Source organism: Tamandua tetradactyla, chromosome 11 (assembly GCF_023851605.1).
Source record: "Tamandua tetradactyla isolate mTamTet1 chromosome 11, mTamTet1.pri, whole genome shotgun sequence".
In the NCBI taxonomy this organism is placed as follows: Eukaryota; Metazoa; Chordata; class Mammalia; order Pilosa; family Myrmecophagidae; genus Tamandua; species Tamandua tetradactyla.
Genome location: NC_135337.1, coordinates 82173515 through 82449552, shown reverse-complemented (window position 1 = coordinate 82449552; position 276038 = coordinate 82173515). Strand labels below are relative to the sequence as shown.

The following is a 276038-nucleotide window of genomic DNA, read 5'->3' as shown; positions in this document are numbered from 1 at the left end:
GTGGTCACGTGAGACACTTTTATAAATTTTATATTTGCAAGGGTTCCCTGTTGATTCTGTTTCTCCAGAGAACCCTAACTCATACATTAAGCAGAGATTCTACATTCAGTTTTGTAGCTTGAGGGGTTAGAAAAGGCATTAACTGTTTGTTTGGATGGTTGGCTGAAACAGGGCTCAAAAGGTGGCCAACATTGCCTGAGGCAAAAATGCCAGAACCACCCTGACATAATGTCAATGAGGGGAGCCAAAGGCTTAGAGAGACTGGAAGGTTAGAGTGGATTTATCGTGGAAGGCCTGCTCACACACCCCAGGAATGCCTAGAGAACACCTCTTTCACCAGAAACTTGAGAAATAAATTTGTGAGACCAGCTCCATCATCCCTGAAGAGCTCTATTGTTGCCCTTCTCTGTAGGTCAGATATGACTGTGGGAACTGCTGTCACTGAGCTGGTATCCTTAAACACAATGGTGATGATTGGATCCCTAGAATTGGCAGAAGCAACGTGGTGACAGTTAATCTCCGTAGACAAGGTGGGCATGGCCACCACAATGGACAGCAAACTCAAAGCAGCAGTCTACATAATCTGACTCACAGAGACTTGTGGCATTGGCTAGTAGATCATGGGGTACCGAGAAGTAAAATAGATGGGGGTAGTCTACGAAATTCTTGTCTGAGCTGTATAAGCAAAAGAATTCTAGGTCAATTGAACAGAAGTCTAACTTGAATTACAAAAACACAGAATCACGGCCCCTTAATCAATTTCCAGACTTGAGATAGTTTACAGACCCAGAGCCCCTTGAATGAGGGGAGGGCTGGGTACCCTTGGGGAAGGGCCCTGGTACACTGCCCCAAATTTACACTGTTAACCTTCCTCCAAGCCTTCTCCAAGGAGACCTATGTTTTTTTTTTAACCAGGGTGCATGTGCATTGGAGAAAAGGAAAAGATCAGATATTTCAGGGATTATTAGACACTGGTTCAGAAGCAACCCTAATTCCAGGAGACCCAAAACATCACTCTGGTCCACCAGCCAGAGTAAGGGCTTATGGAGGTCTAGTGATTGATGGAATTTTAACTCAGGTCCATCTCATAGTGGGTCCAGTGGGTCCCCATACCCATTCTGTGGTCATTTCCCCAGTTCCAGAATGGACCATTGGAATCGACATACTCTGCAACTGGCAGAACCCCCCACAATAGCTCTCTGACGCATGGAGTGAGGGCTATTATGTTAGGAAAGGCCAAGCAGAAGCCACTAGAACTGCCCCTACCTAGCAAAATAGTGAATCAGAAGCAATACTGGATTCCTGGAGGGATGGCAGAGATTACTGCCACTCTTAAGGACTTGTAGGATGCAGGGGTGGTGATTCCCTCCACATCCCCATTTAAGTCTTCTATTTGGCTTGTGCAGAAAACAGATGGGACTTGGAAGATGACAGTGGGTTATCATAAAGTTAACCACGTGGTGACTGCAACTGCAGCTGCTGTTCCAGATGTGGTATCATTGCTTGAGCAAATTAATACATCCCCTGGTACCTGGTATGCAGCTATTGATCTGGCAAATGCTTTTTTCTGAATAACTGTCAGTAAGGACCACCAGAAACAGTTTGCTTTCAGCTGGCAAGGCCAGCAGTATGCTTTCACTGTCCTGACTCAGGGGTATATTAACTCTCCAGCCCTATGTCATAATCTTGTCCGCAGGGACCTTGATCATTTTCCCTCCCACAAGACATCACACTGGCCCATTATATTGATGATATCTTGTTGATTGGACTTAGTGGGCAAGAAATAGCAGCTATTCTAGACTTATTGGTGAGGCATTTGCGTGTCAGGGGATAGGACATCAATCCAGCAAAAATGCAGGGCCTTCTACCTCAGTGAAATTTCTAGGTGTCCAGTGGTGTGGGGTGTGTTGAGATATCCCTTCTAAGGTGAAAGATAAGCTGTTGCATCTGGCCCTTCCTACGATCAAACAAGAGGCACAACACCTAATTGGCTTCTTTGGATTTTGGAGACAACATACTTTTCAAATGGGTGTGCTGCTACAGCCCATTTACCAAGTGACCAGAAAAGCTGCTAGTTTTGAGTGGGTGCTGGAACAAGAGGAGGCTCTGCAACAGGTCCAGGCTGCTGTACAAGCTGCTCTGCCACTTGTACCGTATGATCCAGCAGATCTAATGGTGCTGGAAGTGTCAGTGGCAAATAGAGATGTTGTCTGGAGCCTTTTGGCAGGTCCCTATAGGAGAATCACAAGGCAGACCCTTAGGATTTTGGAGTAAAGCTTTACCATCTGCTGCAGATAACTACTCTGCTTTTGAGAGACAACTTTTAGGCTCTACTGGGCCTTAGTAGAGACTAAACACTTAACCATGGGCCACCAACTTACCATGAGACCAGAGTTGCTTATCATGAGCTGGGTATTGTCTGACCCAAGCCATAAAGTTGGGCGTGCACAGCAGCACTCCATCATAAAATGGAAATGGTGTATAAGGGATAGGGCTGGAGCAGGTCCTGAAGGGACAAGTAAATTACGTGAGAAAATGACCCAAATGCCCCTGGCTCTCACTCCTGCCAAATTACCTTCTCTTTCCCAGGCCAGAGCTATGGGTTTGTTTTAGCCCGCTAGCTGTCAGAATGCAATATCATCTGTTAGCTTTCTCTCCTGACTTCCTGTTTCATGAAACTCCCCGGGAGGCGTTTTCCTTCATCTCCAAAGTTCGCTGACTGGTGGACTCTCTGCTTCTCGTGGCTATGTCATTCTCTGCTCTCTCAGAATCTCCCAATTTTTCCAAAATGTTTCCTCTTTTATAGGATTCCAGTAAAGTAATCAGGACCCACTTAGAATGGGTGGAGACCTGTCTCCACCTCATCCAGCTTAACAACCACACTTGATTGAGTCACATCGCCAGGGAGATGATCTAATTAAAGTTTCAAGCATACAGTGCTGAATAGGGATTAGAAGAAACGGCTGTCTTTACAAAATGGAATTAGGATTAAAACATGGCTTTTCTAAGGTACATACAGGCCTCTTGGGGAGTTCTTCACAGTTAGTTGACTGAGGAAGAGAAAATTCAGGCCTGATTTACAGATGGTTCTGCAGGATATGCAGGTACCACTGGAAGAGGACAATTGCAGCACTACAACCCCTTCTGGGATATCCTTAAAGGACAGTGGTGAGGGGAAATCCTCCCAATGAGTGGAACTTCGAGCAGTGTACCTGGTTTTTCATTTTGCTTAGAAGGAGAACTGGCCAGAGGTGTGTTTGTATCTGACTCATGGGCTGTTGCTAATAAGTTTAGCTGGATGGTCAGGGACTTGGCAGGAGCATGATTGGAAAATTGGTGAAAAGAGGTCTGGGGAAAAGGTATGTGGATAGACTTTTCTGAGTGGGCTGAAAATATAAAGATATCTGTGTCCCATGTGAATGTGCACCAGAGGGTGACTTCAGTAGAGGAAGGTTTTAATAATCAAGTAGATAAGATGACCCGTTCTGTGGATACCAGTCAGCCTCTTTCCCCAGCAACTCCTGCCATTGCCCAATGGGCTCATGAACTAAGTGGTCATGGTGGTAGGGATGGAGGTTATGCATGGGCTCAGCAACATGGACTTCCACTCACCAAGGCTGATTTGGCTACAGCCACTGCTGAGTGCTCAATCTGCCAGCAGCAGAGATCCACCCTCAGCCCCCGACATGGCACCATTCCTCGAGGTACTCAGCCTGCTACCTGGTGGCAGGTTGATTACACTGGAAAAATTCCATCATGGAAAGGGCAGCGATTTGTTCTGACTGGAATAGACACATACTCCAGATATGAGTTTGCCTTCTCTGCACACAATGCTTCCACAAAAACTACCATCCGTGGGCTTACAGAATGCCTTATCCACTGTCATGATATTCCACACAGCATTGCTTCGGATCAAGGAACCCACTTCACAGCAAATGAAGAGTGGGAATGGGCACCTGCTCATGGAATTCTCTGGTCTTACCATGTTCCCCATCACCCAGAGACAGCTGGGTTGGTAGAATGGTGGAATGGCCTTTTGAAGACCCAATTATGGTGCCAACTAAGTGGCAATTCCTTGCAGGGCTGGGGCAGTGTTCTCCAGGAGGCTGAGTATGCTCTGAATCAGCGTCCACTCTACAGTGCTGTTTCTCCCATAGCCAGGATCTACAGGTTCAGGAATTAAGGGGTGGAAATGGGAGTGGCACCACTCACTATCACCCCTAGTGATCCACTAAGAAAATTTTTGCTTCTTGTCCCTGCAACCGTAAGTGCTGCTGGTCTATAGGTCTTAGTTCCAAGAAGAGGAGTGCACCTACCAGGAGACACATCAGTGATTCCACTGAACCGGAAGTTAGAACTTCCCCCTGGCCTTTTGGGCTCTTCATGCCACTTAATCAACAGGCACGAAAGTGCATTACTGCTCTCTCTGGGGTGACTGACCCTGACTATCAAGGGGAAATAGGACTGCTACTACATAGTGGAGGTAAAGAAGAGTTTTCCTGGAATACAGGAGATCCCCCAGGGTGTCTCTTAGTACTAGCATGTACTGTGATTAAAATCAATGGAAAAAAGGACAAATACTGTATGGTCCCACTGATGTGAACAGACATTCGAGAATAAATTTGGAATATGTCCTTGATAACAGAGTCCAGCAGGAGGTAGAAACAGGGTAAGATAATGGACAATTGGAGTTGAAGGGATACAGACGGTGTAACAGGACTAGATACAAAAACTCAAAAATGGACAGCACAATAATACCTAATTGTAAAGTAATCATGTTAAAACACTGAATGAAGCTGCATCTGAGCTATAGGTTTTTGTTTTGTTTTGTTTTGTTTTGTTTTGATTTTACTATTATTACTTTTATTTTTTTCTCTATATTAACATTCTATATCTTTTTCGGTTAGGTTGCTAGTTCTTCTAAACCAATGCATATGTACTAAGAAATGATGATCATGCATCTATGTGATGATGTTAAGAATTAATGATTGCATATGTAGAATGGTATGATCTCTAAATGTTGGGTTAATTTCTTTTTTTCCGTTAATTAAAAAAAGAAAAAAAAGAGAAGGGATAATTGGAGCTGAAGGGATACAGACTGTACAACGGGACTGGATATAAAAACTCAGAAATGGACAGCACAATACTACCCAATTGTAATGCAATTATGTTAAAACACTGAATGAAGCTGCATGTGAGGTATAGGTTTTTTTTTGTTTGTTTGTTTGTTTTTCTTTCTATTATTGTTTTAATTCTTTTTCTGTTGTCTTTTTATTTCTTTTTCTAAATCGATGCAAATGTACTAAGAAATGATGAATATGCAACTATGTGATGTTATTAAGAATTACTGATTGTACATGTAGATTGGAATGATTTCTAATTGTTTTGTTAATTCTTTTTTTTAATTAATAAAAAAATATATTAAAAAAAAAAATCAATGGAAAACTGCAACAACCTAATCCAGGCAGGACTGCCAATGTCCCAGAAACTTCAGGAATGAAGGTTTGGGTCACCCCACCTGGCAAAGAAACACGGCTATCTGAAGTGTTTGCTGAGGGTAAAGGGAACGTGGAATGGGTAGGAAAAGAAGGTAGTGATAAATATGAACTACAACCACGTGACCAGTTACAGAAATGAGGAGTGTGATTGTATGAATATTTCCTCCCTGTTTTGTTGTGAGTATGTTTGCATTTGTACATAAGCAGATATCTTGTTCTCCTCTTATCCTATGATGTAAGTTGTATTGTTCATGTTATAGTACTTAAGTTACAGGATATGAAGTTTAAAAGTGAATGTTACCTAAGGACTTGTACCCTATTCTGGAGAGATGTAGCATGTTCTGATTGTACACCGGACAGTTGAGTATTGTTAGGTGAAACATACATCTGTTATTCTATTCTATTTGGAAACTAAGCGTGTTTCAAGGTGATGTGCATAGCTGCCAAGTAGATAAGGGGTGGACTGTGATGGTTCGGTTCTGGTGTCAACTTGACCAGGTGATGATGCCCAGTTGTCTGATCAGGCAAGCACTGGCCTGACCATTGCTGCAATGATATTTCATGGCTAGTTGATAAATCAGAGACTGGTATATTAAATCATCAGTCAATTGATTGCATCTGTGGCTGATTACATCTGCAATCACCTAAGGCATGTCTCCCACAATGAGATAATCCGGTCAGTTGAAAACTTTTAAGGAAAAAGAGAGACTTTAACTATTTCTTCAGTGAGCCTCTCTTATGCAATTCGTCCAGAGCCTTCATCCGAGCTGCCAGCTTCACAGCTTGCCCTATGGATTTTGGATTCTTCCATTCCCCCGGTTTCGTGAGGCACCTTTATAAAACTCATATTTAACAGATATCTCCTGTTGGTTTGTTTTCTAGAGAATCCTGACTAATATACCGTATAAAAGACATGAATATGTAAATCAAAGAAGCCCAAAGAACTCCAAATAGAATGAATCCAAATAGACCCACCCCAAGACACATACTAATCAGACCGTTAAAAGCTGAGAAGGAGAGAGCCCTGAAAGCAGCTAGAGGAGAGCAAATCCCCACATACAAGGGGAGCCACATAAGACTAAGTGCTGACCACTCATCGGAAACAATGGAAGCAAGAAGGCAGATTATTTAAGATTCTGAAAGAGAAAAATTGCCAGGCAAGAATTCTTTATCCAGCAAAGCAAGCCATCAAAAGTGAGGAAGAGAGGGCGGGCAATGGTGGCTCAGTGACAGAGTTTTCTCCTGCCATGCCAGAGACCCGGGTTTGATTCCCGGACACTGCCCATTCCAAAAAAAAAAAAAAGAAAGTGAGGGAGAGTTTTAAATTTTCACGGATAAACAAATGCTGAGAGAATCTGGCTAACAAGAGACTTGCTCTATGAGAATGATGAAGGGAGTTCTGTTGACTGAAAAAAAATAATAAAGACAGGAGAAAGAGTTCTGGAAGGCAGCTCAGAATTGAAGAACTTAAAGGATAAAAATTGAGAGAGGAAAAGAAATAGATCTTACAAATAAAAACCAAAGGATAAGATCAAGAATATCCTTTGCAGTTGTAATAACTTTGAATGTGTGTGGATTAAACACTCGTCAATTAAAAGACACGAGCCACCTGTGATTGTGAAAACCTTGTGTCTGATGCTCCTTTTATCTACCATATCAACAGACGAGTAGAACATATGGAATAAAAATAAATAATAGGGGGAACAAATGTTAAAATAAATTTAGTTTGAAATGCTAGTGATAAATGAAAGCAAGGGGTAAGGGGTATGGTATGTATAATCTTTTTTTTCTGTTACCATTTTATTTCTTTTTCTGTTGTCTTTTTATTTCTTTTTCTAAATCGATACAAATGTTCTAAGAAAAGATGAATATGCAACTATGTGATATTAAGGATTACTGATTATATATGTAGAATGGAATGATATGTTAATATTTTTGTTTGTTTGTTGTTAATTTTTTTAAATTAATAAATAAAAAAAAGATCAATTGGCCATTGGTGTGAGGGTTTATTTCTGAGCTCTCGGTTTGATTCCATTGGTGGATATATCTATACTTGTAGCAGTGCCATGCTGTTTTAATCAATGTGGCTTTGTGGTATGTTTTAGAGTCTGGAAGTGTGAGTCCTCCAACTTCATTCTTCTTTTTAAAATGTTTCAGACTATTTGGGCCTCTTATTCTTCCAAATAAATTTGATCATTGGCTTTTCCATTTCTGCAAAAAAAAAAAAAAAAGACACGAGCAATGATTTGGACTCATTATATTAGATGCATTAGTCAGAATTTCCAACCTCTGAAAAAAACTGTGTGTTGTAGCGATTTTATTAATTCACTCAACAATTAGACTGCATGTCTGTCTTCTCCATTGCCTGTATTCTTGGTTGGGTACACAGTAAAAAGAAACAAATGTCTTCATCTCTAAGGAATTAAAATTATAGTGGAGGTCAAAAGACAATTTAAAACACATGCATTTATTGTTAAATGAATTGGCTAGGGCCTGGAGGTAACCTGTTCACAGTCTAAAGCAAAGGTCAACTTATTTATATATAACAAATAAAACCTAACTTGTCTGTACATCCTGAAATCATCCACACAGGCCTAAGGCAAATTACCTGTGAAACAAGTTATCTGAGACTCTCTGACGCTACACAACTGCTGGGACATTCTGACATTCTTTAAGCCTGGATCTTCATCTCCCCGAAACCAGGACTTTTGTCAGGGTCAATAAATTTTGTTAGTTAGCACTCCCCTTATTTGGATGCTTTTCTTATTGTTTTTCTTAACCAACCATATTTTTCTTTATGTTCTCTCATTGTATTTACTATATAAGCTGCCTCTTTCTCAGGGGAAAATGAGGAGTTTTGTCTTAGCATGCAGTGTTCCCCAATGTGCAAATTGTCACCTTTTGATAAATAAAGTTTCTATTTTCTAAAGTCTTAAAAAAAAAAAAAAAAAGACACGAGCCAGGGAACCCCAGACTGCATCGAGGACCCCCACCCTCCAGCCCCGCAGACGCCCCGCGCCCTGAAACCCGACGTCCAGGCCACCGGGAGCAGTGGCGCTCGCGCAGCTGCGCAGAAACCCAGCCACGCAAGACCCGCCCGCGCTCCCGCGCCAGCCCCGCTTCTCGGCCGGACGCGGGGAGCGGACCCGCTGTGCCCAGGCAGGTGCCTCAGACGCCGATGGGGCCGGGTCCCTTACCGCTCTGCACCCCCCGCTGTCGCGGCTGGGGAACAAACACCCCGACACGCAGCGGCGTAAAACCACCGCGGCGCTCCTTGTGCGCGCGAGTCTGCGCTGGGGGCAGGGCTCCGGGGTGGGGGGACCCGGAGTCGGGGCGGCCGCAGGGCGGGGGCTGCCCACGCTCTCGCTGGGACCTTCTGGGGTGGCGGCCCCTCGGAACGGCCCCCTCGAGCGGTCCTGGGTACACTCCAGGGGCAGCCGTTGGTGACCGAGCCCCGGGGGCGCACAGGGAGCCACTTGTGTGCCTCAATTGCTCAAGCAGACACAAACCCCGCCCTGACCTGGAGGGGTAGGGTTCTGGAAGGCGCGCTGGGAAGACGCCGGCTGCACCCTGTCCCGCCTGCAGATGAGCGTCTGCTCCCCGCATCCTCCGGGGCTCTGCATTTCTACCCTTCTGATGGCGCGGCTGCAACTCGCTGCTGTCTGTCTCCACCGGCTTGTACTGTCACCTGTGAGTCCTCGTGGGCAACCCCGCCCCCCCACCACGCCCTTATTGTGTTGTCTTTTCTTAGTGCTTTGCCTGGGTTCCTCTTTTTTTTTTTTTTTGATATATATTATATATTCACTTGCCATGCAATCATCCAAAGTGTACAATCAATGGTTCACAATATTATCATATAGCTGTGCATTTATCATCACAAGCGAGTTTTTTGTATTTGTGAAAAATAGCTAAGATACTGGAGACTAAAAGAAATATCAATATACTGATTCAGTCGTCACCCTCATTTGTTAAAGCTTGCCTTCTCTGTATAACTCCACCATCACCTTTGATCTTTTTTCCACTCTTTAGGGGTATTTGGGCTATCCTCATTCTAACTTTTTCACGTTGGAAGGGGCTGTCGATACTATGGGGTAGGGAGATGGGACTGTCTGAAGTCTAGAGAGGCTGGGCCCTCTGCATTGCAGGACTTATCTGGTCCAGGGACCCATGTGGAGGTTGGAGGTTTCTGGAAAGTTACCCCAGTGCATGGAACCTTTGTGGAATCTTATATAACGCCCTAGGCATTCTTTTTTTCTGATTGGTTTTTTTTTTTTTTTTGCATGGGCAGGCACTGGGAATCGAACCCGGGTCTCTGGCATGGCAGGTGAGAACTCTGCCTGCTGAGCCATCGTGGCCCGCCCCCTAGGTATACTTTAGGATAGTCTAAAATGGCTTTGGTTGGGGTTTGGCAATTCATGGTAGGTAGCAATGTCTAACTGAAGCTTGCATAAGAGTGACCCCCAGAGTAGCCTCTATTTGAACTCTCCCAGTCACTGATACCTTATTTGTTATATTTCTTTTCCCTCTTTCGGTCAGGATTTTGCTGAGGTTCTCTACATAATCAGGAGCTGATGCTGTGGCCCCTCTTTCTGTTCCCCAACCCGACCTTGTCACTAACGGGGACTGCCGGCCACACAACACAGACAGTGACCCCAATGCACACAAAGGTCTTCAGTTAATAACATAATTCTAATAATATCGATTCCTCGATCTAATGTATGATGTCGATAATGTAGAAACCGAGTGAGGCACACCTGAGAAATCCATATTTTCTGCATGATTTTTCTGTAAACCTCCAACTGCTCTGCAAAAGAAACACCCCCACACATTTACAGATACAGGAAGAACAAGAAGATACATCTATAGGCGAATATATTTACGGTCTCTGGGCTCCCAAAAGGGCCCAGCACTCCGCCCCTCCCTGGTCCCACCCCCTTGCCTCAGTGTCCCGCTTTGCTCCAGAACATGGGAGAGGGGTGTGCTGGACTTTCAGGGAGAGGCCAGCACCAGGAAATACAAGCCCTGGGCCATAAGAAATCACCGGTTCTTTTAAGCCACTAAATGTTGTGGGGGGGGGTATTTTTTGGGGGGGGGTGTTACTCAGCAATAGGAAACAGAAACAATATTCATTGCCATCTTCTATAAAAATGAGAAAAATTGGAAGCAACGTAAAAGGCCTCATAGATGAGCCTGGCCCTGGCATCAACAATGCCATCCTGACCAAAAGGGGGAAGAAGTGTAACTAATAAGGTATCAGTGGCCGAGAGAGTTCAAATAGAGTTGAGAGGCTACTCTGGAGGTCACTCTTATGCATACTTCAGTTAGACGTTGCTACCTATCATAACTTGCCAAATCCAAACCAAAAGCATTTCAGCCAATCCTAAAGAATGCCTAGAACATTATATAAGATTCTATAAAGGTTCCATGCACTGGGGTAACTTTCCAGTAACCTACAACCCCTGGATGGGTCCCTGGACCAGATAAGGCGTGAAACCTAGAGGGCCCAGCATTTCCAGAACATCAGCTAGTTCCATCCCCTTATCCTGTGTTCTCAACAGCCCCTTTCAACATGAAAAAGTTAGAATGGGCATAGCCCAAATACCCCTAAAGAGTGCAAGAAAGATCAGAGGTGATGGTGGAGTTATACAGAGAAGGTAGGGTTTAACAAATGAGTATGGTTACTGAATCATTATATTGATATTTCTTTTAGTCTCCAGTACCTTACAGCAGCTAGAAGAACTTAAAATTGTAGAATTGTAACCCATACCAAACTCTGAAATCTGCTCTACAACTAATTGTTGCAAAGGACTTTAAAATTGATTGCTTTTTTGTATATATGTTATTTTTCACAAATAAAAAAAAGAGCAGAAAGAGTATAACTGAGAAGATAGGATTTAACAAATGTGTAACTTCTGGGGAGGAAAAGGGAATTCCAGACAAAAGATGTAAATCCTTTCGCTTTTAATTCTGGATGCAGCTGCATTGTTTCATTTATTTAGTTTTGCAATGTACATGTTCTCCTTCTCTGTTTCATAACTTAATAAAAGATGGCCACCGCAAAAAATAAATGTCCCCTGGCTGCTTGAGATGATATTCTTTAATTAGGACACTGGTGGCTGAGCCCCTCTCACGGATCTAAAAACCTCTTCCGCTTCTGACTCCCCAGATGCTCTGTGTCCACATACAGCTCAGGATTCCTTCAGTAGTAAGGACTCTCCTCTGAGTTGACCACCTGAAAAAGGAGCTCATCTTTTGGAATACGAAACCCTCTGCATCTTTTTTCCCCACACGCTTACTAAGAACCCTGTCTGTAGCTGGCCCTGCCCTGGGCAAAACTGGGAACTAGAGGGGAATCAGACCCAAACCCAGTCTTCGAGAAAGTGCCAACCTTGGAATACACAGACCAGTGTGAGCAGGGCTGGGCAGAGAGAAGGACACAGGGCTAAGAGAGCCCATGGGGTAGGTCCCTTGGGAAAGGTTTCCTGCAGAAGGGACTTCTGAGATGGGCTCTGACGTTTGTGTAGGACTTCACTAGGCAGAGAAAGGAGGGTGTTTTACTTTCCCAGGTACTAAAACAAATATTATACATTGGTATGGCTTAACAACAGGAATTTGTTGATTCATGGTTTTGAGATTAAGAGAAGTCCAAAACTGAAGCCTCAACAAGGCAATGCTTTCTTCCCGAAGACTGCGGCATTCTGGGACTGGCTGCTGGCAATCCTTGGTTCTTGGCTTTTCTATCACACAGCAATACAACATGACAGCATCATTTTTCTCTTCCAGATTCTGTTGACTTCCAGCTTCTGGCCACTCTCCGTGTCTTTTTCCACATCCAATTTCCTTTGCTTACGAGGCCCTCAGCCATATCGGGTTAAGGCCACCCTCACCCAGTATGGACAACTTAGCCAATAACATCTCCAAAGGTCCTATTTACAGGAGGCCCACACCCAGAGGACAAGGGCCTGGGGCGTGAAAGTGCCTTGTGTGGGGGGACACAGTTCAACCCTAAGCAGAGGTGGCAGCTGTGCAGAGGGTAGCTTGGTGGGCACACAGGTTAACTGTTGGGAAGCTCATCAGTTGAGGCCATGAAGTTCACGGTGGGACGGGCAAGTGCAGGGCTCTCCTGTCAGGCAGACCTCCCCCCCGGCCTTGGACTCACGTTCCACCCCCCTTATGGGTAACAGTTCAAACCTGGCCCCATTCCTTCAGTAGCCCCCATGCCAGAAAGCAATCCCTCCAACCCAAATGCCTCAGAAGACTTACTCACATCCTCTCTATACCTGTCCTACCCCGAATCCACTTGGGGTGATTTTCCCTGACAGCCAGAGCGAGTGCTTCAAAACACCCCTGCAAAGTACCCCACAGCCCTCCAGAGTTCCCATTGGGTGAAGCCCAGGCTCCTGCACTCAGCTGCTTTGCCATTAGTGCCTGCCAGTTTCTCCCTCAGCTGCTCCACCATTACCACCCACCAGCATCCCCCTCCTCTGCTCCACCATCACAGCCTTCCAGCTTCTTCCTTGGCTGCTCCACTATCACTGCCTGCCAGCTTCTCCCTCAGCTGCTCCACCATTACCACCTGCCAGCATGCCCCTCTGCTGCTACATCCTGGCCAAGCTGGCCTCTTGAGGTGGAAGTAATTGACGAAGGGCTCCAGTCTTCCAGGAGCCCTTGGGGCCCCACTCCCGCCACCCCAGGCCCCTCGGGCAGGGCTGAGTTTCGCCTATTTAACTATATATAAATGGAGTCGTGGGCGGTCTTCTCCCAAGGCTGCTTTCTCTCAACCTGTGCGGTTGTGAGGCGGCGCCTGGAGAGGGCTCTGCTGGGACCTCGTTCACCGTGCGTGGCTGAATGATGGGCCTGGTGTGGAGATGCCCCACTTTGTTTCCAGTTCTGGGGCTCCAAAAATAATGCTGCTGTGGACATGCGTGTCTTTTGGTGGTTGTGTGGATGTGTCTGCTGGGCGCACCCCCAGGGGTGGAAATGCTGGGCCGCAAAGTTCAAGAGGACGATGCCGGCTCCAGCAGGCAACAGGAGGGAGCACAACACTCAGACCCCGTCACACACGATGAGTGTGACTGCGAGCCCCCCTCCCGCGGCTCGCGTGGGAGAGCCGGGTCTCCGTGTAAGCTCTGTTTCTTACTGTGAGCCCTGTTCCAGCACACTGGGGTTCGTTTTGCCCCGGGACCTTTGCGCGGAGGTGCCCTCTGACTGCTGTAAGGACTCATCACAAAGTTAGGGCCTTAAAAACAAGTTACTACATGGAACCTTGAATAGGGCATGAGATTATGTAGGTTTGCCCAGAGTGATGCCTCGATAAATCCCAGAAGGATTTGAACAGTGAATAAAAAAGTATTTGCAAAGTCCCTTGGGGGAAGGGTGAGAAGGGGAAAATTCAACTTCCCCAAGTGGAGAATTCTTGATATTATCACAAGCAGTGTGGACAACCAAAGCAATAGTCTGAGCCCCCAGTCTTGGGGTTTGTTCATATGAAACTTAACCCCTCAAAGGATAGGCTAAGCCTATTTTTAATTATGCCTAAGAGTCACCCCCAAGAGAACCTCTTTTGTTGCTCAGATGTGGCCTCTCTCTCTCGGCCAACACAACAAGCAAACTCACTGCCCTCCCCCTCTCTATGTGGGACGTGACTCCCAGGGGTGTGGACTTTCCTGGCAACGTGGGACAGAAATCCTAGAATGAGCTGAGACTCAGCATCAAGGGATTGAGAAAACCTTCTCGACAGAAAGGGGGAAGAAAGAAATGAGACAAAATAAAGTGTCAATGGCTGAGAGATTCCAAACAGAGTTGAGAGGTTATCCTAGAGGTTATTCTTACTCATTAAACAGATATCACCTTTTTAGTTAAGGCTTAACAGAGAGGCTGGAGGGAACTGCCTGAAACTGTAGGGCTGTGTTCCAGTAGCCATGTTTCTTGAAGATGATTGTATAATGATATAGCTTTCTCAACGTGACTGTGTGATTGTGAAAACCTTGTGTCTGATGCTTCTTTTATCTACCTTATGGACAGATGAGTAAAATATATGGATTTAAAATAAATAATAGAGGGAACAAATGTCAGAATAAATTTAGTGAATTGAAATGCTGGTGATCAATGAATGGGAGGGGTAAAGGGTATGGTATGTACGAATTTTTTTCAGTTTTCTGTTTTTTTTTTTTTTTACATGGGCAGGCACCGGGAAACGAACCCGGGTCCTCTGGCATGGTAGGCAAGCATTCTTGCCTGCTGAGCCACCGTGGCCCGCCCTTTTTCGGTTTTCTTTTTATTTCTTTTTCTGAACTGAGGCAATGTTCTAAGAAATGATCATGGTGATGATATACAACTATGTGATGAAAAAAAAGAATGTTTGTTTGTTGTGTACAATAAAAATATTTTTAAAAAGCACAACAAGTTACGTTTGTTATTTTACATTTCTGGGGGGGTCTGGAGTCTGACACTGGCCTCCCTGGGCTAAAACTGAGGTGCTGCAGGGCCAGTTCATCCAGGGACTCCAGGGAGCCCCCGCCTCTCGCCTTTTGCAGCCTCTCCAGGCGCCTGCATCCCTGGGCCTGTGGCATCTGCTCTGTCTGCTGAACCAGTGAGCGTCTCCTGATCCCTCTCCTCTCCCTGCTTCCCTCCTCACATCTCCTGTGACCCCAGCCCCCCTTGCCCCCTCCTGTAGGGCCCCCAGGGGTGAATTGGGGTTATCTCCCATCCTGAGACCCTTTACTTAATCCCACCCTCAGAGTCCCTCTGCCCTGTCAGGGGGCGTCTTCACAGGTCCCAGGGAGTTAGGACATTCCCAGCCCACGGGGGTCCCCCAGCTCCCAGGTAAAGCAGCCACTGCCAGGCAGGCTCTACCTCCTCACCCTACCAGCACTTTCCATTTATTGAGCACCAACTGTATACCAAGCACCAGGACACAGCAGCAAACAGAAGGGTCCAAAATGCCTGTGCTGGGTAATGCAATGGTGGCTCAGTGGCAGAATTCTTGCCAGCCATGCCGGAGACCCGGGTTCGATGGCCGGAGCCTGCCCGTGCAAAAAAAACCCAAAAAACCAAAATTCCTGCCTGCACTCATCGAGCTGACATTCCAATCAGACCCATAACAAGAGAGTCAAATCCGTCAGTTTTATGCCGGGGTGACAGTAAGTGCTGAGGAGGGAAAGTAATGCTGGGGAAGGGAAGTGGAGATACAGGAGCAGGGTTGAAACTTTAGATAGGGCAGCCGGGAAACGCTTTGCTGACATTTTAGCAAAGGCCTGAGGAAGTGAGGTCCCCCCGAGGACATCTTACTGCGTGGAGAGCTAAGGGAAGGGCAATCTGGGCAGAGGGACAGTCCGTGCAAAGGCCCTGAGGCTGGGGTGGGCCTGGCGAGCTGGAGGAGCTGCATGGAGGCCAGTAGGGCTGGGGCAGAGGGAGAGAGGGGGAGGCCAGCGGGGAACAGGGCAGGGCTTGCAGGGCCCTGGAGGCTACGGGAGGATGTGGGTTGTCAGTCCCAGGGAGGTGGGAGCCCTGGGGCGCTGCAGGCAGATTTTAATGAGGTCCCCTGGTTACTGTGGTCGAAGGCAGAGTGCCCAGTGGGGACTCGGGCTTAGTGGCGGCGGTGGATGGCTCTGGGTGTACTTTGAAGGCAGAGGCAGAGAGAAAGCGAGGAGCCAGGGCTTTCCCGAGGTGCATGGCCTAAGTCTCTCCAAGGATGGGTTTGACCTTAACCCATATGACAAAGGCCCACTGACCCCTGTGCAGTTTACTGTCTGTCTCGCCATCTCTGCACACACACACACACACACACACACACACACAAACAAGAAGGGGCAGCAGTGCTGCCTTGTCACTTGTGTCCAGGCACCTAGATCCCCCCTGCACAGTGTAGGTGCCCCGGTAGACACCTGTTAGGGACACAGGTGCAGTTTTGCTGCATGTTGTGGGTCAACGTTCCCACCGGATTTTTCTTGTTTATATATTTTTTTATTGTGAAATATAACATTATACAAAAAAGCAATACATTTCAAAGTACACTTCTAACAAGTAGTTACAGAACAGATTTCAGAGTTTGGTATGGGTTACAGTTCCACGCTTTTAGGTTTTTCTTTCTAGCTGCTCCAAGACACAGGAGACTAAAAGAAATATCAATATGATTCAGCAACCACACTTGTTCTAGTTTGCTAGCTGCCGGAATGCAACACACCAGAGACGGATTGGCTTTTAATAAAAGGGGATTTATTTTGTTGGTTCTTCAGAGGAAAGGCAGCTGACTTTCCACTGAGGTTCTTTCTTACGTGGAAGGCACAAGATGGTCTCTGCTGGTCTTCTCTCCAGGCCCCTGGGTTCGAACAACTTTCCCCGGGGTGACTTCTTTCTGCATCTCCAAAGGCCTGGGCTGAGCTGCTAGTGCTGAGATGAGGAATGCCGAGCTACTTAGCTGTGCTACGTTGCGATCTCTCATTTAAGCACCAGCCAATTAAGTCAAACATCACTCATTGCAGCAGACGCCTCCTAGCTGACTGCAGATGTAATTAGGAACAGATGAGGTTCACGTACCATTGGCTTATGTCCTCAGCAACAAGACTAGGTATGCTCACCTGGCCAAGTTGACAACTGAATCTAACTAACACAATGCTCATTATTAAATTCTGTCTTCTCTGTTATAACTCCTCTTTCTCCTTTGACCTTTCTCCCAATCTTTAGGAATTTGGGGACTATGCCCATTCTAACTTTTCCACGTTGGAAAGGGCTGTCAATAATATGGGATAGGGCTATGGAATTAGTTGATGTTCTTGGAGAGGCTGGGCCCTCTGGATTGTAGGACTTATCTGGTCTAGAAATCCATCTGGAGGTTGTAGGTTTCTGAGAAGTAATCATAGTGCATGAAACTTTTGTAGAATCTCAAATAGAGCTCTAGATGTTCTTTAGCATTAACAAGAATGATTTGGTTAAGGGTGGGCAAACCATGATAAATGGCAAAATCTAGCTGAAGCTTGCATAAGAGTAGCCTCCAGAAGAGCCCCTCGACTATATTTGAATTCTTTTAGCCACTGATACCTTATTTTGTTACATTTATTTCCCCCCTTTTGGTCAGGAAGGCAATGTTGATCCCAAGGTGGCAGGGCCAGGCTCATCCCTGGGAGTCATGTCCCACGTTGCCAGGGAGACTTTCACCTCTAGATGACATATACCACATAGAGGGAGGATAATGATTTTCCTTGCAGAGTTGGGCTTAGAGAGAGGCCACATGTGAGCAACAAAAGAGGACCTTTGGAAGTAACTCTTAGGCATAACTATAGGAAAGATAAGCTTCTCCACTACAGAAATAAACTTCATAGGAGCGAACCTCAAGATCAAGGGCTTGGCCTATTGACTTAGGAGTCCCTAATGTTTGAGGCAGTATCATGGGTTTCCCTGGTGGTAACGTTTAACAGTTCCATATTTTTTCTCCCATCTCTCAAGGGACTTTGCCAATACTTTCTTTCTTTTTTTTTTTGCATGGGCAGGCACTGGGAATTGAACCTGGGTCTCTGGCATGACAGGTGAGAACACTGCCACTGAACCACTGTGGCCTGCCCACCAATAATAAATTATCTGCTCCACATACTCTAGGATGTATCTGGATATTACATTAAGCTATACAGAATTACAAGCCCTCATTCCCAATTCTAGGCTCCATGTATTTAGATTGCTTAACTGAACTGGCCAGGCAGGTTGAGTTAGATTGTGTGCTACAGAAACTTTAGATTTTGGGCAAAATAAAGTTCTCTTCCTTTGGTTTCACACAATAGGCGAAGTTCTAAAATACAAACACTGTCTGTATTTCTATTTTCTAAAAGCCACATCCTGGGAGGGCACAGAATTCCAGGACAAGGGCAGCTGGGCAGGTGCCTCCCAGAGGCTGTGCTCCCTGGATGACCTGCTGGTTTCTGGGTCCCAGGCACACAGGTGGCTGCACCCAAGGGGACCAGGTGCTTTCACGATGCTGCTGCCCCCCGCCTGTGTCAGCTCCCACTACATCCTCCCCAGGGGCCATGCCTTTGTCCTCTGTCCTGCGGCCAGTGCCCTAACTCAGCCTCCCGCGCCTCTGCGCCGCCTCCCCCTTTGTTTGGTGGGGATGCTAACAAGGATGCCTTGTTCTCACCCCTGGCACGCAGTGGACCTGCCAGGCCCCCGCCCCTCCTTCCTCCACCCCAGAAGGAATCAGCTGTCCATGTGTGACTGAGCGAGGACACAAGCAGCCCTCATTTCCTCTCAGGTTCCAAGTCCCATTTTACAACCAAGGACACCAGGGGAGCAAGGGTCTGGGTGGCTGCTGAGCTGGGTCCTTTCTTCTCCCTCTGGTCCAGCCCTTCGGGCTCCTTACTTTTCTAGAACACTGCAGGCAGCTCCAGCCTAAAGGTCTTGATGCTTCCTGTCCCTTCTACCCTTTCCCAGATACCTCCATCAATTCTCCATCTGCTGAGGCTCGTAAATGGGCTGCCTACCCCATTTACTTCTCCAGCTGGCCCATCTTCACGGGGCCACTCCTCCTTCCCTGACCCACTTTTTCTTCTTCCCCAGAACATTCGTCATGTGCCAAGGTAGCATGTCATTTACCTGTCCCACAGTGGTGGGCTGTAGCCGACTCATGCCAGCTTGTGAGAGCTGATTGTTAATTTTTCGGGAATTTTCTGAGCTGGTTAGCATCACATTGGTAGTGGGAATCAACCATGAGGGAAGCATTTACACCATGTGAGTCCACATATGGTACAAATCAGGGCATTCTGCCCTGGAGGGCCACTTTTTGAACTTCACCAGCACAGCACTGCCTGTTCATTATACCTGAGGTTTTGTGAACTCTCACCTCCCCCCATCCCCATTAGAATGCGAGCTCCTTAGGGCAGGGCTCTGTCTTCGCTGCTGTCCGCTGTGTCCCAGGCACCTAGAGCGATGGCATCATCGTGCCCCGCCCACCCAGCGCCCTCCAAACCCTGAAATAAAACATTCGAGCTACCTAGCATCTTCATCCCGGGCCAGGCATGAGACCCGGGCCCCCGGCAACATGACTCTAACCCTAGCAACGAGATCCGGTGCCTGGCAACACGAGGCTGGGCCCTAGCAACAGGACCCGGTGCCTAGCAACACGAGGCCGGCCCCTAACGATTCCAGAAGTCCTGACAACAAGATACCCTGCCCTACTGTCAGGATCCAAACCCCTAAATCTGCGACTCTGGCCTCTGGCGATATTCCCCCTACTGTCATCCAGGAAGTCCTCCCTGAGCGCAGCAGGGTCGCCTCCCCCAGACCCCAGCCCCCCCGTGAACACCGGGCATAGGGTTGAACGACACAGGGCGCCCCCACTCTGCCGCTCTGGCGTGCGTGTCCACCCTGGCCGTGGCCGTGATAGGAGTTCGGGTTGCTCGAGGTGAGAAGGGTGTGTGTGTGGGGGGGTGAAGCTTGTTTAAAAATCCCTGATAACGGAGTGTGAAATCCAATTTTGTCATCCGCACCGAAGTCACGCCTTCGCCCCTCCCAGAGCCAGGGAGGGGGCGAGCCCCTCAGCTCAGCAATCAGAGTTTGGGGCGCTCGGGGTGGTGACGCTCCTTGCAGGTGCGCACTGCCTTGTGGGAACGCAGCCCTGGCCACTGAACCCCTATACGCGCCTACGGGCTCCACGGCCTGGCGGGAGTTGTAGTTTAGCAATGGCGGGGTGGGCGCAAGTGCTGCCGGGTGTTGTAGGCGAGGCGGGACGGGCGCAGAGGACACCGGGAGTTGTGGACAAGGTAGGCACCGGGGAATTGTGCGGTGGGCGCAAGGGCTGCCGGGAGTTGTAGGCGGGGCGGGCACGGAGGACGCCAGGAATTGTAGGCGGGTCTGCGGGATTTCGGCGCTCGCAGGGCCGAGTGGGTCCCGTGAGGCCAGAAAGCGACTCCCCGGCCATATCACGGAGGACGGCGGCGCTGAGGGCCCGGGCCGAGAGCTCCCCGGGGCTGAGGCCGGACCGACCCGGGCCTGGGACACTGAGCCCGGTCCCCATTCCCCGCGCAGGACCCCATGTCCATCCTGGTCCACCCAGACCCCTCTCCCCGACGCCCGGCTCAGACCCACAGCCCGGGTTCTCCCCTCCCTACAGAACCCTTTGTAGGGCTGACCCTACCCCCAGCCCTGCCCTCAAAGCCCACCTTGACCAGGCTCGGAACTGACTCTGGTCCTGCTGCAGACACCGCGGCTGGAAACAAGCCCCTGGTGGGGACAATGTCCTCCAGGCCTGCCCGCGGGTGACGGCGACCCCCCATCCCAGCCCCTGACCCCCTACTCCCTCACCCCACCCCACCCCCAGACAGGCCTGTTTTTCCAACTCCACCACCACCACCAGCTCATGGCCCAGGGTTTCCCACCTGGGCAGTGGGGGTCTGGGCCTTGGGGGTTGGACGGACCTCCCAGTCCAGGGTCTCGCTTCTCAGTACTGCTGACATGAGGGGGCCAAATCATTCTCAGTTGGGGGAGCGGGCTGTGTGTTGCGGGATGTCGCAGTGTCCCTGGCCTCCACTCCTAACCTGACCCCAATCACAACTCCAAAAGTCTCCAGACGTGCAAATGTCCTCTGGGGGAAGGACCTCTCCTGCTTTAGAACCCTTTAGGAACAGAAGTAATCAGGGAGAAAGTGCTTATTTCCATGTCTTAGCCTGGGTTTAGGTGGGGAGTGAAAGAATCTTCCTCCTGGCTGAGAAGCTCTCCAGTACCTGCTTGAACCCCAGTAGCAGAGAGCTCACCTCACCCCCTAATAGAGGAGAACATTTAGATTTTATTCCACTGCCCAGAGAGACTAGAGCTCTGCCCAGCGGAGAGTATGCTAGCTGCACGCTGCTTCAGAATTCTCAGTAGCCATATTAGAAAAGGGAGAAGGAAAAAGTAACATTAATTTAAATACATTTTATTTAACCCAGGATGTCAAAAATGTTAGCATTTCAACATGCAGTCTATATTAAATTTATTAATGAGGTGTTTCATGTAATTTTTTTCATACTAAATCTTCAGAATCCAGTGTGCATTTGTATACTTTCACCTCAGTTCGGATGCTTAGGTTTGCTGGTGGTACTTGATCTATATTTACAATTTCCTAAAAAGGTAGTTGAAAAAGTAGATTCACAGACCCAAGTTGGTCCAAATATACTTAAAAGTTTTCCAGTGAGTCCAGTATGTTTATAAATCAAAATTTTAACTAAATCAAAATTTGCATTATATGATATAGCTTTCACAATGTGACTGTGTGATTGTGAAAACCTTGTGTCTGATGCTCCTTTTATCTACCATATCAACAGATGAGTAGAACATATGGAATAAAAATAAATAATAGGGGGAACAAATGTTAAAATAAATTTAGTTTGAAATGCTAGTGATAAATGAAAGCGAGGGGTAAGGGGTATGGTATCTATAATCTTTTTTTTTCTGTCACCGTTTTATTTCTTTTTCTGTTGTCTTTTTATTTCTTTTTCTAAATCAATGCAAATGTTCTAAGAAATGATGAATATGCAACTATGTGATGATATTAAGAATTACTGATTATATATGTAGAATGGAATATGTTAATATTTTTGTTTGTTGTTAATTTTTTAAAATAATAAATAAAAAATTTTTTTTAAAATTTGCATTATAAAATCTTCCGCACTCAGGAGCCCTGCATGGCAAACAGCTTTTGCACTGGGACAGTCGGTCTCAGTGTTTCGGTGACTGTGGCATGTTGCCCCTCTGCCCCCATCTCCCCGGGGAATTTCAACACCCTGGATTTCCCAAGGGAGAAGAAGCCCTTGCAGTGAGTGAGGTGTGGCTGTCAGATACAGATCAGAATAAATTAGGGGTGAGCTATGCAGGTCTGTGAAAGGAGGGGGAGCGTGTGGGGAAGTCACGTGGACCTTTACCCTTCCCTGCAGACACAGGTGCAGGGACAGGAAGCCATGCACCCTGATACCGGTGGTCCCGAGCCACACTGAGGGGCTCCCTGGAGGAGGCGGCGTCAAGGCAAGTCTCTAAGGCAGATTAGCTCTTCAGGTTGAGGGGAAAACTGACGAGGGGCCTCTCCTCTCCCTCACAGGACAGGTTTGGCTGCTGGATCCCAGAGCTGAGGTCTTGTGGTCCGGTTTTCCTCCTTAGGGAGAGGGTGAGAGGATGGGTGGCCCCAGGCCTGAGCCCTGTGGGGATCCCGTGCCCCAGCCAGATGCCGTCCGGGGGCCCCTGGTGGCCCCCTTCCCTTGCCCTCACCCCAGCCCCTCTACCTCTCGTTCTCCTCACCTCTCCTCACAGCATTAGACACCAAGGGCTGGACATGCAGCTCTGTGCTGCACAGATGTTTGTGAGGTTTGTTTGCTTATTTTTTAATTTTAATTTTTTTAATTGACAAGCCCAAACAACATACAAACACGAGCATTCTTAACATACAAACATTCCGTCCATGGTGTACAATCAATGGATCACAATATCATCACATAATAGTACATCCATCATCATGATCATTTTTTAGAACATTTGCATCACTCCAGAAAAAAAAAAGTAGAAAGATGAATAAACTTGGAATATTTTGTTAGTAACAGAGACCATCAGGAGATAGAAATAGGGTAAGATATTGGGTAATTGGAGCTTAAGGGATACAGATTGTGCAACAGGACTGAAAAAAAAAAAAAACTCGGAAACGGACAGCACAATACTACCTAACTGTAATGCAATTATGTTAAAAACACTGAATGAAGCTGAATGTAAGAATGATAGAGGGAGGAGAGCTGAGGGCATAAATGAAATCAGAAAGAAAGATAGTAAAGATTGAGATGGTATAATCTAGGATTGCCTAGAGTGTATAATGATAGTGACTAAATGTACAAATTTTAACAATGTTTTTGCATGAGGAAGAACAAAGGAATGTCATTACTGCAGGGTGCTGAAAATAGACGGCAATTAATATTTTAAAATTTCAACTTCTGTGTGAGACTAAAGCAAAAAATGTTTATTTGGTACAAAATTTATATTTTGACTAGTGCATTTCCCAATATAACTTATGTAGATAGCTTGGTTGAACACCGTAAGTACATGGAACCTTGGGTATAACATGAAATTTTGTTGGTTTGTCCAGAGTGATGCCCCGATGAATCCCAGAGTGATTTGATCAGTGAGTGAAAAAGTATTTGCAAAGTCCCCTTCAGGGAATGGTGAGAACGGGGCAAAATTCAACCTACCCAAGTTGAATTCTTGATATTCTCACAAGCAGTGTGGACAACCAAAGCTATAGGCTGAGCCCCCAGTCTTGGGGTTTGTTCATATGAAACTTAACCCCACAAAGGATAGGTTAAGCCTACTTAAAATTAGGCCTAAAGGTTACCCCCAAGAGAGCCTCTTTTGTTGCTTAGATGTGGCCTCTCTCTCCAGCCAACATGGCATGCAAATTCCCTGCTCTCCTCCTGTCTACGTGGGACATGACTCCCAGGAGTGTGGACCTTCCTGGCAATGTGGGACAAAGATCCTAGAATGAGCTGAGACTCAGCACCAAGGGATGGAGAAAAACCCTAGAATGAGCTGAGAATTAACATCAAGGGATTGAGAGAACCTTCTCATCCAAAAGGGGGAAGAGTGAAATGAGACTAAGTGTCAATGGCTGAGAAATCCCAAACAGAGTTGAGAGGTTATCCTTACGCATTAAGTAGATATCACCTTGTTAGTCAAGATGTAATGGAGAGACTTCCGGAGAAGATGGCGGCTTAGTAAGACGCGCAGGTCTTAGTTCCTCCTGCAGAACAGCAACTAAAGAAGCAGAAACAATACGAAACAGCTCCCGGAGCCACGACAGAAACCAAAAAGACAGCGTACCCCGTTCTGGAGCGGCTGAACGGGCAGGGAGGGTCTGCTGCGGTGAGATACCCGAGGGGCGCGTGAGATACCCGAGGGGGTGTGAGATACCTGAGGGGCGCACGTTTTCCCGCCGGGGTGGCTGGCGACTGGGGTCCCCTCCACACACGTGGCTCCCCAGTCTGACTGGGAACGTTGGATAGCGGGGCCCTCCCGCCACGCTTGGCGTCTCGGGCCAGCTGGGCAATTTGGACCAGCACTCCCCCAAGCCGCGGCGGCCGGCGACCCCCCCTCCACGCGCGGTTTCCCGGGCCGACTGCGAGATTCGGATTGGCAAGTTAAAGGAGCCACAGCATCTTTTACTGGTGGGATCCGCAGATAGACGAGCGCCACGAGCGCCACCTACTGGGCAGGAAAAGAAAAACAGAGCCCAGAGATTTCACAGAAAAACCTTTCAACCAGCCGGGTCCCACATGCAGGGAAATCTGATCAAATGCCCAGACACCAGCAGAAAATAATGGATGACGCTCGGAAAATTGAAGATACGGCCCAGACAAAGGAACAAACCAATAGTTCAAATGAGATACAGGAGCTGAGACAACTAATGCTGAATATACGAACAGAAATGGAAAAACTCTTCAAAAACCAAATCAATAAATTGAGGGAGGACATGAAGAAGACATGGGCTGAACAAAAAGAAGAAATAGAAAATCTGAAAAAACAAATCACAGAACTTATGGGAGTGAAGGACAAAGAAGAAAAATGGAAAAAACAATGGATACCTACAATGGTAGATCTAAAGAGACAGAAGCTACAATTAGTGAACTGGAGGATGGAACATCTGAATTCCAAAAAGAAACAGAAACTATAGGGAAAAGAATGGAAAAACTTGAGCAGGGGATCAGGGAACTGAATGACAATATGAAGCGCACAAATATACGTGTTGTGGGTGTCCCAGAAGAAGAAGAGAAGGGAAAAGGAGGAGAAAAACTAATGGAAGAAATTATCTCTGAAAATTTCCCAACTCTTATGAAAGACCTAAAATTACAGATCCAAGAAGTGCAGCGCACCCCAAAGAGAATAGACCCAAATAGGCGTTCTCCAAGACACTTACTAGTTAGAATGTCAGAGGTCAAAGAGAAAGAGAGGATCTTGAAAGCAGCAAGAGGAAAACAATCTGTCACATACAAGGGAAACCCAATAAGACTATGTGTAGATTTCTCAGCAGAAACCATGGAAGCTAGAAGACAGTGGGATGATATATTTAAATTACTAAAAGAGAAAAACTGCCAACCAAGACTTCTATATCCAGCAAAATTGTCCTTCAAAAATGAAGGAGAAATTAAAACATTTATAGACAAAAAGTCACTGAGAGAATTTGTGACCAAGAGACCAGCTCTGCAAGAAATACTAAAGGGAGCACTAGAGTCAGATACGAAAAGACAGAAGAGAGAGGTATGGAGTAAAGTGTAGAAAGAAGGAAAATCAGATATGATATATATAATACAAAAGCCAAAATGGTAGAGGAAAATATTATCCAAACAGTAATAACACTAAAAGTTAATGGACTGAATTCCCCAATCAAAAGACATAGACTGGCAGAATGGATTACGACCCAGCAATACCACTGCTAGGTATCTACTCATAGGACTTAAGGGCAAAGACACGGACGGACATTTGCACACCAGTGTTTATAGCAGCATTATCTACAATTGCAAAGAGATGGAAACAGCCAAAATGTCCATCAACAGATGAGTGGCTAAACAAACTGTGATATATACATACGATGGAATATTATGCAGCTTTAAGACAGACTAAACTTATGAAGCATGTAATAACGTGGATGGACCTAGAGAACATTATGCTGAGTGAGTCTAGCCAAAAACTAAAGGACAAATACTGTATGGTCCCACTGATGTGAACCGACATTCGAGAATCAGCTTGGAATATATCATTGGTAACAGAGACCAGCAGGAGTTAGAAACAGGGTAAGATAATGGGTAATTGGAGCTGAAGGGATACAGACTGTGCAACAGGACTAGATACAAAAACTCAAAAATGGACAGCACAATAATACCTAAGTGTAATGTAACTATGTTGGAACACTGAATGAAGCTGCACCTGAAATATAGTTTTTTGTTTGTTTGTTTGTTTGTATCTTTTGTTTTTTTTTCTTTTTCCTTTTTATATATATATATTTTTTTATTAGTATTATTATTTTAATTCTCTTCTCTATATTAACATTCTATATCTTTTTCTGCTGTTTTGCTAGTTCTTTTCCTAAATCGATGCAAATGTACTAAGAAATGATGATCATACATCTATGTGATGATACTAAGAATTACTGAGTGCATGTGTAGAATGGAATGATTTCTAAATGTTGTGTTAATTTCTTTTCTTTTTTTGATTAATAAAAAAAAATTAAAAAAAAAAAAGATGTAATGGAGAGGCTGGAGGGAACTGCCTGAAAATGTAGAGCTGTGTTCCAGTAGCCATGTTTCTTGATGATGATTGTATAATGATATAGCTTTCACAGTGTGACTGTGTGATTGTGAAAACCTTGTGTCTGATGCTCCTTTTATCTACCTTTGCAACAGATGAGTAGAACATATGGAATAAAAATAAATAATAGGGAGAACAAGTGTTAAAAAAAAAAAAAATTAAGTAGAAAGAAAAAACTCATACAGGATGGTGGCTCAGTGGCAGAATTCTCACATGCCATGCTGGAGACCTGGGTTCGATTCCCGGTGTCTGCCCACGTTTAAAAAAAAAAAAAAAACTCATACATCCCATAGCCCTTACCACTCCCTTTCATTGACCACTAGTATTTCCATCTACTCAATATAGTTTCACCTTTGTTCCCATTTTTTTCTATACCCCTTACCCCTCCTTTTCATTGATCACTAGTATTTCAATCTACTCAATTTCCCATTATTTATTAATCCATATTGTTTACTCATTGAGCCCGGTTGGCGGGGAGACGGTGAGGGAGGTGGATGGAGAGCCCTGTCCACTCGGGCAGCAGGGAAAGACCCGCAGGACGCATGGATGCAGGAGCCGGCCAGCAGTGGAACCCAGGGTAGGTGAGCCCAGGCGCTGGCGAGCTGGGGGAGGCCCGGGACCCCTGCAGCCCGGCTGCTTCAGGGACCCCAGGGGGACCCGCGACACAGCCATTCTTCTCCCCAGGCAATACCGCGAGAGACACAGGACCCAGGGCTTTTACTAGGGGCTGGTCAGGCAGGGACCTAACTCCCAGAGCCCCGGAGGACAGCAGCGCACAGTGGGAACAAGTCCCCTCTCTTCATGTGTTCTCACGCCTCATGGAACAAATGGGGAAAACGGGGCCCTGGACTGGAGGCTGCGATTTGCAACTTGCCGTGTAGGCCAGAAAGGCCGAGCTGGTTTGCATGCGGGACCACGTGCCCGGCTCTCCGGGGCTGGGTGGGGGGTGGGGAGTGGAGCACAGCAGGCTGTCCCTCCTCTGTGTCTGCAAGGAGGGCCCCACGGGAGAGCCGGGTGGAGGACGCCACAGAGCCCCATGAGGTCAGACAGGCCGGAAGGCAGTGGCCTGTCACCTGGCAGGCGCTGGACGTTGGACGGAGAGGCTGGCTCTGGGACAGGAGGGGGGCCCTGCCCACGCGCTGGCGTGGGGTCCATTGGTCCCACAGGAACCCAGCTCCAGGCGCCACACCCTGCTGCCCCTGCAGTGGGGGTGCCAGCTCAGCCTTGCCGGCACTGGGGGTGGTGGAGCCAGGCGGTGCCTTGCCACGGAGGGGTGTGATGCACCTGGAGGCCGAGACCCTGGGCTCAGGCCTCAGAAGTGTTCAAACTAAGTTAAAGACCTTGAAAAGCCGGATCCTCGGACCCACTGGCAGCTGTGGTCACACACAGCTGGTAGCCCGTCAGGGGCCTGCACAGATGGGAGGCGAGGGGTGCCCTGGAGTAGGAGAGCAGGGAGGATGGGGTGAAGGCACAAGCAAGGTAGAAGCCGAGTCAGGGCCGCTCAGGGGGACACAGGCCCCTGGGGTCGGGTGAGAAGGTGGGTGGGGTGTCCGCCGGTTCCAGGCCTGGTGAGAAGCCCTGGCTGTGGACCCCCCGACCCCTGACCCTAGCCTCCACTGAGAAGGGGGCCTGTCCCCCCACGAGTAGAGAGGCATAGCCACTGAGCAAGCCCCCAGGACAAAGGGACATCAGGAGCCTGTGGGAGGAGGCAGCATTGCCCAGCCCCACTCCACGGGTGCAGGGGGCCTATAGAAACAAAGCCGTTGTGAACACCTGCCTACAAATTCTCTCCTTCCTCTTAGATGAACATCTGGGACTGGGAAAGCTGAGGGCTGGGACAGGTGTGTGTTTTCCCAAGCAGCTGTCCCTTTACATTCTGACGAGGGGCACGCAAGTTCTGGGCCCCCCACATCCTCCCCCATGCCAGTACAGGCAGACATTTGTATTTAATATTCTAATGGGTGCCGGGGTTCTCTCCTTGAGTTCTTACTGCTCTTTTCCCTAAAGACTAATGATGTTGAGCATCCTTTCATGTGCTTTTCTGCCCTCTGTAGTCTGCTTAAATTCTTTGACTCTTTTCATTGGGTGTGTGATTTTCTAGTTATTGAGTCTGAAGGCACTTTATATATTATGGACATGAGTTCTTTATCAGATATAAGATGTACAAGTATTTTCTCATTCTGAGCTTGTCTTTACTTTCTTTTAACAGTGTTTTAGGAAGAACTAAAGTTTTTAACTTAGGTGAAGTGTAAAATAATAGTTTTTTCTTTTATGGATCATATTTTCAGTGTTGTTTACAGGATATCTTTGCTCGCTAAATACAAGGGTTTTCGCCCATGTTTTCTTCAAGATGTTTTGTAGTTTTAGGTTTTACATGGAGATCAATGATTCATTTTGAGTTAAGTGTAGTATGTGATGCAAAGTAGGGATGGACGTGGGTTTTTTGCACGTGGTTATCCAGGTACTCGGACATTCTGAGTTTGCTTGCTAATGCTTTTGCTTGCTTCTTCTCAAATCTGTGTCAGTTCTGTTCTGGTTTTGACCAATTTTCTTTCTCCTCCCTCTGGTTCATATGTTCCTGCTTCTTTGCATGCCTGGTAATTTTTTACTGGATTCCAGACATCTGAGTTTTCCTTTTTTGGGTGCTGGATATATTTGTATTCCTGTACATATTGTTGAGCTTTGTTCCAGGATTCTAAAGTCACTTGGAAACAGTTCAGTCTTGTTTTTGAGGTTTAGGCAGGGCCTGGGACAGCATTTGGTCTGGGATGACATATTCTCCCCAACTCAGGTGCCTGTCCTGTGCTCTGGGAGCTGAGAGGTTTCCAGTTTGTTCTGTCCCAGCCCCATCAGAGTCTGGTACTCTGTCCCATCCTTCCCCGGCCACAGTTCACACCATGCAGTGCCCGTGCTCAGCCCCATAGATGCTGCCACAGTGGTCTCTAGACTCTTAGCTCTACTCTGTGGCCTCCAAGGGCAGGGGCGGTGCCACTAGGAGCTCACCCTATCTGTCTCCTGTCTCAGGAACCACTGTCCCTCGTTCCCTCTGGAAACCACTGCTTTATGCATCTGGCCAGGTTTTCAGGCACTTTGGGTGGGAGAGTAAATCGCATTGGTTGATTTTCAGACATCAAACCAACCTTGCATTGCATTCCTTGGCCAGAGCAGAAGCCAGAACATGGGCGTGTCTTGTTGCTACTGAGGTGGCTGGGTTTTCGTCCTCCTCTTCCATCCATGTCAAATTGATGTTACTCAGCAAAGCTGAACTGTCGTCCTGCCATGGACAGCTGCACCTCCTTTCCCTGCTCTCTTGCCAGCCCCACATGGATGGCCCCTCATCACCTCTTTGTGGCTTGAACACAGGCCACTTGCCACTCCACTCCATCCCCCATGGCCCCCACTGCACCCCTATGCCAGGTCCTCACTGGCATCCTGGGGACCGTGGGCTCCATCTGGGTGTCCTGGGGATGTAGGCTCCCTGCAGCCTCCACCCCTTCATCCCTTGCTGTGCTGGGAGCCCCACTGGCCAGGACAGTGTTCACTCACCCACCTTCTCAAGGCTCCCGGGGATCTGTCCTTCACCTGTGCTGTCCCTCCAGTATCAGCTACTTCCACCACCAACCTGGCAACAGGCCCCACTGGCGCCTATACAGGCCCCCAGGACTCGTGGGGCCCCTCGGCCATGCCTGCTGGCCTTCCCCATGCTAGGCTATGCCCAGCCTGCCCAAGGCATGTAGCTGGCGTTCTGTGAGCAGCTGGCCCTTCTCAGTGGGCATCATCCTGGCCAGCCCTCGCACAGACAGGCATTCAAGAAAGGGCAGACAGCAGTTCACTCACGGTCCCAGCCCTTCCAGGTGGGCTTTGCTGGTCCAGGCACAGAGGGGCAGAGGCATTCCCGGGGGACTGCTCCATGGCATCCGTGACACCCACCCTTCCATGCCCGATGCCAGGAGCACCACCCACCTCGGGGCCACCAAATGCGTCCCCCACTGAGGCCTGGGACCCCAGGGGCAGAGCTGCCCAGTGAGAGCCGCTGGCGAGGTGAGGCTTGGGCTGTAGAGACACTGCCATCAGGTTCCCACCCTGGGCCCCCTCCCCTCTAGGGACCTGCGCCTTCCAGAACTGGAGCCTGTGGGAATATGCTGCAGGGAACCTCTGTGGGTTTCACACCTCCATCAGCACCACTGGGCTCCGCTTCCTGCCAGTGTCCCCCTAACCCCCACGCCCCACCCCCTGGCACAAGCTGTGTGGACACAGCGAGCTGGGCCCTGGTCGGCGGGGTGCCCAGGGCCCTCAGCCCCCTCTTCTGTCTGCTTTGGGCATGTCTGAAACCTCCAGGAATGCCGGAGGCCGCCTGCCCCTGTGTAGTCATCTCACTGGGCCCCGAGCTCACTCGCTGGCGTGTGGCCATGTGGTCTGTGTGTGAGAAAACCGGAGGGAGGAGAGGATACTGGGCAGTGCCGGCTGGGACCTGGGTGCAGAAAAGGAGGGGCAGGGCAGGGGCTGTCATCCCATAGGGTGGTCTGAGACCCCCATGCAGGACCCTGAGGAAAGGAGACAGGTGGAGGGGGCCTGGGGGCCAGAGCAGGTGGGTGAGGGGAGGGGACAGGGAACAAATCGTGGAGCTAGTGGGGGCTCAGGCCTGGGGAGGGGGAGCTGTGCCTCAAGGCATTCAGGCTGCCACAGGAGCAAGGATGCTGTCAGTGAGTGGGAGAGCAAAGCCCGGGCAAGGGCAGGTGGGGAGGGTGGCCATAGGAGCAGGGGGTATTGGGGGCATGTGAAGTTCTGGGCAACTCTAGCCACGCAGGTGAGAAGTGAGGGATGAGTCTGGAGGTGGTCGGCCCAGGGAGGGCCGGGGCGCAGAGGGGGCTCTGAGGGCCTGAGTTGGGGTAGAGGCAGTGGCTGGCATGGCAGAGGCCACCTCTCGGAAGATGGGGAGTGGTGTGGCCCAGGTGGTGGGGGCTGAGCACTGGGAGGCAGGTGAGGCCTGCCGTGTAGAGGGACGCAGGGTCCTGGCCCACCTACCCCTGCGCTGGCCCTCCCACCCAGGCTCTCTGCAGCAGGGGCCAGGACACCGCTGTCTCCACCTCCCACCCTCTGGCAGCCAGACAGTCCTCAAGCATCTTCCTTTACCTGCGCCAGGTAACCCCATTTCACAGTGGGCATGGGGGAGGGCCCGGGGGGCAGGGAGTGATTTTGCTGGGAGGGGTGCCCAGGTGCAGGGGCCCTGAGTCCCGACAGCTGGGCAGAGACTGGCAGAGACCGGCTGCAGCAAAGGGTAGGGGCATGGGGGACGGGCCGGGGGACTGCGGGGATGCTGGGGGGCAGCCGTGAAGGGGCGCTGGGGCTTTATCAGAGGTGGAGTGGACAAGGCGGGGTTCAGAGCCAGGACAGGGAGGGAGGATAAACAGTGGACTAAAAGGGGGCTTCCTGGAGGAGTTGTTGGAGCCCAGGCCATGCAGGAGCAGGGAGGGAGGGAGAGAGAGGGAGTGGGGAAGCCTGCTAAAGTGCCCGGAACATTCTGGAATTCAGCAGTGGTGACTTGGCTGTACAGCGCTGTCAAGATACCAAAACCCCCGATGTGTCCGCCTTGAAGGGGCGAACCTGTGACCAACACCTCGATTTAGAGGCAACCAAGCAGGGTGGGACCCACGGCGGGGGTGACACGGCTCCTGACCCCGCAGGCGCTCGGCGCGGAGAGCCAGACGGGAATGGGGCTGGGGCGGCCACTGTCGGGGTCCAAATTTACACCCGGGCTGGGGGCACGAAGCACGGAAGCCGGCAGCAGGGGAGGCGCGGGCGGCTCACGGGACCCCGAGGGGGCGCCCCTTCCCCGCTGCAGCGCCGACCCTGACCAGCCAGCGTCTCCACTCCCCACCCCACCCCCGCACCCCAATGCGCAGTGGGGACGCCCTCCGCCTTCTCCCCCCTGTCCCTCCCCTCCCCTCCTTCTCCCCCTTCTCTGCTCTCCCCCTCCACCTTCCCTGGCGCGGTGCAGTTAGAGGCGGTGCAGTTACTAGGCTCTGGGGGGGGGGGGGGATGCTGAGCCGTGGGGTGGGGTGGGGTAGGGGAACCCCAGGAGCTGCTTTTTTTTGTCTTCATCCTGAGCACCACCTCCTGGCCCTGCGCCCCCAACAGCAGGAGCTCGACTGAGTGACAGCAGCCTCTGAGAGCCCGGCAGCCCCCCATCCCCCAGGGCAGGTGGGGAGTGCCTTGGGAACCAGGCCCCCCCACTCCTGCTCAGGCTCTCCCTGGCCCAGGGTGGTGGACCCACTCCTCCAGTGGGGGAGCCGCACCCCAAAATCAGGTCTTGCCAAGATACACCTGTGTGGCAAGGTGCCCCTCACTCTTGGCCTTGCCTCCACCCCGGCCAGCTCAGGCAGGGCCCCCACTGCTCCCCGCACCCCTGGGCGGCTCCTTCCCTCGGGTCGGGTGTGAGGGGCAGCCTGGAGAGTCGTCAGGGCCAGGACCCAGGAGCGCACAGCTCTCCCCGCAGCCCTAAAGCGAGACCCTGGGTCCACTCCCTTGGCTCCGTGAGGCCATCATTAGCGGCCAGCAGGCCCCACCGCCCCGCGCGCCTTTCCCTCTTAAACTTCACCCCACGCAGAGGCACAGGGACATGGGACAGAAAGGACATGGCCCCATGGTCCCCACGGAACTTATGAGGAGACCCCCCAGCCACGACCCGGTTTTGCCTAACTCCCAGCCCCTTCTCGGAGGACCCGGACGGGGCTGTGCCTGGCGCACCCTGGGGACGTCCTGGGGCTGACCCCTCACTCCCCGCAAATGCACTGGGGTGACCCCAGCCCCTCCCTGCTCTAGAATATTCCCAGAAGATGGGGTTGGCGGCCTGTTGGTGGTGGGGGGGGTGTAGTCGATTTGGGGGTGCATGCCGGTGCCTTCCCCCAGGTTATTTATTAGGCCATCACCTTCCTCCTGCAGCCCCCCAAAGCAGGAAGGCCCAGTTGGTCCCCACCTCAGGCCAGCATTTGTTGAGCGCCTACTATGTGCACTGGAGCAGGACCTCAGGGCAGGGGCTGGGGCTGCAGCCCACCCCAAAGGAGACACCTTAAGAAAAGGAGCTGGGACCCCCCAAACGGGCCAGGGGCTGAGTGCAGGAGCCCACCCCGCACCCCAGGGACAGGGCTTGTTCCCGCACAGCCTCTCCCCCCTTAGCTGTTCCTGGAATGTTCCTCCTTCGGGCATTTGTGGGGAGTGGATGGGGATGCCAGGATGTGGGGTCTGGGGGGCGCCCTCCGTGGGAAGGAGGCTTCCTGCCTGAGCCTCAAGGACTTCCTCAGAGGCGGGACAGTGCCGGGAAGGGGGGAGCACAGGAAATCTAGACTTGGGTGGGGGTAGAGCCCGGACCTGTGACTCCCTTGGCCCCCAGGGGGCTCCTCTGGGCTCAGGGTCTCCAGCACAGAGATGTCCTGGGGGACACATGGGTCCCCACTCATGCCCGGACCATGTTGGGGTCCTTGGGCTCCTCACAGCCCACCCCCACCCCAGGCTCAGCTCTTCCCATCTGGATCCCCGCTTGGGGCCTCCCTCGTGCAGCTCACCTGTCCCTTCCAAATTGCCGGGTCCCCTTCACACCCTCCCGGGGACTGCCTGCTTGGAATTGTAAGGGGGCATCTGGGCAGGGGTGGCTGGGGAGAGCCGGACGCGTCCTGAGCGGGCAGGCGGTGCGGCGGCAGGAAGCCAGGGCAGGGGTTGGGAAATGGCGCATTCAGCGGCCCCCGGACCCCCGCCCAGGTTAAGAGCCCAGCTTCCCGGGGAGGGGCCTCGCCTCGGAGCCCGCCTTCCTGTGGGGCCTGTCCCGGCCCCTGGGGGAGGGTCAGGGCCAAGGCACACCTGGGCCCTGACCTCGCTGGCACCACCGACGTGGGACTCTGCTCTCCCAGCCTTGGTTTCCCTCTCTGGTCCCAGCGCCTCCTCCTACCTCAGTTTCCCCTCCTCTGACAAACGAGGGGCTGAAGGAGTCCCCACCAGCAGCAACGGGGCATGGGTGCCCAGAAGCCCCATTGCCCTTCTCTTATCCCACCGTTAGGGAAACTGAGGCACAGGCCACACCCTGAGGTTGGCTGGAGCCAGGCGGGGCCCCTTGCTCTCTTCCTGTAGACCTGGGGCTGTGGGGACCATGGCAGGCAAGGCTCCTGCCCTTCCCATGTGCAGTCCCCAGGCGTGGGGCTGCAGGAAGTGGTCTGGATGGGTGGGGGGGGGTCTCTCCGAGGAGGTGACAGAGGGCAGGGACTGAGTGAGGGCCGGAAGAGCAGGCAGGCAGGCAGAGGGCACAGTCAAAGCCAAGGCCCTGGGGCTGCCAAGGAAGGGGCAGCGAGAGGGGAACCTTCAGGTATTGGCTCAGCGGGATGCTGGGTGGGGGGGTCAGGGTCCAGGGCTGAAGGGAACTGGGCTGGCGTCCTTTCTCAGAGCAGGGATCTGGAGAGGTGACCCATGAGAGACCGGAAGCCAGGGAAGCCCACCCACGGGGCTCAGAGCCTCCCATCATGCCTGCAAGATGGGGGCTGCTCAGTCCCTTGGACGGAGGGAACCCCAGCTCTGAGCAAGACGGTCACGGCTCAACAGTCCTGGGAGACCCTACCCCCACCCCGAGTTGAACCAGACCCTAGGGGACCCTATACTGTCCAGATCACCCTCGCTCCCAGAGGACCTGTCTCCCAGTAGATTCCATCCCTGGGGACCTCCACCCCAGGATATCTTCATCCCCAGGAGATCCCAGGCGTGCCACAAGTGTCCCAGGGCTGGAAGGACGAGGCTCTCTGCTGCCCCCGGGCGGCCGCTCAGGGAAGTGCAGGTCTTGGCCCGACGGGGCGGACGGGGGCGGCGCCAACCCTGGGCGGGTCCTGATTTCCATTCAACTGACCTTGACAGTCACCCGCGCGGGTCTCCAAGGGTGAGGCCTGGAATCGGCCCAGACCCTCCCCGCCCCATCTGTTCTCCCGACCTCGGCTCTGGGGCCCTCACCCCATCTCTGGCCCCAAGCCTCTGCCTCTCAAGCCGGGAAACCCCCTCGGAAACCCCCAGGACGAGAAGGCAGGATCGTGGGGTCAGCGGGAAGGAGCCGGGGGCGCCACTATTTAAACAGCTTCCCGGGGCAAGAGGCGAGAAATAGGGGATCGAGCATGGAGCAGGGCTTTGTCCTCCTGCTTCCCCTCTGTCTGGGATTACTGCAGCAGGACCCCAGTGAGCAGGGCTTGGGGGCTCAGAGGAGGAGGGAGCTGAGAAAAGGAGGTGGGTTGGGAAGGGAAAGCGGCTTAACAAAGAGGAGGGATCGCAGAAGGGCATGGGGGCTCTGAGGCACAAGGGGGTCTGGGCAAGACAGCCTGCGACAGGAGGGGCCCTTGGTGGGAAGCAGCGGCCGACAATGGGATGCTGGGGCTCTATGTCACCCCTGACCCATCGGAAAATGGTCATCGGGTGCTACCGGGGACTAGGGACTGGGGGTGAGGGCCGAGTAAGGACGGGGCCGAGCTCCGCTGTCTGACCCACAGATCAGTCTCTGGAGATGGAGCCCCCCGAGCCCACGGTGGCCGTGGCCCTGGGTGGGTCGCTGCAGCTCACCTGCCGCCTGCAGTGTCTGCACGGTAAGTCGTTCTCGGTGCAGTGGCGGGGCCTGGACACCAGCCCGAACCAGGTGCAGTTTGCCAACGGCAGCATCCTCCTGGTGAGCAGCGCCTCGCTGGCGATGGCGGGCCAGCATGTGTGCTGGGGCACTTGTGGGGAGAGTGTCTACCAGAAGACCGTGCAGCTCCTGGTGTATGGTGAGTCGCTCCTGAGCCCCAGCAGCCCTCCTTTAGCCCTCGCCGCCTCTTCCCGGGGGCCCTCCTGGATTGCCCACCAGCCCCAAGCTCTGGCACGCGCATCCTTCCCAGGTGTTCCCGAATCCAAGCCCCCTCTCTGCATACTCCCAGTCAGTCTCCCAGCCTTTACTCCACCCACCTCCTGCACCTCCCCTTTCCCCCCCACCCCCACCCCAAGCAATTCCAGGGCTGGCCTTGGGCTCCTCCCAGCACCTGCTTTTCTAGCCACATAGACTGTGGCCATGGGCCTTTGCACAGCCGTTCCCTCTCCCTGTTCCCCAGCAATGCCCACTCAACCTCCAACTTGACCCCGACGTATCTCTATCCCAGCCTCCTCCATCCAGCCCAGCCATGATCCTCTGTCCATCCATCCCTGTCCATCCATACAGCCTTCCCGGACCAGCTAAGCGTGTCCCCGGCATTTCTGGTACCAGGACAGGGCCAGGAGGTGGCATGCACGGCCCACAATGTCACGCCTGTGGACCCCGAAACCCTCTCCTTTTCCCTACTCGTGGGGGAGAGGAAGCTGGAGGGGGTTCGTGCCCTGGACCAGGAGGAGGAGCTCCTGGAGGATGAGGACATGCTGTTCCGCGTGACAGCGCGCTGGCTGCTGCCACCCCTGGGGACCCCCGCCCCGGCCGCCCTCCACTGCCAGGCCACCATGAAGCTGCCGGGTTTGGAGCTGAGCCACCGCCGGGCCATCCCGGGTGAGTCTGCAGAGCCCACATCTCGGGGTTCCCCCTGAGAAGTGGCTGCAGTAATCCCCACCCTGCTCCCTGTGCGCCTCGAGAGGAGGTGCTGGGGCCTTCCAGAATCCCAGGTGTGCACCCAACCGGCCGGGCCCCCTGGGGGGCTCAGTCCCTGCTCCGTAGGGGCAACTGGGAAGACTGAGCTCTATCCCTGGACTGTTCCTTCCCCTGCGGCAGCCGGAGTGGTGCTTCTCATGCATTCATTCATTCATTCCTTCATTCCACAACTATTTACTTAGCACCAGCTGGGTGCTAGGCCCTAGGAAGTCCCCCAGACTCCCAGAGCTCCTGCCCCCCTTGGGGTAAAAGTCCACATCCTCCCTGCAGCCCCCAGAGCCCTGCACAATCTGTCCTGGCCCCTCCCACCCTCCCCTCCACCCACTGCAGCCACAAGCGCCTCCTCACTGCTCACTGTGGAGGGCCTTCCCCTGCAGATGTCCCTCTCTCACCCCCTTCAGCTCTGCTCACCTCCTCAAGGGAACCTCCCCTGCCCCCCACCACCCTTCCCTTCTTATCACCAACCTCCGCCACCCTGCGCCTTCCGTTTCTTTTTCTTCACGACCTTTCTCCCTGACCGGTGGCCTTGTCGGGGCTGGGATCTGTCCGTCCTGTTCACAGCCACACTCTTGTACACAGTCGGGCTTGATATGTACTTGAATGAATGGATACCATTTGTTGCGGGACCTCACACACAGCAGGTGCTCAATTCACGCAGGTGTCATGGTTTATTTACTGAGCACATGCAAAGGTCCCGGCACCTCGTCTCACTGAAGAAAACACAGTTGACTTCCGGCCAGGGGCTCCCACTACTCAGGGGCCGCCTTTGGGTTCACAGAGGGGTCTTGAGGAAGGGACCCTACGTGCGCAGTCTCGGCTGCAGGGGGCACAGCGTGGGGGCTGCATTACAGACCCATGTCCTCCCAGGGCCTCGGTTTTCCTCTCTGTACAAAACGGGGCACCCCTCCCCTCTTTTTACCTCCATATGCAAACTGAACATGTGCAGACCCCGTCCTGGGCACTTGGGGGAACCCGTCCTCTGTCCACTGAGCCCCAGGATGTGACCTGACACTCGTTCTCCTACAGCTGAGGGAAGTGGGGCTCCAGAGACTGGCACTCGCTAAGGGTGGGGATACCTGTGAGGGGCGGGCAGGGCCCCTGGGAAGGTTCTGGTCTGGCTGAGGCAGCACAGGGCAGACCTAGCGTGGCCTTGAAAAACACCACACCTTTGTTTTACAGTCCTATACAGCCCAGCTGTGACGGACCCTCCTGCCCCAGCGTCTCCCACCACAGCTACCCCGGAGCCCCCCACCACTGCCGCCCTGAAGCCCCCCACCATGGCAGCCCCAGTGCCCCCCACCACTGTGGCCCTGGAGCCCCTCACCATGGCTACCCCAGGGACCCCCACCACAGCCACCCTGGGGACCCCGGCTACAGCGTCCATGGAGCCCCCTGCCACAGCCGCTCCGGGGACCCCAGCCATGGCTACCCCAGGGACCCCCACCACAGCCACCCTGGGGACCCCCGCTACAGCATCCACAGAACCCCCTGCCACAGCCGCCCCGGGGATCCTAGCCATGGCTGCCCCAGAGACCCCCACCACAGCCACCCTGGGGACCCCCACTACAGCATCCACGGAGCCCCCAGCCACAGCCGCCCTGGGGACCCCAGCCATGGCTGCCTCAGAGACCCCCACCACGGCCACCCTGGGGCAGGGCTCCACCCACCACTCCAGGAGTCCTGGCCCCAGGCCCCTGCCCAGCTGGACCAGCCCCTGCCACCCAGAGATCCACCAACTCCCCGCATCCTCGGACAGGGAAGCCCAACTGGAGCTGCTGTGCGTGGCATCCTGTGGCTCCGGTGTGGCCGTGCGCTGGACCCAGGCCCCAGGCGGTCTGGCAGCCTACGAGACGCGGGAGGCGGGGGCACAGGCTTGGCTGATCCTGCTGCAGGCCCGGCGTGCCCCTGAGGGCTGGTTCCAGTGCCGCCTGTATCCTGGGGGACAGGTGGCCAGCCTGTACCTGTTGCCGAAAAGCCGTGAGTCCTGGTGTCTGGGAACGGGGGGGGGGGGGGGGGGGGCTTGCGGAATGCCCTGCCCCAGCCTCAGTTTCCCCAGTTGCCCAGTGGGCTTCCCAGATAACCACCAAGTCCTTCATCACTTTCAAGGACCTTGTAAACGCTAAACCGGACAAACTGAATACAGCTGCATGGGCAATTTCACCCTTCCTAATAACCATGCTTTTTATAAAAGTGATGAAAAAGAAACAGGTGGAAGTAATTCTGATGCTATATTTTACTGAGCCAAATATACCTAACATAGTATCATGGCATTGTGTAATCAACATAAAAAGTTTTGTATTTGCATATAATTTGCATCCCTCTTATTTTCAAACCACATCTTCAGGATTCCGTAGCGCTTGTTCAGAGCAGCCATGCTCCAAAGGCTTAAAAGCTGCGCGTGGCCAGCGGCTGCCTTAGCTAGCCCAGACCGAAACTCGAGGGTCCTATGGAGATTTCACAAGGTTCGCTGTAAAGTTTTTCTGGGGGGAGGTGAATTTCGGAAGACTTCCCAGAGGCGACATCCTTGTCTATCACACACTCCCAGGGCTTGGATTTGGAAGTACCTCGCAGGCCCGCGCTGTCCGCGTCCGCGAGCGCGCAGGCGGCATCCTGACGTGTCCCTCCCTGCTCTTCCCCAGGAGCCAGCCCCTCTGTCGATGACGCCGCCCTGTGGACCGGGAGCTCCATCCTGGGGCTGATCCTCCTGGCTTTCCTCGCCCGTCGCCTGCGGAGACACTGCCGGTCGCTGGGCTGAACCCCCAGCCCCTGCTTCTCTGCGCCTGTCTGCCCCGCGCGGCGGCCCGGTCGGACCCAGCGGGACGAGGGCACGGCATGGCCCCTCCTGAAGAGGCCTAGCTGTCCCCTGCTCGGCCGCAACGCAGGACGTCTGCGGGGCTCTAGGCGCCAGGATGGCTGACCGCCGGGCCCTGGCGGCCTGGTCCCCCAGCTGTCTGAGCCCCTCAGCGGGGCCTTGCGGGAACCCCCACCCTCTGGCGGTCCGGAGCTGAAGAATAAAGGGCATTTGGTCTGAGCGCAGCGCCTGCTTTGTGGTCTGAGGACGCTGGACTCCTCGACCAGCTCTAAATACCCTCCGCACCTGGCAACTCTTTGGAGGGGCAGGGACAGCCCCATAGACACCACCAGCCCACCCCCACACCCCAACCCGGGCCAGGACCAGGAGAAGAAGCAACAGGGAGCTGGGCTTGGCCAGGGAGTGGAAGAGCACAAATGCCGGGAAAAGACACACATTCTTCTGGGTGGCTGGGGGCAGAGGCAGCGGAGTGCTTGGAAATGAGGTCAGCAGGAGGGCAACGGGGAGCCATGGCGGGGTCTAGAGATGGGAGGGTCCCCCCCCTCTGGGAGCCAGGATGGAACAGCCCAAGACCAGATCTAGGGAGGGGGCTAGTATAGTCTTTCCGTGCACTTATACAGGCTGCTAGGGTGGGAGGACGCAAGGCAGGCCCATCTCTATCCTGGGGACCCCTAGTCCACGGTGATGATGGGGGTGACAGATTCCAAAACCACAATTAAGCCAAGATGAAGATGGACGGGTCATGTGGGGGGAAGAGAGAGGGCACGAACCAGTCACCAGACCCCGACTGGGGAGAGTCAGGGGCCGGGAGTAGTCTTCGAGGGTTTGAGTTATTGACTTGGACGAAAATTGGGTGCGGTCCAAAGGCTTGGGGATGAGCCCCACAAAAACGTCTGGGGACATCCGGGGTTGGGCCCATTCGCGCGCACGCGCCGCGGCGACCATCTGGTAAGAAGGCCAGATGGTTGCTAGGAGACCGCGCTACTGGAGGTCTTTGCCCACTACTAAGATGGCAAGCGGTCCTGCTTCATGCCTGAAACCAAGCCCTTCTGAGGTAGCCATTTTGAAGCCTGGCAAAATTCAGGTTCCTGACTAAGCTAGGAAGGCCAATCACCACTCGCAAAGAAGGAAGCGGCTGGAGACTGCCAATTAGGACCTAGAGGAGAAGGCGGCCTGCCCCCGCGACCGCCCGAAGACTACCAGAGGGATCCAGACGCCAGTGCCCTTAATCAAGAAGGACACCTTGAGCCTCGGCGCACCGTGGAACATGGCGTCGCTTCCGCTCCCGCTGCCCTCAGCGAAGATGGCGGCAGTGGAGAAGCGGCGGCCGGCGGTAGCCCCCGCAGCCGGTTTCGCAGACACCGTCCGGCCGTCGGTGTCCCGGGCGGCGGCGGCAGCCGAGAGCGAGGAGGACTTCCTGCGGCAGGTCGGCGTGACAGAGATGCTGCGCGCCGCCCTGTTGAAGGTGCTGGAGGCCCGGCCCGAGGAGCCGATCGCCTTCCTGGCGCACTACTTCGAGAACATGGGCCTTAGCTCGCCGGTCAACGGCGGGGAGCCCCCGGGTCAGCTCCTGCTGCAGCAGCAGCGCCTGGGCCGTGCGCTGTGGCACCTGCGCCTGGCTCATCACTCCCAGAGGTGCGGCGCGGACCGGGAGGTCGGGCGGGGCCGTGTCGGACTCCATCTCCCAGCGTGCCGCGCGCGGGCCCCCTTACCGGCGCGCGGGGCATGCTGGGGGTTGTAGTCTGTACTGCATTCCCGGTCTGGGGAGACACTGGAGCAGCACGGGCCGGTAGGGCATTTGGGATCTCCGGTGCGCTGCATATTGGCACCGGCAGTTCTAGCCCGTATCGCCCCTTATGATGTCCTTTTGGTAGTGCTCAGGATTCCCCCTTGCAGCCCATCCACCTCACTTGTGAGAGTCATTGACTTGGCGCAAGGTCACAGAGAGCGTCCTCCGAGCCAGGTCCCTATAGCTGTCTTCCCGTCCTTTCAGCGATGCGGGGAGCTGGGCTCCCAGCCGTCAAATGGATGTGCAGAAGGAGGCCAGCGTTATGCACAGGGGAACTGTATATGTGTGTGGGAGAAGGTGATGATGCCTGCCTGCCTCTGTCCCCAGGGTCCCAGACAATTCTGAGCCCACAGAAGGTGTTTGAGCAATAAGTGTAGATTGAATGAATGAACGGTCCACACCAGGATGGATTGGGGAGAAGCTGTTTGACTGTGGCCAGTTGTCTTGGGTGCATTCTCCAGAAGCAGAGCCTAAGACAAGAATTTATGTGGGGGTGATTTCATGAGGTGGTGTCCCAGGAGAATGGGGTGGGGATAAAAGGGAGGGAGGGAGGGAGCTAAGGCCACCCCAGGTGCTTCCAGCACCTGGAGGGCAGCCCTCCCCGGAAAATCCCAGGTTCAGGCCACAAGAGGGAGAGCAAAAGGAAGCATAAGAGGGAGGCTGGGGGGCAGGGGTGGGGAGAGGTGCTGCCTGAGCAGAGCACCACCATTTCCACCAAAGGGATGAGGATGGCAGGGTGTCCATGATGAGAGCCAGATGTGGCCTGGGGTGTCTGGGGGACCTGGGAAGAGGAGCAGGTGGGTGGGAAGACAAGGAGGCCCAGTGTGGGACTCAGGCTGTGTTCTGGGTAAACTGCTACAGTCCTTCAAGACTAAGCCAGGGGCCAAGGAGACTGGAAGGAGCTTTGTGGCAGGAAGGTAGACAGGTGGGCTGTGCCTGGCAGGGGCTGTGCAGGCCTCAGGGGAGGTGGGGAGACAAAGAGCATTGACTCTGAGTAGCTCTAGGCTTAGAAAGCCCACAATGACACATGAGAAGACCAGAGAGGAAGGAAGGAACTTGTAGGAGCAGCGTCCTGGAACGCAGGGAAAGGGCATTCCAAGGAGGATGGGTGGTCATTGGCAGGGCCGCCATTAGTGGTGGCTCAGGTTATGTATTACACAAACCACTCACCCCCATAGACATTGCAGATGGGGATATTTGTGACAGCTTTTTGCATGTTTTTCTCCTAATTTGCACAAAGGTGCCCCCTGGGCTGGCAGTGACCCCCTGTCAGTGGTCCAGCAGACAGAGCTGAGAAGTATCTGTCAATCTTAGGGTCAAGGGGCCGTCTTAGTGTTTCCCCAGAACACAGCCTGAGAATTTTCCCAAGATCAACTCTGCCATTGTCTCTATAAGAACCATCAGCACTGGTTCTGGGGCTGGTGTCCCCATGCAGCCATCTACTTGGGACCCCCACAGGCACCCGAGGCCCCCCAGCCACACAGGCCTCTATCCTCCATTCTCAGCACTCTGCATTCCTGCAGAAGTGGAACCACCCACCTTCAGTTCTGGTGATCTCATATGTCCCCAGACATCATGAGTGTCCCATGGGGCAGTCACCCCAGCTGCAGAGCCCTGGTGTAGGGTCCAAAGCGGGCGTCTGTGTCTCTTTCTGGAAATAGTCTATAAGTACATTCTTTTTCTTACAAACAAACGCTCATAGGGGTGACATGATGGAGTCCTGGCTGAGTGCCCAGACTCCATGTCACAGATGGGGAAACTGAGGCCCAGAGTCCCACACTGAAGCAGAGCTCCAAGCCCAGGCCTGTCCAAGTCCAGAGCAGGTCCCCGGAGCCCTTCTCCCCCAGTGACTGGGCAGTGACTCAGCAGACAAGCACCGGTGCCTCCTCAGGGCTGGGAACCTGCAAGGACAGGTGACAGTCTTGCATGCATCCAGGGGCACCCGGGGCAGGGGGGCAGGTCCGCACAGGCAGCCTCCAGCAGGCTCTGATCTCACTGGGCTATAATTACCCTGCACCTCTTCCTGCCTAGGAGCCCAGGAGCATGCAGTAAACAGCTTTCAGACACGCAGGGGCTAAAGGCAGCTCGGGTTATGGCTGAGGCCGAGAGAAGCCCTCAGGGCAGGAAGTCAGGCTCAAGAGAGCCCCGGGGCAGTGGAGGGAAGCTCAGAGGTCGGCCTGGTCAGAGAAGCAAACCCATGCTGGGTGTCTGCCTCCAGGCTGCCCTCCCCTCCAGGGAGGCAGGGGTTAATGTGTCCAGCTGTAAAGAGGCATCAGGACGCAGAGCTGAACCAGACTTGGGCACTTCCACAGTAACATATAATCCTGACACCAGTGACTTTAATACACCCGAACTTCCCTCTGGCTATGCACCATATCCATGCTGTGTATGTGTGTGTGGGGGGTGCTCTGCTCATGTGGCCTCTACATGAGCTCATTGTCATTGCAGGGGGGAGGGTGGGGGAGAGGACAATTGAGAGGACAGGGGAGCAGACAAGGGGAGAGTGGACGGGGCAGAGAGGATGGCAGGGAGCAGAAGGGGGGAAGCGGACAGGGGGAGAGGACTTGGGGGAGGGCAAGGGGAAGCGTACAAGGGGACAGTGGACAGGAGAGAAGATGGCAGGGAGCAGATGGGGTCGAGGACAGGGGACAGCGGGCAGCGGAGAAAGGACAGGGGATAGAGGACGGCGAGGAGCAGAGTAAGAGAGTAGACAGGGGAGAGGCTGGTGGAGAGTGGCCAGGGGGTAGAGAATGGAGGGACTGTACAGGGGAGAGGATGGTGGGGAGTGGATGGAGGGAGAGGACAGCAGGGAGTGGACAAGGGGGAGCAGACTGATGCCCAGACACACCAGGCTGGGCCCTCAGGGCACCCCAGGCCTGGCCAACAGGGCCTCGCAGGACCCCCAAGTGTGGCTTCTGAGGACATGGTGGCCTCTGCCTGCTCTCTGCTGAACTGCTGGCTCGGGGAGAAGCCGCTGTGCCATGAGCGCCCTTGAGTGGCTGTGGGGACAGCCACGGGCGAGGCCCCAGAGCCCCCTGCCCAGCGCTGCCCTAACTTTCCAGCCCATGCAGGCGCCACCTTGGAAGCGAAGCCCTGGCTGACCTCTAGGCTGCACGCTCATGGGGAACTCTGACCCAGGTCTACCCAGTGACACTCTCCCAAGTTCCCGATGCCCAGAAACCTTATGGCAGTGCGAATGGGGGTGATTTGTTACACAGCAACAGGTAGCTGGTACAAGCACTAATGGCTGCCGCACTTAATCACACCTCTCCCTGAACCCCTTTTCTGTATGAAATGGATTAATGATCCAGGCTGCTGCAAAGGGTTAATACGAGGGGTCTGAGCTGAGGTGGGTGAGGGCAGCAGTGACCAAGGGAAAAGGAAGGAGCTTTTACGGGCCACTCACACAACCCCTCACCCTCCATCAGGCCCTTACGGGGCTCACTCACCAACTGGGAAGCTCCCTGTACAGTGCGCAGCAAGCAGAAGGAGCCAGGTCCACGGGAAGGACAAAAAATTTATGGCCAGACACACAGGCCACTGACCTCTCTGCTTCTGTGCCTCAGTTTCCCCACATGCTGCAGCTGGCTTTCCGCAAGCTGCTCGCTGTTGAGCCCAAGAGGAAAGCAGGCCCAGAGGGGTTAGGATGCCCACCCAGGGTCACACAGCAGCCTATACATAACTCCCATGCTGGCCTGTCTCTCAGAACCCAGGATGTGCCAGCACCTGCTGCCCAGTGGCACTGAGGATTGTCAGGGCCTCGGGGCCCAAGGAGGCAGCACCCCTGTGCCCCCCAGGTTCTGACCCAGTTAGAAGTAAGAGTCTAGTGAACAGGCTGAGGTCAGAGGATGAGATTCGGGGCTGGTGAGCAGGGGCAGGTCCTCAGACTCCCAAGCCAGAGCCCCCCATCCCAGGCCAGAACAGGGACCCACCTGGGTAGGGGGAGAAAGCAGGCAGCTGAGGGAAGGAGCCAGCTGAGGAGCAGGAGAGCTCCCTGCAGGCATCTCACTCCCCAAAGGCGGGAGAGCAAGGGTCTGCCTGCCACACCCAATGGGGAGCCAGTGGAGATGCAGGACCCCCTGCTAGGGTATTCCTGCAGCTGGATGGGGGGGGGGGGGTGTTCTCCAGAGTTCACAGGGGAGGGGGTCCTGCCAGCATGATGCTGGCACATGGTGGGACCTCACGCTCCCCATGGGGCAAGGGACAGCCCCCCGTCAAGGCTGACCCTCCAGCAGAAGGAAAATTAACAAATCAGCTAGTGATGATGCTGTGAGAAAAATGGAGAATGAAAGAGGTTAGGGAGTCTGGAGTGGGTTCCCCGGGGAGGGGGGGGGCGCAGGATGGAGGTGTGGGGAAGGGAAAATGGGAGGGGGCGGGGGGGGTGTGTGTGAATTCCAGGCAGGGGAAGTAGCCTGAGCAAATGTATGGAGGCAGGACTACCTGGCAGGGAGATGGGGGCTGCGGGGTGGTGAGGGGGAACACTGGTGGGGAGGCAGGGACCGGGTGGGGGGCGGCTGGGCAGATGGGGGCTGCCGGGTGGGGAGTGGCAGGCAGGGCTGGGGCTGGGGGCGGTGGTTGGTGGGTGTGAGGAGGTACTGAGCAAATGGGGGGGGTGCCAGGTGGACAGGGGGTCCCTGGGGGTTGCCCTGGGGACAGGGGGTGCTGGGGGATGGGGGTTGCTGGAGGACGGGGTGGGGGGATCCTGGGGGGTCGGTGCCTAGGCGCCCCAACACCGCCCACCCCCACGCCCTCCCCCCAGGACGGCCTTCAACAACAACGTGAGCGTGGCCTACGAGTGCCTGAGCGCGAGCGGCCGCAAGAAGAAGCCGGGCCTGGACGGGCGCACGTACAGCGCGCTGCTGAAGCGGGTGTGCAGGGAGGGCGAGGCGCCCGAGGAGGCCGTGGCGCCGCTCCTGCGCAAGATCCAGTGCCGCGACCACGAGGCGGTGCCGCTGGGCGTCTTCCGCGCCGGCATGCTCACCTGCTTCGTGCTGCTGGAGTTCGTGGGCCGCGCTGCCGCCCTTTTCCGGCTGCTGGAAGCCCCCGGCCTGGCCGCCGCCGACCGCCGCCTGGGCCAGGCCGTGCTGGACACGCTGGAGGGCGCGCTGCAGGCCGGAGACAGGGCCGCTGCGCCCGCCTGCTTCCTGGAGGCCGGCTCGCGCCTGGGACCGGACGGCCTGGCCCAGGCCATGGACGGCGCCATGGGGACGCGGCGGCCCAGCTCGCCCATGACCCGCGAGGAATTCCTGGAGAAGGCAGCCGCCCTCTTCATCGCCAAGGTCAAGCCCGTGGGCTGAGCCCCCGCCTGCCGTCCCCCCGCCCCCCCCCCCCACCCTGCCTGCTTCCCACCCCCTCCTTCCCCTAGGCCCAGCTGGCCTGCTGCTGGGCAGAACCCGGATTTGAGACCAGAGGCAGGGCGTCCTTGCATGCAGGGGCGGGGCCGAGGAGCCTGTGAAGTGGGGACCCCCCCTCCCCACACACTGGCTGCATCCTGCCCAGCAGTAATAAAACCTGTCCTGGAGGCAGCCCCTGGCATGCGTGTCTGTCCCTGCATCCCTGCCTGCAGTGGGCCAGGGACCCCCATAAGCAGGCCCCGCTGCACCCAGAGGCGGTCGTGTCTCCTGCAAGTGCCGGGGCTCCCCCGGCTTGGCTGTATCGGGGGGATGGAGGGCGGAGGCCAGGGAGATGCTCGGCAAGCTGCCTGGCTGCCCTGGCCCCCAGAGGCTCAGGAGGCCAAGGGGACAGGCTATTGCTTCCTGCCCACTGGGTCCTCCCTGGCCTTGGTTTCCCAGCTGTCTGCCAGAGAGGGTGGTTAGCATAGCTCTCAAGCCTCTGCTGCGCTGTTTTCACTCTCACCACGGCCCCGTGAGTACAGGTGGGAACCGAGCTCGAGGTGAGAAGAGCGTGTCAGCCAGGTTCTCTGGAGAAACCGCCAACAGCATGTGTTGCGTGCAAGTCCACGGGTTTATTTTAAGGAACTGACTCATGTGGCTGGGGGGCTGGCAAATCTGAAATCCCCAGATAGGGTTGACCGACAGGCTGGAAATTCCATTAAGAGTAAATTCCATTAAGAGTGATGCTGAAATCTTGAGCAAGCCCACAGCTTGCTCTTTGGGCTCCTCAACTGATTGGGTGGAGCCCACCGACGTGATCATGGGCCACCGCCTTTACCCACAGATGCTGACCCATGTACAGGCCCTCCACAGCAGCAGTGCTGGGGCCAGGGTTTGTCCAAACCACTGAAATTAACCCCTGAAGTCAACAAATGCAAAGGCTGAGCCAAGATTTTAATCCAGACCCTGCCCTCCCCTGGCTCCAGAAGCCACACCCTCCTCTGCCTCCACCTGCCATGAGGATGTACCCAGATTCCAACGCCCCACCGTGTAGGCAAGCTGGTGGATGCTCACCAAGCACCCCTGGGTGCCCCCTCTCCCCCAGCAGGATCACTTCTTGGGCCCAGAATTGTGTGCAGAGCAGAAAGCGAAGCCGGGGTCAGAGTCCCAGCTCTGAGTGATGGCTGGCACGTGGCTTCCACTCCTTGCCTCAGTCTCCTCTATTAGACAGGGCTCAGGGCAGCCCCTGTTCTGATATGTTTTACAAGGTGCATCGTGGCAGGAGCTAACCCTGTGCCCCCCACTTCCCAGCACTGGGTGTAGGATAGGGTAGGCAGTGAGGGAGTGGATGAGTGAATGAGTGAGTGGATGAGGGCGTGAAAGAATGAACAAGTGGCTGAGTGAATGAGCAAATGAATGAGTGACTGAAAGCGAGTGATGAATGAATGAGCAAGTGAGTGAACTGTGATATCGTTCATTTTCCCAAAATGGCCTGGACCTTTCTAGTCCCCCATGCTCCTCCTAAGCAGCAGAGCACCACTGGGCCTCCATGTGCTCACACCAAGCTGGAGTGGTTTGGTGACTCGGCACGCTGTGACTTCCAGGCTGCCCTGAGAAGCAGCCCCACCTGCAAGGATGCCCAGACCCAGGTAGGTCTTCCACCTGCAGTGCCACCCTGCAGGGCCCTGAGCCGAGCCCACAGCGGGTGCTTTGTTAAGCAGCAGTGAGTACCTGGGGTACTGATGAACAGTGCCCAGTTCTGCAAGCATCAGCCATTATTACTGTGTGTCATGTGCCCACATACAGGACACATTCCAGAAGCAGTAGAGATTTAGCCCCCACGGGGTAGGGGCTGGAGCGATGCTGGCGAGACGGGTCCCTGCCCTCAGGGAGCCTACAGGCAGGTGGACTGAGGTCCCAGAGACCTGGACAGGGATAGGGGATCTCAGCAGACTCGAGTTCCCTGGGTGGACCCTGCTCCCCAGTGATGAGGGGGCTGGGGTGACTCCCAGTGGATGCTGATGGTGCCCACCCAGGGTCCCTCTGCAGCTCTGGTGAGTCATGGCTGCCCCCACCCCTGGGGGCCACAGCACCTACAAGGCTCTGTGCCTCTTTCCGGGGGACAGACCAGAGGACACAAACACCGCCCTGTGCCTGTCCGTGGAGCTCAGCCTAGAGCAGCCCCTCCCAGCTTCAGGACCACCACCCTGCGTGGCCCTCCCCTACCAGCTTCCCCTTCCTGGTTTGACCCTCACTGACCTGGCAGCAGTGATGAACACCCTACCCTGCCCCTTCGGCTGACACCCTCTTTTCGTGCCACCCACATTGTCCTGCCCCCTTCCCGTGGTGGCCCCTCTGCAGCCCCCTGGAAGGTTTGTCCCCTCTCCCAGCTTCTCTGGTGGGAGGCCCTTCGCACCACCTTCCAGGGCCTCTCCTCCGTCCCATGCCCTCCTATTTGGCATCCCGCCAAGTTGTGGCTTCAATTACTACCTGGTGGCCAAGGACTCAAATTCACATCTCGGGCCAGGACATGGAGGAGCCAGCTGCCTCCTGGACGTCTGCATGGGGACATCTCAAGGACACCCAGGCCTGCTGGGTCCAGTTCGGTGCTTCTGCTCAGTCCACCCCATCCCGGCTCTCCCAGGAGTCTCTGGCCTCGTGGAGGGCCCCTTGTCCACCCGAGCACCAAGGCAGTGACCAGGCACTCAGGAGGTGACCCGGATGCACACACACCCCTCCACCCCCACTGGCCACAACACGGGTTCTTTACTACACCATTGCCCCTCTGCCTCTCCACTGCTCACTGCCTGTGCCAGGGCCCCGGGGCTGCTGGGACAGAGGACCACAAACTGGCCTTGAAACAATGAAATTTACTTTGTCACCGTTCTGGAGACTACAAGTCTGAAGCCCAGGTTACAGCAGGGGCATGCATGCTCCCTGTGAAGCCTGTGGGTGGGATTCTCCCTGACCTTGCCTGACTTTCGGAAGCACTGGGGGCTGGCAGCCTCCGTGCTCTCAGCCTATGGCTGCAGCACTCTGATCCCTGCGACCACCTCCCCTACCCTGACAAAGGCACCAGTCATGGGGGGCTTAGGGCCCAGCTCATCTCAACTAGCTCCATCTGCAAAGACCCTATTTCCAAATAAGGTCCTATACAGTGGTGCCAGGGGTTAGGACTTCACTGTACCCTTTTGGGGGGGACCCCATTCAGCCCATGCCCCCACCCCACCTGAGCATCCTCACCTAAGTGGCCACCAGCCCCTGCTGGCCAATCAGAGCCTTTCAGTTGCCTGGCTGCAGTGATTGGGTCAGGAGAAAGCATGTGACTCCCAGCCAGCCAATGAGACACAGCCCTAGGACTTCCGCTGAGAACATGGGGCTATGGGTGGGAGCTAAATTGGGGGAACCAGGCCTGAGTTCTGGGACCACCTTGATTTCTGTCCTGCCTGTCCTTTGGGGGCCAGGTATTAGAGCACCTGGTGGAAGGCGTGTCCCTAGGGCCAGCTGAGGTGCTGGTGCAGCTGAGGGCAATGGGGCAGAGGGGGGTCACCATGGCAACAGGCCACAAGGTCACACCTGCGGGGGAGGGGGGCCCTCAGACCAAACTGTCACCCTACCCCCTCCATGCCCAAGTGACCAGGCAAACCCGGGCAGGGTTGGGACTCAGCCAGGTCAGATCTCAGCATGGGGTGCAGTCGGGGTCAGGGAGCAGCTGGGGTCAAGGTTCAGTTGTGGTTAGGGGTCACCTGGGGTCAGTGATCCTGGTGGGTTCTCTGCCCCACAGGCAAAAGAGCCAATCCATGACAGCAGGGTTTCAAAGAGAGAAAGAGTTTAATGCTGGGCGCAAAGAAGGAGAGCAGAAAGCCTATCAGTCCCCAAACCTGTCTCCTGGAGTCTATGGAGTTCGTTTTTTATGGATTCAAACAAGAGATGTTTTACCATCACAATAGCGAGTCCACACAGGGCTAGGACTTGTTGAACTCCAGTAATTTCAGGGATTAACTGTCTATTCTACAATCTAGAAAGAAAAAAACATCTACATAATAATTCATCAATCATAATCATTTGTTAATTCATTTTTTGGTTACAGCAGGGCTCAGCAGGGTCAGGGCTCAGCAGGGTTCCCGGCTTAGCCATGGTCAGGGCTCAACCAGGGTCAGAGCTGGGGGGATGGGTCAGGGCTCAACTGAGGTCAGCCTCAGCCAGAGTCAGGGCTCAGCTGGAGTCAAGGTTCAGCTATGGTCTTAGCTCAGTCGGGGGTCAGACTCAGCCCGGATCGGATAGGAGTCAGGGGCCAGTCTGAGGGTTGCTGCTGGATCAGGAGGGACCTCTGTCCGGAGTCAACCGCTGAGTCACTGCTGCTGGGTGACCGCCGAGCCAGGAGGACTCCATTCATCCCCAGGCTCTCATGATTTGATTCCAGCATGTCCTACCCCAAGTGGGACGGCCCCGCAGGACCCCCGCCCCGCGCGCCCCAGGCCCGAGTCTTGCCCCGAGCGTTATTAGCGCCCCGTTTGACCAGACACTGAGGATTTTCCGTCTAGGACCCGCGTCTGCAGACCGCTGCCCTCCCTCTGACACTGTCTACTTGGCGCGAGCGCCTCTTCTTTACAGATAGGGAAACCGAGGCTCGGGAGCTCGCCACTTCACCGGTATCCGGCAGCGACCCCAACCCCGGCCGCCCCGCCCTCTGGGCCCCGCCCCCTGCCGGGACGTCACAAAAACGGCCCCCAAGGCCCCGGAGGGCCCCGCGGAGGCCGGTGCAGCCCAACCGTGCCCGCCTCCCCGCGCACAGGCATCCGGGGTGCTCGTACAAGCGGAAGGGAGCCCCGGCCTCGGAGGGCGGCGGAAGCGCCAAGGCGCCTGCGCGCTCGGCCCCCTCCCTCCCGTCGGCCGCGCTGAGGGCGCGAGGCGGGGCCGGGGAGGGGGACTCGCTTCCCGGCGTGCCTCGCGGGCGGGTGCGCAGGCGTAGTCTGGGCCTGGCCGCGGTGCGCAGGCGCAGCGCGGGGCGGGGCGCGCGGGCCGGTCCGAGGCGAGGGCCGGGCGGGCGGCGGCGGTGCCAGAGCGAGTGGAGCGCTCGGGAGCTCCGGGTGGCGGCGGCGGCGGCGGCGGCGGCGGCGGCGGCGGCGGAGGCACAGAGCAGCAAGGCGGCGGCGGCGGCCCCGGCGGCTCCCCCTCGGCCGGCGCGCGGCCCGGCCCGTCTCGCGAGCCCGCGGCAGCCCCGCGGCCCAGCGCTCCTCAGGTCCCGGCCCCGGCCCCGGCCCCGGTCCCGGGCCCTGGCCCCTCCGCCGCCGCCCCCGCCGCCATGGCCCGGCCGCTGGTGCCTAGCTCGCAGAAGGCGCTACTGCTCGAGCTCAAGGGGCTGCAAGAGGAGCCGGTCGAAGGTTTTCGGGTGACGCTGGTGGACGAGGGCGACCTGTACAACTGGGAGGTGGCTATCTTCGGGCCCCCCAACACCTATTACGAGGGCGGCTACTTCAAGGTGAGCTCTACCCGGACCCGGCCGCCCCTCGCGACCCTACTTGCCTGGTCTGGGCGAGGGCCTCCTGCTCACCTCTCCCCGCGACGGCTCGGCCCGGCCCCTGGAGGGAGGAGCGCCCTGGCGGCTTTTGCAGGCAGCTGCCTTCCCTGACCCTCCCCCAGGAGACAAAGGGCCTCCCCGGCCCTGCGAGCTGCTGTTGTTGGGGAGCATGGGACCCGTGGGGCGGCGGGAGGCCCTGCCTGGGGCGACTGGCTCAGTCCCAACAAAGGCCTGGCCGGGCCTGGGCCGCCAGCCCCGGCTTGGAGAGTGGCCATCCTTCTTCTCAGCGGCCCGCCCGGCTGTAGCCTGTCCCTAGCTTTATATAACTTGCTCCCAGGATTTGGCGGAGGCTCACGGCTCTGTGTCGCCTGCGAGGCGCTGGGCGGGCGGCTTCTGGGGTCCACATCTCGGCCCCTCTAGAGTTTAGTTCCAGGCGGTCCCTGTCTCAGGCTTCGTGGTTTCACTTCCTTCCTGTTTTTGTGGTTGGGACTGGGAGGCCGTGCCACCCCTGGAGCAGACTGTTTCCGTCCAAGATGACAAGGGATTTGGGCTCAAACCAGGGGAGTTTCCATCTGGTGGGTCCTCCCGGTATGGGAGGAATGAGCCCCCAGAGCAGGAGTGCCCTCTTACACCTGCCTGCCTTGGGGGTGGGGGCAGAGACCGGCTCAGGCGGGGCCGGGTGTTGGGGTAGCTCACTCAGACCTGCATTTGCACTTTGGACAAAGGTGGCCCCTGGGCTGTGGCCTGGCTTGGTGGGTGAGGTTCCCTTAATGCTGGGCAAGTTCTGGGGTAAACAAGATGTAGGGGGTGGTAGGGACCCTGGACAAGTGTGGACAGTCCTGGGCGCACCCCTGGGTTCCTGTTGCTCAGTTCTGCCCCAGGAATCTGGCCTCCCTTTGCAGAGAACAGGTTTGGGGCTGAAGTGCGTGCTGTCTTGGTTCCCTGCCTTCTCTCGTCTGCTTGGGGGAGCAGCTGGCCTTGATGAAAAAGGCTCTACTCACAGTAGGGGTAGCCCAGAATCCCACCTTGGGGTCAGGCCAGGGCTGTGAGGGGACTGCTGGTCTGGAAGCAAAGGCTGTGGGCTGCTGTTGCCTGGCAACGGCCCTGGGTAGGCCCTCCTGGGAGCTGGCCTTGAGGGGGTAATCTTGTTTGTGTGGGCTGCTGCAGAGGGTGTGCTGCCACCTGCTGGCCCTTCCCTGTAGGGGGGCCCTCTTCCCTGGGAGCTGTAGCAGCTTCCCAAACACTTCCTGCAGCAATTCTCTCCCAAGCCACCACCCTTCCTACTCCTTTCTCCTTTGCAAATTGTGGGGGACAGAGGTGGGCTCTGCAGCAGGCACCTGAGGGAAAGGCCAGTCTGTGGCCCCAGGGTGCATGCTTCCCTTTGTGGGGCCCAAAGCATACCCAAAGGGTATCTCTGAGGGGCCAGGCAGGGCCTGGAAGGTGCTGGGTGGGGCCTTAGCCCCAGCTCCTTGCCACTTCTTGCCTCCCAGGGCCTCATGCCTGTCCCCCACAAACAGAACCCCCCCCAGTATCCCCTCTCAGAGTCCAAAGCAGGTGCCCCTATGATGCAGGGCCTGGGGTTTCCTGCTCACCTGCAGAGTCCTAGGACCAGGTACTGCCAGGACCCCCCAGCACTGGTTAAGAACAAGCACTGCTGTGGGGGTGTCACAATGATTGGTGACCTCCGTGCCCACAGGAGGGGTCAGGAACGTCAGCCCAGCATATCCTCCCAGCTCGGGAGACAGCCCTGAGAAGGCTGATGGCTGCTCTGGGCACACTGCTCAAGGGACCCTGTGGCCCAAGCCCCTGCCAACGTGTCCAGCTGTCTGCTGCTGCTGGCCACCCCAATACACTCGCAGCTGGGGCCCAGACACCTGACACGCCTCGGAGCTGCGCCACCCTGGGCTACGGGGGCCAGCTGGGCCTGAGGCCACGTGGGGTGGGCATAGGTACTTTGTGCACTCTACCGTGCTGCTGCTTGTAGTTGGAGGTGGCTGGGTCAGGCCTTTCTGTCAGGCGCCCACTGTGATACAGCCTCCCTGAGCCGCACCCCTGCACCCCTTCCCACAGGCTCGCCTCAAGTTCCCTATCGACTACCCGTACTCACCACCTGCATTTCGGTTCCTGACAAAGATGTGGCACCCAAACATCTACGAGGTGAGCTGATACCTACCTCCTATGGTGGCCTCAGTTCTCTCACCTGTAAATGGTGGTCAGTGGGCAGTTCTGATGGAGGGGCCTTGGGGCCATGAGTGGCCAGGGGCGCTGGGGCCACTCTAACCTACACCTGCCCTTCCCACCCTCACGCAGACGGGGGACGTGTGCATCTCCATTCTCCACCCACCAGTTGACGACCCCCAGAGTGGGGAGCTGCCGTCAGAGCGGTGGAATCCCACCCAGAATGTCAGGTGAGGACCCTCACGGCCCCCTTCTTGGCTCCGCTATGCCGAGTCCCTGGGGAAACACTGCCTCTCTGGGTGTCCCTCGGTCTCAGGGTAGTTTTCCGAGCTGGGGGCATTCTCTGGGCAGTACCTAAACAAGGGCTGGCTCTCCAGGTCCTGCAGAGGCCAGAGGCTGTTCAGGTTGGCAGGGGTGGCTGGGGTGCTGACTTCATGGGTGTCCAAGCACCCTACCCCCACTGGGCCCTGAGAAGCCAGGAAGCATAGGTTTGCAGGCTTCCCCATGAGGGGCAGCCACCTGAGGCCCAGCTCCTGCTCACAAGCTCTGCCGCAGGCTGGGTGCCCCAAGACTCTGGGCAGTCCCTGAGGCCAGCGCTGGCCCACTGCTCCCCAGGACCATCCTGCTGAGTGTGATCTCCCTTCTCAACGAGCCCAACACCTTCTCGCCGGCCAATGTGGATGCCTCCGTGATGTATAGGAAGTGGAAGGAGAGCAAAGGGAAGGACCGGGAGTACACAGACATTATCCGGTGAGCGGGCTCCTTCCTGCAGGGGTGGCATCAGGGGTGGCGGGGGCGGCCGGCCAGGGCCATGCTGGCTGAAACCTTGCACACTGCTGGTCACCTGCGGCCCCCTCACCTGGGGTCACAGCCAGGCCACTGAGGCAGTCACTCTAGAGTCTGGAAGATGCACGCACCCAGGCACCCACCACCAGGCCTTAACAGGGCTTTGTCCCGTGGCTTTGTTTCATCACAAAATCGAGAGACCCGAGTGACATGCCCCGCACCCCTCAGGGCTGGTGTTCCTGGCGTTGCTGGCAAGAGCGTGGCCGCGCCAGCCATGGCTGATTTCACGCGATATGAAGATGATGCTTTCTGCAGTTAGTTTCTTTTGTGCCAGGAACATTCCTTATATTTGTAGTTTTTAAACTTGGAGTGATTTTCTAAAAGAAGAAAAAACATAACATGAGCATATTTAAGAAAGAACCTTTTATGAAAAGCCACTTTTTTTCTAGCTATAAAAGCAACATGTTAAATTTATGAACAAACAGGTGAATGTTTGTGTGAAGGAGTCTTATGAAATAGGTTCTTGGTAGCATAGCTACTGGATCCAGGGACCAAACTGTTTTGTAAGTCGTCAGCTCACACCTCTGGAGCTGTTGAACCTCCTCTTCTTGCTTGTTTTTGATTTTTTTTTTTTGCTTTCTGTGAATTGCCTCCTGTGCCCATTATCTATTGTTCAGTGAGTAAACACGTGCAGCTGGGGTTTACCAAGTTGCTTTATGACAAACTTAACCCTTCGTTATGGTCTTTCTAAATGTTTTTTGTTCATCGTTTACCTTTTTATCAAAAACATGAAATGTTGAACACAGCCACTGCACCACCCAGCCATTGTTCTCCTAGATGCTCACCCAGGAGAAGTGGGCATCCATGCCCCAGGGACACTCGTGCGTACACGCCCCATGGACACTTGCACACAGATCTTCGCAGCTGCTCACCTCCTCCTCATCACCCCAAACTGGGACCGTCCACCATCCAGCGGCAGGTGGGGGCGAGCACGCCGTGGTGCGGCCACACAAATGGCTGGTGCTGACACATCCCTCGACCCTCACGCTGAGTGGACATGCTCACACGTGAGCCCAGCCTGGGTTCTGGATAGCACAGGCTCCTCAGCGGTGGCTGTCGGGTAGTGGGGTTGCCCCCGGGTGGGAGGGGTTCAACAGGATGCCCGCCACCAGGTGAAGTGCTGGCACCCTGTGCCGTTCATGTCAGTGAAGCTGCAGAAGCGAGGCTTCGGGTGGAAGGCACGTTCATAATAGAAAGATGGAAGTTAAAACGGGGAATCACCATCATCTGTAATAACCTAGCAACCGACACCTCATTCTACCCTTCTGGACTGTTTTTATCGAGAAATGAGGTCAGGCTGTGTGTGGCACCTGATGACTGTCTTTTGAGTTGAGTTTGCTGAGGTCTCGATTCCGCATAGAAGCCCATCTTGCACTGACCATGCCGTGCAGTGCTGGCGGTGCCTTCTTGAGGAGGTCCCGTGGACCCCGCATTCATGAGCGTGGTCTCCGGAAACACACTGCCCGTTGTGACCAGCATCTCCCCTGGCCATTGGCTGTCATCGTTCAGGCCGTGTGGCCTGCTCGGGTGTGCTCAGCCCCCTCCACGGGACATTGTGCCCTCCTTGTGCACCTGGGTGTGTTCTGGATGTGTGTGTGTGCACGTGGCGGCCTGGGCTCTGGGCACACCTGACAGCCCGACATTAGGGCACTGTGTGAAGGGATGCGCTAGGGGGCCGGCCCACGGGCAGGGGCCAGGGGTCTGGGTGCCGCTCCCCCAGGCTCCACCTCACTGCCCTGTCCCCCCCAGGAAGCAGGTCCTGGGGACCAAGGTGGACGCGGAGCGCGATGGCGTGAAGGTGCCCACCACGCTAGCTGAGTACTGCGTGAAGACCAAGGCCCCGGCACCGGACGAGGGCTCGGACCTCTTCTACGACGACTACTATGAGGACGGCGAGGTGGAGGAGGAGGCAGACAGCTGCTTCGGGGACGACGAGGACGACTCAGGCAATGAGGAGTCCTGACACCCCCGGCCAAAATAAACTTACAAATTTTACCTCACACTGGGACCGGGAACTGTATCGGTCCGCGCTCGCCCAACGCCGACAGACTCTACCTCACGGGAGGTTCGTGTGTTCTCTTCCCTCCTCCTCTGATTGTTCCGTTCTAGGCCGTTTTCCCTTTCCGTGTTTGTTCTGGGTTTTTCTCTGCGGCAGAGAAGCGGGGGGCGGCCCAGCCCCCTCCCCCCGGCCACAAGGGCACAGCGGAGCCCTGCACCTGCCTCAGCCGGTCTGGCTTCCAGGAGGCAGGCGCCCGGCCCGGGAGGCTGCGGGGGGCCACGGCACTTGGGCGGAGAGCCAGAGGCTTGGCTTTTCCTAGCGCCTGAGGGGATGGTTAACTCCTGGCCACCACTTCTCTGCTTTGGTTTGTTTGGAATCTAAATAAAACCACTTTATGAGAAGCTAGAGCCTCTCCTTGGCCCCAGGATGTGGAGGAGCCAGTGGCGGATTGGCAGCGGGACACTGTTGGTCCCTCCCGGCCTCACAGGTCTGGCCTGGCCCACAGCAGGAGTGTGACCCCAGGATGGGTTAGCCTTCAGGCCTGGGGGCTGCTCCAGCTTCCTGCCCAGACCCATTGCTTTCTGGAGGATGTCAGCTTCCCCCACAGGGCAGTGGTTTCCTTAGCGTTCATTAGGCAAAGTGGACTGCTGGCACTTCTTGTGGCTTAGGGTGTGGCCCCTCCCAGGATAGCCAAAGGCCCTGAACCCTGAGGACACTGAACTGGAAGTGAACAGGCCTCAATCCCAGGCAGTTCCCCTGTCTCCGCCACCCACAGATTCAGTCTTCCAGGACGCCTGCCAGCAGGTGGAGGGTGGTGGACAGCAGGTCTGAAGTGGCACCACCCCCACAGCAAGCCTGGGGCCCATGTTCCCACGGTGACCCTACCCTTTGGCAGCTTCTGCCAGCAGGGGCTGAATTTCTGGGTAACCAGAAGGTATTGAATGTGACTGGATTCAGACTCAAGGAAGGTTGCAGCCCAGTTTCTTGCAGAGATTCAGATCCACAGGCGCTGGGAGCAGCCTTGCTTGAGGATCCTGTCCTTTTGGCTGGCTGGCGAGAGCGGGTATTCCTGCACTGCCCTGCATGGGACGGGCAGGCCAGGCTAGCAGGTCACTACATTTGGCTGTTCCTGGTCTCGGCACACACATGCCCCAGCCTGCAGAGCCTGTGCAGTTTGCCCACCATTGTGGTTTGTAAGGCCTGCAGGCTGCCCCCACTCAAGGCTTGGAAGGGTTTGTCTGGTCACCTGAGTTTCCGACTTAGGAAGCACCGGCTGCTCCAGGAACCCCTGCCTCACCCTTGCTTTGGGCCGTGGCCGTCTGAGGGTTTCTCGGGAGCCAACGCCTGGTCACCACTCCTACACCTTCCGCTCCCACTCCTGAGGGCTGGACACACTCCCTGAGCACCCACAGAACATTGGGCTGGGGTAGGGGCAGCCGTGAACTGCGTGTTTAGTCCATGGTGTTCCCACACTGCTATGGACAGGGTTCCCTAGGACCTGGGGTGATCTTGCTCTGAGACAGGTTGCATCTAAGCCACCTGTTCCATCCTGCTGCCTCTGGTCCCTGGGTGTCCAGGCTGCCCCAGCACATTTCCTGTGAGCTCAGCAAGTGCTGTCTGCTTCTGAAATGCCTGGTGGGAGGAAGGGGCCTTCTGGGGCCTGGAAACCAGCCAGCCTGAGGAGGTGAGGTCTGGTGGTCTAGAGCAGGATTCAGCAAGCCCCAGCTCTCAGGCCGAGTCCAGCCTACTGCCCATTACTGGAACATGGTGGCAGCCACTATTGATGTCTGCTCTGTAGCTACTTTCATGTCACAGCTGCAGAACCGGGGGTGACAGCAGAGGTCATCTGGCCCCCAAGCGAGAATTGCTGCAGCCAAAGCTTCCTTCTTTGCTGCCTCTCCCAGTACCTCTGTTGCCAACAGTGGAACTGCCGCTGTCTGCAGCCCCTTAGCCTGCCCCTCCCTCTCCTGTGGCCCCCTTCCCCTCTTCTGGTCATACCTTGCCACATAGCAAATCACCCTGAAACCGTAGTGTAAAACCACCACCGCTTACACTGCCTGGACTCTGGGGGCCAGGAATGAGGTGGGCATGGCAGCCTGACTTGTTTCTGTGCCACAGTATCTAGGCCTCAGTCAGGGGTGATCTGGATGAGGGGTCCAGCGGCTAGAATGCCTGCATGAGGCTCCCTGCAGCGTGGACTCTTGGGGGTCCTCAAAGGAAGGCCTGGTCCCCTCAGCCCCAGGAGTTGTGCCCTGTCCCTTCCACCTCACAACTCTACCGGAGAATCTGCTGCCATGTTGTCAGATGGCCACACTAGCCTCCCCTTTAGCCCCTCAGGCCCTCCTGGATACCCAGGCTCTAGCAGCTGAGACCTCAGGCTCTGGACCCAGGCGCCTGGGTCAGACCCTGCAGTCATCTTGGCTGTGGGCCAGCAGCATCCGTGCTCAGAGCTTCAGCATTCTAACCTGCAAAATGCAGATAACAGGGTTGCCCAGTTTAAGTCAGGATTTCAGATAAACATTCAGGACATAGTCGTACTAAGATATTTGCATGCTTGAAATCCATCCTCAACCATATCTAGTAACTGCAGGATGTCTTGGTGGAGTCCCCTCCTGGAGTGGTCTGGATGGTGAATGCCAAATAGGTCAAGCAATTTGATCCCCTTAAGTGTCCATTTTTATTAAACTCATACCTGGCTTCATGCACCTGCTGGGTGAAGAGGAAACTCAAGCCTGGGGGACAGTTGCCAGAGCCCCCAGCATACTGCATAAGCCCACCCACCCCTTCTCAGCCACCAGCCCCTGTGCTTCCAGTTTATGCATCCGGACCCTTTCTGTGCAAGGGAGGGGAGATCCAGTTCACACCAGCGCTGAGCCAGGGGCTTCAGGCAGAGCTAGATCCAGGTCCTGGTCTTGCCCAGGCTCTGTTGCCCCACTTTGGGGGGAGAGGGGCAGAATAAGGACCCCCAAACACACCCCTGCACTGCCTTTGCGGCAGAAGGGCCTTGAGATGGGAGACAATCCTGGTCCATCGGGGGCTCGACGTTACCCCAGTTCCCTTACAGGAGGGGATGCTCCACAGCCAGCTTCAGAGCCAAAAGAGGGGGCGAGGAGGGGCCCAGGGCCCAGGAACACGGGCCTACCCTGGAGTTTCTGGAAGGAATTGACCTCAGGAGGCCCACTTGACCCGATTCCCAGAACTGTCGGAGAATAAGCCTGTTATTTTAGGCCCTGAGCAGCAGCCAGAGCAGGCTCACAGCCTGAGCTCTGCACTTTGTTGTTCCCAGTGGACCCTCTTCGCCAGCACCCCGAGGTTGCTCCAAGTCCAGCCGAGTGTGGGGACTCGTTTCTGAAAAGTTCCCACCGAGAGTCCAGGTGGTGGCTTTTGCTGAGCCAGCATGGGTCAGCTGCCCCTCCTGGAACTGACGGGAAGCCTGGGGGCCAGTGCTGGCTGGCCAGTTGGATCATGTGGAATGGGCAGGGGAGGGCTAGGGGGCCCCGAGGGAAGGACCCACGTGGCAGGTTCTGGCATGCACACCAGGACTCTCGGCATCCCCAGCATTCATAAGCTTCCTTGTTCATAGCTGTCCAAAGCAGACCCAGCTGGTGAACGGAGGGGCTCACCAGAGCACATTGGCACACACTGAGGTTCATCAGGGCTCACTGGGGCACATCGGGGCTCACTCCCAGCACAGGAGGCCATTCAACAATAAAGAGAAGCCAGTCCTGAGGCCCAGAGCGACACTGCTCCAGGGAGATAACGCCCAGCCCAGACAAGGTGGCCCGCTTACACCACTTCCCAGAGCCTGACTGCGGGCCAAGCAAGATGAGTGGCCCCTCAGGCGCAGGGAGGCAGGCTTTGGCCAAGACAGGTTCGCGTCCCAGCCACGTGCCAGAATTACCAGGTGAGCATTTAAGGCCTGCACTGTCCACTGTCTGCGAAGTAAACCTTGTTAAACACATTTACGTTAAAAAGACAGACCTAGCCTGCAGAGACAGTCACATCGAAACACCAACAGACTGCACTTTACACCCACCAGGGTGGTTATTTAAAAACGGAGAAGGGCTGCCAAGGATGTGGAGAAAGAAAGGCCTATGTACACGGTTTGTGGAAATGAGAAATGGGGCAGCCGCCGTGGAAAACAATCTGGCCGTTCCTCTGAGAGCTGAACACAGAACTGCCATATGATCCCGCAATCCCCCTCCTAGGTATAGACCCAAAGAGCTGCAAGCAGGAACGCGACGGATACTGCACACCAGGGCTCACGGTAGTGGGATTCACAGTCGCCGACAGGCAGAAGCAGCCCCAGTTGGCCCTCAGCAGATGATGGAGAAGCAGTATGGGCCTGAATATCACTCAGCTGTGAAAAAGGGATGAGGTTCCGATGCTACAATGTGCATGGACCTTGAGAATGTTCTTCTACGTGGAAGAAGCCCAATACCAGAGGATAAACACTGTAGCAACCCACTTGTATGAAATAGCTGGAGTAAGCTAATTCCCAGAGACACGGGCAGGTTAAAGGGGGACAGGGATTGGGGCGGGAAGAAGTGGGAGTTATTGCTAAATGGGTGCAGTTCCTGTTTAGGGAGGTGATTGAGTTTGGGAAGATAGTGAAGGGGGTTGCACAACCTTGTAAATGCGCTAAATGCCACGAATTATACACTTAAAACAGGAGGAAGATTGACCAGTTGCAGTGCAGAGTTCTCACTTGGATCCCTGTTCTTAAAAGCATGTGGGGGGGATTTGAACCCTGATGGGATATTGGATTGAAGTGAGAATGTGTGTTAAACTTGTGTAGTTTCATTTTGAGACAGTCTGTGCCTTCTAGAATCACTTTTTGACGTTAGTGGGCAAAATAAAGGAGGTTGGTGGGAAAGAGGTGAGGGGTCCACCTCCTGGAGTGACTCTGGCAAGCAGGGTGGACCCCACAGGCCCCTGCTGCTGCTGCTCAGCAGGCGAGTGGGAGCTGAGAGGCACACGAGGGGAAACTGAAGCCCAAAGCTTTAGGGCCCAGAGGATCGGTGGGCGGTTGAGGCAAATGGAGTCTGGGCTCTGGGCATGAGAACGGGAGGTAGAAACAGTTCCAGTGCTCAGAGAGGACCCCTGGTAGGAGAGGAGGGGGCAGCTCACCATGAGCGGAAACAAACTCCAGTTCAGGTAAGGGGAAGAGGCAAAGAGTAACACACAGGTGGAGCCAGCCCACACACCAGCCTTTCTTTTTCCTAAAAGGAAATATAAGAACTCGCGTGTGTTTTCTGGGAATGTTTCTGGAAGGAGGCTCAAGAAAAGGGGGAGGGGGTTCACTTCTCCCTGACTCCATCTGGTACATTTTGAATCTCGTGCCACGCACGGGGATTAGCTACTGAAGATTCGGGGGGGGGAGTGCTAACAGGGGCCGCTTCTTTCTGGCGTGATGAAGATGTTCCTGAAACAGGTGGCGAGGGGGGCAGGGCTGAGGATGCTAAACCCACAGGGCCACCTCCCCGAGGCTGGGCATCCCAGCTCCAGACAGGGAGAAGAAGGTCTGCCTCATGTGATACACGGATTGTGTCCCTGTGAAGCCATGACCAAAGAAAGAAGAGTCTTAGGTGAAGACAAGGAAAAGGACAAGCTGAACACAGCCTGGGGCAGGGGCCTTGAAGCTTTTTGGTGCTTGGAGAGGGTCAGGAGTCTCTTCTCCAGAGCCCCCGCGTGGAACATTTTGCCACAGTCACTTTGTCATTTCCTCTTATTAGTGCCCCCAGCTCCATCTCTCTCTCTCTCTCTCTCTCTCTCTGCCTTGTCCTTCTTTTTTCCCCTCTGTCTGTCTCTGGCTCCGTCTTTATTTTTTCTGAACCATTTGGAGGATCTGGCAGCTCTGATGTCCTCGCCCCCCAAGTGCTTCAGTGTGAGTTTCCTGTGGATGAGGATGTTCTCTTGGTCAGGCCAGGGTTTTCCACACTCCTGGTGGCCCCTCGATGCCCCTTATGCAGGCTCAGGCCCTGCATCCAGCCCTGCGTCCAAGACATGGCTGTGTCCATCCCAGAACTGCCAGGATTGGCCACTTGGCAAAGGTGACATTCCCTGGGCTCCTCATGGCCAAGTCGTAAATGTCCCTGCAACGTGTCTCGTTAAGATGAGGCCCCACTGGGCAAAGGGGGCTGGTCCCCAGTGACTGGTGTCCTTATGCGGAGAGGGAGAGAGGCACAGGCAGACAGAAACGACGGCCACGTGGCACAGGCAGAGTTATGCCACTGCCACAGTGCCAGACTCCAGAGGAAGCTGGGCCTGCCAACACCTACAGCAGCCTTCTAGCTGCCAGGTGGCAACAAGAAAATCCTGCGGTTTTAAGCCACCTGCTTCACGGCACTTTGTTACCTGCCTTGCCCCATCTACCCTCCACCCAGGGGGCCAAGGTCACTGCAGCACACCCATACCGCAGAGCAGGAAACCGAGGTCCAGCTAGGAAGGCAACCTGCTCAGCTGGGAGGCTCAGGCCTGGGATCCAAGCCCTGCTGGCTACATCCCAAAAGCTTGTGCTTGGCCAAGACTGGAGGCCCAAGAGTGTGAGATGGCAGGAGGTGACTGGAGACATCCCAGGATTCTGGCTGGGTCCAGCAAGAGAAACTCTTAGGAGAACTGGGGACCCAAGGAATGGGCAGGAGAACTGGGGACCCAAGGAAAGGGCAGATGTCAGGATTCACCCATCCATCCATCCATCCATCCATCCACCATCCATCATCCATCCATCCCCCCTCCCATCCATCCACCCACCCATCCATCCACCCATCCACCGACTTATTCACCCATCCATCCACCCACCCGCCCGCCACCTATCGCTATCTGTTGAGCACAGATCTTTCTAGGTCTGTTGTGAACAAGACAGGCATGAGACCTGCCCTCAAGTCACTCACAGCCTTCAGTAGCAAGACAGGAAAGGAGCAAATCTGTGTGCGAGACCAGGTCACGGAAGGGTGAGTGCTAGGAAAAGAGAAGCAGGCTGCGGAGGGGAGGGCTCTATTAGCGGGACCTTGGTGGGCCTCTCTGAAGAGGTGACTTTTCAGCAGAAGCTAAGTAAAGAAAGGAAGGTCTGGAGGCAGGGCTCTTGGGAGAACTGCAAAGGCCCTGAGGCAGTGACGAGCTCAGCATACCTGAGGACCATCAGGGAAGCTGAGGGGCTGGAGGGGTCAGGAAGGAGGTTGGCAGGGGCCAGCTGATGTGGCTTTGTTACAATAATTTTATCTTTTTATTAATGTGTAAAATGCATTCAGTAAGTTTATAAAGTGCATTAATCTTAAGTGTACAGATGAAGTTGATTGTTTTGCATTCATAGTCACCCATATCAATCACCATTCAGATCAATATATAGGATATTTCCCAAACTCCTGAGGTTCCCTTGGGCCCTTTTGGCTCCTGTACAGTAAATACCCTCCCAAGGAATCTACATGTTTATTTCTGTAATTATTGGTAAGTTTTGTCCCTTCTTAAACTTCATACAAATGGAATCATACAGCATAATCTGCTTTGTGTCTGGCTTCCTTTGCCTAACATGTCTGTGAGATTCTCTCATGTTGCTGTGGATATCAGTAATTTGTCCTTATTTCTGTATAGTATTCTTCTGTATGAATATATTATAACTTATTCTCCTGTTGATGGACACAAATTGTTTCCATACTGGGATTATTATGAATACAGCTGCTAAGAACATTTTTTCCAACCAGTTTTCAAAGTGACTGAAACAATTTACATACCCACCAGCCACATAAGAAGTTTCTAATTGCTCTGCCTTCTCACCAATATCTGGCTTTATATTTTTAAATTTAGCCATTTTGGAGGATGTGGAATGGTATTTGTTCTAGTTTGCTAGCTGCTGGAATGCAATATACCAGAAACAGAATGGCTTTTAAAAGGGGGAATTTAATGAGTTGCTAGTTTACAGTTCTAAGGCCTAGAAAATGTCCCAATTAAAATAAGTCTATAGAAATATCCAATCAAAGGTACCCAGGGAAAGATACCTTGGTTCAAGAAGACCGAGGAAGTTCAGGATTTCTCTCTCATCTGGAGAGGCACATGGTGAACATGATCACAGTTTCTCTCTCGGTTGGAAGGGCACATGGCAAGCAAGGCATCATCTGCTACTTTCTCTCCTGGCTTCCGGTTTCATGAAGCTCCCCAGGAGGCATTTTCCTTCTTCATCTCCAAAGGTCGCTCGCTGGCTTGTGGATTCTTCTTTGTAGTGCTGCAGCATTCTTTGCTCTCTCTGAATCTCTCATTCTCCAAAATATTTCTTCTTTTATAGGACTCCAATAAACCAATCAAGACCCACCCAAATGGGTGGAGACATGTTGTCCCCTAATCCAGTTTAACAACCATTCTTGACTAAATCACATCATCCAGGAAGATGATCTCATTACAGTTTCAAACGTACAGTATTGAATAGAGATTATTCTACCTTTATGAAATGGGATTTGTATTAAAACATGGCTTTTCTTAGGGGGCATACTTCCTTTCAAACCAGCACAGTATTTCAGTGTATTTTTAAATGTGACAAAATACTTATAACATAGAAATCATTTTAACCATTTTAAGTGGACAGTTCTTTGAAAGTAAGCACACTGACAAGCTGTGGAACTTTCACCACTGTTTCCAGATTTTGTTCACCATCCCAAACCAACACTCACACCCGTTTAGCCATAACCTCCCACACCTGGGGACCTGCTTTCAGTATTTCATATAAGAAAAAGCCTACACCTAGAAGGCCCAGCCTCTCCAGAACATCAGCTAGTTCCATCTCCCTATCCCATATTAGTGACAGACCCTTCCAACATGAAAAAGTTAGCATGGCCATAGCCCAAATACTCTCTAAAGAGTGGGATAGAAAGATCAAAGGTGATGGTGGAGTTATACAAGAAGGTAAGGTTTAGCAAATGAATACGACTGCTGAATCACTAAATTGATATTTCTTTTAGTCTCCAGTATCTTAGAGCAACTAGAAGTGAAAACCTATATTATGGAATTATAACCCATACCAGACTCTGAAATCTGTTCTACAACTAATTGTTGCGTTGTGCTTTCAAATTTATTGCTTTTTTGTATATATGTTATGACAAAAAAAAGAGAAAAAAAAGTCTATTGTGATGATAAAAAATATATATTTATTCCTTCTAGCTTCCAATGTTTTGGAGCAGCTAGAAGGAAAAATCTGAGAGGATGGTATGGCAGCCCATGACAAACTCTGGGATCTGTCCTGTAACTACTTGTTGAAGAGTACTTTGAAAACTATTGCTTTTTTATTTCTTTGCTTTGTATATATGTCATACTATACAATTAAAATGTTTGTAAAAAATAAAAATAAAAAAAGAAATGACAAAAAAAAAATGTCCAAACTAAGATACCTTAACTAACACAAGGCTGATGGGTGAGGAGCACCTCTGTCAGCTGGGGAGTCACGTGGCTGCATCTGCTGGTCCCTTGCTCCTGGGCTCCATTGCTTTCAGTCTCTGTTCCTGTGGGGGGTCCTCACTTTGCTTCTCCAGAGCTGGCTTTCATCTTCTGGCTTCCCTTGGCTCTCCACAGGCTCTGGCTTGCTTAGCATCTCATGGGAAAGCACATGGCATCATCTGCTGTGCTCCAAGCATCTCCAAACATCCCTGTCTCTGTCCTCCACGTGTCTGCATCTGTGTCAGCTCTGCTCTGAAGTGTCTGTCGTCTCTCTGTTGGCTCTGAGGCTTCTGTTGTTCACTGGGAAGTTTCTCTCCTAAATGTTTCCTCTTTTAAAGGATACCAGTAAACTGGTCAAGACCTGGAATGGGTGGAGTCACAGCCCCATCCGATCAAAAGGTCACACCTTTACGATTGGGTGTGCTACCGGTCCGTGGAAATAATCTAATAAAAAGTTTCCACCCACAAAAGTGAATCAGGACTAAAAGAAACAGCTGCCCCCACAAGATTGAAGCAGGATTAAAACATGGCTTTTCTCTTACTTAAAATTAGGCCTAAGAGTCACCCCCAAGAGAGCCTCTTTTGTTGCTCAGATGTGGCCTCTCTCTCCAGTCCACACAACAAGAAAACTCACCACCCTCCCCCCGTCTACATGGGACATGACTCCCAGGGGTGTGGACCTTCCTGGCAACGTGGGACAGAAATCTGAGAATGAGCTGAGACTCAGCATCAAGGGATTGAGAAAACCTTCTCCACCCAAAGAGGGAAGAGTGAAAGGAGACAAAGTGTCAATGGCTGAGAGATTTCAAACAGAGTCAAGAGGTCATCCTGGAGGTTATTCTTATGCATTAAGTAGATATTACTTTGTTATTCAAGATGTAATGGAGAGGCTGGAGGGAACTGCCTGAAAATGTAGAACTGTGTTCCAGTAGCCATGTTTCTCGATGATAATTATATAATGCTATAGCTTTCACAATGTGACTGTGTGATTGTGAAAACCTTGTGTCTGATGCTCCTTTTATCTACCTTGTCAACACTTGAGTAGAACATATGGAATAAAATTAAATAATAAGGGGAACAAATGTTAAAATAAATTTAATTTGAAATGCTAGTGATCAATGAAAGGGAGGGGTAGGGGGTATGGTATGTATAATTTTTTTTTCTGTTTTCATTTTATTTCTTTTTCTGTTGTCTTTTATTTCTTTTTCTGAATTGATGCAAATGTTCTAGGAAATGATCATGATGATGAATATGCAACTATGTGATGATATTGTGAATTACTGATTATATATGTAGAACGGAATGATTATATATTAAGAATGTTTGTATTTCTTTGTTGTCACATTTTTTTAATTTAAAATAAATAAATTCTTTTAAAATGGCTTTTCTGGGGTACATAATATTTTCAAACTGGCACAACCTCCATGGTTAAATTTATTCCAAGATATTTTATTCTTTTAAATGCTATTGTAAATGAAAGTGTTCTCTAGATTTCCTCTTCAAATTATTAAGTACTAGTGTGCAGAAGTACTATTGGGTTTTGCATGTTGATCTTGTACCCTACCACTTTGCTGAATCATTTATTAGTTCTAGGAGCTTTGCTGCAAATTTTGGGGGACTTTCTATATCTAGGATCATGTCATTTGTGAATAGGGAAAGTTGTGCATCTTCCTCTCCAATTTGGATGCCTTTTATTTATTTTTCTTGCCTGACTGCTCTGGCTAGAACTTCTCCCAGAATGTTGGATAGCAGTGGTGACAGTGGGCATCCTTGTCTTTTTTTTTTTTCACATTTATTTATTTTTATTTGGCATGATTTCTATTGTACAGAGGCCTGAGGTCTATATAGGTCAGACCTGTCTTGTTTCCAATCTTAGAGGGAAAGTTTTCAGTCTTTCACTATTGAATATGATGTTAGCTGTTTTTTTTTCATAAATGCCCTTTGTCGTGTTGAGAAAGTTCCTTTCTATTCCTAGTTTTCTGAGTTTTTATTAAGAAGGGATGCTGAATTTTGCCAAATGCTTTTTTCTGTGTCAAGTGAGATGATCCCATCCCTCCCCCTTGCTTGTTAATGTGGTATATTACGTAAATTGAATTTTCTTGTGTTGAACTCCCCTTGCATACCTGGGATAAATCCCACTTATCAAGGTATACAATTCTTTTAACGTGCTATTGGCTATGGTTTGCTAGTATTTTGTTGAGGATTTCTGCATCTATATTCAAAAGGGGTATTGGTCTAATTTTTTTGCTTGTGGCATCTGCATCTGGTTTAGGTATTAGGGTGATATTAGCCTCAGGATGACTTAGGGACTGTTCCTTCCTCTTCAACTTTCTGGAAGAGCTAGAGAAGAACTGGGGTTAACTTTTCCTGGAATATTTGATAAAATTCAGCAGTGAAACCATCTCATCCTAGACTTTTCTTTGCTGGGAAGTTTTTGATGAGTGATTCAATCTCTTTACTTCTTATAGGTCTGTTGAGATCTATTTCTTCTTGCATCAGATTAGGTCATTTGTGTGTTCTAAGGATTTGTCCATTTCATCTGGGTTTTCTAATTTGCTGGCTTCTAATTATTCATCGTATAATCAGTCTTTTTAAATTGACAGGATATAAACATTTTTAAACAGTTGTATTTGGAGAGGATCCACATAACATACCCTTCACCCACTCGGTGTACAACTCAGCAGTTTCTCAATATCTCCAGAGTTGTGCAACCATCACCACCGCCTAAATCCAAAACACTCCGTCACCCCAAAAAGCAGCCCTACGCCCATTACTGGTCACACCCCCATGCCCCCATCTCCCAAGCCCTGGCAATCTGCCTTCTCTCTGTCTCTCTCTCCGGAAGTGCCTGTTCTGGACATTCATGTAAATGTAATCACAAAATATGTAGCCTTTTGGGTCTGGCGTCTTTCCCTCAACATGACATTGTCAAGGCCCAGCCAAGTTGGAACTGTGGCAGAACTCCATTGCTTTTCATGGACAAACCATTTTCTGCTGTGTGGATGGGCCACCTTTTGCTTCTCCATCCGCCTGGTGGTGGACACTTGGGTGGCTCCCACTTCTGGCTGTCGTGACGAGCGCATGCTGCAGCTTTGGGTGGACGCACTCGGCGTGGAGCTGCTGGGTCCCGGGCACCGTGTTTGACTCTCCAGGAACTCCAGATTGTTTCCCACATCCCCACCCGCACTGTGTGGGGCCCAATTTCTCCCCAATTCCACGTAAATGTGCCCTCTTGCAGCAGAGTGGGGAGTGGGCTGCGCGGCGGGGAGGATGCCACATTCCTGCCCGGGGTTTTCAGCAGGGTGAGGAATCTGTGGGGACCCAGGGCCTCTGGGTGGTCCGGCCCTGACACCAGCACCCCACCTCTGCCTGGGGGGGATGTGGATGGTGTCTGTAACCCACGCTCTCTGCTCCCGCCCCCCAGGCAACACGTTAGGGGCCAGTTGACCGCAAGGCTGCCCCCCACTCCCGCACCCATCTATGGGGGATCCTATGCATCTGCAGTAGGGGTTGGCTGCTGCCCACTGGCTGGTCCAGCCGACAGGGACCCTGTCCTCCTCCAGCCCCTGCCCCAGCATCCTGGATGGATTTCAGGGTCCCCTGCACTCATGGGGATGGTTCCCCCACTTCCAGTGATGGGTACAGGAGATATCTGATGCCTATCTGACCCTTCTAGGGCGCTCCTGGGGAGGCTGGGGCTGCAGTGACACACGGAGGGTATCTGCCGCCTGGTGGCACACCACTGAAGCTGGCAGAGCACAGAAGGGAGTCCCCCGCCTGCAGCGGCCCCCTCACCCACCAGCAGGAAAGGCCAAGCTCCCAGGTTAAGTCGCTGCGCAGGCTAGACGGGGGGAGGCGGCAGGCATGGCTTGATTCAGGCGCTGCAGGCAGCACTGAGGAGGCTTCTCTGCTCGGCCGCCCTCATGGTGGCCTTCCAGGACGGGCCCTCAAGCCCTGATGGAAAAAGAGCTCGCTTCTCTGAACCTCTGAACAGATCACTCTGGTTGAGGAATAAATACTCACTGGGGGCGGCGGGGAGCAGGGAGGGCTTCCCAGGGAAGGGAGGGTGAGAATGAGCAGGAGCTATGGGGGCGGGGGGAGCGATTCCCAGGGGCAGGCAGGCAAAGCACAGACCTGGAGAAAGGTCTGTAAGGGGTGGGGGTGGGGACAGTGGTTCCTCCCCAGTGCTGGAAGGGGCAGTGGGAGCAGAGGAGGGGAGGGGAGGGGCCTCCTGGCTGCCAGGCAGGACCCAGCAGCTGCGGCCAGTGCTCCATATCCCCACGGTAGTTAGCCACCCCGACTCAGGGCGGCCCCCCCAAGCTAGAGAACCTGTTGCTGCTCAAGGTGCTGGGGTCGGCGGGTGGCGGGGGAGGGCTTAATAGTGGCCCTGGAGAGGCTGGCATATCCCTCCCGCGTGACCCTCACTCCCGGCCCCTCCCCCCCACTTCCCTGCCCCTCCCTCTCATTTCCCTGTGCCCGCCCACTCCCACCCCTCCCAGCACCTACAGCTGTATGGGAAGGTGAGGCCCCACAGGACAGGCTGGGCCCTGTCCCTGCCCCCAGGCTGCCAGGTGGTGGCCACAGGGACGTGCTGCAGCATGGCAGGAGTTGGACGTGTAGGTGCTGGATGCAGGGATGAGTAAGAACAGCTGCGTCTGGCACGGGGCTGTCATTGCCCACATGGTCTGCTGATGGCCGAGGCCAGGCACAGAGCCCCCTGCAAGGAGATGGGGGCAGGCAGGGGCGAGGGCGAAGGGAAAGAGGGGTAGCCAACGAGGCAGGGCAAACCGGAACTCTCCCTGGACTCCAGCTTCCTCCACTCTCTGGGGAGGCCCGGAGGTTACAAAGAAAGTGAGTCACAGAGAGGTTAAACAACTTGCCCAAGATCACACAGCCTAGAAGGGGTGGAGCTGGGATTCAAACTCTAGCTCCCAAATGGCCTGAACATAAGGCACAGCATGTGCAAAGGTCCCAGGGTGGGAAAAAGAAGTAAGAAATATGAAAGGACCGATAAGGAAGGAAGGAGAGAGAGAGGGCTAGGTGAGGGGCAGCGAGGGGACAGGAATTGGTAATAAAGGCGCCTCAGCCTGCCTGCACCCCCACCCCACTTCTCGGCAAGCCTATTTCCCCATATGTACAATGAGGGTGGAGCCCTGAGCTTCTCCCTCCCCTCAAGGGAGTCCCCCACCCCCAGGACTCCAGAGCATCCCTGCCCCTCCCACCACAGGGGGAGGAAAGGTAGAGGGGAGGGACGGGGTGGAAAAAGATCTCCTTTTTTCTTAGACGGCTGAAGTTTCCTTGTCCTTTGCTCTGCATCTCAGAACAGCTTTGGGTTGACCGAAGTTCCGGGTGGCAGAATGGACACCTCTGGGCCCCATGCAGTGGTTGATTCTGGGACCTTCTGTCACAGCTTGTCATCAACAAAGCTCCTGACCAGGCAGCTTCCTTCCCCCTCCCCGTCCCCAGGCAGCCTCCCTCGGCCCAGAACGTGTTGCATTTTGTCCCCTTGCCTCCTGGGGCCCCTCCAGGCTGAGCAGCTTTCCTGGCTGTGCAGTTCTGAGGCCTCGAGGGCGAGGGCGGGCGACACCGCCAACCACAGACCTTGGATCTCTCCAGTACCTGGGGGCCACCCAGGGCTTCTCCCACCTGAGCTCTGTCCAAATGTTCCTTTTTCCTAAGGGCCCGTCCTCCTCCAATATGACCTCCTTGTGACCTAATTTCCATTGTGATGACCGTATTTTTAAATAAGGTTACATTAGACAGTTCTGGGGGGATGCGAATTTTGCAGGGCTCCGTTCAGCTGGCACAGGCATCTGCTGCCGGCCACTGAGCTCCTGGTTGCCTGAAGGGGACCCTGAGGCCCAGGGAGGTGAAGTCCATATTCCTCTCCATATCCCTGGGGGCGCCCTGGGACAGTGGACAACCCACGGGCAGACAGTGGGGTGGACCCTGCCCCCGAAAGGAGGGGCCAGAGCTTCTGGAAAGGTCAACACCTGTACAAGGGCCACAGGAGTGCTTCCTTCCTCGGCTTTGGTGGCCGTTGGCGGGTATATTAGGAGCCACACACTGTGTTTAGGGTCAAAGGATGGCAATATCTGTGACTTTCTGCCAGAAGGTTCTGGAATGAAAATGGGAGTGATAAGTGAGAGAGAATGAGCAAAGATGGCAAAGTGTTGCAGTTGGTGAATCCAGGGGAGAGGTCACCTGTGGCCGTCCATCCTTACAACTGTCCATCCTGAATCTGAGGGCTTGTCAAAATAAAAAATTGAAAACAAAAACAAAAAAAGTCCATCTATGTGGGACATGACACCTGGGATGAAAGTCTCCTTGGTAGCGTGGGACATGACTCCCAGCGATGAGCCTGGCCCTGGCACCATGGGATCAACAATGCCATTCTGACCAAAAGGGGAAAAGGAGTGTAACTAATAAAGTATCAGTGGCTGAGAGTTCCAATAGAGTCAAGAGGCTACTCTGGAGATCACTCTTATGCAAGCTTCAGTGAGACACTACTACCTATCATAACTTGCCAAACCCCAACCAAAACCATTCCAGCCAATCCTAAAGAACACCTAGGGCATTATACAGGATTCTACAAAGGTTTCATGCACTAGGGTAACTTTCCAGAAACCTACAACCTCCAGATGGGTCCCTGGACCAGGTAAGTCCTGAAACCTAGAAGGCCCAGCCTCTCAGCTAGTTCCATCCCCCTACCCCATATTACTGACAGCCCCTTCCAACATGAAAAAGTTAGAATGGACCTAGCCCAACTACCCCTAAAGAGGGGAGAAATATCAAAAGTAATGGTAGAGTTACACAAAAAGTTAGGGTTTAACAAATAAGCACGAGTGCTGAATCATTATATTGATATTTCTTTTAGTCTCCAGCATCTTAGAGCAACTAGAAGTAGAAACATAAAATTGTAGAATTGTAACCCATACCAAACTCTGAAATCTGTTCTCTAACCAACTGTGCTGTGCTTTGAAATTTACTGCTTTTTCGTACAGATGTTATTTTTCACAAAAAAAGGGGAAAAAGTTGATTGTGATGGTAAAAAAATATATATTACTCTTTCTAGCCTCCTATGTTTTGGAGCAGCTAGAAGGAAAAATGAGAGGATGGTAGGGTAGCCCATGAGAAACTCTGACATCTGTCCTGTAACTACTTGTTGAAGAGTGCTTTGAAAACTATTGCTTTTTTTTTCATTTGCTTTGTATATATGTTATATTACACAATTTAAAAAGTTGTTTTTTTTTTAATAGAAAAACAGTCCTCCTAGCACTCCACTAGGGGAGACATCCACAAGTTGGGCTGTGAAACCACGATACCAGGAAATCCAAAGGTTCCAACATGCAAGAGGCCAGACAGAGGGTTTCCCAAAGGTGACGGTGACCCCCATGTCCACAGCATTCCAAAGAACCACCTGCAGAGCTAAAAGGACCTGCTCTAAACTATCACCAAAACCGCTCTAAACTATCAACCAGAACCACAAAACGGTCACGGTAGGTGGAGAAATTACCTTCCTACTCACTCTCTGGAAAGACTGAAAAACCACTGTCAGGTGAAGAGGGGATCAGAGAGCACGCGGCCAAAATGCGGAAGAGATCAAATATTATGGGGTGTTTGGGACTGAACTAAAGCAAGAGGGCAGCTGCTTCTGCCAAAACTTCACAGGAGGGCTCCTGGGAAAACCCAGGGAAATTGCCAGCAGTCTTCCCTGCCCCTCCCCAGGGAGCCTCTCCCCACCCACTGCCCCAAAGACCCTCCCCTGCCTCCACCACAGGGCCTTGGTGAAGCTGAGGGTCCATGCCAGACATTTGGCCCATCCTGTCTTTCTCAAGGAGAACGCCCACCGCTGACCCAAAGGCGTGACACCGCTGCCAACCCAAAGGCAATGCCCACACCCCACTCCAGGGCAATCCCCCACCCCCACCCCCAATGCGGGGGATGGGGAGTCAGGGAGAAGGGCTCACCCACAGCTCAGGAGTGGGCACCTACGGTGTACAGATAGGAACACGACGCGCAGTCCATCTGTCCACACGTGTGATCAACAAGCCCAAGGACAGAAATGAGACAAAGTGGGGCAAAGCGGGGGCTGCTGTAGCCAGATGGCTGGCTACACTGGAATTTCAGAAAAACGACAGATCCTTTTTTTTTTAGTAGAAGTATGCCCCAAAGAGTGCTTCAACTAAAAATGACCATCACCTGAGATTCCAACGTAACTGGGAATTCTGTATCTTCATGTGCAAAATCTGGTCACTCCTCCCAGGGGCTGGGATGAGCAGAACTGGGATCCATGGAGTAGGGGGGTCCTTGGGCTTGGCCTGGGGGCTTCTGGAAGGGGCAGCTTCTGCTGGTGAACAAAGGCTTCATTCCCAAGGGGCCAGGGGAGCCCTGAACTTTCCCAGGAGGCTAGAGGGGCAGGAATTCCTTCCCTGCCGGGAGGGGCTTGTTTACCACCGTGGAGGGCCTCTGAAGCCTCCAGGCCTCCTCTTCCGCCCGCCCTCGTTCTGCACGTAGCTCAGATTCCCAACCCCCTCCCCCCTCCGTGTGGCCTTTTCAAACTGGGATGGGTGCCAGGGTGGGGGCTTTGGATTGGTGGCTTTGGACGCTTCAAAGCGCCTGTCCTAGTTTCCTGAGGCTATGGTAACAAAGCAGCATAAACTGGGCGGCTTAAAACAACAGAAACGTCCTTGCTCACAGTGCTGGAGGCCGAAGTCCAAGACCCAGGTCTGGGCAGGGCCACGCTCCTCCAAAGGCTCCAGGGCAGGGTCTCTGCGTGCCTCTTCCAGATTCTGGGGGCTCCAGGCATTGTCAGCTTGTGGCTGCGGCACCCCAATCTCTGCCTGTTCTTCATAAGGCCGTCTCCTCACCCTTTGCCTCTGGGTCTCTTCCCTTATTTTTATAAGGACACCAGTCAGTGAATTTAGGGCAACCTGGTTTGATCTCGCCTTAGTTGAAGTGGCCTCCTCCAAAGGTCCAATGAGCTCACACATACAGGAAGGGACATGTGCTTCTAGGGTACATGCAGCTTCAAACCATCACCCCTCTTTTGCCCAAACTTTCAATGGATTGTCGTTGTTGAGTAGATACAAATCCGTCGTCAGTTCTGTGATTGGCTAATATTTCCTCCCATTCTGTGCCTTATCTTCTCCGTCTGACGAGCCCGTTGAAGAACAAAACTTTTAAATTTTGATGAAATGCAACTTATCTAGTTTTTCTTTGGTTGCTTGTGCTTTTCGTGCTTATGCTTTGGTTGCTTGTGCTTGCTTAAATCCACGGCAGGAAGGTGACAGCACCCCACTCGACACATACCCCTACTGGCGATTATCTTGTACCTTGTCTATGCATCTGTTGAGAACCCCATGTTTGGGTCGCCAGATGAAAGGAGAAAGGGTTAAATATGAATCGTGGATAAATGACAAGTACTTGTTTTTGTGTAACTGGTCAGCATGTTGCGTAGGAAGTACATCCTTAGCCGCCGTGGGTGTTTACTTGAAGTGGTAGCCCCACCCCAGGGACAGATCAGATTTACTGACAGAGGGTCCCTACCGCCTGACTTAACATAAGGAGGTAAGGACAGACAAACGCTCCAGTAGCCGGAGGGGAAACTGAGGCAAATCCAAACCACCGGGCCACGGCCTACCAGGTCACGTGCCACACCTCAACCCCGGCCCGGCTTCCGTAGCTCTTGTCCGTCCGAGCCCGCGCATGCGTACATGTATCTGCGCGCGTGCGCAGGCGGGGCGCCCGGAGTGTCTTGCGTGCCCTGCGCGCGCGCCCTCCACCGAGACGTCGCTCTGCGCGCGCGCGCCCGGCCGCCTCCGCCGGTTTTTATAGCGGCCGCGGGCGGCGGCGCGGTTTGTGGTGGCTGCGGCGGGTGAGAAGGAGATATGGCGGCGACGCTGCTCGTGGTGCTCGCGGCCGCGCTGCTGGGAGTCCGGGGCGCCTCCGATCCTCGTGAGCACTGGGCCGGGATTGCGGGGCCAGGGTGGGCCGGGAATGGAGGCCGCCCTGGGCGGGGGAGAGAGCCCCGGGGTTGGGGGAGACTCGAGGGGCCGCGTCGAGGCCGCGCCTAGAGGTGAAGTCCCGGGGTTGGGGGGATGCCCGGAGGTGAAGCCCCGAGTTTAGGTTCCCCGCTTGAAGATGAAGCCCCGGGGTTGGGGTCCACGCCTGGAGGTGAAGCCCCCTGGTTTGGGGAGGGGGCTGGGGTGGATGCCTGGAGGTGAAGTTCCGGGGTTGGGGGGAGGCGCCTGGAGGCGAAATCCGGGGTTGGGAGGTCACCTTGGAGCTCCTGATATGTGCGAGGCTGAGATAGTGGAGCCCCCAACTCTAGGGACACTAGGGAATTGCTGTTGAGGTGATGATGGGGTGAGGCTGCTGATATTGGGTGGGGGTTCTGAGGGGGTTCCTAACCACAGTTGGAGGTGAAGCCTCCTGCCTTGGAGTGGTTACTAACAGGGCAGTGTTGGAGGTGGTCCCTGAGCTCAGAGGTGGCCTTAGGGGTCCCCTGGCTGTGGTGACCTGACCACTGGCTGAAGGCATGGGGGGACAGCCACCTGTCCTTGCTACTTCCATCTAGAGACCCAAACCCCCAGGCTGGGGACCTTATGGGTCTCCGTTGGACTGGAACCAAGAGTCCGAGGCTGGTCTGGTGCCTGGCCAATTCCCTCTTCCCTGACCATTTTCCTTTAGGGGGTCTAGGAGTAGACTCGATGTGGGACCTCCGGGACGGTCCACCCTGCCTGGAAAGTGTTGGAGCAGCGCGCCCTACTGTGCTCCTCCCGAGGTCCTGGCTCACTAGAACCTGGGCTCTGGTGCTTACTAGTCGCAGGAGGGCCGGCTCTGTGGGCCACGCCAGCTTTGGGTGTGCACCTGCCCCTTGGCACTTGCCCAGCACTCAGGCCCTCGTGAGGCTCACGGGTCTTCTGCCGAGGTGGGAACTGCCCTTTCTATCGCGTGCCTGCACCGCCCTGTATGATTCTGATTGGCAGGGCACAGACTGAGATGGAATCCAGTCCACCCCTCATTTTACAGGCGGGAAACTGAGACCCCTGAGGGGAGGGGATGTTACAAGGTCATAGCGAGGTCACCTCGCTTGTGGCCGATCAGGAGTGAGCACTAGGGCCCAGCGCTGCTCACTGAAGTGGGCAGTCTGCAGGGGTGGCACAGCGAATGGTTCCGGAGAAACGGGGTGTATTTCTCCTAGAGGAAAGCAAGGCAGATAGAGAGATGGTTTCTTCACTGTTTGGTTGTGGGTTAAATATATGCAGTGTCTGTTTAAAGTTGGGGACAAGGGCAGAACAAGAAGTCTGAAGCTCTTGTTTTGGAGGGGCAGGAGCTGCAGACACTGAACCCCCCACGAGTTGTGGCATCAGTCCTGAGCCAGAGGCACACGCACTTGGGCCAAGGGTGGGGCAAGGGCTGCATCTTTGGGGGCTTCACAGGTGCCCCTGACCCACTTGTAGAGCTCCATCTGCCTGTCTCCCTCCCCCCAGAGCAGCCATCTGGGGGAACCTGCTGGGCTGGGCCTGTCTGGCCGACTGTGGGCCTCAGATAGGGGCCGCCGGCCAGGTAGTACAGGAGATTGGCACCGGGCCTTGACGGCTGCAGTCTGCCGCTTATCCGGTCTCAGATAAGGTAGGCACAGGGCCTTGGCCCTCTCTGCTGAGCAGAGCCCTAACTCTGGCCCCAGGGTCTTCCCAGCGTGTGTGTGTAGCAGCAGGATCCACCTTTCCCAGCTGCACCTTGTGCAGGACAGCTGGTCCAGGCGTTTCTCTGCACAGGACACCCCTGTGTCCTCTGAGAGAATTGGAGGCCTTGCTCGCTTAGGGGGATTCAGGGGGCCACTCAGCATCCTGTTGTCCTGCCCAGCACGAGCCTTTTCTGGCTGGTCCCTGGGGGCTGGCAAGTCACCTGTGAGCGACAGGTGAAAGCGGTGAGGGGCCACGGCAGGTCGCAGCGCCGTTGATGGGGAGGCCACGGGCCACGTCCGGCATTTCCTGCAGCGCAGGCCCTGCCCGGGCTCATCTGTGGAGGCCCTGCCTGGCCCTGTGCCCCAGCCCGGCTGGGAGGTGGGGAGTGGCTGTTTTTAGACGAAGGTGACTTTACTTGAGAACGTGGGCTCCAGGTCACGTGGCCAGAGCCAAGCTCTGACTTTCTAAGGCTGCCAGGAGCACCAGGCGCCTTCCTTTCCTATCCAGGGCCCCAGCCCCCATGGAGCCTCCATGCCACAGCCCCCTGGGGGAACCTTTTGAGTACTTTCCTGATCGCCCTTCAAGGAAACTAACCTCATAAGGTTGGCACAGGATGACACTGGAGAATCTTGACTCTATGATCTGTTTGTTCCCTATAGCCATTTTTGTTCCCTTGGGAGTGACATCCCCCCCCCCATCGAGAATATATGACAGACACAGCCATGCAGGCAGTTCACAGAGAAGGACCCTGGCACCCTCAGATACTTGGGTGAGGGTGGGTGACCCTTCTCCTTGGGGCCCCCATGCCAGGGAGTCATAGCTGAAGCTCTGACTTCTCCTCGAGTCCCCTGGGTGAAGCAGATCAAGTGCCACGGGGCCCAGGGCTGAGCCTGTGGGAGGGGCTCTCCGTCCTGACGGCCACCTCCGCCCCCCCCCACCCCCAAGTCCTGACTCACCGCGGTCTCCACACGTAGCTTGCTGGTTTTGTAATCGCCAGGAAATTGTGATTCCTCCTGAGAGATTTAGGTCACAGGGGGTGGTCTTTTGATGGAAAGAGCTCTTCTGAAAGGGTGAGGGCCCAGTGAGCTGCCCGCTGATCCATTCTAGTCCCCACCTCTGGTGGGTGGCAGAAGTGTCCCAGTCCCCAGGCCTTCTCCAGAGCAGATGGTCGGAGAGGCAGGGGCAAGTCCGGCTCCCAGGACTCAGGTGGAGCTTGTGTGTGTGTGTATATGCGTGTGTGCGTGTGCACTGTGACTCCATGTTGTGAGGCGTTTTGGGGAAGGTGCTACAAAGTGTCTCCTGGGGAGAGGTGCCCTGTTGGCAAGAGGACGTGTGTGCTCCCTGCCCTCCCCCTGGCCACTGGCTGGGCCACTCGGTGGTCTGGAACGGCTGGGAGCAAGCACTACCATGAAGGGTCTCCTTGGACCATCAGAGCCGGGGCATTTGGCTTTTGCTTCTTCCTTTGCCAGTTTAGAGTTCGAGACCTTCTGTCCCCTTTTAAAGAAAGGACCAGCAGTGGTCAGAGGTGAGGGGGCAGCCGGGCCCTGTCCCGGAAGCCCCTTCCCACTCATCCTGGCCACGGGGCATCTCTTTCTCTAGGACTGGAGACTAGAAATGCCAATCAGGAGGAGCTGCCAGGGGGCTGGCTGGGCGTGGGTGGGGCGTGTTCTCAGGCCTCCCTTGGTGTTTGTTTTTCAGACACTTCCTGAGGGTGTTTCCTAGATAGTGGTGTCCTGCCCCCTTAGGTTTTGAGGTTTGGGATCTGTGCTTTCATTTTCCTGGCAGTTAGCCTGACCTGTCCTTGGGGATGGGGCTGCATGCAAGGCTGTGGGTGCCCTGTGGAACTGGGAAAGGGCTTTTCCTCTGCTCAAGGTGTTTTCCTTCAGGGTGGGGCACTGGGCGTAGCCTTGTGGAACCAAGTTATCTGGGGTAGGTGGGCCCTGACAGGCAGCCCCTGTCCCACCCTGTCCCTCCGGTGCCCAAGTATGGTTTTGCCCAACAAGAAACCATTCCGGGGGCAGGAAGGACACCAGTCAGTGCCCTCAGTGCTGCTACCTGCTCCTTAACAGATATTCCTTTCATGCTTCCTTAACTTCCACAGCTAGGACACCTTAGAACCCCCCTGCTTGGAGCCACCGGTCCCCTCCCACATGGCTTCCTAGCTGCTCCTCTGGCACAGCAGCTGCCTTTCCTGGCGCAGACCGCTCACGTACAATCTTAGAATCTGCTTCCCTTGCCTGACATTGTGCCTTGGGCTTCTTCCAAAAGCTGAAAGAAAAAGCAAGCTCGTTGCAGACAGCTCTGGGTGTCATCTCTGCAAGGGTCCCACGGGCAGGGCCTTGCAGAAGGGGAGCCTGGGCTGGGGCTGAGGGCCACAGAGAGCCAGTGGTTCTGCAGTTTGTCCCAGTTTTTTCTCCCTCTTGAGCTACCAGTGGCACTCACAGCTCTCTGCGTGGCAGCCAACTTTGCAGAGGTGCTGTTGTCCCTGAGGAGCCAGGGTGGGGAGTGGGGGCAGCATGAGTTGCCCTGTGAGTGGTTCCACTGCCACCTGCTCCCAGCTCAGGCACGGTGCCTGGCCGGGGCACATCTGCCTCCACGCCACCTGCCGGCAGCCACAGCCAGCCCCTCTCCATCCCTGGCCTCTCTCCTGAGGATACCAGTACTTGTAGGTGCCAGGCAGCAGCAACCCCAACCGTAGCCAACACCCTCGCCATGTCCCTGGCTGTGGTGTCCCTCCTCACCTCAGCCCTCTTTCGGGGGGACTGGTGTGAGTGGGCCTGCTGGGTGTGTGCTCTGCCCGTTGTTGCTGAACCCGGGCTGGGGGCCCTCCATACTGTCGGTCTCCTCCTGCCCAGTCTCCACTCATTGCCTGTTGCTTGCCCGGCCCCCTGTCAATCGCCGCTCCAGCAGGTTGTGGTGTCTGTCTATCTGTCAGTCTGTTGTGCAGTCCCCAGGGAGGTGCCAAGTGTCACCCTCAAGCCCAAGAAGGCTCAGTCCAGACCTCCATCTTCTCAACTTGTAATTCTGAATGATTCTCCAATTTCAGTTCCTAAAGAGAACTTCTTAATGGTTTGAGATGTGCTGTTTGGGATTGGATGGAGGACCCTGGCTGCCCCAGCATGGCTGAGAGCCCCTTCCTCAGCCCTGCGGGCGTGGGTGGGTCTTGCATTAGTGGGGCCGAGAAGAAGGCACCTCTGAAAAGGCGTTCCATTGGGGGTACAGCCGGTAGTGGCACCTTCGCAGATGGGGTTGGGGGGTTTGGCACCGAGCCGGCCTGGAGGGTGGACGGCGGGCCCTTGTTTCAGGACATGGTGAGGAGGGCCAAGTGTAGCTGTCCAGGGAGATGCTGGAAGGGTAGCCCAGTCTTAGGGCCCGGGCAGCCCTGTTTATGAGCAGGGTAGTGGGTCGGTCAAAAGAAACCTGAAAGGGGCCACCTGGGGCTCTGGGGCAGGTGGCAGGTCGGGGCGTCCCCCAAGCCCCACCCCGGCTCATGCATCTGTGGTGCCTGCAGGGATGGAAATCGCCACGCTCATAGAGGACGTGAGCAGCACCAAGACCCGCCTCACCTGCACCCTGAGCCACAACGTCAGCAAGATCGAGGGCCACCGCTGGCTGAGAGGGGGCAAAGTGGTCGTGGAGGACATGCTGCCCGGCCTGCGGACCGAGTATGAGTACGTCCAGGCTGGGGAGGGGCGGGGCTGGTGTGGTCCCCATCCCAGTTCTCCCCCCACCCCCAGGCTTTTCCCCAACCCCAGATGCCTTCCCATCCCTGTTCTCCCCCAACCCTGGGCTCTCTCGACATCCTCGAGTTCAGCTCCTGCTCCTCCATCCGATCCATGGGCCTAGAGCCCCTCTTGGCTTCACTCAGGAAGGCAGTTCCCGGGGTCGGAGGTGCAGCATGGGGTGGCCGGGCGTGGGAGCCTCGTCTAGCAGACGCTGGCTTCTACAGAATGCTCGATGCCTGGCGAGGGTCCAGGCAAGCTGGAGGTGTGTCCTTGCCTCCCCCAGCCCCCTTTGCTAGGATGTGGGAGTGGGTGAGGCACTTGGAGAAGCCCTCCCGCCCTGTAGGGTCTCCCATGAAGACCCCCACCACGTCTGGTTGCAGGGTGGACCGAGAGGACAGGTCGGGCCATTATTCTTGTGTCTTCCTTCCAGAGCCGCTAGGCAGGGCTGAGATCCGGGTCAAAGGTGAGCCCTTTGGGCAGGCCTGGGGGGCTGGGGGTTCCCATCCCCGAGGCTCTCCGTCCCCTTGGGCCTTGTGGGACAGACTGGCCCCAGGGGCCCCATGTGGGAATCCTGCCAGGTCCCCCCAGGGTGACGGCTGTGAAGAAATCGGAGCATGCCACCGAGGGGGAGGCCGTGGTCCTCAAGTGCAAGTCGGACTCGGTGCCCCCCGTCACCGAGTGGGTCTGGTACAAGCTGAGCGACATGCAGGAGCAGGTGGGACCCCTGCGGCTGCCCGGGGTGTGGGGGTGGGCTCTGCGATGGCACCTTGTGCTCCAGCCCCCCGCCCTCCCAGGTCATTGTGAACGGCTCTGAGGACAAGTTCTTTGTGTCATCCTCGGAGACACGCTCAGAGCTGCACATCCACCGGCTGGACATGAAGACAGACCCCGGCAAGTACGTGTGCAACGGCACGAGCACAGAGGGCACTGCCTCTGCCAGTATCACCCTGCGCGTGCGCAGCCATCTGGCCGCTCTCTGGCCCTTCCTGGGCATCGTGGCCGAGGTGCTTGTGCTTGTCACCGTCATCTTCATCTACGAGAAGCGCCGGAAGCCCGACGAGGTCCTGGACGGTGAGCCGCTCCCCAGGGTGGACGGGGCCTGGGGGCACCACGGCCTGGAGGGCTGGGGGTTGCCGGGAGCACCGGGGCTGGGTGCTGGGGGGCCAGAGGGCGGGGGCCACGCCGCCCTGACACTGTCTCTCCCCTGCGCCCACGCCGGCCGCCCCCACAGATGACGACCCCGGCTCCGCTCCACTGTAAGTGCCAGCCTGGCCCCGGGGGTGCGGGGAGCGGGGCCTTTAGATGATGTGCTGCCCCTCGGGAGATGGGGGGGCTTCCCCTCGGGCTGGCGCTGTCTGCTGAGAGAGCCCCTCCTGCCCCCAGGAAGAGCAGCGGGCACCACGTGAACGACAAGAGCAGCCAGCATGTCCGCCAGAGGAACTCCAGCTGAGGGTGAGGGCCCGGCCACGCCCCTGCCTCCCTGCGCCTGGGCACCCTGAGGTGCTCAGTTTCTGGCTGGGGCTGCTCAGTTATGACGGCCCCAGAGCATGGTCGCCTCCCCCAGCTGGGGGCAGGGTGGGGGGTGCGGCGGGGACGGGGGGAGGAAGGCGGGCCGAGCTGCGTCTGAGGCTGCCCTCCCTTCCCACGCCCTCCAGGTGGCTCCCTGTGAGCCCGGCCTGTGTGTCCATGTCCAGCACAAGCCTGTCCTGCTGACCACAGGAGCCCACCCTCACCTCTAAGGAAAACCCACCCAGCAAGAGCAAGCCACGCTGTAGATCCAAATCACATCCTCCCTTCCCTTTTTCAAACTAAATCAGGGTTTTCTACCTATAGAATTCTGTTCCCTAGGATTCTTTTTTCCTTATCGAACATTTCATGAGCCCTGGGGGTCGGGAGCCCCTCCTCCAGCCCGTCCATCAGCCCTGCCTGCCAGGTCCCCCAGGGCAGCCCTCCTTGCCCCTGCGAGGCCCCCGGCCCTGCCTGTCTGAAGTCCATGCTGTCTGGGACCTGAGCTGCCCCTTGTTTCCCCTGAGGCTGCAGGTCTCCTGAGGTGGACCTGGGACTCCCAGCCTCCCTGGCTGCATGCACCCACCTTGGGGTCCCTCACTGCTTCCTGGGAACCCTAAGCCCCCGTTGGGACTACCACCAAGCCCCTACCCAACTGCTGGGCTCCAGGCCCCTGTCTGGATATCGAGGATACATGGGGGACCTTCCCTGCCTCCTTCCCCTCCCCCTTCAACAATAAAGACTGACTCCAGCCTCCCTCTCTGTCCATGTGTGCCCACCCAAGGTTCCAGGCCGTGCCAAGGGCTTGGTGAGGGATTGGGGGATTAGCAGGTGGGTCTCTGTTCAGAGAAGTTGGGCCAGGACCCCCAGATCTGTTCAGCTCCTCTGGGCAAGGCAGGACAGGCAGCCCCCCCCACCAAGGCAGTGAGCACATTGCTCTCCTGGTCTCTCCAGACCTGACCTGCAGCACAGATCTGGCCAAAGCACTGCACCTGTGAGCACATCTGGGGAGGGGCCTTGGGTCTGACCCCCAGAGGGCACTCTCCCCAGCTATGTTAACGGGAGCTGTTGGACCAGCACCCCATTTTCCCACAAGAAGCCGGAAATCAGGCCTCATGAAGTATGCATTGTCCAATGTCAGAAAAAGTTGAGCCTTTTGAACGGTGCTGGGAAGCCAAGGCTGACCCCAGCCATGGCCACATTTGGCTCAGGGGCCACTGGTTGAGGCTGTTCTGTGGTGTCCACCTGGGGTCACCAAGGCACTGGCCACGTGGCAGCACCTGCCTACCACACTTGCTTCCTGCTGTGCCTGGCCCCATTCCCCAGGCAAGATCCCAGGGTCTGGGACCTCCCCAGGCAGACAGCTAGCTGCAGGGCCACGCAGGTGAGGTCAGATCTTCAAGAGTGTCCTGGAGCGGGTCCCTGAATCCCTGGAGCTCCCCAGATCCTGAGCTCCAGATTTCTCCATGCCCAGAGATCCTCCAAGTATCCCCATCCTGCCCTCAGGTAGCACCCCTCATTCAGGCGCACACCAACAGCCAGCACCCCTCAGCCACCTCGTGCTTCCCCCCATGCACGCAGTTTGAGCCACGCATGGTCCAAGGCCAGCCAGGCAGGCAGAAGGGGCACCCCTCGCCCAGGCCAGGGGCTGCACCTGCCTGGATCTCCCTGTGCATCTCTGTAGCTGGACTCGCCTGCTGAGCCTGAAAGGCAGAGGAGTCCCCAGGGGAAGACAGCTAAGCCAGTCACAGTGGTGGCGACCTCAGGATCCGCCCTTCCTCCCTGGCGGTGAGGGCCGCCTTGCTGTGGGCTTGCTCAGTGTCTGCATGGCCAGCACCCCTCATCCCACATCCGGCTGCCCCCTGCGCCAGGGGCTCCTGACGAGTGAGGGGAGTTTGTAGGCAGGGCGGCCAACTCGGGGGAGAGGAGGTTGGTGCTGCAAAGAGCAAGGGGGGAAGGGACAAGGAGTGCACAGGCTCTGGGGTCTCCTTAGCAGGTTTATCAAAAGGGACCCTACCCCCAGAGAGCTGCCACCCATGTTGGGGCCATTTCCTTTCGGGTCTCTTTCCTGAGTACGGGGAGTGTCCATCTGAGTAATGAGATAGCGGGATGCTGTCCTCCAGCACCGAGCCTTGTCTGTCCTGAGGATTAGTAAGTGCTGTGTGCAGCGGTGTGGGAGTGTGAGGGGAACGCTTACCCCACCTGTGAGTGCCCCTGGCAACTGTGCTCTGAAGCCTGCCTCGGTTTCCCCAAAGGTGACCTCCCTGCATCCTGCCTCCCCACCTCACCTCTGGGCGAAGTGGCCAGAGCATTCAGGAATGGCCTCCAGGTCTCGCCTGGGAACAGTGGGGTCTGGGGAGTCCCAGTCCCCACTGGGGGGCCAGGGAGGGGCAGAGGCCGGGCGGGCAAACCATGGAACCAGCTGTGTTCAAACAGCTGTGCCCCACCTGGAAACACCCCCTTTCCCTCTGAGTGGGTGGATCCTGCCACTCCCTTTAGATAAACCAGCCTCTGCTGCTCCCATCTGCCCCCCAGTCCCCCAGGCTGGGGGCCCTGCGAGCTCAGGGCCTGCAGCCAGGCCTCAGGGACCAGCTCGTCAGCCAGAGCCAGCCACTATCCCCAAACCTACACCCGGGCCCCCATTCTGAGCAGCACATCCCATCCTGTGGGCATGGAGGGGGCCAAGCTGGGGCAGGGTTGGAGTTATGCCCACCTCTCAGTGTGCAGACACCAGGAAAATAGGCCTGGTTTGGGGGTGTCATGCCCAACATCTCTCACGGTCAGGGCTGGACCCCAGGCCTGCTCCTGCTTGGCTGTGCTCATGTAGGGGGTGCAGAGACCTGGGGACCAGCCTCCTCTAAGCCTCAGTTTCCCAGTGCAGGGGCTGATCAAACATTCAACATTTACTGAGTCCTGGGGTGATTTTTCCAAGCAACACTCAAGCTTTAAGCCCCCTCACTGGCCCTGCCCCTTCCAAGACCCCTGGCTCATTTGTCTCCCTGGTCTTAAATTATTTTTTGTTTGAAGACCCCCCCAAACTGTATATACTCTAGGGGCCTCCGGTTAGGCCTGCCCCCAGCTGAGCAGAGAATAAAGTAGCTGCACAGGCTGTCCTGGGAGGGAAGTCCAGCAGGTGCAAAGCCCCTGAGGCTGGAGAGCAGCAAAAAGGAGGCCCGAGTGAGGGGGCAGAGGGAACCATGGGCCACAAGGGGATTGCAGGTTCTTCCGAGGGTGATAGGGAGCCGCAGGAGCTTGGAGGCAAGAGGCAGATGTGCACTGAGAATTTTCGTATTTGTCTACACAGTCTAGTTCCCTCCCCATCTCCGGGAGCCACCACCCCCACCCGATAAACTATGACCTTCAATCTCACCTCCTTCCCCTTGCCCCTGGGGCCTCAGTTGCTTTGCTTTTCCTGAAAGCCCACTGCAACTCTGCCGCAGGGCCTTTGCACGAGCTGTGCCAACCACGAGAACTCTTTTCCCACATATCCGTGTGGCCAGTCCCTGCCCTCCTTCAGGTGTCCACTCAAACATCACCTCTCTGAGGGCCCCATGTACCACCCCACCCTCCCAGCATCTTCCTTGTCCCCTATCCCTGCTCCACATTCTCTGCAGTACTTCCACCTTCTCATGGACTCCTCACCTGAGCACCAGTCTCTACTGGGCATCACCTGTGCCCTCTGCTTGGCTGCCGCTTCATCTGGGCAAAGCTGACTCTTCTGTTCATTTCCAAATCCCCAGTACCTGGACCAGGTACTCGGCTAGTAGTCCTTGAATGAATGCCTGGACACGAAGAGCAGTCGGCAGGCCAAGCGGTCTGCATGGCACAGAGGCTAGTAGGCCGGGGCTAGGCCCAGAGCGTGTTCACAGCAGCCCCCTGCAGAGTGGAGGCTCAGCGAGCAGCTGGGACCCCTGGGTGCCAGTGGGACATGGGAGGAGGGCAGGAAGGAGTTGCCCTTTTGGCCCCTCCTGTGGCCAGATGTGATGGGCGGCTGGATGGGCCATGGATGCCGCCTCCCCCGCTCTCAGCCACTAGCCCCGGGGCTCTGGCAGCCTGCCCAGCCTGACATCTTCCCAGGGTGAGCATAAAAGATACCCCTTCAGCCGAACACACATCTGCCCCCGGGGCGGCCACAGCCTGGCACTGCCAACTCTGCCGCCCGCCCAGCCCCTCTCGGGACAGACAGCTGCTCTGCCTGCCCGCCCATCTGGCCACGGGTCTGGCTGAGGGCATGGCAGACGTGACCACCTGGGAGGTTGGACCAGCCTGAGCTGACCCCGGCGACGACGTGTCAAGGGTGGGGCCTGGAGCGGGAGCGGCGGGCTTGGCCCACCCACTTACAAATGAGCACACACGCCGACCACACACGCTGGGCAGGGCTACCCATCCATCCACCTATCCATCTGTGTGCTAGAAGGCTGGAGGGTCCTGGCAGGCCGGGCCTCCTGCCCCCAACTGGGTGTCCTTGCCACTACTTCTGGGCCCCTTCTCTCTCTCCTATCTCTTGTTCACTTCCTCGCCTGCCTCCTTCCCTCTGGTTGAACTGGGTCAGGGCTGGGGGCCTAGGGCCTGTGTTCCCAGCTGGGCTCTCCCGCCATGTTCCCCAACACCAAACACCCTCTCCCAGCCCAGAAGTAAGCTTGGTGTGTCTTCCCAGAGCCCGGGTCAGGTAGGCCTGGAGAACCCTGAACCCAAGGGGGCAGAAAGTGGGGCAGCCACCACTGGGCTCCCCAGGGGGCATCAGGGGGCAGAGGGGCGGCAGGCTTGGATCCCCCTAGGATCACAGGCACCTCCCCCCTCCCAAACCCACCAGCCCAGAGGAGACTCCAGCACTCTGCTGCTTGAAGGTGGGGCCCCAGCACCCCCGGGTGGCTTCTCTTGCAGGACTCTGGGTCTCGGTGTCCTCAGTGGTGGCTATGGGAACCAGGGACTCCCGCGGGCCACCCCAATTCTGCCCTTTCCCTTCTGGAAACATCCCTAAGACCTCCATCTGGGCAGGCACAGTGAGCAAGCCAGGATCTTGTGCCTGGTCGAAAAAAAACACCTTCTATTATGGAACTCTTCAGACCGCTGAAAAGGAAAGGGCTGGCAGGACAAACCGCCACACGTCGCCGGGCCCCGGGGCCAATGGCCCCCGCCCCGCAGGTCTGTAGAGAACGGAACACCAAGAGACACCGGGAGGGGAGGGGGGAAGCAGGCACCACACCGAGGTCGCTTGCACTGGAGTCCCGGCTCGGCGACTGGGCTCGGTGACCTTGGACGCGTCCTTCCGCTCCGTGGGCCTCAGTTTCCCCTCCTGGGGCGAGACGCGCACACCTCTCGGAGCTCTCGGGCCGCGTGACCTTGCGCTGCCCCCCGCCCCTGAGGCCTCAGTTTCCCCAGGCGGAGCGAGGCGGGCGGGGAGGGGGCGCGCGCAGAGGCGGGACGCCCGCCCCGTGCCACCCCCGCGGCCCAGGCTCCGCCCCCCCCCGCGGCTCCGCCCCGCCCCGCCCCCGCCTACCCCCTCCTTCGGGCTCCGGCCGGCGGCGGCGGCGGCGGCTCCGCTCCGCACTGCCCGGCGCCGCCTCGCCATGGACGCGCGCGGGGGCGGCGGGCGGCCCGGGGAGAGCCCGGGCGCGACCCCCGCGCCGGGGCCGCCGCCGCCGCCGCCGCCCGCGCCCCCCCAGCCGCAGCCGCAGCCGCCGCCGCCGCCCGCGCCTCCCCCGGGTCCCGGCTCCGCGGCCGCCCCGCCGCCCTCCCGCACCGAGGCGGCTCCCTCCGAGGCGGCGGACGAGGGCGGCCCGCGGGCCCGGCTCCGCAGCCGCGACAGCTCGTGCGGCCGCCCGGGCACCCCGGGCACGGCCAAGGGCAGCCCGAATGGCGAGTGCGGTCGCGGCGATCCGCAGTGCAGCCCCGCGGGGCCCGAGGGCCCGGCGCGGGGTCCCAAGGTGTCGTTCTCGTGCGGCGGGGCGGCGGCGGGCCCGGGGCCGGCGGACGAGGCGGGCAGCGAGGAGGCGGGCCCGGCGGGGGAGCCGCGCGGCAGCCAGGCCAGCTTCCTGCAGCGGCAGTTCGGCGCGCTCCTGCAGCCCGGTGTCAACAAGTTCTCGCTGCGGATGTTCGGCAGCCAGAAGGCCGTGGAGCGCGAGCAGGAGCGCGTCAAGTCGGCAGGGGCCTGGATCATCCACCCGTACAGCGACTTCAGGTACCGCCGCGCCGCCCTTGGGGCGCGCGCCCCGCGGGTCACCTCGGGCCCCTCGTTGACCTCGGGCGCGCCTGGGACCCGCCCCGAGCGCCCTGGGCGCACGAGGCTCCGCCCTGAGGAGAGCGCGCAGGCCGCCCCCTCCCACGCGCCCCGACAGCCCCCCGACCCCGGCGGAGCGGGCCGCGGAGGGCTGAGCGCTGAGGGGCGGAGAGGGTGACTAGAGGGGAACGTGGGCGCCGGGAGCGGAAGGAAGGAGGCAGGAAGGGCGCCCGGGAAGGACGCGGGCCCGCGCGGGAGGGGTTAAGCGGCCCCGACGCGTCCCCCCCCCCCCCCACGGGCCGCTCCTGTGCCCCGCGCCGCGGGGAGGGAATCCTGGGTCCGCGGGCGGGGAATGGGCGCCGGGAGGTGCACTGGGCCCCAGCGCCGGGGTTGTGCGGACGGACCCCGGTAATGCGCGGCAAGGCGTGGGTGAGGCCCGCGGGGCCACGGCTGAATGTCTTTGGGTTTCTCCTTCCCCGGCCAGAGTGAGCGGCCCGCGAGTGCGAAGGGCGCGCCTCACTGCAGGCGGCGGGTGTGAGTGTGCGCGCGCGTGTGTGCGTGTGCCCAGGTGCCTGGCGGGAGGCGTGTCACTTAGGGGTGTGTCTGCGCGGTGGGTCCCTGTGGGATGTTGGGGTGTGTGTGTGTGTCACGGGGGTGGGGTGGGGGAGTGCGTGTTGGCGGGCCGTGGGTGTGAGCCGTTTGCTGAGTGTGTGTGTCTGCAGGGGGAACGTATGTTTGTGTCACGGGTTGTGCGCCTCAGCGGGAGGTGGATGTGAGCTCTGTGCAGGTGTCACACAGGTGACAGTGAGGCCTGTGCCAATGAGACCTGCGGTTGTGAGTTGGCCGTATTCAGAATGTGCCGCCGCCACCGTTTCAGCACCGCGGACAGCACCCCAGGCGGCTCCCCCAACCGGTGGGGTCCTGCCCTGCCTGAGGCCAGGGGAGCTGGGGAAGCCCGCAGGGGCCCAGGGGGGTGCCTGTGGGTGAGGCCCAGCCTCTGCCCGGGTCTCGGCTCTTCTGAACAGGCTCCAGGTGGAGAGAACTCAGCTCAGCGCGGGGGCTGTGCAGCGGGGTGTGACTTCTCAGGACACCTCTCCCCAGCAGCAGCTGGGCAGACTCCAGGATGGCTGGGGTCCAGGCTGGTGGCAGGAGGTGAGCTTGGGTGCAGGTGCCTGTGGGACCCCGGTGCAGCCCACAGCCCCTCTTACGCTGAAACATGGAGTTTACAGGCTGCTATAGTGCTGGGCAGATACATCGTAAAGGGGTCATTGTCTTCCTTCCCTGGCACTGCCCGACCAAGCACCACGGACTCGGGGGACTTAAACGACAAAAATTTATTCTAGCATAGTTCAGGAAGCCAGAGATCCAAAATCAAGATGTTGGTAGGGTGAGCTCCTTCTGGGGGCTCTGGGGGAGTCTGTCCCTTGCCTCTTCTGGCTTCTGGGGCTGCTGGAATGCAGCACACCAGAAATGGCGTGGTTTCGATAAAGGGGGTTTATTTAGTTACACATTTATAGCTCCTGGGAGGAAAGGCAGCTGGCTTTCCGCTGGGTTCCTGTCACATGGGGAGACACAGTCACATCTGCTGCTAGCCTTCCCTCCCGGCTTCTGGGTTCTAACGGCTTTCCCCAGGGTGGTTCCTTTCTGCATCTCCAAATGTATGGGTCTGAGCTCCTTCCCTCTCTTCTGAGCTCTCCTTCTAAGTCTCCCTCATTGTTGAAGGCTCTCGCCTCAACTGATTGCAACCATGATGAATTTCACACACTGATGCCCTAAGGCCACAGTCACAGAACACCTGTGCTCCACCACCTGGGCAGGTTGACACCTGAATGTGATTGCTACAGGGCCCGGGGCACCCCCTGCCTCCATCCTCATGCTGCCGCCCCCTCTGGGTCTCCGCCTCTCCTTACAAGGACCCCCATTGTTGCATTTGGGCCCCCTACTCCAGATGAGCTCTTCTTAGCCAATCCCAGCTTCCATGACCCCGTTTCCAAACACTCACAGGTTCCTGGGGTGCAGGCATGGACATACGTTTTGGAGTGGATGCAATTTGACCCCCACATGGGAGCGAGCAAGCAGGGGGAGGGCGTGGCCTTTAGTTGGGACGAGGGGAGTCACAGCGTTCAAATTTCAAACCACCTGAGATGCTGCCAAACCAGGTTGTGACAGGGGCTCTTACAAACCTACCTGTTGGGGGGCCGGGCCCCCCCAGGCCTCCTCCTCGGTGTGGGGACAGACGCCCCATGTGCCTGGAGCACATTCTGGTGGGGGGGGGTCACTGCAGGCACGCAGGGAAAGGTCCTTTGTAACTTGCAGCACCCCTAAAGTGGGCACTGAGGGTTCAAGTTAGACACAGCGTACCTGAGACCCCCCGGGGTAGCCAGGGCCCTGGCATGTAGTTCCACATCTGCTCACATCCCATCCAGGCCAGCGAGGAGGGGCAGCAAAAGCAGGCGGGGACCTCAGTGGGAGCAGGCCCCCTCTTTGCATAACCTGTTTGTACATATATGTAAAGAGAAGCGCATATGGACCAATTTATATTTTGGTAAAATGTCTACAATGTAAAAACTACCCTCTTAACCGCTGTTAAGCCTAGGATTCAGGGCGTGAATTACAATCACTGCGTTGTGTGTTTGTGGCCTTGTTGCCTCCCATTGTTTTCCATCACCCCAAACAGATACCCCACCCCCCATCCCCTCACTCCCCACCCCTGCCCCAGCCCCTGGCGGCCCCGAACCTGCCTCTTGCCTCCGCGGATTTGTCTCTTCTGGACGTTTCACACAGATGGAAGCACCAGTCCATCTGTCCATCTGTCCTTCTGGGTCTGGCCTCTTACACTCAGCGGCATGTTTCCCAGGTTCCTCCTCATTGTAGCGTGTGCCAGAATTTCATCCTTTTTACAGCCAAATAATATTCCAAACCGTCTGTGGATGGACATTTGGGTTGTTTCTGCCTTTCGGGCTACTTGAGCATTTGTGTGCAAAAAGCCTGGCCTCTGCCTTCAGTTCTTCCGACGGGGGCTGCTGGCTCCCACGGCCACTCTGAGTCTCACTTTTCGAGGAATCTGTGCGCGCATCTGTGCGAGTCTATCCCTAAATCCATAGATAAGCGTGTCCTCTGTGCACTCACGTGTGTTCATCTCTAAGCATGGGGGTGGGATGGGGAAGCCTCTCTCTGCTTTTACGGTGTGTCACCGTCTCTGCCCACTGTCGTCCCCTCCAACTCAGAGGCACAGATGACGCCCCATGGGGACTGGGTCCGATTTCACAGGGTGAAAAGGGGGCTGTGCAGAGGGGGCTCCTAACCGGCCCCAGGATGTCCCTAGAGGCCTTGCTACCTCCTGTAGCCACAAGTGCAGAGCCCTGGGTCTCAGCCCCAGGACCCCTACACAGGCTCGGGCCCCTGGGCCTCTCCAGATCTCTCTGCCTCAGTTTCCCCAAGTGTGAGAGGTTGGTGGTTCCAAGGGAAGGGGATCCGGCTGTCACAGTGGTCCCAGCATCTCACTGGGCATCCTGACTGGCACCCCCTCCCCCTGCTGAGCACCCTGGCCACCCCCACACCAGCCCCTCCTGCTCCTGAGTTCACACTGCACCCCCCACCTCAGGGCTCAGGAGGGGCTTTTCTTAGCTGTCCTGGCCTCCTCGCTCCCGGCCTCTGGCATGCACTGGGCACCTAGGACAGATCTGCTGGACTCGCCCAGTAGGCAGACCCAGGAGGGGCCCCAGCCCTGAAGCTTCTGGGAGGAAAGCTGGGGGGTCCATTTGCACACCCCAATCCACGCCTATAATGGGACAGGAGCAAAACCAACTGGCCAGAGCCTCAGGGAGGGGAGGCTGTGGCCGTGTGGATTCCCGGGGCCCTCGGTAGGGTCTTCTCCCAGAACAAAATGCTTAAAAATTCAAGTTCACCCCCACCTCCCCACCAAACGGGCTCAAACATGGAAAAGTCTGAGACACGTGGAGGAGGAGGTTTCTGGGGACCAGGGTGGGGCTGGGCGGACTCACGGAGCTGGGCTGGGCCCAGTCTCTATCCTGGGGTGGTTGTCACTGGAGTGGCTGAGCAGCCCTGGCCCCAGGGGGTGGAGGGCAGGTCTCTGAGGGCAAAGGTCAAGTATGCCAGTCCACTGTGTAGGTGCTGGAGTCCTCCTCCTCTCCCAGGAGAGCAGCTGGATACTGCCTTTCATCAGATCCCAGGGCTGTAAGTGCCTCTGAGGTCTGACTTAAGGCTCTCCTGCTGCTGCTGATTTTCCAGCCACTTGACTCCCTTCCTGGCACTCAGCGGCATTTAGACAAACCCGGGACCTGCTGACATCCTCAGAGTCCCCGAAGGGCTGTTGGTGGGGAGGGGCGCTCAATGGTCCCTCCCAACTTGTCCCCAGCCCAGATGGCCAGCAGAGCAGTGGGGAATCAGGAGAGGCCGCCCTGCGAACCCCTGCCTTAGCACACAGATGAACCCCGTTATCCTGGGGTGGGAGCCGGAGGAGGGTTTCTGCTGGGGACTGGGGTCTCAGATTGCAAGGTGGGGGGCAGCAGGCAAACCTGTTTCCCAGTAAGACCCAGGTACCCCGGCTGGGAAGGAAGAAGGCCCCGGGGGCTGCATGCAGGGGGTAGGGGGCCTGAGAGCTTCCTGTCTGGCTCCAACCAGAACAGGCCCCCCTGCCCCCTGGACGCCCCCCTCCACCCCCACGTCTACCCCCCCCCCGCCCCACCCCAGCCTCCATTCCTGCGCTGGCCACCATCGCAACATCACAAAACATGTTTGCCCAACTTTCCCTCTCACTTAAACATCCCAGAGCCACAGGACCCCCAGGCCACCTCCCACCTCCCCTCGCTCCCTCAGCTCCAGCCCAAGGCTGCCCTTTGTGTCCTTTGAACAGGAAAACCCCATTCCTGCCCCCAGGACCTTTGCACCTGCTGCTCCCCCCACATTCAGGGGAGCCAGCTCCTCCTGCATCCTCAGGCCTTGGCCGCAATGTCACCTCCTCCAGGAAGCCCTCCCAGCCCACCTCTGAAGGAATCCTGGTCATGTATTGCTCCTCTGATCACCCGAAGCCCCTGTCCTTCCTGGCAGAAGCCTCCATTTCTGTTCTAGTGTGCAAGCTGCCAGAATGCAATATACAGAATTGGAATGGCTTTTAAAAAGGGGAATTTATTAAGTTACAAGTTTACAGTTCTAAGCTTGTAAAATTGTCCAAACTGAGGCATCCAGGGATAGATACCTTAACTCAAGGAAGGCTAATGGGTCAGGGACAGCTCTGTCAGCTGAGTAGTCATGTGGCTGCATCTGCTGGTCCCTTGCTCCTGGGCTCTTTTGCTTTCAGCCTCTGTTCCTGTGGGGGTTCCTCACTTTGCTTCTCTGGGGCTGGCTTTCATCTCTTGGCTTCCCTTGGCTCTCTCCAGGCTTTGGCTTGCTCAACATCTCACGGTAACCTCTGCTGGGCTCCAAGCATCTCCAGACATCTCTGTCTCTGTCCTCCACGCGTTCGCGACTGTGTCAGCTCTGTGAAGTTTCTGTGGGCTCTCTCTGTCGTCTCTGAGGTTTCTGTCATTTCTGACTCTCTCCAAAATGTTTCCTCTTTTAAAGGATTCCAGAAACTATTCAAGACCCACCTGGGATGAGAGGAGTCAGATCTCTATCTAATCAAGGGCCATACCCACAATTGGGCGGGTCACATCTCCGTGGAGATAATCTCATCAAAAGTTTCCAACCTACAGTATTGGATCAGGATTAAAAGAAACAGCTGCCTCCTCAAGAGTGGATCAGGATTAAAACCTGGCTTTTCTGGGACACATATTTTCAATCCGGCACACTTTCCTAGTCCCTAACCCCCACGTGGACCCCACGTCTCAGGGATTGGGTTTCTCCATCCCATGGCTCATCCTTAATCCCCGACTCCCAGCCCTTAATCCCCTCAGGGATTTGCGTGCTATGTAGTTCCCAGCCCTGCAGCCGGGCTCTGACCTCGGGTTGCTGTGGGGTCAGGGATGGCCCTGGGGAGCTCCCAGGACACCCCTGCCCCCCCAGGCAGACCCTGCCCTCTGCGCCGCACGCAGGCTGAGGGTCCAAGGAGGGGAATAGTGGACCTGGAGTCACGTCATCTCACAGGCCTGTTTCCCCATCTGTCACTTCTTACCTCTGCCCACAGCACCGGGCTGCCCTTGCAGGCTCGATGCCTGGAGAAATGGGCCCACGGCAGGAGGGCACAACCCTGCTCCCTGGTTCCAGCCCCGCATCAGGCCATGAGCCTCAGTTTCTCCATCTGAAATATGGGGTTTAATTACAGTACTTAAAGTTCTTGCTGAAAGCCCCACCAGCTGGGAGCCCAATAGGGCACTCGAGAGCCGAGCTACCTCTGTGTAGCTCAGATGTCATGGGGGTCCCAAGGCTGCCAGCCTCGGAAGGGGCTGCAGGAGTGGGTGGATGAGGCCTTGAGGCTCAAGAAGGAAAGTGACTGGCCCAAAGCTGCACAGCAGGTGGACTCCTGAGCCTGGCCCAGCTCCCATCCCTCCAGGCTGTCCTGACTCCTGAGAGCAGGGTCCCCCAGCTTTACCCTGCCCCAGGGAAGGAGAGGCAAAGAGAGGCAGGGGGCTCAGGTGTGGGAGTCGGCCCCATGCAGGACCCCAGAACCCCCTCTGCCTCAGTTTCCCTCTCTTTCTCCTTCTGCCTCTTCCCTGCTGTCCCTATTGACTGGTGAGGAGGAGGGTCAGGGTCCCAGGCCCTGCATGTCACACCCCAATTGGATCTGAAAGACCCTACCCCAAAAGGAATTTGATGGCTACTGCTCCCTCGCCCCTTCTCTCCTTCCCACCCCTGTCAGCCCCCCACTCTCTATCCTGATTTTGCAGGGGTACCACCCAGCCAGGGAAGAAGGGACTCGGGGCCCATCCCCAGGGCCACATATGCTGTGAGACCACACTCCAGGCCTGGGGGAGAAGGTTCTGGCAGCGTGGGCAGGGTGCAGAGTTCAGGCTCTGGGGTCAGACAGGCCTTGGTCCAAGTCCTGACCCCCCACTTCCCGACTGGACCCCCGCTTCTGTCAGATGGAGCCCCAGGAATAATATGAGAGTATGTGCCACCTCCAAACGTATGTGGCTATTTAGACTGTTTCCAGGCCCCCCTGGTAGTTTCTGGAGTCCCATGCACATCTCCCTGTTCCCTGGGTGGGGAGGGGGCAGGTCTGAGTGCAGAGATGGCGGAGGCGGCGGATTAAGAGCCCCACAGCAGGAGCCTTGGGGAGCTGGGGGGCGGGGAGGGCAGCAGGCAGGTGGGGGGTCTCAGTGATGGCCGGGGACCCAGATCTAAGCCAGCTAAGGGGGGGTGGGGTTGGTCATGGTTTTCCCGCAAAGTCGTTTGCTTTTACGCTCAGGCTTGCAGGGAGAAGCCTCCCCACCTCCCCAGCCCTTCTTGTTGTCAGGAGACAACCTCACCCCCAGGCGGCTTTGGCGGGGTGCAGGAGGAACGGGTGCCAGCCCAGGCCTGGCCGTGTCCTCGGCAATGGCGTTGGGTCTGCTCCAGACTTGGCTCCTCGCAGATCGAGCTGCCGTGAACATCTTGGTACAAATTGCTTTTTAATTTTTCTCCACTGTTTGGACGATTTCCCTGGGACTGGATCCCTGAAGTGGAACGCCTGGGTCACCCAGCAGGCACGGTGCTAATGGCTCTTTCCTGGTGCCGTCCCGAGACAGGGAGCTCTGGCTCCTATCACCTGGGCTCACGGTTGCTTATTTATTTGTGCAAATTTGGGTGTGTCCCTCCAGCCCCTTGGCACCTCTGTCTCTTCTTCTGTGTCACAGCCTTTGAGGATCCTTGGATGCTGTCAGCACCACACGTGATGGAACCTTTACTAAGCGGACACGGGACTCCAGTCGTACTGGAGAGAGGGCTGGGCAGGTGGAGAGCCCCGCCTCAAACCTGCCTGACCGGGTGGAAACATGACCTTGAGAGCTTAGAAGTGCCAGCATGCTGGCCGTAGTGGGATGGGACGCCTCCCTGCACCGCTAATGGCAAAATCAATGGACTCTGCTTGGATTTCAAGACCCCCCTTTGCCTGAATGGGCTTTGTGCAAGCTGCTCTGATCTGGGGCCATGTGCGTCACAGACGGCCCCCCGGGGGTTGGTTTATTAGAGCAGTTGTGTGTTTACAGAAAAATCGTCACATAGTACAGAGTCCCATATACCCACCCACCCACACCGTTTTCCCTTTTATGAACATTTTGCATTACCGTGGCACTTTTGTTCCAACCGATGAAGCAGTAGGATAATAATGGCTGTATTCACCGCAGCCCGTGGTTTCCATTAGGGTCACTGTGTGTGCTGACATGCCCTATGGCCTTTTTAAATACATGGTGCTCCTGTCACCTCCGTCCCTCGCCAAAACTTTACCAATGAAACACCAACTCCCAGTTTAGTTCCTTCCTTCCACCCCGGCCCCCTGGTAAACTGTTACCCTGCTTTCCAACTCCATGAACGTGCTTCTTCCAATTATTTCACTTATGTAAGATCATATGAAATATGTCCCTTTGTATCTGGCTCTTCTCACCTGGCATGGTGTCTTCAGGGGTCAGTTATGTCACTTAGATCAGGGCTTCCTTCCTTTTGACGGCTAAGTAATATTCCATTGCAGGCATACACCATGTTTTTCTGTCCATTGGCTGATGGACACTTGGGTTGCATCCATCTTTTTTTTTTTTTTAATTTTTTTTGAACATAGCAACATACAAACATGAACATTCTTACCATATGATCATTCCGTTCTTGGTATATAATCAATAAGTCACAATATCATCACATAGTTGTATGTTCATCACCATGATCGTTTCTTAGAACATTTGCATCAATTCAGAAAAAGAAAAAAGAAAAAAACCTCATACATACCATACCCCTTGCCCCTCCCTCTCAATGATTGCTTGTATTTCCATCTACCCAATATATTTTAGCCTTTGTTTCCCCTATTTTTTTCTATATCCCTTATCACTCCCTATCATTGATCACTAGCATTTCAATCTACTCAATTTATTTTAACATTTGTTCCCCCTATTATTTATTTTTAACCCCTATGTTTTACTCATTTGTCCATACCGTAGATAAAAGGAGCATCAGACACAAGGTTTTCACAATCACACAGTCACATTGTGAAAGCTCTATCATTATACAGTCATCTTCAAGAAACATGGCTACTGGAACACAGTTCTACATTTTCAGGCACTTCCCTCCAGCCTCTCCACTACATCTTGAATAACAAGATGATATCTACTTAATGCATAAGAATAACCTCCAGGATAACCTCTCGACTCTGTTTGAAATCTCTCAGCCATTAACACTTTATTCTGTCTTTTAGTTGAGAAGGTTTTCTCAATCCCTAGATGCTGAGTCTCAGCTCATTCTAGGGTTTTTCTCAATCCCTTCATGCTGAGTTCCAGCTCATTCTAGGGTTTCTTTCCCACGTGGCCAGGAAGGTCCACACTCCTGGGAGTCATGTTCCACGTAGGGAGGGGGAGGGCAGTGAGTTTGCTTGTCATGTTGGCTGAGAGAGCGAGGCCACATCTGAGCAACAAAAGAGGTTCTCTGGGGGTGACTCTTAGACCTAATTTTAAGTAGGCTTAGTTTTCGTGGGGATAAGTTTCATAGGAACAAACCCCACGATTGAGGGCTCAGCCTATTGCTTTGGTTGTCCCCAAACTGGTTATTGTGTGCCAGTTTGAAACTACTATGTACCCCCAGAAAAGCCATGGTTTTAATCCTGATCCAATCTTGGGGGGCCAGACCTATTGTTTAGGGTGAGAACTTTGATTTGATTGTTCCCATGGAGATGTGACATACCCTATTGTGGGTGTGACCTTTTGATTAGATGGAGATGTGACTCCACCCATTCAAGGTGTGTCCTGATTACTTCTGGAGTCTCTGAAAAGGGGAAACACTTTGGAGAATGCTGAGAGCCCACAGAGATGCAGGCATTTGGAGATGCTTAGAGTGCCAACAGAGAGAGCAGATGCCTAGGCAGGGATGTTTGGAGATGAAGAGCCCAGCAGATGTTGCCATGTACCTTCCCATGAGATGCTAAGCAAGCCAGAACCCAGAGCTGTGTCCCAGAGGAGCGAAGCTAAGGCCCAGAGACGCTTAGAGAGGAAACCACTGGCATCAGAAGCTGGAAGCAATGGAACCGGGAACAAGGACCAATAGATGCCAGCCATGTGCCTTCTCATGTGACAGACATCAGCCTTTCTTGAGTCAAGCTTTTTTTTATCTGGATACCTTAGTTTGGACATTGAAATGGCCTTAGAACTGTAAATTTGTAACTTAATCTCATTTTTAAAAGCCATTACATTTCTGGTATATTGCATTTCTGGCACCTGTAGCAAATCAAAACAGGGTGGGAGTAAAGGTCCCCCTTCACTTTTTTTTTTTTTTTTTTTTTTTTTTTTTTTTTTTAAAGGAAAGACAGAGAGAAGGAAGGAAGGATAGAAGGAAGGAAGGAAGGAAGAAAGGGAAACATTTTTAAACATTTTCTTGTTTTATTGTATTCTGTTTCTCCGTTTTTGTTACATGGGCTGGGGCCGGGAATCGAACCGAGGTCCTCCGGCATAGCAGGCAAGCACTTTGCCCGCTGAGCCACCGCGGCCCGCCCCCCCCCTTCACTTTTGCATGTGGATTTCTAGTAGTCCCAGCACCATCTGTTGAAGAGACTCTTCTTTTCCCATTGGATGGACCTGGTACCCTTGTTGAAAATCAGTTGGCCATAGATGTGATTCCATCGATCTGTATGTCTTTTCTTGTGCCAGTCCCATACTGTTTTGATTATTGTAGCTTTGTGATCAGTTTTTAAATCGGGAAGCATGAATCCTCTGTGTTCTCTTTCAAGATGGTTCTAGCTATTTGGGGCCCCTTATCCTTCCATATAAATTTGATGGTTAGCTTTTTCATTCTGCAAAGAAGGCTGTTGGAATTTTGACTAGGGCTGTGCTGGATCTGTAAATTTCTTTGAGTAGAATTCCAATCCATAAACATGGAATATCCTTTCATTTATTCAGGTCTTCTTTGATTTCTTTCAGCAATATCTTGTAGTTTTCTTTACATCCATGGTTAAATTTATTCCTAGATGTTTGATTATTTTAATTGCTATAATTTTCTTTTAGCAGTTTCTTTTCAGGATTGTTTATTTCTAGTATATAGAAACAGCATTGACTTAAGCGTGTTGATCTTGTACCCTGCCATTTTGATGAATTCTTTTATTAGCCTTAGTGGCTTTGTTGTGGATAGTTCAGGATTTTCTATTTTATATCTATATCTATATATATATATGTATAAAATCATGTGACCTGCAAATAAGGTGAGTTTTACTTGTTCCTTTCCACTGTGGATGTCTTTTCTTTCTATTTCTTGCCTAATTGTTCTGGCAAGAACTTCTAGTGGGCATCCTTGTCATCTTCCCAGTCTTAGAGGGAAAGCTTTCAGTCTTTCACCATTGAGTATGATATTAGCTGTGGGTTTTTCATATATGCCCATTATCATCTTGACAAAGTTCCCTTCTATTCCTAGTTTAGTTTTCTAAGTGGTTTTTTGGTTTATTTATTTATTTATTTATTTTTTTATCAAGAAGTGGTGTTGGATTTTGTCAAATGTCTTTTGGGCATCAGTTGAGATGGTCATGTGGTTTTCTTTCTTTGTTTTATTAGTGTGGTGTATTACATAAATTTATTTTCTTATGTTGAATCCCCCCTGCATCCCTGGGATACAGCCCACTTGATCATTGGGTATAATTTTTTTTTTTTATTGTGCCCCTGGATTCAATTTGCTAGCATTTTTTTGAGGATTTTTTGCATCCACATTAAAAAGGGGTATTTGGTCTGCAGTTTTCTTTCCTTAGGGCTTTGGTATGAGAGTGATGCAAGCCTTGTCGGATGAGTTAGGGAGGGATCCCTCTTCTTCAATTTTTTTGGGCAAATGTGAACAGAATTGGTGTTAATTCTTCTTGGAATGTTTGGTAAATTTCACCAACAAAGCCATCTGATCCTGGGCTTTCTTTGTTGGGAGGTTTTTGATGACTCAGTCTCTTGGCTTTGGTCTATGGAGGGCTTCTGTTCGCCTGGAGTCAGTGTAGGAAGTTGGGGTTTGCTGGGCACAGTTCCTCACAGAGTCCTCTTAGCGTCATTATTATTTCTGTGGAGTTGGTAGTGATATCCCCCCTTTCGTTTCTGATTTTAGTTATTTGCATCCCGTCCTTGGCTCTCTGCCACCCCAGCTCTGCTCTGTTTGCCACTTCTCCTTTCTTGTCCCCTGATATTTTTTGAACGCCAACCTCATGCCAGGCAATGGTCCCTTTCTGATCATGTGAAACATCTGAGCTATTTTTGAGCGACCTCCCGGGCTCTGCCAGGTCTTGTGTTTCTTCAAGGAGGGAAATTCTGAGCTGGGTCTGAGGGAGGGTCTAGGCCGAGGATGCCTGTTGGGCAGTAGGGCTCTCTCGGGGGACTCAGAGGCCTCTTGACAGTGGGTGCTGGCCAGGCTTCCTATTGAGGCTGGTCTAGGTGCTAAGAATGGATGTGGTGCTGGGTCTGGCTGGCTGCTAAGGCTGATTTAGTTACTGGACCTGGGTCCTGGCTCTGCCCCTGGGTTTGGATGCTGGGTGTGAGTGCTGAGTCTGGGTGTGAGTGCTGAATCTGGGTGGGGGTGCTGGTGCAAGTGCTGAGTCTGGATAGGGGTGCTGGGCACTGAGTGGGTGAGGGTGCTGGGTGTGCACACTGAATCTGGGTGGGGGTGCTTGGTGCTGAGTGGGTGAGGGTGTTGGGTGTGCATGCTGAATCTGGGTGGGGGTGCTGGGTGCTGAGTGGGTGAGGGTGTTGGGTGTGCATGCTGAATCTGGGTGGGGGTGCTGCTGCAAGTGCTGAGTCTGGGTAGGTGCTAGGTGCTGAGTGCTGAATCTGGACAAGGGTGCTGGTGCTGAGTGCTGGGTGGGGTGATGGATGCTGAGTGCTGAGTTTGGGTGGGGTGCTGGGTGCTGGCTGCTGGCCCTGGGTCGGGGTCAGCCGGCTGAGTGCCCTCACCCCCAGGTTCTACTGGGACTTCACAATGCTGCTTTTCATGGTGGGGAACCTCATCATCATCCCTGTGGGCATCACCTTCTTCAAAGACGAGACCACGGCACCCTGGATCGTCTTCAACGTGGTCTCGGACACCTTCTTCCTGCTGGACCTGGCGCTCAACTTCCGCACGGGGATCGTCATTGAGGACAACACGGAGATTGTGCTGGACCCCGAGAAGATCAAGAGGCGGTACCTGCGCTCCTGGTTCGTGGTGGACTTCGTGTCCTCCATCCCCGTGGACTACATCTTCCTCATCGTGGAGAAGGGCATCGACTCGGAAGTCTACAAGACGGCGCGGGCGCTGCGCATCGTGCGCTTCACCAAGATTCTCAGCCTCCTGCGGCTGTTGCGCCTGTCGCGGCTTATCCGCTACATCCACCAGTGGGAGGAGGTGGGCGGGGCTGCGGGGGGGGGGCTAGTGCCACACACACCCCCATCGGGGCTCACTATGCACAGGGAGGGCAACTAAGGAGTCACAGGGCAGGGGGTCTGCCGTGCGGGCCAGGCTCCAGGACCCATGTGCTCACTTGCTTGGAGTGGGGGACAGGGGGCATTGCAGACAGGTCATTAAGTGGAGACAGTGGTGCCCCCGCCAGCTGGGGCCATGGCAGACCCCACTGCCTTCAGGGAAGTGGGGTGGACTGAAGCCTGGGCCCTGAGTGTGTGTGTATGTATGGAGGGGGGCTGGGCTGGGACTGGTCTCTGGCACCCCACGTGTGCCTTCCAGGGGAGGAGACTGAGGGCCTGCGGGAGCGCCAGGGTGCAGAGGACTGTGGGGCTCTGCAGGAGACCATGGGGTGCAGAAGGGTTGTGGGCCCTGCAAGAGCACTTGGGGTGCAGAGGAGGCTGAGGGCCGATGGGAGCCCTGGGGCACAGGCCCTCACCTCCCCCCCCCCGCCCCCCGCTGCAGATCTTCCACATGACCTACGACCTGGCGAGCGCCGTCATGCGCATCTGCAACCTCATCAGCATGATGCTGCTGCTGTGCCACTGGGATGGCTGTCTGCAGTTCCTGGTGCCCATGCTGCAGGATTTCCCACGCGACTGCTGGGTGTCCATCAACGGCATGGTGGTGAGCCCCCCTGGTCTGGGCACTGTACCCCACTATTACCCACACCAGCTCGTCTAAGAGGAGAGCGATGCAAAGGGGGGGGGTTCCTGTGACTCCAGAGAGCGAGCAAAGGGGAGCCAGGGCATGGGGGGCTGGGGCAGGCAGGTGGGATCGCCGACCTGCAGGCCCACCCCCACCTTCCCCAGAGGGGATGGTGTCCAGGGCTTCCTGGTGTCCCTCCCTACCCTGGCCCCTCTAGGCCTCAGTTTCCCCCTCAAGTGAAGTAGGAAGGCAGTTCAGACCCAGCCCTGCTGCTTCCCGGCTGTGGCCTGTGTGTGCCGGTCCCACCACGCATGTTGTGGGAAGATGGGTCTGAGCACGGCACTGCCGTGGGCATCTGGGATGCATGGGCAGATGGCCGGGGCTCAGGCCCAGCTCTTGTGAGCTGATGGGTCTCTCCTGGTTGCCCCTGGGCCTGGGGCACTCATCTCCTGCTTCCTGGCCCCCCCCACAGAACCATTCATGGAGTGAACTGTACTCCTTTGCCCTCTTCAAAGCCATGAGCCACATGCTGTGCATCGGGTATGGGCGGCAGGCGCCCGAGAGCATGACGGACATCTGGCTGACCATGCTCAGCATGATCGTGGGTGCCACCTGCTACGCCATGTTCATCGGCCATGCCACCGCCCTCATCCAGTCGCTGGACTCCTCGCGGCGCCAGTACCAGGAGAAGGTCTGGGGCGTGACCCTGGGGTCTGAAGGGGTGCAGCACAGCCCTGGGAACTGGGCGGGGGGGGGGGGCTGCACCCGGTCCTTGCAGCCCCAAGTGGTCAGGGCTGGGGCAGCAGGAGGCCCCTAGAAGACAAAGGCCAAGGCCTCACAGCTGGAAGGGGGCTGTGAACAGGACCTGGCAGGCAGGGCCCCAGCACTAGGCAGAGCAGTGCAGGAGGGAAGCAGCAGAGAAGGGTCAGGCCTGTGGGGGGGTTCTCGCGATAGGACTGGGCAGGGAAGGCACGACTGAAGTTTGAGTGATCTGGGGTGATTCAAGGACACGCTGGGCTGCGGGGCCCATGGAGGTTCCAGAGAGAACACAGCTGCTCTACTCCACCCGCTCCCCAGGCTTTGGGGTCCGGGTATAGTTTCCACAGAGACAGTCCTAGGGTGGGGCCACTTAGGGGATCATCCTGGGGTCTGCGGGAGACAGGTGTTGGCTCCACAGGTCCACATGGCCTGGAGTTTGGACTCGCTCGTCCAGCTGGGCTTTCTGCCTCCAAGGTCGAGGGTACATGGACGCCCCAGACACCATCCCATCCATCCTGCCCCCCACCTGGGGGCTACTGCCCCCGGGGTCTCACAGCCCCCCAGCAGTGCGAGCCGGGCCAGCTGGGCCAAGCGCCAGGCGCCAGTCCGGAAGCTGTGGGCCGAGCGCCCAGACGTGAGCTGGTGCCACCACCCGCCTGCCGTCACGGGTTCCGCTGAGCTCAGGGCAGCTGTGTGAGCGGAAGCGGGGCTGGGGCACCCCCAGGGCACCATCCTGGGGACAGCAGGGCCTGGCACTCCTTCCTGGGAGGGGCTGACCCGATAGTCTCTAGGGAGGTCAGTGGAGAGGGAGGCCAGCCCCATGGGGGCGACCTGTTCACCCACTTTGCAGAGGCCGGGTCCCTGTATAAAATGCAGGACGCCTGAGCTGCACTGGCATCTCACATACACAATATCACATACTCCACCAACACCAGTCCCAGCAGTTTGCCTGATCCCTAAGTCCTGGATGTCCTGTTTGGGCCGGGAGACCCACTTGTCCCCAGCGGCCTGGGCCTTCCCCGAGGCAGTGGCTGACCGCCGCCACCTCCCGTTTACAGTACAAGCAGGTGGAGCAGTACATGTCCTTCCACAAGCTGCCGGCCGACTTCCGCCAGAAGATCCATGACTACTACGAACATCGCTACCAGGGCAAGATGTTCGATGAGGACAGCATCCTGGGCGAGCTCAACGGGCCCCTGCGCGAGGTGAGGCGCGTGGAGGCGGCCATGGGCGGCAGCTCCTAGGGTGAGGAGGGCCCAGCCCAGCTGCAGCATGAAGGGCTAAAACTAGACTGTGCACAGCTCCCCCAGGATGAGCTGCCGGGTACTATCTGCTGTACCCCAGGACACCCCAGACGCCCCCTTCCCCAGCTGGCTGGTGTGGGCACTTGCTGGGGTCTACTAGCCAGAAGGAGGAGGGGGCAGAGCCAGAGCAAGCCCACTGGCCCAGGCAACCAGCAATTCCTCTGTGCCCTGGGGCCAGTTCACGTCCCAGCTCTGCCCCCTCCTTAGGCTGTGGTGAGGGTGAGGTGCAGTGGGACATGCCATGTGCTGGGTGCCTGCACACAGCTGGTACTCAATAAATGCAGCTGCTATGGACAGGTGGCGAGCACCATAAGCGGCTTGCGGCCTCCCAGCTTTGAGGCGAGGCAGCCATCCCCGTCCTTTCCATCCTTCACATATGCTTGCTGGTCTGGCATGCAGTCCCTGAGCGCCAGCTGTATGCCCGCCCTTGAGGACAGCAAGAAGCCCAGGAGGGGGAGAGTGGGAGGGGAGGGGCCGGACCCGAGCAGCTCCGTGGGGCCTCAGGGAAATGGCCCCAGGGGGGTGCGGGGCGCCGTGCTGCCTCCCAGGAGGCCCTTCTGTTTTCACTGGAAACGCTGGGCCATGGTTGGTAATTATCAGATGCTTTTCCAGAGCCGCAGAGTGCCCATGGCTGTGTCCTGGGTCCCTCCTGCCTTCTGCCCGGGCCCTGGAAGATGGGTTCCTGCTGGGGTGCTGGCACTAAGGGCTGCTGTCACCCTGCCTGTGTGGTGCAGCACAGGGGTCCTGCTTCCCCAGGAGGGTGCCCTGGGTGCCGGCAGTTTGCACTTGTGTGGAGCGTAGTTAAGAGCTCACATGACAGTCATCTCTTTGCTCCCATTTATTTTTCCGAGAACTATTTTTATAACTTTTATCTGGTTTCCTACAGTTTTTGTTTTGTTGTCTTCTAGGAAATTCTTTACCCATGGAGGACCCTTTCTGGTACAAGCTGCAGATATTTCTGCCCTGATGGTCCACTGTTCTTTGACTCTTTGCATGCTTTTCTATGCTGTGTACCGCAGGCATTCCACATATACTTGTTGTACACACTAGGTGCTCAATAAATGCTTGATTTATATAGGAGGTGCACCATGCATACTTGCTATATACAATCGGCTACGAATACTTGCTTTCTATATACAGCAGGTGCTCAATACATGTTTCTGTAGACGGCAGGTACCTGATATGTTTACTGTACGTAGGCTGCAGGCTCCAAACAGCAGGTGCCCTTGAGGGGCACCTCTGAAACCCCACCTGGGTGGGGCCTACTCTGGGCACCTGCTGTCCACTTGCCTGGCCCTCCCACACTGCAGGTCACAGATCCACCATACGGACCCTTGAGGCTGTGTGAACTGTCTCTGCATCTTGAAGGGCTCGTCCTGTTCCCCTCTGCCCTTGTGAACACGTCTGCAAGTGTGGCGGTCCTTCCACAGTCCTGGGCAACTTGTGGACAGGCTTGGCATCTTTAGGGTGGCCTGGGAGCTGCCAGGGGCGGGGAGGGGGCTCAACAGCCATCCCATTTGCTTGAGCTCCACCTGGTGCCTCTCATGAGTGGCCACAGTTCCTTCCTGTCTGTCTGGACATTTCCTGTTAAATTCACAAGAGGCGTTTTACACAGGAGACAGGCAGCCAAGGCCTATCACACAGCTTTGAGCTGAGTAGGTTTTGTTTGCACAAAGGCCACAGGCAAACAAAAAAGCCGCGAGCTATCTTGTTAAGGTAAGGTTTTCCTTTTACTGAAATGCAGCTGACAGAGGTGCTCACATCATGGAAGCAGAGTGCAATGGATATCCCAGGAATGGGGTGCCCATGTACCTACCACTGGATAAAGAGGCCACTCCACCCCCCATGCCTTTGACCTTCAGGTCGATTTTTTTTTTTTTTTTAGTCATCTGTGACTGGGACTGAATTCCCTTTCAGTGGCATTTTCCTGTCGTCTCAGGTCTGTAACTGCTTCTTCTCTGACTGCATCATGGTGTTAAACAGCAGAGGAACTGGCAGGCATCTTTTCTCTTTTGACACTGCAGGCGAAACCTCCAGCGTGTGCCCATTAACATGCTGGCTTTAGGGCTGAGGGGACAGACCTGTTTCCTAGATGAGGAGACTGAGGGTCAGAGTGTCAGATGGTCACCAAGGTAGGTGAGAGGGCGGTGGGCCCTGGACCCATCCTGAGGCCGCCCCACCTCCCGCCTACAGGAGATTGTCAATTTCAACTGCCGGAAGCTGGTGGCCTCGATGCCACTGTTCGCCAATGCAGACCCGAACTTTGTCACAGCCATGCTGACCAAGCTCAAGTTCGAGGTCTTCCAGCCGGGTGACTACATCATCCGAGAGGGCACCGTAGGCAAGAAGATGTACTTCATTCAGCACGGCGTGGTCAGTGTGCTCACCAAGGGCAACAAGGAGATGAAGCTGTCGGACGGCTCCTATTTTGGGGGTGAGTCATGGGGAAGATTTGCAGTCCTGGCAGTGGTGGGGCTTGGCGAGCATGGCCACTGAGGCCCTGCTCATGCTTGCAGAGATCTGCCTGTTGACACGGGGCCGGCGCACAGCCAGCGTGCGGGCCGACACCTACTGCCGCCTATATTCACTGAGCGTGGACAACTTCAATGAGGTGCTGGAGGAGCACCCCATGATGCGGCGGGCCTTCGAGACCGTTGCCATCGACCGCCTGGACCGCATCGGTGAGGGCTAGGGCAGGTGGGCCTGCGGTCCCGGGGGGGTCGTGGGAGGCCGGGGGCTCTGAGGAGATGGAGTTGAGCAGACCCCAGATGAGAAGGTACAGCCAGGTAGGAGGGGTGTGGTGTGCTCCAGGAGCAGGTTGGGGGGCCTGATGGGATTTGGGTTCCACAAGGAGGGACGGTGACCTGGCCTCAGGGTAGAAAAGGGCGGTGGTGGCCCTAGTGCTATGTGGGAAGGACAGCAGCTGGAGGGCATGTCCAGGGGGTGGGGGGGAGCTGTTTTAGGTTACACCTTACAACATGCAGGAAATACTCAAACCACATTGTATACAACAGGCCCTCAACACATAACTGTAGCATGTATACAACAGGTACTCAATAGGTTATTACTGTATACAGGAGGTGCTCCATGAACGCTTGCTGTATACAGCAGGTGCTCCCAGGGAGTTGCCGTGTGGGTACGTGGTGTGCTGTATGCAGCAGGCGCTCCACGCATGCGCGTGTATGCAGTCAAAACTCCCCTTCCACAGGCAAGAAGAACTCGATCCTGCTGCACAAAGTGCAGCATGACCTGAACTCGGGCGTGTTCAACAACCAAGAGAATGCCATCATCCAGGAGATCGTCAAGTACGACCGCGAGATGGCGCGGCAGGCCGGCCTGGGCCAGCGCGGCGGCCTCTTCCCACCGCCACCTCCCGGCAGCTCGGCGGTCGCCACACTGCAGCAGGCCGTGGCCATGAGCTTCTGTCCGCAGGTAGCGCGCCCGCTCGTGGGGCCGCTGGCACTCGGCTCACCACGCCTCCTGCGCCGCCCGCCGCCCGCCCCCTCGCCCGCGCCTGCCAGCCCCCCGGGCGCCCCCGCCAGCCCTCGGGCGCCGCGGACCTCGCCCTACGCCGGGGCTCCTGGCTCCCCTGCCGCGCCCATGCTGCCCGCCCGGCGCCTGAGCCGCGCATCGCGCCCACTGTCGGCCTCGCAGCCTTCGCTGCCCCACGGGGCGCCTGGCCCGGGCCCCACGGCTTCCACGCGCCCGGCCAGCAGCTCCACGCCGCGCCTGGGCCCTGTGCCCGCTGCCCGGGGTGCCGCGCCCAGACCCGAGCGCAGGGACTCCGCCTCACCCGGCAGCGCCGGCGGCCTCGACCCACTGGACTCCGCGCGCTCGCGCCTCTCGTCCAACTTGTGACCCTCGCCGCGCCCCGCGGGGACCGGGCGGGACCGGCCGGGCGCCCCGTCAGACCAAAGCCATGCCACCCGCGCTGCCCCCGCCGCCGCCCAGAAGCCATAGCGGAGCAGGCCGCGCAGGCGGACGGGCGGCTGGCAGCCCCTGCCTCATCGCCCGTGCCCACTGTCCCTGCTGGCAGCCCCTTCACCTCGGTGCCTCAGTTCCCCCGGCTGTGCACGGGGGCGGGGCAGCCGAGGAGATGGCCGGGGCGGGGCCCGTCGACGAGGACTCTGTTTTTTTAAGTGCAATACCTGCCCGCCGGCTTCCGCTGCCCCCACCCCCTCACGCAATAACGTCCAGCCTGCATCTGCGTGACTCACGCAGGTGCAGACCAGGCCAAGGCACAGCCCCCTCGCGGCCCCTCACCTAACCCCACCGCCCATTCCGCGCAATAAACAACAGCATTGGAGTCCGGCCTGTGCATCCAAGTGCCCAGCGGCAGCCTGGACCCACCTTCCTCTGCAGAGGGGCTCCTGTGGGTGCAGACAATTTATTTACACGGGGGCTAGGGCAGCCAGGCAGCATCAGCTGAAGAAGTAGGGGGAGCGCAGCACTTGCTCCAGGTCGAAGGCCCCTGGGGAGGAGAGTGAGTGACAGAGTGAACAGGAGACCCCAACCCTGCCCTGACTCCTGGCCTCCTACCCTTTGCTCTCAGGCACCCCGACTCTGCCCTGACCCCCACACTCATGCTGGGCCACCCCACCTGTCTCAGGCACGGACAGCAGTGTCTCAAGCAGCTTGACCCTCTGGAGGTTCTTGGAGAGTTTCAGGGACCTGAGCCAAGAGGGGGAGTGTGAGGCCCCGTGGAGGGGGCCCAGGAAGCGGGGCGTGAGTAAGGCTGGCACCATACCTGGGCTCGGAGCAGAACCGCTTCACCAAGAATTGGGACAGCTCCTGCAGGATGGGCTGGCTGTGCAGACGCACAAACTGCTCCCGGCATACCTGAGGGGGGATGGGTGTGAGGGGGAGCAGAGGGGTGGGATGGGGCTGCCTGGGTGGCGGGGGCTCACCTGGTTCATGATGGGGACATCAGCCGCATGGGTCCAGAAGCAGTCATGGACCGAGACGAAGGTCAGGCCCCTCCTGCAAGGAGGGGCGTGAGGAAGGGCAGCGGGAGTCCCACCCCAGAACCCCAGCTCCTTCCAGCCCTGTCACCGCCCCTTAGCCTCTTGGCTCAGGGGGAGACACCCCAACCTACACTGGGCCAATGGTAAGCACAGAGCTGCACCCTGAACCCCAACTGCAGACTCTGGGTTCAACTACTGCCCCTGACCTGGGACGTTTTGAATGGAAATGAATGCAAAGCGTCTATCCGCCCCCTCCCTCCCAGGGTTCAGTTGCCCAGCCTGGAAGGATCACAGCATTATGGGGTGCCTCCCCCAAGCCAGCCCTGTGCTGCTGCCTTGCTGTGGCCGAGCTGAGGCCCCCTCCTCACCAGGGCCAGAGGGACCCCGTGGTCCTCAGGACCCTACAGGGCCTGCCTACACCTTTGGGGTGGAAGCCACCACCAGCACTGTATGTGCTGTTCCCAGTGCCCCTGCGGGCACCCCGAGTCCCCAGTGCCCACCCAGGACAGGCAGAGTAGACGCGGGCCACCGGGGGTGGGGGGGGGCACCTGTAGCAGTGCAAGGCCGTGAGCATCATGTGGGAGGAGTCCAGTGAGTGGATGAAGTTGGGGGGGAAGCCATTCCTCTGCTTCAGCGTGTTGGGCTTCCTGGTGGCGTGGGGGTCACTGAGGGGTGCTGAAGGGGCACCCCTGCCCCCAGGCACTCCCAGGACCCCCAGCCCCTCCAGGCCTTGGCCCCCCTTACTGGCTGCTGTCTCCGCTGCTGCTGACTGTCATGCTCTGGATGCCCCCGTTGATCTGGGAGGTGGGAAGTGAGAGGGGGATGAGCCTGGCGCAGCCCCTGGCCCAGGCCGGGCCCATGGGTGGGTGGGTGGGGTCCACGTACCACGAGCTTGGAGACATGGTGATACGGCTGGATGACGGGGATGCCCAGGGGTGTGACCCACTCCACAGCGGAGCCCATAAGCGAGATGAGCCGCGCGCTCTCAGTCAGCCAGTGCTGTGGGGATGCGGACGGCTCAGGCTGGGGGGCACTGAGGTGGGCGTGAGCTCAGGCAGGGGCAGCTATGGGTGGATGGGGAGTTATGGTCCACCTGGGTGGCCCCGGGGAGGTGGAGGTGGAGGATTGGGGGACATGGCCCACCTGGATGGCCCGGGTCCCTGAGAACATCTCCTGGAGACTGTTGAACACCTGCCGGACAAGGTAGTGTGACGCCTCCCACACGAACTCCTACACAGGGGAGGCACATGGGGGGCACGTCAGGCGGGGTGCGCCACTCCCTCCACCCCAGCCCCACCTGTGCACCACCGGCCCAGGAGTCCCGAAGCCCCCCCTCCACTGCAGACAGGAGCCCAGGCTGGCTCAGCTCCTCTACAAGGTAGAAGGAGTTCCCTCTGGGGGGAGGGGACCACGGGAGCCACCTGGGGGAAGGCGTGGAGCTCCCGGAGGCGCTTCTCGATCTGCAGGCGCCCCCCGTAGCGTGTGACCCCGTACACCACAGTCATCACGGTCTGCTTGACCACCTTGCGGCTCACGAAGCCCTCCAGCACCTGCGCCACGCGCACACCCCGTGCGGCATCCTGCGCCCGGAACACCTCCACCTGGGTCGGGGGGGTGTCAGGGGTGGGGTCCAGCCCAGGCCCATACCTCATCCTCGGCCCCGTCCCCGAATGCCCCCAGCAGCCACCACCCAGGCGGGAGCCCACACCTGTGCGGCCACCCCACTGTACACGTCTTGTGGCTGTTCCGAGGGCACCAGGTTCACAGAGGCGGCACCCACACTGTCCCGGCCCAGCGCTGCGTAGTGCTGCAGGCCGTTACACGAGCCGTCCTGCAGAGGAGGGGGTGGATGGCAGAAGTCCTAGCTTGGACAGTTGCCCAAAGGGGAAATTGAGGCTCAGAGCCCCTGAGCAGGTTCGCGGTGGAGAAACAGGCAGGCGATCCTTGGCCCCATGTCTCACCCGGGACACGTGGGCTGCCCTTGACCCCACGTCCTGCTCCTAACACCAGGGCAACCCTCAATCCCACACGCTGTCCCTAATTCCAAGATGGACCCCAGGCATGTCTGGACAGCTCGTGTTTCAACATGAACTTCACAACCCACCCACAGCACAACGCTAGGCAGCCGGAAGTGAACCCACGCCATGCGGACTGCTCACCTGGTGGATGGGGAAGTGGGAGATGTAGGCAGCAGGGTCTGGGGCGCGCACGGCCCGTGCCACCTCCATGCAGCAGGCTAGGGTCTGCCAGGGCTCATCCGCGTCCCGCCACCACTGCCGGCCCTGTGGGTCAGACCAGCTATGGGTAGACCTCGAGGGGGTGTGAAACAGCCGAGGGCCTGAGAGAAGGTTCTGGAGGGGTAGGGGAAGCTGCAGGTGGACTGGGGAAGGAAGAGGGACTGGAAACAAGGACGACAGCAACACGGGGGTCTGAGATGCTGGAGGTGGGGGGCCAGTGGGGAGGCTGTGGTGGGAGAGGGGCTCTGCTGTGTCCCCTGCCCGGGGTGCCCACCGTCATGGGCCGGTCGGCAGAGTCCAGGATGTCATCCATGACCGTGTTGGCGAAGGCCAGGCGGGCTGACAGCGGCTCGCGCTTCTTGAAGCCGGTGAGGTTGACCAGATGCAGCTTGAGCCAGTCAAGGCCACGGGGGCCAAGCGGGCGACCCTCAGCAAACTCGAGCAGGGCACGGGCCAGGTCACTGCCCAGGTGGCTGAGGTGGGGCGGGCAGGGGTAGGTGCGGCCACGGAAATCCATGTTGTGGGGCAGCCAGAAGACGCGATGCCGCAGGTGCTGGGCCAGCGAGAGGCGGCGCAGGGCGTCCATCCGTAGGCTGTGCAGCTCCCGCGCCGCCTTGAGCCAGCGGGCCAGCTCCCGCCTCACCTCGGCTTTGTGGGCAGGTGAGGCACCGGGCTGCAGGCAGGCGCGGGGTGGGCGGGACACCTCTGAGGGCGGGGGCGGCACGCCCAGGGGGGCGCAGCCCTTAGCAGTGAAGAGCGCCAGGACGAGGTCCAGCACCTGCCCATTGATGCGCCAGGCGCAGTTGCCGAGCTGCGTGAGGGTGTCCAGCGCGCCATGCAGGGTGGTGGGTGGGCAGCGCTCCAGCAGGCGCTGGTGCTGGGTGGTGCCCTCCACAGCGCGCATCAGTTTGGTGGGCGTCAGCAGGAAGGCGCCTGTGTGCGGCGAGCTCCAGGGCACGGGCGGGCAGAGCATGGGCAGTTCGACTGCCTCAAAGGTCAGCACGCGCTCTGCTGCAGCCGCCCGCAGCTGCGAGAAGGCTGGGTGTGGCTTCAGGAAGCCGACCTGCAGGGCACACGGGAGCCGGGGCGTGGGGTTGGGCCGGGGGTGTTGGGTGCCCCGCGTGTGTGCATGAGTCCCCAATTGGGGGTGCACAGCCAAGAGGAAAAGCATTTCACTTCCCGTCAATGAACAGACTCCAGCTATGTGAGTGACCCCATCCATGGCTGGCGCAAAGCTGACGAACAACTGTCAGAGCTGGCGTGCTCTCTTGCACCAAGTGAGGAGCTGGCAACCCACCAGCTCCACATTCTCTGCGGCAGGTGCCTTTCCCATCAGATGCCCCTAAAATTTGGGCCCTTGTTGGCAATGACACGACTAAGAGGGCAGCACCGTCCCCACCATGGCCAGGGTCTCCCGCCACCCATAGCTGACCAAGGCCTGACCCTGTGTACTGAGTCTCCTGCCTGTCTTGGACAAAGGGTCTTCTGAGGGGCAGTTCAGGCTCCCCCACTCCCAGTCCCAGGGCCTCAATTTCCCAGGGTGACTGGACCCTTTTCCCCTCTCCCGCTCCCATCCCTGGTGCCCCCGGCCCCACCTGGTGGAGGTTGCGGAAGGAGTACACGTGGTAGAGCACGGGTATGAGCTGGCAGCCGCTCTGGGGCCCAGCCAGGCTGCGGGGCATCTGCACGGCCTGCACCAGCAGCTCTGCCAGCTGCTTGCCCAGCTGCAAAAGCACAGGCAGGGGCCAGGGCTGCTCGGGTGGAGCCTCGGGCGGGTTGGACGCTCCCAGTGCCTCCCAGTACTGCCGCGGCAGGCAGGGCTCGGCAACCTGCGGGAGGGTGAAGTGGATGGGGAAGACTGGGGTCCACGCAGAGCTGGAACTGCCCTAGCAGGGTGGCACCCCCTCCCTCAGGAAGACAAATGGGATGGAAGCGGCTGGCATGGGCTAGGTAGTGCCCTGGGGCCAGGCTGGACATTCAAAGCCACCTGAGTAGCAGACAAAGCAAGAGGCTGTGGGGAGTTTCGCTTCTAGGCATTTGGATTTGCAGACTGACTGCATGTGATACAAAGCTCAGTTCTCAAGAAAAAGTCACAAACCATACAAGGAGATAGGGACCATATGGCCAGTCACAGACTATTCCGGAGGAAGTTTAGACTCTGGAATTTTAATCAAAGACCTCAGATCAATTTTCTTTAATGAGATCAATGAATTAAAGATAAGCACAGATGACCAACTAAAGGAAATCAGGAAAACATAATGTGAACAAAGTGATGAATTTCAGTGAGACAGAAATAATAAGAGAACCCAAAGGAAATTCTGGGGCTGTGAAGTACAATAAATGAAATGAGGGTTCAACAGCAGATTGGAGGAGGCAGCAAACAATCAGTGAACTTGGGGACAGGACAGAAAGAAAAACAGATGAAAAAGAAGAGACCCAGAAGGACCGTGGGACAACAGCGAGCATGCCAACATATGCTTGATAGGAGCCCCAGGAGAAGAGAAAGGGGAAGAAAAAATATTCAAAGGAACAATGACAGGAAATGTCCAAGATGTGAAGACACGAACGTACAAATCAAAGAGGCTCAGCAAACACCAAGCAGGATGAACCCAAAGAGCTCTACGTGGAGATACATTCTGATCAAACAGCTGAATGCCAAGCACAGAGAGAACCTTGGAAACAGTGAAGGAGAAGTGAAGCGTCACATGGAAGGTTTTCTCCTAAGATTGGCATCTGGGTTCTCAGAAACCACTGAGGCCAGAATAAAGTGGGAGGATGTATTTAAACAGCTGAAAGAAAAAGTTTGTTACCCAAGAATAATATATCTGGCATAGCTATTCCTCAAAAATGAGGGGAATGTGGGACATTTGGCGAGGCAAAATAAGCCATAAACAAAAGAGCAACTATTGTTATAGTTTCATTTAGAAAATAATTATACAAAAACAAGGGCCTAGATTGTAGGCTCTTATAACATTCACAGTTAGTCCGGAGTAGTAATGCTATTTCTGGATTTTGACAAGCTGTTTTATAAATGTATAACCTGGTATTTAGAGATAAGAATGAAGCTGATCAGATCAGCACAAAGGGGTAAGAAAGACACTGTCTGTATTTTAGAATTTCAGCTACTATTTGAGACCAAAGGAAGAAAGGTTTATTTTGTCCGGAACCTAAATTTTCTGTAGCACATAACCTAACTCAACCTGTCTGCATAGATCATTTAAACAATCCAAACACAGGGAGCCCAGAATAAGAATGAGGGCCTTTAATCCTGTATAGCTTAATGTAATGCCTGGATATATCCCAGAGAACATTAAGCAGATAATCAAAAAGTGTTGGCAAAGTCCCTTGAGGAATGGGAGGAAAAATATGGAACTATTAAACTTTACCACCAGAGAAACCCCTGGTACTGTGTCAAACATTAGGACACCCTAATCAATAGGCCAAGCCCTTGATCTTGAGACCTGTTCCTGTGAAGCTTATATATGTAGTGGAGAAGCCTAGCCTACCTACAGTTATGCTTATGAGTGACTTCCAGAGGACCTCTTTTGTTGCTCAGATGTGGCCTCTCTCTTTAAGCCCAACTCTGCAAGTGAAATCAACGCCCTCCCCTCTATGTGGGACATGACATCAGGGATGGACTCCCTGGAGGTGTGGGAGATGACTCTCAGGGATGAGCCTTGCCCTGTCACTGTGGGATCAAAAATGCCATCCTGATCAAAAGGGGGAAAAGAAGTGTAACAAATAAGGTTATCAGTGGTGGAGAGAGTTCAAAGAGAGAGTCAAACCCTACTCTGGAGGTCACTCTTATGCAAGCTTCAGTTAGACACTGCTCCTACTACAACTTGCCAAGCCCCAGCCAACACAATTCCAGCCAATCCTAAAGAACAACTAGGGTTTAGGGGTGGGAGGGCAGTTCAGTGCAGAATTCTCGCCTGTCATATGCGAGACCAAGGTTCAATTCCCAGCCCATGCACTTCCCAAACAAACAAGTAAGCAACCAAACAAAAATTCAGCAAATGGTGCTGCAATAGGAAGATATTCACATGGCAAAAGAATGAAATGTGCTACCCGCCATACAGCATACAAAAAAAAAAAAAAAAAGAACTAGGGCTTTATCTGATTTTCTACAAAGATTCCATGCACTAGGATAACTTTCCAGAAACCTACAATCTCCACATGGGTCTCTGGACCAGATAAGTCCTGAAATGCCGAGAGCCCAGCCTCTCCAGAACTTCAGCTAGTTCTATCCCCCTATCCCATATTATCAGCAGCCCCTTCCAACATGAAAAAAGTTAGAATTGGGGCATGGCCCAAATAACTCTAAAGAGTAGGAGAAATATCAACGGTGATGGTGAAGTTATGCAGAGAAGGTAGGATTTAACAAACAAATATGACTGCTGAATCATTAAATTGATAGTTCTTTTAGTCTCCAGTATCTTAAGAGTAGCTAGAGGTAAAAATCTTAAACTGTGGAATTGTAACCCCTACCAAACTCTGAGATCTGTTCTACAACTAATTGTTGTGCTGTGCTTTGAAATTTACTGTTTTGTAATATATGTTATTTTTCATATGCACACAAAAGTCAGTTGTGATGATAAATGCACAGCTGTGTGATGATATTGTGAACCACTGAGTCTACACTTTGGATGATTACACGTTATATGAATATTTATCAATTTAAAAAAATGAGGGTTAAATTAAGACATTTCTGGATAAACAAAGGCTGAGGGACTGGACTGCCACTGGACCTGCTCTACAAGAAAGGATAAGGGGGTCCTCCATGTTGAAAGGAAAGGACACCAGATAGTAACCTAAGGCTATAGAAAGGAATACCTCTGGTATAGGCTACTTTAAAGATAAATATAAATGGCAGTGGTAGTGCTGTCTTCTACTTCTTATATTACTTAAAATTCAAATACGTAAAAAATAAGCACAACCCTTATTACTGGGCAACATGAAGTGGGGGGACAGAGGGTACCAGCAGAGCATGTGCAGGTGACGGAAGTCAAGTTGGTGTCAACACACTTAGAATGTTAAATTTAGTTCCCATGGTGATCATAACGACATATCTCAAGAATTGACGCCAAGGGAAATGAGAAGTGGCGCAAGATAGCTCATCATGGAAGATAAGTGAAACAAAAAGAAGGTAGAAGTGGAGGGGGAGGGGCACAAACAGGTCTCAGATCTATAAAAGCAACATGGCAGGCGTGCGTCTTGCCTTATCAGTGATCACCTTAAATGTTAATGAATTAAATTCTCCAACCAAAAGGCAGAGATGGGTAGAATGGATTAAGAAGCATGATCCAACTGTATGCCATTCAAAATCTTAGATTCAAAGATACAAATAGATTGAAAGCAAAAGGATGGAAAAAATTATTCCTTGCAAATAGTATTTAAAAGAGAGCTGGGATTCTCACAAGCAGTGTGGACAACCAAAGCTATAGGCTGAGCCCCCAGTCTTGGGGTTTGTTCATATGAAACTTAACCCCACAAAGGACAGGTCAAGTCTACTTAAAATTTACACCTAAGAGTCACCCCCAAGAGAGCCTCTTTTGTTGCTCAGATGTGGCCTCTCTCTCCAGCCAACACAACGAGCAGTCTCACCACACCTCCCCCTGTCTACGCGGGACATGACTCCCAGGGGTGTGGACCTTCCTGGCAACGTGGGACAGAGATCTTGGAATGAGCTGAGACTCAGCATTAAGGGACTGAGAAAAATCCTAGAATGAGCTGAGACTTGGCATCAAGGGATTGAGAAAACCTTCTAGACCAAAACGGGGAAGAGGGAAATGAGACAAAGTGTCAATGGCTTAGAGATTCCAAACAGAGTCCAGAGGTTATCCTGGAGGTTAATCTTATGCATCAAGTAGATATCATCTTGTTATTCAAGATGTAATGGAGAGGCTGGAGGGAACTTCCTGAAAATGTAGAGCTGTGTTCCAGTAGCCATGTTTCTTGAGGATGACTGATACAGCTGTCACAATGTGACTGTGTGATTGTGAAAACCTTGTGTCTGATGCTCCTTTTATCTACCTTGTCAACAAAGCAGCAGAACATATGGAATAAAAATAAATAACAGGGGGAACAAATGCTAAAATAAATTTAGTTTGAAATGCTAGTGATTAATGAAAGCGAGGGGTAAGGGGTATGGTAGGTATAATCTTTTTTTTTTTTCTTTTTCTTTCCTGTGTTCGTTTTATTTCTTTTTCTATTGTCTTTTTATTTCTTTTTCTGAATTAATGCAAATGTTCTAAGAAATGATGAATATGCAACTAAGTGATGATATTGTGAATTACTGATTATGTATGTTGATGTTTTATTTTGTTTCTTAATTTAATTAATAAATAAATTTAAAAAAAAAAAAGAGAGAGCTGGGGGGGCTATGCTAATGTCAGATGAAACAGCCTTTAAGTCAGAAGCCATTACAAGAGACAAGACATTACAAATCAATGAAATGGTCAATTCCACAGTAAGACCCTATATACAAGCTACAGGCACTCACAGCTGTAAATTTCCTTCTGAGAACTGGCTTTGTGGCATCCCATGAGTTCTGATATCTTGTGTCTTCATTTGTATTTTTCTCTAAGTGTTTTCTAATTTCCCTTGTAATTTCTACTTTAGTTTATTGGTGTTTGAGAGTGTGCTGTTTAATTTCCATGTACTTGTGAATTTCCCAGTTTTCCCTAGTTTTTAATGTCTAGCCTAATTCCCTGTAGTCAGAGAAGTTACTCTGTATGATTTTAATATTTGACTTTACTGAGACCTCTCGTGGCCTGGCACAGGGTCTACCCTGGAGAGGGACCCATGTGCTCTGGGGAAGGAGGTGTGCTCTGCTGTATGGGGGAAGGGTCCACAGAAGTCTGTTGGGCCATCAAGTCCCCTCCTTCCTTGTTGATCCCCTGCCTGGATGTTTCCTCCATGTTCCAAGCAGTGTACTGCAGCCTCTACCACTTACTGCAGAACCGTCTCCTTTCAAGCCTACCAGCATTTCCTTCCAACATTTTGGTGCCCGGTTGTGAGGTGCACGGGCAGCCAGCATGAACATGAGGCCAAGGCGTGACCACAGCCAATCACTCTCATGGACACAGACACAAAGACCCTCAACAAAATCCTGGCAAGCCAATAAATAAATAAATCCTGGCAAACCTAAGGAAGCACTGATCGGATTATTCATGAAGACCAGGTGGGATTTAGTTCAGGAAAGCAAGGGTGGTTCACATCAAAACCCCATCAATGTAACACATCATTAAATACAAGGAAAGAAAAAAACAGATGCCATCTTCATTGATGCAGAAGAGGCATATGACAAAATCCAGCACCTCTGTTTGATAAAAATGCTTAGAAAACTAAGAACAGAAGGGAACTTTCCCAACATGATAAACAGCATATGGGAAAAACTCACAGCAAATATCATACTCAATGGGAAAGACAGCTTTCCTCTAAGATCAGGAACCAGACAAGGAAGCCCACTGTACCCACTGCTACTCAATGTGACCTGGACATTCTGCCAGGGTAATCAGCAAGAAAGAGAAAGAAAAGGCATCCAAACTGGAGAGGGAAAAATGAAATAACAGAATCAGACAACTTGATTCTATGTATTGAAAATCCAAAGGAATCCCCAAGAAAGCTATGAGAGCTAATAAATAAACTCTGCAAAGTGGCAGGGTACCAGAACAACATACAAAAATCAGTTGTGTTCCTACATACTACAATCAACAATCTGGCGAGGAAATTAGGAAAACAACTCAATTTAAATAGCATCTAAAATACTAAAATGCTACCAAGGATATAAAAGACCTGTACATGGGCAATTACAAAACACTGCTGAAAGAAATTAAAGAAGACCTATATAAATGGCAAAATGTCCCACATTCGGGCTTTTTGTAGAAAAGCTGATCCCCAAATTCATATGGAATTGCAAGGGACCTCAAATAGCAAAAATAACCTTGAAAAAAGAGCAAACTGGAAAACTCTCACTTCACGATTTAAAATTGTACTACAAAGCTAGAGTCATCAAAACAAAGTGGTGCTGGCACAACAACAGACACAGACCCAATGGAACAGAAACAAAACTCCAGAAATAACACCTTGCATCTATGGCCAGTTAATTTTCAACAAGAGTCAAGTCCACGCAATGGAGAAAGAAGCATCTTCAACAAATGGTGTTGGGAAAACCAGAAGTCCACATATACCTCATATGCAAAAATCAACTCAAAATGGGTCAAACACTTAAATGCAGAACTAAAACTGTAAAACTTTTGGAACAGAACATCAGAACAAATCTTTATGAACTGGGATTTGGCAACAGATTTCTTTTTTTCATACACTGTGCAGTGGGGGTAACATTTCATTCCTTTCCAGGTGATTATTCCATTCTCGTAGTAGCACCATCTGTTTGGCAAGACTCTTAGAGGTGAGACCAATAGCATGAGCAACAAAATAACAGATAAACTTGATTTCATTCAGAACTAAAAACGTTCATGCACAGAAGGAAATCAAGAAAGTGAAGACACCTGACCAAATGGGAAGACCTGTGTATCTGACAGAAAGAACTTTTATAAACAACAAAGACACACAACCCAATTAAAAAGACACAACCCAATTTAAAAATGGGCAAAGGATTTGAATAGATATTTTTCCAAAGAGATACAAATGGCCAACAAGCACATGAAAAGATGCTCAACATCGTCAGCTGCGAGGGAAAAGCAAATGAATGGTGAGCCACCATGTGGTACCCATGAGAAGGCCAATATTTTTAAAGCATCAAGTAAGCGAAGGCGAGCGCTGCACTCTAGCACCTCTCTGGCAGGACTGGCCAGGGGGCAGCTGCTGGGCCGAGCAACGTGGCACTTCTACAAACATGTCGATGTAGAGTTACTGTGCAAAACCAGCAGCCCAACCTCTGGGCATGCAGCCATGGAGCCAGGGACACACGTGGACATGCCACACCAAATGGCAACCCTACTGATGATAACGCCAAAAGCCGGAAACAGCCCAAGTGCCCCACAACGATGAACGGACAAACAAAAGTGGTCTAGCAGACAACAGAATAATATCCGTAAGAAGGAATGGCGTTCTGCCACACTTCCAGTGAACCCCGAAAACACACGTGAGGATGAGACATACGAGGGGACGTGAAAGCCAGATATGAGGACGAGAATCATATGCGGCCACTTGTGAGATAACCAACTGGCAGAGACAGGAACACAAAAGTTGCCAGGGCTTGGGCGAGGGGGAAGGGGAATGTCTGGTGGGAATGGGGTGTTTGGGAAAAAAAAAAAAAACAGGCAAGCACTAGAGCCTGCACCCCCCGCAGGCCCCAGCAGGCCTTTTCTCCCCACCTCCCAGTCGAGATGGAGGCCTCACCTGGGCATCGCAGGCCAGCAGCTGCAGGTACTGCCGGTAGCGCTGCCATAAGGCCTGCACCTGCTCGTCCCGCTGCCTGTTCTGTACCACGTGCCGGTTGAACACGCGCAGGCCCAGCTCGTATGCCAGGTGGATAAGGGACTCGCCTTGTGGGGGCAGCTCCTGCAGAACCTGGGTGGGGGACAGGGGAGTGGCCCTGGGTCCCCGCCTGACCCCATGAGGCCCCGAACACCTGGACCGGCCCAGACCCACCCACAGGAAGCAGACATCCTGGAAGGAGCTAGGACAGACACCCACAGGTAGGGCCGGGGGACACCTGGTTTCCACTGCGGGGAGAGGGAAGAGGAAAGCAGGAGGCGGGAGGCAACAGGGCTTTTAAAAGTGCCCTCGGAAACACGACGTCTAAAACAAGCAAATCCACAGCAACAGAGAGCAGATTCTCGGTTGCCAGGCAATGGGAGGGAGGGGATGGCTCAGGAGCCCAGGACTTCTTTCTGGGCTGATAGGAATGTTCTGAAATTAGACAGAGGTGCTGACTGCACAACTCTGTGAACCCTAGAAACCACCGAAATGCACCCCTTCAATGGTGAACTGTGTGGCATGTGGGATCTCACGCAATAAAGCGGTTAACCTCTCCCAAAAGAGGCACCTCTCCACATGGTGGGAGGCACCAAGGCCCCAAGAGAAGGGCATCTGCCGGGCGCACTGGAGGAGACTTGGGCAGGTGCGGTCCCTCGCAGCCCACTGACGGGGAGGCCCTGAGCAATGCCCGAGCCCTGGGCCAGGTGTTTGGGCATCGATGGCCCCATGGCCTGGGTGGCTGTTCTCTTTGGAAGGGAACCTGAAGGCTGGTTTTCAGGAGTTAAACCACAGAGCTCCCCTGAGGGTCAGAGAACCCTGGCCCACCTGCATCAGCAGCTGCACAAAGTCCCGCTCACTCAGGAGACACAGATACGGATAGAGCGTGGGGCGGCCGCGGTGTGCGACACGGGCCAGCTCAGCCTTGGTGTCCTGCAGGGCGCGGCCCAGTGCCGCCTCCCACCTGGCTCGCAGGTCCTTCAGGGTCTTCCGCTGTGGGGCGGGGGCAGGACACAGGCTGGGGTCACCAGCACACCCGGGACCACAAGGCAGGGTGGGGGGCATCAAAGGTGGTGCTGGGCGGGAAGGGCCCCAGGCAGCCAGAGCAGGACCCTGAGGCTCAGCAGCTGGGCAGAGGGAGAGACCCCAGCCCTGTCAGCCCTGGAGGGAAGCCTCTTCACACTCGTGAGGGCGGGGAGGGGGGCTTCAGGGCTCAGACAGGTGGGGATGTGGGCTCAGCATGCCCAGATCACCCCCAGGGCCCAGAGTGCTGCTCCCTGACCTCCAGGCCCTAGGGCCTCACTCACTACCCCGCGCCCCACTACCTCCTGCCCCATGATACCCCCAGGATCCCCACCCTGCCCTTACCGCCTGCAGGACCTCAGCCGTCAGCGGCTGCTCCTTTTCCACAGACTTGACCTGGATGCTGGTGGCCAGCTCCACTTGCAGCTGCTGCTGGAAGCAGCCCTCCAGCGTCTTCAAGGGCAGATGCAGCTTCGGGTAGGACACAGGGCCGTCCTGTGCGACCAGGCAGGCAGTGAGCCCCAGGTGGCCCCCCTCCACTCCCAATGCCTGCCAAGCCAGAGGCGCAACTGTGGCCACCCAGGTTCCCAGTCTTCAGGACCCCCAGCAAGAGTCACAGTCCCCTCCATGCAGCCCTGAACACAGTCACCGTGGGCACAGGGCAGGGTATAAAGCAGACCCTGTTTACTCTGCAAACTCAGGGTGACGTCAAAGAACTACCTGTCCCAAGATGAACTGAGAACAGCAACCAGACCCCAACACACGTCCTCACAAAACATGCACCCTGACATCTGCAGCAGTGTGACCCACAGCCAAAAGGGGGAGCAAGGCATGCCATCAGCAGACGAAGGATAAACTAATTGTGGTCACCCACGAGACAAGTGCTGCTCAGCAGTAAAGAGGAAGGGAGCTCTGATACATGCCACAGCACCGAGCAAAGACGCCATGTTGCACGAGAAAAGCCAAATGCACAAGGACAGTCACCACACGACTCGATGATACCAAATAGCCACGATGGGTAACTCCACAGGCCCAGGAAGCAGATTCAAGGTTTCCTGGGCCTGGGGAAGTTGGGGAAGCGGCTGCTGGTAGAGGCAGGGTCTCTTTTTGGGTGCTGAGAATGTTCTAGAACTAACAGAGGTGGTGGCTACGTGGCTCTGTGAAGGCCTTGGAACAGTTTCCCTTCATTGGGTGAATCTTGTAGCACGAGGTATATCTTATTAAAAGCCAACAAACAAAATCGCCAGCGTCTCACAGATTCATGCAGGCCCTGGCTGCCCCGTCCTGCCCAGCGGAATGGGGTAGGGGTGCCCTCTCCCACCACCCCCACATGTCTGGTTTACACCCTGCCCTGCTCCACAAAGGTGGGACTCACCAAGCAATGGCCAGGCCTATGGTGTCACTGGCCCCACCAGGAGCTCCTGAGAACCTTCTCTTTCTGAAACCTTACACTCTGCCTTCAGGATACTTTTAAGCCCCTCCTGGGTGCTGGAACCACCCCAAACCTTGAGCCCTGTGTCACAGGCAGCAAGAGCTGGCTGGGAGCGGTGGGTCGAGGCACCCCAAGACGAGGTCCAGTCCACACACGTGGCCAGGGCTGCTGGGTAACCCCCAGGGATCCCAAGAGACCCTGGGGCCCAGCCCGCTCAGGCCTGGGCTCACCTTGGCGTAGATCTCTCGGAGCAGCGGTGAAGTGTTGACGGGGGCTGGGGGCCGTGGTGATGGGCGGAAGGTGGGCTTGGCCTTGTGCACAGCACACAGGATGGCAGCCCGCTCCTCCACTGACATGGGTAATGCCAAGAGGTCTGGCAGCTGCAGCCCGTCCTGGGCCATCTGCTTCAGACACCTGTGGGTAGCACCAGGCGCAACATCACTGGGAGCTGTGCCCACCTCTCCCTAGCCCCCAGGGCATCCACCCCACTTCTCCCTGGGCCTCTAGGGCATCCACTTGGTCCCCAGCATCGCTGGCCTGCACTTCCACCTCTGCCCCAAACTCAGAGCCCACAGCCTCTAAGGGCTCAAACAGGGTGCTCCCCTGCTCAGGCAAAGCCTGACCCCTTGCAGCCCACACGGCCCAGCCGGGGAGGTGCTTGGAGTGGACGTGGCCTTGGGGGATGAGGGCACTGCCCACCCACCTTTTGATGGTGGTGGCCTCCTGGCCCAGCCGCCCCATGCACTGGAGGGCAGCCGCGTAGGACTGCAGGTCAGGGGCGAGGCCGGAGTCCTTCAGCATGACCAGCACATACACCAACTCCTTGAGAGCGCCCTGCGGACCACAGCGGCATGAGGGTGAGGGCCTGGACCCCCCTCCCACCTCCTGAGCCATTCCTCAGGTCCCTTCTCTGCAGGGCAGAGGCTCTTTGAGGGGCTCCCGTGGGAGAGGTGGGCACGGAGGGTGGGGGCGGTCAGCACCACGGGGGTGGGGGGGTGGGACTGGTCTGCATGCTTTGCTTTTTCCTATTTCATGGACCCTAGTGTGAAGGGCCTCAGAGCCCCTGAGAACATGCCCCTTTCACAGTCTGCCCGGCTTTAAAGGTTTGTTGGTATTTGTTGCCCTTTTTCACAGGACCAATTTCTGGCTTTCTCGATTTTTGTCTGTGTTTCTATTTCATTTCTTTCCACTTCAACCTTCAGTGTTTCCTGCCTTCTATATGGTTTGGGTTTGACCTGCTCTTCTGTTTCTAAGTCTCTATGGAGAGGTGACTGATTTGAAACATTTTTCAGTGCAGGCCTATGGCTATAGATTTCTCTCTGAGCACGGCTTTAGCTGCACCTCATCAGCACTGGTATGTTGTGTTTTCACCTTCATTCGTCTCGGAATATTTCATTTCCTTTGAGGTTTCCCCTTTAACGTGCTGGCTAGTTAGGAGACTGCCATTTACCAACCTCTTTCAAAGACAAACAATCCCCACATCCTCCTGTGTCCCTGCTCGCTCCAGGCACATAGCACGGGTGGGAAAGAGGCGGTCACTGGCCACACGGACACAAGGCATTTGGCCTCCCCACAGCAAGAGTTAGTTTATGTGGGGCCAGAAGCTGCCGTACCGGATAGTAAAGAGAGAGAGAGCCTGTCTACCATCACTAAACACCTTCCCAGGCAGGACCAGCCTAGAACGCAAGTTTGTCCTTTTGTGGTTTTAAGTAACATCATCCATGGGAAATACAACCTCGAGTTCCCTGCAGACTTCTCATCCCTCACCTAAACACACATGCGCCCCCATGTGCAAAGCCCAGAGGACGTCCGCACTCCCCCAAGAATGCAGTGAGGGGTTCATGTCACAGATGCGCAGACTGAGGCTAGTGGCCTCAGGCCCCGCTGAGCGCCCAGAGGCAGACAAGGCCCCAGAAGCACATGCAGTGCGCGGAGGAGATGCCCAAGGCCCAGTGCCACACACGACAAGCCTCGACCTGGCTCCTCCCTGAGGAGGTGGAGGAGAAACCACCACTCTCATTCCCGCCAACCTCTTCCTGGAAGCTATTGCTTCCCATGATGGTGAACCCAAGCCAACGCCCAAGCTACCACTCTGTGATTCAGAGACACCTCAAGTTTCTCTTTATCACATCTGGGATTTGCAGTTTGAAGTACATTGTTTTATACTCTGTCACTTAAAAAGTATAGCAATTATTAGACAGACTCCAGAATGCTGCTTTTTTCACAGATAAATTAAGATACATCTTATTCTTGATCACAGATTTGTCTATTTTGGTAATCGCATTTTAACATAATTGGTTTCCTTCATTTAACAAAATCCCAGACAGCAGCTTTCACTGCTGCTTCTCAAATTAGGGCAGCAAGAGCATGGGGGGGAGGGTGAAAAGGCTTTTTCCCTTTGAAAAGAATCTATAAACACACTTCTAAATAAGCAATGGGTAAATACAGTAATCTCAAGGGAAATTAAAAAACATTCTGAGGTGAATGAAAATGCAAACACAACATAGCAAAACACTGGATGCAACTACTTCAGAACTCAGAGGCAAATTGATAGCCATAAACAACTGTATTAAAAAAGAAGAAAGCTCTCAAATTGATAACTAACCTACCACTTTAGAAAGTTAAAAGAAGAAGGGCAAATTACACCCAGAGTATTAAAATCATCATCCTGCAAGGGTCTGCAGGCTACCCCGGACATTCGAAGCCTGGATTTGGGATCTGCGTGTTGCCCACAGGTGGCCGGGCACCTGCAGACACCCCAAGCCCTGGCCTCGTTCTCCATCTCCTGTGGACGGGTGTGCTCCCCAGGCCCTCCCTGGCCGCTGCTCACCTTGCGGGCCCAGCCAAGCATGACGGTGTTGTACATGGTGAGCGTGAGCAGCTGCTGCTGCTGCACACGGCCATGGTAGGTGACTAGCACATGGTGGGCGAGGGGAAGGTGGCCCGAGTGCAGGCAGCACTCGAAGAAGGCCAGGAGCTTCTGCTGCTGGTTTGAGAGTCGCGCCTCGGGCCCCCTGTCCTCCAGGGCCTGCTCCTCCTGGCGGCTCAATTTCCGAGGGGCCTCCCGCAGCACCTGTGCCAGCTGCTCCTCCCAGGGGTTCCCAAGGCTCCCACGCGCCCAGCGCTGCAGGCAGCCAGCCATCTGCCCACTCAATCGCCGGGGCTCCACCTGCAGTGCAGCGGGCAGCTGCTCCTGGGCCAGCCGCTGGGCACGGGCCTGCAGCTTCACCTCCAGCCGCCGCTTGCGCTTCTGCATGGTCTGCCTCTCTTTGTCCAGTTTCTCTGCCCACCGGCCACGGACACCTGGAATGGACCCTCCGGCCCCAACCTCGGCCTTCGCAGGTGGCTGGAAGCTGCTTTCTCGGAGTCGAGCCATGTCCACCCTATTGACTGTGACCTCTGACACAGACTCGGCTTGCAGCTGCCGCACACGTGCCTCGAGCACTGTGGGGGGAAAAGCGCGAAGATGTCAGTGGTCTGCTCGAGCCCCATCATGCTAGAGCCCGCTCTGTCAGGAGTTGGGGGTTAGCTGAAGGCCTTAACTACACTTTCACTGACAAACCACTGGCATTCATCTCCCCCAGGACTGCTATCTGAATTCTCACACCTGCCCACCCCCAACTCAGCACCTCTCCCTAGGTCTCTCAATAGACTCCAAAAGTTCCCCCAGACCTGCCCCTCTTAGACCTGCCAGGCCTCAGGCCAAGACCTCTGGGATTGCCCAGGACAACTCTCATCCCCAGGTTGCACCCACCAGAGTATCCTCAGAGTCTGTCTTCAAAATCTACCCAGAACCCACCCACTGGATCAATACTGCCCTGTCTGTCCTCCTTACACCCACCAGAGGGCATCTGAGAGCACAAGAGTGGGCTGTCCCTCCTCTACCCAGGACCCCCCAGGGCTCCCACCTCACATGGGGTATAGGCATCCTCCCTGTGGCCCCTAGAGCCTTGCAGACCTGCCCTAGCCTTTTCCTTGCTCACTCTGCTTTGGCCTGTCTTCCTCAAATGCATCAAGCAGGGTCTGGCCTCAGGGCCTCTGCACATGCTGTTCCTGCTGCCCAAGAAGCCACCAAGGCCTTCCCTATACTCCCTATTCATGCCTCAGCCACCCTCAGCAACAGGTCGCTCTCTTATTCCTCGCTACCATTGCCTGTGACTATAAGATCCCACTTCAGATTTCTGCTGCTTTCTACTCTGTCTCCCACACAGGAGCATCAAGTCCCTGAGAAGAGGGGCCTTCGCTGGCTTTGTCACCAGCACTCCAGAAGGGGCGCAGTAAAGTTTTGTGGAACACATATGTGAAAATATGTGAAGTGGGCCAAAACTCAAGAATTAACGAGGAATTTGATTTGGCTGGAATGTGTGTCAAGGAGGCATTAGAGACGTAGGCAATGGTCTCCTCTTGGAGGAGCTGACACCAGAGCAGAGGCCTGGAAGGAGTAAGGCAGCCAGAGGGGCACAGAGCTAGGAGGCAGGCATTGCAAAAGCCCCGGGGCAGAAACAGCAGAAGTGGGGAAACTGCAGCAGGGCAAGAGGGCAGAGGCCTTGGGGTCTGTGGATCATGGTGGGGAGCTTAAGGTTGATCTTGAGCATGAGGGGAAATGGCCGGGAAGGCTTTAAGCTGGAGAATGACATGATGTACTCTAAATATATGGAACCGTCTTCTGGTTCAACAACATGATATCTGAGCTTGATGATAAATAGATGAAACAAGGCTAGCTATCGGAGCTGGTGGCTCATTGTAGTTTGTGCTTTTGTATTTTTAGTATTTTCTGTAATAAAAAGAGTCTTTTGAAAGGCTCCCCATGACTGCTGTACAGAGAAAGCTGGACACTGTCTGGAAAGGAGAGGGCAGTGGCCTGGACCAGCACAGTGAGACAGAGACACCCCCACCTCCCTACAGAAGCCACCAACCCATCAGTCCTCGGTCAGGAACCCCCTGGGACTGGGTTATTCTTCCCACTGGACCCATCAGGTCCCCAGCCCCCAAAAGCCAATATGCCTGACATGCAGCAGGCACAGCCGACACAGAGACATGCTGATGGATATTTAGTGAAAGTAATGAGAGGGACCACAGCTTCATGCCATCGCGTGAAGTCAGTGGCCCCTGGGACCACCAAGGAAATGGGGGTGCCATGGGGACCCCGTTTCACAAACTGGGCCTTTTAGTTACTTCTCCCTGCAAAGGAAGACCACTTCTCATCATTGGGCGACCCCAGCCAACAGCAATGGCCCAAAGAAGGACCCGCAGCCCCCAGACTCGGTCCCGTGCTTACCCTCCAGCAGCTCGGCGCGGCCCCACTCCTTCTGGCGGTCTTGCTCGCGAGGGCAGGCGGACGAGGTCCTTCTGCGGCCCCGAGGGCCGACGGCCCCTGCGGGAGAGAAGGCGGCTGCGGGCCCCGTAGCGAGGAGGCTGGGCAGAGGTGGGGGCGAGGGACCCAAAAGTCAGCGGACACGCTCAACAGTCATGAGTCACAAATTGGAAAGAAATCAAAAGGTCAAAGGTGAAAGGGGCCCCAAAGGCCAAAGAAATAGACGCACGGGGTCAAGTGCAAAGAGCCCCTCCAACCAAGGAACTGTGGAAGGGTTAAATGTTAAACAGTTCCAAGAGCAACAGAATCAAAGGTCAAAGGGCCCTGTCGAACCCTGTAAGAGGGGCAGAGCAAAGGCGTGTGAAGTGCGGGGTCGAAGGTCAATGGGTTCCCCGCAACCTCACGGGACAAGGGGCAAAGGTCGGGGGTAGCTGGATCCCTGGGACTCTACAAGCCAAAGGTCACGGCAGCCGGGCGCGCGTGGAGCGGCCACAGCGTCATCGTAGGGCCTCCCTCGGTGTTACCTTCTTCCGTCGGGAGGCAACGCCGGCCCGGGATCCGCAGGGCCCGCCCGAGACCCGCCGCGCCGCGGCCCCAGCGCAGCGCCGACATGCCTCACGCGGGCTCGCCGGCCGCTGCCTACCTCTGCGCCTGCGCCGACCTGTCTCTGTGCCTGCGCCGACCCGCGCCGCCTGCCGGGAAGTGTAGTTTCGCGGCTGACGACAGCGGCAAGGAGTCCACCCGGCCGTCAGCACACCCTGGAAAGCATAATTCTCTGTGGGCAGCAAAGGTGGTCCCCCCGGAGGCACGGGGAGCATGCGCTGCCAGAACCCTGTGATTGGCTTTCGTACGTTTTCACGCTAAGGGCGGGAACAGCTGTTGCCTTGGCAACAGGGGGTGAACCTGGCATCTCCGCTAGGGTCCCGAAGCTGGCGTGGTCTTTTTTAAAGGGATAGTCACCTAAAATTAGGACAGCGTTCAGCGATTTAGAGATTCCCGTCCTCCATCTTCATTGGTCCAACCTTACTTTGGGGTTCCGTCCGCAATTTTTATTGATCTAAACACAACTTCGGGGTGGGAACTATTATATCCCCAGTTCATTGCTGAGGTTCAGAGAAGTCAACCAACCTGCCCAAAGACACACAGCATGGACCATAGGGAGCCTGGAGTGAGAGCCTAGGTCTGTCCGACTCCTGGCCGAAAGCTGAAGCTACGCGAGTAGCTTTCCTGGTCCACTGCCTCCTGTCTCAGTTTACCTTCCAATCTCCAAGCTCATAAGGTCAAAGGCGGGTGGGCCGGAAGTGACAGGAAGAGTGGTTTAACCTGTCTCTTCTGCTAAATGGGCATGAAGACAAAAGGAATGAGATAAGCCTGGAGCCTCCTGCTCTGGCCCCCAGGGTTCTCAAAGGCTGCAGACCATCAGGAGAGGGAAGGGCCAAAGCTCGGGTCCCACGTGGGAGCATGCCCTACTCATCCAGTTGGGAAAACTGAGATGGAGAGAGGGGAGCAGCCTGGTCTGGGAGGAGCTGGCCCGTGAAGGATAAGGAGTCCTGGGATGTCTGGGGGAAAGTGTTGCTGGGGCAGGGCATAGCTGTGCAAAGGTCCTGAGGCAGGAAGGGGCTTGGACTGCTGGAGGGGCGAGGCCTGGGGGAGACAGCAGGCACGGCATGGGAGAGCAGAGAGGCCAGGCCATACCAGGGTCCTGTGCCCAGAGCTCAGATGGCAGCGCCCCCAAGTAGGGGGTGGATCCTGGGCTGGCAGGCTCTTGATAGCATATTCCAGACACCATCGCCCACGTCGGCCCTGGCACTGATGCCACCGGCCGGGAATGTTTTCAACAGACAGCTGCCGCCTCCCCAACCTGTCCCAGGACTGTGATCTCAGCCCTGATTCCAACTTGGGGTTTCCCTCCCGGCCCTGGGAGGCTGAATCAGCAGGCCTGTTCCCCAACACTTAGAGACACCCCACCACCACCACCCCACCACCCACACACACACATACCACCACCACCCCCGCAGCCTGGCAAAGCCCAGAAGCCAAGGCTTCTGAATTCTCTTGCCTTTCCTTAAGCCTCTGCTTTCTCATCTTACTCGGTGGGATGGCAAATCCCTAAACCCATGTTCTCCTAGGACCCAGGCCCCGACTGGTAGCAGTGGAAAGTTATTCTCCTTTCAATCTTTATTCAAACCTCCCGCGGACCCATTGCCCAGGAGTCCCAAGACTCGATTCTGTGCTGCAAAGCCATGAGCTGCAAAGTCAACCATGTCGTCCCCTCCTTGCCCTATTTCTTCTGATTGATCGTCAATCCGTGGCACCAGATTTCCAGTTTCATGTCCATATCAGTTTCTTGTAAGATTTAAGCGGGGAAAGTATCAGCCACACACAATCCAGGTGGAGATGGGTGGAGGGAACATGGAGGATATGGGCTGCGAGGCTGTGGTTTGGACCACACCCAGGTTCCAGAGATGGTTCTCTTGTCCCATGTCACCTTTGTGGGATTCCCACCCAAAATGGTTCACCTAAATGGAGTTGTGAGACGTTGAGGCAAATCAAGGGGCTCTTGGGGACTTCTGGCCTGAACCCTCAGAATTGACCAGGCGGGAAAAGACAAGGACAAGTGAAGTCAGGGTGCAAGAATCAAGTGGAAGGAGAAGATTTGGGTGGAAGTGAAGGGTCAAGGAAGGAGAGGAGTGGAGGTGGAAGGAGGCTGCGTGAGCTCCCCTGGGAAGCTCAGAACAGTAGATATATCTCTTCCCACAGTCCTGGAATTGGGGTTCCACAGCCCGTGCCCCCGCCACGGGCCCCTTCCGGCAGTGTTCCTAGGCTCGTTTCCTCCCCTGCCCCCCTTTTGTGAGGACCCCTGGGATGGCACTTGGGGCCCAGCCTGATCACCCACGATCATCCCAGGATCTAGAGTCTAGATATGCATTTGTCTAGACTCTTCCAAATAAGGTAAACTTCACAGTTTCTGGGGATCAGGTGTGACATGTTTTGGGGAAGCCCCCTCTCACCAGCCATTGAGACCCAGGAGCCTGGACACCAGAGCATACCATGGGACCCCTGACTAGGGTTTTGGATCAGAAAAAAAGGCTTTTAAAGGACACTATGGGGACATGGGAGGACGTCTGCAGTGGACTAGGCCTAAGCTTCGAGGTGGTGCAGGGTCCCGTGCGAAGCCACCTGGCCACAGCCATGAGGCCCAGTCCCTGTGGACACCCCAAAATGCCACCTGTGTGAAAAGATGATCCTTCAGGGGGTGATATCCGCACACAGCAGTGCCCAGAACGGGAGCACAATGCAGTGGTTTGCACAAACTGATCTCAGCCATGGAACAAGTACCACAGAACTAGACAGAAGGCACCCAGCCCAGAGGCCTCTCCTGCCCCTCTGGTCACTGTCCCTACGGACCACACCCCCACACTGACGTAACATGCTGCTTCTGCCTGTCATGACCAATTTTTTTTGAGTCCGGCTCCAGGCCTCTCGGCGGCCCATTCTTTTTCACAGCTGCATAATATTCCTATATGAACAGACCACACTTTATTTTCCTATCCTCCTGCTGATGGGCAGGTAAAGGATGCATGGAATAGAGAAATCCTGGGGCAGGTACAGCTGCTCGCTGTGCTTTCTCACTGCTTCTCCTTGGCTTTGAAGTCTTTCCAAGCCTCACAGTGAGATGCCCCAGTTAGGACGGCCAGAAATAAGAATGCAGACTGCAACCAGCACCGGCGGGGATTTGGGGAAGTTGGAACCTTGAGACATGGTTGGTGGGAATGTCAAATGGAGCGGCCATGGTTCCTGGAAGTCACCATGTGACCCAGCAATTCCGCTCCTAGGAGAAATGAAAACCCACGCACAAATGATTGCAGCAGCATGATTCACAATTGCCAGCAGGAAACGCAAACTTTTGAGCCACCGATGAACAGAGAAACAAAACATGGACCGTCCACACGATTGGGGCATTGCTCAGCCAGGAGAAAGAATGAGGCCCTGACCCACACTGCAGCACGGACGGGGCCTAAAGACAGCGCTCAGCAAAAAAAGCCAGACGCAGAAAGCCACGTGCGATGAGATTCCAGCAATACGCAACGTCCAGGGAAGGGAAGGAGTTGGCAGCTGCCAGGGGCTGGGACAGGGGGTAGGGAGTGACTCTGAGGGGCCTGCGGTTTCTGTTTAGGGTGAGGGAAATGTTCTGGAGCCACAGAGAGGTGGCAGGTACACAAATCTGGTGACTATACTGAAAACCACAAGCGGTTCAGTGTAAACGGGTATTCTGTGAGAATGACATCGCAGTGAAGTTGTTAGGAAACAGTCAGACAAGCAGACAGCCTCCTAGGGGCAGGACCAGCTTGGGGTTCCCCAGCCTCCCTGGCCCGCACTTGGTGCCATGCCATGCCCAGCTGCCTCTGTCCTGACACCCCTAACAGCTGTGGAAGGGTCCGTGCATTTTCACGCTGCAGGAGCCTGCAATTCCCCTCCTGAAAGGCGGGCTGAGGGGAGCTGGAGAGAGGGACAGGTGTGGATTCAAAGCAGATGTGCTCTCTGCCCTTGCATCTCTGCATTACTTCGATTGACCCTGCCTTCCCCTCCCCGCTCCTGGTACAGCCCACCATATAGAGAAGGGGCTGGGGCTCAGAGGGGGAGGAGGACAAGTGGGGTCACTCGGGGTCTCTTGGGTGCTGACATCATGGCTGCAGGAGTGGGGAGACGGGCCGGGGGGAGGGCCGGGGGCATGGGGACACCCCACGGCCTACTGGGGCCTCATCCCATCTCAGTCTACAGGTCTTGGGATGGGGGTGTCAGCCACTGTTCCCTCAACCTCGTGTGACTCTCCTGGATAGGGAAGAGGGAGTCGGGGAACCCTGAGCCACCAGGATTAATGCGGGGGTCCAGCCAGACTACTTGGCCGCCCCAGAGATTCCCTTAGGCCAGGCTGGTGGCCATGTCTTTATTGCCCCCCTACTCATCAGGGGGTCATCGGGAACCTGGCCGTGGGCCCAGGGGACAGGTTGTGGAGCCACAAGGGGTCCTATGTGGGGCCCGGGGGAGGGGCAAATGAGGTGGGGGGACACGCGGGGCTCCCCGAGGCTCTCGGATGGAGCTGCAAATGCTGAGGAGGAAACCGACGCTGGACGCCAGGGACAGGGCCACCCGCCAGTCATCACCCACCTAAGTACGTGTCCATACTCCAAACGCTGTCCCTCACCCAGGCGTCCAGCCGCTCTAACAGCTGTCCATCCTTCCGTTCCCCAGCCGCCCACCTGCCCTGGCCCTCGGGCAGCCCAGCGCCTGGTGGGGGGCTCCGGGCTCTGCCTGGAGGCAGAGGCAGACGCGGCTGGCCTCAGTCCAGTCTCTGTTTCTCCTACTCTGTCTCCCCGTCTCACCCTCTGTCTCTGTCTCTCCCTCCCTGTCTCTCGCTGTCTCTGTCTCTATATTTCTCTCTCTGGGTCTCTCTCTTGCAATCTGTCTCTTTCTCTGGGTCTCTCTCCATGCCTGGGACCCCGCCTCTCCCGCACGCCCGCAGGCCCCGCAGCCCCAGGCCCGCCAAGCCAATCAGGTGACTCACGGGACACCCCACCCTCCCCGCTTCTCAAGACAAACAAACACGCGCGGAGGCCGCAGCGCGTGGTTCCCAGTCGTCCCCGCCCCCGAGGCTCCCCATTGGCCCGCGCGGGCGCTCGGGGGCGGGACCGGCCGCGCCAGGGGAGAGCCACCGACTCGCGCAGCGAGGGAAGAGCGAGCCGGGCGTGCGGGGCGCGAGGGGCGCGCGGGGCGCGGGGCCATGAGCCGGCGCCTGTGGCTGGGCCTGGCGTGGCTGCTGCTGGCGCGGGCGGCCGGCGCCGCGGGGACCTCGGGCGCCCCGTGGGGACTACGCAGCTACCCGCACCTGGAGGGCGACGTGCGCTGGCGGCGCCTCTTCTCCTCTACCCACTTCTTCCTGCGCGTGGATCCCGACGGCCGTGTGCAGGGCACCCGCTGGCGCCACGGCCCCGACAGTGAGTGCGTCCGGGGCGGCCGGGGAGGGGAACAGCGGGGCGGAGGGCCGGCCAACAACAGCAAAGGCAGAGTAATCATATTGCCCTGCTGACACTGCCGCACCTGCCCGGGCGGGGGAGGTGGGGGGGCGGGGTCCCAGGTGGCTCAGTCCCCTCTCTGTAGATTGGGCACAATCTCAGTGATGGCAAGTTGGACAGTGAAGGCAAGGGATGAGTTTGGGCCTGGCTCAGTACCGAGAAGGTCGTTGCCGACTGGCCCTGAATTTGGGGTCACTTAGGGCGAGAAACTGAGGGTCTAGGAGGGCTGAGGTGGACTGGTTCCATGTGAGGTAGGAGCTGAGTCGCAGAGCTGGGATTTGAACTCAGGATTCCCCCACACTCCAAAACCAAAATCAGGACCTGTCTAGAGGTGGGGACTCTTGTGTTTCTTTCCAGACACCCCCCCCCAACCTGGCAGATGGGGAAACTGAGGCATGAGAGGAAAAGTGACCAGCCCAGGGCCACATCGTGAGGGGCGGGCAGTACTGTGTGGAGCTCAGGTCATTGTACCCCCAGCACCCAGCCCAGCAACAGTAGGCGCTCAATAAGTGTTTGTGGAATGTATGTGGCAAGAGGAGGGATCAGGCCAGAGAGGAGGAAGTTGGGGCAACTGGGGGACAGTGGAGTGGGTGACCCCATGGGCCTGCCTAAGTCTGCCCACAGATTTGAGGCCAGGCAGGGGGAGCTGGGGAGGGGCCAAACTCAGGGCTGGCCACTGCCTGGCACCCCATTATTAGGGCAGGTGATGACCCCTGCCCTTCCCGCTGCTTTCATCTGGGGCTCCCAAAGCCCTCATTAGGCTGCACTCAAGGAGGCAGATGACAGGGGACTGGCCCAGCCTGTTGGGCAGTGATGGTCACGGTCAGGCGGGGTGGCCTCCGGCAGAGGGTGAGGCCTGCCTCTTTGGGTGATCTGGGACAACAGCTGCCTCTCTTTCAGCCTCGGTTTCCCCATCTGGGAGTGCTCTCCTTGATTAACTTGGCAATTATTAATTGGGCGCCTCCTATGTGCAGGGACCCAGCGGTGACCGAGGCTAACTGCCCCTTGGGGCTTCCAGAGCAGACAGGAAAGCAGATAAACAAGTGAACAAGGAATGTGCTGATTTCAGAGAGGGCCACATGGGGCAAAGGACCTGGAAATAGGGTGCTGCAGGGAGGATGGTGGGCATCTGCTGCAGCCAGGGCTGAGAGAGCTAAGTGTGCCCAGAGGTGGCTGGGGCCCTGGCAGAGGAAGCAGCTGAGGGCCTGAGAGTGGCCATGGGTGGCTGAACCGTGCTGGTTGTGGGGCAGCTCACAGACATTATTAAACAGGGCACTGGGGAGCCACAGCAAGATTTTGAGCAGAGGGATGGGATTTGAGTTATGCTTCACAAAAATCCCTCTGGCCACCATGTGGGTGAGAGGGAGGCTCTGAAATTGGGCTATGGTCTGTCTGGCACCCTTTTTGGGGTGGTGGGGGGTGGCGCTCAGAACTCGGATCCAAGGGTATTGTTCCAGCGGACAGACTGTAGCTAGACCCAGGAAGAACTTCCAGAGTCAGAATAGGAGAGCAAGGGGAGCCCCCAAGGCCTTTTCTCCCTCCCCAGAGCTCACAACAGGCCCTGGGGCTCATGGCAGGGGATGTGGGAGAGGTGTTTCCCGGGCAGGGAGTTAGCCAGACCAAAGTATGGAGTTGAGCAATGCCAGTCAAATTTGCAAACCTGGGACCCCCAGGTGTTCCCATGAGCAAGCTGAGGGTGGAGTGGGGGTCAGGAGGGAAAGATTTCAGCCCCATTTGAGAACAAATTTCACACTGTCCAAGCTGCCCAGTATTTAAAACACTCCCACAGGGCAGACAGTGAGCTCCCTGTCACTTCAGGCATCCAAATCTGACCCCAGATTAGGCTTAGTGTCTGGGTATTCACTGGGTGGGAAATGACAGCTCCGAGCAGGCAGGGCTTGCCTAGGGTCACCCAGGGACTGATGGTGTCCGAAGCTGGCTCCCCCATGCTGCAGACTGCAGTTTCCCTCACTGGGAGGTCGGCCGACAAGCCCCTCTCCCTGGGGCCGCTGGCGGACCTGGGGGGTGGAGGGTTTAGTGGAACTAAGCGTGCTGGTGGCGCTCAGCAGGAGCATGAGTGGCTGTCATGGCTGCAAGTACACCCTGTGGCCCACCTCCAGGTCCCCCATTTTGCCATGACCCTTGGTGTCTGCACACTGGCCTGGGTGTGCAGGGCGGCATAGGCCCTGGTTCCCATGCTGCACAGGAGCCCATTTGAAGGACAGAACTCATCCAACCCCTGCCCTACCCTCTCCAAGCCCCGCCATGGCTCCCAGGTACCCTCCACTGCCGGCAGCCCTGCAGCCTTTCCTGCCTCTGGGCCACTGTGCCCGCTTGGCCATCAGTGTCCTCCTGACCCTGCTTGCTGGGGCCACACCCAGCCCTGGGTCAGATGGACGGATGGGCCTGGCCCCCTCAACCGCCTGTCAACACCCCCCTCCCCCCACCAGGCATCGTGGAGATCCGCTCTGTCCGCGTGGGTGTCGTGGTCATGAAGGCTGTCCACGCAGGCTTCTATGTGGCCATGGACCAGCGGGGGCATGTCTATGGGTCGGTGAGTCTCCGGGGCGCTCGATGGATGGGAGGCGGGGCTCAATGGACAGGAGGTGGGGCCAGACAGGGCAGGGCCTGGCGGGGGTAGGGACATTCGCCAGCCCCAGGCAGGGCAGGTGGGGATGTGCCCAGGTAGCGGTGGAGGGCGTTGCTGCTCCGGGGGTGTCAGGTCCACTCACCCCGCCCCCGCAGCGGGTCTACACTGGCGACTGCAGGTTCCGGGAGCGCATTGAGGAGAACGGCTACAACACCTACGCGGCACAGCACTGGCGCTACCGTGGCCGCCCCATGTTCCTGGCCCTGGACGGGCGGGGAGCCCCCCAGCGGGGCCGCCGGACACAGCGGCACCACCTGTCCACCCACTTCCTGCCTGTACTGATCACTTGAGGCAGCGAGGGACCCGGTGACCAACGCGGGGCCAAAGGGCTGGATGGAGGTTTTGGAAGGTTCCTCTTGAGCGGGGTGGCAGGAGGAGACCCTACAGGCCACCCTCAGGGAGCTCCCAGCACAGGGGCTGTGGGCCCTGAGCCAGTCTCCAGAGGACTGGGCCAGGCCCTGGATTGTCTCAGGGACTCAGCGGGATGATGGGGAGGCCTGAGGGCAGCAGAGCATGGGGCCTGCAGGGCCACGGGGAAGGGTGCAGAAGCTGAGAAACCAGGCACAGGACGGCAGTCCCCTGGGGTCACAGGGTTACCGAAGACGTGTACCCCTGACCCCCAGAACCTGTGCCCACGCCCCTCCCATCGTGAAGGGAGCTCCGCAGATAGGATTGAGTCTTCCTCAGGATGGGGGTTGCCCCCGGACTATCAGGGGCCCGGTGCCATCACAGAGTCTTTATGGGAGGAGGCAGAAGGGTCAGGGCCAGAGAAGACGCTTGCTGCCGGCTTCACGGGCAGAGAGGAGGCCCCCAGCCCAGGAACAGGAAAAGGAGAGAAGCAGGATCTGCCCTGGAGCCAGCCCGGTGTACCTCAATTTTAGCCCTGCCAAGCCTGTTTAGGAGTCCTTGCCCCCAGAGCTGTGGCGAATAAATGCGTGCTTTTAGGTCATCAAGTCTGGGGTTGCTGGAGGCAGCAGCCAGGGCAGAGGTAAACGCTACGTTCTGAAGTTTTAATCAAGCACACTCTTCAGCCCCTCAACCCCATGGAGGCTGGGGCAGGGGCGGTTAGGTGCAGGGCAGTCTGAAGGTCAGAGGGACGGGCACCCTACCTGCTCCACCCACTCCAGTAATCCCTGAGGTCTACAAGTGGCCTCTGTCGGCCACAGAAACTGCCCTGCCCCGCCAGCCAATGTCCCCTCGCCGGGGGATGGACAGTATTTTAAACTCCAGCCATCCAGAAAGCCACAAGTCCAGTCCTGTGGTCTTGGGCCAGGCCTGGATCTGTGCCTCAGTTTCCCCTTCTGTGAAATGGGGATGATGATGCCTTTTGCCCACGGGGCCAAGGCCTCTCGAGCAGAACAGGACCCACTGGGTGAAGTGTGTCCTGGGGGTGGGGTGAAGGCCCCCTCCAGCCCCCAGCCCCACCTGGCACTTGAATTACAGAAAACAAAGCCGGGCAGGGGCCCTGGCTGGGAAAATGAGGATGAGTGTGCACGTGATGCCAAGCCCTCGGACCCTCCGGCCCAGCCCCTCGCAGATATGACACCCCCACTAGCCATGTCTACATGGCCCACAGGGGCGATTCGCTCCCTGGGGGTGGGAAGTGTCGCAGCCAATTCTGGTCTTCACAACTGGGATGATGGGGCCATTGGCGTCGAGTGAGAGAAGCCCAGGGAGGCTACTCAGCATCCCCTAGAGCCCCTGACGCCCCCGTCAAGAGAAGGACCCAGCCCTGCCAGTGGACCCACTGAACCCTCCCAGCTGTGGCCCTGTCATCTGGGTTCTGTCGCCGGGGGCCACATGCCGCCAGCTGACACCATTTCAGCTCAGCGCCGACTACTCACCCACCAAAACAGCTAAAATAAAAAAGTGACGCCACCAAACGCTGGCGAAGGTGTGAGAAACCAGATCAGGCATGCACTGCTGCTGAGTAGGAAAATGGGCCGGCTGCTCCAGGAGGACCAGCATCCGCTGTCCTGGGCACGGAACTGAGGCAGAGGCTGGCTCACGGCCCCCCGCCATCGCTGTCTCTCTGTCTGTCGCCATTTCCACGCGTGTGCCTGCCCATGTGTATTCCTGGCCAGGCAGGGCCCAGGTCAGCTGGGGCTTCATATTCAGCCTGCAGCGCCCACCAGGGCCCAGGCCCCTGGGCAGGAGGTGCCTCTGCTGGTTGCTGTGGCACATGCACACACATGCTTCTTCTCTGACCGTCCTAAGGGTCAGGAGTTCTCAAACTGAGGCCACAGGGCAGGTTCCTCCTGGAACTTCAGGGCAGACCCTGCTTCTCACCTCTCCCAGTTCCTGGGCCCAGGGCCCCTCTCTGCCTATGAAGCCGGCAGCAAGCATCTTCTCTAACCCTGACCATCTGGCCCTCACCTCTGAGGACCCTGAGATGCCATCAGACCTCTTGAGCCTTCACTCCATCCCACCTGCAGGCCCTTCTCCACACAAGGTCCCATATCTACAGGTTCCTGGGTATTGGTCTCTGGAGAAGGCTGGTTCCTCTAACAGGCTCCTGGGGTCAACCTGAAGCCTTGGAACTTCCCTGGTGGCAGGAGAGTCCACATATTGATTCTGGTGGTGATGCACCCCGAGGACAAGGAGGCCCCCAGGTCCCACCCTGCACATCTGTCCTTGGACTGGGTTGGACTTGTGGGCTTCTTTGTAATAAGCCAGATGATTCACAGAAACTGCAGTTGCCGTCAGTCTTGGGCAGACCTGGAGGCTGGAGCCCTTAACTCACAGTATGGCCCATCTCTGGAGGCATCAGCTGCATCTGTAAGATGCGTTTGCACCACAAATCCAGCGTCAGGGCACTCACCAGGGTGCCCGGCCCTGGTGGAGGGTCCTGTGAGGTGGTGTCTGTAGTAGCAGCAGCCACCAATTTGGGCTAACCAACGGGACGTGAAATGAAACAAACAGCACCGAGTCCAGGGTGGGAAGAACAAGAAAAGGGTGGAGGAGGACTATGTGTTTGCTCCTCTTGTAAAACGAATATTCCAGAAGGGTCCACAATAAATGAGCATAAATGTTGCCTTGGGGCGGGTGCTGGGGGAGGCTCCTGATCATCTGTCTATACAGTCTGGCTTTGGACTGCATGATTGTCAAAATCCTTAAATTACGATGAAAACATGACTGCCCCAGCCCTCTGCTGCCACAGGAAAAACAGGTGGAGGGACATAGCTGGGAAGGGTCTGGCCCTGACACTGCACTACAGGGGCTCTGGCCCCCACGTGCAGCTTCCCATCTGCAGCAACAGCTTTCTAACATGAGTTCCATGGGTGACTGTGTCCTGAAATGAAAATGAGGCTGTAACAGCACCTGGATGCGGCAGCCTGGGCAAACCCCGCTTGTGACATGGGTTCAGGGGCCGAGGGCTGGTGACCAGTTCTCCACTCCCCCTCCAAGGACCCGGATACAGGCTCCTGTCTCCACTACGTGGCACTCTGTAATCTGGCGACGCGTTGCTATTTTCTTGTTTACTGTGCAGGATCTGACTTCCGTGATTCAAATTCGTGACCCTGGGTGTGCTGGGCTCTGGGTGGTGGTGGGGATAGATCGGCCCAGCCTCCAGCCCCCATAGGGGGCAGAGACCCCCAGCACGGCAGGCCCCTTCTCACCACACCATGGCGCGGAAGGAAGACGCTAGACCATCTGCTTCTCTGAGTCGGTGTATTTTTAAATAGCTTTCAACATACACATTTTTTTCCCCTTTAAAAACCATCTGTTCTCAGTTTCTGCTGGTTGTCCTCGTGGTCCCAAACCCCTGCACGGCCAGGGCACATGGGTGGGTGGGGAGTGGCTGCCGCAGGCCTGTCCTGGCAGTGACCCTGGCTCAAGCGGCTCTCCCCGACTCCACAGATCAGGCGAAAAATGGCCGCTTAGGAGCTAAAACGTCCATTTATTCAAAGCAGTAATAATTTAAAATTATAAAAACCTTTCCGCTGTTGAACATTTAGAGGGCGAGGTTAGAGACAAAGGGGCAGAGGGAGCTGGGGGCGCCCAGCAGTGTCTGGAGCCCACAAAGTGGACACTTCTGGGCAGGCCGGGCAGGATTGAGGTGGGACCAAGGCAGGAGCCCCTCGTTCCCCTGGTGGGGCAGGTCCTCTGAGCCTCAGCTCCAGTAACCTGGGGCCTGTGGACGCTAACAAGGGACAGGGAGGCATCCTCGGCGCCTCGAGTCCATGGGCGGCCGTGGTGGTGTGGGGAGCCAGGGAGGGGTTCCCATGGGGGGCAGGCAGAGTGCGTCCCAGACCCCCTGTGGCGGTGCCAGGTAGGGCGGGGCCTCAGGAATTGCTGGCGGCATTCTCATTGCTGGGTGAGCTGGAGGAAGAGGAGGATGAGGACGAGGAGAAGCTCATGCCTGCCAACCCTGGGGGGTTCGTGGCCGTGTTCTGGCCTGTGAGACTCTTCCGGCAGACAGGGCAGCTGTCGTGCTGCAATGGGATGGAGGCAGAGAGCAGGGAGGGAGAGTCACAGCCCGCCTAGGCACTACACACCCCAGCAGGTGGAGGGTCGTCCTGCTCCCTTGTCTGTCCACGTGCAGCTCCAACCTTACCTGCTCCAACCAGGGCACGATGCAGCCATCGTGGAAAAGGTGGTTGCAGGGCAGCTGGCGCACGCTCTCACCCAGCGCGTAGTCGTCCTTGCACACGGGGCACTCCAGCCCAGAGCCTGCAGAGGTGGGCGGTGAGCAGCCGCCATGGCCCCCCAAAGGCCCCATGATCCCCACAGGTCCCCCTGGCCCCCATGCCCCCCACTGGATCATCTAATGAGGGTCCTGTGAGAAACTGATTGGTACATACACTGTCAACCTGGATAGAGCAGCTGGTGGGGAGACCCTCCCACCAGGAATTTAGGGCCTCTCTGCGTCTCAACCCAGGGTGCCAGCAGGAGGGCTGTGTCCATAAAGTCTGTCTGTGCTGGGCCCATGGGATCCTGGGGTACTCAGTCTGACCCCAGCAGGCAGAAAAGCCCCAAGCTTTGCCCAGCCATGCACAGCAGAAGGAAAGGGCCCATCAGAGTGGCAGTGCCAGGCCTGGAAGGGGCGCAATAGACAAAAGCCTGTGTCCTTCCTGGCTGACCTGTGGTCTGACTGCATGGACACAGGCCACAAAGGGGCCACGAAAGGAAGTGACCCCAAAGCCAAACCCCAAGCCCCTAGAGCATACCCACGTGCTCCTCAGTGACGGGGACGGTGGGGAGGGCCTGGATTTTCTCTTTGTCTGCAGGGGGGGGGCCCGTGTTTTCAAACTGATTGAGGAGCTGAAAGACAAGAGGCGAGAGTGCGGGAGCTGCCTTCACGGGCTCCTGTGCTTCAGTCCACCTGGCCCGGCCACAGGGCGCCTCCGTCCGGGAAACGCGAGGCTGCGTTAAACCTGCAAAAGCATGGGGCAGCATTTGTCTCGGGGCCCAGCCACATACTGCTGCTTGGCCGACCCGCAACCCCGTGCCTGCCCCATCTCTGCAGAAGTCCTGGCACACGAGCCATGGTGTCCCCAAGTACCACTCCACAGGGGAAGTGCCAGGAGGGACCCAGCCCCCGTACCTGTGTGATGATGGCGTCCAGACCGTTGGCTCCCCAGGCATAGTCCATCGGGTTCGAGTGCAGGACACCCCTGGAGGCAGAGAGGGCCGGTTACAGCGCCTGGGTATGAGGGCAGGCAGGGTGGGGGTACCCACTACTCACCAGGGGCCCAGGCCCAGGTTGGGGATGGTGGCAGGAGTGATGATGCCATTGACCAGCTGCTGGATGATCCTGAAACAGAGACAAGGCCCAGTCATGGCAGGCAGCAGGGCTCGGGGCCACAGGTGGCCAAGAACAGTCAGCATCCTGTCTGGCCCCCAGCTCTCCCAGAGGGGACAGAAACAGCTGGACACAAGGAGGCACTCAGATTCACAGATAGGCCAGAAAATGCCAGGCTCCTTCCAGAAATTATAGTACGATAATTTCTAGAAAACAAACAAACATGACACAAGGGGGACCCCAGTGCAGTCTCCCTCCAGCCCAGTTCTGAGTCCAGATTCTCTGAGGCCCAAACTTTGTCCATCCAAGAGCAGAAACGAGTCACGACATCCAACTCCCCTGTATTTTAAAACCCAAGTGGGAGCACACTATTTTCCCAACATAGTTCCAGTTTTCCTGTCAGACCCTCACAGCCCTCCCTGGGGATGCCCACAAGGCTCCATGTGCCATGCAGTCTACCCTAATGTTTCCAACAGCCACTGCCCATCCCACAAAGGAATGAGCCCCCTAGTGGGAGCTCCAGGCTGTCTCTGGTCCCAGCCAATCCAACCAAAGACACCCTGAGATGACAGCCAAAAGCAATCCAGGGGGCACCCCTTGAGACCCGAAAGGAAGGGTGGGAAGACAGGTAGCTTGGGGGAGGATGCTGGCTGCGGCATGATTCATGGAGGCAGACTAAGAGCAAGGCTGCAGGGGGAGGGAAGAGAAGCCTGATGACCTTCGAGAGGGCAAGATACCCGGGAGCACTCCAAAGGGGCTCAAATGCCTGTGCACAGCCACAGGTGGGACTTTTGCAGGGGCAGGGAGCAATTGTGTGGCCTGAGCCCTGCTCTGGGCTGGATGTAAGGCTGGTTGTCCCCCACATTCTTGTATAGACTCAGAAGTGCGTGGGGTGGTCCTGGTGCTAGATGGACCCTGACCCAGTCTCTGGCTGTTAGCCCCTCCTGGGCCTGTTCTGGAACCCCGAGTGGGGTCATGCCAGGCACCCCCAAGGTGCAGGTGTTCACCAAAACACCTCCGTTAACATGGGTGGTCATTACCATGTGATCACAAACATGCAGAGGGACTGAGGGAGCAGGGCCCAGAACACACCCACATCCACTTGGGAGGTGGGGTATGACAGGGGAAGAAGGGACTATGACCTTACAAGGTACAGGGGACCCTGGAGGATGCCAAGAGGTCATCAAGAAAAGGCAACCCTGTACCCTGTTATGTCTTCAGGACACTGTTACAATCAAAGGTCACAAGAAAGCAAAGCTGAAAATGCACTGGGAGAGCATGGCAATTCCCAAAGTAGAAGAGGTGGAGCTGCTGCTGGGGAGGTAGAGATGGGGCCAGCACCCAGCAGGAGCCTGGACGTGGGGGCCTGGCCAGCAGGAACCAAATGAAGCAGACACTGCTAGGCATGGGGTGTGTGAGGGAACACCCAGAAACTGCAGGGTATCCCAAATGCTGTAAGGGTCCCCATGGCTAGCCCCACTCACATATGGCTGAGTCCTACCAAGATGAATGAGACACCCTGCCATGCTCACCTGCATGAGGGATGGGCCCTGGCAGATGAACCCTTCCTTGTTACTAAGCCCTTCTGAGCCACCTTGCTGTATTGCTCTGAGGTTAAACAGGGAGCCCTACTCCCAGAGATGCGAGGGAGCAGAAGGCCTGGCTCTGGGCCTCCAGGAACAAGCATCCCTGCCTGGGCCCCCAGGGCTGCAGGCCCTGTGCCTGACTGGAGACCCCTCCTCCCAACCCGAGGACCCACAAGGCATGGGCTTTTAGCCACTTCAAGGGCCCCTCAGCCTATCAGGGCGGGGCTGTGGGGAACATTCACTTGGGAAGCATAAGCCTCCCAGCCTGGCCAAGGACAGTGGTCCACCCATCTCAGCAACACCTCCCCATGGGGCTGGGAGCCTGGGCTGAAAGCCTTCCTCTGCCCTCACTGTACCACCTGCCCCCAGGCTGCTAATGGGGCTGCCTGGACCCCTCCCACATGTGCACTTGGGACCACCCTCCCAGGGGGACGATGACACCACACCCTGTGCCCACGGAGCCTTCTGAAAAGGCCCTCGACTCAGATTCTGCTCCTGGGGCCCATTAGGCTGCACCCCCCAGAGTTCACAAGTTGGGTGCCCATGTCTTAAGCATCAGTCCTTGTGGAGCAGGGCCACCCTCACCCTTCCAGTGTTGGGACGCCTTCATGCCGACCCGTAGTGCGCCGAGCCGTGAGCCGGGCCCGGGGCTGCCGGGCGCCATAGCGGTGCCGGGACTGGTGCTCACGCTCCCGCCGGCTCTCAGGGTCCCTGCCGTCCTCAGGCGGCGCCCCCGGGGTGAGCGTGGGAATCTCAAAGCTGTCGTCAAAAATGCCGAAAGCAAATTGCCCATAGCCCTGCGGCAGTGCGAACAGGTGCTGGTCCACGTTCTGTGGGGAGAAGGGGGGAGTGTGATGAGGTGGCAGGCACAGGACGACAGCACTGCACAGGCAGAGCAGCTTGCCATGCAGACTCCTTCCCAGCCAGGGGCAATGTCGCACTTTGCAAGGCCTACAGGCGTGGGCACCAGGGTGGGCAGTGGGTGACAGACAGACCCAGGAACCAGGTACAGTAGATGGGTGGGTTTCACTGCCCCAATCACGCCTTTACCCCCCCCCCAAACATCCACAGCTTTCCCCAGGGCCTCGGGACGGATGTGGGGTCCATGGACACACACAGACTGTGTGCCCGGCTTACCTCGAAAGGCTGCCTGCTCTGGTCCGGGGGTGCCGTGGAGGGGGCAGAACTGTTGTCTGTGTTCCTGGAGGGAGATGGTGTGTCAGTGGGCAGTGTGGGGCATTGTGGGGAGGCAGTCATGTGGACACAGCTCCTTCCCCCAAGCTGCTTGCCAGCCTTGTTTGTCAGAGAAGCGGGAACTGTGACCCCCAGCCCCCCAGTGTATCACCTCTATTCCCAGACCAAGAAACAGCGTGCAGGGATGTAAGTGGTGGCCTGAGCCCTGACACCCTCCCCCCAGTTCTGCCACCTCCCCTGTCCTGGCCACCCAGGGGTCCTAGAGCCCACCAGACACTGAACTCCTGCCAGCCGTGCTGCCTACCCCCAGCCCCATGTGGTCAAAGAGAGGGTCTGAGACCGACAGGCGGGCTGAGGCCAGGGCCCCAGGGCACCTGCCAGCTTCTCTGGCCTCTGGGACACAGCAGGCATCACCTGGTCTCTTCCGGCAGCTCTTCGATAAAACCAGACTCGCATCGTGGGCAGATATAATCCTGTGGTTGAGAGAGGAAAGGCGAGGGTGAACACGGGTTCTGGAAAGCCCCTGACCAGGACGGCCATCATTCACATCATTTCTAGGCCCCTGCTGAGGGCCCAGCTGAGGTTCAGGGTTGGGTATGCAGAGGGGCACCAGGAGGCCGCTTGGTTCCGGTTGGCCACATGACATTGGTCAAGTGTAGGCCAGAGACAAGGGTGCCATGGGGAGCATGAACAGAAAGACAGACCGAGATGGGTGGGCCCATGCATGCATGCATCTTGTCATTCTTCACCAGGGGGGCCAACATGAGCACTGACAGCCAGCCCCGGGGCTCCTCTCGGTACGTGCATGGGGGCCAGAGCAGCAGCCGTGACCATCAGAGCCCTCCCCATTCCCTGGTCCTCAGCATTCCATAGCAGCCATGACTCTAGCAGCCAGAGGTGTCTCTGGGGCTTAGAGGCATGGCATAGTCCCCTGCTCTCATCTCATCGTCTGGATAAAGGCTCTCACTAGACCTGTGGCTGAGAAGCTGCCAATGGGCCCTGACATACTGGCCCCAACACAGGGCATGAGACAAATCCCTGTGAGTGACATCCCCACATGCCACATACAGTTCGGGTCTAGGCCACAGCCCCCCACATGGCACCTCCAGAGTGTCCCAGCAGCCAGGACCACAGCTGCCCCTGGTTGCAGGACCAGCCCCCAGCCCCAGCCCCTTGCTCACGAGCATGCAGGCGCCCCGGCCCGGTGGGCACCAGGCAGGGTGCTATGGTGCCCAGGACAGGAACAGAGGCCCCACAGGCAAGTGACCCTAAAACCAGCTGCAGCAGTGCCAAAGGGGTCACATCCTCATCAGGTGTGTGGGTCAGGGGCTCACACAGCCTCTAGTCACTCACGGGAATGGGGCACTCAAATGGGGGATACCATGCATGTCCACTTGGAGGGGTCAGAGGAGAATGGAGAACGTGGGTGGAGAAGAAGTAGGAAACCAGGGTTCAGGGGGCCTGGCCCATGTGGGCAGCGTCAGGACAGAAGCCTCTACCACCACCCCACCTGTTCCTGATATGGGACAGAGAAGGACGTGGGTGGGTGGCCCAGGGTCAGGAGGGCAGGCAGAGCCTGACCAGACCAAGCAGGGCCACCAGGGCAAGTGGATGGCGAGGGCAGCTCACACATGGGGAAGGGGCAGGTGCAGGGGCTCCAGGACCAGTCCCTCTACTCTAACCACTATGGTATCAGCAGGGAGTATCTAAATATCTGGAACTCTGGTGTCCTGTGGAACACAGGTGGCATCCAGGGAGGAGTGGGAGGAAGAGGCTGGTAAGCTGATAAGTGCTGGTGAATCTCATCCTTGGTACAGGGCCCCACCCCCACCTCCAGCCAGGGGCCAAAAGCAGCGGGGCCTGCAGCCCAGGCTCCTGTGCAGCGTGCTGGGGCCAGGATGGGCTGTGAAGCTTGAGGCCTCCAAATGCAGTGATCTGTGGTCTCAGCACCCATCACTGTTTTCAACCAGGTCCTCCAATGGCGGGGGCCGGGTTGCAGGGCAGCTGCTGTTTCACCCCGCACAGGCAAAAGCTATAGGGGAGACCCAAACAGGCAATATCAGGTTCTCTTCCCCTTTTATCACTCTGCATTCCCCGTTTGGGAAAAAAAAAAAGTTTTGAAAAGTCACAAATCAATGGTCCGCATCTACCACCACCACTGCCACCACCTAGTGATCCCAAAGGAAAGGGAAAACGAGATTTCTCAACCAAAAAACTACGGAACACACAAAGAAAATGGAAAGAATGGCCCATTCACAGAAAAAAAAAATTTGCCAGAAACCCATCCCTGAGGACACTTGTACAATAGAACTATCAGTCAAAGACTTTCCATCAACTATCTTAAGTATGTTCAGCGAGCTATAGGAATCCACACACAAATAACTAAAGGAAATTAGGAAAATGTTGTCTGAACAAATAAAGATGGAAATTATAAAAAGAAAATAAACCCAAATTTTAGAGATTCAGTACAATAACTGAAATGAGAAACTCACTAGGTGGATTCAAGAGGAGATCTGAGCACAATACCACCTAACTGTAGTACAATGATGTTAGACACTGAACGAAGCTGAATGTGAAAATGACAGAGGGAGGAGGGCCGGGGGCACATATGAAACCAGAAGGAAAGATAGACGATAAAGACTGAGATGGTGTAATCTAGGAATGCCTAAAGTGTACAACGATAGTGACTAAACATACAAATTTAAAAAGGTTTTTGCATGAGGAAGAAAAAAGGAATGTCAATATTGCAGGGTGCTGAAAATAGATGGTAATTCATATTTTAAAACTGTAATATAGTGTGAGACTAAAGCAAAAAAAATGTTTATTTGGTACAAAATTTGTATTTTGACTAGTGCATTTCCTAATATAACTTATATGGACAGTTTAATTGAACACCATCAGTACATGGAACCTTGAATAGGGCATGAGATTTTGTAGGTTTGTCCAGAGTGATGCCCCAATAAATTCCAGTGTAATTTGACAGTGAATAAAAAAGTATTTGCAAAGTTCCCCTGGCAAGAAAGGGGGAAAATTCAACTTCTCCATTTGGAGAATTCCTGATATTCTCACAAGCAGTGGGGACAACCAATTCAATAGGCCGAGCCCTCAATCTTGGGGTTTGTTCCTATGAAACATCCCTGCAAAGGACAGGCTAAGCCCACTTAAAATTAGGCCTAATTTTAAGAGAGAACCTCTGTTGTTGCTCAGATATGGCCTCTCAGCCAACACGGCAAGCAGACTCACTGCCCTCCCCCTCTCTACATGAAACATCACTCCCAGAGGTTTAAACCTTCCTGGCAACGTGTGACAGAAATCTTAGAATAAGCTGGAACTCAGCATGAAGGGACTGAGAAAAACCTTCTCAACTAAAAGGGGGACGAGAGAAATGAGACAAAATAAAGTGTCAGTGACTGAGAACTTCAAACAGAGCCAAGAAGTTATCCTGGAAGTTATTCTTATGCATTATATAGATATCCCATTTTTAGTTTAAAGTGTATTAGAGAGGCTAGAGGGAAGTGCCTGAAACTGTAGAGCTGTGTTCCTTTAAGACGACTGTATGATACAGCTTTCGCAATGTGACTGTGGAATTGTGAAAACCTTGCTCTGATGCTCCTGTTATCTACGGTATGGACAGATAAGTAAAAAAATATGAATTAAAAATAAACAAATAATAGGGGGAACAAGTGTTAAAATAAATTGGGTAGAGGGAAATACTAGTGGTCAATGAGAGGGAGGGATAAGGGGTATGGTATATATGAGTTTCTTTTTTTTCCTTTTTGTTCTTTTTCTGGAGTGATGCAAATGTTCTGAGAGATGATCATGGAGATGAATATACAACTATGTGATGATATTGTGAACCACTGACTGCACACCAAGTATGGAATGTTCATATGTTAAGAATGTCCGTGTTTGTATCTTGTTTGATTTTATCAATTAAAAAATAGGGAGAAAAGAAAAGAGATTTCCATTAAAAAAAATACAGAGGAGATCTGAGCAGGCAGAACAAAGGGGATGAAGACAAACAGACGGAAGCTGAGGGACCTGTGGACACCATCAAGCACTGGAGCCCCAGGAGGAGGACAGAAAGGAGCAGAAAAAAGATTTGAAGAAATAATGGCAGAAACCTTCCCAAATTAGATAAAAATCATGACTATACACGCCCAGGAAGCACAACCAACCCTAAGCAGGACAGACTCCGCGTGATCCCCACCAAGTCACATCACAACAAAACTGTGCAGACTCAAAGACAGAGAGTGGGTTCTGACAGCAGCAGGGCAAGAGCGACTTGTCACACACAGGGTCCCCAACAACATTAACAATGGGTTTCTCTCCTAAAACCATGGAGGCCAGAGGCAGGGGGATGGCATTTTTAAAGTCCTTCAAGAAAAAACTGTCAGCCAAGAATTCTATATTCAGCAAAACTGTCTTTCACAATGAAGAGGAATTCAAAAGACATTTACAGATAGCTAAAACCTGAAAAAGTTCATCACAACAAGACCTGCCCAACAAGAAATGCCTAGGGAGTCTTTCAGGCTGAAACAGAAGGACACTGGGCAGGAACTCGAAGCTATAAGACATTCCACCCAAACAGTAACCAAAGAGAGCCAGAATGTCTACTGCTAGACAAAGCAAAGCTTAAGCCAAAAGGGGACAGGAAGCATGGAAGGCTATATATATTGATAAAAGGTTCACTGCAGCAAACAGATATTGTGACATAAACATGGAAGCACTTCAAGGCAGAGTCCTAAAATGCGTGAACTGGCAGACATGAAGGAGAAACATACAGCTCTACAGTAAACTCGGAGGTTTCAACATACCACTTTCAATAACTGATAGACCATCCAAGCAGAAGATCAATAACGGGAACAGAGGACTTAAACAACACTATTACAAACTATACCCAATGGACATTTATAGAACACTCCACCTGCTGCAGCAGAACATACTTTCTTCTCCAGTTGCACACAGGCAATTTTCCAGGACAGACTACATGTGAGGCCTAAAATAAATCTTATATTTAAAAATATTGAAATCATACAAACTATCTTCTCTGACCACAATGGAATAAAGTTAGCAATGAATAACAGAAGGAAAACAAATTTTCTTAAATATGTGGACATCTAAAAACATACTATTAAACAATTAATGGGTCGACGGAGAAATCACAAGGGAAATTAGAAGATGCATCTGATAAAATCTGACATTTTTTCATAATAAAAATGCTCAGAAAACTAGAAATAGAAGGGGATTTTCTTTCATAACATGATAAAGGGAATTTACAAAATACCCAGAGCAAAACAACATACTCAGTGGTGAAAAATTTACGGCTTTCCCTAAGACGAGGAACCAGACAAGGATGCCCACTGTCGCCACTGTTATTCAACATTGTGCTAGAAGTTCTGCCAGAACAATCAGGAAAGAGAAAGAAGTAACAGGCATTCAGATTGGAAAGGAAGAAGGAAAACTTTCGCTACTTGGAAATCACATGACCTTATACATAGTAAATTTCAAAGAATCTACAAGAAAGCTCATAGAACTAATAAATGAATTCGGCAAAGTTGGAGGATTCAAGATAAACACAGAGAACTCAGTTGGGTTTTTATATACCAGTAATGAACCATCTGAAAACAAAATCAAGAAAACAAAAATTCTATTTATACTAGCATCTAGAAGAATGAAATACCAAGGAATAAATTTAACCAAGGAGGTGAAGGACTTGTACACCAAAAACTACAAAACTGTGGTGAAAGAAATTAAAGACTTAAATAAAAGAAGACATCCTGTGCTCATGGACTGGAAGACTTAATATAGTTAAGATATCAATTATGCCTAAAGCAATCTACAAATTCAATGAACTCTCTATCAAAATTCCAGTAGACTTTTTCATAGAAACAGAAAAGCTGATCCTCAGATTCATATGGAACAAGAAGCCCAAATAGCCAACACCATCTAGAAAAAGAAAACAAAATTGAGGACTCACACTTGCTGATTTCAGAACTTACTACAAAGCTAATTAAATCAGTGTGGTCCTGGCCTAAGGACAGACATTTAAACCAATGGAATAGAACTGAGGGTCCAGAGATAAATCCACCCACTCTTGGCCAGCCAATTTCCAACAAGATGCCAAGTCCATCTAGTGAGGAAAGGATGGTTTCTTTAACAAATGGTGCTGGGACAACTGGAAAACCATATGCAAAAGAATGAATGAGGACCCCTACCTCTCACCATTTAAAAAATTAATAAAAATGGATCAAAGACCTATATATGGGAGTTAATACTATAAAACTCTCACAAGAAATCATAGGGAAATAGCTTCAGCAATAGGCAGAGGGTTTTTTTTAATTACACCAAAAGCACAAACAAGAAAAAAAGACATATATGGGATTTCATCAAAATTTAAAACTTTTATGCCTTAAAGGATATTATCAAGAAAATGACAAGACAACCTATAGAATGGAATATTTGGGTTTACTATCCAACATATATAAAGAACTCTTACAGCTCAACAAACAAAAAGACAAACAACACAACCAAAAAATGGTTCAAATGCTCTGGGAAACAGCCCGACAGTTTCTAGGAAAGTCAAACACAGAATTACAAGGTGACCTGGCAGCCCATAGCTCGGGATGGCCCCAAAGGCTGAAACACGGGCATGGAGTTTGGAACAGTATTAGCCAAAGTAGCCAGACCCGGATGTGACCTGAGTGTCCATCAACAAAGGAATGAAGAAGCACAACCGGGGGGCGGGCCGCGGTGGCTCAGCGGGCAAAGTGCTTGCCTGCTATGCCGGAGGACCTCGGTTCGATTCCCGGCCCCAGCCCATGTAACAAACAAACAAAATACAATAAAAACAAGAAAATGTTTAAAGATGTTTCCCTTTCTTCCTCCCTTCCTTCCTTCCATCCTTCCTTCCTTCTTTCTGTCTAAAAAAAAAAAAAAAAAAAAAAAAAAGAAGCACAACCGGGTCCATCCAGATGACTCAGCCAGAAGGAAGAAGGAAGCTATGATCAGTGGCAACAACAGGGAGGGACTGCGAAAACACGATGCTCCACCAACGAAGCCAAGCCCAGAAGAGCACGAGCTATCTGCTTCCACTGATGTGAAATGTCCTGATCAGGTAAATCCACAGAGACAGAGTACAGATTCCTGGTGCCAGGCAAAGGGGAGGGGGAATGGGTGTGGGGTTTCATTTTGGGGTGACAAGGATGTTCTGGAACCAGACAACTCTGTGAGCACACTAAAAACTGCTGAGCTGTGTCCCCTAAATAAGTGAACTGGGTGGACTTCACCTCAATGGAGCTGTTACAAACAGCACCACCAGGAGCCCTGCTCTTCTGCACGGAAGGCCAGGGTATGCTGGGAGGGCGTCCCTGACTGTGTGAAGCAGCACTGAGGGAGGGGCAGCCGGGCAGCCGCAGGGTGAGGAAACTGAGAATTAGACACTTCACCGAGCACCACCAGATATCAGGCAAGTCTGAATTTCTAGCTCCACCAACCCCGTGGCTGCTGCCCTGTCTGTAGGGTCTGCCTGAGGAACTACGCCTCCCCCTAGGTCCTCAGTGGAACCCCGAGCTGCCAGGATTCTGTCCACTGCATCGGCAGCCCAAGCTCCAGAGTGGGCGGGAAAGAAAATCCACTGACCCAAACATGGGAGGGTGCGCCTGTCTGAGTCCCCAAGCCCCCTTCCTGGCAGGAGACAAAAGCAGCTGAGCCACGAGGCAAAGTGTGAGCTCATGGACGCCCCAGTCTCACCCCAACCTGCAGTCAAAACGGGTGTGCCCTCCTGGACAACGGCACCCCCCATAGAGTGCTGCTGCCCTTCACCCCTGGCCTTGCTGCTCTCTACGAATCACCTACACACCCAACAGGCACCCTGGCCCCACATGTGCCTCCCTAGGGCTCCCACCTCAGTGCGGAGCACCCCAAGTCTCTGTCCTCATACCCACAGTCCTGTGGTGCCCTCGTCACAGCCCACAAGACTCCACTGCCTGACCTGGCTGCCCCATGACCTTGCCAGCCTGGCACTGCCCAACCCAGCGCCTGCACCTGCCACCTCCTCGGCCGGATCATTCTTGCCCCAGATAGCTACCTGGCTCGCCCCCTCGCAGAAGTCGGGTCTCTGCTCAAACGTCACTTCCCGGCTCCGAGCCTCGGTCTCCCCACCTGTAAATGGAGGATGACCTCAGCATCTAGGGCTCCAAAATACAGCCACCGCCCCAGATGCCCCAAGTGCCGCGGGAGACAACAGTCACACACAGCCCCCTTCTGGTCCTGGGGTGTATAGGCAGTCCCAGCTCCCCAGGCCCAAACTGGCTGTTTGGGATCCCAGGTGGGGCTCAAGCCTCATGGGCACTGGGTACATCTGAAAGACTGCTGTCATCTGCATTCTCAACTCACAGGGCTGGAGGCAGAGATATGCATCCACCACAGGGACACTGGATGGAGAGTCCACCTCCTCATGGGGCTGGGTCCAGGTCACTGCCACCACTCCAGGATGCCAAGAAGCATGGCCTGTGAGGGGTACTCAACCTGGGGGTGCCAACAGCCCCTCTCCTCACTGCCTGGTTTTTGCCTGAGGACTGAAGACCTACCCCCCAAACTGATATAGTGCAACGGCCCATGTGGGGTGGGTAGGGACTTACAGCGTCCCTCTCTACAGCCCAGCTCTGGGTGCTGCTTGCCCCCATAACAGTGAGGGACTGGGGAGGAGTGGACCAAACCCGTGGCCTCCACATTTCCAACCCAAAGAACATTCCAGCTCCAAGGGGCTGCCAGCTGCGGTACGACAGGGGTCAAGCCCAGGGTCCAGGCAGGGGTCCCGTCACAGCCCAAGTGTGCTGGGTACAGAGTGTGACCTGAAGAGGGCAAGGCCCAGGAGGACACACACTCTTCACTGGGCAGCCCCGGCATGGTCTCAGGAACACAGACCCCCACAGCTCCTGGAACCACCTTAGTCCCGAACCTAGGGTCTGAAGCCACCACCTCGTTGGGCAAAGCTGGCAAGAAGTGGGGGAACCTGAGCCTTGGTGGCCCCATGATGGCCCTGAGTAAGTGGCCTGAGGCACATCCATCTAGCACCCTTACGCCACTCCTACCCTGCCAGGCCACTCCTGGCACCTGCCAGGCCACTCCTGGCACCTGCCAGCCCCAAAAGCCCACCCACTACTAACATACAACATGTGCCCCTCATGGCAGACACACCCACCCATGCTCAAGCAGGAGATACTCAACCCTCTCCTGTCCTGTACAGCTGCAGATCCCCACCACAGCCCATGGGGCTCCCACTGCGCTGGGGCCTTGAGGACAGAGGACTGGACAGGGGATCACTGGGGATAGCACTGTGGACAGGGTACTGGACCCAGGGCAGGCCCACATGGCAAAAGAGCAGCCATGTCTGCAAGTCCCTGTGGCATCCCTGGCGCCCACCCCTCTCAGGGCTCTGCTCTCCTAACCTCCCAGGGCCTCAGTTTTGACAGCTGCAAAACAACCAGGGGCACCGAGTTGACTTCTGGGCCCAGCGGGCACTGCAGTCACGGCCTCTACAGGGCCCAGCGTAAGTACCGCCCACGCCTGACAGCCACAGTGAGGCCGGGACATGGGGGGTCCTGGGCTGGCAGTATACCCTACCTGGGAAGGTAGGACAGGCCCATGTGCCCTGCAGGGAGGACTGAAAACCAGGAGTCAAGCTTTTCAGGAGATTCAGAGGACTGAAAACCAGGAGCTAAGCTTTTCGGGAGATTCATAGGTTGCTGAAGGCCACAGAGCAGGCAGCCCAAGGGGTTCCAGAGTGTGGCAGGCATTTCAGTGTCCTTCACCCCACAATCCGTGAAGCAGCAACCCCCTATAACCCATGATCACCCACTCAGGAGCACTATGACAATCACAATGAGCTCAGGGCATGTGGATGGGGACCAGCAGGGGGGTCCAGCGGAGTACAACCCCACATCCCTGCCAGTGGGCTCCCCAACCTGCCCTGCACAGTTAGGCCATGGAAACCGGCATTCCTGCTGCGCCCCAGCACTCTCATCTACAAGGAGTGGCAAGCCTGAGCCTGTTTCTGGCCTTCAAGGCCTCCTCGTCCAGCTCCAGCCAGTCTGTCTGGCTCCTGCCTCACCCAGCTAACTTCAGTTCCCCTTGCACGCCCTGACACTCTGGCTACCGCCTGTCCCACCACCTCCAGCACAGCCTGGGACTCAGGCACCAGGCTGCACTGCACACACAGGTGCATGGACTCTCGGCACGATGAAAGCACTACCCAACCCCCACAGATGAGGACAGTGAGGAAAGGAAGGTCAAGCATTTGCCCAAAACCACAGAGCGGCCAAGGGGTACAGCACACAGGGGCCTCGAGCTGACTCTAGAGCAACCGTGGCAGACACACAGCCCACAGCAGCTCCTTTCACACCCAGGGGCCCTAGACACCAGCCAGGCATTTCACACACCCTGCACACCAGCCAGGAACCCTGCACACCAGCCAGGTGTCCCATCGTGGCAGCAACCAATAGACTAGTGCCAACACAGGGCAGGAACTCCGCTTTGGGGTATGACGTGGGCTGGGATTTCCCGGGTGTGGCCAACACCAGGTGTGCCCACGCCTGGTGCAAAGACATCCTGACAAACAGCCACCCTGCCAGACCCAGCCCTGAATCTGCAAGCAGGCACCTTCAGGACCTTGCACGGTAAGTGTGGGCCCAATCCTGTTCTTTGTTCTTTGCTCTTCGGGAACTTATCCCTGTTCATGATTAAATACATGTCATCATTTGTTCAGTGCTGGCTCCCTGTCCACCTGTAAACTCTGTGAGGGCAAAGGCTACATCTGCCTTGCACCACAGGATCTCAGCAACCAGGATGAGAAAGGTCTCAAACGTGACCAATGATCATCTGCTGAAGTCAAAGCCCGAGGCTCAAGGCTCCTCCCCTGGAGCCAGGAAAGGAGAAGGGACCAGCTCTGCATCTGGCTGCCTGGCTACAGCCCGAGGCTCACACCAGCAGTGAAGGGCCACACTGCCACTTGGAATGAAATAATGAAAACTGGCATCAGGTCCTCGCACCACAAACATGGACGATGAAGACAGACCCAGAGCAGGGGCACCCAGGAAACCAGAAGAAGCTGAGGGGAGACTTCTGAGAGGGGAAGGGGGGTCAAGTCTCAGCACCCAAGTCTGCCTGCACGCTAAGCTTTAATTTTTCCCTCCTCCTCCTAGAACAGGGCGTGGGGTGTGTGAGGAGCCTCTTGTTCTTTCCTTCTCTGAAACCATCATAATTCTGACAGACTTCTCCCAACTCCCCTCAGGCCTAGCCTTCTACCAGCAGCACTCCCTCCTGTGGGAATCCCCAGCTGGAAGGGCAGGCTCAGAAGTTCCGGCTCTAAAACCAAAACAGCCTCCAACACTCCCTGGCTAGAGATTGGGGGAAGCACTGCCAGTCTTATGGGTCCAGACACACCTGGAGCATGCCCAGCAGACATTCAGTAAACCCTCCCTGCCGTGGCAAACCCCCTCTAGATGCTCATTTCAACCATCACCCTACCCCTTCTCCCCACAAGATGGCCTAGTGGTAAACATCAGGACGACAACGGGCTCTGCCACTTCTCAAATGAGTTACCACAGGTTTCGGTTTTCCCACCTGTAAATTGGGGGCGGGATGGACTGAATCACCATTTCCAGCCTAGAGAAAGATCGGTAGGAACTGATCACACACTAGAAACTAGATCACCCGCCCCTACGGATCCGATCCTCCTGTCAAGGGGTCTAGAAAGCTGAAGCTTCACAAGCAGCCCCCACCCCCGCCACAGGGACATCAGACCACAGTAACATTTAAGCCAGTCGAGGATGTATTGGCCTAAATGAGTAGCCATAGGCCCCTTGGGGGAGGGGGGAAGGCCCTTCCAGCGCCTTGATGAGGGGGTGGGTTACCCTGCCAAGGTCCCAGCTTCCCACCGGAAACAGAAGAGGGCAGGTTCCGGACACAAAGATCTGCCTTCGGGCAGCTGAGGAACTCCAGGACAGCGCCTCGAGCCTCCTGGGCCTCACCTAGATTTCAGCAAAACACTTACACCTGCCCCCACTGGGCGCTGGGACCCGCGAAGCGAGCGCTCGCAAGGCGGACTTTCCCGGCGTTATTTTTGGGGTCTGACGTCCCCTCGAGAGCTCTCCTCCGGGGCCACTTGGCGCCCCCTCCTCTCCTTGCAGGATCCCACTTCCTTCTCGGGTAACGCTCGAGGCCAAGCTCCTCCCCGGGTGGCGTCTCTGGCCCCAGGGTCACCGGCCCCGCCTCGTGCCTGAGCCTCAGTTTCCCCATCGGGGCAGTTCGCGCGGAGAGTCGGGCGCGGCGAGCCCTGCCCGGGCCGCGGTCGGCCTCGCCTCAGGCCTGAGCGAATAGGCCCCGCGTCCCGCCTGCCGCCCCCGGCTCGGGCCTCACCGGCAAGCGCGGCACGATCTCCACCGAGCAGCAGTGGCAGAAATACCGTCCTGGCTGCGGCGACGCCTCAGCCATTGCCCCTGCCGCCTCCTCCGCGCCGCCGCCTCCCGCGCGGCGCCCGCCGCCGGCCGTTTGCTGCTCCCTCGCCGGCCGACGCGCCCGCGCACGCTCACGCACGGCACGTACGGCACGCACACCATGGGGCGGGGCGGACGCACGGTGGAGACGCAGGCGGTGCCCGCGGCAGGCGGAGACGGCGGTCCAGGGTGACGGTGGCCGTCGAGGGGCAAATCAGGAGCGGCTGTCGACCTGGGCGTGTCTAGAGCGTGACGGAGAATTGGGGCGCGGAACCTACGGGGCGGGGCCAGGTGTCCTTGGCAACCACTTCTGGGGGCGGGGCCTGCGTGGGGTGGGGCTCCTCTCCCCAAACCCTGCCAAGGCCTTTTTCCTCTTCGTCTCCCACCCTCTCCCCTCGCTGAACCTCCGCCCCGCTGTTTTGCTCCGGGTCCCGCCGCTTTTCCACCTCCGGGCCTTTGCACTGGCAGCGCCCCCCGCCCGCGGCACCATCATCCTCCCTCGACCTTGTCTTTGCCCCACTGTCACCGCGCGCGGCATTTCTTTACTCCCTCCTCAATAGCAGTTATTTCCACCTGATAAACTGTATGGCCGGCCCCAGGCAGAAGGGGTCTTTGCGTCTGGCTCCCGGCAGGACCCTTAGAGTGCCCGGCACCCATGGGCTCTCCCAGAGCCCTCGCCGAATGAATGCAGGCAGGAGACCCATTCCTGGATGGAAGGAGGCTCTGTATGCCTCAGTTTGACCCAGGGGACAAAAGAGGTCCTGACGACTGTGTCCATGGTGCCCTGGGGCCTGACAAACCCAATCCCCAACCCCTACCCCCAACCCTGGCCTCGGGGGTGAGGAGGGGGCAGGACACCCAAGCCCCCTCCTCCCTCAAGATAACCGACATAAATCAGACCATCGTCCTATGTGGCCCGAGATCATTTTTGAGGTTAGCTCTGGCCCAACCCTGCATTCCTTTCTTTATGCATTCAGCAGACATTCATTGAGCCTCCACTGCATGCCGAGCTCTGGGCTGGGTGCAAGGACACGCCAGGAAAACGACAGACCCAGGCAAGTAAGGACAATGGTGGCCTGGACAGATTCCAGAACGGAGGAGAGACAAAGCCAGATGCAGACACCCCTGTAGGCAAGAAATGAAGAATTAACAACTGATTATGATTACTAAATCATTATCTAGCTGTTTTTCTTTCTAGAGTGTAGAATAGGCAGAAGTTAGCTGAAATTACTGAAACTCAGTCTCCCCTTTTTATATTTTCTATTTTGATGGTCACTCTAGCCATTATTCACTATTGTAACGGCAACAATTCCACCCCCACTTGTTTTTATTCATTAAAAACCCTGAATTCCTTAGACTTGGGGAGACAGGTTTTGGGGCTGATCGGCCATCTCCTGCTTCGTGCCCAGCATTAAACTCTCTCTCTTTGAAACCTCAGTGTCATTGATTGGCTGTTGCACGGATCAGACAGAGAATCCACCACTTTTGTTCGTTATCACCCCCAGCCTTTGAAGTTGGTCCAGAAGGTGGGGCCCCAGGAGGTCTCTGCCTGGGGAGACAGGGTTTCCTTGGGAAGGGGGTATTGGAGCCAGGGTTTAGAGGAATGCATAGGAGCTGGTTGGAACCTGCATACAAAGGGTCTTGAATGCAAAGGCTTGGAACCCAAGTGCACAGCAGCTATGCACGAAGCCCTGAGTTTCAGAGGCCCTCAACTGTCTCTTTGCGTGGAGTATGCACCTCACGGCTGCTGCTGTGGGGTCAGATGTGGCTGAGACCATGGGCCCCCCACGTGTGGGAGACGCAGATGCCCCTCTGGAGGGATTTAAGCCTGGGTTCTGGAGCTGGAGTGGGAGTTCACCGCCCCGTTAAATCCCAGGGGTCCATGGTTACGCCTTTTCCTCCCTCTCCAACCGTGCTGACCTCTTCAGTTCTGTCCCAACACCCCAGGACCAGTTGATCTGCTCATGCCTCAGTTATCTCATCTGTCACTACATGAGGACACAGTGAGGAGAGCCCATAAGGAACGCCACGGATGCCTCTCTCCCAGCCTGTGCTGAGTCCAAGTTGGCTGTATACCGGAGCCCCATGAGCTCCTTTCAGACAAGTAACCTTCTTACATCTTCCTGGCTCACGTCCTTGTTGCCAATTTACTTTTCCAGATGAGCTTTCAGATCTTCTTTTGAGTTTATGATCCATGGGACTTTCTACCACTGAACTACCTTTGAACCCCCCACCCCCGGTCTGCTTTTTATTATTATTTTTTTAAGTTAGCAAGAACTGAAAAGGACTTCAATCCCGTCGAACCTGGTGGATCTGCAGCTCTAAACTAGCACATGGCTCTGTGGACCCACAGATTTGGTTTCAAATAAAGCCTTAGGGAGAGACCTGTGGGGTCTTAGGGGCTGGATGAAGCAGTCATCTCCCCATGTCACAAAAACCCTCTACTTCTGTTTATCCAATTGTTTCATTTGCTTTTTACTTTTTTCTTTATATTTTTTGTCTTTTTTTTTTGTCTGCTTTGTATTTATAGTTGTTGGTTTGTTTTTAATTTTTTTAGTTTGTTGTTGATACTTTTTGGTTTGTGGTCTCTCTTTTTTTTATTTCTAATTTTTTGTGTGTATGATGTGTGTGTGTGTGTGTGTGTACACATTGGGTGCACAGGCCTGGATCGAACCCAGGTGTCCGGACTGGCAGGTGAGTTTTCTACCACTGAACCACCCGTGCACCCTTATGGTTTGTTTTTGACTCGGTTGTAGAAATCTGCTGCCTTGCTCTTTGTCTGCTTGCTTGCTTGTTAGCTCTTTCTTCAGTTTGGAGATAAATTAAGTCCAGTAAGAAGTGAAAGGCCCTCGATTCTTCCGTGTTCTGCTGAAATGACCATTTAGTCCGTGGACTCTGGAGTCCCCGGCATGAGACCCAGGCTGTTCCCTTCCCGAAGACCCCACCCCCACCCCACCAAGCCCAACCCCAGCCTGAGCCCCTTCCCTCTTAGCTCAGAACTGCAGGTTCAGGGGCCCTTTATTCTGCTTCCGGAGGAAGAAGCCATTAGAATGTGGGGGAGACCCCCTTCCACTGTCTCCTTTTCAGTTCTTGCTAACTTAAAAAAATAATAATAAAAAGTAGACCAGGGGTGTGGGGTGCAAAGGTAGTTCAGTGGTAGAATTCTCGCCTGCCATGCAGGACCCGGGTTCGATTCCCGACCCTTGCACTTCACAGAACAAACCAACCAACAAATGAAAAATCAAACAAACAAAAATTCAACAAATGGTGCTGCAATAAGGGGATACTCACATGGAAAAAGAATGAAATGTGACCCCCATGATACAGAATTAAAAAAAGCAGACCTGGGGAGAGGTTTCTGGATTTTGACAACCACCTCACATCCCATCACACCTCTACCCTGACCCTAAAATCCCTGGGCTCTCCTTCTTCAGCCCTCCCGGATCTGAATGTCACAGGGTTGGAGTCCCATCTGTGAGATTAGGGTCTTTCCAGGCTGGCTTCTTTCACCAAGCAAGAAACACGAAGCTTCCTTCGTGTCTCCTTGCAGCCTGCTGGCTCGCTGCTCTTTATCATTGCTGCATAATATTCCCTCATCCAGGTGGGGCACGGCCTGTCCATCTCCCTCCCATTGACGCTTTCCTTTCAGGGCGACTGTGAACGAAACTGCGATAAACAGCAACATATGTGCAGGCTGCTCTGAGTCCCTAACCTTTTCTTTCAGATAATTCCCAATTCACAGAAAAACTGCCAAAAATTCTACAAAGGACGAAGCAGCATTACTTGTTTGCAGTTTGCCCCTTTGCTTTCCCCAGCTGCACGTTTTGGGGTCAGAAGAGCACTAAGGGGAGGGGGGTGACAGGGCAGGGGGTCTGACGATGGGGCCCCCTCCTGGGTCAGGCCTGGTGAGACCCTGCCTCAGTTCCCTGGGGCCGTCAGCCTGGGCCATCTCCCAGTGTAGGAGGTCCGAGGGACAAACCCGGGACATCACCGCCCCCCACCCCCCATCCAGACTCTTCCAGCCTCTGCGGCCAAGTCCCTCCAGCCCTGGCCTCCATCTTCACACATCGTCATCTGTATCGTGTCCATATTTCCTTCTCCTTAAGAGGAGGTTTCCCCTCGTGCCATTGACAAAAGGTGGGTACCGTGGTTGTGCTTAAACCATTATCTCGTCAGAGGGACGATGGGCACCGTGGCCACCCATCATGGCCAGTCAGGGTTGACCTCTGGGCCTGCGGTGGAGGCTGGCCTCTTCTCACAAATGTGGCTGCGTGATTCCGAGCAAAATGGGACAGCGGGCAGCAGGCTGTGGGCAGGGCCCTTAGAGGCTGGCACAGAAGGGTGTTGGAAGAAGGGGTATGGTGGAGCAGGCCTAGCAGGAAAGTCCTCAAAACCAGGCCGACAAACCCAGGCTTCATCCAGAGGGCCACAGGGAGCCTGGGTGGTGCTTGAGGGCCACTGCAGATGGGGCTGTTACAAGACCAGCTCTGCTGAGAATGGTCCCACATAGTCTGCCACAACTGGGCCTCAGTTAGCACCACCACGTGCCCTATGAGAGAGTGCAGAGGCTTCTGGACCAGGCCGAGAGCTGTGTCTAGGAGGCAAAGTTGGCATCCCAGGGTATGGGTCCTACAGCCCCCGAGAACACTCTGCCCCAGGCTCTAAAGTCTCCAATCGAATAAATGTAACCTGGGCGGGGGGGGGGGGGGGGGGGGTGAGGTGCAAAGGTAGGTCAGTGGTAGAATTCTTGCCTGCCATGGGGGAGACCTGGGCTCAATTCCCAGCCTGTGCACTTCCCAAAACAAACAAAAACTTCAACAAATGGTGCTGCAATAACAGGATACTCACATGGCAAAAAGAATGAAATGTGACCCCCACCATACAGCATACCGAAAAAAAAAAAGTAACCTGGATTACGGGAAACATGGTTTAGTCTGCTGCAAATGACAGAAACTCAGTTTAAGCTGGTGTGATTTTACTGGGGAGGAGGATTTCAGGCACAGCTGGAACCAGGCTCTCCAACAGCATCGCAGGGAATGGCTGCTGGCCCTCCTGCTGGTCCAACAGCACAACGGCACTGTCCAGGCCGAAAATGGGTGTCTCTTTCCCAGCAAAAATCCCAGGGCTGCCCCCTCCTGGTTCTCTGCGTGTCGTGGGACCTTCTCTAACCGGCTGGGTCTGCTCAGTGCCTACCTTTACAGATGCTTCAGGCTCCAGCTGGGGACAAAGGAGACTCAATTGCACCCACCCTGGGCAAACACCTACCCGGTACTCATTCAGATTCCACAGTTCCCCTCCCGTGAGTCTGTGCCCACGTTACAAAGAAGGAAACAGAGGTTCAGAGAGGTTGCATGGCTGCCCAGGTGTCCTCTTCTTCCAGGACCTCCCTGCCGGTCACCATCTCTCCACCCACCGCCATTTTCACGCATGTGCCTGACTGTGTGTGTTCCTGGCCAGGCAGGGCCCAGGTTAGCTGGGGTGCACACCCAGCCTGCGGGCCACCACCCCCTCCCCCGGGGCAGGAGATGCCTCTGTTGGCTGCTGCAGCACTTCCAGGCTTAAACCACACGCATACTTCTTTTCTGATGGATCTGGGAGCCAGGAGTCCTCAAACCAAAGCCTCAGGGCTGGTTCTGCTCGGGGGCTCCAGGGGAGACCCCATTTCTCGCCTCTCCTAGTTCCTGTGCCATGGCCCCTTCTCTGTCTGCAAGGCCAGCAGCGACTGGCCAAGCCTTTCTCTCTGACCCATCTAGAAATGTTTCTCTGCTTCCAGGACCTCTGGGATGACATCAGGCCCATGGGAAAATCTCCCCATCTCAAGATCCCTAACTCAACCCCATCAGCAAGACCTCTCTCGCCAGGTAAATGGACATGGTCTCAGGCTCCCGGGATGGGGATGTGGTCGTGTAGGGTCTGTTATCCTGCCATCCTGCGTGAGCAGTGATTCCTCTCGCTCGTAGTATGAAATGCCCTACCATGTCTGTCCCCAGGCCTTGCCTCAGCCCCACATTCATGTCTGCATTTCAACATCCTCCTGCGTCAAGCCCTGCCAGGGGGGCCTTCCAGCTGCCCACGTGCCTTCCCACCCAGCTCCAATCTCACTGGAGGTGGGGAGGGGGTCACTGCCTGCATACCTACGGGAGCATTGGGGGAAACAAGCCTGGGATGCAAGCAGGGGTAAACAGGAGTCATGGCAAGTGTTTGAGCTGGAAAGGAGCCTCATGGCAGCTGGAAGGGGAGAGGGCCACAAGGGGTGAGGCTGGGGCTGGGTCAGGGTAGAGAGGAGGGGACGAATGGGTGAGGGACTCCAGGGGAGGGGATTTCCCAGAGAGAACCTTGCTGGAGGTCACCCAACACATAGGCTGGAGCCTGTGGTGGGTGGGGGAGGGACGCCGGGCTGGAAAGCGGGAGGCCGCTGGCAGCCAACCTTGGTTTCCCCAGAGAGACCCTGAGAACCCACACTGGCCCAGACAATGACCCTTTGATTTGGACTGCCCAGACCAGGGCACTCAAGCCACTGCAGGTCAACTCTTGGGCAAGGTTACACCGTCCAGCCCCCATACACCCTTGGTGAGAACACAGGGTCCCAGGCACTCTCAGGGGCCAAGGGCAGTCCAAGGCAGCTGGGCATCCTCCCACGGGGCAGAGGGCAACAGCCTGGCCCTCGCCACCAGACAAAAGACACGGGTCAAGCCAGACACCTAAGGTCAGGGAGAGGGTGTGGGCATGACTCCTGCTGGTGGCAAGTTTCATGCATGTAGAGGTGGGGTCCCGGGAAGCTTCAGTTTCCTACAGAGGCCAATGTAGTAATGGGGAGCGATGAGGTGGCCCTCTCAATCACTTCCTTCTTTTTCCTTCTCCATCTGGCATGTCCCACTCTTTGAAATTATATGTTGTTTGTCTATGTACTTTTTGTCTGCGCCCCTGCAGACCGTGAACTCCATGAGGAGGGAACCAGGCCTGCTGTGGCCTCGCTGCTGCCCCAGCTCCTCGCCAGTCCTAGCACCAGGCCCAGTAGCTGAACCCGTCTTGGAAGGAGACAGAGCAATTCCACATTGAACTCCCAAGCACAGCAGGGGGCCCTGACAATTCCAGAGGGCCCCTATGATGGAAGAGACCAGCCCCAAAACAGGACAGGTGTCCAGTTGCAGAGAAGGACCAGTAACCCGCTCAGCAGCACCTCCCATGCCACCTCATGACACTGTTGCAGATTGTCCAGCCACACTGCTGCTTGGGCAGCCCGGGCATTTCAGGGCCAGAGGAATTCAGATGGCCACGGTGTGCTTACTGCGAAGATCTGGGTGGAGGGGCGGGGGTTGGCCTCCCAGCAGTGAAGGGCAAAGACCAGTCGCGCGTGGGCAGTCTGGAAGGGGTGGCTGGTATGAACAAGGCTGCCGTCGAAGTTGTGGTTGGGACATTGTTGTTGGGGATAGGGGTTCCCCGGGCTGCACCCCTGTCTCCCCACCCAACCCCCAGCCCCACAACTACTTGCTCACACCTGGCCATGCCATTGGCTCCAAGGCCCGCAGGTGTGCGAAAACTGCTGGCTTGGGATGAGGTCCCAGGCTGTGCTGGCATGCAGCTGGTGGCCCAGGCCACACGTGGGTCATAAAAGGGGCCATGTGGTTTAGACGTGGCCACAGGTCCAAAGACCCACGCTCCCCCTAGCTCACTGGCCTAATCACAGCCCCACAACCAGGGGTCCCCATCCCGGCCACCCACCGGGGACCCGGATCCAAACCCACAGTGACACTGAGCCCCACCCAAGGCCATCACGTTGCGCTCACACCCACGGCCACAGCCGCGCCTCCCGGGACACATTCTCTGGCGCCCAGATCGGACCCCCGCCCCCCGCCGCCACTCGCGTGGCCAGGCCCGGCTCCCGCCCCGCCACTCGCGCCCCGCCCCAGCCCCGCCCCGCGCGGAGCCAGCGGGACCTTTATAGGGAGCGCCCGCAGCGGCGCAGGGAAGTCGGTGCCGCCCGCGCTCAGTCGCCCGCCGGCCCGCCGGCCCGCCTGCCCGCCCGCCCGCCCGCGCGTCCGACGCGGGAGCGCCGTCTCCGCCTTCGCCATGCGTCCCGGGGCGCCGGGGCCGCTGTGGCCGCTGCCCTGGGGGGCCCTGGCTTGGGCCGTGGGCTTCGTGGGCTCCGTGGGCTCGGGGGACCCCGCGCCCGGTGAGTGGGGAGGCCGGAAGGGGCTGGCGGGGCGGGCCACCCACGTGGGCCTGCACGGAATGCGGGCCGGGGAGATGTGGGGGCACGGCTGGGGCCTAGAGGCAGTGGTGGCAGGTTGAATCTGGGAGGTGTGGGACTCCCCTCCCCCTGTCCCAAAGGAGGGTCACCAGGAGGTCAGCGACGGGAGTATCTACCACAATTACTACTAGTAATAGTAATAAGGACGCTGGCATTTATTGAGCACCTAGTGTCTACCGCTCCTGCCAGCAATGGCTGCTCATGGTCTCCAGGTTTCAGAGGGGGAAACCGAGGCTCAGATTCAAACCACCTGTAAGTGGCAAAGTCAGCATTTGAACCCAGGCTATCTGAGTACTGATGGACCAGGAGAGGCCCGGGACCCTTTACCACCACTGGGGCCTCAGCTCTTCCCCAGGCAGACTGGAGGGTAGAATCCCATACCTGCCACTTGCTGGGAGATGCCAGGCAAGTAACATCCCCACTCCCAGCCTCAGTTTCTCTTTTCAAAAAGGGGCACTGCTACAGTGTTGGGTTCCAGGAGCGAGCTCAGCTGAGAGCCTGGGACCAGTGAGCACTCAGGGATGGGGGCAGTGACCATTCCCACCCCCATTTAAGGGTGAAGAAATGGGGGGCCATCTGTCGCTCCTTCACCTAGCAGCCCCATTCCAGTCCCGCACAGAATGGGGAGCAGAGCCCCCTCCCCGAAAGCCGCGTCCCCGGGGAGATGGTGAGCTCATGCAAGGGGAATGTTCCCAAGTTGGAGTGAGTAAGAGGCGGGCCAGGCGAGGGGGGGGGGGCGCGGCCAGGAGAGGGGGCTCCACGTGCCCTCAGGCGCTGTCTAGACAGAGGACAGAGGCGTGAGAGGCAGCTCAGGGCCCACTGACCCAGCCATGTCCAGCCCCCCAGGGTTTGCCCACTTGGGAGGATGCCAAGCCTGGGGCCTGGAGGAGAGAGGGGGGAGAGCTTTGGGGGGATGGGGGGATGGACATGGCCGGGATGGAGCTGCGTGTGTGTGAGGGCGGCGCTCAGACAAGAGAAGGGCTCCCCAGAGGACCAGAGCCTGGGTGGGGGCACCTTCCTGGGTTGAGGGCAGATCACCCTCTCTGCAATTACTGAGCGCCAGTTGCGTGCAGGCCCCTCTGACCAAGAGCCAGGTAGAAAATCAAGGCCTTGGGGTCACGAGCAGCCAGGCCAGAAGGCGCAGGTGGGTACCTCCCACCTGGTAGGAACTAGCCCCTCGTCCCCAGGTGGTGTCTGCTGGCTCCAGCAGGGTCGAGAGGCCACCTGCAGCCTGGTACTGAGGACAGACGTGAGCCAGGCGGAGTGCTGTGCCTCTGGCAACATCGATACCGCCTGGTCCAACTTCACCCACCCGGGAAACAAGATCAGCCTTCTGGGCTTCCTGGGCCTTGTCCACTGCCTGCCCTGCAAAGGTGAGACCCCGGGCCACAGACGAGGGGCAAAATGGGCACTGCTCTACTCAGCACCAACAGAAACAACCACTGTGGGTGAAGACAGAATATAGGTAGTGAGCTCCCCGTCATAAGGGTATGCAAGAGGAGGTAGAGGCTGCTAAGGAGATGTTGGCCTCAGAGAGAGATTGGGGGACTTCCCACAGTCTGAGCCTTAGCCTTGCAAAGTTGATAGGGATTCAGAAAGCAGCTCCAAGGACTTCCCCCCTTGGTTTCCAGCTGCTAGGCCTTTGCTAATGCCGAGCCCTCTCCCTGGATGGCCCACCCCACCTGCACCCCACCTCTAGGCCATGTGGCAGATATGTACTTGGCTCACCCTTAATGCCTGACAGGCCATTCAGGTTTGTGACCCCACACTCAGTGTTCCCAAATGTCTACACTGGGACCCTTAACTGTGCATATTCCAGGAATCTGCAGTAAATACATGTTCTCAGAAATGCTGCATCCCCCAGCAGGCCGGGAGCTCCTTGTGGGCAGAGTGAATGAATGAGTGACTCAAGATTTCACTCTACCCTCAGGAGGGGTTGGGCACCTCTGTGGTCAGGGCTGAGCCTTCAGAGGACCAGAGGGGGGCACTGGGGCACAACCTGAAGTAAGTGGACACTGGAGCTGGGGTGTTGGGGGATGGTTAGGAGTTTGCCAGACAGAGACAGTATTGAAGAAGAGCATCAGTAGAGACCATGAAGTGAGGTCAGGTCCTGGCAGGTGGGCCTTGGAGTGTGATCAATCCCAGATCTGCCTGGCTGGGTGGTCCTGAATTCACCAACACATGCTCCAACTCCCTACAGACCCCCTCTAGCTTCTCGGAGGACTCATTTCGAAAAGTGCCTGGCCTGAGCATAAGGTGGCCCTGGACCCATGCTCTCCCCATTATTCCTCTGGCCCCAGGGATGGGACCTCAGGGCCTTCCCACTTCCTTTCCTGCTTGCCTGAGGCTGCCAGTGCATAGTGTTTCCAGATGTGGGGGTGAGGAGGTCCCAGGTGCAGCCCACATGCCTGGGTATGGGCTACGTGGGGGGCCTGGGTGCTGGGCCACCAGCACTGGCCATTCTCTTAAAAGCAGCCTCTCATTTCCCTCCAAGAGGTGGGTTCCCCCATTAGCCCCACTTTATACAAGGGGAAACTGAGGCAGGATACAAACCCAGCAGCTTGTGTTGAGTGGGTACTCCAAATCCACAAACAACAGATCTGGGGATTTTGCCCCGGGTCTGGCCAGGATCTCCCCTGGACTCACTGTTGTGACGGGCCTCAGTTTCCCTGGCTGTATAATGAGAGAGAAGACACTACACACTGTATTAACGGTACTCACCTCTCTGGGGTGGCCGGAAATTAACTCTTCAAGGGCAGGGGACAGGCCTGGGAGGCAGGAAGTAGCAGGGACTGATTTGCATTTCAAAGGGTCCTTCTGGCTGCTCTGGGGGCTGCCAGAGAAAGGAAGCTGGGGATCCCCTGGTTCGGAGGGGGTCGGGAAGTGGGAGGCTCCCTCCCCAGGGAATGCGGCTCCTCTTCAGGGGAGGTCCTGGCAGCTGCGGGGAACAGACGCTGCCCGCCCTCGCCAGACTCGCGTCCGAACGGGGCGGAGCCCCCCACGTTGACTCAGCCGGACCCCCACCGGCCTTTCCAGAAACGCGCGTAAATCTGGGTTCAGACGTCAGCGGGAGAAGGATGGTCAGCTGCGGAGAGGAGCGGGGTTAGGGCGGAGGGAGGCGGGGCTACTCCTGGCTCCCCGAACTCCCAGCGAAGCCTCCGTCCCAGCTCCCCCAGCAGGCCCGCACCCCAGACTCATACCCGATCCCAAACCGGAGCCCCCCTCCCCTATACATATCCCCGACTGCCAACCGATCCTGGAGCCCCGACGGCGCCCGGACTCCGGGTGACCGGAGCGTGAGCAAAGGGCGCTGTGGGGTTCCGGGGACCGCCCTCGCGCCCCGGCCCCACGCGCGAGTGTCCTGTGTTCGCAGATTCGTGCGAGGGCGTGGAGTGCGGCCCGGGCAAGGCGTGCCGAATGCAGGGGGGCCGCCCGCGCTGCGAATGCGCGCCTGACTGCGCGGGGCTCCCGGCGCGCCTGCAGGTCTGCGGCTCCGACGGCGCCACCTACCGCGACGAGTGCGAGTTGCGCGCCACGCGTTGCCGCGGCCACCCGGACCTGCGCGTCATGTACCGAGGCCGCTGCCGCAGTGCGTGGGGGTGGGGCGGGGGCGGGGCCTGTGCGGAGCGGGGGCCACCCAGGCCTTGTGCGTCACGTGCCGAGGCCGCTGCCGCAGTGCGTGGGGGCGGGGCTCTAGGGACGGGGAGGGGCTTTAGGGTGTGGTCGGGTGGGCGGGGTTTGGGCGCGGCCGGACGGGCTCCGAGGTTGCCAGTCCGAGGGGTCAAAGCCTAGGGGGGGCGGAGGGGTCGAGAATTTGGGGGAGTCTAAGGGAGGGGGGTGTGTCGTAGCCTAGGGGTCGGAGGGGCCCGGAGAGTGGAGGCCGCGTTCCCGGTGTGTGTCCGCCCCCGACGCGTCCCGCCTCGCCCCGCAGAGTCGTGCGAGCACGTGGTGTGCCCGCGGCCGCATTCGTGCGTGGTGGACCAGACCGGGAGCGCGCACTGCGTGGTGTGTCGCGCCGCGCCCTGCCCCGCGCCCGCCGGCCCGGGCCAGGAGCTCTGCGGCAACAACAACGTCACCTACGTCTCCTCGTGCCACCTGCGCCAGGCCACCTGCTTCCTGGGCCGCTCCATCGGCGTGCGCCACGCGGGCAACTGCGCAGGTGCGGCCGCGGCCATCGCGACCCGGGCTGGGGGGCACAGGCCTGTCCTGGTGGGCGTCGGGCGCCGGCGGGGGCTCAGTCCCTGCTCCTCGCCCCTATTTCTCTTTTGCAGGTACCCCCCAGCTACCAGAGGCCGAGTCCGAGGAGGAGAACTTCCTCTGAACCCCCAGAGGCGGGCCTGGTCCTGGCGTTCCAGCTCCCCTCCCCGTTTATTTATTGCCACAGCAGAGTCTAATTTATGTCCCATGGACACATTCCAGAGCCTGTCCCGGTCCACGTGGGGAACCACCCCTCTTCCCCATATATTGGAAGTACTGAGGGAAGGGTGGAGCTGAGCGCCTCAACTTTAAGGGACTTCTCCCCACCTTCAGCAGGAATCCCCAGGCACCCCTGCGGCCTCCTGCACCCCATTCTCCAGACTCCCTCAGGAGCTAACTAGATTAATCACCACCATGGAGAGAGCTGGGAATTCCTTGCTGGTGATTAACGTTGAGGCAAGGCTGGCTTTCCCCTCCCAGGACGCATGGAGCAGGGATCTGGACTCAGCCCTGGGGGTGGGGTGGGCGCTGCCTGGGTGTGTGCAGTGCGTGGAGGCCCAGGAATTCCAGATTTTTGCTTTCCATCCTTTGTCCATTTCCCCCCTTAACACCCATCAAAGCCCCATGTTACATGTCCAGGGTGTCTCCTGGGTATGGGGGCGGGGTGCCTAGGTTCACTGCCTGCAGACGCCTGCCAGGGCTTTTGGGCAGCCATCCACGTGATGGTGTGGCTGTGGCATTATCAGATGCAGAGTGGCCAGCAGCAGCCCAGAACAGGAAGCCTGGGGGCCCCACAGGCTGACTCTGCTTAGGGAGGGGCCCCATGAGCCCCTTCTCACCCCTGACTCCGGGTGGGGCAAGGTGCTGGACGCATTGCAGCCTGCATATCTGCACTCTAAGCTGGCTCCTTGTCCACACGGCCAACCCTGGCAGAACTTTAGACCCAGTTCCCACTAGAACCTCCTCGCCCCTTGGCATACCTTGGAGGTCGCCACACCAGCTCAGACCCTGGTCGTGGGCCCCGATACCCCCAAGACTGCTCAACCCCACTCAATCTGAATTGTAGCCCTGGCATCACCTACTCATGCCTGCGTTAGACGAGGAGCTCAGGTGATGAATGGGGAGGGAGTAGGGGTCCGCTGGGGAAGGAACCAGTTCCCCAGTTTGGGGTGAAGGGGGCAGGGGACAGTTTTGTTGACTTTTCTCCAAGACCCCAGCAAGTGCCTTTATCTGTGAGGTCCAGAAAAGCAGCGTTAGGGCTGCTGGGCTCGCCCCACACCAAGGCAAGCTCTCCCCACTGTGGGGTTCTTCGTTGCCAAAGAAATAAAGACTGTTAAGAACCACTTCGGGGTGTCTAGGCCCCATTTTGCCTACTCTTTCTGAACCTCTGTGCCACCTCCCTTTGGCTAGGGGACTGACTGGCTCTGGACCTGGGGTGCTATTTGGGGGGTTGAGTGGAGGTGGGGTGGGGCTGGAAGAGTCCAAGGAGGACCTAGGTGTGTGGCCTTGGGCTAGCCATGCCCCATCCCCAACAGGTCTCAGTGTCCACCTCCAGGTGGTGGGTGGCAAAAGGAGATGAGGGGGAGGTATGGGCACGAGAAGAGGCTTTAGGGGATGGGGGAGGAAAAGGGGGCTTAGGGCAGCCCCAAGGAGCCACCTGGCTTAGGATGAAGGCTATCCTTGAAGGATTGGGGGACAATAATAACGAGTTAATAGTGCGATTAGCCGCAGTGACTGGCATTTGATCCGTGCCAGGTGCTGCTGTCATCATTTTCTGAGGCACGGGGAAGTTTGAGCCACACCCCAGCCAATGGGAGTGACACAAGGCCCCACCCCCGGGAAACATGAGGGAGTTACCCAGCCCCTCCCAGCCGCAGTTTTCCTGTCTGTTCAGTTATCTGGAGGGTGGGAGCTGGCTAGAGTGTAGGGTGAAAGGCGGAGATGGAGAAAAGAGTCCTCGGTTCAGAGAGGTTTGAGACTGAAGGTCTCCACTGGTTTCCTGGGGCACTGGGCCTCAGTTGCCCGTGGGGCCACCGGTAAAGGTGGAGGGGAAGCTGCATGGGGTGGGAAGTAAGCTGAGGTCCAGGCCTCATGGGAAGCTCCTGGAGCTGTGAGAAAGGCCAGAGCCAGAGGTCAGGTCACACTTTATTTTTTCTTGTCATTGCTTGGAACTGAAGTTCCGCATCTCCCAGCCTCAAGCTTTCCAGGGCTCTGGGTCCCCCAGCCCCAGCCCCAGCCCCCAGCCCCCAGCCCCCAGCCCCAGCCCCAGCCCATTCCAGGCTGAAGCTAGTTGATACGGTTTCCCCTCTCTTTGGCAGGCCCAGCAAGGCTGTGGTTCAGGACACAGCACCTGATGGGGATGTCCCAGTTGGGGGGCTGGGGCGGGGTCTGTGCTGAATCACATCCTGGATCCAGGACACAAAGGCAGATACCTTCGTGTACACATCCGGGGTCTTGGGGTCTGCACACCAGAGGCCAGAATAGGAGACGAGCCCGTGGGCCCGGTTCCCACACACAAGGGGGCCCCCGGAGTCTGCCTGAGAGAGGAGAGGTGAGGTTAGGAGCCTGTCTGGGTCTGGGTTTCCCTGAAGGAGCTTCTACATGTGAGTCTCATCACGGCCCACCAGACCCTTCCATGGCTCCCCTGTACTCTTTAGTGTGAAGACCAAAATTCCTTATCTCTGCCTGCAAGGGCTTGAGGCTCCTCTCCCCCCATTCTCCACCTGTTCTCTGCGTTCCAACTACACCAGTCTGCTTGCTGGTCCTGGAGCAAACCCAGCTCTTTCCAACCCCAGGGCCTTTGCATCTCCCCAAGACTTGCCACCGCCCCCTGCTGGATGCCACTTGTAGAAAGACTTCTGTTGGTGGCTAGGGGACTGGGCCGGACCTGCACCTACATCCAGGGCAGCCCTGTGGCCCCTCCCAAGCCTTGGTTTCCCCACCTGGAAAAGTGGGTAGAGCGAGGACTTACAGAGCAGAAGCCGCGCCGCTGGCGGTCCACACTGCGGGTGCAGAGCATGGCTGGGGCCAGCTTGCCATTCCAGGAGCTATTGCAGGCGCGCTGGTCCAGCACGCGGACCTCGGCTTCCATCAGCCCTGGCGGCTGCTCCTCGAAGTTGGACACAGTGCCCCACCCATCCACGTGGCACCGCGTCCCGGCCTTGGGCTGCCTGGCATCTTCCTTTGGCAGCCTCAGCAGCCCCACTGCAGGGCCCAGGACGGCCGAGCTATTCAGCTGCAGAGAAAGCTCTGAGCTCAGAGTGCCCCCTGGGTCACTGTACCCACTCCCCTCTGCCTCAGTTCACCCATCTGCAACAATTGTCTCCTTTAACCCTCCCTGGCCTCCTGGAAGGAAATCATCTGCAGCCGTCCCTCCCATCCCACCCCCCATTCTAGCCCTCTGAACTGCCCAAAGGCTTTTTCTAACCCCTAATCCTTTCCTGTCCTAAACTGTCCTGTGGCTCCAATGGTCCTCCATCTGGCCGTTCAAGGTCCTCAGGGGTGGTCTGGCCTCAGTGTCCCCTCCAGCCACAATGAATTTCCTGCAATTCCCTGGGAGGTCCCCCCACCTGTACCCCCCAACCTGCTTACACGCCTGGAATACCTCTTCCAGGGAGCCTTCCCAGATTTCTAGGCTGGGATAGGCACCTTTCCTGGGCTCCCGTGTGCCCCCCCTTCAAGGCTAGTTCACCAGCCTGCCACCCTACCCCGTTAGACTGGGGTCTCTGGGGAAATTTACATGGGGTTGGTGTGCTCACAGCTGTGTCCCTGGGGCCTGGCATACATTAGGCACTCAGTTAAATGGATGAATGGGTGGCTCACGACCTGCCTTTGGTTGTCACTACATGGCCATGGGCCTCCTGGGGCCCCCTTCCAGCCTTAGTTTCCCAATCTATGCCCAGGGCTGGGTCTAGGCCCCAGGGCTTCTCAGGCAGGTGGCACCCACCAAAGAAGTTGTGGTGCCAACACATAGCGGCCCCCTTCATTTTGCTGAAAAAGCCCCATCTTTGATTTTCACCATATTGGAAGGGCAAGTCTGGGACGTTCTCCCTTTAACACAGAGGCCATGAGGAAGCCTGGAATTTGGTGTGGAGAGTGGGAGCCTCTGAGAGAGGGGTTGACCCCCGAGCAGCGGTGTTGGGGTAGATGTGCCATGTGTGAGTGGGAGAAGCTGTCACGGAGGGGCAGGAAGGAGCTCCAAAGGGCCAGAAGGGACTGGAAGGTTCCAGAAGGGGCTGTTTGGGCACAGAGCAGGGATTTGGGCCTTTAGTGGTGGCTTTGGATTCTCATCATATCCTCCTTCAGTGTAAATATTGAACACCTAGTGTATACCTGGTGGAAACTGCCGTGAAGAAGAAAATTCCTGCCCTGGAGGTTGAAGGAGGAAGTGGACAAGGACCAAAGTGAAAAGGCAAATGGTGAGGGTTCAGTAGGGGCACTGGAGGAAAGAATGCAGGGCAGGGCCTTGGGATGGGAGCCAGGAGGGGCTGACTACAGAGTTAGCTGGGGGGTCGTCAGAAGATGACATTAGAGCAAAGATTTGAAAGAGGTGAGGGGGAGGATGCCCCATGCTTGTTGGGGAGTGTGGCTGGGCAGGAGCGAGGGAGCGAGCTGCAGAGGTTCAAGGCCAGGCGTGGTGGTGGCATGGGGAGAGATGGGTCCAACTCAAGTGGGAGACTAGGAGGGTAACTGTGAAAGGGGGGTGCCGTTTGTCCTGGAGGAGGTGGAAGCCACAGGGGGTTCTAGGCAGAGGGCCATGACCTGACCCAGGTGCTCACGGGATTCCTCCTGCTTTTTCAAAGCATACGTCAGCTGAGCTGGGTCGCCCAGGCCTGGCCAGAGCTTCCCCAGCCCATTGCGGCCCCCCTACTGCCCGACTCACCCTCAGCAGGCAGATGTCATTGGCGTGGGTTTCTGACTGGAAGTTGGGGTGACTGATGTTGGTGATGCTGAATACCTGCTGGGTGGGCTCAGGGGTACTCAGGGCGTGAGCCCCCAACACCACCAGGCCCGTGCGGATGTCTCTGTCGGGGACAGGGTGGGAGGAGGGTCAGAGCCGGCCCAGCATGGGCTCAGTCTCCTGAGCCGCGAAATGGGGGCACAACTGTCCCTGGGGTGCCTGAGCCAGCCCCGATGACAGTCTGACAGTCACGTCGTTTGTGCTTCTGTCTCAGTTGTTGGGTTAACCAGGATGGTTACAGGGGCACACGGCCACTTAGCATAGGTGACAGCAGTGCAGCGTTCGCTACGTCGCGTCATCATCCCTCCCGTGTCTTCCTGGGCTTTTCCCTGGGCTGCTGGTTATCGTGTCGACCCACTCAGAACCGATCCTACTAGGATGTGCCATTCTTCCCCCGCTGTTTGTTCCTGGGGCCCCCACTGGGTGCAGCCGCCGTGTCCCGAGGGGTGTCTGGGGGCCGCGGGGGGCCAGGGCACCCTCACCTGTCGCTGAAGCAGTGGGCGGCTGAGATCACCCAGCGGGCGCGGATCAGGAAGCCCCCGCAGTGGTGCTGACCCTGGAAGCGCACGGACGCCATGTAGGGCCGGGAGTGGGGGACCACCTCCTGGCCCCCGATGATCCGGGCCCCCCAGGAACCTGCAGGCAGGTGGTGGGGCAGCGTCAGGAGCGAGCGGTGGACCCATTGGGTGGGGGGGGGCGGGGGAGGGGGGCCGCCTGGCTACGGACGGGGGCCAAGACCAGGGTGCAGAGGCGAGAGAGGCAGAGATGAGGGAGAGGGGGCATGAGAGAGATGCAGAGACAGAGTCGGAGAACCACAGAGACACGAAGATGCAGAGACAGGGAGACGCAGAGGCAGAGAGACAGAGATGGAGAATCGGGGAGACACAGAGACAGGGAGGTGCAGACAGAGAAATAGAAACAGGGAGATGCAGAGGTAGGGAGACAGAGGGAGACGGATTCAGAAACAGGGCACACAGAGAGACTCAGAGATTGAGAGGGAGATTCAGAGACAGGGAGATGCAAAGAGATGCAGACACAGAGTCAGGGAGACAGAGACAGGGGGACCCTGAGAAACACAGAACTGGAGACTGAGGAGCTGAAATAAGCCCCTCAAGTGTGTGGGGAGGGGTCTCCTGAGCCCAGAAAGCCTGCTGACCCCAGCTGAGGACTGGAGAGGGGCAGCAGCAAGGGTGCTGAGTGGGAGGGTACCTGTGTGGGGGTCCTGGGGGTTGGGTGGGAACCCCTTGGATGGGGATCTGGCAGGGGCCGGGGTGGGAGGCCTGGGAGGGGGCGTGTCCAGGAGGGGAGAACCTGGGGGAGGGCTCAGGGGGTCCTCACCAGGGACTGTAGCAGGCAGCAGCAGGGCACTGGTGGTGATGGTCAGCAGCAGGTGGCTCCAGTCCCCTGCCCCGGGCCCCATGGCTGTCACCCAAGGGCGTCTCCCCCAGAGGTCTCCTGGCCGTGGCCCCAGCCATACCCAACGGCCCGGAAAGGGGAAACCGCTGCAGCCTATGGTTGGGGCCCCCCAGGCTCCCCAAGCCACGCCCAGTCCTGGGCAGATTGCTTCTGGGAGTCCCATGACTCCAACCGCCCCAAGACAGTCCCGTGTGGCTGTCCTAACTGCATGGGAGACCCAGACACAAGGCCAGGGATGTGGGGTGGGGGTTGGGCGGGCAGGACAGGGACTCGAGGACTGCTTGCTGGGGCAAATCCCAGCCGTGAGCAGTTGCCTGGCCCCTCTGTGCCTCAGCTCCCCTAGAACCTGCCCCACGGGATTGCAGCAAGGTGTATGTGACTGGACATGTGTAAAAGCTTCCCGCAGCCTGGCATACAGTCGGTGCTCAATAAGCATCTGCAGCCGCTTCTTGGAGGTGGCAGGTGGTCGCTCTCCTGCGTCCTGGGTGAGTCTCACAGCCTTTGTGCCTCAGTTTCCCTATCTGCAGCCCCAGCACTGTGCAGAGGGCTGTGAGGACCCCCCCCCCCCAGCAAGCTCTATGTTTATTCCCCCTTTGGTGCGTTTATTGAGCGCCTTCTGTATTCGAGGCCCCATGGCCATGACATTCTCTGGGGCTGGGGAGGGCATGAAGATGAATGGGACAGCGACATGCGTCAGCGTCTCCACTGCCACCTGGGCACGCTATTTCAGGTAAAGGGCTGAGAGTGCAAGGGGCACCTCGCTGGCTGTTGTCACCAGCTGTCTTGGTAGAGGGAGCAGTGTTGCACAGCGAACCTCGCCATGTCTGTCTACTTCCATGGTGGTAGTCACCCCACCGTTGCCAATTTGCTCCTGTGAAGGCCCTGAACGTGGACAGACGACTGGCTCCCCAAGTTAGGACCCAGACACACACTGTGGCCATGGTTATCGTGGAAATGGGCCCAGGAGTGCCCTTGGGGAGCCCTATGACTTGCTGTGGAGTCACGGAGGGCTTCCTGGAAGAGTCAGCGCCACCTGACACCAGAAGGCCCAGTGGTGAGAGGAAGAGGAGGGTGTGGCCTGCAGATGCGGGCTTGGGTTGCGGCAGGAGCACACCCAGGGTGTGGGGTCAGGCTGGGGCTTCTCCCACGGGCACCGGGGGCCACGGGAGGTGTGAGAGCCTCCAGGAAACACAAGCCAGAGGTGTCTGGGGGGCCTGGAAAGGCTTTATTTGAGGTCGGGCGTCCCAGTGCGCCTGCCAGTCAGTAGTGCTGCAGCACGTCCCTGATCCAGGACACGAAGGTGGAGACACGGGTGTAGACATCCGGGAAGCGGGGGTCCCCGCACAGCGTAGAGGAGAAGGACACCACGCCTTGCATCCGGCCCCCGCAGAGCAGAGGTCCCCCTGAGTCGCCCTGTGGAGAGAGGCATCGTGTGCTCAGAGGGGGCGCGGGGCCGGAGCTCAGAGGGATCTGGTCTTGGGCGTCTCTGGAGTCAGGGAATTCTGGGGTAGGGGGGCTCCGGGGTTGGGCGGTCCTGGAGTCAAGGTGGCCCTGGGGTCAGGGGGCTGTGGGATTGGGGTCTCTGAGGTTGGGGGGGGGTCCCTGGGGCCGTGTGGCTTGTGGTACAGGGGAGGTTTCAGGATTGGGGGCTTTCTGGAGTCAGGGGTCCATGGGGTTAGGGCTCAGAGGGATCCAGGCTCGGGGAGCTGTGGGGTCAGGGGTCTCTGGGGCCACATGAGCTGTGGCACTGGGGAGGTTCCAGGGTGGGGGGCTCCCAGGTTGGGGTCTGGAGTCAGGGGGACCCTGGAGTCAGGGGACTCCGGAGTTAGGGGACTCTGCCTCTGATGTTGGGGGCCCCAGGGCCCATGACTGTGAGGTCAGTGGTTTTCGGGGTCAGGAAGGCCCCAGGGTCGGGGCTCCTGGAAAAGCTCACCCCACACACGCCCCGGCGGTCCCCCGTGCGGGCCGAGGCGCAGACCATGTCCTGCGTCAGGGCCCCCCTCCAGGAGACGTTGCAGGCACCTCGGGGCTCGATGACCACACGGGCTTCCATCAGCCCTACCGGGGGGCTGGAGTGGCCAGTGGTGTCACCCCAGCCCAGCACCTGGCACCGCAGCCCGGGCCGCAGTGCGCAGTTCCGGCCCGGCAAGGACGTGAGGCGGACGGCGGGGGTGAGCTGAGCCGCGGCACTGAGCTGGGGTCAAGGTGAGGGAAGACAGGACAGGGTGGGGCGGGCGGAGGTGGGGACAGGGGAGAGAAGCAGAGAAAAGACAGGAGAGGACGTTGCCCATAGCATCAGCGTCACCGGGCCGGGCAATGCCCAGGAGACTCCACCCCCACCCCATGCCTCCCACCCCCAGCCCAGCTGCCCCCCGCCCCCTGCCCACCCACCTTGAGCAGCTGCAGGTCGTGGGTGTCCAGCCGCGCGTCGTAGAGCGGATAGGGCACAGCCCGCGCCAGGGTGAAGGCCTGCTGGGTGGGCTCTGGCTCATGAAGGGCGTGGGCCCCCAGGACCACCCGGAAGGCGCTGAGATTCCTGCACGGAAGGCAGTGGCACGGGGCGCTGCAGCTGGAGCGCCCCTGACCTGCAGCCTACCTCCCGGCGGCCCCCCCTCGGCCACTCACCCGGCCACCTCACAGTGTGCGGCTGTCAGCACCCAGCGCCGCTGCACCAGCACGGCTCCGCAGATGTGCTCCTGCCCCAGCTGCAGGGACGCCATGTATGGCCGTGAGTGGGGGGCCACCTCTCGGCCCCCCACGATCCCGCCTCGCAGGGTCCCTGCAGGAGGACAGCTGGTGAGCGCTGTTCCACAGCCCTCAGGGTCTCCGCTGGCCAGCTTCACAGATGGCTGCAGAGTCAGTGACTGAAACCCCACAGATTTATTCTCTGACAGTTCTGGGGCCAGGACTCTTAACTGGGCCTCGTGGAGCTAAAATCGAGGTACAGGGCTGGTTCCAGGGGGCAGATCCTGCTTCTTGCCTTTTCCTGTTCCTGGGCCGGGGGGACTCCCCCTCTGCCCGTGACGCTGCGGTGAGTGTCTTCTCTGACCCCGACCCTCCACCCCCTCCCATAAGGACCCTGCAATGGCCTCGTGACCCCCAGTAGTCCGGGAGCGCACCCATCCCGAGGTGGACTCAATCCCGTCTGCAGAGGGGCGTGGGCACTGGTTCCAGGGATCCAGGTGTGCACGTCTTTGCAGGCCGTGGCCCTGCCAACCTCAGGGATCCCCACTGACCCTCGGTCTCGTTGTCCCCATTTTATAGCTGCGGGAGGTGGTAAGAGCCGACCCTTTACAGTTTTCACACTGAGCTGCCTCCTTCCATGTCGATGCTTCATTTCATCCTCAATCAGGTTATCTTACGACCAAAAGACCCCTAGGTCTTCTGCAGTCCGTGGGCCGTGCAGTGAGCCCCCCAGTCCACACAGAGCCCCCCCCCGGGTCCCCTCCACTGCCCGTCCCCCCCACCACTGTCACCGTGGATTACTTTCTCCTGCTATTGGATGTTATGTGATGGAGCCTCCTGGGCCCGGCCCTGAGTGAAGGAAAGGTCAGATGTTCTGTCCTGATGCCTGGGGCTGGACGGAGCAGAGGTGGCCATGAACGCCCAGCCACAAGGCACACCACGAGGTCCCCTGACACAAGGGCCTAAGGGGAGCCTCTGGGTGCCATTAAAGGAGTCGGAGGCACCCGGGGTAGTGGGGGTCCCCGGGGGTCTGGGACGTGTCACTTCTCGCCCTCTGTGTGGGAAACTTCCTGCAGCTGTGAAGTCACCCACTGTGCGCCAGTGACGGCCCCACAGGGTCCCTGTCCCTGTACCCACCCAAAATTGGTGAGTGTGTCTCCTTCGGCCCACAAGGGGTTCTGCAGAGGGGATGCCAAAAGGAGACCCGATAGCATTGCAGGGTTTTTATGGGGGGGGGATGGGAGGGGCGGGGCTAGAGAAGATGCTCACTGCTGGTTTCACGGGTGGGTGGGGGATCCCAGGCCCAGGAACTGGAAAAGGTGAGAAGCAGGGTTCCCCCTTGGACCTGACAATCAGAGAGGACCAGAGAGACTGGAAGAACCAGCCCTGCGGGCCTCGATTTTAGCCCAGCGAGACTCATTTCGGACTCCTGACCCCAAGAACTGCCAGAGAAGAAACGTGTGTGGTTTAAGCCCTGAGTTTGTGACAGCCGCCAGAGGAGATCACACAACCTTGATGAAATGCTCAGGAAAACGTGAGCCACGAGTTTGACGTGAAAGTCATTTCCAGGGTCCTGGGACAGTGCCTGACCCCCACCCCACCCCCAGCAGGCCATTCAGAGGCCACCACCTCCCCAGAAGCCCGTCACAGCTTGTAATGAGACATTTACTCCAGGGGTGGTTTGGTGGCTTCTGTCCACCCTGATCAGCCAGGACCGTCCTTCCTGGTGCTCGATGGCACTCTGTCCATTAAGACAGAAGTCTCTCTGGTCCTCCCCGATTTTCGGGTCTATGTGGCAGCCCCAGCTCTGGGCTTGCTCCCACCTTCCCCAGTTGTGCTGGGAATAGGGGGCAGAGGGATCCGAAAAATATTCCCAAGCCACTCACTGCTGGGGAGCCTCACCCGGTCCTGGGAGCAGCTGAGGACGTTGGTATAGTCCCCAACTTCCCAGCAGGGAAACTAGGCACAGAGTAGTTCAATACCCTGGCCAGGGACACACAGCAAGGCCACTATGGGGCCAGGATTGAAGTTGTTGCCTCTGCCCTGATTCTACCCAATACTGGGCCCATTTCCTTCCTCTTTCTGTGAATGGTTGTGAAACTCAACAGAAAACCGTTCTTCACTGTTCCAGAGAACCAAGTTCCCAGCAGCCCTGAGACCTGGGCCAAGTTGGGAGCAATGTTCCATTTCCCAAACTGCGGCCCAGAGAGGGGAGCCAGCTTGTCTGGGGCAGCACAGCACAGAATCTCAAACCCAGATTGGTTTTGTCCCCCTCAGATACTAGTCAGAACACAATGATAGTGACAATAGTAACAGCTTCATATACTTACTATTCTTATTGATTTTTTGGAGCTCTTTATATATTGAGGAGATTAGCCCTTGCTCATAAAAGTTTATTTTACTGAGTAACTGTCAGGTACAGAGGACACAGCCCCTCTTGGAGTGAGTCTGGAGTCTCATTATCCCAAGGTAGAGAAGGAGACTAAGTCTGGACAGGCCAGAGCTGGGATGACCCCATTCCCCCTTACCTCCAAAGGCTGGGGCTCCCAGGACCACGGCACAGGCCAGGAGGACGGCGGGGCTGGTGGCTCCCAGCATCCTGCTCCGTGTGGTGCTGAATGCCAGGTCGGGCCTGCGGTTGGGATTATGAAGCAGGGGGAGGGGGCACCAGGACCCCCTTCACCCGGGATACATTCCCTCCCATATCCGGCTTGCCCCCTCCCAGCCCCTTTTGGAGGCTTGTGAAATGCGAGGTTACAGCATCAACGGCTCCTGGGAGCTGGCCAAAGGGACAAGCAGCAGCCCAGATCCTTGGCACATCTCGGCGTCCCTGAGAAATGGGTCATCGTGGGGCTGCCCCGGTCACCAGCTCGGTGTGAACAATCCTAATGGGAATAATAATAGAGCCCAGCATCTGAGGCTCAGGGAGTCCTTTGTACATATCCCCTCATTTCCCCCCCTGCAGCACAAGTGCCGGTGCCACCCCCCACCAGGCAGATGAAGAAACTGAGGCACAGAGAGGTCAAGAAGACTTCCTGGGGGCCACACAGCTAGGGAGAGCCACTGAGCGCCTCACTTACTCTCTTGGCAGATCTGTGTCAAGCACCACGTGGGGCCAGGCCTGGGGAAACCCCTGTGATAAGGAGGTGCAAAGGCAGAAACTGCAGCTCAAAACATCAGTCCAAGTTCCATCAGATGCAGCCCACAGTGGGGTATGCAGTCGGTGCTCATCATCCAGTCCAGAGCAATGTATGCAGTTGATGCTTATCACCCTGCCCAAAGCATACAGTTGGCGTTCCATGTCTATCCCAGAGCAGGGTGTGCAGTTGGCGCTCATGGCTCAGCCCAGAGTGGAGTATGCAGTTGCCATTCACTTCCCCACCTGGAGCAGTGTATGCAATCAGTGCTCATAGTCCACCCCAGAGCAGGGTATGCTGTTGTCACTTATGGCCCCGCCTTAAGTGTGGTGTGCAGTCGGCTCTCATTGCCCATCCCAGCATGGAGTATGCAGTCGGTGCTCATCATCCAGTTCAAAACAGGGTATGCAGTAGGTGCTCATCACCCCACCCGGCACAGGGTATGGTTGACATTCATGACTCCACCTGGAGCAGGGTGCTCCGGCAGCATGGCTGATTGGGGTATGCAGTTGGCGCTCAGTGGGTGCGGGGCCTTTCCCGGCAGCCCTCAGCAGTCACAGAGGGCTCAGATGTCAGGAAGAGGTTGGGGGTGTTGGGAGCCCCTGAGAATTTGAGAAGCTCAAAATCTTCCCGTACCCCATCCCCACCTGTGGCATCAAGGTATGGACCGGGGACCTTGAGACCCACCCCAGGCTCTCCCTGTGACCACTGGGCCACACGTGCCTCAGTGTCCCCCTCTGTACCTGGGGTCCAGTGCGCTTAGGTGGGGACAGGGCCGAGGCCTGCCAAGGCCACGTGGGGCTGTGGAACCCTTCCCCGACCCGCCTCCCTGTCGCCAGCAAACGCACCTTCCTGAATTGAAGGGTGCATTTTGTCACGGGGTGACCCGTGACCCCCAAAAGACATGTGGCAGTGCTGACTCCAGCACCTAGCGTGACCTGATGGGGTGTCCAAGAGCGGAGGGGGCCTCGACCTGTGAGTGAATGGACCTCTGTGCTTTAAGCCCCCCAGCTCCCGGCACCTTGCCACGAAGGCCACCGCAGCTCAGAAAGTTCAGGAATGAACACTGCCACCTGCTCCTGGTCAGAGGGGCCCAGGGGAGAATGGAGAAGGGGTCTACCTGTGTGAGTCCCTTGTACAGGGGACCACTGAGCACGCCCACTTGCCCAGTGGGGAAACTGAGTCAGAGGGGGCAGGGGAGCCCCGGAGCTCAGGCTTACCACGAAGCCCATTCCATCTGCCTCCGCATTCCTCCGGCTCCCCCGCGCACAACAGCCCCTCTGGGCTGAGGGAGACAGTGCCTCGAACACCACTGGGGTCCTCTGAGCTGCCGGCACAGGCCCTGCCCTCCCCCCCACCATGGCTCTCAGAGCCTCGGTCTCCCCCTGGGGTGCTTGTGAGAATTTGGTGAGGTGGGGTGCCCTGGACACACCTCTTTTGACATGCATTTGCTCACCTGAAAACCACGCCCATTGCTTTGTTTTCCCACGAAAGCTGGCAAGGTGAAAAAAAGATGCCCGAAGCTACGAAACCATTCACTCATTCATGCCACAAGCACTTATTGAGCGCTTGCTGCATGCTGGGGGTGCTGGATGCTGACCATACAGCAGTGGAGAAGACAGATGGCATCCTTGCTGTGAGGAAATAATATCATCTATCAGAAGAATTAAGTGGCAAAAGAGTGAGCAGCGCCAGCAAGGGGGACAGGGCAGGGGTGGAGTTTTAAATGAGACTGCAGGGAAGGGTTTCCCATGAGGAGGGGACAGTAAGTGTGAAGGCAGAGTGTAAAGGGTGGGGAGGAGTGAGGGAAGAATGGCCTGGCCAGGCTGCAGGGCACCGGGGAGCCATGGCAGGCATTTGAGCAGGGGCAGGCTGGGTGAAAGACCGGAGACGAGCGGCAGCGGGGTCAGAGGAGGTGGGACACCGGGAGACTGCGGGGCTGGAGGAGGGACATGGCCTGTGCAGGAACCAGTGCTAGGGGAGGTGAATGGGGCTCCAGCGGGAGGACAGGAGAGGAGTGAGTTTGGGGGGGGGGTGCTGATGTAGAGCCCAATGTGAGACCCGCCGAGTCTGAGGGCCAGGAGGAAGTCCAAGGGCGTCCTGAGCTGGGAGGAGCTCCAGGATGGCAGCAGCGTCCAGGGAGGGGCAGAGGTAGCCAAGGAGGCGGGAGGAGAAGGGGCGTCACCATGGAAACCATGGATGCAGGTGGTCCAGGAAGGGGGCGGGGCCGAGGGTGCAGCCAATAGCTCCTCCCACGTGGGGCTGGGTCTGCACTGCTTCCTTCCGGGCTGAGCGGAGCCAGGCCGGTGGAAATGGATGGTGGAGATGCCTCCCGGAGCACGCAAGGTCTCTCTCCCATTGTGCGCCCTGCCTGTGCCACCTCTGCCCCTCTGCTCAGACTGTCCCTGCCGTGGCAATGCCTCCTGCACCCTCTGCCTGGCCCAATGTCCCAGACCCACCTGGTACCAGATGTGGTGTGTTCTTTCCAGGGGCCCTTGCCAGCGTGGGGAGGACGTGGCTTTGCCCTACGCTAGGTGGCAGCCTGGCAGGCAAGGGCTGCAAAGGGTCGCGACTGACCCGTGGGGAAGGTCCCCAGCTGCCTTCCCCACCACATGCCCTCTCCTTCCTACGTCTTAGCCAAATGCACTCACCACCCTTCAACCTTGTCATTTATTTACTGGACAAAACAAAACAAAACAAAACACAGTTTCCCCAGAGGCAGGTCCGTTTCATTCACTGCTGGATCTCCAGCAGGACAAGGTCCATTTCCCGACCCCACTGGGTATGCTCACTCCTCCCAATCCCGTCTCCAGCACTGGGTATGATCACTTCTTGCTTTTTTTTTGCACATATTCTAGATCCCATTTTCCATAGAAATTGAGGCTCAGATGGCCTTCACGGGGAACCTAACTTGTGTCATCAGGATGAGTCAATAAATATTGGGGGGCTAAATGGACACAGAGGGTGGAGCCAGAGAGGAAACTGAAACTTCTCACAGTTCACTTTTATTGATTGCCTAGTGCAGGAGTGAGCAAACTATAATCTGCGGGCCAGAGCAGCCCACCACCTATTTCGCAAATAAAGTTTTATTTGGACACAGTCATACCCATTCATTTGCATAGCAATTTGTGGCTACTTCAGGGATACAAGGAGGGCAGATTCCAGCTGTTGCGACACAGAACATCAATACAATGCTGAAAATATTTTCTGTCTGGTCCTTTACAGAGGAAGTTTGCCAAGCCCAGAGCTAGTGTGTACCAGGCCCTAGTCCAAGCCCTTTGCCTAGATTCACCCAGTAAACCCTCCCCGCAACCCCAGGAGGTGGGGAGAGTGAGGCCCAGAGAGGTTCATAAACAGACCCAGGGTCACACAGCAAGTATGGAGCTGAGCTGGGATTCGACCCCAGAACCCCTGCTGTTTGTCAGAATCTTTTTATTTCTTTTATTTTGTCTAGTTTATCTCGATTCAAATGCTAGGACGAATGCATGTTCGTTGTAAAAAGAGGAAAAATGGAAATTCGCAAAGGTATCATCTTCCCATCCAGTCTGGGGTGCATCCTGCCACAGCTTTCTCCAAAGCTCATCTGAGGCTACTTTCCTTTAAACACACAACTGTTCGTTGAACACCTGCTGAGTAGGGCTATTTTTCTAGAAAATTAAGGCTTTGGAAGACTCTCCCTCTTCTGCCCCACCCAAGACCCAAGTGAGTAGGGAGGTTTGGGATCAGGGAGCTGAAGTGCCCTGAAAAGAAAGTAGGAATTTGGGACTGCGGTCTCCATGATGGGGGGAAGGGGAGGTCTTGCCTCTCTTCTGGTGACACACGCAGTGGGAAGAACCCAGGCTAGACTAGGAGGGCTTGCGGGGGTGGCAGGGGGCCTGGTCATTTCTTTCCTCTGCCTGCATCTGCTTCCTGTAAGATCTCATCCAGGCTTTCCCATGCCGGGGAGCTCCCCATCCAGCCCAGCCTGCCTTCCCCTGAATTTTACCCCACCTGGCCTCTCCCCAGGGCATCACAGAAACAGCTTCAGCTCATTTCTACCAAAACCTGGCTCCTGATCCCTCTCCTCAGCCCTGCTGATGGCAGCTCATCTTCCTGGGGTCACAGGCTGGAGACATGCGGGTCCTCAATGCCTGTCGCACTCACACTCCATTTGACAGGCAACCCTGTGGACTTCCCCTGCAAAACCGATCCAGAATCCACTTGCCTCTCAATACCTCTTCCCCTCCTTCAGGGAAATGCCCACCATCTCCCCGAGGGACACCAGTTCAGCTTTTTCCTGGCCTCCCAGCCTGGTTGCTCTTCTTAGTCCACTTCCCACTGGGCAGACAGATGGGCCTTTACAGAAGTAAACAGGGTTGGCCCCTCTCCTTCTCTAAACTCTGCCATGGCTCCCTAGTACCCTCCCGACAGTGTCAGCTCTCCCTGCGCCCCCTGCACCGTCCCCCTGGCCAGTTTATTGACTCAAGGCCAGCACCGAGGCCCGCGGTGGGCACCCAGCAAACACTGGGTCAGGTCGCGATTGCTGGTCATCCTTATTTTTATGCCTCCTCAAACGTGCCAAGCTCCTTCCCACCGGGGCCTTGGCGCTTCCGTTCCCCCACTTGGACCCGGTTCCCAGTGGTCCCGGGAGCGGCTCCTCCTGACCCGGCTCGCGGCTGAGAGGGAAGCTTCCGAGGGCCCGCACCGGGGCAGGGGCCGGAGCTGGCTGAGCCGCTCGGGCCAGGGCTGGGCCGGGGCGGACTAGGGCTGGGTCTTGGCGAGGTCCGGGCCGGCGGGACCCGGAGAGGCGAGGGGAGTGCGGCGCGCCCTGGCCCGGAAGGACTCGGGCTGGAGCCGCGGGCGGCGGGGACCCGGGGGTGCTGCTGCGGCGAGCGGCGGCCGGCAGGAGGCGCAGCACGGGCTCCCGGCGCGGGGAGACGGTGGGGGGGGGGGCGAGCGGGGGGACGAGCGGGGCGGGGAGGGGAGCGCAGAGACGCGGCGGCGGCGACGCGCGCCGAGCCCACCCCCCGCCCGCCGCCGCCGCCGCCGCCGCCCGGACAATAAACAGGCGCGCGCGGGGCGATGCCCGAGCCGGTGCCGCCGCCCCCGCGCCGCGCAGCCCCGGCCGCCCGGCCTTAGCCCCTGGGGCCCCGCGCGCGCCCCCGCCCAGCCTCGCGGACCCCTGGACCTCGGCGGGGACATGGAGTGAGTAGGCGCGCGCCGCTCGGGGGGCGGGGGGCCGCTGGCGGGGGCGGGGCGAGGCCCCCATGCCCGCCCCTCAGTGGGGGCGTCGCGGCTCCCGCCGGGAGAGGAGGCGGCCGAGGGGCTGCCGGGACCCCCGACTCAGCCGCGGAGGCGATCGGCCTGGGCCGCGCCCGGACCGAGGCCTCTCCGGATCCGACCCCGCGGCCGCCGCGCTAAAGGGGGCTCGGGCGGCCGCGGTTGGGGTGCAGTCCCGGACGCTAGGGATGGGGTGCCTGGTGTCCGCCCCCGTCCGCGCGCGGGAGCGCGCGGGGCTAGCCTCGGCCCCTGACCACCTGTGGGCTCCCAAGCCGGCACCTGGGGGAGATGGAAGGACCCCTCCCCAAACCGGCCCGTCCTGGCCCTGCGCTGCCCCTGCCCCCGCCCCCGCCCGAGCTGGCTGCTCCTGCTCCCTGAAGGCGTGCGCAGGCCGGGGCTCTCAGTGGGGACCTGGTCCCCTGCCCTGGCCAAGGTCTCCCCTTCCAGATGTGGTCTCGAGTTGCCGCTGGAACGGGGTGGGGTGTGGTGGGCTTTTCTCCAGACTTTGCACGTCGACCGGGTGTGTATGGGAGAACCAGGCGCTCTCCAGTGCCAGAGCCCCAAATGGTGTGGCTACAGGAGCCTCGGGCCCCTGTTGGAATTTTTGGATCCCCTCCGTCCCACCCACCCCCACCCCTCCCACCCCCCAGTTGGTCTTGGTCTGGGTGGGGTTGGGTGGGGTGCAGCTGAGGGTCCTTGTCCACAGCACGTGCCCAGTGAGTGTGCAGGGCTGTTTGGGGCAGGGGTCCTCTCTTCTGCATGCTCTAGGGTGTCTCCCCCACCTCACTCCCACAGGTGGGCGCAGGAGGTCATGGGGTACGTGTGAGACCGACAGGGTGGCCGGAGATCTCACAGGCTGCCCCTTCCTCCGTGTGGCTAGGCCAGTGGCTGCCTTGCCCTAGGCCCAGGTCCCTGCCCCCCACCCCCAGCCCAAGGCAGGACAGGAAGGTCTGCAGGCCTAGTGGTCGCGCCCTCCCTCCCCTTCCCACTGGGTGTGTTTTCCAAACCAGCAACTTTCCTCCAGGGATTCACCCCTGACCACCACGCCCTGGCGGTGGGGTGGGAGCCAACCTCCCTCTCCCTGCGGGGAAGGCAAACTGATGGCCTCTGCTTTTGAAAACCCAGACAAAGGCCTGGATTTGTCACCCCCCAATGCTTTGGCCCCTGGAGGGTAGCCCCAATTTGCCTGTCCCCCTCCCCGCTGTTTGTTTACCTGCTCTGCTCTCCAGCTCCCCGGAAAGTCTGGGAGGGGCTGGGAGGGGTGTGGCCACAGGAGAGGGGGCACAAAAACCCAGGAAATCCCCTTTCCAAGCAGAAGCATGAGGGGCCACCCAGCTGGGCCTCTTATCCCCTTTCCTGTCCCTTCCTTTCCCACTGGGGGGTACTGTCACCCCTGGCCACATGGCACTGCCTGTGTACGCACTGGGTCACGGGTCAGACTGGTGCTCACAGGCCCCCTGTGAGTCGCTGATGGGATTGCCTGGCGGCAGACATGGGGTACTTGGCACTGGGTGGGATGGCCATGCAAGGAGGCGCTTCCCGGCTGTCCCGACCGCAAACCGGCCACTCGCCTGTCGCCTTTCTTGCAAGGACAGCGTCTCAGGCTCACAGATGCCGTGGCTGGGACACAGTCAGCTATCTGGTTCTGTGGTCCCGGAGGTATTTTTGTGATCAGAAACTACAGGAGACAGTTATGGCCTCTGGTGGTGCTGGAAAGTTTCTTTAAAAATGAATTTGAGAAAGAAAAAGCGGATTTAACAAAAACTAGATAGCCACTGAGCTGGGTGCGAATGCCTGCTCGGTGAACGCCAGTGTGCCCAGCCGAACATCCTCTACTCCCATTCTCTACTGTGGATCGTGTAAGTGTCACCTGGTGGAGAGGGTCTTGCCCCAGCTCCGTGGAAAAAGCCCCCTTCTTGGGGGCCTCCAATTTTGAAGCTGGGAGAATGGTTGGTCTTTGTTGTTTTTGAAAACATTTTCTCTGAGTCTGGGTCCCTTCTGTCCAGCATGACTCTTTTCCATCCAGGAGAGCCATGGTCGTTGACTTAACAAATGCTCTGTGCTGGCTGTCCTGGCCCCTTTTGGGGATGGGGGGTCTGGGAGAGACCACAGTAGGGGTGATGTCTTCCTTTGGCAGTAGGGAAGGTTTTCTGGAGCATTCCATGGTGGACCTTTTCTGTGGAGGGGATATCAGGATTTTCCCCAGGAGGCAGGCAAAGGGTATCCCTCATGGTGAGACGCAATGGTGTGCAAAGGCCCAGAGGCAGGAGAAGGGAGAGCTCTTTGATTTGTGCTTGTGAGGTCAGATCCTGCAGGGCCTCGGGGACCGGGCTGGGGAACCTGGGGCCACAGTGGTGTCTGATTGGGGGGCGGGGGGCAGTGAAGATACCAGAAGAGACTTTGGCAGCCATGGGCCGAGACCGGATAACTCAGAGAGAAATGCTGGAGCAGAGGGGCCGGCGCCAGAGTCTGGGTGAGTGTGGACCTGCCCTCAGAAGTTGGTGTGGTCAGAGCTGCCCACAGGGACGGGACTGCCAGGTCAGGGAGAGCTCCAGGGTCTAGACGTGAATGGCTGGAGGGCTCCCTGCAGGCGTGCCCCTGTCCCTGCCCCTGTCCTGCAAGTTGGGCCCAGCAGAGTCCCCTGAGTGGGGCTGGGGAGGCTGTCTCCTGCTCAAGGTGTTCCAAGATGCAGGAAGGGAAGCTGCCACCGGGCCATGTGGGACCAAGACTCAGAGAAAACCCAGAGCAATGGCAGGCCAGGCGGGACTCACTACGGGCAAGAGTGGCCATTGGATAAGGGGCTGGGAAGGCTGGGAGATGGGCAGGAAAGCCGCGGGCTCCGGGTTTGTGTTCAAATTCTGATGATGATGGAAAGTCGGGAGGCGGGGCCTGTGGGTAGGGAGGGGCCAAGCCCCAGCCCCGCCCTGGGGGGGGTCCCTTCTGTTTCTCTAGCGGCATGCACTTACATATAACATACATCTCTACTTCTCCATGTTACCTATGTGTTCAACAGCTTTACTGAGAATTCACAGACCCCAGAACCCACCCACTTAAAGCCCACACAGTTCAGTGGTTTTCACTCTGTTCGGAGGCATGCAGCCGTCATCACTGATCCCAGGGTGTGTCCCTCACCCCACGAGCAGACCCCCACCAGCCCCTGGCAGGCTCTCTGTAGCCACAGAGAGCGTGTCTTTGAGTCTAGCTTCCCTCTGCCAGCGTCGTGTTTCTGACATCCATCCACACCGTGGCACAGGCAGGGCTTTCCTTTTTCCAGCCGGATAATATTCCATCGGAGGGATGGACCCCATTCTGTTTGTCCATTCATTCAGGGGTGAACATTTGGGTTGGATTGTGCATTTATTCTGTATTCACTTAGTGCTGGCCGGGGTCTGCTTGCCCGTTTATATGGAGAGTTGGGGTTCTGATTTAGATAAATATGAGAGGGTTTTTTTTTTTTCAAAGAAAAAAACAGGAAGTGGTCATAGGTCAGGGGAGGGGTTGGGGTGGGGGGTGGGGATGGAGGAGGGTGGCCAGGGGCCTAAAGTAGGGTGGAGCGGGGGTGGGGGGTCTGAGAACAGGAAAGTCTCATTGACTCTGCGGTCCAGCAGGCATTTATTGAGTTCCTGCTGTGTACCAGGCACTGGGGAAGCAGTAGGGAAAGACATATAGTTCTTGTCCTTGTGGGGAGACAAGAAACTGATTCCATCCGGTGACCAGGGTGTCGAGGCGGGGTGGGGGAGGGTACATTAATTCAGGGTGCAGAGGCGGGGACATCCGAGGCAAGGCCACAGTGGGGGAGGCATGGGGAGGTGTGGGGGAGGCAGGTGGACTCATCAGTGCAAAGGCCCTGAGGTGAGCCAGGCATGGAATGGTTGCCTGGGACAGATGGGGACTTTGGGGCTGGCTTTGCCCTGAGACCTCTGCTTCTGCCTGCCCTGCTCCTGTTCATGCCCCATTGCCCCTTCCTGCTTCTAGGTCCGAGGGCAGGGTCCAGCTCCTCCCCCAAGTTAATAGGCAGTAAGTTTGCTCCTCTGACTGTGTCCCACTCTGACCTCAGTCTCCTCTACAGCATGGAGGTGATGCCCAAAGACCTCTCTGCGTCAGACATTCCAGAATTCTGGACAGCCCATGTCTGTCCAGTTCACGTGTTTGTGGTGGTCATGTGGGCCCTGCCTGTGCTGGGAGCTGAGGGGCATGGAGAAGGAGGAGGATTCCACGTGGGGAGGGTAACCAGGAAGGCTTCCTGGAAGCAGTGGCTGCACTTCAGCTGTGTCTGAAGGTGGAGGAGGGAAGAGGGAAAAGGAGAGGGGCAAGTGGCGAAAAGTGTTTCAAAGGCAGCAGATAGGCTGAGGGTTTGCACTGAGGGGGCAGGGAGCTCTGTGAGCATTTGGGGATGACTGGATGCCCGGATGGACACAGAAAAAGGTGCTGGGGCTCCAAGAAACGCTGGCACTCCCTAGGTTCCCACAAGGTTTGGGAACAAGCCCGGTGAAACCGGGGATCCCTGCACCGTAGGGGGAGAGGCCTGTCTGGACTCTTGCCTCCCACCCCCACCCCCGCGTGATCTGCCCCCCCACACCCCCCAGTCAAGGTCACCGTCAGCTGTTTCCTTTCAGTTAGCCCAGGAATGTTCTGGGCGCTGGGCTCTGCGCCTGCCTGCTGGGACCCTCTCGTTCCAGCCCGAGCTACCCGGGCGTGGACTCTGGCAGGACAAGCGCGACTCCCCGCTCCCCGCCCGCTGGGTGACCTTGGGTGGGTTGCGTAACTTCTCTGGACCTTTAAAAAATTAAGCGCCCCGCCAAGCTGAGACTCCCCTTGGGTTGGGGCCTCATTAGCTCATCTCCTGGAGCCGGGATTATCTCCCGCGCTCGCAGCCGCCGCCTTCGCCGGGGCCCCAGCCGCCCACGTCGCGATTCGAGCCCAGATTTTTGCTCCAAGCGCCGTAAAAATAATCGGGGAAGGACAGACGGCCCGCGCCCGCTGATGGTGGGCGTCCAGGCAAGGGGTGCCGGCCGTGGAGAGACGTGTCTCTGGTCACGCGGCCTGCGGAGCTCCTGCTGTCCTGCCCTGTGGCCAAGTCTCAGCTTCTTGGCCCTGCTTTTAAGACCTTTGGTGACCTGGCCTCAGCGAGCTGGCAGCCGCGCGAAGTCTCTCCACCATCCCACTGACCTCCCTTACCCCCCCAGATCGCGGGGAGGACCCTGTGCTCTGGGACCCAGCTGCTCAGGGTCTGGACTGCCGCTGAGCCATTTAGCAGCTGTGCCTCAGTTTCCCCATTGGTGAATGAGATAATGATCCCACGTGCCCCGCAGAAGCGTCCGGAGAATGGAGGCCCCGCCACGCCGGGCACCGCGGGCCTCGGTTTTCTCACCTGCGCAATGGGGCTGCCACCGGGCCCAGGCGGTTGCTGTTCTTATCTCGTTGCTGTTTATTAGAGTTTTCTGGTCCTACTTTGAGCCTTCTCTTGGCCAACTCTGCTGCCTCGAGGCAGGGAGGGGCGTGTCCAGACTCTTCCCAGATGGAAGTCTATGGGTGGGCGGGCGCCCCCAGACTAGCAGCGGGGGCGGGGTGCGCCCCTCCCCCTCCCCTCTCCGGGCCCCACCCCCTGCAGGCGGCCCCTGAGGCCCAAGCGGGAAGCCCCTCCGCACCCCAGCTCCGGGGGCCGGGGGCGGGAGATGCATGGTGCCGGGCCCCGCCTGCGCGCGCCGGGCCTCAGCGTTGCCATGGGGACGGCGCGGTTACCAGGGCGACCGCCTCCCGCGGGCCCCGCCATCCATCACCCACGGCGGCGGTGCCCGGGGGCGGGGCAGGGCGGGGCGGCTCTGGCGCCCCCGAGCCCGAGGAGGGGCGTGTGGGGGGAGGGGCACACAACCTGGTCCCCTCCTGTGACCGGGACACGGAGCTGGAGGGATGGAAATTCTCTCCCTGGGCCCCTCTCCCGGTGCCCGCCTGACCTTCTGCCCTGGCGCAGCCCGGCAGGGACAGGCTGCCAGCGAGGACACTGCCTGCCTTGTTGTCGCCGGTCTTGCGAGCCGGCAGTCCGCCATCCCTGTGTCTCTGTGTCCCGCCCGAGGGGCCAGACATCCACTGGGGTGGGGATCTGGGGCATCCAGCCTGCCATGTGCACAGGGGTCCTGGGAGCTGTGTGCCTCCCCGCCCCAGTCCAGCACTGCCTCCTTCCCAAAGTGGGGCCCTGGAGGCCACCTTATTGCTGGACAGATGAAACCAGTGGCCCAGAGTGGGTTTGAATTCTAGCTGTGTGGCTTTGGGCAGGTGACTTGCTGTATCTGGGCCTTGGTTACCAGTTGTGGGAAGGACATTCCAGGCAAAGGGAACAGTGAGCACAGAGGCCTGGAGGTAGGAGCAAGCTGGGAGCAGGTGATCTGTACAAGGAGGTCCAAGTGGAGAGACTGGGGGGCAAGGGGAGAGGCATGGGCAGGATCTGGACGGTGGCTACCTGTTGTCTGTACTCAGGAGGTGATGGGAGCCATGGAAGCTTTAGAGCAGGAGAGTGACAGTCGGATTCACATTTTGAGAGGCTGCCTCTCTCTGTTGTGGGGTGGAGAGAGGACTCTCAGGGCCCAGGGAGATGGCAGGGAGGAGTGGGGGATGTGGAGTGAGGAGTGGCTGGATTTGGGGGGCCTGAAGTCCAAGACGACTTGGGGATGGCCTAAATGTGCAGAACAGGGGGGCGGTGACCTGCTTGGGTCACACAGTGTGATGGGCAGCCCCAGAACTCTATCAGATCTGGCTCTTCAGGAAGCAGTTCTGAGCCAGATCACTGGATCGACCCTTTCCTGAACTCCACCCAGCCAAGCCCAGCTTCCCCAAGGAGAGGGGAGAAAGGGGATCCACAGAGATTGTGGGCAGTGCTGCTGGGCCCCTGGGAGGCATGGAGAGGGCCAGGTGCTGCCTGCCAGGAAGGGAGTTGCCGGGTGGGGTCACCTGGCAGGGGCGTGGGAGCTGAGTGACTTTGCAGGTCTCAGCTAGGCCAGGAAACTGAGCCGAATAGAGTGGGGAGTGGCTACTCACACATGGAATGGCTTTGGGCCAATGCTTGGCCTTCTCTGAGCCTCTGTTTCCCCTGCTAGCCTGCCAGGGGGGACATAATCAGAGGCTTCAGAGTTGGAGGTGTCTGTGCAGAGTGGGAAACTGAGGCCCAGAGAGGGGCAGGGCTCTTTGGGGACCCTGGAGCAGTTTAGACCCTGATGCAAGGCCAAAGGGCGTCAGAATGGTGGTGGGAGCAAAGAATGGTCTGTAATTTCAGTCTCTGTGAAGATAAGGGGCTCGGGGGCGGGTGGAGGGTAGAAACTCAGGGGTGGGGGGGTGGCTCCCACTGCCCTACACACCATCAGACTGGGCCTCTTGTCTGTCAGAGCTGTCCAGAGTGGACAACTGGCCAGGGATTATTTGGAGTTTGGGGCAGAGAATCATGAGGCCCCTGGGCACAGGGCTGGTCCCCAGGAGTCCACCCCCACACCAGCAGCCCCTGAAGTGTGAGGCTCTCATGCTTATTGTAGGGAAACCAGAGGTTCCATCTCAGCCGTCTTTCAGGGTTCCTTTCTTCTGAGCATTTTACTAAGCTCCTACTGTGTGTGGCTTCCAGGGACCCAGGAGATTGCCTGGGCCGGGGGTGTCTGAGAGATGAAGCAAACTGGGCAGGGGGAAGGAAAGGGAAGCCCCAGCCCCCGGCTTCTGACCTGGGAGAATGAGGTGGACCTGCAGGCAGATGGGGCCGGGGTGGGGCAGGGGCAGGTGCCTGGGCCTCCTGCCTGCCTCTTGGAAAGCCTTGGAACCTTGGCACCACAATCCCCTCCCTTCCAGAACATGGCTGAGAGCCCACTGTACACCATCCCTGGGGACAAGCACCAAAACTAGTGCTAGCTGAGAGGGGTCTGGGCTTGAATCCTGGCTTTGCTGCTTCATTACTGTGCATCCTTGGGAGAAGCCCTGTTGTCTCTGGGCCATTGGACTCCTGGGAGATTCCACTGGAGGCCAGCATGAGAACCACGAGGCACAAGTTCCAGGGCAGCAGCTGAAAGAGGAGGGCCACAGAGTTGACTTTGGGAGCCCAAGGGTTGGGAGCCAGGGCTGGTGCATCCTTTGGTCATCAGGGTGTTCCCTGATCTCCCTTCTCTGGCCTTCAATGCTTGGTGAACTCCTATCCATCCTTCAAAGCCTGAATGTCCTCTCTTCTGCAAAGTCCTCCCTGCGTCTTCCAGCAGAGCCTCACCCCTTCTTGTCCTGAGTTCCTCAGGCCTGACCCTCTTGGCCCTGTCCTGAGGGGGTGGCAGGAAGGTTTGTTGAATGGATTAATGAAATTCTAAGACTGGATGGGAGAGGACGGTGCTGTCTCTGAGGGGAAAGGGGAAGGGCTCCACTTTGTAGAAGACAAAGCTGAGGCTCGGAGAGGCGAAATGGCTTGCCCATGAGACAAAGCTTTCTGACCGAGAGCAGGGGTGGGCTGGAGCCCAGGCCTGATCCTCTTGTCCCCTCCCCAGGGTCCTGGCGGCAGAGAGCACGTCTCAGCAGGAAAGGTTCCAGGCCATCGCGGTGAGTTCTTTCCTGCCAGTGAAAAGTGTGTCGATGGTCGGGGTCCTGGGGTCCCAGGGGCCTCACCCCCAGCCTGAGGCCCTGGGGTCTGGCTCTGGGGAGGGGCACAAAACCAGGCGTGGTGAGTCTTGAGTTGTCTGGGAAACTTAAATATCTGTTGGACCCGGGACCCACGCAGAGTTCTATGTGTTATCCCCACGAAATAAAAACAAGCATGTAGATACAGGAAGATTTATGTTGTATAGATGTTTCCACGCTTAAATTTTTTAAAAAAGAGCAATTAAAGAGGCAATGACTGATCCTGGATTGGATCTAGTGATGAAGAAGAGTCCGTGTTTCTGCATCAGCCTCCCCCCCCCAACTTTATAGACGGGGAACCCCAAGACTTGGGAGAATCTACCTCTGGCCCGGGCAGGAAAAGGGCTGCTGGTGGGAAGGCACACTGGCTCGTCTGGCCTCCTCTGACCCCGGGACCCCCTTCTAGGGGTCTGCAGACCCTTCCACTCAGTCTCGTCCCCTTTATGCCGAGGCCGGGGCTGGCACCTTTAGGCTGGGGCCAGCGGGCCAGGTGGGTTTGACTCACAGAAAGCTCAGGGTGGGTTTTCGGGGGGGGGTCTCTGAGGCCCTGACCCTGCCGCTCCCTGGCAGGAGAAGCGGAAGAGACAGGCGGAGATTGAGAACAAGCGCCGGCAGCTGGAGGATGAAAGGCGGCAGCTGCAGCACCTGAAGGTAGGGGTGGCCCCCCACGGACCCCCAGCCTTGGGGCGGTGGGGGGGCAGGGGGAAGGGCAGGAAGGCGGAGTCACCCCGATTCTGAATCCCAGTCTGACCCTGACCCTGACCCTGGGCCTGACCCCTGACCCCTGACCCCTGGCCTTGACCCAGTCCAAGGCACTGCGGGAGCGCTGGCTGCTGGAGGGGATGCCGTCCTCAGCCTCTGAGGGGGACGAGGCCATGCGGCGGCAGATGCAGGAGGATGAGCAGAAGGCCCGGCTGCTGGAGGAGACCGTCTCCAGGTGGGCGCCCAGGCAGGGGGGCTGCGGGAGGCCCCGGGGTGGGGTGGGGGAGCCCCGTGACCTCCCCGCCTGTGTCCCGACATCCCAGGGAGCAGGTGTGGGTCGTGGGTCCCCAAAATGCCCGTGGCTGCCCCGCTCCCCTCCCCCTGGGAGCAGCCCAGCTGGCCCAGCGCTTCCGGACTTGACTCTGGTGGAGGCTGCTGGTGATGGCCGCTGGGCCTGCAGGAAGCCCGGGGGTGGGGTGGGGGACGTGGAAGGGAAAGTGACCCTTCCCCCACCCCCGGCAGCGAGACACAGGCCCGGTGATTTCCGGCAGGCTGGATCTCAGCTTCTGGGCCGTGGGGTCAGGGCAGAGGAAAGTGACAGAGTTGCCTGCTGGCTCCAGCACGTCTGCCCTGGCCAGGGAAGGGGCCTGCGCGGTCACTGCCCTGGTCATCTCTGGATCGCCCTGCTGGCCCCCACGCAGGGAGAAGGTGGCGTGTACGCTGCAGGGTCAGGGGTCAGCCAGGATCTCCATCCCGGGCAGCGGGCTGCTTCCAGGCAAGGGCTGCGGAGCTTTCTGGAAGTTTGGGGCCTCAGATGATCCGAGTTCGGTTACCTCCCTGCAGCTCAGTTTCCCCATCTGCGAGACAAGGAGGCAGCTGTCCCTTTGTGCGACTTCATTTCCGCATTTATTAGGCGCCGACTGGGTGCTCAGACCCGAGGTGGGCCCGAGATGGATCTGACCCTGGGTAGAGAGTAGGTCTCCGGAGAGATGGACAGTCAGACCCAGAAAGAACAAGAGGCCTGTGCTGGGCAGCGTGGAATGCCTTGTCAGACCCATCCCAGATGAGTTCCACCTGGAGAGCCTACACCCCCACAGCGGGTGGCGAGTGGCTCTCTTCCTGCCCTGTCTTGGGGAGGGGTCTCCTGAACCTTGATGGAGGGACTCGCCTAAGTTCTCCCCTGTGCCAGGCACACACTGATGGCCTTCCTGGCCTTGGCTTCCTTCCTCCCCAGTGGCTGTGGAGTGGGAGAGGAGACCACCCACATCATTCCTCTGTGCCTCTGCTTGGGCTGCCTCCTACAGGAAGCCCTCCAGGCAGACTCTGGCCTCAAGCTGTTTCCTGGAGGGTCGGGCGTGCTAGCTCCACGTCCGGCCTGCCCACCTGGACCCACTGTGTTGGAACTTTGCCAACTCAACCTTCTGTCTGTCCTGGGCCTGCAGCAGGGTCCGAGCTGCCTTCAGTGCCCCAGCTCCCACCAGAGCCTCAGGCAGGCAACTGTCCGGACTGGGATTAAATGTCCCGGTTTTGTTTTCGCTGGGTTATTGGTATCGTTATCTTCTAATACTTGGAGAGTGACATGGTTTTTCCAGTTTCCCCAAACAGATAAAGTTTCCTGTAAAAATAAAGGTATCTAAGTGGGAAAAAGGAGAGTCCATTGGAAGCAAACTGTGAAGCTAACAGTAGCATGGGTGGTAAAGGGAGAGGGGAGAGCTGGCCCTGAGTTCGAGTCCTGGCACTGATGCTCGTCAACTGTGTGAATTCCCCAGCTGTAAAAGGGTGAAATGAGAACACCTCACCAGGTTTGTCTGAGTTTGCTCAGGCTGCCGAAACAGGTTTCCACACACCTCGTGGCTTAGAGTAGCAGGAAGCTTACTTTGCATCTCCAGGGGTTCCTGAGTTTTGGGAGGTCACTCTGTTCAACTGCCACTGGGTGCCTCGGAAACATTGAATGCACAGTGCCAGGCACACACAGTAAGTGTTCAATATGTGTGCTCCACCCCCCCAGGCTGGAGAAGGAGATCGAGGTGCTGGAGAATGGAGACGCAATCCCATTCACCACCAAGGAGAACGTGGTGGCTCCAAGTCCAGCCCGGGCCTCAGCCCCAGCCCCAGCCCCACCGCCAGCCCCAAGCCCAGCCAAGGAAGAGCAGAAGGCAGAGCCGGTGTTGAATTCACAGCAGGTGAAGAGGCAGCCAGAGGGGGGGGGTCCTGGGGCACCTGGTGGAGAGGTCGCCTTGCCCTTCTCCAGCCCCTACTGGCCCTAGAGTGAGACTCCACCCCTTCACTGCCAGCATGGCAGACTCTTGGGGTGGACGCCTGCCTTTGAATTCCACTTCCCAGCTCTGAGATCAGGGCAAGGTGCTTTTGCCTCTTTGGGTCTCAGTTTCCACATCTGTAATATGGGTGGGAGGTGCTAAGAGCCACCCCCCTCCCCTGCTGTGGATGTTACAAGAAATATGAATTAATTGGCAATGAGCACTTTGCAGAAGCCCGCATGTGGGGTGGGGTTTGGAGGATACAGTCTATTTATTACGGTTGTGGTGGTTGTCATTGTCATTTCTAATTTGCCTACTGTGTCCTGGCCCTGAAGCAAGCTGTGCATGCTCCCAGTCTAGTCCTCTTGACAGCCCTTTCATAGGGGGTCAATACTACCATGTGATGGAAGACAAAGCTGAGGCCCAGAGAGGTTAAGAGACTAGCTCAATGCCACACAGCTAAGGAGCAGAGTGGCATTGCCAGACTTGGCCATGGGTTCCCAGATCTGGTATCCATCAGGAGCCCTATAAACTCTGCTTTCTCCCCCTTTACCCCATCCTTGTCAACCCCACCCCAGATGAGCTTCATCTGGGGAGCTGACACCCCACAGTGGAGCAGGGGTAATAGGGGCCCTTGCTGGTATCGGGGAAGGCTTCTCTGACCTGCTCCTCTGATATCACTGGTCTAGAGCCCTCTGGGCCCCAACCTTCCCTGCTTGCCCAACTCCTAGTATTTGGAGGCCAGAGGATGTAGACCTGGGCCCCAGGCTCACTTCAGGTGGGCAGCTATAATACAGGAAAGGTTGGAGGAAACCCAGGGTAATGTAGCATCTCCAGTGGGGCATCTGATTCATGAGAGGGCTGGGCAGGCTTTTGAAAGAAGGAGCAATTTTTTTGTGTGTTAATTTTTTATTATTAATTTAAAATTCAAAAAATATATATGACAAAGAAACGCAAACATTCTTAACATACGATCATTCCGTTCTACATATATAATCAGTAATTCACAATATCATCACATAGTTGTGTATTCATCATCATGATCATTTCGTAGAACATTTGCACCTATTCAGAAAAAGAAATAAAATGAAAACGGAAAAAAATTCATACATACCATACTCCTTCCCCCTCCCTTTCATTGATCACTAGCATTTCAATCTAAGTTTCTTTTAACATTTGTTGCCCCTATTATTTATTTTTATTCCATATGTTTTAGTCGTCTTTTGATAAGGTAGATAAACGGAGCATCAGACACAAGGTTTTCACAATCACACAGTCACGTTGTGAAAGCTATATCATTATACAATCATCTTCAAGAAACATGGCTACTGGAACACAGCTCTACATTTTCAGGCAGTTCCCTCCAGCCTCTCCGTTACATCTTGAATAACAAGGTGATATCTATTTAATGTGTAAGAATAACCTCCAGGATAACCTCTAGACTCTGTTTGGAATCTCTCAGCCATTGACACTTTGTCTCATTTCACTCTTCCCCCTTTTGGTCAAGAAGATTTTCTCAATCCCTTGATGCTGAGTCTCAGCTCATTCTAGGATTTCCGTCCCATGTTGCCAGGAAGGTCCACACCCCTGGGAGTCAATGCCCCACATAGACAGGGGGAGGGCGGTGAGTTTGCTTGTTGTGTTGGCTGGAAAGAGAGGCCACATGTGAGCAACAAAAGAGGTTCTCTTGGGGGTGACTCTTAGGCCTAATTTTAAGTAGGCTTAGCCTATACTTTGTGGGGTTAAGTTTCATATGAACAAACCCCAAAATTGGGGGCTCAGCCTATAGCTTTGGTTGTCCCCACTGCTTGTGAGAATATCAAGAATTCAACTTGTGGAGGTTGAACTTTCCCCCTTTCTCACCATTCTTTGCAAATGCTTTTTTATTCACTGTTCAAATCACTCTGGGATTTATTGGGGCATCACTCTGGACAAACCAACAAAATCTCATGTCCTACTCAAGGTTCCATGTACTTATGGTGTTCAGTTAAGCTGTCTACATAAGTTAAATTAGGAAATGCACTAGTCAAAATATAAATTTTGTACCAAATAAACATTTTTTTGCTTTAGCCTCACACATAAGTTAAAATTTTAAAATATTAATTACTATCTATTTTCAACACCCTGCAACAATGACATTCCTTTGTTCTTCCTCATGCAAAAACATTTTTAAAATTTGTACATTTAGTCACTATCTCTAGGCATTCCTAAATTATACCATCTCAGTCTTTATAGTCTATCTTTCTTTCTGATTTCATTTGTGCCCCCACCTCTAGGAGGAGCGATTTTTGTTCTTTGTTTTATTTGGTGGGGGTCACATTTCCTTTTTCCATGTGACTATCCCATTATTGCAGCATCATTTGTTGAATTTCTTTTTTTTGGTGGGGACTGCACAGGCTGGGAAAGAGGAGGGGTTTGAGGGTTGAGTAGGAGTTATTCAGACAGACTCAAGATAAGAGGGGCTTTTCCCTGGAGGCTGATTGAGCCTGGACTGTGTTGGCATGGGAGACCCAGCAAGGTACATACCCAGTCCCTGTTCTCATGATGCCCTCCTCCTGGGGAACAGATGGATGCTGGCCAGGTAACAGCTTGTCACTCCAGGGAGTGGCAAGTGTCTGAGGACACAAGCAAGTGACATGCCCAGGGGAGGGGCCCCTTTAGATTGGGTGTTCAGGGAGCTAAATGAGCAGCCAGCTGAGAGTCAATCGGGGGAAGAGCCTCTGTGTGGAGGAAATGGCAGGTGCAAAGGTCCTGAGGAAGCGAGCTGAGAAGATGAGGCGGCCAGAGAGCTGGGACGGATGGGGGAGAGGAGAGAGAAGTGGGTGTACAGGGGCTATCAGGAAGGGTTTGAACATTTCTCTAAGAGCACTAGGGAGCCACAGGAGGCTCTTAGACAGGGCAGGGGGAATTATCTGGCTGCATGTAAAAAAGGGTCTGTTGCAGGCAGCTGTGGAGTCTGGGAGACCAGGTGCAGACAGGTGACAGCACCTGGGAGGTGGTGATGGGGGAGGTGGCTGGATTTGAGATTCTCTGCAGGCCTTGCGCAGGTGAGGCATGCCAGAAGGGAGAAAAGAAATTGGAGAGCACCCCTGAGTTTCTGGCCTGAGCTCCCAGAGGACAAGGGAGGCAAGTTGTTTCATTTGGGGTCACCACCCAGCCAGGCCTTCCTGCCCCACAGAGCCCCTCCTCCCCTTACAGATGGGGACCTAGGCAGTAGGAGGAAGGCAGGACGCTGGCACCCCTGACCTCTCTCTCTTCTCTCTTGCAGACCCCAGTGGGCACGCCCAAAGGTATGGCTGCGCGAGGGGACTTGGCGCCGCCTGCTGGCCACAGTGGGGGTTGCAGGGCTTGGGGCATGCACCTAAAAACAACAGCCATTAATAAACAGCGAAAAAGACAAATTATCACTCCTACTGACATTCTTATCACTCAGTCCTGATTCTGAGTCCAGCCCAGGGCTGGTGATTTTTGTCAGTATTTCACTTAATCTTCACAATTTCCTGGGAAGGCTGCAGCTCTATTACAGATGTGGAAACTGAGGCTGGGCCGACACTTCTGTGCCCCAGGAGCGGGCAGAACACAGCCGTGCCAGCCCCGGGGTCAGAAACTATTTAAGCGAGGAGGGTCCCTCGCAGGCTGAGGCTGGGAAACAAAAAAGTCCAGGAAGCCAAAAAACAAAGCCAGAGGTTTGAGCTCCGTGACCTGTCAGAAACTTGCTAAAGGTGGATACCTATGCATGTTTGCAGAGGTGTCATAGATGCACGGCATATATTTCCATACGGTTTTAGGTGTAAGTACCGTATGTTTTAAATACGTGATTGTTATTAAATCAGTTCATTGCATTTTTAGGGCACATATTAGACATGACTTTTTATATATTTAAATGTATAAATTTGCATTTAAATCATGCCCAAAACATACCAGCTGGGATTGGAGGTGAGGCAGGACGCCCTGACGTGTCCCTGGCCTTATTTGTCACGAGTTAATTATTCATAAGGAGACCGTTTTCTCGCCTTTCTTGCGGGATTAAAAATTAATAGCTAAAAAAAAAAATCTGTGCAGCCCTCTCAGGGATTTTGTGCACATTGTTAGGGCTGCGAGATGAGAAGTGGGCTGTGGGGCTGGGTGTTGTGTGGGGAGGGTTTGTTTTTTGTTGGGGGAGCTTCTAGATGCATGTGGGGAATCTGGGTATCTGGAGGGGGTGCATTTTGGGTGAGGGGGGTGTGGGAGGGGGATGCATATGCCCTTCTCTCCCCTGACCCCCATTTCTCCCCCCACCTCTGCCCGCCGAGCAGAGAAGCGCGTCTCTAACACCCCCGTGAGGACGGCAGAAGGCTCCACCAGGATGAGGGCAGGTGGGTCTGGCTCCAGGGGGGGTCGTGCCAGCCGCTGCAGGGCGGGGGAGGGGCCGGGGGGCAGGGACGCCCTCAGCAGGGCCAGGCAGGGGCTTATGGGCGGGCGCTGTGCCAGGGCTGCAGCTCTGCTCCAGGGCAGGGGCGGGGGGGGGGCCGTGGCGTCTGCTTTGGCATCTTCCTCACGCACCCGCCCAGGCTCTCCAGGAAGATGGGCCTGGCTTGGCGCCGCCTTTCAGCTTCTATTCAACTCGCGCCCCTGCCACCACCCGCTCCACCCGTTCACACCCACTCACAGCATTACTGCCTCCTCCTCCTCCGCGGTCTGGTAGTGAGCTCCCCGTCTCTGGAAGTAGCCAAGCCCACTGGGGGACTTGTGGGGTCTGGGAGGCAAGGAGTGCTCGGGTTTATGCTGGGCATTCTCAGGTCTAGAGGTCGGGGTTCACGTCCCTACCCCCCCCAGTTTCCAGCTGGTGCTGGGGTGACCCCCCTGCTGTAGTGAAGGACAAAGCATTGCTATGGTCACTAAGTGAGTTGGGGAAACACAAAAGCAAGGAAGGCCAGCAAGGACCACCCTGGCGGCTGGGTGGCAAGGGCCAGGATGTGGCCAGAGAGGTGGCCAGGAAGGCCCGGTGTCTCCTGCAGGGCGTGCAGGGAGATAGACGGCAGCATTTCCCAGAGGTGGGGAGCACGCCCTCAGGGCTTTGGTATCAGCTAGATCAGCCCTGGCCAGGGGTACAGCTGATGCCCCAACTTGTCCCCTGGACTGGAGATCCTGGGCAGCCCTGGACCCAGACATCTGTGGCATGTTAGACTGCAGGGACTCAAGATCAAATATCATTCATTCATTCATTCATTCAAAGGCTTATTGAGCACCTGCTGTATGTCAGGCACAAGATACAGCCCAGGGGATGGAGGGGAGGTTATTCTTGTGGGGCAGTGGCCTAAACTATTAGCTTATAGAGAAGAGTTAGGCAAAGAGCAGAGAGCTAAGTGTCCAATTTCTTTTTTTTATCAGAGGTCTCCCGGGAGGCCTCACTGAGGTGGGGACATTTGGGCAGACCCAAAGGAGGTGAAAGATGGATGCACCTGGGGAGAGGGAGCTCCAGGCAAAGGGAAGAGCTTGTGTAAAGGCCCTGAGGCTGGAGTGAAGAGAGTGAGGGGGAGGCCGAGAGGGGCCCGGACAGGGTGGGCAGGGCCCTGGACGCCCTGGGGAGCGCCGGGCTGGGCTTTCACCCCGAAGGAGGTGGGAGCCCTGGAGGGCTGCAGGCAGAGGAAGGATAGGCCCTGACTCGGGTGCTCACGGGCGCCCCCTGGCTGCCGCGAGGATAACAGGCAGGGAGGGGCAGAAGGCCTGCGGCAATGGGGGCAGGTACCGGCAGGATGGCGAGCAGTGGGAGGCTCTGGGTGCACTCTGAAGGCAGAGCCCACAGGATTTGCAGATGCACGGGGTGAGGGGGTGAGCTGGGGTTGGTGGGAAGATGTGGCAGGAGCATGTGGGGGTTGGGCACAGTGGAGATTAGATCCACGAGCCTCACCGGGGTCCGGGAAGCGAGAGTGGCAGAGCAGAGACCAGCCAGAGCCTCTGACTGGGGCCAGGGGAGGAGCTGGGGGAGTGCAGGAGTTGTGGAGGCTGCGGGGAGGTGCCCACGAGGGAGCAAGGGTGACCGGCAGACTCAGCACCGCCCAGCGCCCATGCTCAGAGCTCGCTTCAGGTGAACCTCTCAGGTGGAGCTTGCTGGTCTCCAGGGCTCGTGGTTACCTCACCTTCCCCCTTAGGCAGGTCTGGGGGCTGAGGTCAGAACCCAGGGGGTCAGGGTCAGCAGCCAGGGGTCAAGGTCAGTACCCAGGGGTCAAGGTCAGCAACCAGAGCTCAAGGTCAGCAGTCAAGGGTCAAGGTCAGTGCCCAGGGGTCAAGGTCAGCAGTCAAGGGCCGGGAGCAGAGCAGGGTCAAGATGCTGGCAGTTGAATTCCAGCTCTAACAGGTAATGACAGTCACTCTTTCAGGAAGGCATCATTTGTTCATGTTGGAGCAGACGGCGATAAAGCACATAACTGAAGCACAGACGGCATGGATGTTGGGGGCAGGTGGAGCAGGTGGGGGGCTTAGCCTGGGCCCCGAATTCAAATTCTGGCTGTGACGGTGGGCATGACACAGCCTCTTTAGGGGAAATGGGAGCGATTTAAGACCTCCCGGAGGGCTGGGCTGGGGCCAGGACTTGAGACAAGACTCAGTGAGCGAGAAAAGTATGTGGCGTTTTGGAGGCCAGTGACGAGGGCTGTCGGGTGGGCTGGTGAGGGGGTCTCGGAGGCTGAGCAAGAACCCAGACTGGCTGCACCTGGCCCTGCGGAGAGAGAGGTAGGGACGGGGGCAGGCAGGAAGGGCTGCATCGAGCACACGCCCCTGGCACCCTGGCGCAGCCCCTCATTGCTGCATGAACTCTGCACGGCTGGCTGCCCTCCCTGGTATGGCCGCGAGCGCGGCGGGGGCCTGGGCGGGCGGGCGCGGCGTAACCTGTGCCTCTCGTGCCAGCCATGTACTCAGTGGAGATCACAGTGGAGAAAGACAAGGCCACTGGGGAGACCAGAGTGCTCTCCAGTGCCACCTTGCTCCCTCAGCAGCCCCCACCCCAGGGCATCAAGGTCTACGAGGACGAGACAAAAGGTACACCCCCACCCTCGGACCCTGCTCCACCGTGACCCAGGTGGCAGCCTGGAGCTTGGATTCCAGGTCTGTGGTGCAGCCAGAGGACACGCCCAGTCCTGGGACACACATGTTGTCACCAGGTGGGGGCAGGCACAGGGGCTGGGACATGCATGTTGTCACCAGATGGGAGAGGGCATGTGAGCCAAGGACACGTGTGTCATCACAGACACGGGGAGGGTGTGCAGGCCAGGACACGTGTGCTGTCATGAACATAGGAGAAGGTGTGCAGGCTGGGACACACAATTCATGGACACAGAGGGTGCGTGGGCCGGGATACCCATGTCGTCATGGATGTGGGGGGAGGGTGTGCAGGCCGGGACACCAGGCATGGGGTGACATGTCCAACCTCTACTCTGAACTGTTACTGTGTCACTGTTGGAGACTGCACAGCTCAAGGCCACTGCCCAGGGCCAGGTCCCTTCCCCCAGCCCCATGCGTTTATTCTGACCAAAACGCGTGGACCCCATTCACCCTAGCTCCGGGGTCCCCCCTTGCAGCCTGAGTCAAACTCAGCTCCTGTCCTCGGGAAGCTCTCCTGCTGGCAGTTTATTTGCATAATTACCACCGTTGAATAAACCCTGAGAAGCATAGGGGGCTGTGAGAGGGCTGTGAGGATGAGGTCGGGGAGGTGATATTGGAGCCGAGGCCTGATAGGTGTCCAGTGCCGCTGGGGGATGTGGAGCCCTGCGGCCACTCAGCACATGCAAAGGCCCTGGGGTAGGCAAGAGCTTGCTGGGTTGGATGAGCCCAGCAGAGCCCTTGATCCAGGCAGAGGGTGAAGGGATGAACTTCGAGCTGCCTGGGGAATGGGCAGCCTTGGGAGGGCTGGGGGTTGGGGGTGAGGTGGGGTGCCAGGCACTGATCTGGTTTGGGGGGCTCCCCCTGGCGACTGGAAGGAGAACAGACTGTTTGGGAAACACTGGCAAGCCCGTGAGGAGCCCTGAGCAAAAGTCCCAGACCTTTTTTTTTTTTTTGAGATACAATTCACATACCATAAAATTCACCCTTTTAAAGTGCAATTCGGGGCTTTTGGTACATTGTCACTCACCATGTTGTGCAGCTGCCACTACTTCTGATTCTGGAACATTCTCACCACCCCAGAGGAGACCCCGCACCCATGAGGCATCACTTCCATTGCCCCTTCCCCAGCCCCGACCACCACTCAGCTACTTTCTGTCTCTGTGGCTCTGCCTGTCTGGGGCACTTACTATAAGTGGAATCACGTGCTACGCGGCCTTCTGAAGCCAGCATATTTTTTCAAGGTTCGCCCACGTCGCAGTGTGCATCAGAGCTGCATTCCCCTTTAGGCTGCGTACTATTCCGTCATCCAAGTGGACTGCATTTTATTTATACATTCGTTGACGTTTCCCCCCTCTTGGCCTTGTGGAGCATTCCTATGCCTTGTGGAGGTGTGTTTTCATTTCTCTCCAGCGTACCCCAGGAGTGGGATTTCCGGGTCACACGGTAATTCTGGGTTTAATACTCCAAGGAATCTCCGGACCGTTTCCCGCAGCGGCTGCATCCCGTCACATTCTCAACACCCACGTGCAAGGGTGTTGCACCCAGCTCCTTCACGTCTGTGCCCACACTTGAGATTGGCGCCGTCCTGGCAGGGTGCAGGGGTGTATCGTTGTGGTTGTGATGTCCAAAGCCTCATGTTCTTCGGGATCTCCTAGCCTCTGGGGCCTTCTGGGCACTGGCAAAGGGCCCTGCCACCGTCCTGTTCCAGTGCCACGTGGGGGGCCACCGACCTGAGCTGACCCAACTCCGTCTTTCCCAGCCCTGGGGAAGGCCTCCAGCGGCCCCCTCCCCTGGGCTAGAGCAGTCACCAGGGGCCGCAGGCTGGCAGCAGGGCCTCTCCCTCGCCACTCCCTCCCAGCACCTGGCTGCTGTCCCAGTCACCTTGCCCAAGCCCTGGGATCCAGGACCTGCCAGACTGGACTCTGGTTGCTAAGCAACGGGAAGGAGATCTGTTTCCATGGCAGCTGAGGGCTCGGATTCCTCCGTTGGGGCCTGGCTTGGGGGAGCACCTGTTGGGGCTATGTGTCCCAGGCCCCTGTCCACCCCCCACCCCCCTTGGCCTCCAGCCTTGATTCATAGTGAAACTTCGTAATATAGGCACCCCTCCCTAGGGGACTGGAAACTGAAAGTGAAACACGCTCTCCTTCTGGCTGGAAGCCAGGGCAGGAGGCCTGACCCTTGGCCGGGGAGGAGGTGCATCCCTAGGGCCGCCCATTCTGTCACTCCCTCCTCCCAAAGCCGCCTAGGCAGCTGGGTTTGTGGAAAGAGTTGGCAGCATTGGGACCTGGGACTGGGGTCAAACAGTGGCTAGGAGCAATCCCAGAGTATGGAAATCTGGGTCCTTAGAGACAGGAAACAACAGGTTCAAGACACCTAGCCAGGTAAAGGTGGAGAGATTTGGAAAACATATTTCACAAGGTTGATTGAGTGTGTGTGTGTATGTGAAACACTCCTTGTTCTTTAAAAACACAGGTAGAACATTTTCAGAAAGCTACTCTGCGCTAGGCTGCAAAGCAGGCTGTGTGGGCTGCTAGAAACTTTATGTGTATGCTTCTTACCCACAATAAAAACACTCCTCTAAATAAATTTTGTGTCAGAGAGGCAACCAGAATAGAAATCTGCAAGCTATTTCCATTTGAAAGAGAACCATCTCATCTGAATTTGTAAGGTGCTGCCAAAGCAGAACTCAGAGGAACATGCATAGCCTTCAGTTCACTTATTAGATAACGAGGAAGTAGGGGAGGGGAGTGAACTAAACTGTAATTCAAGATCAACCAAATAAATCCACGGAAGGGGAGAAATCTGAATCATTGTAAGTTCTATCTCTCAGCTCCCCAGAGTGGGTTGTCCTCTCCCTTGTAGGGGAAAGGGGCCCAGGTTGGGAGAAAAGGCCCCTGGCCAGCTGTTGACACTTTGGCCAATCATTTCCTCTCTCTGAACTTCTGTTTTCACCATCTTTCCACTCAAAAAAGAAAATAACCTACCCTGCAGGCTGGTCACAAAGGGGCCAGTCCACTGAGGGATGTGGAAGTAGAAGGCAGTGAAAACACCATCCAGACTTCCTTGATTCCTCACAAACACTTTTGTGCCTGTAATATCCCCCACCACCAACCTGTGGACCCCTCTGGCTGCACCCACAGATGGAGATAGGGAACTTTAACTGCTGGTCAGTTCTGAGTGTGTGCCCTCGTGGGGGGTTTCCCCTGGAAGGCCGAGGGGCCTGGTCTGCCCCCCTCCAGCCTGGGCCGTGGCTCATGCTCTCTCTCGCTCTCTCCCCACAGTGGTGCATGCTGTGGACGGCACCCTGGAGAACGGCGTCCACCAGCTGAGCTCCTCCGAGGTGGACGAACTCATCCACAAAGCGGATGAGGCCACACTGGGCGAGGCAGCGGCAGCGGCAGCAGGGACCCGGGGGCCAGTGGAGGGGCCCGCACGGACCACCCCACAGAGCACGCCCCGGCGGGAGATCACAGGGGTGCAGGCTGAGCCGGGTGAGGCCACGTCGGGCCCCCCCGGTGTCCAGCCTGGCCAGGAGCCCCCCGTCACCATGACCTTCATGGGGTACCGGAACGTGGAGGACGAGGCTGAGACCAAGAAGGTTCTGGGACTGCAGGACACCATCACGGCTGAGCTGGTGGTCATCGAGGACGCGGCTGAGGCCGAGCAGCCGGCGCCACCCAACGGCAGCGCCGCTGAGCCCCCCGCCGAGCCCCCCGCCACTGCAGGCTCCAGGGAGGAGCAGCAGGCGGGGCTTGAGCCCCCCACCAGCGACCCCCAGGACCTCGACATGAAGAAGCAACGCTGCAAATGCTGCTCGATCATGTGAGCGGGCCCCCAGACCCCGGCCCCCGCCCTCCTGCCACCGACGCCCTCCGATGCCCCACTCCCACCAGCAGCCCCGTGGGGCTGCCACTTCCTCCTGGTTTTTCTTTGGTTGGAAAGCGAGGGACAGGGGCCCCCCGCCCCACAGCCCCCTGACACTCATCCTGAACCGCTGAGCCAGGCGCCGGCACCCGGTAGGGGAGACACAAACAGACCCTCAGCCCCCCACACCCACAGCGGCCCCTGTCCCAGCACCCCTCCCCCCCCCCCCCCCCCAGCCTGGGCCTTCCCACCTCTCCACGGAGCTGCCGGGGCAGGGGGCCAGAACCTAGGACTCCTAGAGGCAGCTCTGTTTCGCTCAGCCCAGGAGATCCTGGAAGTGGGGGCCCCGCAGGGTTCCCTGGCCAAGGCGCTGGCGTCTCAATCTCGGGGGCTTGGGGCAAAGCTATGCCTCTTTGGGGAGCCTTGATAGGAGGCTCTTGGGATGGAGGGCGGGTTCCCCTGGACACCCCTGGCCTGGTGTGCCCCCCCTTTTCCCACTTGGGCCTGGCCGGTGGAAGATGGGGCCCGGGCTGGGGGAGCCCTGCAGACACGCCCCCTGCTCAGGAGGGGCTGTAGCCTCTGCCCCACCTTCTGAGTGGGATGGGCCGAGGTCTTTGTACTGCCCCACATGAGCTGCTTTTTGTCCCGAGCTCCTGCCCCCACTGGGCCCTTCCTCCTGGTGCTAATTTGGGGACCCATTGGGGCCGCTCCCCTGGCCTCTTCTCCAACCTTTTGGGCCAGGGTCCTGGGTCTCCCACCTGACCACACCCCAGAGGCCAGGCCCTGCTGGGCTGGGAGCATTTCTGGGCAGCAGAGGGTGGGGTGCCCAGCCTGGGAGAGGGAAGTTCCCCCTGAGTCAGAGTGGGAGGCCCCCTTTTGCCGCCAGCCTGGGGCAAACCTGCCCCCATCTTGTGGAAGGAGCAAGGGACTCCCCTGGGGCAGATGTGCACACGACTCACTAGTTGCAGCCACACTCGTTCCCAGAGGCACATTCGTGCACCTTTTCGCCTGCATTGGCTCTGGTGGCCAGGTTCCATCCTGACCCTTTCCCTGGGGGCCCCAGCCTGGTGCCCAGTGCCCAGGCTGCCTCTGGGTCCAGGAGCCACCTCCAGCCTCAGCAGGGTGGGTACAGGGGCTCCCCCTCTGACCAGGCTGAGCCCCGGTCTCAGCTCTGCCCCCTTGGTGGCTGGGAGGAGAGGCCAACTCATAGAGGGACCCTTGGCAGTGGCTGTGGACCCCTCCTCTCCCTCCCTCACATCCACCCCGGGTCCCTCGAGCTGTGAGCCTCTGCTGAAGTGCCCTTGCCACCCCCTCTCTGCTTTCGATGTGTGACAAGGCCCCTGATGATCTTGACTTTCCCAGAGAAGCAAATAAACAGTGTGAACAGCCCGAATCCCTGGCCTTCTTGGGTTTCACCTGGGTGGGGCGGGCACGGCTGGCCCAGAGGGTGGGGCCTGCCTGGGGCAGCCCAGCATAAAAGGCAGGAGGGCCCAAGGGAGTGGCTTCCCCCACCTGCCGTCCTGCTCACCTCGCAGCACCCCACATTGGGGCAAGGGGCACTGGTGGGACCCTGCTGGCCATTGCTCACCTGCAGCTGTGCCCACCTGAGCACTTCCTGGACAGGTAAGGCCCGGGTGGGGCAGTTGGGGGTGGCAGGATCTGCTTCGTTTCTCACAGACCTGAGGCTCTGCATCATTCCGCCCTATCCTTTCCCTGCGAGGCTGCCTTTGGTGGGGTGCACAGACCCTGGAGGAAAATGGGTTCCCCACAATTCCCCCAAGCTCTGCAGAGAAACAAGGACCAGGGAAATAGGTGGGAGCATGGGGAGAAGGCGTTCGTAGAGGGGAGGTTACCCCCACTTCTATCTCACTGCATGACCTTGGAGAACAGCCTCATCTGTAAAGTGGGCTTTATGAGTCCTGGGGGGGGGAGGGGCAGCCCCCCACTGTGCCAGCTAGGTCCTTGTCCATACGGCCCCAGGTAAGGGGTGTGGCTAGTCCCTGCCCTCCTCGGGCCTCAGTTTACCCATCCAAACAGCAGGCGGTGAGGATGGTGAAGCGCATATGATGGGGGCAGGGCCTCTGGTTCAGACCCCACCCAGCACAGACCACTCTGTCCTTGGGCAGGATTATAAGGATTTCCTGTGCCTCAGCTTCTGTGTCTGTGAAGTGGGGATAAAGTTATTTGATGAGTGTTGGCAGGAGCCGGTGACCCTGAGTCTTGGCACCCCCGGCGTATGTTAGGTGCTCCACCTGCTACTCTGAGCTGGGCCCTTTATCCAAATCTGTCTCCAAGTCCCCCTACCCTGGGGGGCCCTGCCAGACTCAGGGTTGGAGGCCCATTGGATGGAAGAAGAGACTGAGGTTCAGAAGGGCCCCATGGCAAAACTTAGCCCAAGCCTGGGGGACAGAAGCCTGGGCCCCCTCCACCCATGTCCCTGTCACCCTTCCACAGATGCTGGGCCACCCACAGCCCAGGCCAAGAATTGGACAGCAAGGCCACACACCATCTCGAGCCTCGGTGTCCCCTTCTGTTAGGGGCTTGGGCCTTGCCCGCCCTGCCAACGTTTACTAGCCCCTTGTTCGGGGCTATATGTGGAAATTGGCTCTGGAAATCCTTCCTGCACCCCCAAGGGAAGCTGCTGCTGTGATGTTCCTATTTCACAGAGGAGAAAAAACGAGACTCAGGGAAGTGGAGTGAGATTCAAACCCAGGCCCAGCTGACCGGCTGGGGGTCCGAGAAAGGGGCTGCCTGGGTGTGGCCCCAGGAGGAAAAGTGGGGGTCTGGAAACAGGCTGTGGACTTGGGTGTGTGGCCCCTCTCCGAGCCTCGGCTTCCCCACCTGCAATGGGGAGCCCTGTGGTGGTGGGAGAGCCAGCCAGAGCAGCTACTGGAGGGAGGCGCCCGGGGCGCAGGGGCCGGCTCCCAGTGGGCACGCTGCCCACCCCCGCCCTGCCCGGGTATCCCTTTTCGCCCTCCTCCCTGGACTTTGCTTCCCGCGCCCGGGTGAGGCAGGAAGAGAGGCACACCTGCCTCCCGGGGCGGCACCTCGTCCCCTGGCAACCCGGTGGGCAGGGCAGGCCTGGGAGGACTCCTTGGGCAGCGAAGGAGCCAGAACTGGGGCTGGAGGCTGCCGGGGGCCAGGAGGCGGCAGGTGAGGCCGGAGGGATCTCCTCTGGGGTGCGGACTGCATGTGGCATGGGGGTGGGGGGCTTAGGTGCCACTCAGCATCGTCAGCTCACCTTTGGGGACACTGGGGGTGCAGGTGGGGCACCTGTGAAGAAAGTACCCACCCCCCACCCCATCCCCCTCCGGACCCAGCCGGAGTCTCAGGCTGGTGGGGGTTCCCTCATGCTGCACCCCGGAGACTTTGGGGCCTTGGGAGCCACTTGCTCCCCACTTGGCCCCCAGCCGCTCAAGCAGAGGCCCCAACCCTGCAGCTCAGGTCCCCCTCCCCAAGGCTGAGGGGCCCCAGTTTCCAGAGCCCTGAGCTCTGACCTGCCATGGGGAGGGTCCTGCTCGTTGCCCCCAGGGCCAGAGGACAGAGGAGGGGGCTCCCCATTGTTCGGGGAATTCTGGAAGTTTACGGGGAGATGCTTATCAGTGCCAGGCAGACCTGGCTCGGCCCAGCCGTGGGCAGTAAAAGGGGACCCTTGGAGACTGGGGTCTGGTGTGGGGACACAGGAGCAGGTGTGGGTAGAGGCCAGGGAGGAGCAGCTGCAGCCCGGGGTGCTGGGGGCTCAGCCAGGGTCCTGGTGGGCGGGGAGACTCATCGGGGACTTTGCCTGACCAGAGACCCAGGGTAAAACTCCAGGAGCAACTCCCTGCTGTGTGACCTGTTTCTGGGCCTCGGGGCCCCTCCAGGAGACCTTTGCCCCAAGGCAGTAGGCCAGTTAGGGTGATAAGAAGGCAAATGACTGGCACCAGGGGCCATAAACCCCACTTCCATTTAGTATGGATAAGGGAATAGGGTGGGGCAGGGGAAGCAATACAGAGAGACTTCCTGGAGGAGGTGGCTCGGGCTTCAGGACCAGCTGCTCCGCCGTTCACTGTGCAACCTCGGGTGAGTGGCTACCCCTTGCTGAGCCTTAGTTCTTGCCACTGTAAACTGGGGGTGAGCCTGGCCCCCTCATCACAGATTCCCACAGGGAGTTGACAGACTTCCAGAGTGGGGCATTCAGGATAGGGGGCAACATGAGAAAGGGGCACAGCAGTGATCACTGTTGTTGTTCCCTTGCATGGAACTCTGACTTCCTCCTTGGGGCTCCCTGCAGCTCACTTCACAGATGGGGAGAGCCAGACTCTGCAGAAGGGAATGCCTGCCCCGGAGCTGCATAGATTGTAACATCCCCGCCCCCACCGCACCAGTGTTTGTTGAGCGCCTGCTGTATGCCAGGCCCTCGGGGACAGCCACCTGTGCCTGCTGTCCAGAGGTGGGGTGGAGGCCCTGCTGGCCTCAGTGAGTCACCCAGGGGCGATGGGCTGAGAAGGAAACCACAGACCCAACCCTGACCCACCCCTACTGGGCAGCAGATGCCCACTGGGACAAGGTGAACATTCCTCGCCTCCCGCAGTTGCTGTCCATGTGGGTTATAGGTTTGCTGGATACATGCAGTCCCTTAGCTCGGCTGTTATTCCTGCAGTCACTCCTGCTGCACCTGCCGGCCCCGGGGAACCACAGGGTGGGGACGGAGCAGGGCCAGGTCTGCTGAGCCCTTTGGGGTCAGTGCTGGGACTAGAGAATGGGATTAGGGCTGGAGGCTGTCGGAGGGAAGCTAGAGGGGGCTGGAGGGGAACTGAAGGGGGGCCGGAAGGGGGCTGGAAGGAGGTGGAGGAGGGCTGGAGGGGCTGGAATGGAGCCGGAGGGGTAGAACCGGGGTCCTCCCTGGGTCTAAAAGGAGCCCAAACCCAGAACGTGAGCACCTGAGATGAGACCACACCTTATTCAGCCAATCTTATTAAGTGTCTGCTTGTATACCAGGCTCTGGGCTGCAGGAGGGGACACTTGCCTTGGCCTTCAATGAAAGAGAGTCCTGGGCTGGAGTTGCAGGTGGGAGAGGACAAGGCTTTAAGTAAACCCATCCCCCTTTCGAAAATCTGTTGATCCTTCCGTGGGGGCAACGCCTTCCCAGCACCTGTAGGTTTGTTCCTTTCCCTTCCGGACAAAGACTTAGACCAGGCAGGCCTGGGGGTCCCACTGGGGTTTATTACTCAGGCTTGCTTGTTTCTACAAAGAGTTTCCTTCTGATTGGTTTTGAATATTTGATACATACAAAAGAGCTCCAGACTCAGAGGCACGTTTGTAACAACATTGTTCCCATGGTGGGTTTGGTGCAGCTTGACCAGGAGGCGCTACCCACCTCCGCCTGAGAACAAATGCACTGAGCTTTCAGGAGCAAGTGGTGTAACCGCTCAGGCAGGGCTGGCAGCGGAGGCTACCAGAGGCATTAGTACCAGTGCAAGCTTCGAAGTTCATGGGTGCTTGGGCAAGTCTCCCTTTCCTGGGCTGCACAAAGGTGACATCTCAACACACAGGTGCTCGGTGCAGGGTCGGTCCTGCTGGGCTGTTGGTGACAGCTCAGAGGGACAGATGCTCTGGGGGCCACTGGGGAGGTGTCCTGTGGCTGCAGCGAAGAAGCAGAGGAGCAGAGAAGGGGATCCTTGAGGCATGGAGGTGCAGAGAGCTGCAGGGGCAGGGATGGGAACTTGAGTACCCAGGCAGGAGCTGCCAAGGTGTGAGCAGGTGTGTGACCTTCTAGAAGGTTCCCGGAAGCTGTGCTTGGATGGGCCTTCGGGGCACTGGGTCAGGGTGTCAGTCCAGGGGCCCCACCCAGGCTTAGCAAAGCAAGGTCCAAATCTTTCCCCAGCACACCCTGGCCTTATGGCACCACCGCAGGGGATTGTCTAGGATGGGACAAAGTATCCCAGTGGGCGGGGAAAGGAGACAAAGCCAGGAGGTGAGGGAGCTGGGAAGGTGGAAGTTCCCACCATCCCTTCTCCTCACCGGGCGCCACTGTTCCCACTTGTCACCTCTCCACAAAGGGTGGGCCAATCGGGGCCATTCAGAAAAGGTCGGGTGAAAATTAGTGAGGGAGCCTCAGCCTGAATAAAGGCAGAAAGGGGCTTGCCCCTTGGGAGAGGGCAAACAAAGGTGTGGGGTAGAGAAGGGTGCCAGGGAGTCTTTCTGGGGAGGTGGCATTTGATGTGGCTTGGTGGCTCAATGTGATGGGATGTAGAGCTTTTGGGGGCTGAAGTGGGCAGGAATGCCTTGAATTCATTGGGCTGCAAATGTCAGACATGCCACCCAAACAGGCTGAGAAGTGCACACTGTTGGGGCGATAGCAGAGAAGTCTGGGGATTCAGGCACAGCTTGATTCAGGAGCTCAAACAATGTTTTAGGACTCAGGTGGATGTTGGCTTGCTCTCCAGTGAGCAATTCTCTGCCCCTCTCATTAGCCCAACAACCCCAGTGAAAAAGGGTCCGATGTTCCTCATTAATTCCACAGCCCCAGGATTTCATGCCAAGGCCAGGCTGACTCTGAATTTGTCAGAGAAGCCAGAGGATGGGATACTCTGATTGGCTGGGTTGGGCCACGCTCCAGTCGCTGAACCAATCACAAAATCCAGAGGGTGGGATGCTCTGACTGGCCAGGCTGCGCCACACCCTAGTCTCTGAGCCAATCACAGAGCCCAGAAGGTGGAATATTCTGATTGGCTGGGACGGGTCACACCCTCTTCCCTGAGCCAATCACAGAGGCAGTTGATTCAGACTTTCGCATTTGAAGGACTGCGAATTGTCCTCTTACCTAAATGCCCCAACCTGGTGGCCTTTGGGATCTAAGCCAGCATCATCTCCTTCCCCTCTCCCATCAGGTTCTAAGTGTCCGCCGCTACCCCCCCCCCCCCAGGAAGGTTTCCAGGACCGGCTGGCCGAGGCCCCAGGAGATGGACCGAGTGACCAGATACCCCATCTTGGGCATAGCCCACTGGCCCCGCGCCACCGGCCTGGCGCTCGACGGGGACACCAGCTATTCGTTCGAGGTGGTGGACGTGGGGCCCGAGGCCGGCGCCTGGGTCCAGACGGAGCTGCAGGCGTGGCCTGAGGCCCGACTGGACACAGAGAGACCCAGGGCGTCCCCCCACCTGCGCGCCTCCTCCAGCCAGCCGACCCCGTGGCGGTTCCGCTCGGAAGAGGAGGAGAAAGTGAAGGGTGACCGCCTGGACACCGAGCACGCCTTCCCGGGGAGGCCCCGGGACCTCGAGCAGGAGCGCTGGGCCGTCATCCAGGGCCAGGCGGTCCGCAGGGGCGACACGGTAGCCACGCTCCGGGGCACTCCTAGCCCCTCGGACGGGGCCCCCCGCCAGCCCTCGTCGGCGTCCCTGGAGGAGAGCGCGGTGGACACGGGGCAAATCGACTTCCTGGCTGCAAGACAGCAGTTCCTGAGCCTGGAGCAGGCGCATGCGGGGATCCCCGGGTGCACGCCCCCAGCGGCCAGCCAGGCCCCGCGGGCCTCCAACAAGCCCCACCTGGCCAAAGGGTCCGTGGGCCCCGTCCAGTGCGAGGAGAAGGAGGTGGCCAGGCACGAGCAGAAGGGCCGTGTCCCTCCCGCTGGGCCCTTCGTCCCGACCGGCGACCACCCGGCCTCCCGCGCGCAGGCGGGGTCTCCGGAGCCCACCCAGGAGACTCCCATCGAGCGGGAGATCCGCCGGGCCCAGGAGCGCGAGGCGGCCCTGCGGGAGCAGAGGGGGCTGCAGCGGGCGGCCGGCTGCCCGGAGCTGGTGGCCGTCCCCTCCCGGCCGCTGCTGACGGTGGAGAGTCCTGGCCCGGCCCCCCGGAGGGAGAGGGGCCGCCCGTCGCTGTACGTGCAGCGGGACCTGGCGCAGGAGACGCAGCGCGAGCAGGACCACCGGCAGGAGGGTCTGCGGCTGCGCCGGGCGTCCTCCACCCACGCCGTCTCCGGAGACCCCGAGCCTGGGCTCAGGAGGACCTCCAGCTCGGACACCGTCCTGCGCCCCGACGCCCGCGCCACCAGCCCGCCTCCCGGGCCCAGAAAGGTGAGCCGCATCCCGCCCGACGCCTACCTGCCGTACCTGGGCGCCGGGGCCTCCCGGCTGGAATTCCCGGCCTACGGCGCCTCCTGTGGTCCGTCTGCGGCGGGGTCCGCGGGGTCCCAGCGGCATCGCTCGGAATCCTCGGGAAAAGCCCCGGAGGCCCAGCAGGAGCACCGGCAGCCCCTGCGAGCCAAAGCGGGTGTCGTGCGCCAGGAATACTTCTTCCTGCGTCCGCTGAGGTTCAGGGTCCCCGACGTGCCTCGAGAGGCGGAGGCTCCCCAGGTCTGGGGCCAGGAGGTGGCCGGCCCCCAGCTGTGGAGGCTGCAAAAGACCCCGTCCTCCGAGCTGCTGGCGAGGGAGGTGGAGAGCGCCCTGCGGCGGGAGCGCGAGATGGCGGAAGAGCGGCGCAGCATCTTCTTCCCCGAGGTCTTCTCCCCGCACCCCGAGGAGAGCTGCGACCAGGACTCCAGGAGCTCCTCTCGGGCGTCGGGTGAGGAACCCCGGGGACAGCTGGACGGCCGGGAGGGTAAACCCCTGACCATCCCCTCCCCCCAGGCAGCCCTCTGTTTGCAAGTCTGCTGCTTAAGCGCCAACCCCACCTTGTGGTTTTTGCTTTCTGGGTTCGGGTGCTTTGCTACTAAGTTCGCCAGGGTTGGGTTCCAGGGTGCTACATCCTCTGAGTGGGTGCTCCTCTCATTCACATGAATTAGCTCCTCCCGCCGGGGGTGGCTGTCAGTGATTCCCACCTGGAACCAAAGGGCCACCTGTCTGTCCACAGATTCCCACCTAGTTGGGGTGAATCTGTCCTGTCGTTTCTCCCACTGGCCTGGGGTCTGATGGTCTCCCAGCTCTCGGATGGGTCCACGTCTCCTGGGCTGGGGTCTAACAGATGTCCTGCACTCATGGGGCTCTGGGGCCCTCCCTGATGCCCCTTCTTTCTCTTGCACCCCGACCCCCCCAGGCATCACAGGCAGCTACTCCGTGTCTGAGTCGCCCTCCTTCACTCCCATCCACCTGCATTCAGACCTGGTGTGGACAGTGGCGACTGAGCCCGAGTCCCCGGGGACCCCACCGGGGAATGGTCCCCAGCAAAGAAAGAAGAAGGACCTGCAGGTGAGTCCAGCCCTGGACACGGCTCACCCCCTTGAGAGCCACAGGGGGGCAGCAGCAGCCTTTCCCGAGGGTGATGAGTGAGGTTTAAATCGGGCCTGGATTCCAGTCCTGCTTCACACACCACCTCACTGACTGTGCCTCAGTTTACCCCACATGGGAGGTACAGAAAGGATAGGGTGCTGTTCCTATCCCTGGGTGCCCGCTAGTGGGGCCCTGGTCAGGGCCTCTGACTCCAAGGCCAGAGAATCTTACCACCTAGAGGATGAGGAGTCTGCAACAATTTACTATCACATTCACGATTTCAATGTGTTGATGATTGTCACAATTATTATTACTGTTTATTGCAAGTGGGATGAGCCCAGGGCCCTAGCTGCACCCTGCCTTGGTGGGAAGTCTTGTTACCCCCATTTTGCAGAAGGGGAAACCGAGACACCCAAAGCTGAAGTCTCACATGCCCAGGGACAAATGGCTCCTTAGCTCCTGAGCCAGGCCTGGTAACCATGAAGCCATATGCTCCCAGGTGGGACAGCAGGACCTGGTGGGCAATAAAATGAGTCCCAGCCTTGCCCGATTGGCACTCATGGCCTGGCCCTGGGATTCGGGGCCCAGACTGGTGCCCAACAGCCTGGTTCAAGTCCCAGCCTTGCCACTTGCCAGCTGTGAGGCCTTTGGGCAAGTTGCTGCTCCTCTCTGACCCTCAGTCTCCTCTTCTGTGAAATAATCATGATAATGAGAGCAGCCCACTCCGAGCTGAGCTTGTAAATATCAACTGTCTTAATTATGATTATGTCAAGATGAAATAATAGCCAGTGATGGACAGAGGCTGTGTCGTGGAGACATCATGATGGGTGGCTTTAGTTTGTGGTCGTTCGGGGGAACTTTGGGAGATCAAGGGGGTAGAGAACGCCTTCCTTTCTCTCCTGACCTGGTGACAAATGTGGCTGACGCATTTTCCTTCCCCCAGTATGCTGGCCTCAGTCCCTCGGACCACATCAACTCGGAGGTGAGCGGGCTTGCGGGCGAGGATTCCGGGCCTTTCTTCTGGGCATAGGGATTCCCGGGTGGCTGCTTCAGGCAGACTCTGCTATGACCTGCTTGTCATGGATGAAGGCTGTGGAAAGGGGGTCCTCCCGCTGCTGCATTACCATGTTAGGGTAGCCTTCCCTGAGCCAAGACAAGCTCCAGAAGTGGGCATTGCCTTGCCATGCTCAGCAGGGGCAGCTGGGCCTGTGGCCACATTACAAGAGGTAGAAGGTCTGGAATTGAGGAGGGTTCGACCCTGCTTCCCTCTGTGAGCTGGGAAGGGGGGCCGTCCAGGAGGCTCCAGTGGGCGCCCTGTGCCTGTTCTTGCAGATCCTGGAAGCCACACGGGTGACCCGTCACAAAAGTGCCTTAGCAGAGCGCTGGGAGGCTGGCCTTTACACCAGTGAGGACGAAGATTGAGCTTGCTGCATCCAGGATGCCACCCTCCTGCCCTTCCAGCCATCACCCAGCCGCCCCACCCCATCCCACCCCCCACCTTGGGAAATAGGACCCCATTTAAATCCACGATCCAAGAACCACAAACCACCTGCCAGCAGTTGTGGGGGTTTCGGGCTCAAGGGTTTTCTCCCCACTTTTATTTTCCTGGAGAACTGTCTCTCTTTTTTTTTGGCTCTAAAGCTGGGGGTGAAATTGGGCTTGTCCATGTCCTCGAGGGAACAAACCCAGAATGAGCTGCCCACCCGCTGTGGACGACACACCCTGAGCCTCCCCTCTCCGTCTGACTGTCCACGATGCCTTCACCAGCCCTGGGCCGTTTGCTTCTCCTTTGTCTCCAGCCTACCAGGCTCACGTCAAGCTCCATTGGCTCTGAGTCTGTGTTTGTCGAATGACTGAATGACCACATCAAGTGAGCGCATGACCTTTTCAACACCCTACACCTCTTCTCATCTAGCCTGCCTCCCTGCAGCATCTGCCCGGCATTGGTAGAGGTGGCAGGAGTCCTTAAGTGGGCACTACGTATATACCAGGCGATGCCCCAGGAGGTGGGATTGGGCTGCTCTGCTGTCACCCACTGTAGGCCCTTGGGAGACCGCCTGACCACCCCCTGTCTCAGTTTCCCCTCTACCCAGGGAGTAACCATTGGACCCGCTCTGGGCACATGGTGGGCAGTGACACTAGTCTCAGCACTGGGTGGAGGGGCCACGTCCTCCAAACCCACACTGGCCTGGGGTGTTAATTAAGCCCCAGAAGGCCACCCCCACCTCCTGCCACCCCCATCGCGGGCCTGCCTCTGGGCAGAGGAGAGGAGAGAGGAGGCGGGGCCGGTGTCCAGTAGGAGGGCCTAGTCTGAGGGAGGTGGCCAAGCTTGGCCTTTTCTCTTGGGTTCTAGACAATTCTGTCTCAGCCCCACGAACCAAACACGGGGCCTGCAGTGGCCCCACCCATGCTTCCGGGGGCTCCAAGCACAACCTGGGGGTGCGTCTCATCAGCTTCCCCAGTCTCCCCACCACATCTTCTCCCCAAGTGTCTGACGGACCCTGCCCTCCGTCCCCCTGCTCAGAGAGTGTGGCCACTGCCACGCAACACGTGGCTTTTTTGGTGTCTACTCCTGTCACTCAAAACCTCACCTTTGAGGCTCATGCCTGTTGTCACGTGGAACAGAGCCTCCTTCCTTTTTAGTTCTGAGCCATAGTTCCTTGTCTGGATGACCCCACTGTGCTTTTCTCCATTGGTGGATATTTGGGTCGTTTTCCATGTTAGGCGTAATGGATAAATGCAGCAATGAATATGTGTGTTCACCTCGACGAGTTTTAAGCACTTATTTTACCAAGTTTTTGAGAAGGTCTGCGTCAAAGTGGGGACCTGGGCTGGTTTGCAGCTACCCCCCAAAAGGCCATGCTCTTCTAATCCAAAAGGGACAGACCTATTGTGAGTGGAACCCTTTGATTAGGTTGTTTCCATGGAGATGGGACCCTGCCCATTCAAGGTGGGTCTTAATCAGCTTACTGAGTCCTTTAAGAGGGCTCACTTGTGGTCAAAAGGACCCAGACAGAAATAGCCTGGGTGTTAAGCAGGCTTAACTCACAGAAAGAGCCAGAACCAAGGAAGCTAAGAGATGAAAGCCAGAGTTTGCCCCAGAGTTACTAAGTGAGGGTCCCCAGGTGCTTGGAGAGGAAGCCACTGGAAGCAGAAGCTGGAAGCAACGAACCGGGAACAAGGACCTCAGATGCCAGCCACATGCCTTCCCAGCTGACAGAGGTATCCCAGATGCCGATGGCCATTCCCCTGAGAAAGGCCTTAATTTGGACATTTTCAATGTTGATGCCATAATTTGGACATTTTCACGGCCTTAGAATTGTCACTTGTAACCTAATAAATCCCCTTTCTAAAAGCCAATCCACTTCTGGTGTATTGCATTCCGGCAGCTTTGGCAAACCAAAACAGTACCGAATGTTCCAGAACATTCCAGGTGCCCAGAACGTTCCCACAAGCCCTTCCTGGTAAGCACTCAGAGGGAGCCACTGCCCTGACTTCTCTCCCTGTAAAAGGTTTAATATTTGACATAGGACATGCAACCGGCACCATCTGCCAACTGGTTAGGGGTGCAGACCAGAGGCTCTGACTTTGGCTTGGCCACCCACCTGATTCCCGTAACCCTTCGTGGAGCTCCCGTTTTGGAAATCCTCCTGTGGAGTTCGCACATGTGGGCCTCCATCCCCTCGCCCCCAGCCCCACTGTCCCGGCCTCAGGTCACATCCGTCAGCATCCCTGTGGGAAACACCTGAGGGTGCAGAATCTGCTGTGAGTGTGGCTGGCAGACACCAAGCTCCAGGTAACCTAGCTTTGTGTGATCAGCTCCCTTGACCAGCTTCTAATCAATAAAACATGGCAAAAAGTTGACAGATGGGCTCATTGCCCTTCCTCCTACGTGCGACATGACTCCCAGGACTGTCAATCTCCCTGGCAACGTGGGACAGGACTCCCGGGATAAGCCAGGAGCCGGCATCATGGGGTTGAGAAAGTCTTTTTGACCAAAAGGTGGAAAAGAGAAATGAGACAAAAGAAAGTCTCAGTGGCTGAGAGATTTCAAACAGAGTCGAGAGGTTATCCTGGAGGTTATTCTTACACATTATATAGATGTTCCTTTTTAGTTTAGGTGTAGTGGAGTGGCTGGAGGGAAGTACCTGAAACTGTTTCAGTAGGCTTGATTCTTGAAGATGATTGTATAATGATACAACTTTTATGGTGCGACGATGTGATTGTGAAAACCTTGTGTCTGATGCGCCCTTTATCCAGCGTATGGACAGATGAGCGAAAAAATATGGATAAAAAAATAAATAAATAATAGGGGATAAGAAGAGATAAAATAAATAGGGTAGATTGAAATACTAGTTGTCAATGAGAGGGAGGGGTGAGGGGTATGGAATGTATGCATTTTTTTTTCTTTTAATTTCTTTTTCTCGAGTGATGCAAAAAATGAACATTGTGATGACTATACTGCTATGTGATGATATTGTGAGCCGCTGATTGCATACTTTGGATGGAATATATGTGTGTCAGGGTCTAAAAAACCACCATGGCAAAGGAGATGGATGTCACCTCCTGATTGAGTTACTTTATGCAAGACTCATCTTGCCAGAGCTGGAGATCCTGCCTGCATGTTGGAGGAAGAAGCTGTCCGTTAGAGTAGGAGGCCCCTGGGAGGGGTGGGTGGGCCAGCCAGCAGCCAGCCACGGCCAGAGCTCCTGGCTCTATAGCCGCAGGGAAGCGAATTCTGCAACAACTGAGCAACCCCAGAGATGGATCTGCACCCAGGTGAGTCCTGGTGAGAACTCAGCCCTGCCTGCACCTCGATTCCAATTTTTGAGGATTTGTCCATGCTACAGCTAGACTGGGACCCTTGGAGGCTGTGACGCCACCAGCATGGTGGTTTGTTCCGTGAGACCCCACGAGCGAGCAGCATGGTTCGAGTTTCAGCCTCGGGGATTTCGGGCTGCTCATCGCTGCAGAACGCTGTGGCTGGCCCTGACTAATCAACCTTCACAAAACCAAGAGAAAAATTAAATCCACTCCTTGGGAGATTATGAGAAGGGCTGTGGGAGGCACCCAGGGCTGCCTATGGTTTGCAGACTATCTTTTTATTTTTTTAAATGCCAAAAAACACCAAACAAACGCAAACATTCCTATTTTGATCATTCCAGTCTACATATATAATTAGTAGTTCACAATATCATCACATAGTTGCATATTCATCATCATGATCATTTCTTGGAACATTTGCATCTGTTCAGAAAAAGAAATAAAATGAAAACAGAAAAAAAATTTATACATACCATACCCCTTACCCCTCCCTTTCATTGAACGCTAGCATTTCAAACTAATTTATTTTAACATTTTCCCCCCTATTATTTATTTTTATTCCATATATTCTACTCGTCTGTTGAGAAGGTAGATGAAAGGAGCATCAGACGCAAGGTTTTCACAATCACACAGTCACATTGTGAAAGCTATATCATTATACAATCATCTTCAAGAAACATGGCTACTGGAATACAGCTCTAAATTTTCAGGCAGTTCCCTCCAGCCTCTCCACTACATCTTGACTTACAAGGTGATACCTACTTAATGCATAAGAATAACCTCCAGGATAACCTCTTGACTCTGTTTGGAATCTCTCAGCCATTGACACTTAGTCTCATTTCACTCTTCCCCCTTTTGGTCGAGAAGGTTTTCTCAATCCCTTGATGCTGAAGTCTCAGCTCATTCTAGGATTTCTGTCCCACGTTGCCAGGAAGGTCCACACCCCTGGGAGTCATGTCCCACGTAGACAGGGGGAGGGTGGTGAGTTTGCTTGTTGTGTTGGCTGGAGAGAGAGGCCTCATCTGAGCAACAAGAGAGGTTCTCTTGGGGGTGACTCTTAGGCCTAGTTTTAAGTAGGCTTGACCTATCCTTTGTGAGGTTAAGTTTCATATGAACAAACCCCAAGATTGGGGGCTCAGCCTATAGCTTTGGTTGTCCACACTGCTTGTGAGAATATCAAGAATTCAACTTGGGGAAGTTGAATTTTCCCCTGTTCTCACCATTTCCCAAAGGGGGCTTTGCAAATACTTTTTTATTCACTGTTCAATCACTCTGGAATTTATCGGGGCATCACTCTGGACAAACCAACATAATCTCATGTCCTACCCAAGGTTCCATGTACTTATAGTGTTCAGTCAAACTATCTACATAAGTTATATTAGGAAATGCACTAGTCAAAATATAAATTTTGTGCCAAATAAAATTTTTTGCTTTAGTCTCACACAGAAGTTGAAATTTTAAAATTTTAATTACCATCTATTTTCAGCACCCTGCAGTAATGACATTCCTTTGTTCTTCCTCAGGCAAAAACATTTTTTAAATATGTACATATGTATTAGAAGTGACCTAAAAAAATCAATCGTGTTGGAAATTCTTGGTTTATCCAGCCCAGCCCGTTCTGATGAAGTCAGGGCTTGAGGTTTGACATGTTAGCTTATATCTTTTATGACTGTCTTATGTTTGTGATTTGCTTTGAAATTATTTCTTTTACGAATCCCGCCCCTTGGAACATGGAGAGAGAATTCTGCCCGGCAGCCGGGCTGACATGCTCTGGAAGGTCTTCGGTGGCAGGTTTCCGTGATCTGCTCACAGTGGTATCCGCCCATCCCGGGGGCCCCTCATTCATGGAACAAGGCTGGTCATCTTTCCTGGGTTCCTCCCAGCTCTGTATTCTGAGCTGCCCTAGAAGGGAGGAGAATTCACTAGAAAAGCTGAAAATGTGACCTGCGTTTCTCTCCCTCCCACGTGGACTGTCAGCATTTGTCCCCTGCTTCTCCTTCCAAGCGCACCTCTGCTTTTATCAGTTCCTGCAGGACCATGCAGTGTTTGGGCAGGGAGATCCCAGAGCCGCTGCCTTTCGTGACCCGTTACCCACTAGCTGCACGTGTATCCATCAGCTTTTGCTGTGTAACAACCACCCTCAAAACTTAGTGACTCACCCCCAGCCTTGGGGTTTGTTCATATGAAACTTAACCCCCAAGGATAGGTCAAGCCTACTTAATTTTAGGCCTAAGAGTCACCCCCAAGAGAGCCTCTTTTGTTGCTCAGATGTGGCCTCTCTCTCTAGCCAACACAGCAAGCAAACTTGCCACCCTCCCCTGTCTACGTGGGACATGACTCCCAGGGGTGTGGACCTTCCTGGCAACGTGGGACAGAAATCCTAGAATGAGTTGGGACACAGCATCAAGGGATTGAGAAAACCTTCTCGACCAAAGGGGGAAGAGTGAAATGAGACTAAGTGTCAATGGCTGAGAGATTCCAAACAGAGCCAGGAGGTTATCCTGGAGGCTATTCTTATGCATTAAGTAGATATCACCTTGTTACTCAGGATGTAATGGAGAGGCTGGAGGGAACTTCCTGAAAATGTAGAGCTGTGTTCCAGTAGTCATGTTTCTTGAAGATGATTGTATAATGATATAGCTTTCACAATGTGACTGTGTGATTGTGAAAACCTTGTGTCTGATGCTCCTTTTATCTACCTTGTCAACAGACGAGTGGGACATATGGAATAAAAATAAATAATGGGGGAACAAATGTTAAAATAAATTTAGTTTGAAATGCTAGTGATCAACGAAAGCGAGGGGTAAGGGGTATGGAATGTATAATCTTTTTTTTTTCTGTTTTCGTTTTATTTCTTTTTCTGTTGTCTTTTTATTTCTGTTTCTGACTTGCTGCGAATGTTCTAAGAAATGATGAATATGCAACTATGTGATAATATTGTGAATTACTGGTTATATATGTAGAACGGAATGATGTGTTAATGTTTTTGTTCGTTTGTTGTTACATTTTTTTAAATTAATAAATAAATAAATTAAAAAAAAAAAAAACTCAGTGGCTCACACCAGTAGCAGCTTAAGAGCTTGCAGGTCTGAGGGCCGGTGGACTCTGCTGGACCAGGTAGTTCTTCCAGGTGGTTCTTCCAGGTGGTTCTTCCAGGTGGGCCTCGGCGGGGGCTCAGTCTGGGGCAGGCCTCCCTCCCACAGCCGGCAGCGGTGACAGGCAGCAAGACTGCAAGACAAAATTCAGGGCACCAAGTGAGAGTTGAATCTCAGATACACAGTGAATTATTTTTTAGCATAAGTATATCCCAGACATCGCATGTGACGTACTTATACAGAAAAATCATCCTTCGTTTATCTGACATTTGAAGCCACTTGTATTGTTGTTTGCTAAACCTGGCAACTGGAGATGGGGGTGACTCAGTACATGTCTCCCCAGGCTGGCCGGGCCCCTTCTCTCAAGGAATCTGTGGGAGAGGAAGGACCCAGGGCTCAAGCCCTTTAAACGCCATCACTCCAGCCAGATGTGCTGCCATCCCGTTGGCTGATGCACGTCCCACAACCGGGCCCGAGTCCATTGGGAGAAGTTTGGAGCCGGGAGGCATGCCCTGGGTGACCCACTGTTCAGTGTGACCTGAGCCACCTTGTAATCCTCCCCGCCTCAGTTTCTTTGCCTGTGACATGCAGATGACAAAAGAACCCCCTCCGAGAGTGTGACGAGGGTCCTTAGCTCCAAAGAGCAGTGCTGGTATGCAGTCAGTGCCAAATCGGTGCCAGTATGCAGTCAATGCCAAATTGGTGTTGGCCTGGGTAGCTGCCCGGATGGCGATTTGTTTCTCGTCTGCTGTTCCTGCCACCTGGGTACCTTAGGGCTGTGCCAGTTCCTGCCATCACCTCCATATCCCTAGAACCCAGTCCCAGACCTGGCAAACAGTAGACGCTCAATATATACTGCAGACGGGGCGGGCCACGGTGCCTCAGCAGGCAGAGTTCTCACCTGCCACGCCCGAGACTCGGGTTTGATTCCTGGTGCCTGCCGATGCAAAAAAAAAAAACAAACAAAAACCTACTTCAATGTATACCACAGTCCTTCCTTTGTCAATGCTTGTGTGTCTGGTTCTGTTTAAATCACCAGGGACCAGGCTTCAACAATCCCGGGAAATGTGTGAAGCAGTGACAGGCGGTGGCCTCATGCTTGAGCCCCGGAACCCCAGTGTGGAAAAGGCAGACATGATCAACTTAAGATTCTGGAGATGAGGCCAGCCCAGACTATCGGGGGGGTGGGGAGTGGGGCTAAGTTCAATGATTAGCATCCTTATGAGAGGAGAGAGATGGGGTGACATGACCACAAGCCAAGGATGCCTGGGGCCACCAGGAAGGACCCCCCAGAGACTTTGGAGGGAGCATGACCCTGTCCATGCCTTGTTTTCGGACCTCTGGCCCCCAGCACTGGGAGAGAACAATTTTGTATTGTTTTAAGCTGTTTGTGTTACAGTTGCCACAGGAAACTCGTACAGATGGGATCGTGGAATAAGGGCCATGAAAACATGTAACAGGGGAGGGTGCAGTGCTGGATGGCCCCTTGGCCAGGATGGCTGGGGAGGCCTCTTAGAAATGGTGCCATTGGGCAGAGGCCAGAATGAGGTGAGAGAATGAGCCAGAAAAGTATTTCCAGGAGGCAGATGCAGCGTGTGCAAAGGCCCTGGGGCAGGGCTGGGCCAGGTGTGCCAGAAGAGCAGCAAGGAGGCCCGTGGGGCTGGAGTGGAGGAAGTGAGGAGGAGGCTGGGGGCAAGGGGACAGAGCCAGGACATGCAGGGGGAGCTGCAGGGAGAACTAGGGATTTTACTTGGAGAGAAATGGGAGCCATGGAAGATTGTGGGCAGAGGCAGGAGCCCTGGCGCGGGTGTTCGCAGAGCCCTCTGGATGCTGCAAGGAGGATAGACGGCTGAGCCCTAACAGGCGGTGCTGAGCCTGCTCTGAGCCCTTTGTCTGTGGAGATGCCCAAGAGACGTCTGTGGAGGGAAGACAGGAAGCTGCCAGCTCACTTTCTCACTGTCCTGCGGCCCGGCTGACCTGGACACTCAAGTATCCAGAATGCATTCACTCCCAGCCTCCAGAAGAAAGACTCACAGAGCTCAGGTTTCCTGCCCACCCAGCTGCAGGCCCCTGGGGTAAAGCAGAGGGAACCACTCACTGGGAGGAGCTCCCCAGGGTCAGTGCTGCGGGGTCGCCAGGAGGTGGCAGCACAAGGCCATGGTCTATGCCCACAGGGCCGACCTGGGATTCCCTGCATCATGGGAGAAGGAATGGGGCTGGGGGTGGGGGTATGGGGTCCACGTCACTATAAAACCTGCAACCTCAGACTGTGACAACAGCAAGTGCTGGTGAAGCTGTGAGGAGAGGGATGGTCTTCGCCACTGGGTGGGTTTAGTCGTATCGTCTGGCTATTTAGGAGGCAATGGGGTCCCAAATTCTCAATAAAAAAATGCGCAAACTGAGGAAGAACGAAGGAATGTCATTACTGCAGGGTGCTGAAAATAGATGGTAATTAATATTTTAAAATCTCACCTTATGTGTGAGACTAAAGCAAAAAAAATTTATTTGGTACAAATTTATATTTTGACTAGTGCATTTCCTAATATAACTTATGTAGATAGTTTGACTGAACACCGTAAGTACTTGGAATCTCAGATAGGACATGAGATTTTTTTAGTCTGTCCAGAGTGATGTCCCAATGAATCCCAGAGTGATTTGATCAGTGAGTGGAAAAGTATTTGCAAAGCCCCCTTCGGGGAATGGTGAGAACAGGGGAAAATTCAACTTCCCCAAATTGAACTCTTGATATTCTCACAAGCAGTGTGGACAACCAAAGCTATAGGCTGAGCGCCCAGTCTTGGGGATTGTTCATATGAAACTTAACCCCACAAAGGATAGGTCAAGCCTACTTAAAACTAGGCCTAAGAGTCACCCCCAAGAGAACCTCTCTTGTTGCTCAGATGAGGCCTCTCTCTCCAGCCAACACAACAAGCAAACTCACCACCCTCCCCCTGTCTACGTGGGACATGACTCCCAGGGGTGTGGACCTTCCTGGCAACGTGGGACAGAAATCCTGGAATGAGCTGAGACTCAGCATCAAGGGATTGAGAAAAACCCTAGAATGAGCTGAGATCCAGCATCAAGGGACTGAGAAAACCTTCTCGACCAAAAGGGGGAAGAGTGAAACGAGACAAATGTCAATGGCTGAGAGATTCCAAACAGAGTCAAGAGGTTATCCTGGAGGTTATTCTTATGCATTAAGTAGATATCACCTTGTTAGTCAAGATGTAATGGAGAGGCTGGGGGGAACTGCCTGAAAATGTAGAGCTGTGTTCCAGTAGCCACGTTTCTTGATGATGATTGTAATAATGATAAAGCTTTCACAGTATGACTGTGAAACCTTGTGTCTGATGCTCCTTTTATCTACCTTGTCAACAGACGAGTAAAACATATGGAATAAAAATAAATAATAGGGGGAACAAATGTTAAAATAAATTTAGTTTGAAATGCTACTGATCAATGAAAGGGAGGGGTAAGGGGTATGGTATGTGTGAATTTTTTTTCTGTTTTTGTTTTATTTCTTTTTCTGAATAGATGCAAATATTCCAAGAAATGATCATGATGATGAATATGCAACTATGTGATGATATTGTGAATTACTGATTACATGTGTAGAATGGAATGATCGAAATAGGAATGTTTGTGTTCGTTTGGTGTTTTTTGGTATTTAAAAAAAGTAATTAATTAATTAATTTAATTACATTTAAAAATGTGCAAACATCTTAACCCAGAGCCCAGAGATCCAGCTGTGCCCAGAAACCATAGGTCAGCTGTGCTTCAAGGGTCTCACTGAGCCACGGGCAAGGAGCTTCACAGGTGTGGGAAAAGAAAGAAGCAATCTTTAAGGCCAATGCCAGAGAAAATCACCTCAGCAGCAGATGGGAAACCTGCAGCCTTCCACAAGACAGGAGGGGGCTCTAGTATACGAGAAAAAGTCCTAAAGCTCAGATTGCTGGTGGGGAAAATGTGTGCAGAGCAGAAAACACAGAGGGAATCACATATGTTCTCTTAGCTCAGAGATGGCACTGTGTTCTTAGAGAAAGATCTAGAAACCCACATGCATGTGTTGGCAGAGTGGTGAGCTTGGGGGTAGGAGGGGTGAGAAGGAATAATTGGTCTGACCTGGAAATTTAATTCAACAGGGAGGACATGTTACTAGTCAGTTTATGAATACAATGTCGATTATTCCAGGAAAGACACTTCTTGGGAAACTGGCTGTATCTGTCAGCTGTCACTGCGTAACAAATTGGCACAGCCTTAGCTGCCTACAGCGCCACCAGGCGTGGCCTGGGACAGTCCTCTGCTCAGGTTACAGTACAATTACGGTCTTCCCCGGGCTGCTCTCCTTTGGAGGCTCGACTGGGGAAGAATCCACTTCGAGCACATTTGGGTGTTGGCAGAATCTCTCCGTTACAGCAAGGGGCAGGTCCCCATTTACTTTCTGGCCTCTCTCAGGTACTTGCCAGGTGGCTCCTCTATGAGCAAATTCACACATGGCTCCTTCCTCCTTCCTGGGCATGGTTAGAGGCTCCCCTGATTGGGTCAGGCCCACCCACAATCATCTTCCCTTTTGATTAATTCAAAGTCAACGGATTTAGGGACCTTAAGCATCTGAAAACCCATTTACTTTTGCTAATTGATATCCTGTCTGCACTGGAGGGGCTGGTACTATTAGTTTGGACATTTCTACAGCATTAGGATTGTAACTTAGTAACCTAATAAAACCTACTGAAAAAAACCAACCCATTTCTGGTATATTGCATTCTGGCAGCTTTAGCAAACCAGAACCAAAGGAGGCTCGGTTCAAATGCCATTCCCGGTTCCCCCTCACTGGGCCACCTGCAGTGAACCAGGCATTTCCCCTTTCTGAGCCTCAGTTTCCCTGCCAGTAAAAAGAGGAATTACCCGTTTACTCCCAGAATGTATGGGAAGATAGAGGCCTGATTGAGAGTACAGCTCTTATTTGGCTGTCATGGTGGCCAAAAATATATATTTTTAAAGATTTGCCAATATATAAAAATCAAGAAATTTTATATGAAAGTCTGGATTCCTTGAATCTCTTGAAAAATCCCCAACCTCTGGCCACGCTGGCCGTGGCCTCGCAGAGACCCCAACCACATCCCTCCCTGACTCTGGGGTCACTAGTGGTCGAGGGGTGCAGGGAGATGCCCTGGGGAGTCAGCGGACTGGGGGTATGTTGTGTAACAAGCTCGAGGGACAACTGTTCCCTTTTGGCAGTTTCACCGCATTTCCCTTTTTATATGAGAAATGAAGAAACTCTAATTGGATAAAAATTAGGCAGGGCCTTGCTGAGAGAAGTTTCTTTTAAAAAATAAATCATCCTTGGGCCTCTTTAAAATTCAAGTCACGGCTGCAGCCCCTCTTTCATGTGCCTTGCATCCGCTGGAATTCGCAGCAAGTACCTGGGCTGCGTCTTGGAGCCAGAATTAATTGGGGGGGGGGGCAAACTCAGCGTGGGGAAAAAAATGGTTGGAAGTTTCCTCGGCAAGTTGAGCACAGGACTGCCCTGTGACCTGCAATCCCACTCCTGCGTACGTGCCCCAAAGAACTGAAAACAGACACTCGGAAACTTTGCACCCTGATGTTCACAGCCATTTATTCGCGATAGGCAGAAGGCAGGAAAAGGCCAAGTGTGCACCGGCCGGTGAAATGGACGAGCTCAAGGTGGTCCATTGGCCGCGAGAAGGGCTGACGTTCCGACACACGTGGCAGCGTGTGAAACTTTGCAAATGTCCTGCTGGGACCCAGGACAAACAGCATATGATTCCCCTGATGTGAAACACCCAGAATAAGCAAATTCGTGGAGACAGAAAGTGCAGTCAAGGTTACCCGGGACTAGAGGGAAGGGAAGCTATTGCTTCATTATTGGTTCAGTTTCTGTTTGGGATGAAAAAAAAAAATTTTTGGTAACGGATGGTGACAATGGTTGCACAACGTTGCCACCGAACAGAACATTGAAAGCGGTTGAAGCGGCAAATTTTATGTCACGAATAGGTTACCACCATAAAATAAAATTTTGTAATGTTTCAAGAAGAAACAAAAACTTCAGCCCACGATCCAAAGGGGCCGTTCTCAGGGCACTGGTGGTCGGCTTTGCAATCATTGGCCCACTGGTTGCAAGTTAAAATCTGCAGGGACCCGGCAGCTGCCCCTTCTCTCCCAGCCTATTCATAAAACCCTTCCTGATTTCGTGCCTCGGTTTCCTCACCTGTAAAATGGCAGTGAGGCGAGAACTAAAAGAGGGACTCGTGGAAAGCATGTAGGACCGGGCCTTGCATACAGCAGGCACTCAATAAGTGTGGCTGTGATTGCTTCTTTCGTTAGCTGCACGTCTGGAATTTTCTTCCACTCCGAGGCGGACACTGCAGCCCAGGCATGTTCTGTTGGGGCCAAACAGCACTTATTATTATTATTATTATTTTTTACTTTTTTTTGGTATAATCTTCTACAAAGCAAAGAAATAAAAAGCAATAGTTTTTAAAACACTCTTAAACTGGTAGTTACAGTTTGTCAAATCCCAGAGTTTGTCATGGGCTACCATACCATTGTCTCAGATTTTTCCTTCTAGCTATTCCAGAATATGGGAGGCTAGAAGGTTTAAATGTTTTTTTTTTAATCATCACAATCGACTTTCTTTCTTTTTTGTGAAAAATAACATGTATACAAAAAAGCAATACAATTTGAAGCACAGCACCACAATTAGTTATAGAACATATTTCAGAGTTTGGTATGGGTTACAATTCCACAATTTTAGGTTTTTACTTCTAGCTGCTCTAAGACACTGGAGACTAAAAGAGATATCAATGTAATGATTCAGCAATCATATTCATTTGTTAAATCCTATCTTCTCTGTATAACTCCACCATCACCTTTGATCTTTCCGTCCCTCTCTTTAGGGGTGTTTGGGCTACGGCCATTCTAACTTTTTCATGTTGGAAGGGGCTATCCCTAATATGGGATAGGGGGATGGAGCTACCTGAGATTCTGGGGAGGCTGGGCCCTCTGCATTGCAGGACTTATCTGGTCCAGGGACCCAGCTGGAGGTTGTAGGTTTCTGGCAAGTTACTCTAGTGCGTGGAACCCTTGTGGAATCTTATATATTGCCTGGGTGCTCTTTAGGATTGGCTGGGTTGTTTATAAAGTCCCAATTTGTTGAATCAACCAATTTCTTGGGAATATTTGTTTGTGTTCTGTCTGATTTTAGTCATGTATTCTAATAAAAGTTGTATAGTTTTGTATTTTGCATTTCATGTAAAAATTAAATTGTAAGAATTTAATGCACCTGCAATTCTTTCTTACATGCTTGGAAAGAGGTGCAGGGATTTAATGTTTTTTCCACATTGATAACCAATTGCCCCAGCTCCTTTTATTGATCTTGATAATAACTAACAGAAGTTCTAATACTTTGTTGACTCTCCTGGAGTTTCTCTGTAGAACAGTCATACCCTTCATGTACAATGGGAGATTTTTTTTTCCCTTTTCCAATAAACCTTTAATTATTTCATTAAAAAAAAAACCCACCATAAACCTGTACAACACAAACAGTAAGTTCCATTGTGAGGTCTGGACTATGCTTATGGCATAATTCTATAATGCCTCCTCGGTTGTAATAGATGTGCCCCACTAATTGTTAACAACAGGGAAAATCACGTGGAGGGAAGGGGATTAAGGAAACTCTGTGCTTTCTGCAGAAACCTACAATTTCCCTAATAATAAAAAAAAAAAGGGTGACCCTCCAAGCGTGGTGCTTAGTGAGAGAGGAACCAGATACAAAGTTCTCAGGTCCAATCCCCAGGATACCAAATGTCCAGAACAAGCAAATCCACGGTGACAGGAAATTCGTGGCTGCCGGGGAGGGGCAGGGAAGAGGGACTCGGGATGCTGAGGGTGCAGGCTTCCTTTTGGGGTGAGGGCTGCACTCTCCGGCAAATAACACTTAACGCCGCTGAGCCCCACACCCCGCGGGGGTGAATCTCGAGATTCGTGAATTGTGCCTCGACTTGTTTCAAGTGTCAAGTCAGGTCCCAAGACTGGAGACGTTAAAAGGGGGAGGCAGGGCTTCAAAGCCTGCCGGGCCCCTCTGGACGGGTGCACGTATTCCCGTGGCTCAGTTTCCCCGCCTGAACCTTGAGCCCCATCGATGGGGTGTCAGCGACACCTGCCCGCCCTCCGGCCCGGGTTCTCTGCTTCTTGCTTGAAATGGGCTCGGCGCTGGCTCAGTGGTGCGGCTTGGCTGCAGCTGTCCCCAGGCCACCGGTCAGGCGGTGCGAGTCACTTCCTGGCCACTGTAGCAAAGGCCACAGGCCCAGGTGGCTTCTGAGGAAGGTCCAAATCAAAGAAGCACAGAAGGGCTTTGTCATCTCTCACAGTGCAGTTGCGTGGGGGTGAGAAGGCGCTGCGTCTCTTTCGTGGGCGGTAACGACGCCACACCCCGGCAATCACGGGGGTGGGTGAGCGGTCGGGGCTTGTCTTCCCGCAGTAACGAAAATCTTTGCAATCGATTGGGGTGACCGAGGCACAATCCTGCGACGTTACTGCAAGCCATGGAGCGTGTTCTTTGGATGGACTGTATGGTGCATTAATATATCTCAATAAAACTGTTTTGTTTTGTTTTTTTAAGAAAGCACTGCATCTATGCAGTAGAAAATATCGATGGGTCTTCAATGGTAGAATGCTCGCCTTCCATGCAGGAGATCTGGGTTCGAGTTCCAGAAATGCACCTAAAAAAATCAATATATATATATATTGATATTGATATATATATCACATATATCACGCGCATACAGTCCATACAAAGGATACAATCAGTGGCTTGCAATACTGCCACATAGCTGTGCACTCATCACCATTATCATTTTTAGAAGATTTGCAACACTGCAGGAAAAGAAAGAAAAAAAAAAAGAAAAAAAAACCCTACATCCCATACTCTTATCCCGCCCTCTCCTTGACCACCTGCATTTCTAATCTCCCCATTTTTTTTACTCCTTACCCCCCATTATTTACTTATTTTTATCTTTTTTAAAAATATATTTTTATTTAAGAAAAACAATACACTTAGACCTTCGAAATTAGCTTATCCACAGGTGTATTTAAAGAAATTATCCAAATAATCATTGTAAAACCTGTGTTTGCACAGAAAGTTTCATAGATCAATTTTTTTTTCTGCATGGGTAGGCACCGGGAATCGAACCCAGGTCCATGGTAGAGAAGAACTCTGCCACTGAGCCACCACTGCCCGCCCTCACAAACCAATTTAAAATCAAGGCAGCAAGGAAAAAATCTACAAATCCAGACAGGAGCGTTTCTTAAATTCTAAATGTTAAACGCTAATTTAAATATCATTTGATCAGCACTCGAAACTGAATGTTCTCAAAATATCAATAGAAATTTATTGCAAATATCAACGTTGCTATAGTAATGACCTGTGTTACTGAGCAGTTCCCTGATTTCAGGAAAATATAAAGATGCAAATCTTTTTACAATTAACATAAGAAAATCGTAACCATCAAAAATGGGTATCTCGGTTAGCTTATCCATAGGCATATTTAAATAAGATCTCTAAAAATTTGTTTGTCCTAATTTTTACTCATCTGTCCATACCCTGGATAAAGGCGCATCGGACACAATGTTTTCACAATCACACAGTCACATAATAAAATCTATATCGTTATACAATCGTCTTTAAGCATCAAGGCTCCTGGAACACAGCTCAGCTAGTTTCAGGTATTTGCTTCTAGCTATTCTAGTTCAAGGGCTCGCCCTATTTAATTGGTCGTCCCCACTGCTTGTGAGAATATCAGGAATTTCCCCACATGGGGAAGTTGAATATTTCCTCCTTTCTCCCCAGGCCCCCAAGTGAACTTCGCAAATGCTTTTTCTTCTTTGTTCAAATTACTCTGGAATACATCGGGGTGTCACACTAACCTGTACAAACCAGCAAGATCTCATGCTCTATTCAAGATTCCATGCAATTATAGTGTCCAAATAAACTGACTATACAAGTTAAACTTGATAATGTACTACCCAAAATGTAAATTTTGCATCAAATAAACGTCTCACACAGAAGTTGAAGTTTCAAAACATGGGCCATTTTACATGAGATTTTGTAAGTTTGTCCAGAGTGTTGCCCTGATAAATCCCAGAGTGATTTGAACAGTGAACAAAAAAGTATTTTTAAAGTCCCCTTGGAATGACGAGAAAGGGGGAATATTTAACTTTCCCAAGTGGAGAATTCTTGACATTCTCACAAGCAGTGGGGACAACCAAAGCAATGAGCCGAACCCTCAATCTTGGGGTTTCTTCATATGAACCATATGAAGAACCCGCAAAGGATAGGCTAAGCCTACTCAAAATTAAACCTAAGAGTCACCCCCTGAGAACCTCTTTTGTTGCTCAGATGTGGCCTCTCTCCCCAGCCAATACAACAAGCACCGCCCTCCCCCTGTCTACGTGGACATGACTCCCAGGGGTGTGGACCTTCTTAGCAACATGGCACAGAAATCCTAGAACGAGCTGGGACTCAGTATCAAGGGATTGAGAAAACCTTCTTGACCAAAAGGGGGAAGAGAGAAATGAGACAAAATAAAGTGCCAATGGCTGAGAGATTCCAAACAGAGTCGAAAAGTTATCCTGGAGGTTTTCTTAGGCATTAAATAGATATCACCTTTTAGTTAAGGTTTAGTTAAGTTTAGTTATTGGAGAGGCTGGAAGGAAGTGCCTGAAAATGTAGAGCTGTGTTCCAGTAGCCATATTTCTTGAAGATGATTGTATAATGATATAGCTTTCGCCATGTGACTGTGTGATTGTGAAAACCTTCTGTCTGATGCTCCTTTTACCTACAGTATGGACAGATGAGTAAAACATATGGATTAAAAAGAAATAAATAATAGGGGGAACAAACGTTAAAATAAATTTAGTAGATTGAAATGCTGGTGATCAATGAAAGGAAGTGGTAAGGGTTATAAAAAAAATAGGGGAAACAAAGGCTAAAATATATTGGGTAGATGGAAATGCTAGCAATCAGTGAGAGAGAGGGGCAAGGGATATGGTATGTGTGAGTTTTTTTTTCTTTTTTCTTTTTATTTATTTTTCTGAATGGATGCAAGTGCTCTAAGAAATGATCATGGTGATGAATATACAACTATGTGATGATATTTGAGCTATTGATTATATACCAAGAATGGAATGATCATATGGTAAGAATGTTCATGTTTGTATGTTGCTATGTTTTAAAAAAAAATTTTTTTTTAAGTATCAAAGGTCTTTCGACTGCAGGAAAAAATGGCTTAAGCAAACAACTCAAACTGGCTTTGGCAAAACCAGGATTTTCTGGTTCACATAACTGAGGTCAGGAGCTCAGGCAACTCTGATCCTCCTTCTTGTTGAAAGTTCCAGGTGTGCCACTGATCCCCATTCCTTCTCCCGCCTCAGTTTCCTTACCTGTAAAGAGGCAACACACCCCCACCATGTGCACACACTGGGGTATTATGTGGGAAACTAGGCAACTAACATACAATTAGCACCAAATAACTGTTGGTTTGTGTTACTATTGACCAAGTAAATAAACGAACCCTCACCAGGCAACCAGGGCAGGACATTAGATGCAGCCTCCTGGTTTGGGGCTGAGAGGAGAAAATGCATGCTGCCACCAGAGGGCGGCAAAATGCCAAAATGTAGCTCCAGTCCCAAAGAAAGTGGGTCTCGACTCCTGGACCAGGAAAAACCCTCCTGCTGCCCCTTGCAATTTCCCATTCCTCTAACAGATGGCTTGAGGACCCAGAAGAAAGCAAAACCAGGCCCCACTCCTGCCCCACAAAATACCCCAGGGCTGGTGGCAGCAACAGAAGGAGTGGCAGTGGACAGAACACCACCCAGCCACACTGAACACTGATAAACATGCATGTCCCTCTATGCATGTGCTTTCTGTGTTTACTTTTGCATTTTTTCCTTTTTAAACATTGTTTTGAATCATGAAATATAACATATATACAAAAAAGCAGTGCGGGCCACAGTGGCTAGGGTGGGCCTTGGTGGCTCAGCAGGCAGAGTTCTCGCCTGCCTTGCCAGAGACCCGGGTTCGATTTCCGGTGTCTGCCCATACGAGAAAAAAAAAAAAGCAATAAATTTCCAAGTACATTTTAGCAAGTAATTATAGAACAGCTTTTAAAGTTTGGTATGGGTTACAGTTCCACGATTTTTTGTTTTTCTTCTAGCTGCTTCACGACCCTGGAGACCAACAGAAATATCAAAATATTGGTATGACTCAGCAGTCATACTCATTTGTTAAATCCTATCTTCTCTGTTATAACTCCACTCCCTTGATCTTCCATCTTTAGAAGTTGCTGGACTATGCCCATTATAACTTTTTCATGTTGGAAAGGACTGTTAATCACATAGGATAGAGGTTGGAACTAGCTGATGTTCTGGAGAGGCCGACCCCTCTGGGTTTCAGGATTAATCTGGCCTAGGAACCCATCTGGAGACTGCAGGTTTCTCAGAAGTAATCACAGTGCATGAAACCTTTGTAGAATCTTAGATAAAACCCTAAGTGTTCTTTAGTGTTGGCAGGAATAGTTTTGGTTGGGGTTGGCAAACCATAATAAGTAGCAATGTCTAGCTGAAGCTTGAGTAGGAGTAGCCTCTCAACTCTGTTTGAACTCTCTCAGCCACTAATACCTTGTTACTCTTCTTTTCCCCCTATTGGTCAGGAAATTGTGTTGTCAATCCCGCAGTGCCAGGGCTGGGCTCATCTCCGGGATTTGTATCCCACGTTGCCAGGGAGACTTTCACCCCTGGATGTCATGTCCCAGTTGGGGGGCGGGGGGTGGAGAGGGTAATTATTTTACTTGCAGAGTTGAGCTTAGACAAAAGAGGTCCTCTGCAAATAACTCTTAGGCATAACTATAGGTAGGCTAAGCTTCTCCACTATGTAAATAAAAAAAGCTTCTCCTTGCTTCACAGAAGCAAGCCTCAAGGTCAAGGGCTTGCATGTTTCTTGAAGATGATTGCATAATGATAAAGCTTTCGCAATGTGACTGTGCGATTGTGAAAACCTTATGTCTGATGCTCTTTTTACCTATGGTATGGACAGAGGAGTAAAACATATGGATAAAAAAGAAATAAATAAAAGGGGGAACAAACGTTAAAAATAAATTAAGTACATTGAAATGCTAGTGATTAGTGCAAGGGAGTGGTAAGGGGTATAGAAAAAACACAGGGGAAACAAAGGCTAAAATATATTGGGTAGATGGAAATACTAGCGGTCAATGAGAGAGAGGGGTAAGGGGTATGGTGTGTAGAGTTTTTTTCTTTTTTCTTTCTATTTCTTATTCTAAATTGTTGCAAATGTTCTAAGAAATGATCATGGTGATGAATATACAACTCTGTGATGATATTGTGAGTTTTTTATTATATACTGTTCTAGTTTGTTAGCTGCTGGAATGCGATGTACCAGAAACGAATGGCTTTTTAAAGGGGGAATTTAATAAGTTGCAAGTTTACAGTTCTAAGGCTGAGAAAATGTCCCAATTAAAAAAAGTCTATCCAATCAAAGTCATCCAGCAAAAGACACCAGGATTCAAGAAAGCCAATGAAGTCCAGGGTTTCTCTCTCAAATGAGAAGGCACATGGTGAACACAGTCAGGTTTCCTCTCTCATCTGGAAGGGCACACGGCGGACAGGGCATCATCTGCTAGCTTTCTCTCCTGGCTTCCGGTTTCATGAAGCTCCCCGGGAGGCGTTTTCTTTCTTCATCTCCAAAGGTCTGTGGTTGGTGGACTCTCTGCTTCGTGGTGCTCCAGCATTCTTTGCTCTCTCTGAATCTCTCATTCTCCAAAATATTTCCTCTTTTATAGGACTCCAATAAACCAATCAAGACCCACCCAAATGGGTGGAGACATGTCGTCGCCTAATCCAGTTTAACAACCACTCTTGACTAAATCACATCATCCAGAGAGATGATCTGATGACAGTTTCAAACATACAGTATTGAATAGGGATTATTCTACCTTTATGAAATGGGATTTTTATTAAAACATGGCTTTTCTAGGGGGCATACCTCCTTTCAAACCAGCATATATACCAAGAATGGACTGATCATATGGTAAGAATGTTCATGTTTGTATGTTGTCATGTTTTAAAAAATTTTTTAAATATACTGTTGCATTAAAAAAAAAGTTCAAGGGGTTGGCCTATTGACTTGGGAGTCCCTCATGTTTGAGACAGTATCAGGGATTTCTCTGGTGGTAAAGTTTAATAGTTCCGTATTTTTTCTCCCATCCCTCAAGGGACTTTGCCAGTACTTTTTAATTATATTCTGAGATGTATCCAGGCATTATTTGAGCTATACAGAATTACAAGCCCTCATTTCCATTCCTATGCACGGTTTTTTAAGGTCTATTTTTAATGGTTAATATTTTTCTAGAACATTAAAATTGCTGAAAAACATTGAAAAGTTGGCATATTAAAACCCACAGCATTATTTTAGTCGTATTTTTTTTAATTTACGCATAAAGCAGAATTTATTCTAATTTCACTTTCCTGGTTTTAGTGGCACCAAATTCATCAATCCTATTTGCAAAATCGATTTCCTGACTTCTCTTGTACGCAGTGGTGAGGGCCACGGTTTTGACACTTTCTCTTGACCCAGTTTGAGCCGAATAATGGAATAAAATGAATTGACAGTCATTGCAGGCCAGTACTGAGGGAGGCCCTTCGTGCCCCACGGAGGGTGGGCCTCTGGCAGCAGGGGGTGGCCATGGCTTGTGCCCAGCAGGGTCTAGGTGGGGGTGGCCCAAGGGGTTTGGGCGGGAAAGGAGCTTCTGGGAGGTCCGGGTGCAGATTCCTTTGCTGCAAAGGCCCAGGGCATTCCAGCAGAGGCTTCCAGGCCCCAGGGACCAATAAGTGATGGTTTGTAGACCCTTTGGTTGCTTTTAAAAATTGCTTTTTTCTGTGTGTCAGCCACGGTGGTGATCAGCGCCACAGCAGGGACGCGTCACCCTGGGTGGCTGTGGGATCTCGCTCGCGTGGACTCAAGTGGAAGCTTGCAAATGGCCCCGGGTCCCTTTTGAGAAAGTTGGAGGCTGAAGCCATTTTCAAAATCAAATTTTTATTTATGCGCCAGGCACTGCAAAACAGAAAAAGCCCAAGCCCTCCCGAGTGCGGTCTGCAGGGCGTTGCAATCGCTGGAAGCAGCTTTGCAAAGAGATTCTCGATAACCGCCCTTGAGCCCCTGGATCCAGCCATGCCTGAAGGTTGGTCTCCAGGTCTTTTCCAAACCAATAAATTCCCTTGAGATGTGTGCCTGTATCAGGGTTCCCTAGAGAAACAGAACCAATAGGAAACATGTATATGTGTGTCTGTGTTTGTGTGTGCATCCCAGGCAGATTTCTATTTCTTGCCTCCCTAAAGGTCCTGGCTAATTACCAAAGGCTACTTTGTAACTACTTGTCTTGACAGCTGGGATGCCCTGGAAGCCACCAAGGGCTGCTTGTGGGTAGCAGTCCCTTCTCTGTTCCTTCTGGAGAACTTATGTGCATTGTCTCATTACCTTGCACCAACGCTGGACTCCGGGACAAAGCCCATTCGATGGAGGGGCATACAGAGGCCCAAAGTTGGGAGGGGTCTGCCCGGGGTGGCAGCTGAACCGTACTTGAGCAGAGGTTGCGCCATTTTACCTTCTCCGGGCCACCCAGGGGGCTGTGAGAACACTCAGCCTGAGCAGTAGAGCTGTTCGTCCCAAGTGGGCACTGCTCACTCGAGGTGGGCTTTGGATGTATTGGGGAAGGCAGGGCTGGTGGGGCGAGGGGTAGTTCCTGGGCCCCTCCGGATGGCCCAGGAGCTGCCGGGGTCGTGGCATTTCAACGGGCCTAGCCCCCCACCCCCACCCAAGGCTGGAAAACGCCCTGTTTGCCCTGGGGTGGCTGGACGCAAGGCAGATGGGGGGACCTGCTGTTTTTTTATTTTATTTAGTTTTATTTATTAAACATACTGACATACAAACACAAACATTCTTACCATATGATCATTCCATTCTACATATATAATCAGTAATTCACAAAATCATCGCATAGTTGTCTATTCATCACCATGATCATTTCTTAGAACCTTTGCATCAATTCAGAAAAAGAAAACAGAAAAAAATTCATACATGCCATACCCCTTACCCCTCCATTTCATTGATCACTAGCATTTCAATCTACTAAGTTTATTTTAATGTTTGTTCCCCCTATTATTTATTTACTTTTAATCCATACATTTTACTTGTCTGTCGATAAGGTAGATAAAAGGAGCATCAGACACAAGGTTTTCACAATCATACAGTCACATTATGAAAGCTATATCATTATACAATCATCTTCAAGAAACATGGCTACTGGAATCATCATCAAGAAACATGGCTACTGGAACACAGCTCTACATTTTCAGGCACTTGCCTCCAGCCTCTCCACTACATCTTGACTAACAAGGTGATATGTGTAAGAATAACTTCCAGAATAACCTCTTGACTCTGTTTGGAATCTCTCAGCCATTGACTCTTTATTTTGTCTCATTTCTTTCTTCCCCCTTTTGGTCGATAAGGTTTTCTCAATCCCTTGGTGCTGAGTCCCAGCTCATTCTAGGATTTCTGTCCCACGTTGCCAGGAAGGTCCACACCCCTGGGAATCATGGGGGACCCGCTCTTACAAAGCTGCAGCTCGCAGGGGGACCTCAGCCAGCAGGGCCAGGCACCGAGGACGTCAGGGGTCGCGGTGGCATTGCTGGGACACCCTAAGTTGTGCAAGACCCAGCCACGTGCTCCCCACCCTCACCCTACGGGGTTCCCCTCAGGGCTGGGAAGGCTTTGAATCAGAGCCTGTGAATCATTATACTGATATTTCTTTTAGTCTCCAGCACCTTGGAGCAGCTGGTAGTAAAAACCTAAGATGATGGAATTATAACCCATACCAAACTCTGAAATCTATCCTACAACTAACTGTTGCAGTGTGCTTTGAAATTTATTGCTTTTTTTTTTTTTTTTTTTCATTTTTTTTTTTTTTTTTTTTTTTTTAGAGAGAGGGAGGAAGGGAAGGAAAGACAGAGAGAAGGAAGGATGGAAGGAAGGAAGGGAGGAAGAAAGGGAAACATCTTTAAACATTTTCTTGTTTTATTATATTTTGTTTGTTTGTTTTTGTTTTTTACATGGGCTGGGGCCGGGAATCGAACCGAGGTCCTCCGGCATGGCAGGCAAGCACTCTTGCCCGCTGAGCCACCGCGGCCCGCCCTATTGCTTTTTTGAATGTACATTATTGTTCACAAAAAAGAAGGCGGTTGTGGTGATAAATGCACAGCTATATGATCATACCGTGAACCATTGATTGTACACTTGCGATGATTACATGGTATGTGAATATAAAATATGTATCAATAAAATTGCATTAAAATTTAAAAAAAAGAAATCAGAGCATGGGAGGGTCTCCCAAAGGGCACGCTGGAGGTTAACTGGGGGGCAGGGAGGGGATGTGGGCAGGGAAGGTGCAGGGTAGAGGGTGGGGTCAGATTATTCTCATTCCTTAAATCACATTTGTGTGATCCCAGCCCCCGCACATTGTCAAACAAATGAATGTATAATCACAAAAAAGCCAGGGCCCGGCTGGGGGAGGTGCTAACGGGGGTGGGGGCAGGGAGAGCTCCCCTGAGTGGAAAAAGCACAAAGTGGGCCTGCATGCTCACCCTGCAGGGTTCTGGGGGTTCCTGATTTGTTAATAATTTGAACAAACTGTTGTCAAGCCCTTCACGTATTTTAGCTCATTCAGTGGCTCCATCCCTGGACGTGAAGGTGTCCTGAGCCAACTGTATACCAACAGCGTTCGCTGAGCTCAGCCTGTGTGCCTGGCCAGGGTCCCTTGTGGTGACCCTGTCCCCGGGGCCAGACCAGGCCATGAGGCCAGAGCAGTCGAGGAGCTCACTGGGCAAAGGGGAGGCGGGGCGTTTGGAACCTTTCACCGGGCAGTCACCCTCTCTCTGGCACCCACTGGCCATCAGCAAACTTGGGGTGCTGCGGGGTGGGGGTGGGGGTGGGGCTCGTGCCTGACCCCCAGGAGCCATCAGTGGCTGGAAATTTGCCTGCACCAAAGGCAGGGACAGGACCCTACCTACCACTTGGGACTCTCTGGGTTCTCCTTTGTCCTGAGAGCTGTCCCTGCGAGTGGGCTTCCTGCTGGGACTCCCTGAGACACTGGGTGACCAACCAGATGGGAAGACATCCGCGACTGAAGAGAATTCCAGAGATACCGAGGTGACACTTGGGGGCTCACTGGGCAGGTTCTCACTGTGGGGACAGCATTTAGGAGGGAGGTGGAGTGGGCCAGGGTCAGAGAGAGCCAGAGGTACCCACTGGTCTCTCCTCTCTCTCTCCACAACCATCCAGAGATCCCCAGGGCTGGAGGCCAAAGCCCCGGGGCAGCACTGACTCCAGGTAGGCTTATCCATCCATTCATTCATTCTTTCATTGATTCATCCATCCATTCATTCACTCTTCCATCCATCCATCCATTCACTCTTCCATCTACCCATCATTCATCCATCCATCCATCCATCCATTCATTCACTCTTCCATCCATCCATTTACTTTTCCATCCATCCATTCATCCATTCACTCATTCATTCATTCATTCTCTTATTCATTCATCCACCCATCATCGATTCACACGCTTATCCATTCATTCAATTATCCATTCATTTATTCACCCATCCATCCATTTGCATGCTCACTGCTCACCCATTCACTCATTCAATTTTCCTTTCATCCATCCATTCATTTATTCACTCATCCATTCATCCATCCATCCATCCATCCATCTACCCATCTCTTCATCCATTCACTCATTCATTCAAGCCACCAGGTGCTAGGAACCCAGCAGCTCACTGTTCCTGTGTCCTGAGGGAATCTTCTCAGTCATTATGCTATTGTGGCCTTGACAACAGAACTGCCTCTTCTTGCTCCCTCTGCTGCCCCCACCGGGGCTGGCCCCAATCTGCCAGCCTGAAGCTGCCCAGTCCCTGCACCCTCTCCCCCACAGCCTGTTCCCCATTCACGGCAGCCAGAAGGCGCCTTGTGAGCCCAAGTCAGGCCCATCCCTTCTCTGCCCACAGCCTCCAGGGCTCCCACCTCTGCCAGGTAAAAGTCCATGTCTCCCTGCGGCCTCCAGGGCCCTGCAAGACCTGCCCTGCTCCCCCCCACCCCATCCCCCCAGCACTGCCCTCCAGCTCACCTCCTCACTGGCTCTGCTCCAGCCACACTGGCCCCCTGGCTGCTCCTCCAACACGCGGCGAGGCCCCATCCAGCCTGGGGACCTTTGCACAGATGAATCCATCTGGAAGGCTCTGCCCTCAGTGTCCACATGACACCTTCCCTCCTTAACCCTTCTGCTCTCTGCTCAGCTCTCCCTTTCCATGTGGCAGCCGCTCAGGAGCTGCAGCTCTGAGAACTGAGAACTTACCTGACCAGGTTGGAGTGCTGGCACCCAGTTCACAGACTGAGACCCCTAGGCCCAGGGAGAAGCGGCAGGGAAGGACCCACTGTGCCCTGGGCTCCCGTCCCAGGTGATGACTGCAGGTCCCCATCCTGCTAACATTACCTAGTTACCGGGCAAGTTCAATGCAGGCCACCACACAGAAGGTGAGAATAAATGCCTGTGCAGTGCACAGTAGGTACTAGGTAAATGCCTGTGTGCCACACAGTAGGTGCTGGATAAATGCCTGCAGATGCATGCGTGCTGAGGGAGGTGTCCTGAGCAGGACCAGGGCTGGGGGTGGGGCCTTGGTGCCGCTGCCCTCTCCTTCCCCTCCCCTCCCCTCCCTCTCAGCCCCCACCACCTCCCAGCCCCCCACTCCCTCCCATTTGCTCACAGACCTCAGGTTTCCAGCCCAGCAGCTGGCAGCTGAGGGGCTCCAGGGCAGGCCCAACAGGTGAGGGACGGACCTGCCCCAGTGAACACCTGGTGGCTCCTGGTGTCGAGGTGCAGCGCTGGTCCTGGGGGGCCAGGCCCACAGCCTGGGAGGCTGCCAGGGGAAAAGAGAGGTCCGTGCACACTGGGCGGGAGCCTGGCTCCCAGCCGCCCGGCCTCCCCAAGCTCATGTGCCTGCACAGGGCAGAAAACACTAGACAAGCTATGATGGCTGGTGACACATCCGCCATCGGGTAAGCTGAGGACATCTTAGCGGTGGTGATGCCAACAGCACCAGCCGTGCCCTGCTCAGCGCCCGCCAGCCTGGCCCTGCCCACTGTTCACAGGTCCCACTGATGGCCAAGGCCCAGCAGCCAAGCACCTTTATTGTCCCTTTGTTTTTTCTAAATTGAGATAAAGGTCACATGACTTAAAATCAACCATTAACTACTGAAAGTGAGCAATTCACATACACACATGTTCTAGTTTGCTAGCTGCTGGAAGGCAGTATACCAGAAACGGAATGGCTTTTAACAAGGGGAATTTAATAAGTTGCAAGTTTACAGTTCTAAGGCCTAGAAAATGTCCCGATTAAAACAAGTCTAAAGAAATGTCCAATCAAAGGCATCTAGGGAAAGATACCTTGGTTCAAGAAGGCCGATGAAGTTCAGGGTTTCTCTCTCAAGTGAGAAGGCACGTGGCGAACACAGTCAGGGCTTCTCTCTCAGCTGGAAGGGCACATGGCGAGCACAGCGTCATCTGCTAGATTTCTCTCCTGGCTTCCTGTTTCATGAAGCTCCCCGGGAGGCATCTTCCTTCTTCATCTCCAAAGATCGCTGGCTGGTGGACTCTGCTTCATGGTGCTGCAGCATTCTCTGCTCTCTCTGAGTCTCTCATTCTCCAAAATGTTTCCTCTTTTATAGGACTTCAGAAACTAATCAAGACCCACTCAGATGGGTGGAGACATATCATCCCCTAATCCAGTTTAACAACCGTTCTTAACTAAATCTCATCAACCAGGGAGATGATCCCATCACAGTCCCAAATACACAGCATTGAATAGAGACTATTCTACCTTTAAGAAATGGGATTTATATTAAAACATGACTTTTCTTAGGGGGCATACTTCCTTTCAAACCAGCACAACACACGTAGAAAATAAGTCTAGAAAGACAGTTTCCAAAATTTGTAAGAGTGCTTTCTTGGGAGATAGTAGATGATGGATGATTATTTTCTTCTTTCTGCACTTCTGTATATTCTAAAGTTTCTACAGTAAAAAGTGTGTTGCTACTATATTTAAGTTTTTCCTTTAAAAGTACAGACCTTTAAAAAATCACAGATTGCCATCCCCTGCTGTACCGCCTGTCCCTAGAATTATACCTGGCATGTGATAGGCACTTTAAAAATATTTGTTGAATGAGTGAATAAAAAAAAAATATATATATATATATATGGCTTAATTACTTGTTAGAATGTACTTTGAATGATGGAGTTATAAGGAGAAGATAGGATTTAACAAACAAGCATGATTATTGAATCATCATATTGGTATTTCTTTTAGTCTTCAGTATCTTAGAGCAGCTAAAAGTAAAAACCTAAAATTGTGGAATTGTAACCCAAACCAAATTCTGAAATCTGTTCTACAACTAATTGTTGTGCTGTGCTTTGAAATGTATTGCTTTTTTGTATATATGCTATTTTTCACACACAAAAAAAGTCGATTGTGCTGAGAAAAAATACATATATATTCCTTCTAGCCTCCAATGTCTTGGAGCAGCTAGAAGGGAAAATCTGAGAGGATGGTATGGTAACCCATGACAAACTCTGGGATCTGTCCTGCAACTCCTTGTTGAAGAGTGCTTTGAAAACTATTGCTTTTTTCTTTCTTTGCTTTGTATATACGCTCTACCATACAATAAAAAAAAAGTTAAAAAAATTTTATTTGAAATTTATTGCTCCTTTGTATATATGTTATATTTCACAATAAAAAACATTTATATATATATATATGGCTAAAAAAAAAAGGAAACAGTCCAGCGGCATTTGGCACAATCACGAAGTTGTGCGGCCACCATCAGATTCCAAGGCACGTCCAGCCCCCCGAAAAGACCCTGCGCCCCCGCCCCTGGCACCAGGGCTCTGCCCCCCACTGTGACGGCTCTGCCTGCTGCAGATTCTCCTTGTGAGACTTCCACAGGTTGTGTGTCCCCTGTGCCTGGCTGCTTCCACGCAACGTGACGTCTTCATGGTTCTTCTCTGTTGTCGCCTGAATGGTCTTCTGAGGTTTGGGTGGAAACTGCCCCCCACCCCCCATCTGTACCTGCAGGTCTGGACAGGCACTGGGTGGGAACCAGGCTGCGCTGAACACAAGTCCAACACCTCTGGAGGCCCTGCTTTCAGCACTTTGGGGCACACGCTGAAAGCAAATTAAAGGGCAGCTGCCGGGTGCACGAGTGGCCCAGTGGTAGAATGCTCGCCTTCCATGCAGCAGGCCTGGGTTCAATTCCCGGACCATGCACACACACACACACACACACACACACACACACACACACACACACACACACACACACACACACACACACACACACACACACACACACACAAAGGGGGAGCTGCTCTGGGTATCGCCAAGTGAGACCCTTTCTTGGGGAAGGGATTTCCTGGGGGCCCTGCAGGACTGCAGATGAGCTGCACCTGGCGCCAATCCCCTCCGCACAAGGGACAAGCAGCCCCCCAAATCGAAGTCCACGCCACGCGTACCGCTTCCACTTTGTGACCCCCTACAGGTAAAGTGGACACACTGTCAGCAATCGGAACTTCTCCCTTTCTTCCAACCACCCCATAGAAGCTTCCCCATCCCAGCCCTGGGGCAGTGAGTGCCTTCCCACTTCCTGGAGGGGAACGCCGGCTGTAGCCCTGAGGTCCTAAGTGGGATGGAAAGAGTATATTTTAACAGCTCGGGTCTTTGGGGTGCATCTCGAAGTGAAACTGACGGGACCTATGAGAACTCAGGTGAGGCTCCATCAAACCGTCTCAACACATTTTCCTTTTTCATCCCTGTCCCCAAGCGACAGACCGGGACACCGAGGCTGGCAGCGTGAGTTGGGGTCCAGGGTCCCCCAGCCGGACAGGGGTCCCCCAGCAGTGGCTGTGGGTCTGCCTGATTCCAGAACCGTCTGCTAGCCAGGCTGGCGCCCCCCCGGCCCCGTGCACCTGTGGCCTCCCCACCCCGGGGCTCGGGCACGTTGGGGTGCCCTCTGTGGCTTCCTGGCCCCTCGGGGCTGCTGGTCCCCAGCCTGGGGCTCACTGATTCCCTCACCCAGTAAGGGATTTGGGGTGACCAGGGTGCTCGGTCATCTGGGAAAGGCAGAACCCCTGGGGACGGGTGTGTGTCTCCAAGCCAGCCTCTACTCCTGCTTCCTGCCACTCTGCCCCCCAAGGGGAGCTTCTAGGGCAGGGGGGATTAGGCCAACCCAAAGGGCAGGGACCACTTGTGGCCTTGGTTTTTTGGCCTGTGCAATGGGCAGGTGTGGCCAGAGGTAAGTAAGGCAGGCAGGGAAAGGGGCCGGTGCCCAAAGGGAAACGGGAAATAGGGCATTTGTTTCCTTGGGTGTGGTCTCCCCCCATCCAGGCTGGCTCAGGATTTAAAAGAAACTCTCTGGGGGCCAGACTGGACTCATCTGTCTTCGGCCTAACTCTGGGGGGAGGGGGTGGGCAGCCCAGGCTTGGGGGAGGCAGAGCTGGATGCAGACGCCCCGAGCCCCACAGGGACAGGGCAGATCGAGAGGCCACGCTGGGAGGCAGGGTATCTGGACATGTCCCTAGGTCGAGGGGGGGAGGGGTCCCTTGCCATGAGTGTCTGCGGAACTCGTTAGGGGAAAAGGCACGGCGAGGGGGCACATGGTAGGGGGGACAATGGGTGTCCCTGGTGTCTAGATCGATCAGAGGCTCCTCAAAGGGGCTTGTACCCGGGAAGATTCGGGGCTCCAGGAACCCAGAAAGGGACCCGACCAGGGTCTCAAGTGGGCCCTCCTACCTGCTCACAGCCACCTCCCACCCCAACCCCAGGGCTGGCCGCGGAGGGGGGCGGGAAAGTTCAGCCCTATTTATAAGGGAAGTATGGAAATTTCTCCTGTTCGGAGACGGCGCCCAGAGCTCATCAATAAGTCAGTGGCCAAATGAATGCTCCCAGCCTCAGGGGCGGGCGAGGCTCCCAACCCCCACCCTAGCCTGGGCACAGGGTCCTTGGGGAGACAAGCTGGGAGCACCCCAAGTCAGATCTGGGATCCCTCGGGGCGCTGCCATCCTGGGAGGAGGGACATGCAGCAGCTGGAGTCACAGTCGCCAAAGTGGAGCAGCCCAGGAACCACCCACAGGGGAGGGGCCAGCCAGGTGACTACAAGGGATTTTATTCAGCCCTAAAAAAGAAGTGACGTTTTAATACACGTGACAAAGGGATGACCCTTGAAACCACAGTGCTGAGGGGAACCAGCCAGACCCAAAAGGACCAGTAGTGCCAGATTGATCCCATTTTATCTGAAGCCCCTAGAGCAGGCAAATGTACAAGGATGGAAGCAGATGTCCCCCAATTTCCCAGGGATGCAGCTGACCTCCTATGTCCGGCTCATCTCTGACGCCCAGTTTCTCCTCCCCGGGGGTGGGGGTCGGGGGGAATCCACCAGAGCCACCCATTGTACTTGGAAGGTTGCACTAGCACATTAGCATTCCAAAGGCTCTGACAAGTTCTTCTGTAAGGAAAGAGCTCTAACTTTTCTTTCCCAAGGCTTTGCGTTCTCAAGCTACCCTTTTGCCTTCAACAAAAACTTCCATGCAGATGAACTCAACTCAAGTCTCTCCCTTGGGAAAGAAAACGCCTGGCCCGGAGCTGGTGCTGTGTCCTTGGTGAGGGGGCTGGTGAGTGAAAGGGAGGGCAGACACCTTTAAGAAGTAGGGTCTAGGCAAAGACACAAACGGACATTTGCACACCAATGTTTATAGCAGCGTTATTTACAATTGCAAAGAGATGGAAACAGCCAAAATCTCCATCAACAGAAGAGTGGCTAAACAAACTGTGGTATATACATACGATGGAATATTATGCAGCTTTAAGACAAGATAAACTTATGAACCATGTAATAACATGGATGGACCTAGAGAATATTATGCTGAGTGAATCCAGCCAAAAACTAAAGGACAAATACTGTATGGTCCCACTGATGTGAACGGACATTCGAGAATAAACTTGAAATATGTCATTGGTAACAGAGTTCAGCAGGAGTTAGAAACAGGGTAAGACAATGGGTAATTGAAGCTGAAGGGATACAGACTGTGCAACAGGACTAGATACAAAAACTCAAAAATGGACAGCACAATAATACCTAATTGTAAAGTAATCATGTTAAAATACTGAATGAAGCTGCATCTGAGCTATAGGGTTTTTTTTGTTTTTGTTTGCTTGTTGGTTTGTTTGTTGTTGTTGTTTTTTACTATTACTACTACTTTTATTTCTTTTCTTTATATTAACATTTTATATCTTTTTCTGTTGTGTTGCTAGTTCCTCTAAACCGATGCAAATGTACTAAGAAACAATGATCATGCATCTATGTGATGATGTTAAGAATTACTGAGTGCATATGTAGAATGGTATGATTTCTAAATGTTGTGTTAATTTCTTTTTTTTTTTCCGTTAATAAAAATAAAAAATAAAAATAAAAATAAAAATAAAAAAAAAAAAAGAAGTAGGGTCTAGAAGAAAAGACCAAAATGATCACAGTAATTTTCTGTTACGATGCAACAAATGGCTACAAACCTGGTAGCTTGGGGTGGGCCAAGGTGGCTCAGCAGGCAAGAATGCTTGCCTGCCATGCTAGAGGACCCGGGTTCGATTCCTGCTGCCTGCCTATGTAAAAAAATAAAATAAAATAAAATAAAAACTTGTGTTAATGAACTACAGCAGAGTAAAACAAAAAATGGTCAGTAGTTTAAAAAAAAAAAAAACACACCTGGTAGCTTAAAATAGCACACGTTTTATCATCTCACTGTTTCTGCAGACCAGGAGTCAGGGAGGCAGGCTAACTGGATACTCTGCTCAGAGTTTCACCAGGTTGAACCCAAGCTGGCAGTGGGGTGCCCTCTCATTTGGGGCTAAGGGTTCTTCCTCAAAGTTCACAGGTCATTGGCAATGTTTAGCCCTTCTGATTGTAGAGCTGGGCTCACTGCTTTCTTGCTGGTTGCTAGCTAGGGAGACACCATCAGCTCCTAGAGCTGCCCCTGCTTCTTGCCAGTCTCCCATGTCTGTGCCACCTGATTAGATCAGGCCCACCCGGGGTCATCTCCTTTTTGATCAATTCAGAGTCACCTGATTAGAAAACTTAACTCCATCCTCAGAATCCCTTTGCTTTGGCCACATAATGTCGTGTCCAAACTCAAGGGGAGGGAACTGTACTGAGCAGGTACACCAGAGGACAGGGGTGAGGATGGGGTGTCCCAGGTACCATCTTGGAATTTTGCTTGCCCCAAATCACACCACTGTGACTGGGGCTTGTGCTGTTTTGCTTTAAGGCAGGCAACATGACCGAACTGCAGAGGGGTCACAGTGAGACACAGATTCATGGTCCCCTCCGGCCGTGAAGCCTCAGGCAAGCCACTGGCCCTTGCTGCATCTCGGTTTCCTTGTCCATCGAACAGCAATACTTGCCTCATCCAGTTCAAATGAGGGGTGGAGGGTGAGGGCAGGACAGCAGGAGGTGCAGCCAAGCTCAGGTGGATGGAGAGCTGCGGGGACGTGGGGCAGGGTGGAGCACGGGAGTCAATAGGGCAGGTTCCCCGAGAAATGGGGAGACACAGTCAGCCCATGGCCCTGAGGCTCCGAGAGGTGCCTGTGGGTGAGGGAGAGCCAGGCCCACAAGCAGAGAGGGCAGCTGTCAAGCTCGGGCCAAAGAATAACAATAATTTAAAAATAAAGCATCCTATATCCCAGAATAATTCGGGTGTGAATAAGGAAGGATTTCCAAAGTCCCCTCGGGGGACTGGGGAGAAAAGAGGAACTATTAAACTTTCTCATTTGGAGAATTTATAATATTCTCACGAGCAGTGGGGACAACCAAGTCAATAGACCGGGTCATCAATCTTGGGGTTTGCCCCCATGAGACTTATTCCCGTAAAGGATAGGCTACGCCTACTTATAATTATGCCAAAGAGTCACCCCCAGAGAACCTCTTTTGTGGCTCAGATGTGGCTTCTCTCTCTAAGCCAACACAGCAAGTGAACTCACTGCCCTCCCCCTACGTGGGACATGACTCCCAGGGGTGTTAATCTCCCTGGCAACGTGGGACAGGACTCCCGGGATAAGCCGGGACCCGGCATCATGGCACTGAGAAAGCCTTCTTGACCAAAAAAAGAAAAGAGAGAAATGAGACAAAATAAAGTGTCAGTGGCTGAGAGATTTCAAACAGAGTTGATAGGTTATCCTGGAGGTTATTCTTATGCGTTATATAGATATCTGTTTTTAGTTTATGGTGTATTGGAGTGGCTAGAGGGAAATACCTGAAACTGTAGAGCTGCGTTTCAGTAGCCTTGATTCTTGAAGACGATTGTATAATGATATAACTTTTACAATGTCACCGTGTGGCTGTGAAAATGTTGTGTCTGATGTTCCTTTTATCCAAGGAATGGACAGATGAGTTAAAAATATGGATAATAAACAAATAAATAACACGAGGTGTTAATGGGGTAAAATAAATTGGGTAGATTGAAATACTAATAGTTAATGAGAAGAAGGGGTATGGGGTATAGGATGTAAGAGTTTTTTTCTTTTTTCTTTTTCTGGAATGATGCAAATGTTCTAAAAATGATCCCGGTGAGGAAAACCCAACTATATGATGATATTGTGAGCCATTGATTGTACACCATGCAATGGGCTGTATATGTGTGAAGAGTTGTCATTAAAAATAAAAAATAAAGCATTCAGGGTTGGTTCCTGGAAGAAGAGGGATTCAGTGGGAAAACTGAAGAAACAGAGTCTATTAATAGAATTCTATTGATAGACTATCAATAGATAGATTTCTATCAATTCTATTGATAGAAACAGAGTCTATTGATAGAATAGAGTGGAAGAAAAGTTAATTTCTTTGTTGCAACAAATGGACTTTGGAAATGCACAAGCCTTTGTTCCATTTTAATTTTTGTAAATGTTTTAAAAAATAAAAGGCGCTCATTGCCCTGTGGGTCCAGGATGGGATGCTGGAACAGGAAAAGGACAGGAGTAGTAAACAGATGGAATCCAAATGCACTCTGGGCTTCAGCTCAAACCAATGCGGAGCAGGTGGTTTCTTAGCTGTGGCAAATGCCCCACAGTGATGTGAGAAGTCACCGTGAAGGGAAGCCGGGTGAGGGGCAGAGGGAGCTCTCTTCACTGTCTCTGTGACTTTTCTGTAAATCCCAAAGTATTCTAAAATAACAAGTCTACTCAGTAATAATGAGGAGGAGGAGGGGAGGCAATGAGGTGACAGTAGGGAGTGGTGGAGTCTGCGGCTAATTTATGATCAGCATTTCAATCCAAATGAAACACAAAACTATCATCTGGGTCCACCTAACCTAGGAGCCACAGGTTTGCGATTTCCCTACATAGGGATTTTCCTGATTTGGGGTCCAGAGACCCAACCAGGGTGTCTGATAACAGGGTACATTCTGATATCTCAGGTCTGGGGTCTAAGAGGCCCAGTAGATGCTGATACAGTTGGATTCAAAGATGCTTCCCGGGTGCCTTTGCCCCTCCTGGCTTCAATCCACACTGAAAGGCTGAAGACCCCTGGCCTCAGCCCACCAGGCCAGCTTCCGGCCCTGGCTTCTCCTAGGGTCCTTCTAGCACCTTCTCTTGGTCCTGGTGGGTGCCGCTCCCCAGGGTGGGCTCTGGGGACATGGCAGTGTTGGAGGACAATGGTGGGTCCTGGACCAGGAGGCCTAATGGAGGTAAGGGGCCGAGCTACAGGAGAACCCAGGGTGGGTGTCTGCAGTGGGACAGACGGCACATGCAACGGCCCTGTGATGGGGTGGGCTAGGGGTGTTCTGGAGCGCTGCACTTTCCTAGCCTCCAAACTGGAAACCTCATTTGGGGAAAAAGCAGCTGAACCTCCTGACCCAGAGGGACGGGCTCGCGTCCTGCAGGTCCACGTGGCTGCCTTCTGGGGCAGGGAGTCGCCTCTGCCGAGCGGCCATAGCCCAGGTGCCCAGCAGGTAGGTGACGCCTTGGGGACCTTGTCTGACCACAGAGGATGGTCTGAAGCAGGAGTCTGAATCCCCGCAGTGTCCCAGGATGTCCCTGGCTGGCCTGTGCACTTGTCTGTGGGCAGGGTTTGAGTGCACAGAGTCAAAGACAGGTATGCCCCGATGCCCCTCTTGTCCCATCCTTTCCAGCTCACTTGATCTTCCTCCTACATGCCCAGCCGGGCTGCCTCAGGGCCTTTGCACCTGCTTTGCTCTGCCAGGAACATGGCCTCCCAACTTCCCAGACGGTTCTGCCTGTGTTCCCGGGACGAGGCCCCACAGCCCAGACTTCACCCCACCAGGTCTACCATCTTTGGACTCCAGCTGTCACATTCACCTTCCGTTGAGCTGCTGACCCCCGGACGGCCCCTACCAGCCTGTGTCCAGGAGGGTGGGACCACAGGGCCCCAGCACCCATCTCTGTCCCTGAAGGCAGCTGGAGGTCAGGCTTGAGCCCCACCCTGTCTGGGTGCTGACTGAGTGACCTTGGAAGCTAACCCCGAGCCTCAGTTTCCCCTGCTGCAGAGAGGGGCTGAAATGAGCTTGTGCTCCTGTGCCAGGTCCCTCTTTACCTCCTTCCCCTCAATTCCAGGTAGAAAGCTCCAGAAAGGAGCCACAAGAGCTGGCCCTCGGTGGTCTGGAATCCTCACTTCTCAGGGAGATGAACTTCCGGACTCAGAAAAGGGGGTCATGAAACAGCCCCAGCGGGTTTTTCCAGCCCACAGAGCCTAGGGCCGTAACTCACCCTGGAGTTGCCTGAACTTGCCAAAATTGCCCTGTTTCCCACGGGCACACGCGCGCTTCAGATGGTGGGAGGCTCCCTAGGAGGGCTGTTGGGGGACAGAAGCCAGAGCAGAGGAAGGGACAGCAACCTGCAGGAAGGGACAGCACTGGGGCCCCGTGCAGGACACAGGCTGGGGACCCTATGGCCCTGCCCCTGTCCTCAACTCGGGTAACCTGGAAGGACAGAAGGACAGGAGCCAGAAGCAGCCTAGGGGCTGCGAGGGCTGCGGGACATGGACAGGCACAGGATGCTCCTCAGGAGGCTGAACTGGGGAGAGCGCCCCAGAACCTGCCTCCCACCCCCCTTCCCGATTCTCCTTTGTTAAACCGCCAATTACATGTTCGTTTTTGTTCCTGGTCAGGCCAGCCCTCCATCATTCACCTGTTCACAGACAGGTGCACCCCCAATGCATCCTACTGTGCACCCCAGGAGCCGTGGAGGGCCAGAGGGGCTGGGCTGGTGCTGCAGTGGCTCAGAGCCCAGGGCAGGGCCACGGTGCTGGAGCCTCTCCCCCAACCCCCAGCTCCTGAGAGCTGTCCCATCCCAGCACCCCCAGATGGCCGCAGACCAGGCTTTCGGGCCGGGCCCATTTAGTCCCCATTTGTTCTCCCGGCCCCACCTCAGGGACTTGCAGCCACCCCTGCAGACAGCGGCTCCCCCTGTTTCTCCAGGGCTCGCCAAAGGCCCTCACTTTCCTCCGTTTTACAGACAATACCATCAAGGCTGGGGCCTGGGGGTACTACCCCAGGCTCTCGGTGTCACTCAGGTAGAGCTGCTCCCACTTGGGACAGGCTGAGCAGCCTCGGGGGAGGGATGTGAGCTCCTGCCTCAGTTTCCCCTCCAGAGGCAGATCTCACAGTGCACTTCCCAGGGCTCAGGCCAGCCTCTGACATCCCCATGTCCACTGTCACTGCACCCTGGACTCTGGAGCAGGTGGCAGAAATGCTGCCTTCCCATCCTCCTTCACCCTGACAGCAAAGCAGGGGACAACGGACACAGCGAGCTGGGGCACTAGGGACTCTGGGCTCTTGCAATCCAGGCTGGGACACACACAAAAAAGCCAACGCATCCCTGGGGTGGGTCTTGCCTGAAGGCTGCTGGAATGTTCCACGCCTGGGTGGGGGTGGGGACTCCAGGGGCCTGGGTGGATGTTAAAAGTCCTGACTGACTGCCCGGTTTAAGCCAGGAGGGAAAGGGAATTCCTGGCAGAGTCCGGTTTAAAGCACACAAACAAACAATGTGGGGAAGGGGAGCTGAGAATGAGAAGAATGTCGAGGCGGGGCCCGCCTTTCCCAGGGCCAGGCCAGGCGGCTCTGGACCAGGGACCCAGGACCCCTGTGACCCACCCCAGGCCCCCTCCAGCTTTGAGAGGGAGGAAAGGAAAGCAACCAGGAAAGCATTCCTGAGCCCTGCTTGGAAAAGCAATCAAGCTGCCTGCATCCTCCCGTCCTCTAAGTTCATTGCGTTCTTTGTTTGGTGGCCTCGCTCCTCGGCTGTGAAGCTACAAAGGGAGAAAATATCAAAGGCCCTGCTTGGGGGCTGCCCAGGAATTTTGCCGTCTTGAGAAATCTCCTTTCCTTGCCACCAGCTTCAAGCGCGGGGATTTGGGGGTGGGGGTGGGGTCTGGCAGGAAGCCCCTGATGGTTTTAAATGCTTACTGCAAGGTCACAGCAGATTCGAATCCCCATCAAAGGTTTCAAAGGCAAAAGTTTTGCAGAGAAAAATGACCGTGAACTTTGCAGGTTGTTGGAAGAAAATGGGGTTTAGAAAATGCATTTCCAATGCGGGGGCCTCCTTACGTCCAAGCTCAGATCAGGCTACTTTGCTGTGCCCTGGACAATTCCTGGAAATGAGGGGAGAACATTCCAGAACCCAACGGCTGTCCTTTGGAGATAAATACAAGTATCTTTGTATGTTTGTTTGTATTGTTCTGACATATTTTATCTTGAGAGAAAAAAAAAGAAAGAGAGAAAGAAAGGAAATTGCCAAGAAAACAAGGGGCAAATGGAAGTCAGCGGGGCCTGGGCTGGCTCAGCCGATTCCAGAGTTTTCCGGCAGGATAGTTCCTGGGAATTTTATCCCTCTGGGCTCGACCAAGAAGCCTGGGAGGAAAAAGTTTAATGTTGTCTTCTTAAAAGTTAAAGACCTTGATTTCTGCAGGTCAAGGCAGTTGCCTCTGTCGCTCTGGGTTTTTCCTTTCTGTTATTTGTTGAGCTGTGCTGTTGTGATAGGGAGGCCCTTTGCAGGGCCTCAGGAAGCTGGGGGCTGAGATCTGGGGGAGGAGGGCAGGGCTGGAGGTGCCCTCAGCATTTCTGGAGCCTGAGCTATAGGGTCAGGCCCGGCAAGTCCCGAGCGAGTTAATAAAAGAAACCGGGCAAGCAGCAGGGAGCCCCAGGGAAGGGGTGGCCTTGCCTGACTGCTAGGGACTGTGGTCATGGGGTTGGGACAAGAATGTGGGAAAGGCTGGTGACGAAGGGGCAGCTAATCCTATTTGGCAAGTGTTAAAAATGACGTTCATTGACTATGGACTTAATGCTAAATCATTATAATAATATTGGCTCATCAGTTATAAACAAGGTACCGCACTAATGCAAAATGTTAATGGTATGTGGTGGAGGTGCTGTATGTGGGAACTCTAGTTTCTGTGTTATTTTTCCATAAACCTACAACTGCTCTAAAAAATAAAGTAAGAAATAAGAAATAAAAGATATGGCAAAACTGTCCCCTTCCCCCCAGGGGAAAAAAAAAGATGTTTCACAAACAATTGTAATATCATCTGGATAGTTTCACCATACAATGCAAGTGAGAAAATGAGAGGAGGAAAGAGAGTCTCTTTTCTTTAGTAAATCTTTTCTTTTAAGCAGTGTAGAAAGAGTGCTCGGTCAGGCTGGACTTAAACTCGAAGTTTAAATTGGTGGCATCTAAAAGAATGAAACTATGCTGGCTTTTAAAGCATTAGAACAGTTACCACAAATAACACACATTCCTTGTGATTGCTTTTTGCTGTTTGGTCACTATTAACTTTTTTCAGAGTCTTTTTAACAAGGAAGTATGTCTTGCTTTGGTCAGCAGAATAAAGCTGGAAAACTGATGCTTTAAAAGCTGTACAACATAACATCCACCGCAGTTTCTGGGCCCTATCTCTGAGCTGCTGGTCTTTTGCTTTCTCATTCCTTGTCACCTCTGTTTTTACATGGTTTTCCACACCAGCAGAAGGGACAAACAGGGAATGTGTTTTTTAATGTACCAAGGAAAAACAGATACAAAAGGCTTGAGAACCATTTAAAAAACATACAATGGAACAACATGTAAGAAAGAGCTGGGACTCTTTCTAATCCTACATGGCAAGCGAACTCACTGCCCTCCCCCCTCATCGTGGGATTCCCAGGGTTGTAAACTTCCCTGACAAGGTGGGACAAGAAATCCTGGGATGAGCTGGGACTTGGCATCAAGGGATTGAGAAAACCTTCTCGACCAAAAGGGGGAAGAGGGAAATGAGACAAAATAAAGTGTCAGTGGCTGAGAGATTCCAAACAGAGTCCAGAGGTTATCCTGGAGGTTATTCTTATGCATCAAGTAGATATCATCTTGTTATTCAAGATGTAATGGAGAGGCTGGAGGGAACTGCCTGAAAATGTGGAGCTGTGTTCCAGTAGCCATGTTTCTTGATGATGATTGAACAATGATATAGCTTTTACAATGTGACTGTGTGATTGTAAAAACCTTGTGTCTGATGCTCCTTTTATCTACCATATCAATGGAAGAGTAGAACATATGGAATAAAAATCAATAATAGGGGGAACAAATGTTAAAATAAATTTAGCTTGAAATGCTAGTGATAAATGAAGGCGAGGGGTAAGGGGTATGGTATGTATAATCTTTTTTTTTCTCTGTTATCGTTTTATTTCTTTTTATTTCTTTTTCTAAATCGATGCAAATGTTCCAAGAAATGATGAATATGCAACTATGTGATGATATTAAGAATTACTGATTATAAATGTAGAATGGAATGATATCTTAATGCTTTGTTTGTTTACTGTTAATTTTTTTTAATTAATAAATAAAAAAAGTGGGGAAGAGAGAAATGAGACAAAATAAAGTGTCAGTGGCTGAGAGATTTCAAGTGAGTTGAGAGGTTATCCTAGAGATTATTCATATGCATTATATAGATATCCCCTTTTTAGTTTTTAGTGTGTTAGGGTGCTAGAGGGAAGTGCCTGAAACTGTAGTGCTATGTTCCAGTAGCCATGTTTCTTGAAGATGATTGTATAATGATATAGCTTTCACAGTGTGACTGTGTGATTATGAAAACTTTGTGTCTGACACTCCTTTTATCTATGGTATGGACAGTTTAATAAAAATATGGATAAAAATAAACAAATAGGGGTAACAAAGGTTAAAATAAATTGAGTAGATTGAAATACTACTGGTCAATGAGAAGGATGGGTAAGGGGTGTGGTATGTATGAGCTGTTTCTTTTTCCTTTTTTTTTTCTTTTGCTGGAGTGATGCAAATGTTCCCAAAAAATGATCATGGAGATGAATACACAACTATGTGATGATATTATGAGCCATTGATTGTACACCATGTATAGAATGTTCGTATGTCAAGAATGTTTATATGTTTGTTGTTTAAAATAATAATATGAAAAAAAAGAGTTGGGAGTCTGACGTCACCCTCTAAATGAAAAAAAAAACACAACACAAAACAACTTTATCAATCCCATAGATTCAGCAGATTGAAAGTGTCCCTTGGCAAAAGTTCAGAAATAAAGAGCTAACTTGCAACAGTTGGTCTGGCTGAGGCCAGGTCAGCAGAGGCCCCACTTCGGCCTTCACTTTCTATCCTTTTGCATTGGGGGAATTTGTTACAGTGATACTGTACTAGTTTGTTAAGCTGTGGGAATGTATTCCCCAGAAATGGAATGGCTTTTATAAAGGGAATTTATTACGTTACAAATCTACAGTTCCAAGGCCGTGAAAATGTCCAAATTGATGTACCGACAAGAGGTTACCTTTATTCAAGTAAGGCTGATGCCCTCTGGAAGCCCTCTGTCAGCTGGGAAGGTACCTGGCAATGTCTGCTAGTTTTCTCTCCCCGTTCTCATTTCATGAGGCTTCCCCAGGGGAGTTTTCCTTCTACATCTCCAAAGGTCTCTGGCTGTGCAGGTTCTGTCACTTCTGTTTTCCAAGCATCTGCATAGCTGTGCTTTGAGCTCTCTCCCAAATATTTCCTCATTGAAAGGACTCCGGTAAATTAATCAAGACCCACCTGGAATGGGTGGAGTCACATCTCCATCGAATCAAAAGGCCACACCCACAATTGGGCAAATCACATCTATGCGGAGATAATCTAATCAAAAGTTTTTACCCTACAGTGTTGAATCTTCCCATGAGATTAGCTCAGGATTAAAACATGACTTTTCTGGGATACATAATAGGTTCAAACCAGCATAGATACCTACTAATTTTTTTTTCTTTTATTTATTGATTGATCGATACCTAGTAAATTTTAACCAACATTTAGAAAATGATGCTGATTATATACACTCACATATACACACACACAGACACACATGTGTGTGCACATACACTTATGTTATATACAGAATAAATAAATATAGAAAACCTTCAGGATGGAAGACACAATGTTAAAGGCAGCTCTTGCTGACCTGGGGGGTGGGGGTTCTAGGTGATTTTAAAATTTCTTCTATTTGCTTATCTAATTCTGCACAATGAGCATTTAACATAAATATGTTTTAAGCTTATTAAGAAAAGAATATGTAAAAAGCCTTGAGAACCATTTTTTTAACTTTTTTTATTAATTAAAAAAAAGAATTTAACACAACATTTAGAAATCATTCCATTCTACATATGCAATCTGTAATTCTTAATATCATCACATAGATGTATGATCATCATTTCTTAGTACATTTGCATCGATTTAGGAAAAGAACTAGCAAAACAACAGAAAAAGATATAGAATGTTAATATAGAGAAAAAATAATAATAATAATAATAAATAAAAAATATATATATGAAAAAAAGGAAAAAAAAGACACAAACAAACAAACAAACAAAAAAAACCTATAACTCAGATGCAGCTTCATTCAGTGTTTTAACATAATTACATTACAATTAGGTATTATTGTGCTGTCCGTTTTTGAGTTTTTGTATCTAGTCCTGTTGCACAGTCTGTATCCCTTCAGCTCCAATTACCCATTATCTTACCCTGTTTCTAACTCCTGCTGGTCTCTGTTACCAATGACATATTCCAAGTTTATTCTCGAATGTCGGTTCACATCAGTGGGACCATACAGTATTTGTCCTTTAGTTTTTGGCTAGACTCACTCAGCATAATGTTCTCTAGGTCCATCCATGTTATTACATGCTTCATAAGTTTATTCTGTCTTAAAGCTGCATAATATTCCATCGTATGTATATACCACAGTTTGTTTAGCCACTCGTCTGTTGATGGACATTTTGGCTGTTTCCATCTCTTTGCAATTGTAAATAACGCTGCTATAAACATTGGTGTGCAAATGTCCGTTTGTGTCTTTGCAGTTAAGTCCATTGAGTAGATACCTAGCAATGGTATTGCTGGGTCGTATGGCAATTCTATATTCAGCTTTTTGAGGAACCGCCAAACTGCCTTCCACAGTGGTTGCACCATTTGACATTCCCACCAACAGTGGATAAGTGTGCCTCTTTCTCCGCATCCTCTCCAGCACTTGTCATTTTGTTTTGTTGATAATGGCCATTCTGGTGGGTGTGAGATGATATCTCATTGTGGTTTTGATTTGCATTTCTCTAATGGCCAGGGACATTGAGCATCTCTTCATGTGCCTTTTGGCCATTTGCATTTCCTCTTCTGAGAGGTGTCTGTTCAAGTCTTTTTCCCATTTTCTAATTGGGTTGGCTGTCTTTTTGTTGTTGAGTTGAACAATCTCTTTATAAATTCTGGATACTAGACCTTTATCTGATATGTCGTTTCCAAATATTGTCTCCCATTGTGTAGGCTGTCTTTCTACTTTCTTGATGAAGTTCTTTGATGCACAAAAGTGTTTAATTTTGAGGAGCTCCCATTTATTTATTTCTTTCTTCAGTGCTCTTGCTTTAGGTTTAAGGTCCATAAAACCACCTCCAATTGTAAGTTCATAAGATATCTCCCTACATTTTCCTCTAACTGTTTTATGGTCTTAGATCTAATGTTTAGATCTTTGATCCATTTTGAGTTAACTTTTGTATAGGGTGTGAGATACCGGTCCTCTTTCATTCTTTTGCATATGAATATCCAGTTCTCTAGGCACCATTTATTGAAGAGACTGTGCCTTATCAAAGATCAAATGTCCATAGATGAGAGGGTCTATATCTGAGCACTCTATTCGATTCCATTGGTCGATATATCTATCTTTATGCCAATACCATGCTGTTTTGACCACTGTGGCTTCATAATATATATGCCTTAAAGTCCGGCAGCGTGAGACCTCCAGCTTCGTTTTTTTTCCTCAAGATACTTTTAGCAATTCGGGGCACCCTGCCCTTCCAGATAAATTTGCTTATTGGTTTTTCTATTTCTGAAAAATAAGTTGTTGGGATTTTGATTGGTATTGCATTGAATCTGTAAATCAATTTAGGTAGGATTGACATCTTAACTATATTTAGTCTTCCAATCCATGAACACGGTATGCCCTTCCATCTATTTAGGTCTTCTTTGATTTCTTTTAACAGTTTTTTGTAGTTTTCTTCGTATAGGTTTTTTGTCTCTTTAGTTAAATTTATTCCTAGGTATTTTATTCTTTTAGTTGTGATTGTAAATGGGATTCGTTTCTTGATTTCCCCCTCAGCTTGTTCATTGCTTGTGTATAGAAATGCTACAGATTTTTGAATGTTGATCTTGTAACTTGCTACTTTGCTGTACTCATTTATTAGCTCTAGTAGTTTTGTTGTGGATTTTTCTGGGTTTTCGACGATATAGTATCATATTGTCTGCAAACAGTGATAGTTTTACTTCTTCCTTTCCAATTTTGATGCCTTGTATTTCTTTTTCTTGTCTAATTGCTCTGGCTAGAACCTCCAACACGATGTTGAATAATAGTGATGATAATGGACATCCTTATCTTGTTCCTGATCTTAGGGGGAAAGTTTTCAATTTTTCCCCATTGAGGATGATATTAGCTGTGGGTTTTTCATATATTCCCTCTATCATTTTAAGGAAGTTCCCTTGTATTCCTATCTTTTGAAGTGTTTTCAACAGGAAAGGATGTTGAATCTTGTCAAATGCCTTCTCTGCATCAATTGAGATGATCATGTGATTTTTCTGCTTTGATTTGTTGATATGGTGTATTACATTAATTGATTTTCTTATGTTGAACCATCCTTGCGTACCTGGGATGAATCCTACTTGGTCATGATGTATAATTCTTTTAATGTGTTGTTGGATTCGATTTGCTAGAATTTTGTTGAGGATTTTTGCATCTATATTCATTAGAGAGATTGGTCTGTAGTTTTCTTTTTTTGTAATATCTTTGCCTGGTTTTGGTATGAGGGTGATGTTGGCTTCATAGAATGAATTAGGTAGCTTTCCCTCCACTTCGATTTTTTTGAAGAGTTTGAGGAGAGTTGGTACTAATTCTTTCTGGAATGTTTGATAGAATTCACATGTGAAGCCGTCTGGTCCTGGACTTTTCTTTTTAGGAAGCTTTTGAATGACTGATTCAATTTCTTTACTTGGGATTGGTTTGTTGAGGTCATCTATTTCTTCTTGAGTCAAAGTTGGTTGTTCATGCCTTTCCAGGAACCCGTCCATTTCATCTAAATTGTTGTATTTATTAGCGTAAAGTTGTTCATAGTATCCTGTTATTGCCTCCTTTATTTCTGTGAGGTCAGTGGTTATGTCTCCTCTTCCATTTCTGATCTTATTTATTTGCATCCTCTCTCTTCTTCTTTTTGTCAATCTTGCTAAGGGCCCATCAATCTTATTGATTTTCTCATAGAACCAACTTCTGGTCTTATTGATTTTCTCTATTGTTTTCATGTTTTCAATTTCATTTATTTCTGCTCTAATCTTTGTTATTTCTTTCCTTTTGCTTGCTTTGGGATTAGTTTGCTGTTCTTTCTCCAGTTCTTCCAAGTGGACAGTTAATTCCTGAATTTTTACCTTTTCTTCTTTTCTGATATAGGCATTTAGGGCAATAAATTTCCCTCTTAGCACTGCCTTTGCTGCGTCCCATAGGTTTTGATATGTTGTGTTTTCGTTTTCATTCGTCTCGAGATATTTACTAATTTCTCTAGCAATTTCTTCCTTGACCCACTCGTTGTTTAAGAGTGTGTTGTTGAGCCTCCACGTATTTGTGAATTTTCTGGCACTCCGCCTATTATTGATTTCCAGAGAACCATTTTTTTAAAGCATTTAATAGACTTTATTTTTAGAGCAGTTTTAGTCTGCAGAAAAATTGGGCAGAAATCACAGATACCCCCTCCCCCAGCACAGCCCCCTTTTAACCAGTGTGCTACATTGTTACTAACTAAAGCCCCCAGTTCCCACAGGGTTCCCTCTCCCAGGAACAGTTCTGTGGGTTTGACAAATGCCCTTTCCCCACCCAGCATCACCGTATCACACAGAATAGCGGCACCACCCTAAAATGTCCCTTACTCTGCCTACCTGGCTCCCACCCCTGGACACGGCTGGCCGTTTACTGCCTCTGTAGTTTCGTCTTTTCCAGAATGTTGCATCCCAGAGGATGTGACCTTTTCAGACAGGCTTCTCTCACTGAGCATTTAAGTCCCTCTGTGCCTTCTCTTGGCTTAATAGCCATCTTTTTTTTTTTTTTTTTTTTTTTTTTGCTGAAGGATATCCCATCGTATGGAGGGAGCCCCTTCTATGCATTCATCCCCCAAAGTGCATCTCAGTTGCTGCTAGTTTGGGGCTTTAGGAATAATGCTGCTTGCTGCATTCACACGTGCAGGCTTCTGTGCAGGGTTTTAGGTACAGTCACGCCCTGGTAACATAAGCAGAGGGCACACGCACAGAAAGGTCTGGAAGGACCACTTTTCTCTTCTTTCCTGGTTTCCTGCACTGAGCATGCTAGAACACCCATAAGGGGGAAGAGAGAAATGAGTCAAAGTTTCAGTGGCTGAGAGATATCAAACAGAGTGGAGAGGTTTTCCTGCGGTTTATTCTTATGCATTATACAGATATCCCTTTTCCAGTTTATCGTGTATTGGAGTACCTAGAAAGAATTACCTGCAGCTGTTGAGCTGTGTTTCAGTAGCCTTCATTTTTGAAGACAATTATATAACGTTATAGCTTTTACAGTGTGACAGTGAGATTGAAAACCTTGCGTCTGATGCTTTTATCCAGGGTATGGACAGATGAGTCAAAAAAATAAGGACAGATCTTAGTTTGACCATGACAAACTCTGGGATCTGGCGTTTAACTACTTGTTGAAGAGTACTTTGAAAACTATTGCCTGTTTATTTGCTTTATACATATTATACTTTACTACTAAAAAAAGTAAAAAAAAAAAAAAAGGACAGGGCGGGCCGCGGTGGCTCAGCGGGCAAAGTGCTTGCCTGCTATGCCGGAGGACCTCGGTTCGATTCCCGGCCCCAGCCCATGTAACAAAAACGGAGAAACAAAATACAATAAAACAAGAAAATGTTTAAAAGATATTTCCCTTTCTTCCTCCCTTCCTTCCTTCTATCCTTCCTTCCTTCTCTCTGTCTTTCCTTTAAAAAAAAAAAAAAAAAAAAAAAAAAGGACAAAAGAAAAACAGAAACAAAAAATAAAAAACAAAAGAAACAAGACCAAATTAAAAAAAAGAAAAAGAAAAAAAAGGACAAAAAGTAAATAAATAATAGGGGGAGATAAGGGGTATGGGATGGTTGGGTTTTCCTTTTTTCCAGAGAAATGAAAATGTTCTAAAATTGATCGTGGTGATGAATGTGTGACTATGTGATGACACCCCGAGCCAGTGATTGTACACTTTGGATGGACTTTTCTTATTTAGGAAAAGCTAAGATAAAATTTACCGACCGTAAAATCCACTCTTTTACAGTGTGCAATACCCTGAATTTTAGCATATCTTTAAAGCAGTGGAACCATCACCCCTAAGTCCAGAGCATTCCAGAACCCATTAGCTCCCCATGGGCCAGCTTGCCGCCCAGGTGACTGCTAGTTAACAGTCTGTCTCTCTGAATTGCCTCTTCTGTGCATTTCCTAGAAGCAGAATTAGGCAACGTCTAGCTTCTCCTGTCTCCTCTTTCAGGGCCCTGCGTGCTGCTGCCTGCGCCACAGCTTCACCTTTTCTGGCTGCGTAATACTCCCTCGCGTGTCTGTTCCTTCACCCGGGATGTCTCCACTGTCCACCAGTATAAATGAACCGTGTCCCTGACCACACAGGTGCACGTGTACGCGTGGGCGTGTTTCCACTTCTTCGGGGCAGGTGCCCGAGGGTGGGGCCGCCGGCTCCGGGGGTCCATCTGTCCTTCTCACCGCGTCCCGATCTCTCCCACCCATGCCCACACTTGGGATTGTCTGTCTGTCTTCTGCATCCAGGCCGTGCCAGCGGGTGAAGGCGGCGCCCCTCGCGCGTGGCTTTGCCCTTTGCCAGGCCGCGTCTTCCCACGTGCCCGGCAGCCGTTCGTGAGTCTTTGGGGAAATGTCTGCTCAGGAAGGGAGAGGACTCGAAGCCGAAGCCGGTGGCCTGGGCCTGCCCCTTCCCTTCCCCCAGCTGGGGCTGAGCCGCCACCATTCCTACTCCCTGGGGGAGCCGACCGCAACCAGCGAGGCTCTGGCCCCCTGCGCCAGAGGAGGCGGCTTGTCTCGCTGTGCGCCCGAGCGCGGGGCGTCTGGGCCTGGGCTTGGCGCCGGAGTTTCTCTGGGCGGGGGCGGGAGGCACCGAGGCCACCGAGCCGGCTCCCCGCGCCGGGAGATCGAGTGTCGGCCATAAACTATTGATGCGCACGGCTGCGGCGTCTGGGGTTTCAGCGGCACCCACCCCGAAGCCCAAGGGGGCCCTGACTCCTGGGGTGCCTTCCGTCCCTCCAGGCTTCTTCCAGGATCTGTTTCTGGAAGCCGCCCGGCCCGGTTGGGGGGGATCCGCAGCGCCCGGACGCCTCTGCTTTATCCGGGACCTTGGCTTCCGGCGCTGCACGGCTGGTGGCCTCTGGGGGCAGAGGCCTGGGGAGTGGGGCGTCCTGGGCGTGGGGGATGCTGAGCAGCCTCCCTGGGCTTCCCCCACTTGATGCCAAGAGTACCCCCTGGTCAGGACAGTCACTAATGTCCCCAGACGTAGCCCTGTGCCAGGACGGGGGTGGGTGGGGAGGATATAGAGATCTCCTGCTTCGCTCTTTCCTTAGGGCAAGCTGAGCTCAGTTCTGTATGATTTTTTAACAAAGACCAGGCCTCGAGCCTGTAAATGATTAAAGAACAAAAACAAACGGGCTCTAGGCAGCAGGCGGGCATGGGGGGAGAGGGACACCTCCCAGGACACAGGCTTGGGACGCTGCGGGGCCCCTCGGGGCAAGCGGACTCAACTCCTTAGTCCCCGCTGGCCGCAGACTCCCCGATTCGGGGACCTTGTGCCCCCCCCCCCCGCCCCTCCTGCTCGCCAGCAGCTTCGGGCCTGGGCGACGCGGCTCGGCCGAGTGACCCTGCGACGACGGGTCGGTGACCAGGTGGCGGGGCTCGCGTTTCCCTCTCCGTATGAGTCATCTTCATCTCAATACATTTTGCAAGGTCACAGATGCATCCCTGGAAGAAGCCGAGGTGGTGGTGGGGTGCAGGGGGTCCGCAGGGCACACGGGCTTCCGGGGAGGCCGAGACCCAGCGCCGGAGCCCGGAGCGGACCACACCAGAAATGCCCACGCTCCCGCTCCTGGGGGCTGAGTCTGCAGCCTCGGGGGAGGGGTCAGGGCGGGCTCTCTCCAGGCTCGGGGGCTCCTTCCGGCCCCTGCCAGCCCCAGGCCACCCCGCGGCCCCAGCTCCATCTCACATTCTCTCCTCTTTCCGCGTCCTCTCTTCCGTCTGGAACACCCGTCCTGCGCTACCCAAGAAGACCCATCTCGAGCCCTGGGCCGCGCTCACCTCTGCAAGAAGTTCGCAGCTTCTGGGCGGAAATACCTTTTTTGGGGGGCCCACGTTCAGACCCCGCTCACACACACCCCCACCCCCAACCCCGGCACAGACGTCTACCATTTTCTCTCTCGTTTGGGGTGAGGCTCCCTGGGGACCAGTTGTCGTGTCCCCTTGGCTCCAGCCCAGCTTCCCTTCTGTTCACTGACCAGAGGGGGAAGTGGCCCACGCGCCAACCACTGCGGGAGGGATGGACGCAGGGTGGCCGTGTGTACGGTGGCAAATCAGCCACAGAAAGGACAACACGGAGTGACCTCGACGTCCTGATGCTTGTGGGAGAAGCCAGATACTAAGGGACACACACGGTCCCGTCCCACTGAGGAGAAACCTCAGGAACAGGCAACACCAGGGCCAAAAGCAGATGGGTGGTGCCCACGCCAGGGAGGGGTGGGGTTGACAACCACGGGGCCACGGGGCACCTGGTTTCTTTTTGGTTTGGTTCACATGTTCTAAAACTGATTGTAGTGGGGGATGCACAATTCTGCAAACTGACGGAAAACCACGGAGATGTACGCTTCATATGGCCTGTAGGGCATGCAAATGGTATCAAATGAAGCTGCCACCAAAAACCGCCTCTGCAGATGTCTTGGTTAGCTCACAGGGCACGGAACAATCCACTGAGTGAGAAAGGAAATGTCACGACCCCAGCATCCTTTCAGGTGACCGCAGCCCCCTCCTGGAGAGTTTGCCATTTGCTTCCATTTCTCCCTTCTTTTGCCCCTGAAGCGCCGGCCCAGAACCGAGTCCTGGTGCTACTGTGTCAGCCTCTAGGCCATTCCAAATGGGCTCCTTGGGGCGCAGCCTCCCAGGGCTTTCTCCTGCCCACACGGGGTGTGGGCGTGGCACTGTGTGGCTGGCGAAGCTGAAGCCCATCTGTTTGTCCTGCTGGGTAGAACCCTGGGAGTGTCTGTCCCGTGCCCAGACTGGTCACCTGTCCACGACACTTGGGTGGTTTCCGTGCCTCTGGCTGGGACACCGGATGAACCGGAGCGTGTGCTGCATATTGCCAAGTTGTGGCTAAAGTGGCCGCACCTGCCACCCCAGGCCCTGTCCTGTCCAACCCAGCCATACCTCTCAGGCTCCCTACGGCCCCTGTCTGCTGTTCCCTCTGCCTGAAATGCTGTTCCCTCCACTCCTGTCCTTGAGGCCACTTGCAGACTTCCACCCGCAGGAAGGCCTCCCAGATTCCCCCTCAGATGCTAGCAGATCCTCATCCCTCCCCTCACAGACCTCCCACTGCGGGGAGGGGCAATTGATAAGGGGAAGTTGACCTCTGGGTCCTGCAAAGAAGTAAAGCAAAAACAAATGCTCTAAACACCGGCGCCTTCAGCACACAGGTGGCCAGGTGCTCTCTCACCCTCTAGCATAGCAACCCCAGCCCATCCGGCCACAGAGCCCTGGAAACCTGGCCTGAGGTCTGTGAAATGAAATGACAAATGTATCTAATTACAATGAATTTAAATCTTAAGCCACCCTCGGTAGCCACAGAACTTTCTCTCTATGGATTCGCCGATTCTGAACATTTCATATAAATGTGCAGATATGACATGGGTCCTTCTGTGCCATGTCACATCTTCAAGGTCCACCCCTCTCGTGGTGTGTATCAGAGCTTTACTCCTCCTTCAGCTGGACAGCGTGTGGCTGCGCGGAACCCCGTTTCCCCGTTTTACCTGTCCACTCCCAGTCGGTGGAGGTTTGAGCTACTTCCATCTTTTGACTGTGAATCCCATATTTCAGTTCTGCTGGGTATATCCCTGTGGGGGTAGTAGGGGGTTCCTGGGTCATGGGGTCAGTCCATGTTTAATGCCTTGAGGGGCTGCAAGATGGCTTGCCCCACCTCAACTCCACCCTCCTACAGAGGAGGGCTCCCCAAGTTCCACCCAGCTGGGCCTCTTCCTGCAGCTCACTCCACCTCCCTGGGCCTCAGTTTCCCTGTCCGCGGTAAAGATGATAGTATTGCCCACTCAGGGGATGAAAGAGTTAAAATAGGAAAATGTTTAGGGTGGTGCTCAGCCCAGCCCAGAGCTGCCACCAAAGGTGGGCCCTGGGTCAGGGTTAGGGGCGGGTGGGAGTGGGGTGGGGAGGAAGGCTGGAGGGTGGGATGGGGTGGGGATGGGGGTGGGAGTGGGGTGGGGCGGAAGGCACCAGCTGGGTACAGGGAGGCAGGGGGGAAGGTCTGCCCATGGTAAGGGCTGTGGCCTTTGCCTGTTGGCCTGAGGCCTGAGGTCCGGGGCAGGGGGCTGGGTCCTGGGGCTGGAGGGAGGGAGAAGCCCATTTTTCTGGGGGATGGGTGTGACTGGTCTCCACGCGGTTCCTGGGAGGCACTCTGGTGGTGGAGAGATCCTTGAGAGATGAGTCTGACAATCCAAAGGAAGGACCCAGGAGACCTCTGCCTCTGTCCTTAAGGATGGAGTCCCTCTCAAGGGGGGACCTGGCAGGAGTGGGAAGGAACAAGGCCTGGGGGCTCTTGCAGAACCCCCCTGTCCCATACCCTCCAATT

General features: G+C 54.8%; 13 protein-coding genes and 1 long non-coding RNA gene across 28 annotated transcripts; 9 read left to right on the top strand and 5 right to left on the bottom strand.

The window, feature by feature from the left end:
• Positions 1 to 35912: 35912 nt before the first annotated feature.
• MADCAM1 (mucosal vascular addressin cell adhesion molecule 1) lies at positions 35913 to 40530 on the top strand. Its single transcript, XM_077121435.1, has 5 exons — positions 35913 to 36047; positions 36308 to 36577; positions 37006 to 37323; positions 38602 to 39399; positions 40062 to 40530. Exons 1-5 carry the CDS (start codon positions 35939 to 35941, stop codon positions 40175 to 40177), a joined length of 1611 nt encoding a protein of 536 aa, XP_076977550.1. The 5' UTR covers positions 35913 to 35938; the 3' UTR covers positions 40178 to 40530.
• Positions 39638 to 44478, bottom strand: LOC143650540 (uncharacterized). The gene is made up of 3 exons (XR_013159589.1): positions 43563 to 44478; positions 41005 to 42493; positions 39638 to 40147 (listed from the first exon to the last, which is right to left on the bottom strand). It is a non-coding gene; the product is annotated as an uncharacterized LOC143650540 (long non-coding RNA).
• TPGS1 (tubulin polyglutamylase complex subunit 1) lies at positions 41164 to 47583 on the top strand. The gene is made up of 2 exons (XM_077121437.1): positions 41164 to 41869; positions 46783 to 47583. Exons 1-2 carry the CDS (start codon positions 41502 to 41504, stop codon positions 47318 to 47320), a joined length of 906 nt encoding a protein of 301 aa, XP_076977552.1. The 5' UTR covers positions 41164 to 41501; the 3' UTR covers positions 47321 to 47583.
• A 5038-nt stretch (positions 47584 to 52621) lies between these two features.
• CDC34 (cell division cycle 34, ubiquitin conjugating enzyme) lies at positions 52622 to 57901 on the top strand. 4 transcript variants are annotated; one of them, XM_077121433.1, is made up of 5 exons: positions 52622 to 52838; positions 54948 to 55034; positions 55188 to 55285; positions 55611 to 55805; positions 57655 to 57901. In XM_077121433.1, the coding sequence occupies exons 1-5, from the start codon at positions 52662 to 52664 to the stop codon at positions 57695 to 57697; spliced, it is 600 nt and encodes a 199-aa protein (XP_076977548.1). In that variant the 5' UTR covers positions 52622 to 52661; the 3' UTR covers positions 57698 to 57901. The 4 variants fall into 4 exon arrangements, with proteins under 4 accessions (XP_076977548.1, XP_076977549.1, XP_076977546.1 ...); XM_077121434.1 differs by lacking the exon at positions 57655 to 57901 and adding an exon at positions 56648 to 57638; XM_077121431.1 differs by having other exon boundaries at positions 52625 to 52838; positions 57651 to 57901.
• Positions 57902 to 77120: 19219 nt separating this feature from the next.
• BSG (basigin (Ok blood group)) lies at positions 77121 to 85000 on the top strand. Its single transcript, XM_077121430.1, has 8 exons — positions 77121 to 77277; positions 82525 to 82684; positions 83119 to 83201; positions 83317 to 83453; positions 83533 to 83809; positions 83970 to 83994; positions 84122 to 84190; positions 84394 to 85000. Exons 1-7 carry the CDS (start codon positions 77211 to 77213, stop codon positions 84186 to 84188), a joined length of 816 nt encoding a protein of 271 aa, XP_076977545.1. The 5' UTR covers positions 77121 to 77210; the 3' UTR covers positions 84189 to 84190; positions 84394 to 85000.
• Positions 85001 to 89814: 4814 nt separating this feature from the next.
• HCN2 (hyperpolarization activated cyclic nucleotide gated potassium and sodium channel 2) lies at positions 89815 to 111005 on the top strand. Its single transcript, XM_077121429.1, has 8 exons — positions 89815 to 90425; positions 103511 to 103934; positions 104454 to 104615; positions 105109 to 105327; positions 106454 to 106600; positions 108893 to 109133; positions 109216 to 109380; positions 109908 to 111005. The coding sequence occupies exons 1-8, from the start codon at positions 89815 to 89817 to the stop codon at positions 110555 to 110557; spliced, it is 2619 nt and encodes an 872-aa protein (XP_076977544.1). The 3' UTR covers positions 110558 to 111005.
• An 8-nt stretch (positions 111006 to 111013) lies between these two features.
• On the bottom strand, positions 111014 to 131725 carry POLRMT (RNA polymerase mitochondrial). 2 transcript variants are annotated; one of them, XM_077121426.1, is made up of 21 exons: positions 131638 to 131725; positions 131078 to 131173; positions 128630 to 129243; positions 126503 to 126633; positions 126030 to 126213; positions 124713 to 124862; positions 124173 to 124337; positions 123267 to 123437; positions 115496 to 115729; positions 114175 to 114963; positions 113823 to 113945; positions 113372 to 113494; positions 113085 to 113264; positions 112807 to 112893; positions 112549 to 112662; positions 112408 to 112460; positions 112212 to 112310; positions 111607 to 111679; positions 111447 to 111538; positions 111300 to 111370; positions 111014 to 111170 (listed from the first exon to the last, which is right to left on the bottom strand). In XM_077121426.1, exons 1-21 carry the CDS (start codon positions 131723 to 131725, stop codon positions 111121 to 111123), a joined length of 3687 nt encoding a protein of 1228 aa, XP_076977541.1. In that variant the 3' UTR covers positions 111014 to 111120. The 2 variants fall into 2 exon arrangements, with proteins under 2 accessions (XP_076977541.1, XP_076977543.1); XM_077121428.1 differs by having other exon boundaries at positions 128969 to 129243.
• Positions 131726 to 136895: 5170 nt separating this feature from the next.
• On the top strand, positions 136896 to 141891 carry FGF22 (fibroblast growth factor 22). Its single transcript, XM_077121425.1, has 3 exons — positions 136896 to 137109; positions 139638 to 139741; positions 139933 to 141891. Exons 1-3 carry the CDS (start codon positions 136896 to 136898, stop codon positions 140125 to 140127), a joined length of 513 nt encoding a protein of 170 aa, XP_076977540.1. The 3' UTR covers positions 140128 to 141891.
• Positions 141892 to 143495: 1604 nt separating this feature from the next.
• Positions 143496 to 160921, bottom strand: RNF126 (ring finger protein 126). 7 transcript variants are annotated; one of them, XM_077121420.1, is made up of 10 exons: positions 160784 to 160895; positions 156453 to 156526; positions 148738 to 148836; positions 148307 to 148370; positions 147755 to 147999; positions 145523 to 145595; positions 145386 to 145455; positions 145009 to 145102; positions 144396 to 144511; positions 143496 to 144273 (listed from the first exon to the last, which is right to left on the bottom strand). In XM_077121420.1, the coding sequence occupies exons 3-10, from the start codon at positions 148817 to 148819 to the stop codon at positions 144124 to 144126; spliced, it is 894 nt and encodes a 297-aa protein (XP_076977535.1). In that variant the 5' UTR covers positions 148820 to 148836; positions 156453 to 156526; positions 160784 to 160895; the 3' UTR covers positions 143496 to 144123. The 7 variants fall into 7 exon arrangements, with proteins under 7 accessions (XP_076977535.1, XP_076977534.1, XP_076977536.1 ...); XM_077121419.1 differs by lacking the exon at positions 156453 to 156526 and having other exon boundaries at positions 145527 to 145595; positions 148778 to 148836; positions 160784 to 160921; XM_077121421.1 differs by lacking the exon at positions 156453 to 156526 and having other exon boundaries at positions 160784 to 160899.
• Positions 160922 to 168930: 8009 nt separating this feature from the next.
• Positions 168931 to 174651, top strand: FSTL3 (follistatin like 3). Its single transcript, XM_077121417.1, has 5 exons — positions 168931 to 169033; positions 170299 to 170484; positions 172485 to 172700; positions 173043 to 173270; positions 173383 to 174651. Exons 1-5 carry the CDS (start codon positions 168931 to 168933, stop codon positions 173430 to 173432), a joined length of 783 nt encoding a protein of 260 aa, XP_076977532.1. The 3' UTR covers positions 173433 to 174651.
• A 912-nt stretch (positions 174652 to 175563) lies between these two features.
• LOC143650529 (serine protease 57-like) lies at positions 175564 to 179802 on the bottom strand. The gene is made up of 5 exons (XM_077121416.1): positions 179607 to 179802; positions 178751 to 178904; positions 178191 to 178332; positions 176280 to 176543; positions 175564 to 175845 (listed from the first exon to the last, which is right to left on the bottom strand). Exons 1-5 carry the CDS (start codon positions 179686 to 179688, stop codon positions 175645 to 175647), a joined length of 843 nt encoding a protein of 280 aa, XP_076977531.1. The 5' UTR covers positions 179689 to 179802; the 3' UTR covers positions 175564 to 175644.
• A 1094-nt stretch (positions 179803 to 180896) lies between these two features.
• On the bottom strand, positions 180897 to 185211 carry LOC143649630 (serine protease 57-like). The gene is made up of 5 exons (XM_077119554.1): positions 184898 to 185211; positions 182310 to 182463; positions 182076 to 182220; positions 181618 to 181878; positions 180897 to 181097 (listed from the first exon to the last, which is right to left on the bottom strand). Exons 1-5 carry the CDS (start codon positions 184965 to 184967, stop codon positions 180945 to 180947), a joined length of 783 nt encoding a protein of 260 aa, XP_076975669.1. The 5' UTR covers positions 184968 to 185211; the 3' UTR covers positions 180897 to 180944.
• Positions 185212 to 190612: 5401 nt separating this feature from the next.
• Positions 190613 to 214693, top strand: PALM (paralemmin). 2 transcript variants are annotated; one of them, XM_077121414.1, is made up of 9 exons: positions 190613 to 190690; positions 199267 to 199318; positions 199967 to 200047; positions 200203 to 200333; positions 202107 to 202281; positions 205625 to 205646; positions 206652 to 206711; positions 209242 to 209373; positions 212718 to 214693. In XM_077121414.1, the coding sequence occupies exons 1-9, from the start codon at positions 190686 to 190688 to the stop codon at positions 213260 to 213262; spliced, it is 1203 nt and encodes a 400-aa protein (XP_076977529.1). In that variant the 5' UTR covers positions 190613 to 190685; the 3' UTR covers positions 213263 to 214693. The 2 variants fall into 2 exon arrangements, with proteins under 2 accessions (XP_076977529.1, XP_076977530.1); XM_077121415.1 differs by lacking the exon at positions 209242 to 209373.
• Positions 214694 to 214810: 117 nt separating this feature from the next.
• MISP (mitotic spindle positioning) lies at positions 214811 to 225971 on the top strand. 4 transcript variants are annotated; one of them, XM_077121409.1, is made up of 5 exons: positions 214811 to 214923; positions 220173 to 221841; positions 222313 to 222464; positions 223429 to 223467; positions 223818 to 225971. In XM_077121409.1, exons 2-5 carry the CDS (start codon positions 220245 to 220247, stop codon positions 223905 to 223907), a joined length of 1878 nt encoding a protein of 625 aa, XP_076977524.1. In that variant the 5' UTR covers positions 214811 to 214923; positions 220173 to 220244; the 3' UTR covers positions 223908 to 225971. The 4 variants fall into 4 exon arrangements, with proteins under 4 accessions (XP_076977524.1, XP_076977525.1, XP_076977527.1 ...); XM_077121410.1 differs by having other exon boundaries at positions 214817 to 214923; positions 220208 to 221841; XM_077121412.1 differs by lacking the exon at positions 214811 to 214923 and adding an exon at positions 216319 to 216453.
• The last annotated feature ends 50067 nt before the right edge of the window (positions 225972 to 276038 follow it).

What these genes read in the sequence shown, in the direction of transcription:
- MADCAM1 (XM_077121435.1), top strand. Translation starts at nt 35,939, where the DNA reads ATGGAGCAGGGCTTTGTCCTCCTGCTTCCCCTCTGTCTGGGATTACTG. An exon ending in CGTGCAGCTCCTGGTGTATG is followed by an intron (nt 36,578 to 37,005) that starts GTGAGTCGCTCC and finishes CCATCCATACAG; the next exon opens with CCTTCCCGGACCAGCTAAGC. An exon ending in CCACCGCCGGGCCATCCCGG is followed by an intron (nt 37,324 to 38,601) that starts GTGAGTCTGCAG and finishes TTTGTTTTACAG; the next exon opens with TCCTATACAGCCCAGCTGTG.
- TPGS1 (XM_077121437.1), top strand. Translation starts at nt 41,502, where the DNA reads ATGGCGTCGCTTCCGCTCCCGCTGCCCTCAGCGAAGATGGCGGCAGTG. An exon ending in CTGGCTCATCACTCCCAGAG is followed by an intron (nt 41,870 to 46,782) that starts GTGCGGCGCGGA and finishes CCCTCCCCCCAG; the next exon opens with GACGGCCTTCAACAACAACG.
- CDC34 (XM_077121431.1), top strand. Translation starts at nt 52,662, where the DNA reads ATGGCCCGGCCGCTGGTGCCTAGCTCGCAGAAGGCGCTACTGCTCGAG. An exon ending in AATCCCACCCAGAATGTCAG is followed by an intron (nt 55,286 to 55,610) that starts GTGAGGACCCTC and finishes GCTCTGCCGCAG; the next exon opens with GCTGGGTGCCCCAAGACTCT. An exon ending in GAGTACACAGACATTATCCG is followed by an intron (nt 55,806 to 57,650) that starts GTGAGCGGGCTC and finishes TGTCCCCCCCAG; the next exon opens with GAAGCAGGTCCTGGGGACCA.
- BSG (XM_077121430.1), top strand. Translation starts at nt 77,211, where the DNA reads ATGGCGGCGACGCTGCTCGTGGTGCTCGCGGCCGCGCTGCTGGGAGTC. An exon ending in GGCCTGCGGACCGAGTATGA is followed by an intron (nt 82,685 to 83,118) that starts GTACGTCCAGGC and finishes GTCTGGTTGCAG; the next exon opens with GGTGGACCGAGAGGACAGGT. An exon ending in GCCCGACGAGGTCCTGGACG is followed by an intron (nt 83,810 to 83,969) that starts GTGAGCCGCTCC and finishes CCGCCCCCACAG; the next exon opens with ATGACGACCCCGGCTCCGCT.
- HCN2 (XM_077121429.1), top strand. Translation starts at nt 89,815, where the DNA reads ATGGACGCGCGCGGGGGCGGCGGGCGGCCCGGGGAGAGCCCGGGCGCG. An exon ending in ACATCCACCAGTGGGAGGAG is followed by an intron (nt 103,935 to 104,453) that starts GTGGGCGGGGCT and finishes CCCCCGCTGCAG; the next exon opens with ATCTTCCACATGACCTACGA. An exon ending in TCAACGGGCCCCTGCGCGAG is followed by an intron (nt 106,601 to 108,892) that starts GTGAGGCGCGTG and finishes TCCCGCCTACAG; the next exon opens with GAGATTGTCAATTTCAACTG.
- POLRMT (XM_077121426.1), bottom strand. Translation starts at nt 131,725, where the DNA reads ATGTCGGCGCTGCGCTGGGGCCGCGGCGCGGCGGGTCTCGGGCGGGCC. An exon ending in TTGTGCAGCTGCTGATGCAG is followed by an intron (nt 123,438 to 124,172) that starts GTGGGCCAGGGT and finishes TCCCCCACCCAG; the next exon opens with GTTCTGCAGGAGCTGCCCCC. An exon ending in ATGTCCCCATCATGAACCAG is followed by an intron (nt 111,539 to 111,606) that starts GTGAGCCCCCGC and finishes ATCCCCCCTCAG; the next exon opens with GTATGCCGGGAGCAGTTTGT.
- FGF22 (XM_077121425.1), top strand. Translation starts at nt 136,896, where the DNA reads ATGAGCCGGCGCCTGTGGCTGGGCCTGGCGTGGCTGCTGCTGGCGCGG. An exon ending in CTGGCGCCACGGCCCCGACA is followed by an intron (nt 137,110 to 139,637) that starts GTGAGTGCGTCC and finishes TCCCCCCACCAG; the next exon opens with GCATCGTGGAGATCCGCTCT. An exon ending in GGGGGCATGTCTATGGGTCG is followed by an intron (nt 139,742 to 139,932) that starts GTGAGTCTCCGG and finishes CCGCCCCCGCAG; the next exon opens with CGGGTCTACACTGGCGACTG.
- RNF126 (XM_077121418.1), bottom strand. Translation starts at nt 160,663, where the DNA reads ATGGGGAAACTGAGGCTCAGGCACGAGGCGGGGCCGGTGACCCTGGGG. An exon ending in AGCGCCCAGTGGGGGCAGGT is followed by an intron (nt 148,837 to 160,418) that starts GTAAGTGTTTTG and finishes TCTCAACCACAG; the next exon opens with GATTATATCTGCCCACGATG. An exon ending in AGAGCAGGCAGCCTTTCGAG is followed by an intron (nt 148,000 to 148,306) that starts GTAAGCCGGGCA and finishes TTCTCCCCACAG; the next exon opens with AACGTGGACCAGCACCTGTT.
- FSTL3 (XM_077121417.1), top strand. Translation starts at nt 168,931, where the DNA reads ATGCGTCCCGGGGCGCCGGGGCCGCTGTGGCCGCTGCCCTGGGGGGCC. An exon ending in CCACTGCCTGCCCTGCAAAG is followed by an intron (nt 170,485 to 172,484) that starts GTGAGACCCCGG and finishes CTGTGTTCGCAG; the next exon opens with ATTCGTGCGAGGGCGTGGAG. An exon ending in CCACGCGGGCAACTGCGCAG is followed by an intron (nt 173,271 to 173,382) that starts GTGCGGCCGCGG and finishes TCTCTTTTGCAG; the next exon opens with GTACCCCCCAGCTACCAGAG.
- LOC143650529 (XM_077121416.1), bottom strand. Translation starts at nt 179,688, where the DNA reads ATGGGGCCCGGGGCAGGGGACTGGAGCCACCTGCTGCTGACCATCACC. An exon ending in GCTGCCTGCTACAGTCCCTG is followed by an intron (nt 178,905 to 179,606) that starts GTGAGGACCCCC and finishes ACCTGCCTGCAG; the next exon opens with GTTCCTGGGGGGCCCGGATC. An exon ending in ATGACATCTGCCTGCTGAGG is followed by an intron (nt 176,544 to 178,190) that starts GTGAGTCGGGCA and finishes CTTTCTCTGCAG; the next exon opens with CTGAATAGCTCGGCCGTCCT.
- LOC143649630 (XM_077119554.1), bottom strand. Translation starts at nt 184,967, where the DNA reads ATGCTGGGAGCCACCAGCCCCGCCGTCCTCCTGGCCTGTGCCGTGGTC. An exon ending in GCACACTGTGAGGTGGCCGG is followed by an intron (nt 182,221 to 182,309) that starts GTGAGTGGCCGA and finishes CCTTCCGTGCAG; the next exon opens with GAATCTCAGCGCCTTCCGGG. An exon ending in ACGACCTGCAGCTGCTCAAG is followed by an intron (nt 181,879 to 182,075) that starts GTGGGTGGGCAG and finishes CCTTGACCCCAG; the next exon opens with CTCAGTGCCGCGGCTCAGCT.
- PALM (XM_077121414.1), top strand. An exon ending in AAAGGTTCCAGGCCATCGCG is followed by an intron (nt 199,319 to 199,966) that starts GTGAGTTCTTTC and finishes GCTCCCTGGCAG; the next exon opens with GAGAAGCGGAAGAGACAGGC. An exon ending in CTCCACCAGGATGAGGGCAG is followed by an intron (nt 206,712 to 209,241) that starts GTGGGTCTGGCT and finishes CTCTCGTGCCAG; the next exon opens with CCATGTACTCAGTGGAGATC.
- MISP (XM_077121409.1), top strand. Translation starts at nt 220,245, where the DNA reads ATGGACCGAGTGACCAGATACCCCATCTTGGGCATAGCCCACTGGCCC. An exon ending in GAGCTCCTCTCGGGCGTCGG is followed by an intron (nt 221,842 to 222,312) that starts GTGAGGAACCCC and finishes CGACCCCCCCAG; the next exon opens with GCATCACAGGCAGCTACTCC. An exon ending in CGGACCACATCAACTCGGAG is followed by an intron (nt 223,468 to 223,817) that starts GTGAGCGGGCTT and finishes CTGTTCTTGCAG; the next exon opens with ATCCTGGAAGCCACACGGGT.